This window comes from Leguminivora glycinivorella, chromosome 18, assembly GCF_023078275.1.
Source record: "Leguminivora glycinivorella isolate SPB_JAAS2020 chromosome 18, LegGlyc_1.1, whole genome shotgun sequence".
In the NCBI taxonomy this organism is placed as follows: Eukaryota; Metazoa; Arthropoda; class Insecta; order Lepidoptera; family Tortricidae; genus Leguminivora; species Leguminivora glycinivorella.
The window spans coordinates 2,922,908-3,204,760 of record NC_062988.1 but is presented as its reverse complement, the minus strand read 5'-3'; the positions used below and the strand labels follow the sequence as shown (position 1 = coordinate 3,204,760).

Sequence of the window (281,853 nt, the reverse complement as noted above, 5' to 3'; positions counted from 1 at the left end):
TGCAAATTCGTGGTATTTTGTATGGTATCGTTTACAGAGCTTTTGTGTCCAAAAGCATTTAACGTACTTGTTTCCCAGAATGCCGTGTTGAAGTGGAGGAATCGATGTTATTTGTATAAACAATAGGCATCCATCAAATTTGTTAGTGGTATTTTTCATAATGTTTACGTGCTTATCACTACTTCTTGTCCTGATAACGGATTTACGACAGTTTATCTTTATTTCCTGTAACTCCTTCACATTATGGGCATAGACGTAAGCTTGAAATATCTTATTTCTTACGAGAATGTACGTATTAGGCCAGTACTTAGATTTATTCGAATTACCATTTCTTGGTAATGGACACAAGGCCAATTTGATGAATCTTACGGCTGACTACTTGACTAGACAGTTAAACGGTGTAAGAATGAATTTTAGTACTTGTTCGGGGCACTAGGTCATAACTGAGCACGTTACGTCTTCATCACCTCATCAGGGTAAGAGAAATCTGACTAACTACCTACCTACCTACTCTGCGTGCGTACCTATATGTGACTAGTTCCAGCCGATAGATGCGTATCGATTGTTGATCAACGAGGTATTCTAAACAGTACCTACTATCAAACAGTATGTTAGGTAAGCACATAAATTATATTATTGAGATATCGATGACGTTAATTTACCGTAACTTGTTTACAACAAATTACTGTTAAGGTTACATCATTCATCAATTAACGACTTGATCGTGTAGCCAAACATTTTGTACCAAATACCTTTCAAAAGGTGAAAAAAGGTACACATATTTATGAACTCGACTGTACAAGGGTTTTTGACGAGTGTACGGAAATATTGAGAAGACCAATAAAATGTATTAATAAAGAACTCACACCTGTATGTATACACAGGTCACTGAAACAGAAGGGAAAACCCCTGGCCCACTGTCACCACCCTTCTGTTCCTTCCTGTTCCTTTTGTAGACGGAGTAGGTACTTAACTGGCTCAAAACTGGTAGACGGTCTTTACCACCTCGATTTTGGTCGAATCTCGCGCCACCGGACAAAGATGCGGTAGTGACACCCGACAAGTCGATAAAACATAACCTAACCACAAAATTAAAATTTTGAAAAAACCCCCGACTGCGACATAGTTGACCGATTTTCATGAAACATGGCTAAGAACACTCCCGACTAACTCAGCTTTCAGACAAAAAACACTAGATCTAAATCGGTTCATCCGTTCGGGAGCTACGATGCCACAGACAGACACACACACAAACAGACAGACAAACAGACAGACAGACTGACAGACGGACAGACAGACAGACAGACAGACACGTCAAACTTATAACACCCCTTCGTTTTTGCGTCGGGGGTTAAAAACAGCTTTTCTCGAAACCGCTTTTCAAGTAAGTAAGTAAGTAAGTAAGTAAGTGAGTGCTTTATTTGTAAATATAGGTTACAAAAACATTAAACTTAATACTAGAAATTAGACTATCATGCTCCTGTACAAGTATTAACACAATCTTACAGCTATGGCTGATTATAATTTTATAAAATTACATGCTTGAATTGTTAGTGACTGAGAGGACGTAAACATCAGTCAGATACTCATTCTACTAGTCTACATTCACTATTCTCGTGAATTGACCTACCTACTCTACTGATTAATTGATCTATTGATTAATTGACTTGAGTAACAGCTTTCTTTGTAGCATACTAAGACATCGTGTCATTTATAAAAACGCGCCCTGCCTCGTAATGTCATGTTCTTAAAGGTTGCATTTGACCTGTTTGCGCGCCATCGTGGATAGGCATGTACATAGTTTTTTTTGTACAGCATTTAGTCAGCTTAGAAAACAGAATAGTTAACATGGCATCTTGATTCAGATAAAAGCAATAAAATGTCCTGCAATTGGCCTACTTCATTGGCATTTACTTCGTTAAAATCTAATGAAAAATCGTCAAGTACCTTAAGGAGGCAGAGGCAGTAGGTAACCATTATAATCTTGAGCCAAACACTAACAACTGTTAATAGCTGTAGGTATCATTTTCCTGGACCATTAAGTCGTTCGATTGTCATTATAAAAGGTCATTCACGAAGTCTGTCGTCTACTTAAACTTAAGTGCATACTCTGATAACGATTAATCAGGTACCTCTCTGATACCATCATTGCCTTATGGAGGATCTAGGCTCAGCACCTTAGCGCCGTTTTCGAGATATACTCCAAATTGTAAGAAACACCTGTAAGCGAAATACTGTCGCTGTACTCCTTTGTTAATTCTACTTACTAGTCCGTTACACTTTTTGAGGCCGTAAGTACCATTGGTTTTGAAAATATTCTATTGCAAAATAAGCCTATAGGTACACATTGACCAAGAATAAGAGTATATATTTTTTCTCACGTAATCGTATACGACAGCCAAGCCATACCTTGAAACAATCCTTCCAAACATTTTCTTTGGCGCCATTCCCGATCCCGTCTGAACTCCAAACTGCAGCGTAAGCGTTGACATACATTATCGTGACCTACTTAATTTATATGGGTTACCCGCTCCTTTTCTCCTGTTTTGGTTTGCAAAGATGTCACTTGATTTTACGTCTTGGCCTCTTGCGCTATACAGATGACATAATTTATATTCAGGGTCTTCTGCTTTCTGGTAGATCAGGTGTCAAAGAAAAGAACAACCCCTAATAATTTCGTACATTGACCTGCCTGTCCTCTTGCGCGCACATAATAGGTGAGTACTGAGTAGGTATGTCCCTCTCTCACAGTATATCGACTACTGGCATACGCTAATATAGAGATAGGAACAGGCGGATCATTGTATGTTCGAGGAAAATGATTCTTTAGCAGTTAACGGTTCACTTGACATTTAACCGCTCTTAGTCGGTGTCAACCAAATATACTTGAACCGCAAGTTGCTAAACAATCGATTTCCTCGACCGTACGAAGCGCCTGTCATATATCAACATTCTTAAGAGATCTATCCTTGCTGTTTTATTTTAATGATAAAAACTACAAAATTGCACATAACTTGCCATACAGACTTGATAATCTACAATGAACTCTCTTTTGCCGTTGCACAAGGATGCGTATTTTCAGTCACTTATCCACACCCCATAGGCCCAAATATTTTAGGACTACTGGGTAAAATATTCAAATAATCTGTCACGTTCCTACTTAGGTCAAAGTTTGCCTCTTGTTTCCGGACGCTCCCTTACCCTTGTCCCAAATCCGACGAAATTGTAGGATTGACCCTTCAAGTTGACGGCTGACTTCTGTCAGTCTTTTAAGGGTATTTGTGTGGCTTGCATTTTTCAAAGATCATTTACAAATATTGATAATGTCAGGCGAACTGTTTTCACATCACCTACGGCCCAAGTTGAGAAGGTGAAAAGTCGAACTAATACTAGATTATTATAGAATCTGTGCGCCAAAAGAAGAATGGTACTGGTAGAATGTACTCGTACGCTTGGTACTTACAGTCCAGTATTTCATTGCTTTTGTACCTTATCCATCAATAAATGTGAAAGCCGAAAGGGATCTCATATTACTATGACAAACACCAAGTGGAACATAAATAATAGTTATTTGTTATACAAGGGGGCAAAGTTGTATTTTAACGCCGAGTACGGAATTGAAAAACGAGCAAGTGAAAGGACTCTATAGTTGAACCACGAGCGAAGCGAGTGGTTCTAGAATAGAATCCTGAACTTGCGAGTTTTTTAACACACGAGAAGTAAAATACTTTGAGTGTAACACAAAACTTTTCCCCTCACTACAGCGAGGAAACTACAACGCAAAAAATGCGTTTATCACTGCTTCCAGTAGTTCCACAGGTGGTAAATCATCTTTATTACTAGACTCACCTACTTTTATCCATTTTAAAGGAGTAAATTTGACTTTATTCAAGGTCAAATTACTTTACCCACTAGTGGATAAAATGCGTTTTTACCCGCTAGTATTAAAGGACAAAACACGTGTTTCCGAGCTAGTGAGGGGAAAAAGATCTTAGTCCCAAACGTTTACTTTGATCAATTGATCATACATCCAAGAAGCCTGCCAGAACAGAAATACCTTCTTCTTTATCGGTCCTTCATTGCTGACGATCGAGATTACTTGATTTAGCAGCTTTTGTCATTTGTTTCCATCGGTCTCGACTCTCGATCTCAATGACTACTCCGAGACAACGGGGTATTCCAATGACATTGGCTTTCTCACACAACCATATACGATAGGGATACCCCCGCTGTCTGTGTGTCATCCACACCTACTCTTTCGTAAGAGCATCGCCCACTTGATCTTATTTACGTCTTAATGATGCATATTAAATGATTAAGATAAATGTGTCACACTACACTTCATATTCGCATTTGGAGAGCTAGAATTATGTATGTGACGCTCATATAATACTATTTGCGTTTTTAGAAGAGGTGACATATTGTCGTAGGTATACCAGGTATACCAACATAAGTTGACAACGATTTTTGTAGTCACGCCTGTGAAAGGGTTAAGTAATCATCATATTTTCTATTTAGGTTCCTTTAACTTAGAACACTTGTACAGGCGGCCTGTCAAAGTTTCTACCACCAAAGGTATGTAAGGTGGTGGTGTAAGCGTTTATCGTTTTTATTCTTTTCTATAGGCAACTGAACAAAATATGACCATTTAGTAGTTAATATATAGATCATTCCTCCATGTTAGGCAAGTTCAACATTTTTCTAATAATACATCAAGCTTCTGATTCATAAGTTCAACGTCAATGAGTTATGTTATCAAACAGTGCTCTATGATTAAATATGCGGTCAAAGTGTTATTTTACAGTGAAATGACCTGTCATCGTACATTGAAGAGGAATAGGCAAATGTGCTTTAAATGGTTTCGTTGAGACGTTTAGAGACTGAGAGTGAAAACGGCACAGAGAACCTCTTATAGAGTAGCAATCTTGTATATTTTGTTCGCGATACGAGTCACCAGTGTTTGGGGTGCGAGGAGCGGGCGGGGAATGTGTTAAGCGAGCTGTGATTGGCCGTTTCAAGGACGGCGGGCAGTCGCGCCAGATGAAAAGGGACAGAAGTATGACTGTCCCTCTACTGACGCGTAAGTGGCCAATGTAAGTTGACCTATGCCGGCTCTGAATAAATTATAAATATGACTTATTTGTGGAATGTAATGCCGTCTGTTTTTAAATTTGAGCTTCTTGTTACCTTTCCACACCATTTCACACTACAGGTGGACATCTTTAAGGCATCAAAATACCCTTTTCCAATTTTTTTGTGCGAAAAACACGCGCTACTTTCGGGTCTGTTACTTGGTCGATACTGATCGGGCACGGCGAGCGCCCGCGCTTATATCAGTGCAAATACTAGGAAGGCTGGCGACCGCGAGTCGTCTTGTAATAGATGTCTATAGGGGTTGGTCTGTGGAAATTGGGGTAAAAAAAACATGACTTAACAAGTTGAACTTTACAAAAAATAGAGATACCTATTAGGTGCCTACCTGACCTAATACCTCTAAGTCAAAGATTTTCGGTAGTACGTGAAACTTCATTTGTTTGAGATCGTGTCTTCGTGCCACATTCGAACAACATACAGTCGCCATCAGATATACGATATACTGGAACGGTCACGGTGACCACAAATATCTAAACACGCTATTGCCGAGGTGTGTTCAGATATTTTTGAGCGCCCTGTCCGCTCAGATATATAATCTTCGACTTCCAGAATTTCTCTTCCTCGCATTCAATTTATCTATCAACGAAACTAGGTTGCCGCTAATGCATCCTCGTTCACTTAAATGCGTCGCTAGACGGTACCGTTTCCATAAAGCATCTCAAACACGACCGAAAACAATTATGGACACCCGGTGCTTGGGTTTAACTACTTCCTTGTCTAGGTCTTGGGACTTGCAGGTCGTTGGCCGTTGAGTAGGTGTCAACTTGAGAACTGTGCTGAAAGTTAGGTTTGAAAGTTGTCAAGGGTATCAGAAAATCAGTGGTCTATTATTTTCTATTTCACCACTGTGACACTTGTCGCCCGACAGTGACACTTCGCCGTTTATTGCCTATTCAACAAGAGCTGTTCAATAATGTTACTCAACCCAGAAATAGGCAAGTGTCAATGTCACTGTGGTAAAATAGGCAACTAGGTAAGCACTAACCTGGGCGTCGGGATAGCAGACTGAGGAGATTATAAGACCGGCCAAAGTGGTCAAAAATAGTTGAGACGTCTTAAACGTCTATATAATCGACGCTTTGTTTACATTTAAACCAAAACATACTGTTAAATTCACGTAATTTTAGTCCGAGTGACAGCTATCAGAGAGCCTATCAGGTCTCTAATATTATCAAGTACTAGACGGTGTACAGAGTAGCGTTCACAACGGACGGCGGAGGGTTTGTTCAGATATAAACACCATGGTTGCTCCAATCTATACGATGGTCATTGAACATGGCGTGAAATCGATTGACTAACTGACATAGTGGTAGATAAACATATAAAATATATACATTGAAGTTGTTATGCCCTTTATGTGTACAGTGTCTCGTAGGATTATAAATTCAATTAAAATGAAACTTTATTCACAAAGTAGGTCGTAAAAGTACTTTCTCAAGTCTGCGTCGGCCAACGCTACCCAAGAGAAGCGTTTGCAACACAATTTATTTTAACTGTTCTAAGAAATTTCACGGAAATCCTTAAAATAAGTTTTGCCTTGAAAAAAACTCCTGTAGAGACTGAATTATATTGTTTATGGTTGTATGTATGTCCGTATGAAATAGAAATATAAATAATTAATGAATGGGTAATTCCAATGATACGTTGCGGTGGGGCTGTTATAAAACAAAATAAGAATGACATTCCGTACTGTTTACCTACATGATTTATACTTACTATTTAGTAGGTATGTGACTTCAGAGGAAACAGCAAAACATGTTCTGGACTGTAAACAGGTAGAAGTATACAATAACAAACTAAGGCATTTAGCAAACTAAAAACTTTGCTAGGTTTCATAGAGGATGCTGGGTCGTTAACTCGTTAATATCACTCTCATTCACTCAAAATACGACACAATGGTTATGGTTAGTTTGGCCAGGGGCGGCTCACTCCGCGATTCTATAACCGCGCTACAAGTACATGTCAGCGGCCGCGAGTTCGCGGCCCATTCATTGGCGACGACCTTCGCGCGGCGTAATAATATTCACTGTTGGCTGCTCGCGTGCGGTCCGTTTGTTAATGTAGGTAAAAATTTAGAATGGCGGCATTTTGTGAACATCAAAGGAGTGAGCTTGTACTATTATATATTCTGTGGTTTGGCGAAAAATGGCCAAACATTAATGCTATTACGGTATATGTCGCTACAGGTCCCATTTGACCAATATGGTGGAAAATTTCACTGGTTTATGTGGTCCTGGTGGCTCAGTGTTGGCAGAGCGTTGGAATATAGATCCAGAGTTCAAGTCTCACCCAAGGCGATACTTTTCTACTTTTAAATTTTTTCTTAGCCTAGTAATATCGATTGCAGGCGTCTCTGATTGTCAAAAAGTTAAAATAAATACTATAATATTCGAATCGAAACCGCCGTGAGCATTGAAATGTTCGTTAATATCATCTAACAGAGTGGTTATCTATTTAAGGAAGTAAGATAACTTGGACCATTATAAAGTGAAGTGTTTGGCCGAGCGCCAGACACCAATCGATGCTAAGAACGTACGTTGAACCTCTGTCTGACTGTCTGTCTATACGTACGTGTAATTTGTATGCGGCACTTGACCGGCACGAATATGGTGGGCGAAGGCCGGCCGAATGCATTCGTGTTGATTAAAACTGTGCATATACATTAGCTATTTAGGGAAAACCTAAGATTGATACATGATTGTCAAATAATATGACTTATACGACAATAGGTTAGTTTCCTATACTTAAAATAAAATATTTTATGCAGTGCACGAAATAAAGCACCACATAATTAGGAGAAAAATATGGGCAGTAGTTATATTTAAACATAGTTTCTATTTAATAAGTCAAAGAGACATATAAAGTAAATGAATTGACCGTGACGTCACACCTCAGTATTTCATAGTAATTCCATATTAGTAAATCGTTTTGACAGTGCTTAAAAATCATAACCCTCCTTTTGCGTTGCCGTAATCTGGTAAAAAGAAGCTGATTTGACTAGTAGGAAACTAGCCTATTACTTGCTAAGATGAGATATATTGTTTACTTTGATTAAGGATTTTAATTACTTTTATATTTTTGTTTACAATTTGTTCCAACTAACTTTAACATCCCCTGTCAAGTGTAGACCTACGTGTTAAAGGAAACTTTGTTGTGTCGGTCGAACGTGTCGAAATCGAATGGAAGCGATTCTATTTGTTAATATATGTAATAAAACATGTCTTTTACGAAACATCTCTCGAAGCAGCGTAACATAAACGTAGCTTAAAGTTGCCCTTTGAATCCTTTAAATAAAATTGAATCTGATATGGGACTCGCATTACTCGCATACCTACCTATCTTTGCAAAAAGGTTACATTCAATATCCGTTTAGTCATCGGCTCATGGCAACCTACGAAACCAGTCTGTTGTTTTTATAAAAAAGAGTCTCCGTCGGTTATGCCGACAGTACGTATGTCTAAAGCGTGCGTGCAAAGACTCTTGGCCTTGTGTGTTTGACACAGATTTTTTTGCCGATTCTACATGGCTTGAATACTGAGCATTTGCATAAACTGTCGACATATGTACGAGAATGATACTCTTGTCAATCGGTATGTTTGATGCATGATAGATAAGATCTACCTTTTCTGGTTTGAGAAATGATAGTATTTGTATTCAATCAGAGATTTCATATCAACTAGGTATCAGTGGCGGCTGGTGAAAATTTCTGCTAGGCAACACTGAGCAACAAGAAACCCACCTTAACATTAGGTATTTTACTAGTAATCAATTTTACGAAACCGGTGGGAATCTGCTTGTATAGACCAGCCGCTGCTGCTAGGTAAATCAAGCTATATTTAGTTTGGGCTGCGGGCCGATTTTTGAGTCTCACGCGTTCGAATTCAGAAAATTGACACTTAAAATAATAGGCAAGTCACCGTTTTCAACCGGTATTTTAGTGACAAAATCCCGTATACGAGATTCAAAAATCGCCCTCCTGGTTCCATTTTTCCTAAATATTACTGTCACGTAAAAACTGTGAACTCTGGTCTTTTTTACTCAGTTGCCCAAATAATCTATAGTAAAATTATCGGGAAATGATCGGTAGAAGCTAGATTATTTATCAAAAATCCCTTAGAGAACGGGAAAAGTAGTCAAACAGGTCAATTTTCTCGGGCAGGTCATGGACACAGCAGCTGTGACAAATTGTATGTATAGGTATCTTATAGTAAAATAATGCACAAGGAAATATTCGTAGTTTTGATTACATGTCAGACTTAATAAAAGCAACTACCGACGAATTGATGGATTATTAGACAGTCTCCGTATTGTAGGCCATCTTTGTCACCTCAATTAATAAACTTATGTGAAAGTTTAGTTACTTTCGATAGAAGCGTAGTTGCGCCGTGATTCGTGCGACGCTTGTTATTAGGACATGAGTCGGTTTAGCTGCAGAGAAATCTGACCCCCGTCGCATAGAAGTTTGAACGATCGTACACGCGTTTTGGTTGAATGTGCACATTGTGTACCCTATTGCGAAGTCTTAGGGTTAGCCGACCTTCAGTGAAATGTTTCTGTTAGGGATCATCCCCACACAAGAGACGCATGTCTTGAGGTGCGGAACGGACGTCCGCGCCACGCCGCCTAAATGTAATTTAAAAAACCGGCCAAGAGCGTGTAGGGTTCCGTAGTTTTCCGTATTTTGCTCAAAAACTACTAAACCTATCAAGTTCAAAACAATTTTCCTAGAAAGTCTTTATAAAGTTCTACTTTTGTGAATTTTTTCATATTTTTTAAACATATGGTTCAAAAGTTAGAGGGGGGGGACGCACTTTTTTTTCCTTTAGGAGCGATTATTTCCGAAAATATTAATATTATCAAAAAACGATCTTAGTAAACCCTTATTCATTTTTAGGGTTCCGTACCTCAAAAGGAAAAAACGGAACCCTTATAGGATCACTTTGTTGTCCGTCTGTCCGTCCGTCCGTCCGTCCGTCAAGACCCTTTTTCTCAGGAACGCGTGGAGGTATGAAGCTGAAATTTATATCAATTACTCAGGTCTACTGTCCCTTGAAGCTGTGAAAAAATCAAACTTCTAAGCCAACGCAATCAAAAGATACAGCCGTTTATGCCGCAAATTTTCGACACTTGCAAGGGAATCAAAACCTACAGGGTGCTTCCCGTGAACTCAGAATCTTGAAATTTGGTACGAAGCAACGTCTTATAGCATAGATAAAGGAAAAATTACGAAAACCATAAATTTTTTGTTACATCACATAATATATTTTTTTTTAATAATTTTAACCTTACTACCCATTTCCTCATAAACGCGTAGAGGTATTAAATTGAAATTCATACCAAATACTCAGGTCTATAATACCTTTAAGCTGTAACAAAATCAAACTTCTATGTCAACGCAATCAAAAGAAACAGCAATTTAAGCTGCATATTTTGAAACTCGCAAGTACTCGCAAGGGAATCAAAACCTAAAGGGTACTTCCAGTCGACCTAGAATCTTGAAATTTGGCATGAAGCAACGTTTTATACCACACATAAAGGAAAAATTCCGAAAACCTTAAATTTTTAGTTACATTACAAAATATATATTTTTTAATAAATATAAACTTATTACTTTTTTCCTCATGAACGCGTAGAGCTATCAAGTTGAAATTCATATCAAATGCAGGTTTGTACGGAACCCTTCGGTGCGCGAGTCCGACTCGCACTTGGCCGGTTTTTAAAAACCTATCCAACAATATATCACACGTTGGGGTTGGAATGAAAAAAAATATCAGCCGCCACTTTACATGTAGGGGGGGTACCCTAATAAAACATTTTTTTCATTTTTTATTTTTGCACTTTGTTGGTGTGATTGATATACATATTGGTACCAAATATCAGCTTTCTAGTGCTGACGGTTACTGAGATTATCCGCGGACGGACGGACGGACGGACGGACGGACGGACATGGCGAAACTATAAGGGTTCCTAGTTGACTACGGAACCCTAAAAACGTCTCCCAGTACATTATGTATAAAGACGTAAGAGCCAAGGGACGTCTCTTACGCGTCCCTTGCGCGTTCTTCAGGCGGCGTGGCGCGGACGTCCATTCCGCGCCTCAGTACATGCGTCTCTTGAGTGGGGACGGTCCCTTAGTGTTTCTGGAGGTCACGTGTTGTATTTCAACCCGAGTATGTACTACCGGTTGCAAAAGTGCATGGAGAAATTATGAATGATTGATAAATTACCCAGAAGTATACGTATGTATGATAGTACATACGTATACTTGGGTAAATAAAAATGTGATTTGTGAATGAGTAAGTTAATAGCAGGATATCTACCATGAGTTGACTTTTTGACGTTTTAGAATACGTTACTCGATAGCGCATTTACTTTTTCTTTAGCTTCTTAAGTTCTTACCATCCTTGTCCGTTGCTGTTTGGTAGAGCCTAATCTACTTGACTAAGTTAGTTTAGTAAGAAGTAACTTTACGTACATGTAAGAAATGGATGGTAAAGTACACATGAATGTATATACATATCCATCCAATCTATTGTATTTTGAAGACAAACGATATTGTGTTGATTAGTCAAATTCCTGCATTTGTACTCAAAAACTGTAATTTGGAATCTTCCTCATTTAAAATGTAACGGCTATTAATCCAAATAGAACACCGATTTATTCCCGTCACAGTGAAATAAACAAATTAGTCAGATAATCAGCTTATCACCGCGACCCATTTAGGACCTGTTGGCCCTAATTTGGGTAATGGCGGTTAATTAAATGTTAGTTAGTATGTTAGTTCTGCACGCAAGCGCTGTTTGACGTTTGACACGACATCGTTTCAACGTTGTGAAGCTAGCTTTTTAATATGGATAGATAAAAAAAATGGACGTGATTTATAACCTAATCACAGAATTTAAATTTTGAAAAACCTCCGACATAGTGGACCGATTTCAATCAAACATGGCTAAGAACACTCCCGACTAATTCACCTTTCAAACAAAAAATACTAAATCTAAATCGGTTCATCCGTTCGGGAGCTACGATGCCAGTGATGCCACAGACAGACACACACACACAGACAGACAAACACGTCAAATTTATAACACCCCGTCGTTTTGCGTCGGGGGTTAAAATTTTAAAACGCACTCAATATTTCTCATCTTAGTCACAATCTCCTTCTTTGAGTTGCGTTATACCCATCGGCATTTAGCCGAGGTTCATAAGAGCCCTGGGTTCACTTCGGACAATAATCCCAAGTCGAAATAGGTAATCTTGTACCTAAATCAGAAATCATGACTGAAAATTGTTTAGTGTTCTCTTTGCTTTCTCGCCTAGGAATAAACCAGTACCAGTCAAGGTTTATTGATAAAGCAAACTAAACAGGCAAGTCTGTGCCTGTTCTAACCGCAGGCAGGTGTTTACACTTCGCCGTCCTTCTAACGGGATTTTGTTTGCCAAATCTGTGGCTCAGTCAACCGGTAGGTTTTACAGTTTTTCTTATTCGCCGCGCCGCGGTAATGTGGGAAAGGTAAATTATGAGACTATAATTTTCACTAATCCTGATTATCCTGAATTGGACAACTATTACATTACATCGGTGGCACAAAAGCATACGGCCCGCGTGATGATAAACATTCTCCACTGCCTTACGGATGCCAACTCCTCAGGTGTTACGTGCGTTTGCCAAACTCTCTGTATCCTCGTTGAGCTCTATAACTTTATTCACCGCCGGAACACAACAATATGCGTAGGGTCTAGTATTGTTAACTGAACTACCTCGAAATTCGATTCATTAACTTCTCTGGGTGTTTTTTAATATTACCCATTAAAGAAAAATCTACACTACTTTTAACTCCGCTGGGGCGCCAAACTACTTCGATAAAGACGGGTGCTGTTTATACCTTGGTTAACAATCTACCATGAATGTAAATGAATCATCCTTGTGAGATATTTACCCATGGTAAAATACATCAAAATGACAAAAAAAAAACAATTACTATCAGAGTATGTAGTCGTTGAAGCATAGAATAGAGTTTCATGCTCTAGGGAGGACAAGTAATCAAAATTTACCGTTCTAACAATTAGTTTGAATTTCACTGGACTCAATCATCCGATAAGTTTTACAGTTTATAACTTAATCAGGTTTTTGACCTACCCTAGAACATTGACCATGTTTGCGGTACGAAATTTGAGGTAAACGGACGGAACAACTCATGAAAATCAGTACTGCTTTTTGAAACTTTGTAACTAGTATGTAAGTATATGTGTGTAGTTCCTTAAAATATGCCTTTTAGTTGTAACGGAGGTGTATTTGGTGGGGGGTAAATAAAATGGAATGGAAAGCTTCTTGCCTTACAGAAAGGTTTCATTTAAAGTTGCACTATACTAAATGCGACACCATATAAAATATGAACTACGCTCAGTGGTAAAGCTGGGCCGCTTTAAGAGGGTCCAGGAAAAGGCTTCTTACAACCATTTATTCTACAAAACTAAATAGGAATTTACCTAAAATTATGCACCAGAATTCTCAAAATAAATGAAATCAAAAATTACTTTACACAGAAATTAAAACCTGAATTACACAGCACTACCGGCAGGAAACGGGCAGGAGACACACCTTGTCAGGGATGAGCCGGCTGCTCCCCGGACTCCGGTGCTGACGCCCCCTCGCCACGTGGACAGGGCTGACCCTTCCATACGAAAACAAGGTCCAAAGGCACCTTGCGCCAGTAACGCCAAAGAAAGTTTCCTTGCACATCAAAATTGTAAAAGTTCTTGTTAAATTCTTTACTTCTGTAACTCTACTTCTGCCCGACTCCTATGAAACAAATAAATTGGTCACATTAGTCGAGTGCCCTCACACACTGTGATAGACTAAACAAAAAAATGTAAGCGAGCTCACCGGAGACCTGCAGACTGCAGACCGAGGATCTCCACGGAGCACTCCCACCCTTAGCATGTTTCTGCCAGCTGGAAATAAACCAATTTATGGTTAAGAATCTCTCCACGTTTCACGCCATGGAAATATCAAAAGCTCACAATTAAATCTACTTACTCAGCCTGACAGAACGCACCACACAAAATATGGAACGCCACGGCAGCACGTGGCATGCCGGGCTCCAGGCCCTTATACGGCCGTCCGATCACTATTCAAGAGGATCTCGTCACAGAAAGAACGCCGCACTGAATGATCTCGAATTTAAAGGACCCAAAACAAAAGCCGGGTGGCAAACGAATAAACAATAAAATACTCTAATTAATTAAATGAAAATTACTCCAGTTTCTGTATCAGACCTTGAAGTAAACAAAACCCAACAAATGTCATTCCAGAACAGCCTTAAAAAACCTATGATAACATTGATAACATTTGTTATCATGTTTCTAAAATATTATATTTTCCAAAAATCAATACCTATACTATATCAAAACAATATAAAGTTTTCCTGGAATGACAGCCAAAATACCTACAATTTCGAATAATACTTGTTGTATGGCAACCCTACAACAGATAAACATAAATATGTGCATTTGAAGTGCAACAGATAATGCAGTGAACGAGAAGGAAGTGTTTCATTCAAAAATTAAATTTATCCAAAATATTTAATTACGACTATCAAAAAATCTGCTACGTTACATAGTGACTTTCGTCTACTTTTGGTCAACATGGTACGTTTTTATTAAGAAGAAAACTAAACTGTTAATAAAAAACAAACCCGTTCCGTAAGTGACCGGCCACACCAGAGCGTCGCGTGTCTCGGGGCGCGCAACGGGCGTCCGCGCCACGCCGCTTCAGTGTAATTCAAAAAACGCCTCCTCAGTACATTTTGTATAGGAAAGACGTAAGACCTCAGGTGGCGTGGCGGCGGCGGGGCGCGCGCCGCGCCGCTTGGCGGCGCGCCTTACGTCCTTCCTATACAAAATGTACTGAGGAGACGCTTTTTGAATTACACTCAGGTGGCGTGGCGCGGACGCCCTTTGCGCGCCCCGAGACACGCGACGCATAAGTGGGAACGCTGCCTAACAATTCGGGGAAACATCAGCGTCGCGACTTATTTGTGTAGCCGGATCGAAAAGTAACTTTTAACTATTGACCACCAAACTACCTGCCAAAAATATGCGGAAGCCGTAATCGCTATTTTATCTTTTGAGGCCAAATCCTGTTCATATCCTAACGATATGAACGTCTGGCAGCTACCTATGTAAAGTGTACATATAGGTACCAGTGCCGTATACATGTATAAGTATAAGAAGGAGAGATGGACGACAGTAAGCGATCGGACAAACTTTTTTTCCACAACAGATAAATCTAATAGTTTCCATTAAATAAATCAGAAAGGGATTATGTAAGGCTTATGTGGAGAAGTCTGGCATATAAAAATGTTGGCTGGGAAGACCGTCATAGATGCTACAGAGCAGTAACTACATATCATATTATTAGGGTAGGTAGGTACTATGCGTTCGTAGCTCATACACATTCCCATGTTAGATCGGTTTACTTCGAATGATTATATGGACTACCGAAAGATTTACAAGTGATGAAAGAGCATGTAACATTTAAACGGTTTTATCCACATCCTAATTACTTTCACCGTGAAACTCGCAAGCTTTCGTTTAAGCTCCGCTATCGTCTTAACGATTTGAAAATAAGTTGTTTGACCTGTCAATACATCTATTAGTTTTTTGCTACAAACAGAACGCGATAGCACTTTTATCGCTACTCTATTGTTAAACCAATGAGTCGATCTGTCGACGCGTAGCATGAATTCATTACAGTTACATCACTATTCATGCCAGAACTGTAACGAAATCTGCATTCATTATGTGTCAGTTTTATCGGCTATTCGTGTTTACTAAATTGATGTTTGTGCGTTGTTGATAAGGAACAAGCCGACTGTTTATGATGAATCATAGAAATCTGGTTTTTCCTTACTTTAATTTATTCAACATTGTTGTTAATTGTTTTATTATGGTCTATTGGAATAAATATCGTATCTCACCTCACTGATACTCAAAAAGTTGAAAAGCAGTAAGCAGTATACAACTATACATGCATCCAATACATATTTATTTTACTTGAGAAAATAAGACACGCAAACGAGTTTTTTTTTAATGTAGTGACAATGAGTAGGTAAAAACAGTTTGACGACTTTGACGTGTTATTTTTGTCCATTCAATTGTTTTATTAATGAGTCTCCGTCTGGCCTAACAAAAGTGATAGTCTCGGGCCCCATTAGACATGACACAAATAAGTCACAATTTGCGAACAAATCAGTTCACTAGAACAACTTCCATAAACAGTTACTCGCAAAAAACCGCAATAAAAAGTTCTAAGTGACCGAAAAGCGCGTAACGAAAAAGGCGTTAAAGGTGTATGAACTTAGTGTTTTAAAAGCCTTTCTTTCCTCGGCTTGGCTTCCGATGAATCATCCCATCAGTCGTCGGCTCTGTTAGTCAGTTTTGACCATCGCAACGCACCTTACGCTTGTAAATATTTAAATAACGATATATCGGAAACGAACGGCGTGTTTGTGTACTTTGTGTTTTAACTAAACTTAGGTTAGCTGTGTGGAAAATTATGTGATTTGTGAAGTGAAAATGCGATTAAAAATACAGTTTTTCGATAATGAACATAGGATGTTGAAGAACTTACGCAGGCGGTTCAGGTTGGTTGTGCTTTTATTTTGGTACAGTCGACTACAAAGAGATGTATGTACTTTTTTGTCTTATTGTATTGTAATAAGGTAAAAAAATGGATACATCTCTTTGTAGTCGACTGTACCTGCTTATAGTGCTTATGCTTATAATTTTATCCGTAATGCTGCTATAAATAGGAAGACAGGCTGTGGCTGTACCCTTGTTTGTTTTCATTCCTAACTATAATTTATAGGTATTGATAAAAATTAAGGGTATAAATAAGGCGGTATTGATGAATTTTATTTGTTGCCAATTTATAAAATACATACATACGAGTACATACCCATAAAGATGTCAAACTTTGCATTATTTTTCGAGTGTCGAGGTCGACCTGTCGACTCGCTCTTTTACTATATTGCCTTTCGATAAGTGTATAAAAATACAGCGTTATTGTATGTTTTGTGTACAAGTGTTCTCGTGAATTGTTTAAAAAATATTGTAATTTTATAAAAAAAAAAAATCTACTTACCTACCTCTACTCAAGTTTAAGAGGATACGGTAGCGAAAATGCTAAAATGGAAAGGAGCCCCCCTTTCAACTTGGGAATTTTAGTTGAATATACAAGTGTTATTAACTAGAATTATCGAAAAAAAATTGTCCATTAAGAACAACTCAGTCAAAAGATATTTCAAAAAAATCTTTAAAATCGAGAATCGCTCTCGGCTCTTTCCTTCTTCAAAACTTAATCAATCGGAACAAAATTTGAGAATCTGAATAACAATGAAATAATCTATGTCGGACCGTTTAGCTTTTTTGGTTAATTGTTACCAATCTTGAGTATCACACCTTTTTTGCGCCACAATGAAAAAGGCCGTTTTTGGAAATTTTTGATTGGCTCTAGATTCTTTAAAAAGCAGAATATCAAAAAAATCAAAACGGTCCGACACAGATAAAAATAATAACAATCTGTGTTGAAAAAATCATTGCTCTATCTTCAAAAACCAGGGAGGAAATAGTCGAGAGCGTTTGTATGGAGAATTGACCCCTACCGTATCGTCTTAAACTAGAACTGCATTCTGTTCCTGGGATACTGTGGCTTTTATCTCATATATATTTACTTTTATTGAAGCAAATACATATTCATGCAAATACATATTATTTCTGAATTAAGTACTCTACGTTATTTAGATCTTGCTTGCAGTATCGAAATTTGACAGCAATCTTTGATAATTCAATTGTCATTGCCAGTAAACGCACGTCTCCATTGACATTGCCTCACTATTTATGTTTACAACGAGTGACAACGATAACGAAATGTAAGCATTATTGTCTGTTATCCAATGTTACGTAACAGATTGTCATGTTCAATTATCAACAAGCTTTATATCATTCACTGTAACACTTGTGTAAGTTAATGCGAAGAGCCTGTACTATGTAGCTTTTGACATTTTAGAAGTTACTCCAAAGACATACGCGGTGTAACATCAGGAAACCGAATACTTTTAACAGCGTATTCCTCATATTATAAAATTAGAAAACTAGAATGTCATATAAACTTTTCTGGATTTCGCCTACTTTCAGAGTTATAAGTAGTTAAAAAAGATTACTTATTATTTCTCAGAACAAAACGCTATTTAGATGGCGATGATGCCGTTATCCGACATTATCTAACTATTCTCGTCGATGGACGTCAAAAAATAACTAAAATGAATGGCGCTACAACGCCTTTGGTTGGTTCTGGGCTAGATGGCACTAAAATTAATATTTAATAATGTTAACACACAAAGTTCCGAATATGGGCCAAACTGGCAAAAATTGCATGTGGTGTGGCAACTATTACTATTATAGTAAGTACGTATTGATAAATAAATAAAAAGTTCCATTTCGACTGTTTTTGGCCAGGCTGATGATGTATGTAAGTTTTGTAAGATCATCGTCAAACGATTAATCTTTGTGGATGGTGTTCTTTCTCCATAGAATGAATGTAATATTCTGTGATGTTTCTGCTATCGAGTAATGTACAGTAGAGTTCATAAATATGTGTACATTTTTTCACCTTATTGCAACGAGTTAAGGTGAAGAAATGTACACATATTTATGAACTCGACTGTAGGTATTATAAAACGGCAAAAACTCTTCTTAGGCCCACTTGCACCAATCACTTAACTCAGGGTTAGTGGGCTGTCATCTGTCAAATTCCATATAAAATGGTGGGTTAACCCGAGGGTTAACCCACCATTTTCGTTGGTGCAAGTGGCCCTTAGAGGTTAAGTTCCTACTGTTGTTTTATTAGCAAAGAGTGGCCGGGAAGTTATTGCTAAATTACAAATGTATTGGTTTTGCCTTTGGACTTCATTTAGACAAAAATTGTTTTCCTGTAAGGTAAAAGGACTGGTTTATATTTGAGAAGTTTTAAACATGCTACGTATTAAAAATTACATATAATGTCAGTGTGTACGGGAAAACGTCCCACTTTGTCGATTGCTATAAAGCCGCTTTGTCAGTTTATGTACATAAAGATACAAGTGAATCTCGCCTTAATGGTAATTGACAAAGTGGGACGTTTTACTAAACACACTCACATATTATATTAAAACATATTTTAGATAGATTTTTAGATGAAATAATTAATATGTTATCACAGTTCCGTAAAATTAACTTTAAACTCTTGCAAGTACATGAGGAAATCCATGTTGTCACATTTATACTTTGTGTCAAAAGTACATATAAATGTGTCGCTTAACTTCAAACTCGGGTAATCCATTCTGCATTGTGATTAATTGATTATGTATAAAAATATATATAATTTGAAAAATAATCAACCTCATAGAAGAATGGATTTACCCGAGTTTGAAGTAAAGCGACACAAATGCGACACTTTTTTTGAAGATTGCTGATATTCTATTAGAAGTTATATCAATAGTAACTGTTACAACCACGTGCAAAGCAACAATCTTTAATAAATTCCGGTCTTTGACAAATAGAGAAGAATCAGTAAGATCATCGTCATCATTGTCATCGGCATATTAGCTCTTTATAGCCCACTGCTGACCATATTCCACTTCTCAACACGAAAAGTGACCAGCAACTTTCCGAATGTTGTCCACTCAGTAAGCCAACGGACACCAGGAAGTGACTCAAAGAAATAAGCTTAGTCTAACCTAACCGGCTAGTCTAACCTAACCGGCTAGTCTATCCGGCAGAGCTAGCACATGGTTGTTACGAGATTATGTCTCTTCTAGGTAGACTATCCGTCCTTATGTCATTAATACTTTAATACCATCAGAAGAAGACATGTGATCTATGTCGCGGCGAGATACTGTGTCACCAGTATAATTTTTTTATGGGATAGGAGGCAAACGAGCAGACAGGTCGCCTGATGGTAAGTGATCACTGCCGCCTATGGACACCCGAAACACCAGAAGTGTTGGAGGTGCGTTGCCGGCGTGCGTTTAAGATGGGTGTACGCTCTTTCCTTGAAGGTTTGAAGGTCGTATCGGTCCGGAAATACCGCAGGCGACAATTCATTCCACAGTTTAGCTGTGCGGGGCAGAAAGTTTCTGGAGAAACGCACAGTTGAGGACTGCCAGCCATCTAAATGATGGAGATGGAATGTTGTCGCGTAGGCGATGGCGGAAAGAAGCGACAGGGATTAATCCGAACAATGTGCTAGCCCTGCAGTTAGAGAAACTTTCTAGAAGTTGAATAGCCAAGATTAGTAAATAACGCTTCCTATGAAGAAAAATTGCATAAGGATTGGAACCCACGTCCAATCGCCAGTAATGGTCGAATGGCCTGTTGACCCATTAGTTAGTAGTGTTAGTACAATGGGTGTTGATAAAACATTCGACCTATTGGTGTTACTCACTTACATGACTTGCGTTGCTTCTATTTCAATTAACGAAGTATGAATGAAAATACGAATTCTAATAGGTATCAAAAGTAACTTTCTTTTTTTAATTATTTTTATAAATGGGCTTACACTTGGCCACAGACTAGCCAAAGGCAAAGACGTGGTCCACGATGGAGTGAGCTCGCCCAGAAGATGCCTGCCCACCCTAGATTTGAAGGATTTTTGCTTATGATTCATTTTGTAATAAAGGGCGAAATACGGATATTGAAATGTTTGGCAATTGAATTTAACATGTCCAGTGCCTACATTAATGGCTATAAATTGTAAAATTATTTAAAATACACTTTATTAATTACACTTTTAAATATGTTTCAATCATAGTCATGCTATAGTGTCTACCTAATTATATTGTATATAGTCCTCCTCATCGGTTTCGATGACGGCGACCTCAGCAGATTATGAATTAATTTGCCTGTTATGGGCTCTTATGTGGCTGGCCAAGCCGAACTTGGTTTTAAAGACTCTTTTTATTGTACGGTGCTAATAGAATGACACAATTCTTATTGCAAAATTGTCACGGAAAGTGTCGTCATCACTCAGTCTTTGACCCTTTAAGACCAGTCTGAGTGTGGTGAATCGATGATTGAATTGACCTATCAAAACACTATAAGAGTGTAGTAACACTATATTTTTTTTACACTGACCTCCGACGTTTCAAGGACGGCATTGTCCCCGTCGTCTCGGAGCAGGCAGATCCAATAATACGCGATTAAGTCCCGTTTGCAATTTTAAATATGTACTTATGTGAAAAAATCGTGTAAGTTTAAATCTGTGTTAAAAAAATTAACAGCTCACTTTCAACACACTACCCAAATCTTTTATATACTTTTCTGAAATCAGCCTAGATCTAAAGTTAATTATAAAAAAAATCTGAAAGGAAACGCTTTTGATAGCGTCTTTGCTTTTTCACAGATGTCAAGTTACAATTGACAGTTTTCAAGAACTTCGAGAATAAAGTAACAATTCAAGTTAAACAATAGTTTTAAGTAATCCCAATGTCAGATAAATGAAGTCTTTCATCACAGGTAGCGACGGTTTTGGTTCGTAAGATATTGTTAAAAACGGGGCCAGCAAATTCATTACCTGGCGACAGAAAAGGGTCTACAAGGGTTAGATGAAAATTCAATAATACTGGCTCCAAGTTTCGTGTTTATAATATTGTAAGACCTGCTACGATATATACACAGAACTTTATTTATATAGAAGAAACAAGTTCATCTATTTGTATAGGGGCCGAGCGTGTCATATTTTGTACTGAAGTTGTTTCTTGCCTGTAATTTTAAATATGTCTCAGGCTCTTGATTGTTCATAATTTTTGTTGACGTAACGAGGCATTTTTTATGGTTTTGATTGACTTCAACTTACAAAAATTGACGCCCGAAAGCTGCAAGCTGCGATTACGGACAACTCAGTGGATTTCACTGAGTTCATTTGACGCAAGTAGATACGTTTGCTTGATCTATGGTATATATGACATCTGTGGATATATAGCAGTTTTTTTTAAAATATAAGTACTCTTATCTTAATAGTTACTCGCAGTATTACTCATTTCTTATGTACGTCGCTTCAAAGACTTCCTACTGTTGTTTATTTCACAGAAAATCACCAATCACCTCCTTTTAGATTTGTTGTGACTTATTATTTCTCATCTTCGTCTTATAAATTTAAGAGTGATTCGTCCCGTTCTTTCTGTCACTGTTTTGAAATTTCATTTTTAGCTGTGTCATTAAACACAACTTAACAACATTTTAAAGATATCCATTTCTTGCCAACACACATTGCAAATATGTATATAGATTGGGAGACTGGCAAGGCATAGTGTTTTCCCTATTCATACTTTCATAGTGAATCTAATACTTTGCCTAGTTTGCCTTCTGTTATCCTTGTAAAGGTCCTTATCAGTAGCAAAAAATCTTATAACAAACGCAGTACGCAAATTGGATCACTAGCTCGATCCAATTCGAATATCTTATCAGAAATGTCACTATCGCACTTATTATTAAAGGTGGTTTTCTGTCCAATTAACACTTTTGTTTTATTATTGTTTGCCTCAACGTCTGAACAAGTTTCCCCATGACTCACGTCAATTCTATCCCGATAGTTATTCCATGTCCGCGGTTAGAGGATGTCGCCTCTTTAAATGTGTTTAAGTTTTAATTGTGTTGGAAAAATGAGTGTGGAAGAGACAGTGAAGTGTTGCCCGAATTTTTACTTTAAGAGTTGGATGGCTGGGAAGCTGAGAAATAAATTGTATGATGTTAATAGGTAAGCTTAATGAGATGTAGGTGCGCTTTCGATTGTGTATTGGTCAGGAAGGGGAGGGGGGGTGTGGCGATTTTTGAACCTCGCATACGGGATTTTGTCACTAAAATACCGGTTGAAAACGGTGACTTGCTTATTATTTTCAGTGACAAGTTTCTGAATTCGAACGCGTGAGACTCAAAAATCGGCCCGAGGGTACCTAAAGAAGTGACTGAATGTTTGTTATGATTATGTTATGACGTTGACAAATCGTATTTAAGTAATTCGTATATTTTTTGTGTTTCTAATAGATGAATGTAAAGTTATTGTAGATGATAGATATTGTTCGATTTCTTTCAATATGTTATTGCATTTATTTTGTATCATTGGTCTTAAATAGTAATTCAAATCACAGTCACCACAAGCACTAGGACAATGCAATTATTATTAAAGTTATACAAAGGTCAACTCGCCGGATGGGCGAGAATTTTATGTATATGTATGTACTATGTAGGTTGCTAGGTAGTTAAATGTGTTACACCGTAAAATCTGCTTGCTTAGGGCCAGTTACACCAATTACACCAACCAGAGAGTTGGAGGAATAACAGAGAACTATGAAAATAGAATAAAATCTTGCAAATTTTACTTCTACAATCGGAGCGCAATCATGTATTTCGATTTTACCTCGAAAATTACAATGTTTTTCTGTTTATTGCGTGGACTTTGTTATTAGCTAAAAACATTTTGGTGATTGTATAAGCGCGTACTGACATGAATACAATTAATAGTGTTAAAGGAAAAATGTCTACACAATGCATTTATTGTTTCTTCAAGTTTCAACACCATGTGGTTTCAACGGTTTTTCCTAGTTAATAAGCTTTGTTCTGTTCATTGTCTAATTTAACTTGTTTGTGAGTGTGTTTAGTATAACGTCCCACTTTAACACATTAAGGCGAGATTTACTTGTATCTTTATATGAATAAACTGACAAAGCGGCTTTATAGCAATCCACAAAGTGGGACGTTTTCCCGTGCACACTCACATTTATTCAATTATATTTACGCAATAATACATGATTAAGCTTAATAATACATTTTAGTTCACTACTAACGAACGCTAGTATGAGTTTGAAGTACCTACATATATTTCTTCCTCAACCTAAATTTATTGATATGGCTATTACGTCTATTATTTAACCAACGATGCTTACTAATCTACCACAGTTTGAATCACCGAATACATTAGCCGAATAAAACAAGTTGTTGGGTTATTTCTTGGAACCGAGCCAGCGGCTAAGCCTTTGGCGATGTCAGGATCAGGTACACGTTTTCAATCACTTAGCCCGATCGTCTGATAAAATGTGGCCTGTTTCACCATAGTGACAATTGTCGCTCGACAGGACACCACAGTGTCATGTGTCAATCGTGGTGAAATAGCCCACAGTTTGCGGGCTTAGGAACGATTCGCCCACAATCTTATTTTGCCACCTTCTTAAAGTTGTCACCATTGCTAAAATGGTTCTGAATCGTCAACATTCCTAAATCCAACACCTCTGGCACATCTCGGACACTGGCGATCAAATATATGAAAGAGGCGCGTTCCTAGCACACATTCTAAACTCGTGTAGGTGAACGCGTACCATGCTTGTATGAGTGAGATATGACAGGTCGATTGTTCGCGTTTTTGACAGGCGGTAACTGTCAGGTAACCGACAGGGGGTGGGCGGCATTTTCAGCGGGGAGTGGGAGTGGCCATACTGTACGATAGTACTCTTTATTATACTGTGCCTCTGGTGTTTCGGGTGTCCATGGGCGGCGGTGATCGCTTACCATCAGGCGACCTGTCTGCTCGTTTGCCTCCTGTCCCATAAAAAAAATCACCACTTTCCTATGTTATCCACATTCCTTTATGGCCCACAGTGATAATATCCATAGTGACAGCTCCAACATTATTGTTTCATTAATTATCCAAACTGCCTGATGTTGATAAATATGTACCTAAGATACATTTTGAAAATTCTGAGACATATCAGTAACAAAAACATTCACAAGTGCGAAAAACTAAAAAATGTCACATATATTTTGTTACGGAACACCTCTTAATAACTGTCTCATGAAATGAGTTCATGTTTAGATTTGACTAAAGACCAATAAATGTCAGTGGCACTTGGGTTATTAATAAATAATGTAGGCAATTCAACTATTTTTGCTGACCCAGCTGCGATGGTATTTCTTCATATGCGGAGTTACAAAATTAATGCAAAGCCACAAAATGACTATAAAAACTGTATAAATGACACCATACGTTGTCCATTAAGCAATAAGTACCTCTTAATATCTAAACTATCTAAACACCAGTTGTGTTGGAATGAGAACTCTATGCAGTGTTTATAAAAGTGGATGTAAACTTTGAGAGGAGAGATTTCGGGCCGTCTAACGGTCGTTGACATTTAATTTAGGCAAGAGGTCAAGGTCATTCGAAACTTAAATGTTCGTCGATCATTGTGTCCGAATTTTTAACTGACATTTTATTATTCGGATATAGCATACTGTAATTATTTTCATCATGGTTGTAGTTGTATTGTATCCAAGATTATTTAACAGGCATTCTTCTCATGGAACCGTACCGCAAAAGCGAAGGTATTCTTTTAAAATGTATATTAATAAATCAATCACACAGAACAGATGTGTATCTGTTCTGTGTGATTGATTAATATTAATATACATTTTAAAAGAATACCTTCGTCGTCGTCACCAGTCGACGAGTCGGTGAGTCGTTACCAGTCGTTACAATGTTTCAACCTTTCACGTATCATCAAACAAAATGTTACGTCATAAATCGAAACCGCTGCCGCTTCCAAACGATATTTTCGTCCGAGCAAGCACGAGCAGTCGTGGCCGAGCGGTTAAGGCGTCTGACTAGAAATCAGATTCCCTCTGGGAGCGTAGGTTCGAATCCTACCGACTGCGAACTTTTTGCTTTTATTTTTTGCTAAATATATTTTTTTCTTTTTTGCAGTTTACGAAGAGGCGCCGGCGTCAACGTTCAGGATGATAACGGGTACACACCACTCCATCACGCGTGTATGAATGGCCATAGGTAAGACACAAGATAATAATTAGGTATGTAGTTTGATAATTATTATGCGTATCAAAATCTAATCCATATTGAAGCGAAAGTTCTATAAATATAACTAAACACTTGGCAAAAAGTATGTCAAAGCTGAATAAACAAATGAATATAGGTAAATACAGTACAATTGGTTGTAAAGTTATATAGTGCTGGTAAACAATAATTATTACGTACAGGTATTTTTGCTCCAACTGTGAGTACTAAAATTAAAATGTATTTATAGTCATTGTTATAAAAAAAAGTCAGATTTGGCAGTAGATTTTTATGATTTTTTTGTATCTGACCTAAATACATGTATATCATTATTAGTATATGTTTATCTATGTCGTTGAATTATTATCAATTTATAGGCGTATTTAATAGTGACGTAGACTAGTGGTACGGATAACGTTAGTGTTTCAAATACTATATTATTTTTATATTCGTTATTAGAGATTCTAGAGGACATTACATATGTAAATATGAATATGATGTTCGAAATTGTAAATCCATACTAATATGATAAATGGGAAAGTGTGTGTGTCTGTTTGTTTGTCCGTCTTTCACGGCAAAACGGAGCGACGAATTTTTTAAGTGGGATAGTTGAAGGGATGGAGACTGATATAGGCTACTTTTTGTCTCTTAGTAAGTTATAACTATTTAATACTGTAAAAGTATTTGTACACCATTTATTTACCGTAACTCGTTGCAAATGTTGCAATAAGGTGAAAAAAATTACTTATATTTATGAACGCGACTGTACTATGGCAACTTGGTGCAGACACCTGACGTACAATTTTCTAATTAATTATAATTAGATCAATTATTGATCTGATAATTACTATCATTATATTTACATCTAATGTCTTTCGTTACATTTAACATTAAGATTTGGATCCGTTTCATAAATTATAATGCTGTTATTTATTACACTGTCAGACACATTGTATTGAATTTAAAACTAGCATAATAATATATGAGATCAACTGCACCTAATAATTATTGTATTTACACTTTAACTTGTTTGTTACAGGGAGATTGTTCACCTCCTACTAAAAGTGGACGCGTCGCCATGTGTAGTGGACAAAAAGGGGGCAACGCCCCTCCACCTGGCAGCTTGGAAGGGGGACTCACACGTAGTATCTATGTTGCTAGGCCACTGCAACCCCCCAGTCAATATAGATCAGAAGGTGAGTTGTATAAAAAGGGGGTAACGCCCCTCCACCTGGCAGCTTGGAAGGGGGATTCACACGTAGTATCTATGTTGCTAGGCCACTGCAACCCCCCAGTCAATATAGATCAGAAGATGAGTTGTGCTAAAAGGGGGTAACGCCCCTCCACCTGTCAGCTCGGAAGGGGGACTCACACGTAGTATCTATGTTGCTAGGCCTCTGCAAAGGGGGCAAAGGGGGGGGGGGGGCATTTGTTGTATGACAAGGGGGCGACACCCCATCATATGACTACTTACATGGGGGTCATGGGACTAGGATAGACGTATATTGCTAGGATCTTTGCAATCTTCTTGGCGCCCTGTTGTGAAAACAAACAAGACAAAATGGTTCTAGATCAAAGTGATCATGTGAGTCACGTATATTTCATAACAATACTTTTTATTTGTGTTGTATTATAATTTACTCTAATTAATCTCCTTAATAGGTAAGAGGTCAGGATCGGGATACGTGGAAAGGGAAGAGGGAGGCCTTTGCCCAGCAGTGGGACACTAGGCTCATATAAATAAATAAATAAATCTCCTTTATTTTGTTATCAGACAAACGACCAAGAAACGGCGCTCCTCATCGCGGCACAGTTCGGGCACGTGGACGTCGTGGCTCAGCTCATAGCCAAGGGGGCTGATGTCTCGCTCAAAAACAATAAGGAGGAAAGCCCGCTGGATCTAGCCTCTCAGTATGGGAAGTAAGTGTAAACTATTTGTGTCGCTTATAAGCACAAAGTCCGTCTTTGTCGCTTGTGTTAGGGCGTTTTGACAGGTTATTCGTTCAAAAGTGACAAAGCAGGACCGTTAACAAATGACTAAGGAACGGCGCTCCTCATCGCGGCACAGTTCGGGCATGTGGACATCGTGGCTCAGCTCATAGCCAAGGGGGCTGATGTCTCGCTCAAAAACAATAAGGAGGAAAGCCCGCTGGATCTAGCCTCTCAGTATGGGAAGTAAGTGTGTCGCTTCCAAGCACAAAGTCCAACTTTGTGGCTTGTGTTAGGGCGTTTTGACAGTTTATTCGTCCAAAAAATAATATATAATAATACTAGAAACGATCGTTCTTATGGTAAATTACCTTTGACTACATGGGACCCCAGGTTAACTAGAGCTTGAAGATAAAATCAGGATTAACTAAATTGAGAAGTCGGTTATAAACCGCATAAAACTCGTAACAGACTAGGTACCTAGTATCTTTACTAAAAAGAGCTCATTTCCCAACTTTTGCCTCCAGAAGTTGCGTAATATGCCAAACTTTATACTAAGGCGCCCAAGTGCGCTCCAAGTATGGAAAGTATGGGAACTTTCCGGGAAGCCAGCGATATATTACATGTAATTACCATTAACTTGTATTTTCCTTTTGGCTTAGATAAGAATCTTGAAGTACTAAATGCGGCTATGGATAATAAATAAATAAATATTATAGAACCTTCTTACACAGTGTGGATGAGCCCCACGGCAAGCTCATATCTGATTTTGACATTTGACTTTGTCATTCTTCCTACATCCGATATCGGATTGGATAATGTGAAAACGAACTTAACCGTCACTTTGATCTTTTCGGTGAAGAGTTGGAGACAAGCAGTCTGTGTGATTTTCAGCTTTGCGTAATACACAATAATTTCTAATTTTCGTAAGTAAAGTGAGGTATGTTATTTAAATTCCTTAGGTACAGCGGGACAATTTGTACTGGGGGATAATTGCAACTGATCCATTTTTCCATGTTTTACAATGTTTGCAATAGAGTGTCCACTGGTTAAATATGACACGCGTGTTCAGTGGATACATGTGGAAATCAACTTAGTACTGTAATAATCAGAGGGCGGAATTTCTCATGGCGAAAATCAAACGTCAATAGAGTTGGAACGTGAAGAAAGCTTGTGGTTCCATGCAGATGGCAGTCCATATGGCCCTAGACCGCGTCAAGTGGAGAGAAATCACTGTTGGTCACGACCCTCAGCCATGAGGGAACGACTGAGAAGAAGAAGAGTTGGAACGTAAAATTTTATCGACTATCGATTAAACTGAAATTATCAGTACCTATATTGTTGAGTTATTTTCGTCGTAAGACAATGATACTTCTTTATTCATTTGTAGACTGTTTTTCGTTTTGGATTAACCAATTTTTTCAAACGTCAGAAATGTAAATGGTGATTGAATTTATCGATAGCTGAAAATGTCGATAAAATTTAACGTTCCAACTCTATTGACGTTTAATTTTTGCCGTAAGCAATTCCGCCCTCTGGTAATAATGGAAAAAATGGATTAGTTTCAATTGTTCCCCAGTTGGGATTTGCCCCGCTGTACCTTATTATATTTAGTATAAATACAACCCTTATTTAGTCATGTTGAACTCGTAAGTAACTACACGAGTCTTCAACTTTCAAGCCGCAAACTTAACAAGAAGCGTCCTCGGGCTTCGCAAATTACATTTTGCCACTTATCTGTCTGACTTATGAGGGAAATTGAGGTAATATCTTACTTACTTTAATTAGTATGCGCTTAAAGACTTCATTACATGAAACTTGTACGATTAACTGCTTATTTTGCGAGTGTGTTAAATTAAAACTAAAACGTCCCGTCGATTGCTTTAAAGAGGAGATTTACTTGTATATTTATATGAATAAACTGACAAACGGGCTATAGCAATCAATAAAGTGCAACGATTTACTAAACACTCAAATTTGTAAGTACTACTTGCATATAAGTAACTAGTGGCTCTGTGAGCTGTAGACTTTGCTATAATCTTAGAAGACGTACAAAATATACAATTTCAATAATAGCAACTTGCATTTTTGAAATCTACATGAGAAAATAATAATGTTCTAGGTACATTTTACACAGTGTACAGATGTAGTCCGAAAAGGGTTTCCTTCGGAAACGTTCGCATTTGTCACGCTAGTTCAGTCAATGTCAGTACATCTTGTACTGACACTGACTGAAAGAACATGACACGTTCGTACGTTTCTGTCACAAATTCGAAGGCAAATGTTTTCGCACTACATTCTGTATATCGATGGCCAAATAGTTTTATTCTGATTTTGTATTAAAAAACGACGGTGGTAAATATCAGTTTAGCTTAGGGCCGCACCTGGTGAGCAATAAGATTCCTTCAAAGGGTAAACATAGTTTAAATTGTTATGTGGGCATTTTCAGAAATTGAACGCAAAAAAGGTAACTCGCGAGCAGTTTTGTAACGATAATAATTTAGTATAAAACTTTCAATAAAAATATCGTTTTTGTGTTAATTATGTCCAGATAGTCGATAATCTACATTCGGGACGTGATAAAAGTTGATTTTTAAACGTATGTTATTCTTAATTATCGTTACAAGACTGACAGTGAGATAACTTTTTCTTAAAAACTGAATATACGTACTACTAGTGCTTATGGTTATACCTACAGTTCTGTGCGTGCATTAATACCTAGTTATCATCACGCGTCGCGCACTGACAATATTGCTAATCGGCACATGAAATTTATTTATTTATTTATTGATTTATAATATTTATTTATCGTTTTGTTCTCAGGCTCGAAACGGTGGTGCAGCTAATAAATGCGCATCCCCAACTGCTCGATCCCTACCGGTTTCCGATCGGCCGGGGTCGGTCTTTCCCCACCACCCCTCTCCACAGGGCTACTATGAATGGAAACAAGTGAGTGCTATAGTTTATATATCGTTTCTTCTTTTCAAAAATAGAAGATAAGATCGTGCTGTAAACAGGGCATATATGGGTCGACCGACGACATTGGTCAGTTGGTCATAATGTGAACTAGTAAGATGTCAATCCCCTTGAGCTCGGTGTTGGTGAAATATGGCGTAAGCCTGCTCAAGAACGAATAAAGCGGTATAAGCTTGTGTAGGATATCAACTCATTTTGGAATTTCACGCCAACCACATTAGTTCGCTTCTTTCCGTCCTATTTTTAACCCCCGACGCAAAAACGACGAGGTGTTATAAGTTTGACGTGTCTGTCTGTTTGTCTGTCTGTCTGTGGCATCGTAGCTCCCGAACGGATGAACCGATTTAGATTTAGTTTTTTTGTCTGAAAGCTGAGTTTGTCGGTAGTGTTCTTTCTTAGCCATGTTTCATGGAAATCGGTCTACTATGTCGCGGTCGGGGTTTTTTCAAAATTTTAATTTTGTGTATAGATTATAATATGAACTCAACAGTAATTTACTCACCTACTGAATCTCTTCACCGTATTTACAAGTTATTAATCAAGTTCCCTAGTTTTGGCCATATTTACATGATTTATTTGCAACATCTCATGCAGATGTATGGTAATGCGAAGGCGTGCACACACGACAATCGCTTCATATTCATATACGTTCGTTATAACGCTCCGATCGGTTCTGTGCGTGTAAATTTGCTTTATTATAGACATGGATCGGATGTGAGAAGAAATCTTTTATATGGACGAGCCTTAGGTTAATATTGTATTAAGTCCATGAGTGGCATTATGATTGGCTAAAATATTGCACCAAGGGTCGGAAAAACGCCCGTCATTTTGAGATCATATCATAAGCATAATTTAGAACCCATTTATGAGTCGTTAGTCGTTCACAGTCTAGAGTCATATTTAAACGTTGATATAGTTATTAAATAGGAGTATATTTTTTTCTAAATTACGAACGTTTTCGAGAGCATTATCCTCATACCAACCACCTATCGCGTCACGCGCTTTCTCACTCGTTAGAAGTTAGAACAGGACATGTTAGGTACCTATACAAAAAAAAGTTAGGTATGGCGACAGGCGATAAAAAATACGACCATCATTGCTGAAGTGCAGAAAAACTACAATGCTGTTAGGATAGAAAATGTTTACTTATTTTAACATAGACAAAATGCATTGTAGTGAACAAACACACATTATTTTAATTTTTAAATTTTTCCGGGATTTTCATACTTGTGTACGATCAAACAACCAAAATAGACCTTTAGATTCGCAGTTTGGCGGTATTATGTAAGTTATGAAACTGTAATACCAATGTTACTATAGTGTTTGAAGAAAGAAATAAAATAAATAAAGATATGCGACGATTTTATCAACTGTGCTCAATATGCCATATCCTCGAATAATAATTATAACACTCACTGTGTCGACGCAAATTTTCCATAATAACGGTTGAAGGGGTGAAATTGGTAGCACGTGGCTTCTGACGCTTGCCTTTTGATTCAAACCACGAGAGGGCGCGGGTTCATTATCATTTACTAATATATAGGTATAGGATTTTTAGGTAAATTGCGACATTACATTGTGATCTTATATTCTTCAATCAAAAGAAGATGTGACATTCAGTTGCAAAAGTGCATGGAGAATTTATCAATGAATTCATTTATTTATATTTTCTCCATGCAATTTTCGCAGCTCACTGTACATTCAGCATCTATATTATGTAATTGATAGTGACTATAAACTTTGTCAAATATATCTTAAATCTTTACATAAATTAAATGCGGTAAAAAAGGACTAAACTAGTTAGCCACCATTCAACTTAATGCTGACTGTGCATCAGCTTTCATTTAATAGCATTATTGAAAGAGGTCATACAATTCTTTTGAAACAAGTAACATAGTCTTATAAACAAATGTTATAGATAAACGTTTTCCATGTCAATTTTTTTGCTTTGCTTCTTACATTTACAGGATGCGACAAAAACAATACACAACTACTAATCTGAGTTTATTATATCGTCACTACTTTAAAAAAATCTCGTATCTCACGCTGCTCCTCAAAGTTTATTTATTTATCGTATGGCTTTTACACACTGGTTAAAACTTATTATATGTAGTTACATTAAATTAAACACTATTTAAAATTAAAACTATTTAAAATTAAAATAAAGTTAAAACGCAGTAAGTCTATATGCATTCCATACATACTACAATTTTCTTTTCATTGTCAGACGAAGATACAAGTTTTTTTAAAAGTCAAAAATGTAAAATTTATTTAAAAAAAAATTACGCTTAAAGCTTATAAATATCGCCAACGAAATATTTATCGCTCGACGTTGTATGTACAATATGACAAATTTAAGGAAATTGAGTTATACTGAATATAAATTTCCTGTTTAATAATAATATGCTATAATTTTACAAAACACACTTAAATGGCACGTTTACAAATTCAATGAGCAAACTATTTTTTTACAGTACTTATTTCGGTTGCTCATGAATCTCATGATTCATGAAAGTCATGAAACAAAGTTATGGAAAGTGATTGATTAGCGTCACGCGTCGCGTATTTCAATATCAATTTTCAATTCATTTATTTTGCGTGAACGTATAATGAGTTTGTTATTTAAGGTAAAGAGGTGCAATTTCGATTGGCAGGTAATTTTAACCACCATTTGCCATGTTTTGCACTATTTACTTGAGATTCATTTGTTTAAAGTCGCCGTCAATAGAATTTTTGAACAATGTACTCGTAAACAAACCTTATAGTCAAAATGTCTTTAATTTCCATTCTAACTCATCAGATACTGGCTAAATCCATGTATTATTTAATAAATTCATATCACATTATGATCCTCAACCTTTAAAATAATAAAATTGTGCTAGAATATTGATATTTTATGTAATGGGTTGTTTACATTGTTGACAATTTCTATTGACAGCGATTTTAATGAGCACGCGTGCCGCATGTGACACGTGACTACTGGACACTATTTAATAATATAAAAAACACGTGGAAATTAAGTCACGCCAAACCCTAACAATTGCTACGTAGCAATGCGGGCAGAACGGACCCGGACTTGCCCGATCGGGAGAGTGTCCGACCACTTGTAAATTACAGTGGCTGGCTATGTTGCCTAATACATGCCTGCTCTTTTATCCATTTTAGGTGCCACAGCTATTAATTATGATATAAAGTAGGAAGCCAAGTGTAATATCTCCTTCCTTCATATTGCAGCTATTCAGTTGTTTCCCGCCAAAAATGCAATCCCGCACCCCGCTCGTTAAACACCGCAAACATGCATTATTTATGAATTCGACGTTCTGCGTACTGAAAATATTGTTCCATACAATGGCCTCTGATTGTGCCGTGGTCAACAGTACCTCAGCAGTTCTCAAAAAGTATGTAGGTACAGGTACATTTTAATAGCAATAGTAGCTAATTTTAATTGATCCTATTTTGTTACCAACATTTAGTAATGTAAGTCGACTTTCGTAACATATATACTGGATAATTGTTATAATTAAGAAAATATAGATACTAGAGAACCTTAATGATGAAATAAAACTTAATAAAATCTCAATTCATCAAAAAAAGTCTTGGTAACAAAACAGGAATTAAAAAAAAAACAAATTGAACCTTTTCCTTAAAATAAAATAAAATAAATAAATCAATTTTAATTCAGGCAAAAAACCCATATGAATGACAAAAAACAAACAAACATCGAAGTAAAATAAGACAATACAGTGTAGAACGTGCAAAAATACAAAAAACAATAATTAAGTTAAAATACAATATAAAAAAATAATTAAAAGCCATTACTTACATTTCTACAATTAGATACACCTTAATTTTTTAACCCCCGACGCAAAAACGACGGGGTGTTATAAGTTTGGCGTGTCTGTCTGTCTGTCTGTCTGTCTGTCTGTCTGTCTGTCTGTCTGTCTGTCTGTCTGTCTGTCTGTCTGTCTGTTTGTTTGTCTGTGTGTGTGTCTGTCTGTGGCACCGTAGCTCCTGAACGGGTGAACCGATTTCGATTTAGTTTTTTTTGTTTGAAAGCTGAGTTAGTCGGGAGTGTTCTTAGCCATGTTTCATGAAAATCGGTCCACTATGTCGCAGTCGGGGGTTTTTTCAAAATTTTAATTTTGTGGTTAGGTTATGTTCACACTTTTTGAGAACTGCTGACCTATTGAATAACTGTTCGTAACTCTTAGAGCGGTTTCGATCCGATTTATTTCCCTCATTCTTCGGATCTACTGCGTAAACTACCATACAAATAATATTGTCTTCGGTTACCGCGATAGTTACTCATGAAATAAAACTATGGAAACGGATTAAATCGCGTATAATGAATTTAAAATACATCCCGACGTTTCCCGATTTTTTGAATATTGTATAACTGGCTTTATTAATAGTGTGTGAACCTGCCTTAGAAATCTATATTATTTGTGGTCATGGTTCGTTAATATTTCTTGTAAGTGGGTAGCTTTTGCACATTTTAATTTTTCCTCAGTCACCCGTTGACCACGAACACTGTAAAGAGTTCGAAACGTCGGGATGTATTTTAAATTCATTATACGCGATTTAATCCGTTTCCATAGTTTTATTTCATTACCATACAAATAGTTCTACGGCTATGGCGGATCTTATTTTTAACCCCCGACGCAAAAACGAAGGGGTGTTATAAGTTTGACGTGTCTGTCTGTCTGTCTGTCTGTCTGTTTGTCTGTCTGTCTGTGTGTGTGTCCGTCTGTGGCATCGTAGCTCCCGAACGGATGAACCGATTTTGATTTAGTTTTTTTTTTTGTCTGAAAGCTGAGTTAGTCGGGAGTGTTCTTAGCCATGTTTCATGAAAATCGGTCCACTATGTCGCGGTCGGGGGTTTTTTCAAAATTTTAATTTTGTAGTTAGGTTATCACGGATTGGATCCGGTTCGGATTGGACGTAGTGAGAGACCGCTCTGATTGCAACGAGGAAAAGTCTCGAAATGGTTATTTTTTACTATGTATGTTGCTCAATGTTCCTCGTGCAAAATCGGACTTGCCATATAGGTTTTCTTATGATACCTACAGTTTTAAAATTTTCAATACTTTATACATCATCAACATTCAGGGTTCGATAGTAGGTACTCAAAAAATTGTGCTAATTCTACCAGGTTTACAGTAACCTCGTCATGCCCCAAAATGTGTGTGTGCGTAGCCGAATGAACAAAAGCTTCACGAAAATCGTGAGCGAATCTTGAACGAATCGTGAGCGAATCGTCAGCGAATCGTGAGCAAATCGTGAAGCGTTTGGGCATTCGGCTACGCCCACAGGCAACTTATTTTTGTTATTCCACGGTTGGTCCTATAGAGATAACTTATTTTAGCGAGCAAAATTTGAAACCTGCATTTAAGGCATGGGCCTTAAAGTGGGTTGGAGTAGCCATATGACACCAGACATTCTGCTATTGGCAACGAGCGTGACACGTCTTCTTATGTGGTGGCCGTTGAAACAAATTTGATATCTTAGTTTACAATTTAATAGTTATGGAAAAGCCGACAAAATGAGGACAGCACCATAATAAATTGCAGTCGTTTGGGATTTGTATTCTTTTTTTTAAAAGTCTATATTGTGTCCCGCTGCTGGGCAAAGGCCTCCCCTATTTTCCGCCACTCGTCACGGCTTTGTGCATGTGCTTTGTATTCTTATGATATTATTTATTCCTACAGGGAGGTGGTAGCCTACCTAATAGACGCCGGCATGGACCCCAATGTCCGGACAGAAAACGGCACAGCGTTACACGAAGGCATCAGATACCTTCAAGCGTCTGTAGTCAAGGTTCTTCTGTCTAAAGGAGCTGATCTAAAAGCCAAGGATAGACAAGGGAACTCTGTGCATGCTCTCTTGGCTAAGTACCCTGAGGATGCGACGAAGAAGGTCAAGAAATATATTAGAGGTGAGTTCTTAACGGTGCTCATGTACCATTCATTCTTAGCAACAATGCTATAAGACCAGTGAGTATTTCACAAAATATCCACCGGTACCTCCAAGCGTTTGTACTGTCTGTAGTCAAGGTGCTTCTGTCCAAAGGGGCTGATCTAAAAGCCAAGGATAGACAAGGTAACTCCGTGCATGCACTCTTTGCTAAATAACCTGAGGATGCGACGAAGAAGGTCAAGAAATATATTAGAGGTGAGTTCTTAACGGTGCTCATGCTCATGTACGATTCTTAGCAACACTGGTATAAGACCAGTGAGTATTTCAGCAGTTCTCAAAAAGTTTGTACTATCAGCTGCAAAAGTGCATGGTGAATATATCAATGAATTCATTCATAATTTCTCCATGCACTTTTGCAGCTGATAATACATAGCCACGTCAGCAAATTTTAATTGATCCTATTTTGTTACCAACATTTAGTATAAGTCTACTTTCGTAACATACATATATACAAGATAATTGTTATAATTAAGAAAATAAAGATACTAGAGAACCTTAATGTCGAAATAAAACTTACTAAAATCTCAATTCATCAAAAAAATCTTGATAACAAAATAGTAATTTAAAAAAATACAAATTTTACTTTTTCTCTTAATTTTTGTACACACTTTTCGAGAACTGCTGATTTCACAAAATGTCGACCGGTACCTTCAAACTCTGTAGTCAAAGTCCTTCTATCCTAAGGGGCTTATCTAAAAGCCAAGGATAGACAAGGGAACTCTGTGCAATGTGCATGCACTGTTGGCTAAGTGCCCTGAATATGTGACTAAGGTCAATTAATACGTATGGGGGGTTCATATGGAGTAGTTTTAGTTACGTGTATAGACACATTCTTCTATCTTTATCTTCTTCATTCCACAAATTTCTGCATACATGCATAGCTTAATGATGATGATTGAATTGTTGACATTTTGTCAACAACGTTCACCCATCTGTTTCTTGACAGGTGAATATCCATACTAATATTATAAATGGGAAAGTGTGTGTGTCTGTTTGTTTGTCCGTCTTTCACGACAAAACGGAGCGACGAATTGTCGTGATTTTTTAAGTGGAGATAGTTGAAGGGATTTAGAGTGACATAGGCTACTTTTTGTCTCTTTCTAACGCGAGCGAAGCCGCGGCCAAAAGCTAGTTTGTTTATATATTCGAATATTCATTCATTGTTATTTTTAGTAAAGATTCTACATATCTAGAAATAAAAATTATCTGAATGAGTAATACATACAACAGCTACTGATAACACTGTTAGTTTTCACTGATTAAAAATTTCGGCTGATAGCGACATACGAAGTTGCAATTTCGCTGTTGTAGGTGTGTTTCAATGATTTAAAACTATGTGCTCTCCACCAGAATACGAGAATCAAATAAAGATCTCCTACGAGAGTGAGGAGGATCTCCCGCGCATACCAGTGAATGACTACCCCAGTCCCGTCGGCGGTTACGTGAATGCCCATATGTGAGTACCAACGCCATAGCCCTTTTACACGGTGCGAGTACTCGCATACGAGTTTCATTGTAAAAATCGGATGGGAGTTTCTCACGCCGTCTAAATGAGCCCTAAGGCTACTTTTTCATGAACTTGTGTCCATATATACAACATTTTTAAAGTCCTGATGATGTAGTACCTAAGTAGCATTTACTTTGTTGATTTATGTTTCCGATTTTGTATATGTTGACACATTGTTCTGAGTGTTCTGACATTATACTTTTCGGAGTGTTTTTGGGCCTTAACATACAATCGGGACTTTTTCTATATTGTGCTCTATAGTTGTTGAATAGATAATGACAACCACATCGGTAGATATATCGTGAATCGTAATACATCTTTATTACCATATAATGTGTTGCAATGTTTTTGATAAGGCACTGGTCCTACCGCGAGCTAGTGAACTATGAGCTATCGGCTATAAAAACGAACAAAAGATAATCACTCCCGTGTAAATAAAAGAGACACGGCGATGTTTATAATTACTCGCCCAGCGGTGAGCTTGGTGCTTCTTGGTCAAAGAATGACAGGAAAAGGAGAAAATACCGAAAAGTACAATGGACTAACATATATGCCTTGTTTTTATAATATTTATCTTTTGTTTACAAATGAAATATCATTGTGGCTTCATGTTATAATCTTTTCAAGTTATTGTTTTTATTATCTGTATAATATAAAGCTACAACCCGACTGACATTTTTCCAAAAATAGGCAGAGGGGGTTTTTGCGGGTGGCAGTGTTTGGTGTGGTCGTATAGAGTTTGGTCCTGCGACCCCGGATAGATCAGACCGTCGGTCTACCGGTTCCGGGTAAAAAAATGTTGGACGGCCTGGCCAAACGGCTGGAGTTAGCCGGGGAGTGTTCGACCAAATGTCATAGAGGACCCTGGGCAGTTTTTGACGCCGCCATTTTTTTTTCAAAATGGCCGACTTTTTTTTTTGTCAATTTTTCAAATTTATCGTAGAGAGCTCAAATTTTGGTCGTAGAATCTCCAAGCGGCCTTGATTCGAATGAAATAGAAAAAAATTGAAAAATGCTACAAATGTGGGAAAACTGGCCACTTTTATTTTGTATGGCAACTTTTAAACCGTAAGAGATAGCCGGGGGGTGCTCGACCAAATGTCATACAGGTATCCGAGTAAAAAAGTTGCATTAAAAAAAAATCAAAATGGCCGACTTTTTTTTTGAAAAATTTCAAAATGGTCCTAGCGCGCTGAGATTTGGCACACGGGTGGAAGGTGGCCCCAAGATTTATATTCAAAAAGAAAATTTTGAAAAATTCAAAATGGCGGCCTTTGAGGGCCAATTGAAATTTGAATGGAGGTTTTTCTTTTAATTACCATAGCTCCGTAACGGTACAAAGAAGTGAAAAGTGCTCAAACAAATGTTATACAGTCACCCGAGGTCCATCGAATGGCATTAAAAAAAAATCAAAATGGCCGACTTTTTTTTTTGAAAAATTTCAAAATGGTCCGAGCGCGCTGAAATTTTGCACACGGGTAGACAGCCACCCCAAGATTAGTATACAAAAAGAAAATTTTGAAAAATTCAAAATGGCGCCCTTTGAAGGCCAATTGAAATTTATATGGAGGTCTTTTTTTTAAACCCCCATAGCTCCGTAACGGTAGGGAAAAGGTTAAAAGTGCTTGAACTAATGTTGTACAATTATCTGAGGTCCATCGAATGGCATTTACAAAATTTCAAAATGGCCGACTTTGAAATTTTTTTTTTTTTTTTTCGGTCCGAGCGCGTTCAAATTTGGCACGGGATAAGAACGGGGGCCAAAAATAGAAATGAGAAAAAAAAATTTTGGAAAAGTCAAAAACGGTGGCGAGAGGGGACAAAGTCAAATTTCCCTACCAGTTTGTATGAAGGTTTTTTTTTAAATCCCCATAGCTCCGTAACGGTAGGAAAAAGGTTAAAAGTGCTTGAACTAATGTTGTACAGTTATCTGAGCTCCATCGAATGGCATTTACAAAATTTCAAAATGGCCGACTTTGAAATTTTTTTTTTTATTTTCGGTCCGAGCGCGTTCAAATTTGGCACGGGGTAAGAACGGGGGCCAAAAATAGAAATGAGAAAAAAAATTTTTGGAAAAGTCAAAAACGGCGGCGAGAGGGGACAAAGTCAAATTTCCCTACCAGCCTGAGGGAGCGTTCTACAGCCCGACGGTCATTGCTCCGGTCCAAGTTCCGAGCTGCGTACAGACAGTGCTCCCAAGCAAGAAAATATAAGTAAAAGTGTCTAAAAAGCGACGCGGCGGGCCGGAGGCCGCAGGCCGGAGGTCCAACTTCCCTACAAATCCTACAATCCCCACAGTAACTACGCGGAGGGCCGAAGGCCCGGAGCGTGTCTGACAGGCTCCCAAGTACGCGAAGGCCGCAGGCCGAGCTGCGGGCAGAGTGCTCCCAAGCACGCGAAGGCCGCAGGCCGAGCTGCGTGCAGACTGTGCTCCCAAGAAAACAATAACAAAAAGTATCTAAATAAGCGAAGCGGCGGGCCAAAGGCCCGACGCGGAGCTTCGAAACCCAGCGAAGGCCGAAGGCCGAGCTCCGCGTAGGGCCGAAGGCCCGGAGCGTCCCTGATCGGCTCGCCGGCGGACCGGGAAGTTGGAGTTTAAACACGACCCAATAGTAAAAGTGTCTTAGAGAAGCGAAACGACGGGCCGGAGGCCGCAGGCCGCAGGCCCGTCGTGAGCTTCTCAAGACACTTTTAATATTGGGTCGTGTTTAAGCTCCAACTTACCTACAAATCTCACAGTAACTACGCGGAGCGTGCCTGAGAGGCTTCCAAGCACGCGAAGGCCGCAGGCCGAGCTGCGGGCAGAGTGCTCCCAAGCACGCGAAGGCCGCAGGCCGAGCTGCGTACAGACTGTGCTCCCAAGCAGAACGATAATCAGTCTCTAAAAAGCGACGCGGCGGGCCAAAATCTCGACGCGGAGCTTCGAAACGAAACCCAGCGAAGGCCGAAGGCCGAGCTCCGCGTAGGGCCGAAGGCCCGGAGCGTCCCTGATCGGCTCTCTGGCGGTCCGGGAAGTGCGGCCTGCGGCCTCCGGCCCGTCGTTTCGCTTCTCTAAGACACTTTTACTATTGGGTCGTGTTTAAGCTCCAACTTCCCTACAACCCCCACAGTAACTACGCGGAGGGCCGAAGGTCCGGAGCGTGTCTGACAGGCTCCCAAGCACGCGAAGGCCGCAGGCCGAGCTGCGGGCAGAGAGTGCTTCCAATACAAGCACACAAAGGCTAAAGCAAAAAAGCAAACAAGTAAAGCAAAAAAACAAACAATCTGAGCAAAGAAACAAAAAAGCAAAAAAGCAAAGCAAAAAAACAAACAAGCAAAGCAAAAAAAAAACAAAAAAGCAACAAGAAAGACCGCGGGGCCCTCGGGCCCCGCGCACCTTTAAAAAACTAGTCAATATTTATACAAGCGAATACTGTAAGCAAGATTATATCATGTAGCAATAATTTATTAGTGAATTTAAAATTTATGGTTTACATTTGTAAGGTGGCGGTTCGCAGATATAGGTCCTGGGATGGAAATATGACACTATGTTTATTAATTCGTTTTTGAAAAGTACTGTCGCACTCAGAAATATCGGAGCTGCCAAAGCACGCACTCTAACGTTTTGACAATAGAGACGTATTCAGATATTTGTGAGAGCTTTGGCAGCTCCGATGTATTTGATAGCAACAGTGCAACACAAAACGCGAAGTGTCATATTCATATGTATTAAACTACCTGCTTATGGTTTATTGGTGTCTTTTGGGCTGTTCTATTTTCTTTGCTTTCGTAATATTATGTTCGTTATTCATTACATTACGTTCATTTCCAACATTAAAAAAACGAACTAGAAAAACGTCGTTTAATTAAATTAGAAAAAGTATCTCCACAAATTATGCGTCAAAAAGAACGTCCCTTTGAACCTTAAACGTCCATTGAATTGTGCAGGCTCGCTTAACTAGACCACAAATTACTTACAAGATCTCGTATCAAATATAATAATCTCATTCAAAAATAAAATCTCCAATCCCGCAGCTAAAGTTGAAAATTCAAAGTCACGCGTCAAAATATAAGTAGAAGATCAGTTTTGCGGTTGCCTTAAGGGGCCGCAGAGGGCGCTGTACGTAAAGGAATCCTTCAAGACCCGCGTTAATTGGAGAGCTATCTCAATTACGACACACGACGTGACACCTTTGATCTCGATTGTACTAAGAATGCTCTTTCTGCGAGACACTTTGATTATGGTCGGGTCTTTTTGTCGTCATGGGTGCTGAAAGGGAGCGAGTCTGTTTGTAGTTGCAGCTATATCCGATTCCAAGGCCAAATATTTTCTAAAAAGTTTTGCACATCATTATTGCTACCAATTAAGTAACCAGCACATGATTTGTGATTAAATTCACTGTAATACGAAATATTTAACTAAATGACACGAGAGCATTATTTATTGTCTTTTTCACGCACGATACACCAAATCTGCACTCATTAACGTAAATTATAACAACAAAAATCCAACATTTCCTTCAAACAAATTCATGTAAGCGGACAAAAAAAGCGGGAAACAAAAAACTGTCAATGCAACCTCATTAAAATGTTCCGTGCCTTTGATTTTGTCTCGCAAACGGTCAGGTGAGAGCCCCCAAGACTTGCCGACATCTTTTCAAAGCGCCTCGCTACCGCTGGGATGAGCACAAATAAATAGTACAAAAAGTGCACGAAAAGGAATTTAATTCGAGGCAGTATTTTGCATTAATAGCTGTAGATGTACTGTTATCAAAACGTACGTTTTACATTTTAGAGGCGCCTGCGTAGACACTAGTTCCATAACATTATGATGATATTCAGTTATTTTGTAAATATTCACTCAATTCATTTTAACTTTTCCAGGATTAGGGTTCTTCCAAAGCTTGGCACTAACCCCGATGCTTGTACTAACAAATCTATTAAAAAACGAGTATTTAACACATCATCCTCATTAAAACGTAGTATGCCACCATTTAAACGTGCATCAACCAAAATAATGAAAACTACTGCTGAAATTCCCCCTAAAAAGGAAGCAAATACACCAGATAGCCCAGGGCTACAACCTAATTATGTTAACTACGAAGATATGTTAACAGATGAAACTGAAGCTGTACAAGATGTACCCGCTAATAATGAAATATATGGAAATCTACCAAACGTTAACTCGACGGTGGATAAAGAATCAGAATACAACATGGAGTTATTAGCTGGTTCACAAAACAGCTTAAAAAAGAAACCAAAACCACCTCCTAAGCCCCTGAACCAGTTCCATAAACAAACACTGAGTATAAATGAATTGGTTCAAAAAATAGATGAAGTTCAGTTAAGATATTCTAACAAGCAAGATCAGAACGATAATTCACCTCAAGTTGACGGAAATATTGAGCCTATTGATGATGCTTACGTTATTTATGGAAATTTACCAGACGACGAAAAAGTTAAGCGAAATGGCGACGCTGACTCGAAAGTGGAAAATAATTATCCCTTGATGAACAAGAATCATGTAAACAGGAGATCTGTACCGAATTATGTTGATATGGCGGGCAATAAAGTCGTCGTGGAAGATATTTACAGTGAATATATTAGTATGGATCAAAGCGAAGCAAAGAAACGATTGTCCCTGTCCGACTCTAGACAATATGTAATGATGAAAGGCAATCCAAACTTCGCTCAAGATGCTGTGGATTCAGACAGCGATTACATTCCCATGGATAACGCAAAAGCAAAGAAAAGCCTTTCCCTCATAGAAGTCAAAAACCCTACCGGAAATTGTTTAGGTGTTCACACGAAAGGCGAAAAGGGCTGTATTTATAACCCAGATGATTATGAGTACCAATATGTTTTAAAGCCTAGAGTCAGCAAAGGAGACGTGTCACCGTTCATTAAAAAGAAATCGAAAGTAGTCGGTATGCCTTGTTATTGCCATGAGGAAGCAGCAAAAAGAAAAGAGCAGGAAATATATTACAGTTGTGAACAGGTGTATGTCGTAGTTGACAAAAACAAAATTTATACTTCTTTGAATGATGTTTCTGTAAGTGATGATAATGACAATAATAAATCTGATGACATTCCTACAAAGTTAGATCTAACAAAGGAAGAAAAACAATTTGAACCATTTAATAATACTCCAGGTACGTCAACATCTAGTGACGACAATAATACACAAAATCTTCCACGAATAAAAAGGTTTTCTTCAGTCTTTAAGAAAAAAATGGAACAAGCGAAGCAATTTGTGACTGAGTGGTAAAATGATACCAAATCATAAATGTTTTCGTTTTCAGTTCATTCATTTATCATTGTAAGGATGCTTTGGTGGTGGCATACTATTTAACACATGCTTAATTTTTTTTATCCTTTATGATTAAGAATGTCAGTAGTAATGTGTTTTTACTTTTATTTTTTGCTTTATATGTGTTTACAGGAAAGCCCCAGAGACCCCGAAAAATACTAACTTTAACCTAAGCTTGTCTCAATCTTCATCTTCTCTAACAAAGAATCCTCAAAGTTTTGTCAAAAAGCTTGCTTCGAAATGCTTGGGGCTTAAAGCAAAGTTTAATTCGGCTCCTAACATTTCTAATACGTTAGCGTTGGATTCGGATGTTTCTGCTAAATCGCCAAACCCTGATCATAAAAGCAGTACAAACACGTTGTTAATTGGAAATAGTAAATTTTTCAACAAGATACTGTCCAAAAAAGAAGAATCTGGCGAAATTAATTGTAATGACGAATTTGACACTATTTCATTAGATAGACTAGGCTCTTTAAGCAGAGATTCATCGGTAAACAGAAGTAATCGTAGTTGTCCTGGATTCAAGACTTCTTTACCGAATATTTCTGAGAACGCTGAACTTAGTGATTCAGAGTCTGTAGTAATTACTGAAATTGACTGTGATAGTTCACGACGGCCTAAAGAAGCCATTAATTTACACCCAAAACTGACTATATTTGAACCTAGACAACGTCTCAGTTCAAATAATGAAACTGAAATAAACAATGACAGTGCCGATCTGGTGAATGAATGTTATGAACCTTGCAAGTTCTCGGAAACTGAATCAGAAAAAGAAAACGAAAGTAACAATAATTTGCCTAAGCCGTTACCACGAGCCAATGTGGCGGTGCATTCTAGTGAAGACGACCTTATTTATGAAAATGTATCTATGCTTAATAAACGCGGTCCACCTACACCGGCTGTAAGAAATAACGTGCCATCAAAAATGCTTTTAGACGAAGTACAACGTAAAGCCTTGTACGAAAATATATCAATTTTAAAAGAAAAAGTACAAGATGAAGCACCTCTTGATGTTGACGATAAGTCTAAAGACAAATTTATAGAACCCAAAGTGGAAGCGCTACCTATAAGTAGATCTTCTACCTTGTCGTCTTCATCTGATTCTATGGAAGATGAAACTAATCTTGAAGATATCCTACTTTCCCAAAAATCTAAATCTTTTCGGAGAATCGAAAAAATAGCATCCTATACGGGTAAAAGTGAAATTAGTAGAACACAATCTAATGCGTCTGATTTCTCTGAATTTACGGAAGCCAGTGCCATCGAAAACGTAGATTGTAGCGAAGATATATACACAGCAATGAGTGGGACTTTACCACATAAATCGAAAGTAGACTCAGAAAAGAAGAAAAAAGTCTTGTTTAGACATAAAACATTCACAAATATTGAAGTAGATAGAAACTCTGCTAATCTCAATTCACCGATGCCTTTCGATCATAACGATTTTAATTTTATGAAAGAAACTTTAGCTAATTATCATATAAGAGGTACTGGTCATTGCATTCATAAAGCTCCAACCGTTGAAGAATTTATCTATATCTTCAATAGAGAGACGCTTTACACAGATACTCCACCATTCACCTTAGTACCCAATGACAAAAGGGAAAGTTATTTTGAAACGGCTCTTTGCTTCTGTAGACCTAAAGTTCCTAAATATCATAAGAGCGCAGAAGATTTATTACAGCTGCCGTTTGATAAACCAGAGGAAAATAAAGTAACTATTGATATTGACGCTTTACGGGCAAGGAATGAAATAGTTGCTACGTCATTTCGTTGTTTTTGTGATTCCGGAGAATGCACTTTACACGCTAAAAGACGTGAGTCGGTAAACGATCTGATTGTGAAATTCTCGGCGATAAAGAAAAGTATTTCGACACCCGACATTACGCTAGATTCTTCTTTTTCGGCAGTAAATAGAAGCAGTTCTATGAGAAATCCATCAGCTAAGTCCAAAACAGAAAATCATTACGCAGTAACGAACATAGAAGAAATCGTGTTAAGAAATAAAAAAATAGAAACCCCCAACCCTGAAAGTCCGGTCTATATGGCTATGTCACAACCTTCCACAATGTCGTCTTCTGTCGGCCAATATTCTATTAAGGACATAGCTGATGTTATTTCAATCAGTCATTCTGAATCTTCCGACGCTTCCCCTGTATGTGCTTTAAATTCTGCTCATTTACCGCTGCGCAAATCCACATCATCGGAATACTCGGACCGTTGGACGTTAGCGTCATCGAATTCAAACACAACTGTCCAATCTGATACATCGTTCAAAACTTGCTTTGAAGATCCCGAAGAGGATTCTGACGATGGTACATTGCATTCCGACCAAGACTCATCAGACGCGGAAACTGTTAAATCTGATGTCAGTACAGCTAAACGACCGTGGGTCCACAGCGACTCTTTCAATTTCGGTCAGAGCGGTCCTAAAATTCAAAACTACGCTATTTTGGAAGAGGATTCGAATTCCGAAGACTCTTTGAAGTTCGAATCGTCTAAGATCGAGAGCGGTATTAGCGTCGGAGGGTCTGAGAGTAGTTCGTCGGGGTGCGATGATGACAGTGGTATTCCGGGGGTGGGCGGTGCGCCTGGTGTGGCTTCGCTTGAGCGGGACGCGGGACCGGTGGGTGTTCGCAGCGGGTCGGGGCGGCGGCGCTGGGACGAGGCGGAGGGCACGAGCGAGGGCGACGCGCTGAGCGTCTCCAGCGCGGCGTCCAGCTGCGCGCCGCACCATCTGGCGCATCATCACGACTACAGCAAAGTTTCGGTGAGTACCTTACTTTAATTAAAGCTGGTTTTGTGTCACGTGGACCGACCGCGCAGAGCGATCCGCTTACTCGTCTGAACTTAATGGGTGAATCAACTTTTTCTTGCCTGTTATTACCATGGTTACGGTCCCCTGAGTCACGCTGGTTTTACGCAAAATTATGTACTGAAATGCAAACATGCATGTAGTCCATGTGTGTAGGTGGAAAATTAAGGAAAGGGCTTGTTAACAGCAGAAAGTAGTTTAAGCAGCATAATTTTGCAAAAAAACAGCACGACTCAGGGGACCGTAACCATGGCAATAACAGGCAAGAAAAAGTTGATTCACCCTAATACATATTAGTACGGTGCGAATCGCTCAGCGCGGACGGTCCGCGTGACACTAAAACCAGCCTAAAATATACGTTACGTACCTACGTTCGTTTTGAATCCAGGAACTTTTATGACATTTTATTAGTATATTGAATACACAAATGATGACAAGTAGGTACCTATAAACTGAAATAAATGTCATATACAAAGAAAAAATGACCAAGGCCTCCAAGTGTCCAATGCTGGATATAATATTTCCTATGAAATAATTTATAATTTGGTCTTAGAGTGATGTAGGTACCTGGGGCCCGTTTCTCGAAAGGTACAAGCCTTGTATTACAAGTGCGCGAACTGTCAAATCGTATGGGTTGTCATGGAAACACACTTGTAATACAAGGCTTGTACCTTTCGAGAAACGGGCCACTGTTCTTAAACGTGTAGGTATGTCAATTCACGAATGTAAGAAATGAGTGAATGAAAATATCTGTGGCAGATTAGCCAATTAAATAGTGTTCCTTGACAGTTAGACTGTACCTAATACCTGAGCATTTCTTTTTTTTTTGCCATTAAAATTTTTTTGATTGTTTTAGGGAATTTTAGGTCAATTGTACTCAGAATCACGAGTACTTTCAATCTCACTGGGAGACAAAAAGTGTCCCAGAATTTCCATACATTTTTGTTACTTTCCTCTTTTGTTACCCCATACAACATGTACGGAAAATGGTAACAAAATAAGAAAAAATCGTATGGGACAATTTTTTTAACTACTAGGATTGAAAAAGCTAGTAATTCTGAGTAGAAATAGCATTTTTTTTTTCAAAAATATCACACTTCATTAAAGTGGCAAAAAAAAAAGAAATGCTCACCTATCAGCAGCGGCTGGTCCATACAAGCCGATTCCCTCCGGCTTGCCTAAAATTGATTACTAGTCAAGTACCTTAATGTTAAGGTAGGTTTGTTTTTGCTCAGTGTTGCCTAGCAGAAATTTTCACCAGCCGCCACTGGTACCTATACCAATGCAAATGTCACTCACACAATAGGTAAAAGTTTCGTGAAGTTCGGGTACATCGTTTAAATAACTACAATAATATGTAATTTTTGTGTATTTTAATTTCCCTTATTAAATGAATGTTCCCGCGATCATGCTCGTGGGAAGAATTTCTTAATTAGTGACAGCAGCCCATTACAATTACGCTATTAACAGTGTCTTGCGACACAAGGGAGATATTTCTTTATTAAATTCGTAACAAAGGCTACAATTCTAGATCACACTGATATAAATGCAGGTACCTACTAAAGGTGACTTGTGGCCCTTTTCACCATAGTGACAATCGACGACCCACACTGACACTTCGCCATTCATTGCCTGTTCGACAAAGAAATATTCACGCTTAAGGTGGAAGTCCCGGGATCTCCTGCCGACCAAGCACTAAAAGATGGCGTTACTGTGCACAATTTGCAAATTATCACCATTTTTACTAAAAGTCAAGAAATTTTTCAAGACCTGTTCGATTCGGCGTGGAGAAAAAAAAATATGACACCCAATCCGAGAAATATGAAGCTCAACTGTGTCTCGATTTATCAATAGCATGTAAAAACTGCAATATATTGCAATTTCTTGCATTCACGCACACTAGCGTATCTACTGTCATCCATCAGTGTCAGTCTCGTAGCCGTTGCGGCCAATTTAGACTAGAGGTCACTAGTAAAAACTTGGACTTTTCTTATTAACCTTACTAGCTAACTAGGGACAAAACATTAAACTAGATGGCGTGGTGTACGATGTGAATTCATAGCAAAAATAATTCAGCAGAAAGGCGCATCCAGACGAACTAAATTTTGCAGGAGATTCGGCGGATTGTCTATGGTCACGGACCAGTTCGAAACCGGACCACCTGACAAAAAACTTGTGTAGGTACAGTTCTGTTATAGTACAATTTTGTAAAAAAATTGTCGTCTGTCAAAAACTAGCATGTAAAGCAAATTGAAAGCAGTTATTATTGGTCATATGTTTTATCTCATTTTTATATAAGCTAAAATGAGAGACAAAGTCAAACGATTAATAGTTCATTTAGGCTTGTAATCGTTTATGGGAGCCTTTAGCAAAACGTATCATGTTGTCGCGTGTGTGTAGGTATTAACTCGATATAGAAACAAACTTTTTATGCCGCTGACAAATATATCTCTTCCTAAGAAGAATGTTTATGGAATGGCAATACAAATATTTAATTGTCTCACTGATCATTTTAAGGAACTCCCATTTAATTTATTTAAAAGAAAATTGTATAGACATTTAATGGAATGTACCTATTATTCTGTTAATGAGTTTTTAGAAAAGTGTGATTTATAATTAGGGAATTAGCCATTGATTATAGTATTTAAAATGTATTATTAAATTAATTAATTTGAATATAATTGCAAAATCATTTATATTGTATTTAATTTATTTTGATAATTTTTAGTTATTAGTGCTAGACATTTAATTAATTTGTGCCATTTAAATTATACCTAAGAGCGCATGCTTGTACATATAATGTATAAAAGCTAAGTTAGTTATAAGAATTAAATATTTGAACGCCAAACTGTGGTAAAATAAGGAGTGAAATGAAAATGTATTGCCCATCTATTATGTACCCTTATTTATACAAATAAATATTTTTGATTGATTTGATTGATTGATATAAATTAATAATAATATAAACACACGGGGAAATTTCGTACTTACTTATCCTTCATCATTTAGTCATGTTTGCTCGTAGCGACAAGGAGGTTAGAGGCAGTGATACCTTTACTTGAACATCCCGAATATTACTGGATGTTTTAATATTATCGTCAACTTCCATTTATTTATTCATTAATTATGAATAAATAAATGGCGGTGGCAATTGAGACGGCGGGGACTTGGGGTTCAGAGGCTCGCTCCTTTTTCAAAGAGTTAGGGCGTCGTTTGCGGGAGAGGGGCTGCGATCCTCGTTCTGGGTCGTATCTGGTCCAGCGAGGTAATGCAGCGGGAATAATGGGGACTTGGGCCAGGTACGATCCAGGGAGGAATAGTTTAGTTTTAGTAACGTTTATGACCTACCTGATTCGTACAAATTATGTATGTTATCGTCTTACACGAGCAATTAATGCTGCGTTACCTGACATACACATTTTAGTTACCTACCTAAAACTTGATATTTTAAATTTCAAACATTTTTTGATCACTTTCTTGATCAAGAGGATCCTTATGCTTGCAGTACAATAAGGTGCTTCATTATCTGGAACTTCTACATAAATTGTGATAAAAAGGTATTTAATGCACATGAAGCATCCGGACCATTCTCTTGATGGAATTCACATTTGAATGGCAATGTAGTTTCCACGAAGCACAGTCGAGTTATATATATGAGCAAATCCAAGGCTTCAAAAATAAATGCGCATAGAAAGGTACATTTTTATCTGAACATATTAATCATTCAAAAATATGTACACAAATCATCTGTCATATTAATCAGAGCAAGTCTCATAAATATATGTAAGCATCTAAAAAGTCATACATATATTTGATAATATTTTTCAAAATTATTCAAAGCCCGTGAAAGTACACCTGTTTATTCATATAATTATAAGCATGTATTGCCACAAACATATCTGTAATATTTAACGTTTTAAAATTTTATGTAAATACGTAGAAATTCATCGCCTTCAAATTTGACCCTTATAAAAAAAACAAACGTATGCCGCAGATAATAACGTCTAAAGTTAAATAAAAAAAACGTTTATTTTAGGTATGTGACTTGACAACCATCGAAAAGAGTACAGAATTGTCATCACATACATCTATCTCACGTTTTTCTCTTCAACCATTTGACAGATCTCCGTCATCTTGTGAATTTAGGGAGGAATTTAGAATCGTTGAAACATAGCTCGACACATTGACGCAAAAGCTATGCAATTCCTACAGATATTTTTACAGACACTTGTGGCAATACACGCTTATAATAAACAGGTGTGTAGGTATTTGTGTACTTTCACGGGCAAAAATAATTTTGCAAAACATTAGTACATATATTTATGAGTCACACAAGTACTTACACACTAATACATACCGTTTTTGGATAGCTTGCAACAAGTGATATTTTCTTTCCGCAGTCCGTCCTCAATTCGCAACTTATTAAAATGTATCGCCTCTATTTCATATTCCACAATTATATCAGAAAATTCTGTTAGGAATTCATAATCATTATTTCTTAACCATTTTCGCTCAAAAATTAGGGTAAGTTAGAAAGATTTTCAAGCGTCTGGTAAACGATCGGCGGAATAGTCAGAAAATGATGAATATCAATATTTATACACCGAACAGTATTTTCTGACGAATATGGTACATTATCCCATTTGTTTTATACTTGAGAAAATTAGGAAGGTCTGGCGGCTCTGTGCTCGTGCTGACCCTTTTATGACCCTTGGAAGTTTCGAAATGTCAAGTAATGTACTATACGGTCACTTTGCGAACTAGTGCGGAAACAACACTATATGAAATGTAATGATTAGCCATACCTTTTTATCGCATACCGTGGTTCTAAAATCCATGGAGTCGCCATATAAAAATAATTCGAAGTCCAACAGTATGATGTCATATTAAATATAAATAAGTAAACATCGTTACTGAGTTCATTTTATTCGAACTTACTAATAATAATAGTTAATTTTAACGAATAATGTTATTATAATTTTAAATAGATATCATACACGAAAGAAAAAACGACAAGGCCCACTAGTGGCCGAGCCGGGAATACGCGGCTAACGTCTTCACCACTAGACCACCCGCCCGCCGTGGTACCCGACGAAATTTCTCTAGAGTATCTTATCTTTGATAAGGCTAGGCGCCTTTTGACCAACTCTAAGGGCGAGCAATTAGTGCTTGCACCTCCTATACGAATCCTTGCAGCATTACGATATAGCGAGAGAGATGGTGCTGCCATTAAATACAACTAGCCGGCGCCGGCATCTATACAACTAGAGCGGGTGGTCTAGTGGTGAAGACGTTAGCCGCGTAAGCTGAAGACCCGGGTTCGATTTCCGGCTCGGCCACTAGTGGGCCTTGTCGTTTTTTCTTTCGTGTATGATATCTATTTAAATTTATAATTTATATATAGTAGTGTGACTACTTGAAAAAAGAACAAATCGAAAAATATTCAATAAAATAATTTGATTTGTTCCCTAGTTGTAGTTGAATAATGTTATTATTAGTAAATTTTATCATAATATTATATTATAATACAAAAAATACTATTAAAATAAAATTAACTATGCTCGATTTATACCTATAACATACAACATTATTAGTTCAAATTGACTACATACTGTTGGACTTAGACTTCGAAATTTTTTCATATGGCTACTCCACGGATTTTAGAATCACGGTATGAGATAAAAAGTCCTATACCTAGTAATGATTCAGGTATATGCTAGGTTGGTCTAATGACCAACACATGTAATCACAGGAGGTGATGAGCATTTCTTTGTTTTTGCCACTTTTATGAAATACGATATTTTTGAAAAAAATTCTACTCAGAATCACTAGCCTTTTCAATCCTTAATTGTAATTAAAGAAAATTCACGCGATTTTTTCTTATTTTGTTACTATTTCCCGTACATATTGTGTTGGGTAACAAAAGAGGAAAGTAACAAAAATGTATGGAAATTCTGGGACACTTTTTGTCTCCCAGTGATATTGAAAGTACTCGTGATTCTGAGTACAATTGACCTAAATTTCCCTAAAAAAATCAAATAAAAAAAATGGCAAAAAAAGAAATGCTCTGATATTGTGCATGCAAGCAAAACTAGTGCGCATAAGAGAGCTGACGTGTGTAATGGACAATGCACACATATTTCATAAGACATTATTTAACACACTTCTGAGGGAAAAAATAGACTTTCATATTAATCGTATTTTATTAGCTAAAACAGTTTATTAAAAATCCAAATGGTGACATGTTGACCATGTTGTGTCCGCAGCCCTCGCCTCCCGACTGTTCGGGGGCGCCGGAACCATCCCGTATGCGTCTCCTGCTCCACGTTGTTTAATTTGTGCTTGACAAATTTAATGTAGTGAAAATAATTTATTCTTATCTTATTTTATTATTTAAGTATACATGTGTGTAAATGTAATACGGGCAAACTTAACGGTGGTGAGCTGGTGAGTATAGAACATAAGAAATGTAATTAGATAACTTTTACTTAAAAATGATTAGAAATAAATAAATAAATGTTTCACCCATACAAAATAATTCGGCCCGCAAGTTAAGTAACTATTGGGACGTCTTGCGACAAGAATCCGGGGTCTAGTTATTAGCGACTAGGTAGTTTTAATCGCAAATCTATCGGATTGTCATACATTATGGTCAAAATGCTATACATACATACAATCACTCCAGTATCCCATAAAGGGGTAGGCAGAGTACATAAAACTAGTAATGGGCATTTTCGCGAAGTTTGTGGAAAAGTAATATGCAAATAGAAAAAAAATTGGGACCATTTTTTGTCTCTTGTTTTTTATCCTAAGTAAATCGAAAGTGCTCGTGTACTCAGAATGTAGGAAAAACATAAAAATTACCTATCTTAGAAAAAATATTTTTGGTGATTCTTCTCGCAAAAATGCCCTATAATAGTAGACAGTATTGATATATTTTGAAAATGTCGCTCGAATGATATTAAAGTTATGTACAGTCAGCAGCAGAAGTTCCGTAGCGGAGTACATAAAACTAGTAATGGGCATTTTCGCGAAGTTTGTGGAAAAGTAATATGCAAATAGAAAAAAAATTGGGACCATTTTTTGTCTCTTGTTTTTTATCCTAAGTAAATCGAAAGTGCTCGTGTACTCAGAATGTAGGAAAAACATAAAAATTACCTATCTTAGAAAAAATATTTTTGGTGATTCTTCTCGCAAAAATGCCCTATAATAGTAGACAGTATTGATATATTTCGAAAATGTCGCTCGAATGATATTAAAGTTATGTACAGTCAGCAGCAGAAGTTCCGTAGCGGGCAAGGTGTTCAAAATGAACTTGACACGATCTTATTTTTAAGACAATAACAGCGTGTTAGGATCATTGTGAACACCTTGCCCGCTACCGAACTTCTGCTGCTCTATATTCATTGATGAATATGTAATCTGGTTTCATATTATGTTATCATAACTTAAAAAAATAGTACATTTCGATACAAGTGCGAAAAAGAAGAAGTTCGAAACGAGTGGCGATAAATTAAAACACGACCGAAGGGAGTGTTTTAAATCGACACGAGTTACGAATTCCCTTTTCGCACGTGTATCGAACGACGTTTTTCAGTACAGATGGACCTCCGGAGTTTCAACCTGCCATAATAATAATGAATAACTTCTCGCACTAGTGCGTAAAAAAAGCACCATCTTTACTGAAGACGAACATACCTACATGGTTTGTAGTATACTTAAAAACATCAATATTATATTTACTGCATTTATATACAAATTATTTTTATTGATTTGTATGCTGCCTCGTGTCCTTTGGGAGTACACGTCCGTTATGGATATCTGACACCGACGTTTGTGCTTGATGATCAGCTAAAAAAAGTCATACACTTGAGTGAAATTGTTTGTGTGATACTATACAGTAGTAGCAGTATACAGTAATTACGACCACGGATTATTTTATTATTTATGTTACGGTACAAATTCACGAAAAAAAATTTATTTTTTGTACTACATGTATGGTAGTGCCAGGGAGAACCTTCCTAGTAGGTACCGGAAGGTTCTCCTGGCACCACCATACTATATTTATGTTTAATTTGATGGTCAAATGAATGCTAAATAAATATTTTGAAATTCATTATCTACATTAATTCAAAAACCAAAGATGATATCTAGCACGACCACAACTGGTGTCGAAATTTCGAAACTATGCGGGTACTTTTTAGGGTTCACTAGAAAGCTGAAATTTGGTACCAATATGTATATCAATCACGCCAACAAAGTGCAAAAATAAAAAATGGAAAAAAATGTTTTATTAGGGTACCCCCCTACATGTAAAGTGGGGGCTGATTTTTTTTTTTTCATTTCAACCCCAACGTGTGATATATTGTTGGATAGGTATTTAAAAATGAATAAGGGTTTACTAAGATCGTGTTTTGATAATATTAATATCTTCGGAAATAATCGCTCCTAAAGGAAAAAAAGTGCGTCCCCCCCCTCTAACTTTTGAACCATATGTTTAAAAAATATGAAAAAAATCACAAAAGTAGAACTTTATAAAGACTTTCTAGGAAAATTGTTTTGAACTTGATAGGTTCAGTAGTTTTTGAGAAAAATACGAAAAACTACGGAACCCTACACTGAGCGTGGCCCGACACGCTCTTGGCCGGTTTTTAAAAAGGTAAGCGCAAAAAAATACTTTTAATTTATTACCATAACAGAAATAACAAAATCATCCGTTAAAGAAATAGCGTTATTTTGAGAGTGTCCATTACTGGAATCGAAAAACTGCGTACCTCCTATGATGGACAAGGAACAATTTACAAAACCAAAATTTACAAGAAACAATCTGTTAAAATCTGACGATCGAACGAGAAACAATCTGTTAAAGTCTGATCTAAAGATGACGACCGGTCTGGCTCAGTCGGTAGTGACCCTGCCTGCTAAGCCGCGGTCCTGGGTTCGAATCCCGGTAAGGGCATTTTATTTTGTGTGATGAGCACTGATATTTGTTCCTGAGTCATGGATGTTTTCTATGTATATAAGTATGTATTTATCTATTTAAGTATGTATATCGTCGCTTAGCACCCATAGTACAAGCTTTGCTTAGTTTGGGGCTAAGTTGATCTGTGTAAGGTGTCCCCAATATTTATTTATTTATTAAATAACCCAAACTAATTTTATTATGGTATATAAAATTGAGTCATTGAGTATCAGTTGGCTTTAAAAGTAAAATTTTAAACTTATTTCACTGTCCATAATGGGGGATTCATTACTGGAGAACTGCCGCTGCCGTCCACAATTGGAGAAAAAACACCTAGTTTTAATTTCTTAACTTTGAAGAAACCAATAAGAGTATCTATTTTGCAATACGCTTGGAATGTAAAAGAAGGATAGGAAATTCAAGATTTAACACGCTTAGCGGTAAAAATTTTTACACTTATCAGTGAAATATCAAAGACAGGCGAAAATTGTTCTTAAACTGTCCATGATTGGGTTCGTTACCTTAGGTTATTGCCACCAGAAGTCTTTGGTTAGGTCGAGCCTAGGGCAACTAGTAAATTTAAACTACAAGACAATACAATACTCTTTATTGCACACCTTGATAAAATACAACAATACAAAACAAGGAAGCAACACGAACAAAGGTAAACAACAGGCGGTCTTATCGCTAAAGAGCGATTTCTTCCAGACAACCTTAAGGTAGCGGAAATTGATAAATTTACATAATGTCAAACTACAAATTTTTCTGCCGCAAATTACTGTTTTTTGACATTCCACTTGCAATTTAATGATGTATTTAACGATTTTGATATATATGTAGCAAGTAATACAATAAAATTGTACTAAATTGATTAATTTAGAAATTATGCTATAGAGACATAAATATTAGGCAACAAAATATGGACATAATTATAACAATTGTTATCAATAAATATTTTCATTTTCATTTTCAATGTGCACTTCTTGTACCTATAGCCCGTGATTAACTCTTTGATGCATGCATGCAGCATGATCACGGAATACTGGACTTGTTTTTTTTTTTTTTTATACTACGTCGGTGGCAAACAAGTATACGGCCCGCCTGATGTAAAGCGGTCACCGTAACCTATGGACGCCTGCAACTCAAACAGTGTCACATGCGCGTTGCCACCCCATTAGAAATGGTTAGTCTTTGATGTGTGTGTGTACATAATGTAAATCAAATCTGAATGTAAGTTTTATTTCGAGTTCATGCGCTATGCAAGCAGGTACATTGCGCGGCAAACTTTTAGACCATGTGGCCTGACCTGCATGGATGTCATCTACACCTGTCAGCTACATGGGACCAACGTAGCTCCTTTCGAACAAAAATAAAAATACAAATCGAATCAGGGGTTTCGGAGTAACCAGTCAAAATATATTATTCAAAAAATAATTACTATAAAAATAATCATCATCATCAGCGTCATTTAAGCTTAAGAAAACACGGAAATCACAATACACGTGCTTTTAAAGATTGAGGAGTTCCCTTAACTCTTCATGGATTCCATCATCAGAACAGCTCCAGACCACAGAACTTAATTTAGATAGAAGAAACAAATTCATATATTTGTATAGGGGCCGAGCGTGTCAAATTTTGTACTGAAGTTGATTCTTGCCTGTAATTTTAAATATGTCTCAGGCTCTTGATTGTTCATAATTTTTGTGTTGTTGCAATTGAATATCACGTAACGAGGCATTTTTTATGTTTTGGTTGACTTCAACTTACAAAAATTGACGCCCGAAAGCTGCAAGCTGCGAGTAAAGACGGACAACTCAGTGGATTTCACTGAGTTCATTTGACACGCTAAGTAGATACGTTTGCTTGATCTATGGTATATATGACATCTGTGCTCCAGACTAATATGGGACCACCTTTGAGGTTGCTCTTTTCAAACAAAAAAAGAATTATTGAAATAGGATCACTGGTCTCGTAGTAATCGGGTAACATACATAAAATGAACCCGAATGTATAACCTCATTCTTCTTTATTTTCAGTAAAGAAGACGGTTAATTATTTTCAGGAAAGAAGTCGGTTAATTATTTTCAGGAAAGTAGTCGGTTAAAAAGTAAGACCGGACGGGTAAATTGTTTAGCAATCATATAGAAAAGTTTTAAAGCAGCTTATATTCTCATCATCATCATTATCAGTTCCGCCTCATCAAATATTGTTACTGTTCTTAATGTAGGTATTAAATCTTTCATTATTGGACTGAAATGCAATAGTCAATACATGAACGTGCGTTCTTCGTCTCGTTAAGGTTCGAGGGGTTCCCTAAATTTCTCATGAATCCCATTATCAACACGAGCTTGAGAAAAATGTGGCCTGAAACCTCAACGTGCTTAATAAACATAACAAAGAGAACACATTTCCTGATCTGAGCTATGCGTCGTTGTAGAGTTCCGTTTTGATCATCATCAGAAGTTCGGATTCATCAAATGTCACTTTTTTAAATTTCAGTTCTCATTGTATGATAAAAATACAAAAGTCACTGTAAGTATGCTGTTCAGATTTCAGGAGTTCTGTTCTGTTCATCATCAGCAGTTCCACGGCAGCAAATGTTTCGATTTTCGATGTACCTAAGTCTTTGTGATGATCTGATAAAAATACAAAATACAAACTAATTGTGTCTGAGTTCCGTTTTGATCATCATCAGCAGCGCCACTTCATCAAATATCATTCAATATAATATGATCCCGTCACTAAAACTCGAGTCTGACCAAAATTACTATTTGTCACTTAAAACCTCAAAAGTATTTAAAAAACTTAACGAAAAAAAAATCTCCTAACGTCTCATTGCGGAGTATAATGACAAATACCACTACTCTGACTTATTTAATATGACCTTGAACCAATTTGCTACTGCAACAGACGGACAGACGGACAGAATCGCACCATAAGGGTTCCTTTTGTGCGTAATCCTAATAATTTTTAAGAAAAAAAACCGCCACCTTTGGGGTTCTGGTGAAAGCTACTTGCGAATGTTGGAATTGTTGGATCATGTAGAAATATATAGGTTTTTTTTTAAATTGCTTATAATACTTTAATTATTTGATGGCAACACAAATGGAATAGGTATACGTATGCCGTTAAGGTTTGAGGAGTTTCCTCAACAATTGCTCATGAATCCGATTATAAAATTTGACTTGAAAACTCAATATTCTTAATAAACATAACTAAATGTCACTGTTCTGAGGTTAAATGCATGCTATTCTTATAATATAAAAATACCAAAGCCAATATAAGTGTGCTGTTCAGATTTAAGAAGTTCCGATTTGATCTTCATCAGCAGTTCCACTGCACCAAATGTCACTGTTCTAGACGTAAGTGCATGCTATTCTTATAAAAATACCAGTCACTATAAGTGTCCCGTTCATATTTGAGGATTTCGGTTCTGACCGTTATCAGCAGTTCCACTGCACCAAATGTCACTTTTCTGTACGTAAGCGAATGCTGTTCTTATAAAAATACCAAAGTCACTAAGGCATGTTCACGAAATAAAGTAGCCATAGAAAAATTAAAATAAAACGTTTACTTCTTATAGTACTGAAAACAAAAAAACATATTTATATGTAAAAACATTTTGAAAATAAAATGTAACCCAAATTTTACAGAAACTCTATGAATTGGCGAATTCCTTGACTTTGTTGCGAACACCTGCCATCAGTGTGCGTATTGAACTGTTATTGAACTGACGAGCGGCTGCGTTCCAAATTTGTTTAAAGTCAGCTTCATTGTCGGCCACTGCACCTTTCTTGAGCAGGTATCGCTTGATGTTTGCCCAATACCTTTCAATCGGGCGGAGTTCTGGGCAATTTGGCGGGTTCATGATTTTCGCAATATAACTAACGTTCTCGGCATCAAGCAAATTTAAGGTGGCTTTAGCGTAATGAGCAGATGCTAAATCAGGCCAAAATATTGGCGGAAGTGCATGTCTCCTATTCTATCTATTCTATCTATCTATTCTGTCTATTGTGTCTGTTTTGTCTCCTAGGCAAAATACGCTTTTTGATGCACTCCTGTCGGTAAACATCGCCGTTGATTGTGCCGGTAGTAAAAAAGCTCGAACTCTTTAACCCGCAAGAGCATATAGCTTGCCATACTAGTATCTTGGGGGCGAATTTCTCAAAAGCCACGCACTTGTGCTTTTCTGGAATATCCTCGCTAGCCGCACACGTATAAAACTGAGGCCCTGGTAAGGTTTTCATATCTTTTTTTACATATGTCTCGTCATCCATTAAAATGCACCGGCCGCTATTTTGAATTAAAAATTTGCTCAAAAGTTTAGCTCGAGATTTCGCTCTTTCGAGCTGGGCGGGAGTCCTTTTTGGGATTTTCTGTTTCTTCCTAGTCTGTAAATAATTTCTTCTTTTAGCGTTTTGCACGTTCCCAACCGAAGTCTTTAACTTTTTGGCTACATCCCGGGTAGAGGCCGATGGATTTCGACGGAACGCCGCAACTATTGCTGCGTCCAATTGCGGCTTCACGCAGCCTTTTTTGCGACCTCGGCCTGGCAGATCCCCTAGTATATTATATTCCCCAAACTTTTTTATAACTTTTCGCACACCATCCTTAGATATTTTGAACCGTTTTGCGAGTTGTCGCATCGAAATTCCTTTTTCTGTGCAATAGGTGACTATAATTAATTTACGAATATTTGGATTTATTCTCGGCATATTTATTTTTATGTTGTAAGTGACATCTAATGTATATTTTTCTTAAACTTGATCATACCTACGTTCGAATGCCAGGTATTAGCATTGCAAAAAGTTTTTATATAAGTATGTAGGCCCAACTATAGATGGCTACTTTATTTCGTGGACAAGCCTTATAAGTGTGCCGTTCAGATTTGAGAAGATCCGCTCTGACCATCATCAGCAGTTCCACTTTACCAAATGTCGCTGTTCTGAATGTAAATGCAAGCTGTTCTTATACAAATACTAGAGCCACTATAAGTGTGCCGTTCAGATTTGAAGAGTTCCGTTCTGATCATCATCAGCAGTTCAACTGCACCAAATGTCAATGTTCTTATAAAAACCCAGAAATCACTATATCTATGCCTTTAAAATTTGAGGAGTTATGCTAACCTATCCTGTTGTTTTTATTGATAATTGTCGCGGCGCATTTTGCCACAACTGTTGCCATGAAACACATAAAAATTCATTATTTTGTTATAAAGTCGTTATTTTTGTATGAATAGGTGCAACGTTTTTTTCAGAAGTGCGTCGTCCCTACATTACACGAAAATGATATATGATTTGCCCTAGACTCTAAGAACAAGAAGAAATATTGCATAGATTTCACCGAGGGAACCGGCCCTTTCCCTCTCTCTTTGTGGAGGGTAAGTCACGTGCGATTTCATGACAAATATGCTAAATCGGATCACTTTGACCCAAAGAACAATTTTGCCAAGCAGCATCGCCACAGCAAAGGAGCAAAGTCGCTGGTATTACTTTACATACTTTTCCTACTGGTCACCAAACACAAACATTGCAAAAGGAAAATATGCATAGTTTGATAATAAAATTATATTAGCAATATTCGTACAGGTTGTATTTTGATAGCGGGTCAGTATGGGCAGCTAGGAGATCTCATGATACTACGGCAAAATGGTCTAAGGACACCACTCCCTCAATTTCCAATTGGTGAAAAATGGCATTTACCAATTTTGGAAAAAACATACAGGTTGCGAGAAAAAGGGCATTTTTGACAAACTTTCTTTTTGACGGCAATCGATCCCATTCCTATCCAGGATCAAAAGCTTTGTTTGGGGCCAAAAATAATTTTCCGGCTACAAAAGTCACAAATTGCGAAAAACTTTTCTATACAATTTGAATGACATAGTAATTTGTATCACGTATGATAAATTTGAAGTTAAGCTACACAAAATATTGTTGTGTAAGTAATATGGCCTCTTGAAACACTTACAAAAATCGATCACACAAAATGATTAGGTACCTACTAGCTTTCGCCTGCGGCTTCGCTCGCATCAGTTGGTGCCACAGATGTCATATATACCATAGATCAAGCAAACGTATCTACTTAGCGTGTCAAATGAACTCGGTGAAATCCACTGAGTTGTCCGTCTTTACTCGCAGCTTGCAGCTTTCGGGCGTCAATTTTTGTAAGTTGAAGTCAACCAAAACATAAAAAATGCCTCGTTACGTGATATTCAATTGCAACAACACAAAAATTATGAACAATCAAAAGCCTGAGACATATTTAAAATTACAGGCAAGAATCAACTTCAGTACAAAATTTGACACGCTCGGCCCCTATACAAATATATGAATTTGTTTCTTCTATCTAAATTAAGTTCTGTGGTTGGTGCACAAAATGTGAAGACAGTGATGACGTTATTGACGTTTAAATTATGATTAAATAGAGTCTGAAGTATGTCAGACATTATATAAACTTATTCTACGGTTTATTAGGTCTATTAACATACGGTGTTTAGATATTTTTGATTGTGTCAAACGATCAAGGATCATCAATTCGTCTACTAAAACGTCGTACTAAAATGTATCAATTTACTTACTCTGCATTCGTTGAACCGTTTGACGTTTCAGCAGTAATACAAAACATTTCGCCAAGCCAGGTTTTTCCTGAAATCGTCATATTTATTAATGTCATGCAATATGAAAAATACTTATGTATAATGAAATATTTTTGTGACTTACACCGAGAGGCTAAAACATTTTGTCAGCGTAATTGATATGCATAAATTGGTACCAAATTTCAGCATTCTAGTGTTATCGGTTACTGAGTTTATCCGCAGACGGACAGACATAGCGAAACTGTAACGGTCCCTAGTTGACTACAGAACCCTAAGTCGGCATTACAAAATTAACAAAATTTTAAGAAACGCGAGCAACGCCCACAAGTATGAAAATGTAGTCAAATGCGACACTGTTTGAGTTGCAGGCGTCCATAGGTTACGGTGACCGCTTTACATCAGGCGGACCGTATACTTGTTTGCCACGGACGTAGTATAAAAAAAAAAATCCGTACATGGAAAATGTACTTATTAAATTTACAATAAGGTATTTGCGAGGTATCATTTACTTGTGTATATATGATTTGGACAGTAAAGACTGCATTAAGTGCGTCAACGTACGTAAGTAGCAGTAAAGGTTTTGTATGATTTGGTATACATAATTAAAGATAGTAAAAAAAGTACATACGATTTGGTGCTATGGTGATAGTGATATTGTAAGGCAGCTTGTACCTACTTTACGTCGTTTACGTATGTTTTTTGTACGCCGCTTTGTGGTTCTGCCCATAGCGGTGTTCGGGGCAAACTAATTGACCAGACAAATCTATAATCTGCGAAGAAAGATCGGATGTTATGAAAGCAAAAATGTAGGTTTTGAAGTTCAGTGACATTTATTTAAACAATAACTTGTCATTCACTACTTACCTATATACAATTATTATACAAAAAATTCCACCCTCCGTTTCTCCGTTATATAACAAAGAACAAATAACACTTCAACTAAATGTCTGAGATTATTTGCAATAAATTTACAATATTTTGAAACTGTTTTGACACTTTTGACATAAACGGAAACAAAATCAAGCGGTAGTAGGAAAAAATAAATGCAGAAAAATGCATAAGTTGTCTATGGCAAATAAAGTGCCCTCCGCACGTTCCCGGACACAATTATTATGTAATGAGGTAATGATAATGCTCCTATAAATATTTTAATCTTTTAGTTCAGTAAATAAATCAATGATAATGCGTTAAAAATATATATAATCTTTCATTTTAATTTTAATCTTGTAAATTTATTACATATAATCTAGGTCTTAAACTGGTTAGTGATTAAAAAATATTCCGGGAAACTATCAAAGAAGCAAATCTTACCTGACATCCGATTACATAGTTACTTGTACGAATGAATGGTTCCAATTTTACTGGAGTATTTTTGCAATGTAAAATATGTTTCACTATTTTGTAATGAGATAATTTTATCCGTAGCCACCTATTGAGGAAATTTGTTACTAAATAGTTAGGTTACCTGTGTTAAGATGACATCTGTGTTCGCTATGATTAAACTTGACTTCGCCATGTTGCTTTACACGGACAGTGTAAGGTCACGCATGGTCACGCACACAAACAAGCTATCGACTACAATTTTCCCATTTTTTCAAATGAGATATTAATTAATATTAAAGAGTAACTGGTATTTCTGTAGAATTATGCGAGATATATGCATAAGTAACTAACTACACGTCAAGGTTTGAAGTTCATACAAGCTATGTATGACGAGATATCATGTCAATAAAGTTGTATGAAATTCACGTCAGGACAACCACCTTAATAATAAATATCTGGGCGACCACGTATTTAGATAAAATAAAAAAAAAACAAAAAGTTAATTTCTGGCCGGGATTTGAAACCCTGACACCTGCGATCTGCCTGCGAATATTAGACCGACCTCTTACGACTGAGCTACGTGGAGCCGATGCGCGGTTGGCGAAATTAACGACCATATTTTACGTTTACTAACGCGAAAGAAAAACGCATGAAAACTCGAAAATTCGCGTTTTCCGGGATCTAAGGCTAAGCTAGATCGATTTTTCACACCCGAAAACCCCCACATAACAAATTTCAGCGAAATCGTTAGTGCGGTTTCCGAGATCGTCGGTATGATATATAGATATAAATAAATAAATATACAAGAATTGCTCGTTTAAAGGTATAAGATAGATAATAATGTTCCCTACTCATCAACTCAGAAATAGGCACATAATTGTCATTGTCAAGTACGCTTTTATTCGTCCATCGTCTATACAACTTGTAACTGCGTGTAAATGTAAGAGAATATGTAATCGCGTTGAAATATCGGGGTCTCGATCAAATAACCGTGAATTATTCAAAACTCTTATGAGTTAGAATCGTTTACAATCTTCCTAAATCAGCACCTTGAGCTGGTTATGCAACAAGATTTTTATCATGAACTACATATAATATTGCTTTTATGACCCTATTTCCTCTAACAAAAATTCATTACCGTATTTCCTTCCGTGCTCGTTGCCGCACCTATCACGCTATTCGTGATTTTTACTAATTTAATCTTGTTGACACGTCAGTTGATTCGCTTGGTTATTTATTTTAGGTCAATTGTATATTACAATAGAGGAAATTGTTGAGTTCGCTGTTTAGTAATACGTGACACTAATGTCATGAAAATGAATAAAGTGTACCTACATACTTGTACTTACAGTAAGGTACAGTACAGAGGGGAAAATCTCGACTGGGAGGCAAATGTAACTGGTCCATTTTTTTCATGATTTACAATGTTCGCATTATTAAATAGAGTGTCCACCGGTTATATGTGGTAGGCATGTTCAGTGGATACATGTAGAACTCAACATTGTAGTGTAATAATGGAAAAAATGGATTAGTTACAATGGCCCCCAGTCGAGATTTGCCCCGCTGTACCTTACCTATATCTCTCAAACGTCCATGAATCTACGTACCGTTCATCATATCCCTGTCGCAATGTTTGAACGGAAGAGTTAATTGCTTTCTATCTATAATGACACCGGCTTTTTACACTACAAGAAGAGTTTTGTAGAGAGGATAGAGTCCTCTCTAACGGTGCTGTTACACGGGCAACACAATTGCAAGCAATTCACATAAAATTGTCGCGTTTGTTCAATAGGTACGCACCAACTACTTAACTATGGAGCAAACGCGGCAATGGTATGTGAATAGCTGGCAGTTGTGTTGCCCTAACAGCACCTTAATATCGAGTCATGTGCCAAGGATATCAAAAAGTCGCTCGCAGACTGTTTCCCATAAAAACAATCTTAAACAATGATAATAGATGATCTCCAATTAACACCGTCTTATCCATGCGCGGGAGTGGCAAGCTAACAAATTAGGCGGCATCGGCAGTAGCGACTTAGCGCGCGCCACGCGCTTTCGTCTCGGGATCTATCGCTCGATCCGATGTTCGCGATTTTAGATCGAGTTGTGTGTTGACTAATCGAGTAATCGTTAAGTGTTCGATTTTTGAATAATCTAGGATCTTTGTTATTTGTGGTTTTAGGATCGGTATCGGTGCAATAGTGCGTTGAATTTGGTATTTCGGGAATGTGTTGTGATCGATTGTTAGAAGTGATGTGGTTGTTTTGATAGTGATTGTGTTAGTGACTTGAGAATGGATATATTTGTAGTTTAAGTAAGTTAGATTTTTTTTTTTTTGTGTTTTATGGTTTTAATTTCGCACCTAGAATAAAATTACAAGCAATCGATAAGTATCTTACCGGCGTGTATATAATTCGTGATTTATAGTTATATACCGCTGTGTTATATTGTAGCAACAGAAAGCCAGAAGCCCTGATAAGCGTTGCTATACTTAGCGTAAAAGTTGCATAAGTTAAAAAGTACCTACCTAAAGCTTTTGCATTTTTCAAAACTAACCCATTTGACTTTAAAAATGTGGCTTTAGACAAAGAATGGTCCTTACACACATAAAGCTGAAACCTTTACGAATGGACGCCTCAAATAATTCCAACGTGACTATTGAATGACTATTGGTATTGGTATAGATTAGAGATGGGCCGAATATGGACTTTGCCGAATACGAATATTCGGCCGAACATTCGGTTAAGATCTTACCGAACCGAACATTCGGCCGAATATTCGGTGCGCTATATTCTTAAAGCTGATGCGAGATCTTAGAGTTTAAAACTTTTAAACGAATGGTAATGAATACATAATGTTACTAGTGTTACTATAGCGCCTACTGTTCTTATCAATAGATGGATACTTAAAATGGGTTTTTCTTACCTATATTTTTGTTATTAAATACAATATGTTATTGATATTTGTAAGCATTTATTTAGCTCTATTTTTGTAGTTCATTGGGATGCTGAAATAGGATGCCATTATCCGATGAATCACGAAACAACTTCCGTTATTTAACACTTTGTTTATACCGAACCATTCGGCCGAATACGAACATTGACAAAGTTGCCGAATACCGAATATTTACCGAATATTCGGCCCTTCTCTAGTATTGATAGCCACTTAGACATTTTGATAATTTTTTCCTGGTTTACTGTAAATAACCAATTCGTTGCATACTATTTACAATATCAACATCATTAACACATGTATTCAAAACAAACTAAACAAAACTAAATTAGTATAAACCGTATCTGTTTTCATTTTACCCACGTAGTTAAAAGTTTGACCCTTCCCGTTTGTAATTAGCCATATATTCGTGTTTGTTCTATACGGGGCCAAAGTGGGTCAAGGGTCCCATCACCCAATTTCATTTCGTAATTTTATAATGCGCTCGCGTTACACGAATATCTTATCGGGCAAAGACTAAACCTTAGTTAGAAGGTACAGCTGAAGGATAGGACTGTTGGTTAGGGGAGACCGAGGTGAGTTGTGACAGAGGCGAGTTGTGACAACGTCGATTTTTTGGGATTTTATAGACTATTAGCAAGTTCGTAATAGCGCGCGTTTGATATTCCGAGACTTGAACTACTAAACCTGCGCCTGTTGCGAGCTTGCGACGTTAGTAAGTTCCCAAAAATTTTCACCAGATTTCAATTTTCCCAGAAGTTGTCACAACTCACCTCGGCCTCCCCTATAATCAATCATTGGTTTTTCATGTGTTATAAAGTTGTTTGTCAGAATACGAAGACTAAATTCTTAGTTTTTATTGACTGTAGCTGGAAAACTAACAATAAAATAAGTATTTTTTTCGAAAGCATTGGCGCAGTACAGTCCCACAAGAAATTGTAGGAATTTAAAAAATGGCAACTTAGTGTCTGCCCTTTTAAAGCCCTTATTTTTTCTATAGTTGATGACGGATGATAAATGTTTTTAAGCTCTAGTCTTATACGTTCGTTGATTCCATAAAAAAAAGAATCGTTTCCTTCGATTGCAAAATATTTAGACAAGCACATAATTTATGCTAATGCATACGGAATGTGAAATTATTACGAATGAAAAACGATATAATTATCACGCATATACGGTAAACTGAATTAGCGTGAAATATGATAATCAATTGTGATCGGACACGGTATTACCTCATTGGAAAATAATTTACCCTATTTAATCCATACTAATATTATAAATGGGGATGTGTGTGTGTCTGTTTCTTTGTCCGTCTTTCACGTCGAAACGGAGCGACGAATTGACGTGATTTTTTGAGTGGAAATAGTTGAAAGGATGGAGAGTGACATACTGCTACTTTTGTCCCTCTCTAACCCCCCGCTTCCCTAAAATGGGGGCTGGAAGTTTGTATGGCGCATTCCGCAATTTTCGAATTAATGCGAGCGAAGCCGCGAGTAAAAGCTAGTAAAATGTAAGTAATACTTCACGCGATAGAATAACTAATTTACGTCATGTCATACCTGAATAAGGTCTGTTATTGTGAGAAACCAACGTTACAATACGTAGAAAGTGTGCAAGGGAAAGCATGGGAAGAAAATTATGAAAATATATTGTCATATAAAACAACAATACATACATATAATCACGCTTATATCCCATAAAGGGGCAGGCAGAGCACATCAACTACTAAGTTTCCGTGCCACTCTTGGCAAAACGGGGTTGAAAGAAATCCAAAATTGTGACATTGCAGTGACAGGTTGCCAGCATCTCGCCTATGCCACAATTTAACCCATATCCCACAATCGACTTCTACGACACCCACGGGAAGAAAGGGGGTGGTGAAATTCTTAACCAATATCTTTGAAATTTGATCTGTTACTTGAACCATCTCTACTAAAACCAGCGTGACTCAGGGGACCGTAACCATGGCAATAACAGGAAAGAAAAAGTTGATTCACCTTAAAACAACATTTTGTTTAATTTTTCCTGTTCCCTCTATCTCCTTATTCTTTGCCACCGCTAAACGTCCAGAATCCACGGAAATAGCATCAGATGAACTGACGTTTGGCCACCGGCCAGTTTACAAATACTTTCACGTTTTGCAAGAATAGAATAACCAGCTTTCCACTCCTATTACTATAGAAACAAGGGCTATATTTGATCAGTAAATAAATTGAAGAGTTAAAAGTTTTGCCAAATTTTTCTTTCAACGGGTTGACTAAATGGACGTATTGTTTAGTTCCATTTCTTAATGAGTTGAGATAATGAATGGGTTATGTTTTACAACTGTTTTTTCTAGCATTTTCTTTGAAATGACTCGTGACGCATATACTCAACTCGTACTATGCCAGTTCGAATAACGTACCTACATTTCATAAAATATATTGACGCTTTTTGCCTACGGCCTTACACATTTAGACATTTTTTTTGTAAGGTGAAAATATGCAAAAAAGAAATCGTCTGACATTTAACAGTCTTTACAGATCTAAGGCACTGGTCCCACCGCGAGCTAGTAAGCTATGAGCTATCGGCTATAAAAACGAACAAAAGATAAGCACACCCGTGCAAATAAAAGAGACACGGCGATGTTTATAGTTACTCGCCCAGCGGTGAGCTATCAAAATCGCCGTGTCTCTTTTATTCGCACTGGAGTGCTTATCTTTTGTTCGTTTTTATAGCCGATAGCTCATAGTTTACTAGCTCGCGATGGGACCAGTGCCTAGAAGATACTGTAAAACACCCAAATATGAGTAGATCAGTACCTACTATAACTAGAATTGTTCAGAAGTTCAATATTTTCTAGTCGTCCAAGATTTTTCCTGTATGAAGATGCCATGCGTTTAAATAATACGAGGGGCGTTCAATAAGTAATGATAATGAGTATTAAAACATAAGAATGTAAGTATCCTTATATTTTTATAATTAAAAGTAACTCTTTTGTGATGTATTTACATATTTAATGTTTTCAATTATTATTTTTTTGCCCCCTTTAAAAATTAAAATCTTAACGATAGTCTAAATACCATGTCAGTAAGCACTTCACTTCATTATACTTCAGAGTAGCGATTATTTTACAATTTTATTTAAAGGTCGGGTATAAAATATTAATGATCCTTATATTACTTTCAATATTAGGTATGTCACTTGTAGCTTTAAATACACTAACTTGAGCAGCACCCTCGGCAATTTGAGGGTTCGACCCTGTCGACTGTCATTTTGAAGGCCAAAAACATTATTATTTGTTTGTTTAAAATGTTCTTATTGTAACTAATCATTTTTTTAATATTAAAATGATTGTATGTTCTTCTTTAATACTAACGTAATTATATTTCCAATCTATATTCTCAATTTTCGTGATAATCTGTAAAAATCGTGAACATGACCCAAAACAGCACCTAGAGTTTTTTTGGATACCATACCTTTTGAAAATGTATCTATACGAACTTTTTTTATTGATGTTACTAACAAAGGATAAACCCAGCTTTAATTTAAAGTATGATTATTTTTGATATTCATGTCAGAAATGAACTCACGACATGTCAAATATTCATGAAAACATGCTCTTATTTTACTGAAAATTTTCATCCCCCACCTTGTGTCAATTATTTACATATCAAAGAAAAACAAATGAAAGTAGTAAAAATTTGAATTATGCAATTTCACTTTAATGAGTACTGCTACATGGACAAGTTAAGAAAAATTAAATCAAGATACAGGAACATATCCATTGTCATTACTTTTTGAACGTCCCTCGTAGCATAACTAACAAGCATCCTTGGATAGGTTTAGGGTAAAAATCTAGTTTAAAATGCTTACAGATGTAGTGCGAAAAGGTTTTCCTTCGGATTTATCCGGAAACGTCCGTATTTCTCATGTCTCATCTAATTCAAACAGTGACAGTGCGTCTTGTACTAGGCTTGTGTCGTTCACGAACTATGAACTGTTAGGAATAAAATCCCATCAATGACCGAAATGAACTGAATCTTTCCAGGCTCTGAGATTCGGTCTTTGCTCATTTAGTTCAGTATAGGATCGGCGAGCGCGAGCGGTTTGGATCGAGAACGAATGTGTGACTGCGCCGACCGAGAGCGAGAGCTAATTAGCAGAGCAACAAAAAAAGTCAAGTTTTCATATTAAACTTCGGTTACTTACAACCTTTGGGCCCGGAATGCTACTATCTGTGGACTATTCGTATCATTTTGACACTATTCGGTCCCATTCGTTCTGATCTTTCCGACCGCAGTGGTCGCTGGTCTGGCTGAACGAAATGAGCAAAAGACCTAAAAGAGCGAACTAGTTCGTGGGAGCGATTGAACGAGATCGGAGCGCTCCGATCAACGAACGAAACGGCACAAGCCTATCTTGTACTGAGACTGACTGAAATAGCACGAGTAGCACGACACGTTCGTACGTTTCCGTAAGAATACGAAGTAAAATCTTTTAGCACTACATCTGTAGTCCTAACTCAATTTAAAATCCATTATAGTTTCCCAATACTGTCAATCAAAGTACGTAGAAAATAAATTAATAAGTAACCTGCACTTATTTCGTAACTCGCATACATCAAACTATCAGACCGACATTATTTTTGCCTAAATTCTTTCAAAACAACGATTTACCGATTTCCGTTTTCTGTAATTACAGGCGTTTCACATTATTAGGTTACTTTACGTTGCAACACACACGTTCAAGCAGATGTGAACTTATAACTATGAAAACATATTGAACTTTACACGCATGGAGTAAGGCTACGTTTTGTCGTGACATGTTTGTTAGGTTACGAGGTTGCGTAAGTTACTGTGGGTGTTTGTCTGAAATCTTCCGAAATATGTCGGGCAGTGGAACGCTATTGTTTACGTTCTGAAGTTTTGACATCTTTCATCACCATACTTAATATTTGGTAGGTAGGTTCAGAATTCAGATATATTGGTGCTGCCGAGGTGCTCTGAAATATCTGGACACACACTTAATACGACAATAGATGCATCTCCTTGGACACTTTGATGACTAAATAAAAAAAAAAAAAATATTGGGGACACCTTACACAGATCAACTTAGCCCCAAACTAAGCAAAGCTTGTACTATGGGTGCTAAGCGACGATATACATACATAAATAGATAAATACATACTTATATACATAGAAAATATCCATGACTCAGGAACAAATATCTGTGCTCATCACACAAATAAATGCCCTTACCGGGATAACTAGTTCCTACTATTTACAGATCTTTTATATGTTTGAGCCAAAACGGGTCTTAAATTTTGTGTGTTTAGGCCAGTGCAGGATCTATAGATATTGAAGCCTTTTTTAACCCCTGACGCAAAAACGACGGGGTGTTATAAGTTTGAGGTGTCTGTCTGTCTGTTTGTCTGTCTGTCTGGTTCGCTAATGTCTATATAATTAAGGTCAGTGCGGGCAAGACCGTCATAGTTTATTTGAAATAAAGTTTGAGTGGATAAAACTCTATAATTAATGCAGTCCGGCGTAATGCGCATGGTCCTATGGGATAGCAAATATTATATTTTACAAAGCTTTTACAGTATTATGGTGAAATAAGGTACTTTTAAGTGATAAAAATCACATTTTTTAAGGCTCGGCGGGTTGACCGTTCTCCCGCGATGAGCACGGAAAGACCGTCTAGTGCTTGTTGTCGCGTAATTTCATATGAGACTAGGTTCCAAAATCATGATCATTGTTATTTTACGTAATAATGGGGCAGAATGTGCTAGATAATTATTAAAATAACGTTGAAATTTTGAACATATAAGCATTTTTCTATTTATAAGGCAAGACCGGCATATGTCCCGTAGATGGGGTTCATAACCTTTTCTTTTCAGGTCCAGATATTGCATAATACTGTTTTTCCAACGAACACCTGCGAACACAATTTAGTCACGATATTACAGGCTCATATAAATCCAACTACTTATCTGTTTTTGAAACTATGTTATTAAGAAAACGTAATAGGATATTAAGATACGTGAATTAGTTTGGTAACATTTCTTAGCAATGCTTGGTTTTGCTATAGTCACTACAGTACGAATGTTCGCGTTATTTTTTTTTTCATCATACTCACACACTAAATGTGATTTTGCACGCAGGCGGAGCGTGAATTATAGAAAAATCGCTCTCCCAAGGGATTTATGAAATTTCTAGTACCGTATTCAATTTTTTTTATCTTTTTACATAATTTTATATTGCAAGTGTGATGAAAAACATTGTGTGTAACTCGGGGAGTATGAATATTACAAACTCGAGTCTTTAAATCGCTCTGGCATGCCGTCGTGATTTAACTTACTCTCGTTAGTAATATTCAAGTTCCTTCTCTTGATGCACAATGTACTATTAAATGCTAAATAAAAAAATACTACCCACTATCTATCCATTACATCCTTTGTTAAAATACGTCAAATTGGCATTGTTAATACCAAGTTATTTTTTTTACAAGGGCGTTTTAAAGTCGTTATTTAATCGCAAGTAGGCTTAGTTCTGTTCACCACTTATAATTCTTCACAACTATGTTATTTTTATTTAATATTTTCGAATGATATTAGTAACACCATACGAATACGAATTACCAAAACTGTATTTCGAAGTTAAAATAAAAAACGGTACAATTATCATAAGCCAAAAACGTACTTATATATTGATATTGTTTACAGTCGACTTATTTCCAATAAAGCCTAAAAAAGGTTGGCAACTCCTTGTTTATCGTATGCCGGTCTTGCCTTTCTCTTTTATGCCGGACTTTCTGAGTAGGCACAATTTCTAAGCTACATATTTCAGAACATAAAACAAGAAATTGAACGCGTTTTGAGTAGATTAATAGTACTAGTCAGAAAGAACGGTTATTAAATGACTACGTTACATATATGATATACAAATATTCCGACTGCTTCTATTTTATTTTAATTTTTTGCGGAACCATGTTGAACTCGATGCTCGAGTTCGAAACACGAATCAAGTTTATTGTTAACTAGTGTTCGTCCTAGGGATATGTATTGAAGACCAATGGCTTAAGGATGAAAAACTGATATACCGTCGGAGGTGTGAGAGGCGTAGATATATAAATAAAAAAGTTATAGTCAATAGACGGTCTTTCCGGGTTGACGGTCTTCCCCACACTGACCTAATGACCTTATAACAATTATCCTGTGTATATGTTACGAAAGTCGACTTAAATTACTAAATGTTGGTAACAAAATAGGATCAATTAAAATTTGCTGACGTGGCGATGTACAAACTTTTTAAGAAATGCTGACCTACTGGATGAACACGGTTCATGCTATACCGTTTGCGGTGTACGCACATCATAAACAAGCTCAGTGACTCAACGTAAAAGTCACTTTATCCTCATTGAGCGTATGCCAGTCATTTAAAATCTCCCGCGTATCGTAATAAATCCGATTCGCCATGCTTAATTAGCCTAAACGATTTTAATGGCTCGTTGGCGCCATACATTACATTAAAAAGTTATATGTACAGTCGACTACAAAGAGATGTATTCACTTTTTCACTTTATTACTATACAGTCAAGTGTAAAAATATGGGTGCGTACAACTTATCAAAAATATGTCCCATAGCACTTTATGTCGGCGGAATAAGGTCTCGGTACATATTTTTGAGCGGATAAAATCGATACGTATTTTTGCACTTGACTGTACAATAAGGTGAAAAAGTTAATCTCTTTTTAGTCGACTGTACTAACAACTAATACATTTCCAACCTTCCACAGAGAACAAAGTACATATTAGATATAAATCAACCACGTGTAGTATCTTTACAATAAAAAGGTTTTAACTACACGAAGTTTCAAATAAGATAAACCCATGTCACAATCACAATAAATGCGTGTTCCGATGTTTGTCTGCTCAGATATTTCAGGTGGCGATTTATGCGTTACAAAATTCCTTTACTGTGACAGGGGTGCATCTTATTCGAAACTTCGTGTCGTGTATTTACAACGGTTTTATTGCAAAGGTAAATACACGCGGTTGATTTTATATCTGATACTTTGCTTTGATGTGCTTTGTTCTTAATTTAGTTCGAAGAATGTACTAAAACGGATTTTCTTAAAATTTTGAAATTAGCTGTGAGGGATACATTTTTAAATGAAAAATACGTAGGGATCGTGATTTTAAATGGTAGTTACCTCTAAAGTGTTATTTGATCAGATACCGACTATATGAATACTACTGCAGTTCCCTTCAAACTACTTCGACACAGAGCCATTATCTATACAAATCAGCTTAGGCGTGATAGCCTCGTTTTATGCAGCCCATTCAGTGACCGGCTGTCGACAATTTACGCCTCATCCGCGCTCTCTATTGGATTACTTGTTCACTTTACTCGGCGCTGGTGCAGGTTACAAGCGGTCTGAAGGACATAGAAAACCTTCGTCTGTTCTAATTAGACCCATTCAGTGACCACATAAAAATGTGCCTTCGCTACTCAAGTACTGTTCCAGCACACCTTGGACAATGACGATCAAATATATGAAAGAGGCGCGCTCCTACGCACACAGTCTAAGCTCTTGTAGGTGTACGTGTACCATGCTTGTATGAGTGAGATATGACAGATCGACTGGTCGTGTTTTTGACAGGCGGTAACTGTGAGGGAACCGAGGGCGGGTGGGCGGCACTTAGTGGGGAGCGGGAGTGGCTGTACTATACGATAGTACTCTTTATTATACTGTGATTCCAAAGCCACAGAGCCATTATCAGTACACATCCAGTTAAGGCGCCATAGCCCCGTTTTATGGAGCCCATTCGGTGGCCGGCTGTCGTCAATTTACACCTCATCCGCGCTTCTCTATTGGATTACTTGACCACTACTCGGCGCTGGTGTAGGTGATAAGCGGATGCCTAAATGACACAGACACCTTTTGTATAGCTCTAATTTCAGATATATCGATACTATCGATAGTCTTATTTGAGTTAAGTCTACGGGCCTGCTCTCTATCCCCCTGTCGGCGATCCATCCTAAGATCATTTCTTGTAGTTTTCGTAATCACAAGGTTTTCCCCAACCGCAAAGCTCCTAGAAACGAGCGACTAACACTTTGAACCACTGGCTACCAACATCCCTGTATTCAAATGTCGTGTTCAATTGCGATGTAGCAACGACAACCAGCTCCAGAAATAGGCATTATTTCACTGTACAATATACCAAAGACATATGTAACTCTGTGTACGTTTCGACGGTAGTTATATAAAATAGATATAGGTATTAAAATAAATAGGCGTGAGGCCGACTCCTGTTTCGTCGAAATCACGGTGTCAGCGTGCACACGCTGACGTCACCGCCGGCCAGTCTACTGCAACTGGCCGGGTCAATGCACCTACAATTACAAAGGGATGTGAAGTACGGGTAGGGGTTCACATTGGTGGAAAAGAAGAGCAAGGCGTGCAGAGCGACTAGTAAATTGTTCTCTTTATTTTCTCTTTTTTTTGTTATCTAAGTTTCGTGACGCATTGGTTTTTAACCCCCGACGCAGAAACGACGGGGTGTTATAAGTTTGACGTGTATGTCTCTCTGTCTGTCTGCGTGTGTGTCTGTCTGTGGCATCGTAGCTCCCGAACGGATGAACCGATTTAGATTTCGTTTTTTTTTTGTCTGAAAGCTGAGTTAGTCGGGTGTGTTCTTAGCCTTGTTTCACGAAATTCGGTCTACTATGTCGCGGTCGGGGGTTTTTTCAAAATTTTAATTTTGTGGTTAGGTTCTTTATCTGCCATGTCATGTAAACATGTTTTTTCTAATAAATAAATAAATAAATTAAGTAGGATACTTTTGTTAAGTAGCTTTGAGTGCCTGAAAGGCAAAATATCTGTTAATTTCTGGAGCTTAAGAAAAGAAACAATATTTATCAGGGTTTATGGTCGACCGCAAATCCATACTAATATTGTTGTGTGTGTCTGTTTGTTTGTCCATCTTTCACGGCAAAACGGAGATAGTTCTAGGGATGGAGAGTGACATGTGCTGCTTCATGTCTCTTTCTAACTCCCCACTTCCCTTAAATAGGGGTGGACGTTTGTAACATGGAGCATTCGCAATTCGCAAAAGTTAATACATAATATATAGGTGTACTTAACAGGTTGTATTTAAATGTTTTTGTTTATCAATGACGTGAATGATTGTAATTCTCCAGGAAACCAGGAATAGGTATTACCTTATTTTCCACCATTAAACTTGATAAGTCCGGTCGATGACCCGATATCGTCATTTGTTAAAACATTGAAATGAAGCCTAAGTTTATAAATATAGTGAGGGCTTAAGACGCAAACTAATTTATTTTAATTCGGCCAATTATATGTAATGGATGAGTTTTATTTAGATCATGGAGGCGGCAGACATTTCAATTTTCTTGGTGACACTACTGTCGTAATCTGTCATATTTATTTACACCATATAGTATGAAGTCCCAACTCCCAAGTATCGAAGCTCACATCATTTAAATCTGCCTATTCATACTAAAAAAAAAAAATCTTCCGCATAGGTAGTCAATATGTATGTAAAAAAGTGAACCGAATCCCATTACAGAAACTCTTCCCATCGGAGTTAAGTGTACCTAGTTCGTACTATTTATTTTAAATCACATTTCTCTTGTCCACAGCCCACGCCGCCTAAGAAACCTCCCCGGAGAAACCTCTCAGTGTCCCCCACTCACGCCAACTCACCCTCCTCTGGGTATAGCTATGAGCTAAGAACCCACGCGAGGAGTCAGGACGACTTGGATGAGATACAGGTACGATACACTTAAGAATCCTTGAAGAATCCTCTCAGAAGGTATCCTCTAGGTACTCACGCCAACTTAAGATACAGGAACGCTATTAGCAACGTGCTCCACAGTCACGACACCTCGCATGTCGTAGTCCTAAGGCACCCCAGAAGTGCAAAGGACCTTCAAGAATTCACGCCACACCTTCCTACTTATTTTCAGCGGCCCTCGTGGCTTCGCTCCAGCTCAAACCGGCCGCTCGCAGCTCATTTTCGACGGACCGCTTCCATGAGTGAACAGAATCCGGGGCCACGGATTGCATTTTGCAGTTTCCAGCCGAAAGCAATGCGTTATTTCTTTCCACTTCGCATGCGCGAACCTAATGGAAAACGTCACATGCCAAGTTTGACGTCTGGACAGGACGTTTGCCGCGTAAGGTGTTTCTATTCCGGTCTTGGCTACCGGTGAACTTGGTCACTTATTCTTTATGGTCTATTTCAGCATACCATTTTGAAGCTGATGTCACGATGACAAGTTCTTAGGTGCCTAGTAGCTTTTCCATTAACATACCATATATTTATTACTAGCTTTTACCCGCGGCTTCGCTCGCGTTAGAAAGAGACAAAAAAGTAGCCTATGTCATCCATCCCTTATTATCTCCACAAAAATCACGTCGATCGTCATGTTTTGTGAAAGACGGACAAACAAACAGACACACACACTTTCCCATTTATAATATTAGTATGGATACATAACTATATGGTATGTTGTCGCATTCCAGGTTTTTCCTCCATTCAATTCCTCAAGTTATTAGTTACTGATAAAGAAATCCTGAGCTCATTAAAAATAATCGGGACATTGTTATTATTTTAGATACGCGTAGGCGTTTCCCTAGAAGAAGCAAAAATAATCACATTTTCAATATTGGATTTTTGTATTCGATGATAATTATTCCGCTCGAGCAGCCACCGCCGGTAGCACCGCCTTAAAGGCATATTTAGGCATACCTATGAAAACATTATTTTTAGGAAAAAAATTGTAAGATTATAGTATTTTATGCAACAGGCGTTTAAAGGAGGTCAAAAAAGACGAGTGGCGTGGGTAACAATTTGAGGCGAAGCCGAAAATTATTATTGAGACGCCACGACTATTTTTTGACTCAGTTAAACACCGTTGCATACAATACTTTTTCTACGACCATGCACTTAGTTTTAAATAGTTTTCTTGAATAACTTTCGTGAAATTCACACTGTTTCCTGTATTTTGACTCAAAGGTTTGCACTGTCAGCTCGGCTGCCCATGGCCTTCCCGCGCACGCCCGCAGTGTCGGCCATGGTTACAGATCTAAACAATGCGTTTTCAGTTTTTTCGATACTGCGCACATGCGCGGAAAGCCGGCGGACGCTGGCTTTGGGAAATAGACCTTTATGTAGGGTTTTAAAGATCTGTGCACGACCCTGTAAATGACGAATAACAGTAGTAGAAAAAATAAATCAAAATCACTTACCGAAATGGATTAACTTTATTCTCTTTTGTTGCAGGGTGCCAAACATTACCTCAAACACGGTCGATCCGTCGACCAATACGTTGACGGTAAACTCTCCTACCCCGATTTCGAAGAGAACCACAACTCTCCCGCGTGGCCCCGTTCCCAACCCCCGGCCCAGCCTCAAGAACCGCTCTCAACCTGTAGCCATCACTGCCATGTATGAAAACGTCGTCATCAAAGAACAGAACCCTAGGAGAAAGCTAAGACGAAGCTTCGGACCACAGGACAACGAAAGAATGGAAGACCGAGTCAGAAAGTACTCCAACCAAGACAGGTCCTCCCTAGAGAGTCTTTTAGACGACCAGTCGATTAACAGTCCGAGCGACTGCGAGCGGTATTACGATGGGCCGCGGGTCGACATCCCTCTATCGCCAACGCACTACGAACAACCCCCTACGCCTGATCATCCCCCTCCTTCCGCAAGGCAAGCGGAGAACAGCATACACGAAAGGATCAGACCCCTAAGTCAGGTTAGTCCGGATTGCACGTAGTTCTCACACTTTTATCTGTGTACCTATTTTTTATGTTATTTATGTTTATGTCGTTAGTTTAGAACTAGTCTTCATGCACAAATTTAGTTTAAATCTGTAAAAAAATCCCAGTAAAATTTTATAGTACAAAAAATAAGGCGTTCGAAAATTTCCGCAACTTATTACATTTAAATTATATGAGTTCAAGGGAAAAGGACCCATCCTTTAAAATTTAATGACTATAGATATTTTGACATTTTGTCGGGACACTTTTTTGTAAGGTACAGCGGGACAAATCTCAACTGGGGGGCAATTGTAACTGATGATCCATTATTACACTATTAGGTTGAGTTCCACATGTATGCACTGAACACGCGTGCGACAGATAACCAGGCAACACTAATTAATAATGCAATCATTGTAAAACATGAAAAAGAAATGGATCAGTTGCATTTGCCCCCCAGTCAAAATTGTCCCGCTGTACCTTACTATCGATTTAATGTATGTATTAAAACAAAATTTAAATCAATAAATTATATTGCATGTCATAAGCATGACCTTACAAATTTGACATTTCCAATGTTTCGCTCATCAGAACGATGCATCGAAAATGTTTTATAAAAAATCACAAATATTTTTCAAACATTTCAGCTTATTATGGAGGTTGTAGAAGAAATAAGAATTAGAAAAAAATCTCAGGCAGACGAGTTAGGAAATAGATGACATGATAAAAAAAAGATTTTTGCATTTAAACTGATTTTTGGTATTTTGCAATACCTAGTCCTTCCAGAATTCTGGTGCTTTTGTATCAGGTGCTTTTTATTAATTGTAATAAAAATATAAATTGTTTGATGTTATATGTGAGAGAAAAAGTATTTCTTAGGTGCTATATTATGTAGATTTAACTAAGATATTAAGTTTAAAATGTGAAACATGTCAGAATCTATATGTAATCTATAGTTTTGTGCTTATGTTGAAGATTTTTTTATCTTGTATAAGTTATAATTATAATTTACTACTTACTATTATATTTATCTTGGTTATTTCTTTGAACTAATAATTGTGATGATTTAGAAATTAATTCAAAATAAATTTTATGATATGACAATAGTTTGTGTCGCTTTCAAGGAAAAGGTGGCTTGCTATTGAACAAGCAATTTTCGTGTTTATGGTAAACAATGTGGTACATTTAATATGAAAACGACACATTTTATGAATGAGTCTTCCGTATGAAATATTTTATTATAATTTGATTTTCATGAATTTTTATATTCGAGCGAAATAACTAATTTTATTATAAGTTTATCTAAATACCTACATGACAGTATCTTGAATAGTGATAGTCTTAAAAACGGATATTTCTATATTTACGTAAATTCGAATTTAAAAATTGGAGTATTAAAAGAGGTTTTACTTATTCGTGATGATAAAACAGACTGAAGTAAAAGTAGTACACACTAACGAAAAAACATAGGGTAAACGTAACTTTAATTGTACCTAACCTAGGCACACACTCATAAGTGTTTTGTTTTAACACATTCGCTACTAGACAAAAAATGGCGCACTACGTCAGAAACTGGTGGTAATTTATAATATATCTGTGCAAAGTTCAGAGTACCCACCAGGCGGGTTCTTGATTGCGAAAGTGTTAAGACTGTCTGTTTCTAACATTATCTTTACATTTTCACACACGTAATACTAAAGTCGACTAAAATAAGTTGGCAACGATTTTTTCACCACACTAACTGGTAAAGGCTCTCTTTTGCTTTTCGAAAACAGATTGCCAAATTGATTTTATCCACATCAGTGGAAAGTAATTTCATACGAATTTGAACTCGATGCCTTAAGCTGGCGGGTAGACATTACCTTAAATGATGATTTTGGATCATAAATAATATATTGAATAAATTGATAGATTTAATTTAGTTTGATATTTTGTAGTCAACATTTTGTTAGTGTTGGTGTGGTGGCTACGTTTGTTTAACCTTCGTGCCTTGAAACCCTCACAACGCTCAAGATTCCACTTTTTGAACCACTCGCTACGCTCGCGGTTCAATATTGGAACCTTTCGCTTGCTCGGGTATCAATATTGGCACGTGCGGTTAAACAATAACTTTGCCCCCTTGTAAAACAAATAACTATTAACGCATCGTCATATATAATTTCATCGAAGTTTGACGTTTCAAATAGTTCAAAGTCAAACTCGTTCAAAGTCAAAGTCAAACCTATCTTGGACTGACTCTAAACCTAACAGTTAGTGCGTTTTCACATTATCCGATCCGATATCGGATGTAGGACCGATATCCCATACATTTGAGCCGCCATCTTTGATTTTTACCTTTGAAATCCTTCCGACATCCGATATCGGATCGGATAATGTGAAACTTACAGCCCATTTCACCCTGTCGTAGACCTGCGTCCCTGGTTGGCCATACACTACGTTAGCAGTACGGTCAACTAATTTTAATCCTAGACCGCTCTAGAACCCTTTCTTATTGACACCGTGCTGTATTTGTCATAGAAATCATTTTAACGTTTGCTGTGAAAAGGTTCTACGGGCAGGATTCAAATTGGTTGAATGTACGTGTATGAAGTATAAACTCATATGAGCGTAATTATAATTTGTAATATTTAACTTTCCATAATTATCCTTGAGAAACGTAACATTTTAAATTGGAAATTAAATTATCAATTTCCAAATGAATGACTACATTAGATAAAAGAACCAGTGCTGGACATACTACCCAATAGATGACACGCTTCTGTCACATTTCAGAAAACTAGCTTTTGCCCGCAGCTTCGCTCGCGTTAGAAAGAGACAAAAAGTAGCCTGTGTCACTCTCCATCCATTCAACTATCTCCACTTAAAAAATCACGTCAATTCGTCGCTCCGTTTTGCCGTGAAAGACGGACAAACAAACAGACACACACACTTTCCCATATAATATTAGTATGGATGACTTGAGATTGAAAGAAGCATCTACTGGGTACACTGTCCAGCATCGGTACTTTTACCTTACGTTTCCTGCAAAAAATCATTTAATTGCCTCGAATTTTTTTTGTAAACTTTCCGCACATCCGTAGTAAAAAAATCCTGTAGGCCTAGCACATGACTGCCGCGAGAGTATGTCGCCGCGAGATAGACTACCCGTCCTTATGTCATTAATACAGTTAGAAGAAGACGTGTGATCTATCTCGCGGCGACATACTCCCGCGGCCATCATGTGCTAGGCCTACTGTAGTTATTTTCTTTAATGAGTCGTTTACCCTAAACAATGTCCTATTTTATTATTCAATTTGTTATTTAAAGCTTGATCATGTATTATTTTTTGTTAAGTTGCGATTTTAATAAATTACTTAGTCATTTATTTTTTGTTTTATTTTATTATGTTCGCTGATATCTTCATTCCTACGTCACGAAGAAAGCTTGCCTGTAAGTATTGTTAGTATTTATTATTATACCAAATAAGAAGTAGATTAAGTTTCCAATAGGTGCCTTATCAAATGGGGTAACTGGGGGCAAAGGGGTGACATTACCAAATTCACTGCCCCCCTCTAAAATTTAAAGCTTATTTGGAGGCACTGAACAATGAACGTCTAATAAGTATACACAAATAATAAACTGAAGACAATATGACTGTCAGGAATAATTGAAACTTTGTTTTTTTTTACTAAGGTCAATTGTTATAAGCAGGGCCCGTAACTTTCATGCCGATGACATAAATTTGACGTCACGCTGCATATTGGATGATTCAAGCAGTTTTATAGTAATAATTAATCATTATTCGTAATCAATTTAATTATGTACAAATGACTTCAAGAGTAAGCTATTCATAGGTGGAATAATTAATACCTACTTCATACGTGAAACGAAAGGGAAACAATTCGTTTTGTTTTTATAATTTATTGAAATATGTAACACAACTATTTAATAAAATGTATGTACAAAATTGAATACAATTTGAATTATAAAAAAATATTTCTGTATTTTATTGTGCTTTAAAGTTTATACTCGTACTAATAAACTAATTACTTAAAATTTATTTGTTTATAACGTACTTTTTTCTTGTATCAAAATCAAGTCGACAAACATAAAAATAAACAAATAATTTACTTTTCACGTCTTTAGTAGGTATTAATTGTTTCACGTATGAATAGATTAATTTTGAAGTCATCATTAAAATGATTGATGAATAAATGATTAATTATAAAAAAAACTCTTGAATCCATCCTATATGCAGCGTGACGTCAAATTTATGTCACCGGCATGAAAGTTACGGGCCCTGGTTATAAGTATTAATTTATTGATAATTAGGAGGGCGATTTTTTAATCTCGCATACAGGATTTTGTCACTAAAATACCGGTTGGAAACGGTGACTTGCTTATTATTTTCAGTGACAATTTTCTGAATTCGAACGCGTGGGACTCAAAAATCGGCCCGCAGGTTGGCAATTGAAGATTCCTATGACAGTTTATTTTTATAGAGCAGTTCCAATGTTTTTCATAGAGACAAACGACAGTAGTCTTTTTTTTCTAACATTTTTTGTACTTAGGAAAGAAACATCAGCCGTATACATTAGAAATATACATATATTGCAGCGACACCGCTCTTTCCCCAGTTGCCCCAAATATTTATATCCCTACAAAACGTATGCTTTGATTTCTTTCCATTATCCATCTATCATTAATTTTTTTTTAGAAGAGAAATGACAAACTAATTTGTTAGCGTATCAAGTACTACAAGTTTACCTTTTAGCCACTCCGTTGCTTTTGGTAGCTCTAATTATCAGCTGTCACCTTTATTTTACTTGATAATATATACAATAGAGTCCATTGAACATTTTAGAGCAATACGAGTATAGGATGTCAGATGGTGATTATGTTATTATTCGTTTTTTCCTTTTAGTGGTACCGTTGGAGAGGGGCTATAGATAGGCTCATAAAATTATGTCATTTTGTACATGATGTATTTGTATCTCTCTCCAGATCTCGATCTCGATGATAAACATCACGTACCTATTGAAAAAAATGTAGATATATAAAAATCTTAACTATTCTGAAATGGTCCCAAAACAGGAATCATTTCATACCTCTGATCGTGTGCTGCTCTGCGGCGGCGCCACCATAATGAAATTCAACTAATTATATGTTAAAATGATGTTCGTAAGACGTACAGTATGTACGTATAATTTTATGACTGTACCTATAGCGGGAAACGAAATAATGGGCTTTTATTGTGGCGCCGCTGCAGAGGATGCTCTGCAGCGGCGCCACTCAGTTCTCATAGATAGATATGACATCATCTACTTTTTTCTCATGGAAATTGATGTACCAATGCTGTTTATTATGTACGTATTGAAAAAATCACTATAACTTAGTAAATTTATGTACTTTCAGTAATTCCGCATTCCGCCTGAACGGTATGAGCTAGTATGTAAGGAGGTGTACTTACGGGTAAGCGAGAGGGAGATATGTTCCTTCCCGCTCGCTCCCGCGCTCGGCGCGTTTCGTTCTAGGTTTCAATAATTATTATTAAATTTATGCCCCTGTTGTACACTTTGCTTTTTACTTCGATTGCGAGGAATTAATTATATTTTTCTCGGCAATTTACACCACGAAATTGTCGTAAAGCGAAAGAACATAATAGGTATATAAGATAACCAATTCCCGCCAACTTTTTTTTCAACATGTGATCAGAGTTTCAGACGCTTGGTTTTTTGCCAAGTCAAAATTTTTTTAAACGATAAGTAATCGAATCCTATTTTATTTAATTTACTTAATGACAGAAAATACGGAATTCTAATAAATTATAGCAAAAATAAAATAACCTATCAAAGTTTTGTCACCTACACAATTTTATTGCTCAATAAAATTGTGCAATATGTTTTAACTGTTTGTCTCTTGAGACCGATTACCTTAGTCTTAGGCCGGCACGGCAACAGACAGTCTTAAAATTCATAATTTGATAAAGTCATAGGCTTCCCACAGACAGTCTTAAAAATTCATAATCTTAAAAAAAACTTGTATGCAATCTGACAGTTCAAACTGACACTGACAAGACACTGACAGATCTGTCAGTGTCAATTTGCATACAATTTTTTTTTAAGATTATGAATTTTTAAGACTGTCTGTGGGAAGCCATAATCAGTACAAAAATCAGATCGAGTGCACGGAGTTCCATACAATTTCGCGACCGTCCACACTAGGGCTTCCAATACCGGGATCCCGGTATCACGGGATCCCGCCTTTTTTTGGGCACATTTCAATACCTGTATTTAATTTAGTAATACCGGGATCCCGGTATTTTTTGTAACTACCAAATGAACGTAAATCACTCATCAAAAACGTTAAATTTCTGCATCACGATGGTTACTACACGCGTAAATCTTCTTCTTGCTCTCGTTTTTCGATTTGACACATTCTCTGTTTGGTGTTTTTGCAATATTTGTATGAAAATGATTGTTTTTTCGATGATTAGCTAGATAAAGAATTAAAGATACGTGTCAAAAGCATTCATTGAGGAGGGTCGGCCGCGAACATTTTTTGACACATTTGTCGCACTTGTGAATTCGCACGTAAGTGTGACAGAGGAGCAACACATCAAACGTAGTTGCAACAGGACACAAATCCTCTGTAAACAAATCGCCTTGATGCATCTATATCATAGATATAACTTTTCAAAAAATTGGTTAATGCATACGAACTAACGTATACCGTAGCTACTCTATTTTTACTATGCGTGTGCGTTAGTGTGTTGAACTCTATCTAGCTCAAAACTTTGCCGTACATAACATTCCCTATACTTAGTACCGAAATTGGGAAATCACTCCTTAACTATCAAAATCACTTTTCTAATCCGTAAATTAAGTGTTCCTATTCCGCGGATAATCTTTTTGATTTTGATTATCATGGATTTCCGCAAAGTAATGTGTGATTCCATAGATTATTTCTTAATGTGATTTTTGATAATCTATGTCGGACAATTCAGCTTTTTTGGCTAATTGTTCAATGATTTGGCGGATTTATTTTATTAGTGCATTAGCGCCTCTAGCGCCACGAAATACAAAAATACCACTAAATTGTACCACAGATATTGATTACAATGTGTTTTAAAAAAAAAATCATCTCATGTTCTAATTTCAAAAGTCAATGATGAAACTATAATCGAGAAATGCTTCTTAATGCTTGTTATTTAATAAAGTGATATTATAGTTAAACCTACAGCACAACTACACCATTAACACTGACTATAAAATGTAACACAGCATGAATGAGCCACAGCAGCTTCCTAGTATCACAGCCATACTAAAGAAGAGGCGATTGAGGTGGCTCGGGCATGTGTATCGAATGGAGCGGACTCGTTTGCCACGCTGGGAGATGTTGTAGATACAAAAAGACCGGTCGGACGGCCAACGCTGCGCTTTAAAGATTGCGTGAAGCGTGACATGGTCACATTTGATATTCCATGCGACCCGTGGCAACGACTGGCCGAAGACCGAACCACGTGGCGCCGTGTTGTCCATGACGTTCAATCCAAGCACGACAATGCCTGGTTCTCCTCCTTGAATGATAAACGCATGAGGCGTCACGAGCAAGCCTCTAAACCCCGCTCATCTGGGGGAGCATACACCTGCCGTGTGTGCGGACGAGGGATCCTCTATCGAATTGGGCTGTACAGCCACAAACGTAAGTGTCGCAAGGATGCCGTTTGAACCATCTGGTTATATATGCAAAGGCTTGTTATTATTAAAATGTAAAAGGTTCTATTCCGCACGAGCTTAAAGAGATCGATTTGGCAGAAAACATGGTTTGCTATAGCCGCGTCTTCTTGTGAAATGTCCGATATGGCGGCGATATCTAACTTACAGAATCACCTGAGTAGAGATCTGGCGCTCTTTCCCGTTTGCTTTTATACTGCGTACTTGGGACTGAGGACTCATAACAAAAATAAAAAGCACAGGGCGTAGCCCTTTGAACTATGTATAATTAAAAACAATAGAAGTTGAACGGACTTGGCCACATAAGTTTGCGAACCGTTTGGGTTGAAATCGAAACTTATGAAGTTGGAAATGTAATCGATTTGACACCTCACTAAGTCGGATTGGCAAGATTCCGCTGTAGTATATAACACGCATGAAAAGTAACGAGATTTTGAATAAAATTTGTTATTTTAAGCAAATTACTTGGTTTTTATATTTTCCCGATTTCAATACCGGGATCCCGGAATTGAAATCGCCAATACCGGAATGAATACCGGTATTGGATAAGGTCCGGTATTTGGAAGCCCTAGTCCACACACACTCTTGTTTTTTAAGATTATGAATTTTAAGACTGTCTGTTGCCGTGCCGGCCTAAGGCTCCCCACAGACAGTCTTAAAAATTCATAATCTTAAAAAAAACTTGTATGCAATCTGACAGTTCAAATCTGTCAGTGTCTTGTCAGTGTCAGTTTGAACTGTCAGATTGCATACAAGTTTTTTTTAAGATTATGAAAATTAAGACTCGTCTGTGGGGAGGCTAAGACTAAGGTAATCGGTCTCAAGAGACAAACAGTTAAAACATATTGCACAATTTTATTGAGCAATAAAATTGTGTAGGTGACAAAACTTTGATAGGTTATTTTATTTTTGCTATAATTTATTAGAATTCCGTATTTTCTGTCATTAAATTAAGTAAATTAAATAAAATAGGATTCGATTACTTATCGTTTAAAAAATTTTTGACTTGGCAAAAAACCAAGCGTCTGAAACTCTGATCACATGTTGAAAAAAAATTTGGCGGGAATTGGTTATCTTAAGGACCTATTATGTTCTTTCGCTTTACGACAATTTCGTGGTGTAAATTGCCGAGAAAAATATAATTAATTCCTCGCAATCGAAGTAAAAAGCAAAGTGTACAACAGGGGCATAAATTTAATAATAATTATTGAAACCTAGAACGAAACGCGCCGAGCGCGGGAGCGAGCGGGAAGGAACATATCTCCCTCTCGCTTACCCGTAGGTACACCTCCTTACATACTAGCTCATACCGTTCAGGCGGAATGCGGAATTACTGAAAGTACATAAATTTACTAAGTTATAGTGATTTTTTCAATACGTACATAATAAACAGCATTGGTACATCAATTTCCATGAGAAAAAAGTAGATGATGTCATATCTATCTATGAGAACTGAGTGGCGCCGCTGCAGAGCATCCTCTGCAGCGGCGCCACAATAAAAGCCCATTATTTCGTTTCCCGCTATAGGTACAGTCATAAAATTATACGTACATACTGTACGTCTTACGAACATCATTTTAACATATAATTAGTTGAATTTCATTATGGTGGCGCCGCCGCAGAGTAGCACACCTCTGATCTACCATGTGACCTAAGCTGATACCATTGGCCTGAACAATCTTAGCACCGTCAAACCGTCAAGTAATAAATGGCCGGCTACTCTAAGAATAGTTAGCAACGTGCGCCTGACTTATTTTTCACAGCAATGTGTAAAATACGCACTAGTGCACTATTTCAGATTAAATGAGTAGTTAAGTAGAAGTACTTTACTAAATAGTAAATAAGCATCGAGGGTTCCAGGCAAACCTAGAGAAGACTAGTTTGGTGAATACAAGTAGGTACTCTTATACCTGCCTATCTATTGGTTATGAACGTCACGTGGTCTGCCACATATACTATCAATCTAGGTAGGATGCTACTTCGATTTGTAATAATATGTGGGTAAGAGCGAAGCTTATTGAGCATATTAAAAGTTGATTTCAGATATCTTTAAATGTAATTTAACCTAGCCACATCATTTGCCATAACGAATATTGAGCCTCCGTCATCTTTAATGTTCTTGCAGGTATTTAATTTGTTTTGTTTGTGTCATTTGATGTTTGCCAGTCGCTTTTCGGTGAAGGAAAACATCGTGAGGAAACCGGACTAATTCCAGTAAGGTCTAGTTAACCCTTCAGGTTGAAAGGTCAGATGGCAGTCGCTTTCCTGAAAAAACTAGTGCCTACGCTAAATCTTGTGATTAGTTGTCAAAGCGGACCCCAGCCTCCCATGAGCCGTGGCAAACGCCGGGATAACTCAAGGAGGATAATGATAGGTATTTAGTTTTCGAAATATTTGATCACCTTACATTTTCTCAACAAGCCGCGCTTCTGAACTCTCGCCAACTCTTAACTCCGTATCACACCAAAGATTTTTTCTCCAGGAATACAAGCGGCGCTCCATGCTCCGTGAACTGCTACGAGACTGCCAGACAGACACGGAGCTACTCAGAGCCATGTCTGTGGCGTCTGTGGCTAGCGGCGCGACCGACCGTAGCAACACCGACTGCGTTGAAGAATACGTGTGCGACGTGCCTTTTGCAGGTCAGTGGCTAAAAGTAAATGTAAAGTACTAGGGAGATAAAACAGCAGACTATCAAGAAAAACTAAAACATGGCAATAAATATAGACTAAATACTATATATCGACAGTAGAATTGACAGAGATGCTCTGAAAAGTGCTATGCGACTGCCAGACAGACACGGAGCTACTCAGAGCCATGTCTGTGGCGTCTGTGGCTAACGGCGCGACCGACCGTAGCAACACCGACTGCGTTGAGGAATACGTGTGCGACGTGCCTTTTGCAGGTCAGTGGCTAAAAGTAAATGTAAAGTACTAGGGAGATAAAACAGCAGACTATCAAGAAAAACTAAAACATGGCAATAAATATATAGACTAAGAGCCAGTTGCACCGACCACATTTCACAGACACATCATCGTCACTCACAAGATGTCTATGGAACTCCCCATGCAATAAAATTGACGAACGCTTTAACGGTGACAGACTGTTTGATGCAACCGGCCCTTAGACTATCGACAGTAGAGTTGACAGAGATGCTCTGAGAAGTGCTATGCGACTGCCAGACAGACGCGGAGCTACTCAGAGCCATGTCTGTGCTGCTGTGGCTAGCGGCGCGACTGACCGTATCAACACGTGTGCGACGTGCCTTTTGCAGGTCAGTGGCTAAAAGTAAACTAGGGGATCAAAGATCCGATTATCAAGAAAAACTAAACATGTAAAATTAGATCTAGACTATCGACAGTAGAATTGACAGATATGCTCTAAGAAGTGCTACGCGACTGCCAGACAGACATGGTCGACACGGAGCTAATCAGAGCCATGTCTGTGGCGTTTGTGGCTAGCAATTTTTACTTTTCTATTGTAAAATATGTTGAATTGCTGCGGTACCTATAACTTCGGCGGCGAAACATGAGTGCGGACTGCAAAAATCTTCATAAAGAGAGTTTTTTTTTTAAATATACGTACACCTATACGATATCAGGATGTCACTTTAGACGCTAAATCTCTTTCAATCATTGAATGACACAGGAGAGTTACCGGTCCGGTAAATGAATCGAATTTTCAAAATAATTTGCTATAAAAAAGGAAAACCTTCTTTACTCGTGTTTTTTTTGCAAGATAATGGAAATTATATCTCCGGTTAATACTTTTCAGGCTTTTGCACATCTTCGTTGTATCAATTAGTTTTCGCTTAAATTGTGTATTATATATTTTTACTGTGGAGGATCACAACATATTTTAAAAACACAAAATGAAACATTCGTTTATAAACCTAGTTGCTCTTACTCGCGTAAAATATTTACCACTGGGAGGGCGAGAATCCATACCTTTTCCCGATTTTTCTGTTTGCGCAGCAAATATGGCAACACGCGCCAGTGGGTTGCCAGACTGCAAACAAAAAATCCCGCCCGAAATCCAGCGGAATATTTTACCGATGTTTGGTCGTACGATGCTGTTCGTATTTTTGATGGCGTGAATTCTATATTTTTTGAAGTCAAAAATTTGTTAGAAATATTTTTTCTAGCGTTTGTTGTATGCTGTCTAGTTTCAATCACTCAATTAGGTTTGAAAGCTACTAGTAGAAGGCTCCCATTATTTTAGATTTATTAGAGTGGCACTGAAACTAGTAGTTCATGTGCTCTGCCTACCCCTTTATGGGATACAGGCTTGATTATATGTCTGTATGTATGTAATAGAAGGCGTAATTCGTTGCGTCAGGGATCGGTATGTTGAAGCAATTTATACGGCCCAATCAATCTCTATCGAGTCGGCGGTCGTAATAGTTGTCATAAAAGTTGTTTATACGTTTGGCTATAATTATTCTGAAACCGTTCTGTCATCATTATTATGATCCAGAGATAAGGATGAGAGTTATGAGGATGTGTTAGTCCCAACGTCACAATTAGGAGCGTTGACTGCTAATATATGTACTAAGTATTAGTTATTACTACACGTACATACATACCTACGTCATACACACCTTTAATGTATGCGAAATCATGGGTCAATATCCCACGAATAAGAAACCATACGGGGTTTGTATTTATTTTCTTCCTCCGATTTGGTTAAGCTAAGAGTTTTTTGTTAAGAGGTAAAACAAGAAATTCCTGGCAAAATATGACTACATATCAAATGAAGCTCAGTTACCAGAGAGTAAGTAGGTATTCCTATAACATTGATACCTAATTACTCTAGTAGAAAATACTTACTGTTACTCTGGACAGGCTCGACATAGATTGGTCTCGGAGTTCTCATAGGTACTTACTCGCATTGCTATCACGTTGGGCCTTATTAAATTACTAGTATTATGTATGTACCTATTTGAATATAATATGAGTATAGTTTTCAAAAGTCCCCTTATAAAAAAGTAATTACCTTGTGTCTTGTGCAGTAGAGGCGTGTAAGGGCGACCTTTCGCAATCGTCGTGTGAAAGGAACATGGCTCTGTTACAAGCATCGTGCTAACGGCGGCATGCATTTTAACAAAGAGTAGATAATTGATGTAGAATGTATTTTATAAAATAAAATGTTATCAAAAATGTTGAAAATAATCTTCTCCTTTCACACGCTTTGACACTCTTTTTGGCCCATTGTTGTTGATTTTTTGTTATTGTGAAGTGCCCACGCTATGCCGGAATAACAGTGCTCTTTGGATTAGTTAGTTAAAGTATTTTAAATAGTAAATCAAACCTGGAGGACGTCATGCAAATTGAGTAAAGTTTTCTTGCGATTGCTTCATTTTCTCAACTTATAGTTTAGTTATTTTTTTCTATAAAAATACAATAAAGTTATCGACTTCCTCAAAACTAAAACGATATTTCTGCACACAATGATATTGTTAATCTTTGAATATTTATTAGTACTTACCTATAACACGAAATGCGTGATAAAATAAACTTGTCTATTATATGTATAATATATGGTCTTGTTCTCTGTGAAAATATCTTATCTCTATAAACGTACCTAAGTAAAATAACTGAATTTACATTTGCAATGTAAAGATATCGAATGGCCTTTTAGAGAAACTTAGTTTTCTAACCATTATCGGTGTACGCACTGCAGTACCTAGTAGGTACTACCTACTGGCAGATATTTTCTGGTTCAGTCACCCCTTGTCGCTTTTAATAGTTTGACAATTTCGTATGACATTTCAAACAAGACGTTAATGTGACAAGGTTTAGAAATCATCACATATTTACCGGTGACTGTTCCTTGTAGGTGGCAGTATTTAGTTCATAGCATAATTTTATACTTTGCTCAAATCTTGCCGCCCTTAGTGATTCCGGGATTGGAAACAAAATTGTGATATTTCAGTGATATCAAGTTGCTGGCCCATCGCGTACCTACGCCATAATTGAATCCAGATCCCACAGTCGACTTTCACAACACCCAAGGGAGGATTTCTTAACCTGTCATCAAGGGCCTTTTATTAAAATGGCAACTAATGTTTTTTTTTTTTTTTTTTTAGTTTATTCAGAAACCAAACAGTCACATAAACACATTACATATTGGCAATACAAAAATGTACTGCAAAAAGAGAAAAACAATAACAAAAGACCTGGAGGTTCATAATTGTAAACCAAATAATGTTCACTAAATGAATATAAGAAAACAACATAACGTAGCGTAATACAAGAAAAATTTTAAATTAAACTGCATACAACATAAACATAAACCTAAAGTAATTATGTTATTAAAACAACTTACGTTTAACAATAGTTTTTAGAATAGCCAACGAATTTTGGAAACAATCAACATCAAAAAGGTGTTTATTATAGTAGCTAGGAGCTCGTCTGAAAAAGGTATGTCTAGAATAGTTCTTGACACAAAAACTGATGTGAAACAGCGATCGAGGGCGCAAGGGCTGACGCGGACAACTAAAAGTAACTCGATTTAGCAGATTAGGGCAATTAATACTACCTTTAAGAAGTTTGAACAAAAACATGACATCTAAATAAATTCTACGGTCAGAAAGGGAAGGTACACCAAAATGTTTCGCTGACAAGGTGGAATTAGCAAAATAGTTTCCGGTTCTGTAACTCAAAGATTTTAGGAAAAATTTTTGTATCCTCTCTAAACGGTCAATATGTACTTGGTACTGCGGGGTCCAGACAACACTTCCGAATTCAAGGATACTCCTAACAAAAGAATAAAATAATAATTTATAAGTATTTGGCCGTTTGAAGGGTTGACCAACGCGAAGGATCATTCCTAACCTCTTATATGCACGTTTACACAGATTATCAATATGTTCATTATAATTAATTATGTTGTAGAAACATTTACAATAACTATGGCATTCTCTGCCTGAGAGTCCATATGCTGCATGATTGATATTATTGACGAATTGAAGTTTCAGTAGGTACCTACATGTAATTTAACATAGTTTTAGCGTATCAACAAACACTCTAATGGCATTCAGTATCAAAACCTTCACTACAAACATCTATCACCTGTTGTACCAAATTCTCGCTGACCTCATTACACTGCCGTGCAATTAAATGTACAATTACACTTCTCCGCATAATGAGATACACGTGATTAGATCATTAGCAATGATGCCATAAAATGGTGCTTGAAACGCCACTACGTATAAATGATTGAACCTGAAAATTTACTGGCAGGTATTTTTGAATTATGGTGTTCCCACACCGGGCTGTTATAAATGTTAGAGTCCCACCGTGTTATATAACATTTGTTACCAGTGTGAGAGCACCATTAAGCTGAATAGAATAAAGTAAGACTAGTAAGAGACAACATAAAACACATGATATTATAAAAGTAATATTTTTATCCAATTTACAACGATAAAAGTTCCACGAAACAACATAATATCAATCTAGTATTTCACTTTCAATGCTAATCTTCTGTTTGTTGTACCTAAACATAATATTGTCCCGCTACTGCAGAGAATATGATAGGTACAAGCTGTTCAAGAATCACAAGAATGTAACAATATATTTCTATCCTAGACCATTCCGCTCCTAGGTACTGGGTGGTCATCATCAGGTAACAACATGGATTTTTATATAATCAAAATTGAAGGTCATAACATAACCGTCCCACCAATAGTTTCCTATACTTAAAAAAAAATGTTATGCAGTGCACGAAATAAAGCACCACATAATTAGGAGAAAAATATGGGCAGTAGTTATGTTTAAACATAGTTTCTATTTAATAAGTCCAAGAGAAAGATATAAAGTTAATGAATTGATCGTGACGTCACTCCTCAGTTTTTCATAGTAATTCCATATTAGCAAATCGTTTTGACAGTTCTTAAAAAGAAGCTGATTTGACTAGTAGGAAACTAGCCTATTGAGGACTTATTTCGGAATTCTCAGGACCGCAAATAAAAACACTGAACATCAGTAATTTTTGGGCATCATTTTACGAAATGGTATAAGTTACGAAGAAAATAATCACTCTTCCTTTTTCAAAATTAATTTAAGTGCCGGGGTAAGTGACCATCATACTCGTGCTGTCAGCAGCATTTTACACGTCCGAGCCGTGTACGTTTGAAAGTAGGTACGTGTTTTATAGCGGTCTCGCAATGTTGCCATCGCGTGGTCATTAGAGATCCGTGTGACTAAGAGAACCATGGCTTGACATTCCACAGAAAGGTTTGTTGGGAACGTCATGCGTACCCATGGCCAATGCCATGATATTGTTAATTGAGAATTCTGAGATGAGATGATGAGAGAATGCCAATGCATGAGGCAGCTAATATCTAGAGTGAAAATTCATATTATTTATTGTAATGACATCTAAATGTGCCCCTGTAGCACTTGCTAAATAAATGGTTTTTTTTTTAAACCTTCAGAAACGAATTGAATTAAAAGCAAAATATCATGCCATATTTTGGATACTTGGATCAGGACTATTAAAAAATTACATTACATTAATACCCGCCACTTTTATAGAATGCTTCATCGACGAGCCATCGACACTTGATTTACGTTTTACTGATTTTATTTCACTTGAGTAACCAAATACCTATGCACAGTCAAGTGCACAAATATTTATACACTCTTTGTCTTTTCAGCCATATGATTCCATATAAAATTTAATTTTAACTGGACTAACCTTAACAATCTATTTTATACGGAACCCTTACTGACTCGCAGTTCCCGCTTGTCCGCGTTTTTATTTCCTTCTTGATTACTGTTTTCACGCGCCCTTCGTGACGGCTAGCGTGGATAAATATTAATTTACTCGCCGTGAAGCAATCTTATAGGCAGGTACGGGAATTCCGGAGAATGTCTGCTTATAAGTGTAGGCAACGCACGTGAGTTCTACTTGAGAATGTTAGTAGGAAGAAGTCGGTAAACAGGAGAAGATTTATCTTTTTTTTTCGTATGTATAGGTAGACGTTTGGCCACGATTACACCTGATGGTAAGTGATGATGCGGTCTACGGTGGAGCACGCTTACCGCTTACCTATGAGATACCTATTTACTCTTTCACTTACTGTACTTATACGAGTTATTTTGGTAATACCCTAGACTTATTTAAATAAGATGTGGACAACATCCACGGTCTACTCGTATCAGATAAACTTATTAACTTGACTTAAGATCCCGAACTGGAATCCAACCAGCATCCTCCGTTTACCAACCATTTGGCCATCGGATCACTAAGGCAAGTGTCGGAAATTCCAAGGATATGACATTTCCGAAGGCTCGTGTGGTGCCCCGGTTTAGGCATCCGTCCGAAAAACGGACGCTGGTTGTATTCCAGCTCGGGACACTTGGAATGGAAGCTTTGGTCACTTTTTCTTTATATACGACATTTATTTCATTTTTATAGTATAGTGTTTTTAAGTAGTGTGACTACTTAAAAACACAAATTAAAATATTTTCTATAATAATTTGTTCTAAGAGACAAAATCAAGTGCCTGTGAAAGACCCGCAACAGCAATGTTTCCTCTTCAGCATAGTTTTGTTTTGAATGACTTTTCATAGCATTTATTGTATTGTGAAGCTAATTTAGCTACCTTTAATTGAACTTTTTTTAATCAATGTATTATCCATACTAATATTATCTATAAATGGGAAAGTGTAGGTACCTATGTGTCTGTTTGTTTGTCCGTCTTTCAATGCAAAATGGAGCGACGAATTGATGTGATTTTTTAAGTGGAGATAGTTGAAGGGGTGGAGAGGACATAGGCTACTTTTTGTTACTTTCTAACGCAAACGAAGCCGCTGGTAAAAGCTAGTTGTATATATGTCAGTTACGATTATCATTTGACTACATGTACGTGATTGTACTGACGTTCAAACTAAAGCTAGTTCTACACGTTCAACAGTTTAAAGTTCCTAAATATAATTTAATTGCTTAAAATATAGACCAAAAAGTCCTTAGAAATTCGATTATTCAAGTCGCATAAGACAACTATGAAATAAGTACAAATAAGATAATATGCAGTTGTGTTAGGTATTTCTTAAGTTTGATACAGTTATTTTATTAAGGTCATAAAGCATTTTATGGCTTTAAATCATTGCAATAAAGTTGAAATGTGCATAGTATATTTGTTTATGATAGTGTATAGGTATGTTATGTTAACATAGAACACGGTAGCTACTTCATCTGTAATAAGTGCTAATGACGAATGATTATAACATTAGTATTTATTGATTGGCTATTAAATGGTGGTAGCTGTGGTTTAATTTTAATAGATGTTGCTCTAACATTAGTGCAGAGTTGCCTAATATCCTAGTCAGTTTATAATTTAAAAATGCCAGAGGTTATAAAAGTGTACCTATAAGTATAGGTCTTAACTGTCCTGGGCTGTACTATTTGATCAATAAGTATTTGGGTGAATCCACGTAAAAGTAACGTGAGTCACGACTTCATTGAGTGTTTATTTGAACTACAGCTACAAATAAAAGGATCTATGCATATATCGGGAAAATAACACTTATTAAAACATAGATTATCACTTGAACTTGCATTGTAAATAAATGGAACGTGACATAAAATGAGACTTATGTTACTCTTATTTAAAATTGCAAACGGGACTTAATCGCGTATTTACTATGTTTTAAACACTATGTTTTAAACACTAACCTCCGACGTTTCAAGGACGGCATTGTCCCCGTGGTCTCGGAGCAGACTGGCTGAAGTTGACATCAACATCTTCTAGCTGTACGAGTTTTTCGAACTACCCGCACCTGGTCCTGACTACCCACTTGAACAGTTTGTGCACTAGGGATGTCACCTTGTCGACACACAACACTCACGATATTCGGTTTTTCAACCCGCGATATTTGTTTCTTCTTGCATTTACTAATGACCGGGTTCCATATTATGTGGATGAGATATTAAAACCTTCGTCTCGATTGAAATTTTTATACTTCTTAATTTCAATGGCTTCACGTATTTTTCTACTATAATACCCACGATCTGTAGAGAAACCTTATATCCTTATCCTTGAAACGTCGGAGGTTAGTGTTTAAAACATAGTGTTTAAAACATAGTAAATACGCGATTAAGTCCCGTTTGCAATTTTAAATATGTGTAAAAATCGTGAAAGTTTGAATCAGTGTTTATGTTACTCTTGCCGCGGATTGACCCTTTTACCCAAGTGTAATGATTGATGATGATGATTATATCCTGTAGTCCCTCATCAGGGGCATAGGGCTCTTAGGAAGGATTTCCACTGTTCCCGGTCCAATGCCGCCTCCTCCTGGCGCGCTCAGTCGAGGCCCACTGAGCCAGCCTTCTGATTATTTATTTTAAATTACATTACTTATTTATTTCATTACGGATGGTATTTCGAACCTTTGGGAGGTGTGCGCTGAGCCAGAGCCAATACGTTGAGGACCTTTTGACACGATAAATCCAAGGGATAAGCCAAACGGATGCTGCCCTTGCTCGTGTCTTATTATTCATAAATAATGAAATACTAAAGTAAGTAATGGTATTATTTTAACTACTGTGACAACTTTATAATAAGATAAATTAGACCGTACGTGCACATACCATACATACATATGCGTCGTCTAAAAACATTTAATAAGAGTAATAAGACAATCAAAGCGTTTTCATGTGATTTCTTAGGAACGATTACTCTATATTATGTCATTACTCATTGAGTTAATTGCACCGCCATTTAAAATTACTATAACAAGCATTAAAAGTACTATCTTTCGAAAAATAAAAAAAACCGGTCAAGAGCGTGTCGGGCCACGCTCAGTGTAGGGTTCCGTAGTTTTCCGTATTTTTCTCAAAAACTACTGAACCTATCAAGTTCAAAACAATTTTCCTAGAAAGTCTTTATAAAGTTCTACTTTTGTGATTTTTTTCATATTTTTTAAACATATGGTTCAAAAGTTGGAGGGGGGGGGGCGCACTTTTTTTTCCTTTAATAGGAGCGATTATTATATAAATATTATCAAAAAACGATCTTAGTAAACCCTTATTCATTTTTAAATACCTATCCGACAATATATCACACGTTGGGGTTGGGATGAAAAAAAATATCAGCCCCCACTTTACATGTAGGGGGGGTACCCTAATAAAATATTTTTTTCCATTTTTTATTTTTGCACTTTGTTGGCGTGATTGATATACATATTGATACGAAATTTCAGCTTTCTAGTGCTAACGGTTACTGAGATTATCCGCGGACGGACGGACGGACAGACAGACATGGCGAAACTATAAGGGTTCCTAGTTGACTACCGAACCCTAAAAAGTCTAGTAATTCGCCTTGCAATCGCAAAAAGTACAAAGAGACTTGGCCGGCGCCACTTCGCCGCCATTTTTCTTTTTTTTTTTCGTTAAAGCGCGTTCAAGTAAGGATATATTGTTATGTTCATTTGTAACGCAATTCAGTTTAAATCCCGAAGTGGGTAAGTAGGTTAGATGTGTGATTAAATTATGAATTTTACTGATCTGCTGATATCATGCCTCACCTTTCACAATGCAATTGTTTTTTATTTGGCATACTTGTATGTTAAGAACAAATATACGAAATGGGGCCAATTAAATTGAATTTATAACATACTAGCTTTTGCCCGCGGCGTCGCTCGCATTAGAAAGAGACAAAAAGTAGCCTATGTCACTTTCCATCCCTTCAACTTTCTCCACTCTTAAAAAATCACGTCAATTCATCGCTCCGTTTTCCCGTGAAAGACGGACAAACAAACCGTGAAAGACGGACAAACAATATTTACTTTTTATGTGAAAATACATAAAATAGTAAAACAGAAATACAAAAAAATTTTTTTGCCAAAATTTCATCATCCGAGTAAAAAAAATTCTTCGTTTGGCCTTAGGAGTGCGTGGTTAAAATCTCTCGCAATGCTCACGAGCACCGTGTATATGTCGGCGGCAGATCGAAGAATACGGCAGAACACGAGATTCCTAGGCATATCGTGAAACGCCGCCAAATCATGATTTAGCTTAGTAACATTCGCCATATCGTTCAAAACTCACCGTTTAACGATTTGCCCAGTGCCGTTTAAGCAGATCGTGAAATTCCTAGACATATCATAAAACGCCGCCATTACATGATTTCACCAAGTAAAGCCCTCAAGTGGCATTTAACCCTTAAATCGACAAGGAAAAAAAATCTCGAAAAAATGGGGTTGCATCTGTTTTTTGAAGTTATTATGTGATAATTAATTGTAGAAAAATCATAAAAAAAATATATTTATAATAGTTTTGAAAAAAACCTATGTCAAGTATGTTGGACACTGCCAGGTTTGCTGTAATGATGGCGTCATAACGAGTTAGGAGAAGACGTGCAGTATTTTGGACAATGCCGAGTATACGGTATTTTATCCGCATACGGTTTTTTTTATCCAATTATTTTGTTTTGCTAATTATAAAACACTTGTGTTTTTTCCATAAGAACATCCTGTAATAAAAAATATATTGATATAATAAACTTGTGTCATCCAATTTTTTTGGGAGATAATTTCATAGATTTTAAGGTGATCATATTTTTCCAGTTATAGACACATATATTTAACATAAAATTAAACGAGCCGAATGTCATAAGAAACAGTAACGTAGAAGCTATTGTTTGTATTATAAGCATGTGCATTTATCAAAAATTTCATAAGAAATTTCTATATTGAAATCGGCTCTTCCTTGTAACGGACTAATAGGGAAAGTACTCAGTAAAAAATATTTTTTTTTATCCATTTGGCTCAATAACCTGTAGTATACCAAATAACGAACTTGTTGAGGTTTTGAAATATCTAACAATCATATATTATTGTTATTTACAATAAAAAATCATAAAAAAAGAATTGTTTTTAATCTTCGTTTACTTGGCAACGTCCAACATACTGGACGTAGCAAAAGTATCGTGAACTTGACAACGGGTAAAATACTGCACACTGCACTTTTCAAGTGTCTAATACCCATAAAAACAACACCTTTTCGTGTTATTTAGACTGTGACTTATTAAATAATTATTAACATATTATATATTTTAACGCTGCATGATACTGTCATACAAAAAAATAAAAACAGCTAGCAACGATATCAGTCAGTCGGATGCTTCCTAGTAAGGTCTGTGTTCTGTAGGACTTTGACACAAATATTAGGTCTCCACTGGTTTTTAATATTTTTTTATTTACTTAAAAATAACTAAGGATTCAATTACGCTGCATCAAAAGTATTTATATGCTTTAATATTCGGTGTAGAATTTTTTACTTGAGATGTCTTGTATAGTGGACGTTGTCGATTTAAGGGTTAAGCAGATCATGTGATTCGTAGGCATATCATGATACGCCGCCATATCATTCAATACTTATGTAGGGTGTCCAAAAATTGAAGTAAAAATGCAATAAACATAATAAGTACTATATTTAATTAAATAATTTGTATTTTATAAATGAAATGTAACGAGACTTACTGTTTTTTGACATTGTGCACAGAATCCTTGTGACTCACATAAAATGAATGGAGCTGATGCTCAAAAGCTTCTTTTGCACTTCTATTTTCCATAATGATACTATTTTCGGTGCTAAAATCGTTTTGTTGAGGCGCCGACATCTTTCAATTGGTAAACAAACACCGCCATAGCATGCAGCGCCACCAATAGCCAAGAAGCCAAGAAAGAAACTATTCTACGAAGTGCCCGCTATAGAGCTAGGAATATCGACGAATGCGTTGCTGTAATCGATCTGCCGTATTGTTTATCAGGCATATCGTGATACGCCTGGCCAACTTTTAGGCAATTCATGATTTGGCGGCGTTTCACGATATGCCTAGGAATCTCGTGTTCTGCCGGATTCTTCGATCTGCCGCCGACATATAATATATTTGGTTCCTTATCCGTCTTGATGTTTAAAACAAACACTATACAGTTAGTTCAAAGGGCCAAATATGTATTCACAACCTTAACGTATAAGCAAGAAAGTCGTGTATACATGGTTTTGGCATTTTATCCGTCTCCATAATTTAAAACATTGACTAAAACAGTAAACCAAACGTTTGTGGTCTCTTGCAAATCAAGTTGATTGCTTGCGGTGCAACCGTAATGAAAATAACTCTTCATTGTCCTACAAAATTACTACTGGGTATTCGTGACGGTGAAGTCTAACAAAGGGTCATTTTGCAGGTTTAGAAGATTACTATGGTTGCAGTTACCACAAGGCAATATACCTGCCCTCAGTAGGTTTTGTGATTTAACTACTTCAAGTTATGAAGCTTTGGTATCGTTTTATGTCTTAAATTTTGTCACTTTCTACTTTCCTCGTTTTCCTTTTTAATTGGTTGTTAGCATTCAGTTACCTATTTCATTCGTCACTACACCGGTCACCTGTTATAGAAAAAAATGAAGCGTCTGAAACTCCGACCCTTAGGGCCCATTTAGACGGTAAGAGAACTCGCATACGAGTTTTATTACATTACGGTATTTGATAGTGTGCAAAATTGTATGCAACCTCAATAGCCCGCAATGTAAGTCATAAAATCGCATGCGAGTTCGCACTCCGTCTAAATCAGGCCTTACCCTACACGCGTACGTAGCCGAATGCAGAAACGCTCACGAAACGAAACGCTCGTAGATATCTATCTCTATCGCTTTTGCGTATTGGTGCGACAGAGCCAGACTACCTTTCGCGGCGTTTCGTTTTCGTTTCGCTTCGTAGAAATGCCATTCGGCTACGGGGCCTGGTCTAGTAAGACATCATTTAGCCACTGTGTTTACTGTAAACAAAAGTGACAATCATATTACAAGACTCATTACTTGTCATAGACAATTAAGATAAGTTTCTTGGAAACATTTTTAACTAATTATTTGGGAACTTAAGTTAGTGGCTGCACCGTATCCTATTTATGCATATCTACGCATTACGACAGGTTACATAGGCATTTCAAAATAAAAGATAGGTAATGGGATAAGAATAAGTTCTTCTAACAATGTACAATACGTTCAATATTAACGTTAGATCAAACATAAACACATAGCTGGGCACCGTTAATCAAATAGTTAACTTCGTTAATCGCTAATCCGTTACTAAAAAAGTTAACTTCGTTAATCGTTAAAGCGATACATTTCGACAAATTTAACGTAAGTTAAAGTTAATCGTTAATCCGTTAACACGTGAAAAAAAAAGAACTTTTCTTTATAGTTATTTGTTATACAAGGGGGCAAAGTTGTATTTTAACGCCGAGTGTGGAATTGAAAAACGAGCAAGTGAAAGGATTCTATAGTTGAACCACGAGCGAAGCGAGTGGTTCCAGAATAGAATCCTGAACTTGCGAGTTTTTTAAAACACACGAGAAGTAAAATACATTTGCACCCGTGTGTAACACAAAACTTTTCCCCTCACTGTAGCGAGGAAACTACAACGCAAAAAATGCGTTTATCACTGCTTCCAGTAGTTGCACAGGTGGTAAATCATCTTCATTACTAGATTCACCTACTTTTATAAATTTTAAAGCACTTAATTTGACTTTATTCAAGGTCAAATTACTTTACCCACTAGTGGATAAAATGCGTTTTTACCCGCTGGTATTAAAGGACAAAACACGTGTTTCCGAGCTAGTGAGGGGAAAAATATTTAGTTGCATCAGTATCCACTATAATGTATTATATTTCTGTAAAAGGCCGAAGTACAGCTAGCCTATTGAACTCTAGGCTGCACGTGGAAGGCAGTGATCGCCTGAGCTACTGCCAAGAGCTGTGTCAGGAGAGATGCTGGCGGTGACGGGACTGTTGTGGCACTTTGGGCGGTAGAGGCTAGGGAAGCGAATGTGGTCGTAAATAGGGCTCGAATTTGCTGCCCTATCACTACAACAGTCGCCATGGTAAAGCTTAGGATTCACCGAATCAAAGTTAGTATAAGCAAATCCACGTGAAGAATACTTTTTTAGGTAATATTTCGGACTTTTAGCAATCGACATCGGTAAAACCTAGGATTTACCGGCAAATCATAGGATTTGCCGTACTTCGGGCTTTTATAGTAGCGTTCAGAACGTGTTTTTCGCAGCGCAGATGGCGCCTGTGCCCTACTAGATTAACGATTAACGGACTCGGAGAAATTTAACGGAAGTTAACGAGTCCGTTAACATTTTTTCAAGTTAACTTAAAAGTTAATCCGTTAATCGAAATGTTAACTTCGTTAATTAACGATTAACGGATTAACGAGTTAATGCCCAGCTATGCATAAACAGCATGCCTAGTAGTGAAGCGAAAGTGGCAATCGAAACGCAGTATGCCTCTGTCGCGCGTGGCAGACAAAGACGTAAAGACACAACGGCGAACAAACATATGAAAAAAAAAACATTCAGTCGAATTGAGAACCTCCTCCTTTTTTGAAGTCGGTTAACAAACGCGTTCCTACGCACACAGTCTAAGCAAGTATAGGTGAACGCCATGCTTGTGTGAGTGTGAGATAAGATAAGACCACAATCCCGCTCGTTGAAATAGCATTATTTGACAGCCCGTGACCGTGACGTAACAGAGAGCGTATCTTTAGCGGGAGGCAGAGAATGGCCATACTGTACAAAAGAGAAATAGGGTTAGCTACGAAACGTTTTCAAAGTGTAAACGATTGTGACACTGGCTAGGTACCCCTTAGAGTTGTGCATGCTCGTTCACTGAAAAGATCGCTCCCAACTACCTACTAGTAGTACGATCTCCGGTGTACTAGTTCGTTCTTTTAGGATATTTAGTACAGTAGTACACCGAGAGAGCGAGAGAGAAACTGTGCATATCGCTCGTACGGCCGATTTTTGAGTCTCACGCGTTCGGATTCAGAAAATTGTCACTGAAAATAATAAGCAAGTCACCGTTTTCAACCGGTATTTTAGAGACAAAATCCCGTATGCGAGATTCAAAAATCGCTCTCATGATCGGCCGTTTTCGCGCGCTCTCGGTCCGATTCCGAGTCCTAGTTCTAGTTCGGTGGTGGCGGTCGGATCAGACGGATCGCTTTGCTGTCATTGTAACTCCTCGGCTCTTCGCTCCTTTCGCTCCCATTCTTTCATTCTTTTGCGCAACAGAATGGGAGCGAAGTACATTTGTACTAGAGAGCAGAATCATTTGGGAGTAGTTCGGTCTAGTACAGTGCAGGGAATCGTGTCTTTTGTACTATTAGTACAAGCCTAGTACCCCTAATACAAAACGAACACAAACTCGCGACCTACACCACTCGTGAAATCGTCTGTCGCCTCCATGTCGCGTCACTAACTCCTAATCATATGCAGACAAATACAAACAAACATCGAAAAACATACCTTATCCACTGGTATCCTAAGTTGTAAATGAAGGGTTGAATATGTTTCTATGTCTGGGACGAAAGCGTATCGCTTAAGAGGGCTTTCGTGTTAAAAATAGTGAAATCGCAACCGAGCGCTCGATCATACCGTGTGTGGTATCGAATTAAAGGGCTTTGCGAGTAGTTTATAAATATATATCACATTATAGGACTTTTTCTACTTGGTCTAACAAAATATGAGAAAATGTCCAAAAGTGGTAATAATTGTACCGGTGAAGGCTCGTTTTCAAAAAATTGGCAAAAATCAATAATAGCAATTTATAATCACTAAGGCATAACAGCAATTTAAGTAAACGTTGCAGATTAATTTAGTATAAAACTTACTTCGCTGTGATGTAGATTTTTAAAGAAATTGTCATTTAATTTTAGGTAATTTCTGAAAAAAATTAATTCGCCTTAGGCTAGTTTACTCTTTTTCAAAAACTTAAAACGAAAATCTAGTCTGAAATGATTGTGGTACAGGATATACGAATTATAAATTTACCCGTTTTAATATTCAAAATTGTCCAAATTTTACAAATAAGATCGACTGATTCAGCTCTATACGTGCGTTTTTCTAAACGTGCATTAGAGAAAAATTGTTGGATTAATTTAGTGAGTTAGTTTCAAAAATCAGTCTTATAAAAATCAAGATAATAAGATGCTCTAACTGGAACTTGAATTAAATAAATCTATTGGATAACGGAAATTAATATTTGAACCTGACTAGAAACTATATTTTACATTATTTTGACGTTTGGTTGAAAGCAGTTAAGTATAATAAAAGGATTATGTCTGTCCGTCTGAATGGAGACTGGGCGAGTGAAAAAAAAACTTATGCTTGTTTGATGTGTCATGATTGTCATGAACATATGATGCAACTGATGTTGTAGATTTAAATTAGACATTTGTTGATGATATATAGCAACCGAGTAATTCGTTCAGTAATAAGTAAATAAGTAATTCATTTTTAAATAAAGAGGCAAACCGAATAAAATTTTTGAAAAACCTCCCGACACAGTGGACCGATTTTCATGAAACATGGTTAATAAGAACACTAACAACCGTGTCTGTCTGTCTGACTGCCTGTGTGTGTGTCTGTCTGTGGCATCGTAGCTTTCGAATGGATGAACCGATTTAGATTAAGGGTCGGTTGCACCAAACCGGCCGTCACCGTTAAAGCTTTCGTTAAATTTTATTGTATGGGAAGTTCCATAGACGTCTGCTGCGTGACGATGATGTGTCTGTCAAATGTGGTTGATGCAACCGGCCCTTAGTTTGTTTTTATTTGAAATCTGAATTAGGGTTGGGAGTGTTCTTATAACGAGGGTTGTTTTCAAAATTGGAATTATTATCATGGTTATTATTTTCTACTATTTTTAGCTAGACTGTAAGTTTTAAATTTAATTGGCCTGTTAGTGACTTACCTTGCTCTAGGGCTCCCTTTATGCGCGCGCGCATGACCTGGCATGACTCGTCGCGCCGGCGTCTACGGAGCCACGGCGCCGGCGCGTCATCGTCCTACCGTATGTCGCGCCTATAGCCAATATTACAAACGTTGACGCTCCATATAGTATCGTGTAGGCAAATGTTGCCACTAAAAAAGGTGACAAATTTTAAAAATCGCGGGCTAGCAACACTGGGTTCTAATCTGTTCGATATTCGCGTGTCATTTGAAAGTTTGTAAATGCGATTTTGATAGAAAATCATGACATGCTTATTGAAAAATGGCAGGGGTTTGGACGAGTACCACGTCGGCCAACTGACGAAAACTCTCGTGGCGTCCAACATTTAGTTTAGTTCTTATTTTAAGTTAGTTATAATAAACAGTATTAGTAAGCTAACTTAGTCTTTCCATTACCCTTGCTGACCCGTAACAGTACAAATACGGTTGTGCGTCTTTGTCCTAAAAATGAATACCGGCATAATAATATTTCAGCGATGTGTAAATTTGAGACTGTCTGCGACTGTTCGACGTACATTGCTGCTTTTTGTTTGTTTTATAGAATTAACGCCCGAAAGCTGCAAGCTGCGATTAAAGACGGACAACGTTCATTTCACGCTAAGTAGATACGTTTGCTTGATCTATGGTATATATGACATCTGTGTAGAGTTGTAGACTATAGTAATCACTCTCTATCGCTTTACCATATTGTTGCGCCAGCTGTACCGTTCGCTACGGGGCATCAACGATTGGCTCTTTGGCTAGAGGCCTGGGTGTGACGACAATACGGTGGGATGGTCTTTTGTTTAGGTTTATTTTGTTTATTATACGCGCATGTGGCCCGGGGTCAATACTTAATTTTATACTCTTGTGTTGTTAGTGTTGCTACTGTAGCTTATGGAGTAGAGGGGGGGGATTAAATTTTACCAAACATGTAGACATTAAACGTCGATACTAACATTAAAAACTCTACATTATCCCAAAGTTTCAGCCTTGAGAAAATTAGGAACGTCTGGCGGCTCTGGGATTTTACTCTATAATAACAATTAGTGCGCTTTCACATTATCCGATCCGATATCGGATGTCGGACTGATATCCCATACATTACATGCGCCATCTTGGATTTTTTCCATTAAAATCCTTCCGACATCCGATATCGGATCGGATAATGTGAAAACGGCCTTACGAAGTACACGCAGTAAATTGAATGTTTGGATTTTGAAAAAAAAAAAAATCCACCTAATTTAAATAACTATGATTTGCTGATATATAAATAAAAGCCTTCATGGTGGTAATGGTAACACACTGTATGTATTAATTGCTCTTTAATATAAAAATAATCAGATACCTAAAGTTGATTCTTATTTTGTACGGTAAGTCATCAAAACTTTTTTTTAATACTACGTCGGTGGCAAACAAGCATACGGTCCGCCTGATGGAAAGCGGTCACCATAACCTATGGACGCCTGCAATTCAAGAAGTGTCACATGCGCGTTGCCAATCCATTAGAAACTTGTACCTACACTCCCTCCGTGTTAAGTACACAGCATAAAGGAGTGTACGTACAAGTTTCAAGGAGGGCTCGGGTTGCCGATGACTCAAAGGACAATAGACGGAACATTTTTTCCCTTGTCCTCGTTGACTGGACTAGAGAACGTTGACTTGACACCCGCCCAGCGTTCCGTGGTTCCGTGTTATTGATCCAATCGATCCTGATTTAGAGCCACCGATTTAGAATGGCCCCAAAAGTTTTTATGCCCGCTTATTGACAGATGAAAACACCGGCATGTCGATTTCAGACATGTACAACTACCTACTGATGTGAAGACGGAAAGTTTCCAAAATTCTGAAATTTTTAAATAGGAAAACTTTGGAAACTTCCCATACTTTGTATGGACAATTGTATGGATGGAAAATTTCCATTTCGTAAATTTAAATTCCCTTTATTTTTCGTGAAAGTTTCGTGAATTTTTCAAGAAATTTAAGATTTTTTTGTAAATTGTTTCCGCAATTTGCACATCACTACAGTCACCGTCATAAAGAAGTGATGATTTCTGTACCTTGTCGCTTTTAATCGTTTGACAATTTCGTATGACATTCAAACAAGACGTTAATGTGACAAGGTACAGCAATCATCACTTTATGCCGGTGACTGTAGAAGCGGTAATGATAGGTTAGTACCTACTGTTGAAAAGTAAGTACTTATGTATATTATTTGGATATTTGTTTATGAAACAATGTCCAAAAGAAGGTCTAATTTTGAAAATAAAAAGGATGAGCTACCTATAAAATTAAATAACTAGGTATATATAATTATGTAAACTGAAATCGATATCATACACGAAAGAAGAAACGACAAAAAAATCAAAAAATGTTTAATAAAATATGTAACTTGATTTGTTCCAGAGTTGTATTAGGTACATGTATCTAATAAAAAGTAATATACGAACATTAAATAAATATATAGGTATATCTCATACGTAAGCGTGCTCCACCGTAGACCGCATCATCACTTACCATAGCATAACTTGCTTTGTCGCGCGCGAGTCCATATATCAACCGCGACTTTAAGTATGGACTCGCGGGAGTCGCGGGCGAGACGAGAGGGCAAGTTGTGCTAGACCGCCTGGTGTGATCGTGGTCAAACGGTTACCTATTCATACAAAAAAAAATTACAACATTTTTATTATTTTTACAATAACATTCGTATTTTATCAAGGCCTATCTAACACATTTAAAAAGGTTGCAGTGCACATGAAAAACATTTCAAAACCTGTTCTGCAATCCTATATGTATTAATAACTTAGCTAGTAGTTATTTATTACATCCAACGCAAACAAGTTATCAGTTCCAGTTTTAGATTTACCAAATCATAAGAAATCATTATGAATAATTTATTTAGAACTACCATATAATCGCTAGAGACACATTTACTTAATTCTAATGTTGAAGGGAAACCGTTATTAGCCATTGAGGGTAATTTATTACATGTCATTTATGTCCCTGAACAATAAAACGCCCTTAAACCAACAAACCCTTGGCCTGTAGACTGTTACCTGCCCCTACATTTTACTAAAAATACACTTCATGGTGTATAAACACTAACCGAAACAAAAAGAAGTGCTCTATCTTCAAAATGATTCTATACCATCGTATACACTATCTAAACAATACATACACTTTATTTCCATGCTCATAAGGTAAAAAAAGACATGGTAAAATTGCTCTAGTACTATGTGGATACCTTCTGAATTTGGTCGGGTTATATGCGCAGGCGCACGGCTATGGATCGCCGACTGTCAGTTGCTCTCGCGCATCGATCCATGCCGCCGTGTAGATCCCGATCAATAATTCTATGTGATTTAGTTATCAGTGTAAAGACAGTGGTCAATTCGGATTCATTTGGAGTTTGCTCAATTTTATAATTAATGATAGGTTTGTTTATTTTATGTTATTTTAATTGACTTAGATAAGGTTTGAGTATTTTTATATCATTATCACATTTAATGAATTCTCTAATTTTAGTGATTGTAGTCATCTTTTGTTTTTATCGAAATAAACAATGAAATGAGTCAGTGGTAGTGAATCAGTGGCGAAATTAGTGCCCTTTGGCTACGATTAACATGAATATCTAATACTTGACACGGTTCAAACGTTGCATAAGGCTGTATCGCTGGTTTGTTTACATTTGGAACTGTAGAGCACGGTGATTTTATGTAACTGGTCAATTCTCCAATGAAGGCTTTTAGAAAAGTCTTCCTGAATTCAACGATTTGAGAGTACCATTTTTTTAGAGTACATTTATCCTAAGCATGGTATGCATGCATCCTACTAAGCATACATGCTGTAGGTACTTATTTATAAACTGTAGGTATGAGTATTATATGTAAAATGATAACACATTTATTTTATATAGAACCAAAAAGATGTCAATAATCAATTTCTGTTCATTAGGTACCCTGAATGATACAATGTAATCATTTAATCATGGCATATCAATAACTATCATGTAATCTTTTTATCACACTTAGGTACGATATTAATCCACATATTTTTTACGTTACTTGTTTTAATATGTAGGTATTTACTCTTATTTTGCATTACCTATTACATTTAAATTGTTTCATAATAAAACAATAACCTAATCACAGTATTAAAATTTTGAAAAAAAAAAACCCCGTCATTGTGGAACGAACTTTCCGAGCTTTCAAAAAAAAAAAATCTAAATCGGTTCATCGGTGGAAGCTACGATGTCACTGACAGACACACACACACACACACACACACACAATCAGACAGACAGACAAACAGACAGACAGACAAGTCAAATTTATAACATCCCGTCGTTTTTGCGTCGAGGGTTCAAAATACTGGCTTATCAATTTAAGTTCATTGATTGAAATATAATCTTGTACCTAATGTATGTATTAGGAAAGCCTACTTTATGTAGGTATTGAATAACAAGTTCAAAGTCAGAATTCGATGATTCACTATTATTGGTTTTGTATGTTTTCTCAAGCTGTCGACCGGCCGTTCAAACATTGACATAACCCGTGATAGGCGTACGCTATCTCCTAAGGTCAAAAACGTCGTTTCTCTATCGTAGACTGAATAATATTATTGAAAATAACAATGATTTGAGTAACAGATTGGATGGTTTATTCGTACCCGTACCAAATATTGGTAACACCGTATAAGATGAATAAAGTATAAGAAAAAAATTCCCTCGGAAAAATAAAAATAAAAACATTCTGGTTTATATAGCACTAGCACCACATGTTTGTTTGTTACTTGGTTAGATAACGACATTGCTTAATATTTAACAAAAACACTTATTAGTGAAATAAAGAGGTAAATTGTCATCTGAGGCCCTACAACTTTTAATCCTGTGAAGAAAGATGGCAATAAATGTACAACAACTACAAAAGTTATTTTAAAAATGTGCTCCTACAATCTTCAATCTTTGGTAATACCACAGTATAATAAAGGGTACTATCGTACAGTATGGCCACTCCCGCTCCTCGCTAAAAGTGCCGCCCACCCCCTCTCGGTTAACAGTTACCGCCTGTCAAAAACGCGAACAGTCAACCTGTCATATTTCACTCCTACAAGCATAGTACGCGTTCACCTACACGAGCTCAGACTGTGTGCTAGGAATGCGCCTCTTTCATATATTTGATCGCCAGTGTCCGAGGTTTGGTAATACTGACGATCCTTGGTCAATTTTCGCTGTTGATTAATCGAGAGTTTTTATTTGATGACATAGATGGATCACTTATGAGTCTTATGACTCGTATTGAGAATGTCGTAATTGAGATCAAACAGTATGTGACTATAATGTTTGTTATTTAGCTGTTCGACAGAACACGTGGCTAATCTATCAAATAAAATAATGGAGTACAAGTAGGTATAACTTGTACGTGACATAAGTCAGACATCAAAGATTTAAAGATCGTTATCTACGAACGAGAGTAATATAAAATACTTGAAATAAACGCTAAAATTATTAAGATGAACGAAAGTACATGAGATTTAAAAACGCATGAATTTATTTGATTGTTTGCCAAACCATCTTATGCTAATCGCCTACCTGTCAGGTTCAATGTTTGTAATAAAACTAATAAATTATTTCTTGTTAAAAATATTTGTGAGGAATATATTGAAAACATATTTAAATATACACCTTGAGCAAGAGAATGATTAATGAAAAAAATATTCAAAGCAGCAAGGTAAAATTACCAGTGCTCGACACCCTAATATCCAATCCAATACATTACTAACCCTTCTATCACATTTATTGACAATGACTTAAGATTCAAAGTAGCATTCACTGGGTCATTCTCGAGCACTGGCCCCGTAGCCGAATGGCATTGCTCCGACGCCAAACGAAAACGAAGTGGCATTTCATGATTGCCGCGACGCCAAACTTATGTCATTAAACAGTTAGAAGAAGACGTGTGATCTATCTCGCGGCGTAGTCCGGCTACTGTCGCGCCAATACGCAAGAGCGATAGGGATAGATATCTACTAGCGTTGCGTTTCGTGAGCATTTCGTGAGCGTTTGTGCCATTCGGCTACGCACCCTGGTTCTTTTACTTCTCCAAAGAAATCTTGTTAAAACAAACGAGCCTCTCGCTCATTTTTGCCCAGAACGTGCAAGTAGTGAAATGGGTCTCCTGAGGTGTTCCCCTTGACGGCACGGGGTTCTTCAAGAAGCAGGTATTTAGGGTTCTCAAAGGTCGGCAACACATAAGTGACTCCCCTGATGATGCTTATGTCCACGGGCGATGATGACTGCTTTCCATCAGGCGTCTTGTGAGTTGAGGAATCAGGTTTTCTGCCTATATTATAAAAAAACCTCCAAAAACGGTAGTTTCCACCGGCAAGTGTTAACGGCACCGCAGGTGTAAAAACCTCTTCCCGTGATGAATGGTGCCCTTGTTGTGGTTTTTATACCACGGTGTTTCCGGCACTCGAGAGCCGGATGGTGGCGATTAATTCTGGCGTTCCGGTAAAAGGTGCACCGAAAGTATGGGAATGTGGACTGATAATCTTAGATGTCGTCTTGTTGGTTGACTGAACATTGATATGTGTTTTTTGTCCCAATCTTTAGATATTAAAATATGTGTTGGTATTCCTTTTAAGATGATTTTTTGAGAATTTCTGAGTTATGTATCTTCTGTGAACGCCTGTGTTGCGTTGAAAAGACTATATCAGTTTTATGGCATTATAGTTTGTTGTTGAACAATCCTAAAATTCTACTGCCACTTCTACAACGTTTTCTTTCAATGAATCTACCTATAGGATGTAAACTCCAATAGCAATCCAGCTGTTTAAACTATTATGAGTTTGATCGGATGTTATGTCTTATCTCAGTACCAAATTAAACATCATGCCTTATTCATACATAATTATCCCATAATACAAGTATGACCGCGCCTCTAATACCCCAAACACGATTCTCAATCGTGCAATTGAAAGTTCATATTTCCATCACGACTTAATAACGTCGCTCCATTCAAGTTGTCGAGTTAATTCTGAATTAACGTCGCATGAATTTGACGTTAAATTGATACTTGAAAAAGAGGTAGCGATAAAAAGTTTCGGAGATATGATTAAGATTGAAACCGGTTTTCTGATTGCCTTTCAATTACCGCGATATAAATTTTAAAGTGACGAATATGGGAAGGCATTCGTGTTCTCACGCGGTTACGGTAAATATGGTAGTGGGACAAAATGAAAATGAGACAGATATTGGCTTTGGAGCTTTTGAGTTTGGAACACGGATGATGTAGTCATGTCATTAGACATTTGGGAGTTTGAGAGAAGATAGGTTGATGATATAGTTACGCGCTTAATTTTATAAACATCCGTTAGACTTCATGTCTGACAAAATGAAGATAATTGGCAAAATCGAAAAAGAATCTAAGTCACATGTTGACGAATCTGTAAACCTCTTTCATTTGGGTTTATACATGAATTGCGTTGAAATAGACTACTTATCTAAGTGGCTTCCATTCCACTACTTGTCCTATTTTTTGTAATTCTTACACAGAAGCATGTTGATCTCAAAAACTTCTCTTTTCTAGAGAAAGTATTTATTTCTTCAGCCCAGCAACTGGCTGCAATAGTCGTTATAGTCAATTACAGCATAGTAAATTCTGCGTAGTAGCACCTGTCACTCGCCACCGGGCATTGGTCGCGGAATGCTATAATCGCCGCTTCCTGGGCTTGGGGCTTGGAATTATCTGCTTTAGTTGCTAAGGCCTTGGGAACTTGGGATCAGCAAAAATATCGTTACTGGTCGAACCAAAAAGCTATTAGCTTTTGTTATTAGCAAACTTTTTATTTAAATATGGTGGCAAAGTATGCATATTGCCATTGACGTCAAATTTCTACGAAATTTGGTGTAATTATACGTAAAGTTTCGATGGATTTAAAGAAGTATCGAACCACGGGAAATACTTCATCATTACCATCCTATCAGCCCTTTATCGCTCACTGTTGAACATAGGCCTCTTTGTATGCCACTTCTCCCGGTTCTAAACGAATCATCATACCGTTTCTCTTGCCCGTAGGAAAATGAACTACGTACGTGTGTATGTTTTTTTACCGCATACAATTTTTTCTTGTTGTAATTAAAGGTAACGACTGAGGAACTTTTACGCAAAAGACTATCTTGAAAACTTCACACTCTGAGCTCTGACTTTCAAACAAATTGACTTTGACTTTCAAACAAATTCTACAATCAAACTTTTCTTCTTTATCCCTAAGGTTATGTTCCTTTATTATTGACATTATTTTCGTGACGTTTCTTCACCTCTATCGTCGTCCTCATTCATAATATCCGTTCACAATTGTTTTACACAACGCAAATGTCACTACGGAATTTGTACATAATGATAACAGCAATGATTTGGATCTTTGTCTACTAATTCACAGCTAATGACAAGTTGACATAACAGATAAGACCACGTGTGGGCGATATGAGTCATTCACTCATCTATACATTGTGTCTTTCAAAATGACACGTGAACTGATTCTTAAAGTCATACTATTTAAGATAGAGTTGAGAATTCTGCGCGACTTATTGAATGGCAGGATCTAAATGACGGTCAGTTCATGTGAGAGCAAAAAAGATAAGTGATTATTAGCGTGTTGAAAACAGAGTAGCAATTATTGAATTATATGTAATGGGTTATGTCATGGTATGATTAATTGGAGGGTGTTTGAGGTCAATGAGCTAGCTGCCAGAGCTTTTGGTCTGTTTGATTAGGCAATTTAATCAAATACCTATACCACAATATCTTTATGTATTCTCTTCTTTTATAAAATGTTTCTTAGATTTTGTATCGTTATCACTATTTAAGTCGTTTTCACCTAGTCAGTCATATTGGTCAAACATTGTTAGAGTCGAAGTTTTGGGGAGTTAGATGTTTATAAAACTTGAGAGAAGTGGCTAAATATCTTCCCAAATTGTTCATACAGTTCAATTATATATCAAAACACTCATGAATATTGGCTGCATTCATCCTTAAGTAATTAATATTCTTTATTGCACCATTTTTATTTGAAAAATTATACAGAATGTTGAGTGAGAGTATAACTAGGTGACAATATTACAGGCGGTTTAAGTTTCGCAAGTAGAAGAGACTTTTTATGTGAGGTGCGTATTGTGACCTGCTTTAATAATTTTCGAGTTAGACAAAACTGGAACACAAAGAGTGCATAATTTGCCACCGGATGCGTATACGCAGGTATATTAGACGGGATGCACGCTCTGACGGGCTTGTCACACAAAGCCACGGGACTGTAACCTGTTCACGGTAAAATTTAACAATGCAGGCGATGGTTGCGCCAATAAAAGCAAGTTGACTACTGCGGGTCGAGTTGGACCCGATAGTAATGACAGCTTATTGAAGCACAATAAGATTGAGTATGGAGCCTGTTCAATATTCGTTCCTTACTTATAAGATGATAAGTACAAGTAGCGGTAGCAGGCTATTATGAAAAGCCATGTCTAAGTCACCTTCTTTATGTCGAAGTACAAGACAATAGATCGATTATTTCAAATAGAATTAACGATTTTACTAGCATCCGATTTGTTGAATTGGAGATTAAGCAATCCATACGATTCTCCTGTAGAACCTTTTCACAGTAAAATTCGAAATTACTTCTGTGACAAATAAAACACTGGTGTTATTAAGACAGGATTCTAGAATGGCCCAGGATTCTTATATTTTTTGTATCGTATTAGGCTTATGTCATAGATGAAGCATTATTTAAACATACATACATATACATCTCCTATTAAATCTGCGAGCAGTCATGAAACATGCTGTGTGGAGATCCAAAACAATGATGACTAAACAGGCAACCTCCTTCACGTCACTGACCTATTTTAAGCGAGACCTTGAAATGAAATGACATTGTATTTTAGCGAATCATATCATTTGTCCCCATTCATCCCACTCGTCACGATTCCATGTAAACAACACATTTAGTGCACTCATCATTATCATAACCAATTTTACTTGAACTATTTTTACGGTATTTATACCACAATCAATATTTCTAAGCTGCAGGTTATGGAGGTCTCATGACTATGGTCGATATAGCTCCCATTCTACTAGTACCTTTATTGCTTCTTTGTCTTTATCTTAAACGGATTGTTATAGATATATTTAATACTGTCCAGTGTCCAGTATTTCATTTAAATCTGGTGACTTCGCCTTTAATAGACCCTGTAGCTTCAATCATGTGACATCATAAACAGGTCGCGACCTTCATTTAATCTGGTTTTGTCATGGGAGAATCGTATGGTACAGATTAAATGGAATCGGATTCGGTTATTGTGTCTAATTGTCATGGTTCGAACATTGTTGTGGACATGAGTCAGTTTTCTATAGATGTACGTAAATTAGGATGTACGGAGAATTCGGGTTTTTCATGCGTGACGGATTCGATGGTTGGTTTATTTGAATTTATGAGATTTTGGGACTATGTGGTAAACAGAAGCATAGCGTAAGATAATAAAAAAAGTAAGTTAACAAATATGTTGAAGCAAACCATTCTACAAGTAAAATCTTGTTTGCTTAGGCTAAAAAAAGCATTACCTTTCCTCCTTTTTAAAAGTCTTCAAAAAACATGAAATTTTACTGTATCATCCAGCAGTATAATACAAATGTAAAACATCTTTTTCTTCGATTCCTTGATCGCTGCATTTCTCACAGGACCGGGCACATTGAATATAAAGCTTGGGATCATTTTTTACCATCCCACTTACAATTACTTCACAAGCACCATTAAACCGTAAATGGTCGCTATTCGGATCTTCTCGTTCAAACATACTATTTACTTTATCCTCCGTTTCTTGTTACATATATTTATCTGCTTCAGGATTTTAGTCTTCATTCTAAAGGGGTTTTGGTTCACTAGTGTCTGTGCTCTTCTGTCGTGTATTATCATTGTTAATTTCAGCAATGTAATCCTCTTCACAATTGCTTGATTACCACAATTAATCGCAATTGAATGGAATTCGTTGGACTTCCTTCTTTGAATTTGTTTCAACACACTTTGGCTTCAGCCATTTGTGAATTGTGTCATTTAACAATGGAAGGATGCAGGTTTGGTATGGACATATTTGTCGTTTTCTTTTGTGTGAGTTTTAAAGAGCAACCTTGTTTATTACTAAAACGATGTCGATGTCCTTATAGATAATGTTGGCGTTCAATTTTGGTCGTGACGTGACTTTTGGAGGAAACATGCTTAATATTTGGAAAGTGCAATGTTTTGTGGTCAAAATATAATCCATACTAATATTACAAATGGGAAAGTGTGTGTGTCTGTTTGTTTGTCCGTCCTTCACGGCAAAACGGAGCGACGAATTGTCGTGATTTTTTAAGTGGAGATAGTTGAAAGGGATGGAGAATGACATAGGCTACTTTTTGTCCCTTTCTAACGCGAGCGAAGCCGCGGGCAAAAGCTCGTTACAACATATGTCTTGTTTAATTCACTGTGTTTGCAATAATTGTAATGTGATAAGGAACTTACATTTTTGACAGAACTAGACAAAACGACCGTAGGCAATATTCAACACTAAAAATCAAAAACAAAAAAGCGATCCTTTTCGGATATTATTACAGACTTTCTCTCAGTGATATTATAAACTTTTTACGCAAAGGTTTTCGGGTTTGTAATCAGACCAACAAACGTCCTCAACGATTACTATTGTCCTCAAATCCACGACGGGTTCCCCGAAGCGGCAGGAAGCGCGAACTGTGCCGCTTAGCTCCATCCTCTGCATTAGTAATGTGGTGATGCAATTCATTTAGAGGTGCATGCAGTTGCATGTGCGAGACTAGACATACTTCGTAGATATTCCGTTCTCGATATCCAGGTATATATGGTAGCTACTGGTCGGAGAAAAAAAATTGTAGCGTTTTTGACGCCAGCCCACATAAATGATACTTGATAGGATAATGGAATAAGGTTACCGTTGTCCGTGTAGAAACCGTACCTAGATGGACAGATAAGACCTCTTTATCCAATCTTGGTAGAATAATTCAGCAAAAATTTTCAACCTATCGACAAAGAGACAGAATACAATTATTTTTGCTAAGAGTGGCACTGAAACTTAGTAGTTCATGTGCTCTGCCTACCCGTTTATGGGATACAGGCGTGATTATATGTATGTACACTTATAGGCACACACTTATATGTACACCTATCTAACTCGGACGAAGGAAAATTCTATGGTAGGTTCCCTTGATTTCATGTTATCAGTGCATTGATAATGATTGCATTTAGCACTTCGGTGTGCTATGCATGTGTGCAAGGCTAGGCCGATCAGGCAATCATTCCTCAAGTTCTAAGGGTCATTCCTGTTAGATAAAAATACCACATTGGCTGTAGTAAATTCCATAAGTAGACCAGGATCTCTAGAAGAGTGTAGTTTACATAATTGTTAGACCTCAATTTAACTTCTAATCCTCTCTAGTAAGTCTCCCAGACTCCAAGAAACCTGACCTGATGTTGCCAGGTTCTCCCCACCAACACTCAGCAACGGTCTAACAGTTACGCGATACTCTTCCAGAAATCCTAGGCGGATAAAACTAAAACATTTTACAAACAAAATAGTCACCGCAAAAAATGTTTAACTTGATAATTCCATGTTGCCCTAAGGGAACAGATTAAAGAGTAATGACTATGGCGTTCTTTCGTGTTGGAGCCTTGGGGTCTAAAATAATGCTCTTGATCTTGTCTTTACAAAAACAAAAGCATCAAATTAAGTAGTGATAGTACCTAATCTTTCGTATCGTCGTAATAATACTATGAGCACAGTATAATAAAGAGTATTATGCCTGATTTAGACGGCGTGCGAACTCGCATGCGATTTTAATTACATTGCGGGCTGTTGAGGTTACGTACACTTTTGCACAGCCGTCAAATACCGCAATGTAATAAAACTCGTATGTGAGTTCTCGTACCGTCTAAATGGGCCCTTACTATCGTGCAGTATGGTCGTACAGTCCCGCTCGACCTGTCATATTTCATTTCACTCATACAAGCATAGTACGCGTTTACCTACACGAGCTTAAACTGTGTGCTAGGAACGCGCCTTTTTCATATATTTGATCGCCAGTGTGCGATCGCAGTTGTGCTATGAGTAACAATATTGTAAATATAGTAAACAAAAACGGCTTAGCTTTGAACACGCAATGGTCATTGAGTGTCGGTGTCAGTACATGTGCAGATCAAATTAATTTAATACCGGCTCGGAGTTTTTATGTTAGCCTTTTTGTAGTCTTGGCCCAAAAAAATACACAGTTACCACATCGTTTTTATGTTTTGACTTTTTTTTAGAAATATTTTTTGCCAATAAGATTGCGAATATTTATTGTCGCTCAAGGTATGTTTACCTACGAATAGGAGAAGTTTTTTGCAATAATAAGATTGGTTGGTATAATTAAAGATTTCTTCTACATAATTGCTAAGTGTTTTTGATTTATCTAGTTTAGAAGTTTATTGTTCACTAGCTTTTACCCGCGGCTTCGCCCGCGTAATAAAAGTATTCATTAAGATTTTCATTTGGATCCGTAGGGACCGTAGGTTTCTCTGTAGGTATATTTATCTGCGATTATTTCGATTGCACATAATACTTTTGCTTGCAATGGTTGTAGAAATATTACACATCGACCACAGCGTAGGTAATTCTATATACGCTGGGGAAACCTTTATAAACATCCCACATAGCCCGTATTTTGACACTATGATCGGTGGGTAAAAAGTACTTTTTTCTATTATCCCTTACAATTTTTTACATTTTGCTTATACTTATCGCAAACGTAATCTTCAAGCAAGCAAACAACGATCGTCTTAGAGCACATTGATTGTAAGAGACCGCCGACCGATTATCCGTATCCCGCTAACGATACCCATATTATCCGTATCCGTATCCGTATCCGTATCGCTATCGCTAACGCTATCGCTAACGCTATCGCTAACGCTATCGCTAACGCTATCGCTATCGCTGCCGCTATCGCTATCGCTATCGCTATCCCTATCGCTATCCCTATCGCTATCCCTATCGCTATCCCTATCGCTATCCCTATCGCTATCCCTATCGCTATCCCTATCCCTATTCCTTATCAAGATGTTTAATGACATAACACTTTAAGTTCTCGCGCTTTGTACACATATTTAAAGTCACATACAGGTCGAACGCGATTAATTAACATTATTTTTACCTTTTTTCCCAACGTTTCGGCCAGGTTGCACTGGCCGTGGTCGCGGAAGACTGACGTCCCAGCAAAATGTCACCGGAGATGTAAACAACACAAAACTACCCGATATTAATTTATATAAATGTTCGGGGTAGACAAATAAATATAATCTACCCGCTTTTAGTTAATGTTTATTTCCCACCATGTTTATTTTAAAGGTAAAAATAATGTTAATTAATCGCGTTCGACCTGTATGTGACTTTAAATATATGTTTAATGATTTCTTATCAAGTGCTAAAATATAAAGTTTCATGGTTTTATCATTTAAAATTAAGAAATCCCATACAAACTTTCAACCTCTTTTTCAACCCCTTCATCCCTTTTTTCGAAATAAAAAGTAGCCTATGTTCTGTCTCAGGGTCTAAAGATTGTCTGTTCCAAATTTCATCAAAATCGGTTGCGTGGTTTAAGCGGGAAAGCGTAACAGACAGACAGACAGACAGACAGACAGACAGACAGAGTTACTTTCGCATTTATAATAATTAGTATGGATTAGTATGGATGAGTATTACCTTCTAACTCTCAATAGTTAAGTATAAAATCTTCTCGTACTTTATTTCCATTATTCTAAATCCGATTAGACAGTGACTCTATAAATGTACACCAGGGCTGATCAGGATTTATATTCATCACAGTATGGGTACTCGTAGTCATACAAATATCTATGGGCTCTCAAATGCCAAAGTATAATAATGTCATATCTTAATACCTAATCGTATTAGATATCATTATGATCTGAATTGTAATATTGATTTTCTGATCTAAATCTTGTTATTATCTCTTAATCATGTCAAGATAATAACACCCAAAACTGGGTTCCGTTCCGATCCGAACCCGTCTGCCGGATAATGCCTCAACACCAAAAACATGCCAAACCGGTCCACCTCAACATTACAGTTCAATCACTTGATCAAGTTATCATACGTCACTGTCATTTAATATAACCGTGTCATTCACGATGTCGCGTGCCTTGCCATACCCTTAAAGGCCAGTTTTCTCAAAGTCGCGCGCCATCTTGAAAGACATGATTTGTAACTACGTTAAATCACCATACAGTGTGTCGGTTATTATGCTAATAGGTAGTCTGGTAGTGTATAAGTATAATGTGTGTAATGTGCCGCTACTTCTAAAGGATGACGTAATTTTTCATGTCGGTATTCCACAATCCACACATCTGTGGCAGGACGTTCACTGATGGCTGAGGATCATTAACAGGATCAATATCGAGTTCTATAGATACGATTAAGGTGTTAGATTAGCCTTAATTGCCTTTATATTTACTTTACAAAATGTAGGTAATTTTGCTTAAATATTTCAATTTATCAATATTTTTTTGCAATATTAGCATACTTACACCTAGCATCTTAAAGGCCTCCAACACTTCTGGTGTTTCGGGTGTCCATGGGCGGCAGTGATCGCTTACCTTCAGGCGACCTGTCTACTCGTTTGCCTCCTATCCCATAAAAAAAACGTATAGTAATACTACTTACTACTAGGTACATACTACTATTATTACTTTGTACGTGCTGAAAGTACGCGATGTAAGCCATTCCGATTACTTATCAGAAAGCTACAGTTTACTATTGTTCTAATTTGTTAATTACACTTCCGCGAGACGATTGTTGCAACAATATAGCATTGTGCTTATTGTAACTATGTTCTCAATCTGAGCATTGTTATACAAATTCTAATATTTTGAAAATACGGACAATGTCACACATGATTGATGAAATGTAACGTATTGTACGTAGTCTACGTACTTACTTACGAGTACGTAGGGAATTCTTCCATTTTTAACCGCCTTCCAAATCTCAAAGGAAGGGGTTATCAAGTCGTCTGTATGTTTTTTTTTTTTTTTTTTTTTTTTTTTTTTTTTTTTTTTTTTTTTTTTTAATGTTTGTTCCTCGATATCTCCGTCGTTACTGGACCGATTTTGAAAATTTTTTTTTTGATTGAATGTATATGCATACAGATTGGTCCCATTTTTCTCAGAACCCAGTTCTGATGATGGGATCCTGGAGAAATCGAGGGAACTCCTCAAATCTGAAAGGCATACATATGGTGATTTTTGTGTTTTTAAAGGAACAGCATGCATTTACGTACGGAACAGTGACATTTGGTGCAGTGGAACTCCTGATGATGGTCAGCATGGAACTCCTCAAATCTGAACGGCACACTTATAGTGACTTTGGTATTTTTATAAGAACAGCATGCACTTACGTCCAGAACAGTGATATTTGGTGCAGTGGAATTGCTGATGATGGTCAGAACGGAACTCCTCAAATCTGAACGGCACACTTATAGTGACTTTGGTATTTTTATAAGAACAGCATGCACTTACGTCCAGAACAGTGACATTTGGTGCAGTGGAACTGCTGATGAAGAGTGAGCCGCCCCTGGTTAGAGTTCCGTTCTGATAATCATTCTCATCTGTAAGTACTTCAGAATCATCCAGATTTCAAAATTGGTTCAGAAATGACGGAGATACCGAATAACAAACATTAAAAAATATACAGACGAATTGATAACATAATCCAACATTTGAAAGTATTTATCACCAGAACCCCAAAGGAAGGCGGTTTTTTTTTCTTAAAAATTATTTTGGTATAATAGATTAAAAGAAGGTACTTCTTTTGGCTAATCTGTTGCCAAGAGTGAGCCTATTTATATATTTTTGATAACAATGTTCATAACTATTCCAAATTTCATAATTATGTAGTTCTCGAGATATTTAGTAATGTGACAGACGGACCGGCAGACAAACGGACAGAGCGGCACCATAAGTGTTCCTTTTGTACCTTTTGGTATGGAACCCTAAAAAAGGAACAATTAATTACAAATTGTGATCCGCCCGGTTACACTCATATTTTTTGTGGTATAGGCAGCAAACGAGCAGTCATCGCCGCCCATGGACATAACATCATCTGGTGGTGGTAGATTATTCCTGCATTATTCGTATACAAAACTAAAACCTAACATGATAAGTCTAATCATATCGTTAAAGCTACAAGATATGCCAATATGTATTCCTATATTTTCTATCCAATCCGGATATACAAGCAAAAACAAAACACAATCGACTGCAATAATTCACAAGCCACTATCAAAATAATTAATTACAACAATACAACGCTACGCAAATTCTAACCGCCGAGTTTCAACACCTGAGCAATATGATGTTTATTGCCCTTGTAATAAGCGTTAATGTGTAATCATTCATCGCATTCTTGCGGCGAAAGCTATCCTTTCTCAACACTTTATTTATGCGAACAGATATATCAGACCGGCCGAGGTGCCCAATAATATCTGTACATGCACATACCTTGAAAATATTAGGGACGTGATATTTCTAACAGCCCAGGGTACGTAGCCGAATGGCACAAACGCTCACGAAACGAAACGCTCGTAGATCTATAATATCTATTTTTCATTTCATTTCATTTCTTTATTAGCATTCACACACTATACCTACAGTCTATACATAATATACAGTACAGCACATGAAACCCCTTGAGGTGTAGCAAAAGATAAAATTAGAGAATATAAGTCAAGTAAGATATAGCGATACATAGAGTCAAAAAGAAAAAAAAAATTAAAAAATTAAATTAAAAATTATGCAATGTCAGATTAATAAATAGAACTAGGGTCTTTAAATATGTCATTAATATTATAAAAGCAACCTTTTAGTAAAAACATTTTGAGGGAATTCTTGAAAACACGGTAGTCTTGTATTTCCTTTAGTTCGCAAGGTAACCTATTGTACAAATCCACTGCTTGGTAGCGCACAGAGTGTTTAGCCACTTGTTAATTCGGAAAAAAAGTGTTGCAAAAATTTTTCTTACGTGTTGATAAACGAACCTGTCTATCCTCCTCAGTTTCATGCAAATTCTTAACAAATGACGTAAGAAGTACGAGTACATACAAACTAGGTAGTGTAAGTATTCTTAGCTTAATAAAAAGCTCTCTACAAGAAACCCACTGAGGGGTGCGCGTCATTGTTCTTATTGCCCTTTTTTGTAAGATAAAAGCTCTATTAAAATTGTTTTTAAACCCATTTCCCCAGAAATATATCTCTATCGCTCTTGCGTATTAGTGCGACAGAGCCAGCGTGCGTAGTCGAATGGCATTTCTCCGACGACAAACGAAAACGAAACGCCGCGCAAGTGAGTCTGGCTCTGTCGCGCCAATATGCACAAGCGATAGAGATAGATATCTACGAGCGTTTCGTTTCGTGAGCATTTGTGCCATTCGGCTACGCACCCTGACTACCTTTCGCGGCGTTTTGATTACGTTTCGCGTCGCAGAAATGCCGTTCGGCTACGGCACCTGACAAGCGTAGCGAGTATTGTAAAGGTCCTTATACACTGGTCTTCGTAAAGGTGTGAACAGAATGTACAGATCCTTGAGCGATATGAGAACGCAGCCTGTGCGATTACGCGTACTTTATGACTTCCTCTCAGGCTCTCACTGATGCAATGGAGATGATCGTATTTTTGCAATTTTATGACATTTGCGTGAAAGCACAGTATTACATAAGTACCTACATTGAAAGTTATGAAGTTAAGTAGGTAATTATGCAGGGTATTTAGAGACTTTAGATTTTAAACGACAAACAATTTAGGATAATTTTCAAATATTTTTTTTGTTATAAGTAGTTGTTACTTAACGCCGTTACATTATAGCACTGAGGCATTTGTTATGTCAAAATGTCGCGAGGTCATTTTGAGCGTCAAAAAAAGCTCTACAAAAATGTATATAAATGTATCTATCTATACAAGTATGTACCTATATCGTCGCCTAGCACCCATAGTAGAAGCTTTGCTTAGTTTGGGGCTAGGTTGATATGATATGTGTAAGGTCCCCCAATGACACACATTTTTTTTTTCAAACCAAATCTAAGCCAACCTAGCATAGAAGAATGACAAATTATAATTTTGAAAACCTACTAACAACACAGCTTTCAAATAAAAAAAACTAAATCGAAATCGGTTTATCCGTTCGGGAGCTACGATGCCACAGACAGACACACACACAGACAGACAGATAAACAGACAGATAGACACGTAAAACTTATAACACCCCGTCGTCGTCCATGATTTCTTTAATTTTTTAACCTCATTATCTTGAAAGTCGCTTCAACTCGGTTCTGCATGAGATCATGCGCATATGCTAATGACAATGTCGTGCGCGTCCCGTTAAGGGTCCTTCCCAATTATAAGGATAACGGTGCGCAGACCGCGGGCACTATAAAGCTGGATATACACTTGCGAGAAAACAAGCTTAAAGTGTATCCACATAGGCGTTTTCATCCGCTTATTAAGCTTGTCCAGAGTACAATTTTTTGAAGGTATTTGCTTATGTTCGAGGGGAAAAATGCAAGTTCCTTAAACACATCAAAATTCGGTGCGCAGACCGCGGGCAAGGTGATGCTGGGTATACACTTGCGAGAAAATAAGCTTAAAAGATTCTAGCCTCATATGCGTTTTTATTCGCGTATTAAGGCTGTCCAATATGCCTCTTGAAGGAATTTGTTTATTTTCAAGGGGAAAATGCAAGTTTTTTAAACACTTCAAAAATCCAGAATCGTCAGCACACGTATATCTTTTTCTGTTGCTGTGCCAGACGGCTGTCAGTTATTACAGTTCCCACTTACATCAAGCCAACTGACAGTTGGTTTGAGATATACGGTGCTTCGATGTAAATGATAAACAAACATACATGCCTACATGCACTTGAAACACAATGGAAGGTATTTACCTTTTCAATCTGTTTATAATGAAATTAATGAAACACTGTTCATCTTCTTCATCTCTGTGTTGTGTATTACCATTTCATTACTCAATAAGTTCATTAGAGTCATATTAATTTTAACTGCCCTAAAAAGTTCTAGCTTTAACTGTATCTCGGTTAACCGTTCGTTTATTAACTATAACTTTGTTTACTTTATGGGCATGCTCGATGCTCACGCAGAGAGAGCGTATAAAATCTTCTGAATGGGCAATTATTCCACAATATAAAGATTTTATTGTGAAATAAATAGATTTGAATGTTTAGAAAGCAAAAATTTGTCATTTATTAGCTTTAAAATGAATTTAAAATAAAATTGTCGATTTGTATTTGTAACATATTTTTTAAAGAATTTAATATTTTCTTGTTTAATCGATTCCTCATGAATTGCATTACTTCGCTTTATGACAACCTTAGGACTAACTATTTAGCAATATACTTATATTCTTATCATAAAGGCAAATAGCATCTATGATATTTTTGTGCACCTTTTGTTCTAGAAGGAGTGAGTCAAAATCTGAATCTGGACAAATCCAGAAGTTCTATGCACCAGTTAATGTCTTAACTGTACAACCTTGTAAGGGTTCCCCATTAATTTGAACCACTTTTGGTAATTCAAACTTTTAACAAGCAAAAAACTTGTAAGCTCAGGTACAAAGGACCACCGGGATAGAAAAACAGGCTAAGAGGTTCTTAATGGCACTATTGTGTTGACACTGTTAACATGATAAGGCTTACAAAAACTGTGTGGTTGGGAAACATAGCTTTTAGAGGTCGTTAGTCAAATACATATATGAAAAAAGAAAGTTTTACAATGGAAATGAAAAATTAGAGATTGAGCGTGAACAGAGCAAAAATGGAAATTTTAGGGCTTCGTTTAGACACTTTACACTTACAGCCCGAATACTTGCGACTTACATTTACACGTAGATATGCAGATGTCACACATAACACACTAGGTATGCCAAAAGGTGGATGCAGAACTAATAATTTGATTTGACATTTATGGCAGAGAACAGTTATCAGATCAGAAGGAATTGAGGCGCCTTGTAAAGTCGATGCTAGGGGCTAAAATGGTGAACACTCTGTCAAGAGTAAGAAATGACAAAGAAGAAGATTAAATAACTAAAAAATTCATGAGTGCTATCTTGAGTATATATAGGTTTTTACCCGTAGATGCATTTTCATACTCATCTCCATACTTAAACCCAACTACAATTACTCAGACCAACGAAAACACTAACTTTACCCATATTTAGACAAACCATACTCAATAATGAGATCTTACCAAGCCAATGGTATTATTAGACCGTCACCCAATACTACGGTACGAAGAAAACCAATTTGTCTGTCTGTCACCACGTTATATAGGGTTTGGTTTCAGGAATTGTGGATAACGATTTACTTTTGACTATTTTTGGAAGTAATTTCAAGTTGATGAGTAAAGCGACTTATTTGGTATTGGTACTGTGCGTCGCACTCTATCAATAGACAAAATTTAAAAAAATCTTGTCTCATGGAAGATTTTCTCGATGAGTAAGTTCCTTCCTATCTGCTTAAACATGATTTTAAATCTAATTAATACTTTTGTATCTCGGTTAACCGTGTGTACCTAGGAGAAATTATATTCATACTTACATTCAGACCTTGGACCAGAATCAAGAACAATTGTACCCTAGATAATCGTAAACGTAACCTGATAACTGTTTTTACCAATTTAGCTGTCCTATTCTTGGGCAAGGTTGAATGAATTGTCCAATTCAGTTCAATGTCCGCGTTTATGTTTGTTGAGCCAACAAAACTAAATCGTTAACTTTAAAGGCCATAAAACTACTGTTACCATAACATTACTGGCTGAATGATCACCAGATGTTCGGTTCGTTCACATAAAAAGGAAAGAAAAAAGTTAAAATTCGAATCGTTGAGTGAAGAACTACGACCTTGAACGTGACAAAACGACAGGATTCGAAATTTAAAAATGTATTAAATTTAGAATGAGTTCCCGCAGCGCTTTGCTAACGGCCAGTTTAAATATAGAACGTTCTATTCCTGCGCGGAGTGAACTCCCGGCCGATGGCTTCTTATTGTTTTTGCCAGCATGTTAAGGGCTAGGTATTTTTATTAAAGTTCTTTTCTCAAACATGCAATGAAATATTGTCTTTACGTTCCTTAAAATGGGCTGGGAAGTATCGCTTTTTGGGCGCAACAACTCGAGAGGACTGTAAAGGGATTTCATATTATTTTTCAGGCCTAGGCCTGCAAAGTAACTTTTTTTTATAAAATATTGTCCTTTAGAGCATTTTTTTTATTTCATTGTATGTTTGAGAAAAGCACTATACATGCCTCGGCGTGAAAACGGATTCCCGGCCTCGTATCCCTATCTGGCCTCGCTCGCACGCTCGCTCGGCCGTATATACCCACTTGGCCGGAAATCCTCATTTTCCCGGCCTCTGATGTAATGTACTATAAATAGAAAACTTTGAACTTTATCGTGCTGTCACGATAACAAGAAAAGAAGGAGAGAATATTCTCTATTATTATAACTTATTCCCCGTAATTTTCAATGTGCAGTTGAGAGTTAGGTTCATAATTTAATTCACAGCTACATAATTCTTGTTTGGCTGTTTTGAATTATAAACATTTTTACCCTAAAATTAGTAAAGTTACACACGTGATTATTTTCCTCATACTTACATACATTCGGTTTCTTTTACATTTTTTATTTTTATTTAGATCAAGAAATGGATACTACATATCGGAATTATAAATTATTTACTTAGTAAATAAACGGACGGGACGTTAATTTTGTTGACCACTGAAATAGTAAATAATATACAACTATCAGGAATTATAGAGAGGTGAACACAACACTCATTAAAATCGTCCCACGATAAGTCTGCATAGATTTGAATAGCCCCGCCTATGCAAGGGTTAATTAAACGTCATAATTTCATCAAATTTCGACCTTTAAAATAGCATTTGCACTGGCGAGGCTGTGAAAATCGTTGCAAACTTATCGTGGATTACCTATAACTATGCCTTAACCGCCGATGCTCTATTTGTTTATGGTACACCAAGTTGTTATGACGGTTGTGTGCGTCAATAGCTTTTATTTCTTCCGTACCATAGACATCGATATCCGTTTTCTAAATTCAAATCTGGAGCTATTACTCGTTTGCGTTCGTCTACCTGAGTGCGCTAAATACCTGGATATTTTTAGATCTAGGAAATTCCGAGCCTACCTGTGATGCTTCGTTTGTAACGTACTAATGAGTAACGACGTACCTACTCTCCAGAACTTAATAAAATTTAGGCAAAATTACTCGGCTAAATTCTGAGTAGACGTTTTGTGCTTGCAAATCGTAATATGATTTTTCAGGGTACTTAATATTTCTGGCAACTTGAGGTCAATTTATTTTCCATTAATTGTGTTTTGAAACCTAAAGCTGCCTATGGCTGCAATACGTGCTTAGTAAGATTTTTACATATACATAGCTACTACTGTCTGTTGTCAAAGCGGACCCCAGGCTCCCATGAGCCCTGGCAAATGCAAGGAGGAGAGCTACTATTAGTCGGTTTATAGTAAAATAACTTGCACGTGAATACAGGGCCTTATAATTTTATTCAGAATATTATGAAGGTTATTGTAGCACAGGGGACTGTCCGTAGCACCTGTTATGAAAAGATGTTTGTTAAATAGTCCATGACCTGTTATGACACTGGTTACCATTCTCAGACGGACCTTCCCTAGTTGAAGGAGCGTTCTTGTGAGTTTTCCACTGATGCTGGGCATGGCCATTTTCGCTTGCCTGCATCCAGTCTGGTTTAGCCAGTGTGCTGTGTGTAGTTTCCCTGTATATGATAGTAGCATTGAGCGTACCTTGCTGAATGGTATCGGGAGAATTGGTTCTGGGCCAATGGCCCCCGCACTCGACCCCTGTCTGGCTAGCTCGTCTGCAGCATCATTACCTCGGGATCCGCTGTGTCCCTTGATCCATTGTAGGATGATCTCGTTTTTATGACTTACCTCCATTAGTCGTTTATGGCATTCGTGTATGAGTTTGGATGTAATTAAATGGCTCCTTAAAGCCATAAGGACTGCTCTACTGTCAGAGAGTATGCGGATGGAGGATCCTACTACCTTCCTTGCAGTTATAGCAGCTGCCGCGTTAATGATGCCCATGCACTCAGCTTGGAAGACCGAGTTGTGAGCTCCTAGCGGAGTGGTAATCGACATGTTCAGGTCTTCTGAGAAGGTCCCAGAGCCCGACCCGTTGTCCGTTTTCGACCCATCTGTGAAGATTCTAAGCTCCTTGGGATTGAGCCCTTCGTAGTTGTCGTCCTCGTATAATTGTATCTTGTACCTTTTATCGAAGATGACATGTTTTTGAATTCGATCCGTACCTGACCTGAGGATTGGGAATTCGTCGTATACTTTTTCCAGGCATTTTGTGTGAAGAACTCCTGTGTTAGACCAGATGTTGAGTGTATTTAACCTTACCGCTGATAAGCTTGCTTCCTGCTGTATGTGCAGGTATAGCGGTGGAAGGCCCAACATGACCTCCATGGCTGCCGTCGGAGTAGACTTCGTGCAGCCAGTGGTAGCCGCACATGCGAGCCTTTGGAGTCTTTGTAGTTTGTCTCGCACGTTGCCTAGGTTTGTTCTTGGCCACCAGACCAGAGCACCGTAGCAGAGCATTGGCCGGACTATCGTCTTGTAGAGCCAGAGGGTGATTTTCGGGTTGAGTCCCCATCTCTTACCGATCATCCTTCTGCATTGCCAGAAGACGACTGCCGCCTTGTCTATTCGTTTGTTGATGTGGTTGTTCCAGCTGAGTTTGCTGTCGAGGGTTAGACCTAAGTACTTTACCTCTTCTGTTAGATTTAGCTCAGCTTGGAAAAGTTTTGGTTTGGTAAAGTTGCCAAGAGACTTTTTGTTAGTAAACATTACCATTTCCGTTTTAGTGGGGTTGACTGATAGGTCGAATTCTCGGCACCAGCGTTCCACAATTCGAAGCGCTGACTGAGTGAGATCGCAGACTGTACTGGCAAATTTACCTGATATTAAGATCGTCAGATCGTCTGCGTAACCTATTGTATAGAAGCGTTCCTCGTTCAGTTTGGTTATGAGGTTGTTGACCACTAGGTTCCATAGCAGCGGTGACAGGACTCCCCCTTGAGGGCATCCCCTGACCGCCTTTACTGCCTGTGGCTCCCCAGCATACCTTATAGTCCTTTTGTTTAGCATGTTCATGATCCACTGAATTAGTCCAGGTTCCACGCCGTGGCTTGCCAGGGCGTTCCCTATACTGTTGAAGTGGGTCTTGTCAATTATGAAAGTTAATTACTTTATATTTTTGAAACCACATAATATTTAAACTTCAGCTTTGAATTTAACTGTCCCGTCCCTACATGATAACTCGATATTAGTAGACAAATATACATTAGATAAAATTTATCAGCATTGTCAAAATTATCGTAACACATATTTATATTCCCCATTAATTTCTACTTCCTCCCTATTAATTTTACAAACATATGAATCTCAAAACAAACACGCGTTGTTTACACAACGATACTTAGCCTTGTCAAAACAGAGTCCGGTCTCTTTTGACATTATATCTTGACATCTGTCAAATGTGAACGAGCATCAGCTGTGTTGGGTTTATTTTTGTGTGCTACTCTGCGGCGGCGCCACCATAATGAAATTCAACTAATTATATGTTAAAATGATGTTCGTAAGACGTACAGTATGTACGTATAATTTTATGACTGTACCTATAGCGGGAAACGAAATAATGGGCTTTTATTGTGGCGCCGCTGCAGAGGATGCTCTGCAGCGGCGCCACTCAGTTCTCATAGATAGATATGACATCATCTACTTTTTTCTCATGGAAATTGATGTACCAATGCTGTTTATTATGTACGTATTGAAAAAATCACTATAACTTAGTAAATTTATGTACTTTCAGTAATTCAGTAATTCCGCATTCCGCCTGAACGGTATGAGCTAGTATGTAAGGAGGTGTACCTACGGGTAAGCGAGAGGGAGATATGTTCCTTCCCGCTCGCTCCCGCGCTCGGCGCGTTTCGTTCTAGGTTTCAATAATTATTATTAAATTTATGCCCCAGGGTGGCTAGCCGAATGGCACAATCGCTCACGAAACGAAGCGCTAGTAGATATCTATCTCTATCGCGCTTGCGTATTGGCGCGACAGAGCCAGCGGCGTATCGCTTTCGTTTGGCGTCGGAGAAATGCCATTCGGCTACGGGGCCTGTTGTACACTTTGCTTTTTACTTCGATTGCGAGGAATTAATTATATTTTTCTCGGTAATTTACACCACGAAATTGTCGAAAAGCGAAAGAACATAATAGGTACATAAGATAACCAATTCCCGCCAACTTTTTTTTCAACATGTGATCAGAGTTTCAGACGCTTGGTTTTTTGCCAAGTCAAAATTTTTTTAAACGATAAGTAATCGAATCCTATTTTATTTAATTTACTTAATTTAATGACAGAAAATACGGAATTCTAATAAATTATAGCAAAAATAAAATAACCTATCAAAGTTTTGTCACCTACACAATTTTATTGCTCAATAAAATTGTGCAATATGTCTTAACTGTTTGTCTCTTGAGACCGATTACCTTAGTCTTAGGCCGGCACGGCAACAGACAGTCTTAAAATTCATAATCTTAAAAAACAAGAGTGTGTGTGGACTAGGGCTTCCAAATACCGGACCTTATCCAATACCGGTATTCATTCCGGTATTGGCGATTTCAATTCCGGGATCCCGGTATTGAAATCGGGAAAATATAAAAACCAAGTAATTTGCTTAAAATAACAAATTTTATTCAAAATCTCGTTACTTTTCATGCGTGTTATATACTACAGCGGAATCTTGCCAATCCGACTTAGTGAGGTGTCAAATCGATTACATTTCCAACTTCATAAGTTTCGATTTCAACCCAAACGGTTCGCAAACTTATGTGGCCAAGTCCGTTCAACTTCTATTGTTTTTAAGTATACATAGTTCAAAGGGCTACGCCCTGTGCTCTTTATTTTTGTTATGAGTCCTCAGTCCCAAGTACGCAGTATAAAAGCAAACGGGAAAGAGCGCCAGATCTCTACTCAGGTGATTCTGTAAGTTAGATATCGCCGCCATATCGGACATTTCACAAGAAGACGCGGCTATAGCAAACCATGTTTTCTGCCAAATCGATCTCTTTAAGCTCGTGCGGAATAGAACCTTTTACATTTTAATAATAACAAGCCTTTGCATATATAACCAGATGGTTCAAACGGCATCCTTGCAACACTTACGTTTGTGGCTGTACAGCCCAATTCGATAGAGGATCCCTCGTCCGCACACACGGCAGGTGTATGCTCCCCCAGATGAGCGGGGTTTAGAGGCTTGCTCGTGACGCCTCATGCGTTTATCATTCAAGGAGGAGAACCAGGCATTGTCGTGCTTGGATTGAACGTCATGGACAACACGGCGCCACGTGGTTCGGTCTTCGGCCAGTCGTTGCCACGGGTCGCATGGAATATCAAATGTGACCATGTCACGCTTCACGCAATCTTTAAAGCGCAGCGTTGGCCGTCCGACCGGTCTTTTTGCATCTACAACATCTCCCAGCGTGGCAAACGAGTCCGCTCCATTCGATACACATGCCCGAGCCACCTCAATCGCCTCTTCTTTAGTATGGCTGTGATACTAGGAAGCTGCTGTGGCTCATTCATGCTGTGTTACATTTTATAGTCAGTGTTAATGGTGTAGTTGTGCTGTAGGTTTAACTATAATATCACTTTATTAAATAACAAGCATTAAGAAGCATTTCTCGATTATAGTTTCATCATTGACTTTTGAAATTAGAACATGAGATGATTTTTTTTAGAAACACATTGTAATCAATATCTGTGGTACAATTTAGTGGTATTTTTGTATTTCGTGGCGCTAGAGGCGCTAATGCACTAATAAAATAAATCCACCAAATCATTGAACAATTAGCCAAAAAAGCTGAATTGTCCGACATAGATTATCAAAAATCACATCAAGAAATAATCTATGGAATCACACATTACTTTGCGGAAATCCATGATAATCAAAATCAAAAAGATTATCCGCGGAATAGGAACACTTAATTTACGGATTAGAAAAGTTTTTTTCTTGATTTTGATAGTTAAGGAGTGATTTCCCAATTTCGGTACTAAGTATAGGGAATGTTATGTACGGCAAAGTTTTGAGCTAGATAGAGTTCAACACACTAACGCACACGCATAGTAAAAATAGAGTAGCTACGGTATACGTTAGTTCGTATGCATTAACCAATTTTTTGAAAAGTTATATCTATGATATAGATGCATCAAGGCGATTTGTTTACAGAGGATTTGTGTCCTGTTGCAACTACGTTTGATGTGTTGCTCCTCTGTCACACTTACGTGCGAATTCACAAGTGCGACAAATGTGTCAAAAAATGTTCGCGGCCGACCCTCCTCAATTAATGCTTTTGACACGTATCTTTAATTCTTTATCTAGCTAATCATCGAAAAAACAATCATTTTCATACAAATATTGCAAAAACACCAAACAGAGAATGTGTCAAATCGAAAAACGAGAGCAAGAAGAAGATTTACGCGTGTAGTAACCATCGTGATGCAGAAATTTAACGTTTTTGATGAGTGATTTACGTTCATTTGGTAGTTACTAAAAATACCGGCATCCCGGTATTACTAAATTAAATACAGGTATTGAAATGTGCCCAAAAAAAGGCGGGATCCCGGGATCCCGTGATACCGGGATCCCGGTATTGGAAGCCCTAGTGTGGACGGTCGCGAAATTGTATGGAACTCCGTGCACTCGATCTGATTTTTGTACTGATTATGGCTTCCCACAGACAGTCTTAAAAATTCATAATCTTAAAAAAAAATTGTATGCAAATTGACACTGACAGATCTGTCAGTGTCTTGTCAGTGTCAGTTTGAACTGTCAGATGCCATACAAGTTTTTTTTAAGATTATGAATTTTTAAGACTGTCTGTGGGAAGCCTATGACTTTATCAAATTATGAATTTTAAGACTGTCTGTTGCCGTGCCGGCCTAAGACTAAGGTAATCGGTCTCAAGAGACAAACAGTTAAAACATATTGCACAATTTTATTGAGCAATAAAATTGTGTAGGTGACAAAACTTTGATAGGTTATTTTATTTTTGCTATAATTTATTAGAATTCCGTATTTTCTGTCATTAAATTAAGTAAATTAAATAAAATAGGATTCGATTACTTATCGTTTAAAAAATTTTTGACTTGGCAAAAAACCAAGCGTCTGAAACTCTGATCACATGTTGAAAAAAAAGTTGGCGGGAATTGGTTATCTTATGTACCTATAGTATGTTCTTTCGCTTTTCGACAATTTTGTGGTGTATATTGCCGAGAAAAATATAATTAATTCCTCGCAATCGAAGTAAAAAGCAAAGTGTACAACAGGGGCATAAATTTAATAATAATTATTGAAACCTAGAACGAAACGCGCCGAGCGCGGGAGCGAGCGGGAAGGAACATATCTCCCTCTCGCTTACCCGTAGGTACACCTCCTTACATACTAGCTCATACCGTTCAGGCGGAATGCGGAATTACTGAAAGTACATAAATTTACTAAGTTATAGTGATTTTTTCAATACGTACATAATAAACAGCATTGGTACATCAATTTCCATGAGAAAAAAGTAGATGATGTCATATCTATCTATGAGAACTGAGTGGCGCCGCTGCAGAGCATCCTCTGCAGCGGCGCCACAATAAAAGCCCATTATTTCGTTTCCCGCTATAGGTACAGTCATAAAATTATACGTACATACTGTACGTCTTACGAACATCATTTTCACATATAATTAGTTTAATTTCATTATGGTGGCGCCGCCGCAGAGTAGCACACTTATTTTTAGGGTTCTGTTGCCAAAATGGCTTTAAAAACTTATATTTAAATATAATAAAGTAGCTTTTAATACACATAGTAAATCAATATCTAATAGGTACGTAGAAAAAAATCAGAACGGTACTGAAAAATTAGTAAGGTACTGAATAGGAGTTGGCATTATCTTCATAATTTGTTTTTATTATAAATATCACCTTATAGTAATTAAAAAAGTCAGTCGATTATTCGGAAAATCTTATTTGTTTTTATTATTCTACTTGTGTCTGTTTTTTTGAACAAGCGTTAAAATAATGTCAATAAACTCTTCAACATACTTCAGTTGTTAATTTTATAAAAATACTCAAACCCATTCAGTTATTTGTAGTAAGTATTTTTTTTTTTTATTTCATTATAATTTATCCTGTTTATTTTCTTTTAAGGTAAAAACAGTTTAAAATCAACTGTAACTATGTGCGCGAACGAACTGTGAAGCAAAATTCGCAAATTTGAAAAAAGAATGCCAGCGGCGTATTGAGGCGTGCAGTGTGTACAGGCCTAAAAATTCCGGACTACGCGCCAGCGGACGGGCAAATGGGTACGTTTTTTAGCTTGTGTGAACTAGCCCTATGGAATGCTAAGCGTAGTACACATGATTATTTAAAATAGCATTTTATATTGATTATTCAATCATGATATGATATAGCTTTTCAGTCGAGTCCCGTGACTCCCGTGAGTACGTATGGGATTGAAAAGCTTGATTTACGAGTGCTAGATATTATTTGTATGAGGTATCAAAAATAATTCGTTTTCTGACGTGAAACATAGAATTGATGACAAGTGAAGTAGGTGCAAGTTTCACACTAGACAGAAATGTATTATCACGTATTATCAGCAATTCCCGTCAACTTTGTACAAAAATTAAGGGAAAAGTTAAATTTGTTTTTATTAATTCCTATTTTGTTACCAAGATTTTGTTGATGAATTGAGATTTTATTAAGTTTTATTTCGTCATTAAGGTTCTCTAGTATCTATATTTTCTTAATTATAACAATTATCCTGTATATATCTTACGAAAGTCGAATTATATTACTAAATGTTGGTAACAAAATAGGATCAATTAAAATTTGCTGACGTGGCATTGTACAAAGTTGACGGGAATTGCTGTTATCTACTTACAAATGACATTCGAAGAATATGCTGATGCGAACGACGAAAGATACGCTTATGAAATGGTATTAGCGCGTTTATGTCTTTTTCACAAGACCGCGGAGACATGTGATTTTGGAAATAAATAATGTATGAATTGTATATTGTTACTGTGGATAGGTATTTATGTGAGTGACATTCAATTGCTGGGCTGTAATTGTTTAATTTGAACTAAAATATAATATAAGTAGGCTTATGAAAATCTAATCGAATGACTGAAGAATTGTGTGTTCCGTGTGTACCATCTTTCTCGTCTTATACTTCTATGACCCAACTCTAATTGCTCAAGATATAATTGTACCACGTTTTTATCATTTCCTTTGTCTATTCTCTTACATCCCAGAAAGGGAGACGCCATCCGAATTGGGCTAGACGGCTTGTCTCAACCTGAGATGTGTGTCTAGTTTTTCCTTTAGGTCTAGTCCTGGAATTTAGCTGTTATGTTTCCAAGCGAAGGCGAGAGTGTTTTAGTTTGACCAGTGTAAAATAGACCGCATAGTTTTATTAATCCCTAACTTTTTCCCCCGACTTTGTGTCTGCGCAATGGCAATATGAACTATCCTCTGTACAATTTCGAGTTTTATTTAATTTAATTTGGATAAAATGCGGTCGTTTGTCCTACTTATTTTTGTCTTCTTGTTCTTCGACCTATAGCGTTTTCCCCGTTTAGTGCCGCCACTAGACCCAGGAGTAGTAACGGGACCCTTGGATCCGTTTTCCGACTCAATTCACTTCTCAGTTTTCGGCATCCACTGGTGTGAGCTCGTTCTCTTCCAAGACCGCTCTCTCGGCCTACTTCGTTTTAACTCCCGACACAAAAACGACGGGTCTGTCTGTGGCATCGTAGCTTTCGAACGGATGAACCGATTTAGATTTCGTTTTTCTTTGTTAAACCTGTCGGGAGCGTGATAAAAAGTTCATGTCTTCCATGAGACATGAGTCAAATCTCTGACGAACTACATAGTTATAAGTTAGTCAAGTCAAAGCATTGAGTAGCGATGGAAATAGCATCGCAGGAGTCACGGAGCTCAATTACAATAGGATGAACTTTTGAAATAGTTCCATACGTAGTTCTTTCCCATTGAAGAGTGGCGCTACTGGCGAGGTTGGAATGCCGTACTATGATTAATAGATAGTTTAGTATGGTAGGCATGCAACGTTATTAATAAACGGCAACAAAGATTATTTTTATGATTATGTAGTTACTATAAAAGTTAAATAAATATACATTTCATTTTTTTTTACCATTTCATTTCATAGGACTCTTATAGGACATTCTTACATAGATTGGCTGAGTCCCACGGTAAGCTCAAGAAAACTTGTGTTGTGGACTTGTGGATACTCCGACAACGATATACTCGTATATATATTATATAAATACTTAAATACATAGAAAACATCCATGACTCAGGAACATCTGCACTCATCTCACAAATAAATGCCCTTACCTGGATTCGAACCCGGGACCGCGGTTTACCAGGCAGGATCACTGCCGACTACGCCAGACCGGTCGGTATATTTAATACAAAACTTAATGCAGGGTGTACGCTGTAGGTACTTGTTTTGGTAACATGACAGCAAACAGGATTTTCGCAGTAGGGATGTTTTGCTGCGTTGCAGTTTAGTAATTTAGCCATGTCTAGAGTTGTGCCGTTCTCGCCGAGAACGTTTCGCTAGCTATTATTTTCGCTAGCTATTTTTTAACGAGCTATTATTTTAAAGAGACATGGCCCATGTCTCTTTAAAATAATAGCTTCTATAATCATAATCACTTCTTTTTTTCAAGTTTTAAGACATTTGTATTCTATTGTCCTCACAGAGAACCTCCTATAGAGTGGCAGTCTTGTATATTTGGTTCGCGATACGAGTCACCAGTGTTTGGGGTGCGAGGAGCGGGCGGGGAATGTGTTAAGCGCGCTGTGATTGGCCGTTTCAAGGACGGCGGGCAGTCGCGCCAGATGAAAAGGGACAGAAGTATGACTGTCCCTCTACTGACGCGTAAGTGGCCAATGTAAGTTGACCTATGCCGGCTCTGAATAAATTATAAATATGACTTATTTGTGGAATGTAATGCCGTCTGTTTTTAAATTTGAGCTTCTTGTTACCTTTCCACACCATTTCACACTACAGGTGGACATCTTTAAGGCATCAAAATACCCTTTTCCAATTTTTTTGTGCGAAAAACACGCGCTGCTTTCGGGTCTGTTACTTGGTCGATACTGATCGGGCACGGCGAGCGCCCGCGCTTATATCAGTGCAAATACTAGGAAGGCTGGCGACCGCGAGTCGTCTTGTAATAGATGTCTATAGGGGTTGGTCTGTGATTGTCCTATATTATAGGTATATCTATATTATTGTCAATTAAACACAACTTACTTCCTTACCTGGCCCCGTAGCCGAATGGAATTTCTACGACGCAAAATGAAAACGAAACGCCGCGAAGGGTAGTCTCGCTTTGTCGCGTTGATACGCAAGAGCGAGAGAGATAGATATCTACGAGCGTTTCGTTTCGTGTGCGTTTCGTGAGCGATTGTGCATTCGGCTACGCACGCTGGTACACTTGTGGTCTAAACTTAGATTTTTTTTCACATAACATTAAATACAAAATTCTTTAAAAATGTGGTAGTCAGTGAAAGGTGTAAAATTTTATATTCATTGTTACATAACGCAGAAAAAACGCACTTTCACGCTGAACAATAAAGACGTAATTCCTTTGTCACATAAATTTCTTTTACGGCCATTTTTTTACTCCACATTGTCCAACGAGATCTTACGAAAATGTATCCTAAATTCATTGGAATTAAGTGTATTTTTTGTACGGAATATATTGTCGTAAAAAGTGATGTCTGGACGATTGTCATTTGTTTTCATTCTGAGCATATACATTTTGAACTTAATGTTACTTAAGGATATGTTTCATATTTAATTGTGTGACTGAAGAGTTACAGAAGCTTTATCTTCCATTGTGATCTGGGTCCGTGTGTCGAATAAAATTTGGTTTTTTTTTGTCTTTTTTGTGCTTTCTCAAGGAAAGGGTTTTTATGGCGTGTATGGGACAATGGGGTTAAATTGTGTGATGGATGGAAACCAGAACATTGGGGTTACTTCGACTTGTTTGTTTTTTACGCGCGAATCACGGATAACAACGTTTATAAGTGGCATAACTCGTTGAACTGAATGCTATCATACCACTTGAAATCCGTATTTATAACGATTGTATTTTGGTTATCATCATAACAGAGATTTGATCTGAGTCTATAGTTTTCAATTCAAGAACCAGAATTATGTCAAATATTCGCATAAGTATGATATGGAGTGGAATGCCCTGCCTGAGTCTGTGTTTCCACATGAGTACAATCCAGGTCTCTAAAGCAATATGTAGTAAATAAACGTCTGCGAGCGATATTACATATTTTTCCTTTAATTTAAAAATAAGTAAATAGGTATTTATCTCATAGGTAAGCGTGCTCCACCGTAGACCGCATCATCACTTACCATCAGGTGTGATCGTGGTCAAACGTCTACCTATTCATACAAAAAAAAAGTAATTTCAAATAGTTCATTGTCAGTCACGGCCATAGTTCAGTCCGTTATTCCATTTACACGACACTTAGCAATGAATTGGAACATCTGATGGATATATTTGGCGTCACATCCGGTTCCGAATGGACCGGAAAGAGGGTTATACCTGTGACTTCCGGTTTGTAGCAGAGTTATTGATACTGGGACAATAACTTGGGAGGAAAATCGATTCATTATTTACATTGTGTGTTTATGTTGTGAATAATGATTTGTAAAATAATTAAAACTGATTTAAACGATAGAAACAAAAGGTAATGATTATAGAGAAAAGCGTGTTGCGAAAAGTTTTTAAAATATAGAAAAATTTCTCGAAATTCCCAGAAAATTGAATAAGAAAAGTATTTCTTAACCTCCAAAGCACGCGGTACTTACCGATGTTTTTAATCTGGCGATAAATATCTTCATTTATAATATTTGTTTATGATCTATCTGTTATCAATTGGACCTATACCTCTATAGGTACTACATATATGTACATATAGGCTTGGGAAAATGCTTACCATCGGGTGGGCCGTATGTTTCTTTGACACCAACGTAGTATTTAAAAAACCTAGTAAGTTTTATATCTCGGAACTCATATTTCCGCTGTTCGCCATTTCTGTTTTATTTTTGTAATGCCCAAGTATGGCTTTATAGTGTCGTTGTCGACAAGAAATGCCAAAAAGGTTAACTCCGTTTTTGGAGACCGTCTAAAATATGGCGTGTCAATTGGTACCGGGTCGGGTCGGGTCAATGAAATATACTACATTTTTGAAAAATATTGTAAAATACAATAAGACTATTATTACAATTATTTATTTACAAAGTTTTTCATTAAGAAGTAGATCCAATCGAAGTAGGTATATTTATAAATATACGACTATGAGAAATATCCTTTTCGAAACACGTGTTTTATCCTTAACTTTAGTGGATAAAGTAATTTGAGCTTGAATATAGGTAGTCAAATTTTATGCTTTAAAATTGATAAAAGTTGGTGAATCTAGTGATGAAGGTGATTTACCACCTGTGGAAATACTGTAAGCAGTAATAAACGTGTTTTTTTGCGTTGGACTTAGTTTTCCTCGCTACAGTGAGGGGAATAGTTTTGTGTTACACACGGGTGCAAATGTACCTAATTTTACTTCTCGTCTTTTCAGGATCCTATTTTCAAACAACTCGCTTCGCTCATAGTTGAACTATAGAATCGGCGTTAAAATACAACTTTGCACCCTTGTATAACAAATAACTATTCCAATTTCAATTCAAATATGCCTTTACATTAGATAGTTCTTTACTTTTACTGTGGCTTCATCTTAGATAATGCATCACATTAAGTAAACAATTTTAAAATCACTAGAAAAAGACGTCTCTACAAAGTGAAAGTGTTCCTTACAGGTTAAGAACGCCCTTCAAAGGGACAATAATATGTAAACACACACGCACGTGTCCGCTTTTAACAGTTCCAAAAGGTAACATGTGCGAAGTAAAATGTGAGTGTTTTATACGTTTTTCATGCGTGTATGCTATTTAACACCTTAGTAAGTAGGCCGTTTCGCGCGAAGAGATACGTCAATATGTTTTAAAACCCGGCCAAGAGCGTGTAGGGCCACGCTCAGTGTAGGGTTCCGTAGTTTCCCGTATTTTTTTCCTAGAAAGTCTTGATAAAGTTCTAAGATACTCTCTCTGTTCTGGTCTTGATTAAGTTTTTTTTATATTTTTTAAACATATGGTTCAAAAGTTAAAGGGAGGGGACACATTTTTTTTTACTTTAGGAGCGATTATTTCCGAAAATATTAATTTATTCAAAAAACGATTTTAGTAAACCCCTTATTTTTGAATATCTATCCAACAATATATCACACGTTGGGGTTGGAATGAAAAAAAAAACAGCCCCCACTTTACATGTAGGTGGGATACCCTAACAAAACATTATTATTTTACCACTTTGTCGGCATGACTGATATACATATTGGTACCAAATTTCAACTTTCTAGTGCTAACGGTCATTGAGATTATCCGCGGACGGATGGACGGACAGACATGGCGAAACTATAAGGGTTCCTAGTTGACTACGGAACCCTAAAAAGGCGTTAAAGAGATGTGAAGGAGCTATTGCGTTCTACTTGAGTAGCTACAGTTACTACAGAGTTGCAGTATTAATCATTATTATTACCCTAGTTTCTGTGACAGTTAGTCTATAGTAAATTAATATCTGGGAGACCGTACTTTACCCGGAAACTCAACATTCTCAAAAATACAGTACAATACAAATACTCTTTATTGCACACCTTGATAAAATAGAACAATACAAAATAAAAAAGCAACACGAACAAAGGTAAACAACAGGTGGTCTTATCGCTAAAGAGCGATTTCTTCCAGACAACCTTAAGGTAGCGGAAATTGATAAATTTATATTTGTCAGTAGTCACTTCAGCATACGCATATTTTTCATCAACATCGTAAGAACCCTTAAGTATTAGAGATTTAAACCAAACATAAAATAGTTGCTGTTGAAAGATATATGTACATATGTGTAGCAAATTTCATCAACATCGTAAGAACCCTTAAGTATTAGAGATTCCTAAAAATTATAGATACATAAAATAGTTGCCTTTGAAAGACTAGATAGAAAATAGAATCCAAGACAAGATGTTACAGAAATATGAATTCTGTTTTTGTTTCACAAAACGAATAGCATAAAAATAATGTTTAAAAATGAGGTTTGTATGGAATTGTAAAGCTTGATAATATACTTTAAACTTACAAGTACGGGAATACAATGGACTCTTAACAATAGCAACTTAACAGAAACTACATAATAGGACAAAAAAGGGTTTCTAAAGTACGGAAAACGTATTTTTTGTGACCTTTCTGAAGGCTTGTGGGTCAAATAAGTAATTATAAATACGTTTAGTGAAAGTTAACTATTTTACCTAGCCGAAAATGGCGTACTGTTCATATCATTGATAGTACTTTCATTGAATATATATTATTAACTCTACTAAAATAGACAGAGGTGCCACCTAGTTGAAAAGAGTCCGGCTATGCTAGCCATAATATCTATACTTCTTTTCTGAGATAGCAAAATTTGGTAGTGCCCTTAAAAACGTCAAGTGTTTTTAAGAATAATTTATAGTACATTGTGCAACAAGGGGAAGAAGTTGAATATTACTAACGAGAGTAAGTTAAATCGCGACAACTTGCCGGAGCGATTTAAAGACTCGAGTTAGTAATATTCATACTCCCCGAGTTACACACAATGTTTTTCATTACACTCGCAATGTAAAAAATATGTAAATAGATGTAAAAAGGTTAAGTACGGTACAAGAAATTTCATTATTCCCTTGGGAGAACGAATTTTCTATAACTCACGCTCCGCCTGCGTGCAATAGCACATTTAAAGTGCGGGTGTGATGAAAAATATTTTAGAAGGCGATTAATAACAAAAGTAAGCTATGTGTAGCAGTAGCAACTGCTACTTCAACATTTGCCAAGAAAGTTTCGGAAACAACCTAACACTTCATTTCATATAAGTACACGGAAAAAAAATATTTTAACAATACTACCAGAACGTTTAGTAAAATAGATTTATCGTAACTGATACTACAATCTCGTAATAAAAACAACTGTATTGTTACGTTTACTATATTTTGAATTCAATAGAACTAAGCAAACATTAATATGCACTAAACAGTTCTGTTTGAATTACATATACGAGAACTCTAGTTTTATTTACAACTAATAGAATAAAGGTTACGATAATTCTATTAACAAGAAGCTTCTTGTAATGCCAAAAAAATAAAAATTATCTTTACAATCTTAATCTTAGCGGTTACTATCACAGTATACTTCCTGTAACTTTTTATACGTTGCCATTACTTTGTAGTTCTCGTAAAGAAATAAAAAGAATATTCTTGTAATGTAAACTCAACGAAGAGTTATATTTAAAAATATTAAGTTTGTATAAATATGTACGCATCGCTGTCAACTCTATTATTTGTATCGTAGCGAATGCCATCGCAGTATAGTTGATATGACTGTTTTATAAGTTGGTATTACTTTGCAGCTCTTGTAAATAATGACAATAATATTCTCGTAATGTATACTGGTGAACAAATAGTTCTGTTGAAAAAGTATTTAGTTAGTATAAATATGTGTTTCGTTTTTGTAACGAAACGCCATGTTTAAGTACCATTGTATATCTTAGTGAATGCTATAGCAGTATAGTTGATTTTACTTTGCGCCTCTTGTAAAAAATAACAATGATATTCTCATAATATACACCGAAAAATAATTGTTATAACAAAAATATTGTCCGCATAAATAAATGTTTTGCTTGTGTAACGAAACGCAATGTTTTGCGGCGTGGTCGGCGGCCATTTACGTGTCATGAGAGATCGCGTGGACGCGGATCGCAATAGGTTATATTATTTATCGTTAAACGTACTCACTACGTATTATCCATTCGTTTGGTAGTTTCCATTTTAGGAAATGGATGAAGAGGTGCAAAAACTCTTGCAAGGATGGGAGATGGCAGAGTTGGCAAAAGCAGGTGAGTCACATACCGTACATGTAGAACTTAGTAGATAATTAGAATGGTGAGTAAAAAGGCATTTAATGTTGTATTCATTTTACATTGCATACAAATTCATACGACATTACGTGGGCAAAATCTAAATACTGAACTAATAAGGACTGTCCACGATAAAAAGTGGTCATACATAACATGATAAATCTTTCTTCCTGAATGCACATTTTGAAGCAATATTATATTTTGATAAATCTGTATACATAAAACTATATAATAATTAAAGCTATTCCTTATAATGCTTTAGTGTGTCTGAGGTTTCGCCGAATGTATACCATCAAGCATTTCATTTCTTGTACAGTGTTTTTTAACAAACTTCACACGCTTCCTGGCACAATTTTATAAATACTTATATTTTTATAAGCTGTTTTACACACATTAGAATGACATCTTAGCAGACAAAAAAATACTTTTTGAAACTCATTTCGACTTTTGGTAGTCAGGAAGACTTTCTACTCCAAGCACTGACAGTTGTTTTTGTATGGAGAGCCAAAAAGTGTCAAAAATTCGAATTCAGCAAAGTTAGAAAATCTCAGTACTTTCTTAATCTGATTACAATCAGAAAAATTATTACTATCTTAAAAGCAGTATGTAATAGGGTATATTTTGGCTATTATAATTAAACATTAAAAAAATATTTTTGTCATTAAAACTGTTGTACTTAAAGACTGCAAGAAGACACTGTACAAAAAAATATTGTTATCATGAGATACATACTGCTAAAATTCATAGGCCACCTAAAGTTTATAATTTGTTTGTATTTTTATAATGTAGTTTAATATCTACAAATTATTTGACAAACATGCTGCTTATAAATTCTCATTATTCTCAAGATTTACCATGTTATATATGACCACTTTTTATCGTGGACAGTCTTTATATATATCTGAAGTGGACGTAGAATATTACTTAATGTAAAATTTATTCATAGAAATTTTAATGTCTTTTTCAGATGATTTACAATGGTTGCAAGTTTCCTGTGACCCATGCCATACTGTGGAACAAAAGTGGAAAAATTCTGCAAAATATAAATTTTGGACGAAATGAAGGACGGTTCTATTAACACTGACGAATATATGAACAAAGTCTTGCACTAAGGATCGTTGAAATATATTTTTTAACAAATTATATAATTATTTTATTTACTTTCAGATTCACCAATTTTCACCGCTCATATCATCCATTCCATATGCTGGGTGACCCAGGTTTCGGATCCCAGTTTCAACTCTAGGCTTCTGTCTCTTGGAACTGGTCCTAGCAACCTGCATTTTTATCGGTAGGTACCTATGAATTTGTCTGTGCACTGTATAGACAACTAACATTTCTTGTAAATGTAAGAAAAGGTTTGTTGTCTATACAAGGTGGTACAGTAGGATTAAAGGCTGAGCCACGCCAGATACGTGTACGTAGACGTGCGCGTAGCGTACGCGGTGTAAATGACGAATCCTCATTAGAGATTACACCGCTTGTGTGACGTGTTTCCCGTGTGTGTCTAGCGGTGTATCATCTCTTTTGAAGATTCGTACTTTACAGCGCGCACGCCACGCACACGTCTACGTACACGTATCTGGCGTGGCTCGGCCTTTAATCCTACTGAACCACCTTGTATAGACAACAAACCTTTTTTTACATTTACAAGAAATGTTAGTTGTCTATACAGTGCACAGACAAATTCATAGGTACCGATAAAAATATAACACGTTAACGCAATTGTATATTTATTAGAGAGTACCATAAATGCAGTTGCTGTAACTAACTTTCTTGTTCTATCAACCATTTAATGAAGTTTACATAAATGAAGAGAATGTAATATATATCAGATGACTTGTATTCTTAACGATACCTATTATTGGCCTAACTAAAGTTTTATAACCTTTACAAGAATTTCTTGTGGAGTTTACATTATTTTGTTTATTTAGACACTCCATTTGTTATAAATACTGAATAATCTAGTAATACACACAATTTGACTGTGTGACCCTTACAATATTTTTATTTTATGATACGTAATGTATATATTACCTTTACAAGAATATATTGTCAAGGTCACATTTCATTTATTAAGCTCTGCAAGAAAATATTATTTATTTGTACGGTCCACGTGTTATGATTACTAAATATTCTAGTAATACACGCTATTTTAATGTGTAGCAATTACAAGATAACTAGTTCACTAAGCTCAACGCATTTAAACAGACTAGTTTAGTTATTTATACTATGTGAACAATTGTCCCAGAATTTACTAGATTTTCTCGTTCAGATTACACTATTCAGGTATCATGGACGAGACTTTTTTCTCCGTGTATATTGTTAATTATCTTTTGGGTAGTCAAAGCTCATTAACCGATATTAAAATTTTGGACACACAGTAGCTCATTTTGCTGAAGTGATATTTTTGTTACGATAGATCTACATATATTTGGATAGCTGCAGTTACAAAGCGAGCGACGCCGGCGCAAGATGCTAGTGCAAGGTCAGCAGGTGCCCGGTGGGGTCAATGCAACGGCTTGCCATCGTTTCCATAAACACCGACGTCACGATATTCATAATATAAAGAGCTTAGTATACTGTGGAAAACGGTTTATCTAATCGCATTTCAAGGTTCTTGGAGAACTTTTCTTTATTGAGTAACAAACAATATGCATACAGGAAGCGCAGGTCCTGCATAACAGCTGTGCGCGATATCCTACACAAAATTATGGCGGCCAAAGAGGGTGCGAGCCAAGTTGCCATATTATTGTGCGATATGACACGTGCCTTTGACCTCTGTAATCATGAGGTTCTGGCACAAAAAATTGAGCATTTAGGGATACGAGGTCCAGCGCTCAAATTAATGCTAGACTATTTATCTAGCCGCCGACAAGCTGTAGTTCTTAACAATGGCCAGGTTAAATCTGATTATGGTGGCGTTGAAATAGGCGTTCCGCAGGGATCTTCACTTGCTAATTTGTGTTTCCTAATTCAGGTTAATGACCTCCCTAACGCCGTCTGCGGAGACATGTATATTTTCGCGGACGATGCATGCAACATTATCACGGCTAACACAGTGCAGCAGCTGGAAGCCTTCCTCAGGTCGGACATGGATAGACTGCTCGGCTGGTTCCGCGTAAACGGTTTAGTGTTAAACTTAACCAAAACACAAATCCTCCACATTAACCTTGGTGGGAGACCTCCCGATCCGCTTAACATTGTCATTAATGGCACTACACTACCACAGGTACAACACAGCAAATTTTTAGGCATCACACTGGATTTCGGTCTCAAATGGGACGCTCACATAGATAATTTATGTGGTAAACTATCTGGTGCATGCTATGCCTTGGGTCGACTATCCCGAGTCCTACCCTCCAAAGAACTCCGTTCGTGTTACTACTCACTTTTCCACTCAGTTATGTGTTACGGTTTAGAATTATGGGCTACGGCAGCCGAATGGCGACGCGTCTTCATTCTGCAAAAGCGAGCTGTCCGCATTATATCTTCCGTTCCACCTCGTACTCCGGCTCAAAACCTATTCAAAAAGAACAATATTCTCACACTGCCTTCTCAGTACATTTACGACGTGGCAAAGCACGTCAATGAAAATTTGGACTCTCACCCGTTCAAAAAAATCACTCGCACCAGACAGGGCTCGAAAAATCAACTCCAAACTCATACTACCAAACTGACTAAGTCGTCTAAAATCATGTCTCACATAGGACCTAGAGTCTTCAACAAACTACCAGCAGAAATAAAAAATGCAGGCAGTACCCACCAATTTTTAAAAAAGTTAAGAAGGTGGCTCTTAGAATACTCCTTCTATGACATAAAAGATTTCTTTGACCTACCAAATAACTTATATTAGAATAAAATAATAATTATGTATAAAATCAAATTAACAAATCTAAATGACATATCATATGTAATATAATCAATGAATGCATCTTTCAATTAAATATTCGAAATTATAACTAGACTGAAATTGTAATAATCTTAATTTAATTGCTGTTAAATAATTTTATTGATGAACGTGTAATATTTATAATATTATTAATAAAATGTCTATGTCTATGTCTATGTCTATGGGTTAAATTGTTAGTATACGGTATAATAGCGACAGAAGTTATTGAATATAGCCCTAGGAAAACTTGTACTAAATATGATCACTAGACAACGTTGTTTATACGAGGGTTGCTCCGAAAGTGGTTGTTGTTAGCTGCTCAGGCTGTTTATTTATTTAATTATTTGTCTTTCTGGTACCTTGTTGTACACGTTGCTGCATTTGTCACCTTCATCTCTTTTTACCCTCTCATAAACTCAATGGTTAAGAAGAAGAAATCCCTCAAAGGGATAAGTTCGCCTTTGTACTGTTCTTTACTGTAATTACTGTGTTTTTGTTATTAATTGTACAATAAATAGTTTACTACTACTACAACCGGAGCAGCTAAAAACTTTAGGAACAGCCCTCGTATGTTTGTATGTGCCTATACCACAGTATAATAAAGAGTACTATCGTACAGTATGGCCACTCCCGCTTCCCGCTGAAAGTGCCACCCACCCCCTCTCGGTTACATCACAGTTACCGCCTGTCAAAAACGCAAACATACCTGTTGCCCTGTCATTTTTCACTCATACAAGCATAGGACGCGTTCACCTACACGAACTTAGACTGTGTTTTAGGAATGCGCCTCTTTCATAATATTTGATCGCCAGTGTCCGAGGTGTGCCTATACATAGAAAACAACAATGTCTTAGAAACGAAATAAATATCCGTGTCCACTATGATTTATTTATTTATTTATTAATAACAATAAATTTACACGGCATTACAGACAAGCCAATACACCGAGAAATAGAATGTATATACATTTTCGCTGTACACAAAATACAAATTTTATAACAAAACAAAAATTAAACAAAAATACTAGACAACCCGTCATCCATCGACTCACAAAACCTTAAACATTCATAACACACATTCGCCCATCTCCATGATATCAGACCGGTCGTCAAAATCGTAATGTTAAAACCTTTATCACGCTATATCAAGCCATCAACTTCGTTAAAGACTGCCACGGGTCACTTTGTCACTTATATTGTAGTGTCTTGTCGTGTATAGTATCTGTTTCTAGACATTAATGGAACGATAACAGTTATGGTCGTTTAAATGACCTACTTGTTAATATTGTTGTTAACCGATTGTAAAACTTGTTATTGCTAATATAATAATAATGGTTCTGTGAATCAAATGATGTCGTTTATCAATTATGTTTATATTGTATGTAATCAATTAAAACAGCATAAAAACTGAAGATTTAAAGAGCAGCAGGCTTCTGTTGTCTGTTATCTGTTAAACGATAAAAATGCTATCTTTTGTTTCAAAATGTATTCTTATATTTCATTATGCTAAGATACACTTAATTAAGGTGTGTACTTAACGATACATACTATTCATTATATAATAATATTATAATACGGAAATAAATTGATACCGTTTTATTAAAATATGCGACATCAAAATAGAAGATTTTGATTCCATTAACTATCAGCTGCAAAAGTTCATGGAGAAATTATGAATGAATTCATTGATAAAAGGTCCGGAATCATTGCCGTGATGAACTATTACACTGTACCGTAAAATATGTGACTTAAAGATTTTGTATCTACATCCATAGCATATTAGTTCACAGTGTGCAGGAATTTATTTATTCGACTTTAATTGTCTAACCTTGACTACATTACAAAGTCACATGCAAAGCACATAGTATAGGGAATATAAACAAATCATGTCTGTAATATAAAATAGTACATTACGATACAAGTGCGTAAAAAAGGAAGTTCGAAACGAGTGGCGATAAATTAAAACACGACCGAAGGGAGTGTTTTAAATCGACACTAGTGCGAGAAGTGGTTCATTATATGCCAGGTCAAAACTTCGGAGGATCATCTGTACTGAAAAACGTCTTACGATACACATGCGAAAAGGAAATTCGTAACTCGTGTCGATTTAAAACACTCCCTTCGGTCGTGTTTTAATTTATCGCCACTCGTTTCGGGCTTCCTTTGTTACGCACTTGTATCGTAATGTACTATTTTATTAAAAACAATGGGCATGCGCCATTTTAGAGTCATCGAACCTCTTTGTCCAGCCGTAGCGTCTGCCTCGTTCGCGATACTCGCCATATTTTACTCGGACACAATAACTGACGGCTTAACGCACTTCTCATTAGCAGTGTTTATTACTCACTATAAATTATTAATGGAAAATGCTAAATATTCCTCTAGAATAATAAAGAAACCTCTAGAATTGTTTTTTTTTTTATTATTATAAATAGGCTTACTCTTTGTGGCCTACGATGGAGCGAGCTCGTCCAGACGATGCCTGATCGCTCTTGATTTTGTTTAGTTGAAAGGTGAACTGTAATAGTTACAGGAAATATAAGTTGCGAATTTGAAATTTTAGGTGTAATAAAAAACCGGCCAAGAGCGTGTCGGGCCACGCTCAGTGTAGGGTTTACCACTGAACCTAAAGTTCAAAACACCCGAAAGTTTATAAAAACTTTTGTGATCATGGTTTTTAATGGTTCAAAAGGTAGAGGGCTCATTTTTTTTACTTTAGGAGCGATTAAGTTGACTACGGAACCCTATAGGAAATTAGTTTCAATTATAAAGTCTTAGATAAAGGAAAAACCACAAACAGTTTCACATGGAAAACCGATATGACGCAAAGCAGATACAATTTCCAACATAAAAAAAATAATTACAAGTGAACAACAAAACCCATATTTTTGTATTTATTGCAAAAAGTTGCCTTAAAGGAAATTAAGCGCTAAAACATAATTATGTGCCTCAAATAAGATTAATACTGGAAACAGTCAGACAATGTTTTTTTTTAGCATCCTTAATTAGAATTATAGGTAGGTACAGTTCCATTTATCGTCATAACCTGCCTAATTACAGTCTCAGCAACTGTCCTTGAAACAATTGAATTCCAATTAGTAATGATATGTCATAATTCAATTACAAACAAGATGGAATCAAAGAATGCGTTATTATCAAATATTTAGCGGTTTCGTCTCGTGCGCGGCCTGAGTCATCTGTGACTCAGTAGGAATCACCAGTACCGACTGCTTTACGACTGGGTTACCGCAAAAAAGTGTCAATTTGTCAAAATTTAGATGTGTTACTAGGAAATCTTTAATTTGAAATCATTTAAAAAATCTGCACAAATTCTACAGATTTTCGAAAATAACGTGATGATCTGAGTATTTGATTTCATGTTCTCTTGAAACTATCAATATTGAAGTTGGTGCTAATTGTGTTAGGTGTATTAGTTTTGGTAAAGCCCTAGTGTTCTTTTTTCTTTATTTTGATTTCGTTCTAGATTGTTTTGTTTAGTGGTTTTTGATCAATAATTATGATATTGTTAATTTAAACACTTCTGTTACGAAATGACAAATACAAAAACCTACAAACCCTTTTTGTGAGAATTACTTCGTGACCAACCTCAAGATTCTTATCTCTTGCATTCGTCAACGTCATTCTGCGTTCGTCATTCAACGTCAAGCTGCGTCATAACGCAATGCAATGATTGCGATTAAAATTTTGAGAATTTGTTTTTCCTCTTCACTTCAATTTTTTCCTATTCGTCATAGTGCAAACTATTTCTAATTCAGGAAACTGGTGTTTATAAAACAGTGATTCAGGGATTTTTATTTAGGAATTCGAATAGCAATTTTTTTACGAGGAGACATATCCCTTTTTCTGTTTGGCCGTTTGTGGTAAACCCATATCACTGTTTTATTTGTTTTTCTGCTGAATGTGTTCAGATATCATCCCAATGACTTGGGGTTTTATGTTCTTTTAATATTTATTCACATACCACACATGTATAAATTTACTTCTGTATCCGAGCAATTCCCGAAAAGTTTGTACATTTGGATCACGTCTCCAATTTTGATAAAAATTGGTAGGCTGATAGAGTCCATGATGCTGAACAAGATCCACTACGTTTCCCATATGTACAAACTTTTCGGGAGTTTGCTAAAGTTTCAGTGCCACTCTTAGCAAATAACGGATTAAAAGCAGCCGAAATTGTTATATTGCTGTGACAGGTTGCTAGCCCAATGCCCACGCCACACTTGAATCCAAATCCTCAGTATGTTACTGTAGATAGTTGCATACATTGTGATACATACGGCGAACAAAAATAACCTTTCCAATATCAGCATCTTAAAATAAAAGACATATGCGCTGACGTTTTTAAAATAAAAAGTCAAACCACAACTATCGAGTTACACGAACCTGATAGCTTAATTTTCGACACAACTGTCTCAGTTGAAATTAAACTTTTCAGTTACACGTTAAGGTTTATTTTCGTTAATTATGATTCAGTCATTTCACACGGCCGTTAATGTAAATTGACGTTTTGTGAGATATTTTCAGTATTGAGTTACTAGCACTGACTCTTTACGACACAGTTTTGAGAAGGGTTACTTTTTCTTATCTTAAAATGTAACTTTGAATTGAACATATGGTTTTAAATTAAAAAATAGTTAGTAGGTACTATCATTTTCATATTAAACTGTCGTACCAAGCTGCCAATGAAAATTCAAAGAAAGAAGTAATTGGAGATTGCGTCATCGACAACAGCTATTACATTTCTGATGATGATGATTATTTTCATGTTATGAATAAATGTTTCATTAAAAAAGTATTAGTCTAAACACGGAACCTTGGGGCACTCCAACAATTTCAGTTGGATCAACCTATTTTTTTTATCTAGGTAGCATTTCTTTTTTTTTTTGCCAATAAAAAAATTTTGATTGTTTTAGGTATTTAGGTCAATTGTACCAAAATCAGAGTACTTTCGTCGCACTGGGAGACAAAAAGTGTCTCAGTATTTCATCACATTTTTGTTGCTCCTCAAAGTTACATAAACATGTATGGAAAAGTAACAAAATAAGAAAAAATCGTATGGGACATTTTTTTTCTACTAGGATTGAAAAAGCTATAACTGAGTAGAAATACATTTTTTTTTTCAAAAATATCACACTTCATTTAGCAGAAGAAGACGATAAAATATAGGCCGTCCCTATCCCACTTACAAAAGTGCGATTTTTTAAAAGTAGAATGTATTCAACCAATCAAAAATTGATATGTATATTACCTCTCTACATGCAATGCTATCAATTCTGTACAACCGAACGATCAGCTATGGCAATGGCAAGATCATAAATTCTCTTAGTTCATAATCTTATCTTCAAAATAACATCACCAAGTACCAGGTATCACATCCGTGAGGAACCTAATATCTTTGACCCTGACACTGACCACATGTCCCACATCGGTAAGACTATCCTTACTCGGCATAACGCTACTGTTACAACTTTTTATGGCCCACGCCTTCCAAATTAAAGTATCAGGTTTGCTTCTTGCAGCTAGATCGTTTGGATATAATTATGATTTCCATTAAGATACATTTTGAAATAGTGTCTTAGTTAATAGAGGAATTAAAACTAGGAGAACACAATTATGAATTTGAATATTTATAAGACACGACTTTTAAATTAATTTGGTTTCTATATAAGCAAATAGGGTTAGACCAAGTTAGATAAGTTTGCAACGATTCTGCAAAAATTGAGTAAACGTTATTACTTTGGGTTATTATTTCATAGAAGTGTGACTTTAAAGGAAGATAAGTTATCTAAGTTAACTATTAATTAAGACAATTTTGTAAAATATACTTGTGTACTGGATGTATAAGTATTATCGATAACAATTTGTGCCGCCGTGGCCTTAGCTGTTAAGGTACATTGTATACTGTAAGTAAATAAAGTAAATAAGTGTGACTTTAGAAGTGTGAGGCTGTCAATATCGTTACTCACTTATTAGACTTATATGGGATCATCCACATATTACGTCACACCAAATTTCAGGTTTTTGGACCCCTCCCCCCCTATGTCACGCTTTTTTGTATCCCTTTAACAGGGATTGTCACATTTAGTATGACCCCCCCCCCCCTTACACTGTGACGTAATATATGGATGACGCCTATTGACCGGGATATATACCGTGATTACCTTTTTGATTTTTGTCGAGCTCCCGATATTTCGACGCAGTTGCATGCATCATGTCTACGCAACTTTGACATCCACCCGCCTTCGTCAGTTTTCCGTGATCATGATGCATACAACTGCGTCGAAGTATCGGGAGCTCAACAAAATCAAAAAGGTAATCACGGTCTATATCCCGGTCAATATAAGTCTAATGAAAATAACCGTGAATCATTCAAAACTCTTGTTACCAACTTATGTTAGCCTGACTCTAACAATTCAATTTAATTTACTTAAATATAACTGTAACCAGTAAAATAATACATTAAAACTTTCATAAAACTTATGGAATACCTTTTTTAGTACCTAAAATAATTAACACATTGATTATGAAATACACGTGACATTATCTAATATTTCTAATATTACAAAACCGTGAGAGATCATACATATAAGTAAAGACCGGCTTTTAAGACCGTTGCCTATCACGGTTAATAAATTAGTATCATAACTTTATCAGCTTACTCCGATATGTAAATCTAACCAGTTGCTCTCAGCAGGTATTTAAGATTAAATCCTCACATGTAGGAAGGGACTAATAAAGAAGACTTTAATATATTTAAAGATGATTTTTTACTGATACTTTTCCTGATTATAAAGAAATGTTTTTAATTTATGAAGACACTGAATCAGTAATATTATACACACGATAGTTTGTGATCGTGACTACAAAGTATCGGTGAAAGATGAATGAAAAAACATGAGAATTAAAAGACAATATGTAATAATTTGTTTATGACCTATATAAATACCAATACTAAACTGACAAATCGAGTGACATAGAGATAGATTAATTCGCCTAAATCATTGAATGATGAAAATGCTAATACAGCGAACATAATATTTTATAGCAAACCCCATCAACAGACTTCCGATCAATCATATTTAATCATAAATGTAAATTACGAAATTTAAATGTAAGAACGGCGCTCATAAATCAAATTCCCACATGGACCTAAATAACATAATCGGGGGATAACGGAGTAGCAGAACAGATAAAGTACTGATAACATGATTTTTTGCTGTCCTCATGAATCTTGTGATAAGTAAGTCGCTTATACGTTGTCCGTATTTGGATTTTTATCGATAAAGTTAGTTTTATCTTGTCCTTGTTCCTGAAGGCCAACGCTATGCATTATTGAATTTTACTTTAAAGAAAATATTAAAGAATTTTACAGCAACCAGCAATGGTATTGAAGCTCATAATTACAGTAATCGACAATGGTATTGAAGGTCATAATTTGCTATTAAGATCAGAATTGTACGTATATTTAAGTGAAATATTTGCACATGTGTCTCTTCGACTCAAAGAAATGGCAGAGCAAATTTGTGATTCACACCCGCATTATTAGATGGTGTGCCGCAAGGAATCATTATTGATAAACATATGTTCCAACAACTAGACTTAATTAGATATTAGTATAGTTTGTTGAAATAAACCAGGAAAAGACATATCCGATGACAGTTGTTTTATAAAAGCCATTACCTCGTTCCCACATGAAACCATTTGTTCCAATCACAACCAGACGGGAGGTTTAATAGCAATTGTCTTCATGAATAAATTGATACCGATTAGTAAGGCGACGTCACTTATCGTGGCCGTTATCAATACTTGTTCGACAGTGCCTTGCAGGCCGCCTGCATGAAATGTATTGTTTGCGAGGTCATACGCCGGTATTTACTATAATAATGTTGTGAAGTGTAAAGTGGTGAATATTTTTAATAGAAATGACTGGGATATACGTGGGACCACTTGTACGTACCGATGGGAAATTGTACGTAATTTGTTATCATTTGGTTTAACAATGTTTTCTATTACTTCTCATTACTTATAGGTTCTTCCGTGTGTTTAAATTGACTCATATAGAGGTAGTTTTCATTTGTGTTAGTCTCTTTTAAAATGTTGTAATGTAAATGTTGTTTTAAAATATCTAAATCGTTTTTTAAATTGGTCTATAGGAAAAACCATATCCGAGACAAATCGATGTCAAAGGTCATAATAATTTTTGTAATGCCTTTTTTTACCTGAAACTGGTATCGTGACTATTTCTCTCGTATTTTCATTAAACCATTATAGTACTCGTGTGTCCATAAAGTGCCCATGATTGCTCGTAAATGTTTCAACGGACGTTGTTTAGTTTTTTACTGGAGCAAGACCGTTGAGTTTTTGCTTGGTTTCTTGGCTATGTTTTGTGCTCTATTGAGAAATATGTACGGAAAACGTTTCGTTAGCGCAAAGTATAGTTCTTACAATATAAGTGCAGACATGCCCTGGAAGGTACAATTCATGAGTTTGTATAATGTTTTCTGTACTAGATTTGTTAGTTTGTTGTACGTTGTCTACATTTGTGACAGAGCTTATAGCTCTACGAGGTGACACGAGACCTTATGTATTACTGTATGTTTTTGTAACATGATTAGTTTTTTAATATTTACAGTCCCTTAGTACAATAACTACACTTTGGACAAGTTCCAATCCTTAACGTTCGGCGTTCAGACCCTCCAAAATGCATTTTTTATACGTCCTAATCTACTTCTTAATAGCTTTTCTTACCGTCGGGATTCGACCTTATTTTACTTCCTCCTTAATATCCATCGTCATTTACACCTACTTTGTAATTGTTATCTTCAGTTTCACAATCCTTTTCCAAAACACGACGACCCGAGGAAAGTGCAGTGGTTATCGTAATTGCATCACGAACACAATAGCCATTGTTCTTTGATGTGTGCGTGTCTCATTATCGTGTGTGCGTCTATGGTTTTACCCATAGCTGTAGCTTCCTCTGCTATTAAGGGCTACTGAGGAGCTGCTATTGGTGTAATCATATAGGACTCTACTACCTACACCTTTCAATGAGCAATACTTTTTATATTTTGGGGATCTCAGAAACGGGTCTTACGGTTTCGGAGGAGGTTCTTATATTTGGGAAAAGGCTCATTTTGAGTATTTTCATGGTCTTTGATCAGTAAAATAAAACTTGCATATTGATCGTCAGCTATTTTAACACCTTTATTGATGATGTCATAAGTATTTGAACAGACTGTTTGAGGAGGTATGCGATTTAAAATTCTTTTATTAGGTATTAGGTATGCATAAATAATGTTTAAACCTAACAATGAATCAAGTAAGGTGCATTAGGGTAATTCCGAATGCCAGAAATGCTCTGGTAATTCCGAAAGGGGAATCTTGATACAATGGAAATAATGGTGATTTTTGTGTGACTTTCGAAATTAGACGACTTACCCTAATGCACCTTACTTATAATATTCTTATTTGTGTTAATTTTTGGACGGTGTAACATTAACTTGTGTAATCTTGGTTCTATTAGTGTCTGCTCTCAAGCTCTGTATGTCTTATTAGCGTACCCCAATAAAGAGTATTCCATCACGGTACCTCTAATAAAAGTACATGTCTGAGCATGTGCAGTGTGCATGCTTCCGCTGCGATCCAACAATTCAGGCCAATTACGGCCACAGACGCAAAATTACGCACAGGTCCTCTAGCCAAATGTACAACCGTTGACCCTCCGTGGCCATCTTAGTGGCATATAGCTTGGTAAAAAGATTACATGTTAATGGAACTCTCGAAACGCGTTTAGCCCCTTTTTTGTTTATCATAAAATCAGCTATCAATTTACAAGTGCCAACTACCGAACAACGTCGACTTCTCATAGTCCCAAAAGTGCCATTTTTATAAAAAAAAAAAATGATTACGCGCCATGTTGCGGAATTTCATTGAACTATTTTCTTCATACTTTACTGACAACCCATACATCAGATCAGGGGGTGTTTAAAGACGTTCATGAGAGAGAGACGGAGGTGAGCTGTGTCCCTTTCTCTATTATTTTCAACCCCAGATCAGAATTTTTTGTCAGGCTGTATTTTTTTTACAGGTGCTTTGTTTGCTCTATCGCGCCAATAAGAATAAAATAGAAACACTTTTCTGGTGTTAATTTCGTCGTCAAGGGTGAGAACTCACGAACGTCGCGTCGCTCTAATAGCCAGTCTTAAACAGGCGCCGTGGTCGAAATCGGCCAGGACAGGACAGAGACAGAGAAACAGTTTTATTCGCAAGCACACAGACAATAAACAATATTTAAGAATGACATAGAAGATTGAAGTGCCACAAAATGGCCTCACCTCAGCATTATTACTGGCGACTTATTTATTTATTTATTTATTTATTTATTTATTTATTTCACACATACAAATATCATTACTTACGACTAACGATTGACGACCATAAAGTGAGAAAAATGAAGAACGATGGAGAAAGAAAACTACTGAGCGTCAACGATTGTACGTTTTGCTAGAGGGCCAGGCCCCGTAGTCTACGACGCGAAACGAAAACGAAACGCCGCGAAAAGTAGTCTGGCTCTGTCGCGCCAATACGCAAGAGCGATAGAGATAGATAGCTACGAGCGTTTCGTTTCGTGAGCGTTTGTGCATTCGGTTACGCACGCAGGTTATACTGAAACTTACTACTTACCATCACCTCATGCCACTTTCAACTCTATCACCAGTGTTTACAGCTGGTTGTTAAATGTTAAAAGGCGCCATCCGTTTTCTTCGCATTGTATTGTGATGAATAGGTTATGGTAATATTTTCGCATTTTGTGCGTTGGAAATGAATTTCAAATTTATGGTTCGCCGGAAAGCGTTTTTGTGTGCCATATTTTACATGTAAAATATGGAGTAAATTATAAAATTGTATGTAATCAAAATCAATTCTCATAAAATTTTGGAAATTAATAAACACTAATATTATTCATCGTTCACTGTACCTAAAGTTCGTTTGTCCCTTTCTATCACACCAATAAGTCGGAAAGGGACAAAAATTAATAATCTTTAGTGAACTAAAACTTTAATGTTATGATATGAATAACAAGAAAACACTGCACCTTTAGTATACCTACCCTAATTTTTGAAAATCGCTACTTGTTGGTTATATTGCATTTTTTTAGACATTGCTTTATTACTATTCAAACGGCATATGATAGTATTGTATCTCTTCTGTATCTCATTGTTTTAGCATGAAATCATAAAGTATTAGATATAAATGTTTTATCTATAGCAAGATAAAGTAATATTAAAAACACGGCGCGATACACATATCTGTGTTTTATCAACATAGATTGAGATCAGTATATTATCAAGTTGCTGTGTGAATTTTATCAACATAGATTGAGATATTTATGATTTTATATTATCTGTTATGATTTAGGAGGTACATAGCGAATGATATTCCGCTTTGTTTAGGGAAGCAAGCGGATTTCAATATCTAAAGCAGAGCCCAACTATTTCCTTTCACAATATTAAGATTATCACAGTTTGTTTTGATTATGATATTTATGATTTTAGTAAAAATTAAGACCCTTTTTGCTGTGTACTTAACACAGCAAAAGGGAGTGTACAAGTTTCTAATGGGGTGGCAATTTGACACTGTTTGAGTTGCAGGCGAGACGTTACCGCTTTACATCAGGCGGACCGCAGCCACCGACGTAGTATAAAAAAAAATAGCATTTCTGCGACGCGACACGTCATCGTCACCGAAACGCCGCAGAAATGTCGCGCCAATACGCAAGAGAATGATACGAAAGAGATATTATCGTGAGCGTTTCGTGAGCGTTTCTGCATTCGGCTACGAACACTGCTACTGTATCTACCAAATAAGCTACCTACAAAAATGTAGGTATTCTTCGATAGATATTTGTGACACATACACTGCCCTACTAATGCTAAGCCTAATAGTGACGCTATCTTAAAACCGAATGGTTTTGAAAATTGAACTGTCAGCTACAGATACTTAAGTATAAGTTGGCTATGGATTTTCGTTTGAGATAGCGCTTTTCAGTTTGGGAGGGCAGTACAGTCAGCTGCAGAGAAAGGTAGACCCCCTTGCATACAAATTTGTATGCAGGGGGAAAAAACAAATGAGATGGTTCAAAGGTCTACCAAAGTATTTTACAAGAAAAGAAAAGTGAAAATGCGCTGCAACGGTGCCAAGGCTTATGGTATCAGAGTAACCGGTTGGCAAGGCCGGGGGCTAACCAACTGCGACGCTGATTAGATACCAGGGTGGCTAGCCAACGTCACTATCGCTAGCTTGCTCTCCTATCGCTCTGTAGTGGCGCGACGGAGTCAGACTGTGTTTCGATTGCCACGTAGCGACAATTGTCACTTCGGCTAAGACGGCAGTTGAGAACTCTTCAACGTCGGCGACAACTTGTCTTGTAGCCAAGGTTCGTGCGGTATCGAGGCAAGGCCGAAACGTCAATCTTCCGCTCCGGTGAATAGATAGGAGATTAAGATAGAAATACTTACCTAAAGAGGTACCTACATACGAGAAACCCTTTAAACGAATTGGTCGGTGACAAAAAAACATGTACCAACCGAGTATAGTCGCGAAATATCTAAGAATTTTAAAGTTTTCTGAATCCTTCAAGAGTCAAAGACATTGGTATACTTACACGGATTTGTGCAAGGTTGGTAACGTCGCGTCGATAGACGAGGCCGTAGAACGAGAAAAAAGTGACAGTTTAATTCTATAAATCTAAATATCCATAACATCTGTTAATGCTCGGTGACTAAAGACTTGTTGAATTTTCTTCGAATTTTGGCTCACTATCCCTGACTTACCTACGAGACGACTAGGTACTCGTACGATGACTGGAGACGCCATTCTATTCAAGTGTTCTTATAATTTAGTTTACATTTTTGTCTGTAACCTCCTTAAAAGTTAACATTTCTTCTCTCTTGTCCACAGGCCTCTTCAAAGGCTCCACAACCACCCTCGACGGCATAGGGCTCCGGCCGATGCCCGCCGAGCGACCAAAGACCCTGCGCAAGCTCAAGTCGGTCTACGACGCGTCGCCCACAGACCCTGTGGCCCTGGGCAATGGCAGCAGCGTCAACGGCTGCGAGGAGGAGGTCCGCCGACGGAGCAACACGAACAGCTCGACGCATAGCGGGGACAAGTCGCTGTCGATACTTAGCCCGTTTGACGAGCAGGTATGTTTGAGTTTTGTTACAGGCTTCTTCGAAACCTCATGACTGAGGGTCGTGACCACCATAAGTCGCTGTACGTTGCAGTGCCTTCCACTCAGGCCGATCGTTCCCTGGAGTACAACGCGTATGACCTTTTTGATTGTACTGAACCAGTGCGTGGGTTCGGTTCCTCTACGGATGTCAGGATGTAGTCTGGCCAAATGGCCAAAGAAGTAATTGTCACAGGCGGAAAAAAAGAGTGATAAAATCAGATTAAGTCAGTCTACGCCGCGTCACCAACAGACCCTGTGGCCCTGGGCAATGTCAGCAGTGTATTTTCATTTTCTTGATCTAAATAACTCACCTGTGGACGTGTACCTATTTCAATGACTGACAGGAGATCGCTCATAACCGGGACGAGTGGAAATCGTAGGGGGAGGCCTTTGCACAGCAATGAGACACAGTGTAGGCTTGTAATAATAATAAATAAATTACTCACTGATCGAAAAACCTTCCTTCTTTAGGCGCGCATGGCATGAACCAAATCTTTGTAGAATAATGGACAATGATTGTTTCTATTTAAAAAAAATACGCCATTTTTTAAATCGTTTTTAAACTGAAGTCAACCAGATTTAAAAGGAATTTCATAAGGACATCAAATGAATAGATTTTGATTCAGTCCGTTGCAAATACTAAATAGTGCGTTACTTACAAAAATAGCATTAAATGGCAGCACTGCAAGTGGCGTATGGCACTTAATTAATTAAGGCCAATTCAGTTTAAAGCTTGACCTGAAATATATTGTCAGATGGGCGCTGTTTTTCTGATATTGCGGTGACAGTTCAGTTTAGTACGAAGAAAATAGTTCTCATAAAATTTCGCAACATGGCGCGTAGTGATAAATTTCTGGTCAGGATTTATTAGCCTAAATAATTTTACAATACACATACAACACACACATCCACATACAATCACGCCTGTATCCCATAAAGGGGTAGGGAGAACACATGAAACTACTAAAGCTTCAGTGCTACTCTTGGCAAACAAAGGGGTTGAAAGAAAACGAAACTGTGACATTGCAGTGACAGGTTGCCAGCCTCTCGCCCACGCCACAATTTAACCCATATCCCATAGTCGCCTTCTACGACACCCACGGGAAGAAAGGGGTGAAATTCTTAACCCGTCACCACACAGGCCACACAGGCATTTTACAATATCGTTAAATTTTTAGGTGCATTCGTTAAATAATGTTTTATACTCTAATTAGAGTAACTGGACACTGGCATCAACGGAGTCTTGTTCAATCCCACGGTGTATTAGCACGATTCTACTTCCAGATAACAAACCAGATGCAGTGATAATAACCTATTAAGTCGGCCCATGTATTACACAACTATTACGGTCGAGTTCACAAACATTCGTCAGTCAACGTTCCCAATAAACTTACTACCTAATACAAAGAGGATCGAGTATTATAGAGAGTTACTGTCAAAGTAAAATGTGTAATCACAGTGCATAGATAGCCATATCTCGACACAGGCTTAAAACTTTTGAACCTCACTTTTGACAATTTCTTAGCTTGATATGTGTTAAAATGACAAAATATTAAAATTAGCGCCATCTAGCCGAGCGTCTCCCAAAGGTGGCGATAGCCACCTAGGTCACCGTACCTTTTTCTGTATGGTTTTGATGTACGTTTGTTTCTTAGACTTTATCTGTCTATACTGAGTAGAGTATGTATGTCTTTGCTACCTACAATATTATTTATGTTGGTACCTATCAGCAGCGGCTGGTTCACACAAGACGATTCCCACCGGCTTGCCTAAAATTTATTACTAGTAAAGTACCTAATGTTTAGGTAGGTTTCTTTTTGCTCAGTGTTGCCTAGCCGAAATTTCCACCAGCCGCCACTGGTACCTTTTTTTTTATACCACGTCGGTGGCAAACAGGTTTACGGCCCGCCTGATGGAAAGCGGTCACCGCAACCTATGGACGCCCGCAACTCAAGGGGTGTCACGTGCGCGTTGCCGACCCATGAACCTAAGCATCAGGCAATGTGTGAAAGACGTACCAATCTGTAAAAACTTACTCCCTTATTCATAAACGTCTAAAGTTATCAAGCCGATAAAGTTCGTTTGTCCCTTTCTATCACACCAGTATGTTCGGAAAGGGACAAACGAACTTTATCGGCTTGATAAATTTAGTGTACCTACGTTTATGATAACCTAAGCACAAAATTAAAAATTTGAAAAAACCCCCGACTGCGACATAGTAGACCGATTTTCATGAAACATGGTTAAGAACACTGACACTCCCGACTCAGTTTTCAGACAAAAAAAAACTAAATCTAAGTCGGTTCATCCGTTCGGAAGCTACGATGCCACAGACAGACACACACACACACAGTCAGACAGACAAACAGACAGACAGACAGATAGACAGACAGACAGACACGTCAAACTTATAACACCCCGTCGTTTTTGCGTCGGGTGAATGAGTTTTTCGGAACTTATGTGCGAAATGTCATTTGATATTTGCCAGTCGCTTTTCGGCGAAGGAAAACATCGTGAGGAAACCGGACTAATTCCAATAAGGCCTAGTTACCCTTTTCGTTGGAAGGTCAGATGGCAGTCGCTTTCGTAAAAGTAGTGCTTAGCCAAATCTTGGGATTAGTTGTCAGTGTCACAGCGGACTCCAGGCTGCCATGAGCCGCGTCAAATGCCGGGATAACACAAGGAGGATGATGATGCGATAAAAGTAGTCGAGCTTCGTGCCCAGGGGGTCACGTGATCAAATATATTGAAAGGGGGCACACAGTGGTTAGCTTTGTAGGTGAACGCCAACTGAGGCTCCATGAGTGGGGAGGTCCCTGATCGTGTTTTTGCATCATAATGCAAGGTAACCGATAATGATGGATTAAAGTAGTCGAGGGTGGAGATTAGTGCCTACACTTTTGTCGCGTTGTTTTCTTTGCTACTTTAACTAATGATAGTAATGATTCTGACTGTACTAACAACGACAAGCTACGGCCTTTGTGCCGCTCTCCGTGTTAATTGTTACAATCGGTTATGTCATGTGGTAGCTAAATGATCTTTATTGATAGTAGCTGTAACCGGCCGCTGCTGGCAAAGTACTTTCGAACGTCAGCTTGTTATGTGGAAAATACATATATTAAAAATTTACAGGTCGTGTCAAAATTAAACGAAAAAAAAAATTAAAAAAAAATATTGTTCAGAAAAAGTAACAAAAAAATTGAAAAATGTAAATTTACGTATCGCATTAAACAACTTCAAAGAATGAATGACAAAATGTAGAATATCGATATACGAGTTTTTTTATATCAAAGACAGATAAATTCATAATTGAAAACTAAAAACCGCATCGAAATCGGATCAGTAGTTTTTAAGGTACATGTTGCCAAAGTTGGAAAAGTTTAGTTTATATGATCACTTTGCAATTCCTTTGCCAGAAAGTCAGAAATAATCTATTTTTCTTAGACATAAAAGTACACAGTGACAGTACACATAAAAAAAAAAGTTTTTTTCTCGAGGATATCATAATTTAAGCCCTTAGAAGGACGAGCGTAGTGAGGACTATTAAAAACTGTTAAAAAAAATTCTATTATTTTTGTGCTTTGTCCGATTTTGACAAAAAATGTGTCAATTGAAAGGTATTGTTTAATGTAATCGAAAAAAAAATTTAAAAAAAACATTGCTAAAAACGTGTAAGAAAAAATTAAAAAAAACTTAAATTTTCGTATCACGCTGAATAACTGCTAAGAACGACAGATAAGATGTACAATGTCGATACATGAGTTTTTAAAATCAAAGACAAATAAATTCATAATTATAAACTGAAAACCGAATCGAAATCGGATCAGTAGTTTTTAAGAGACAAGTTGCCAAAGTTGGCTTAGTTTGTTTATATGGTCGCTTTTAAATTATTCAGCCAAAAAGTCAGAAATAATATATTTTTCTTACAGCTAAGAGTATGCATTGATAGAAGACATCATAATAAATGATTTTCGCTGAGGATATAAAAATTTCATCCCTTAGGAATCCGAGCGTAGCGAGGTCTGCAACGAAAAACAACAAAAAAACAAGTTTTTTTTTTCGGTGGTCTGATTTTTACAAAACGTGTGTCAGTTGAAAGAAAAAATTTATGTAACATAAAAAAAAAACTTGGTTTTTTGTTGTTTTTCGTTGCAGACCTCGCTACGCTGAATAATTTAAAAGCGACCATATAAACAAACTAAGCCAAGTTTGGCAACTTGTATCTTAAAAATTACTGATCCGATTTCGATTCGGTTTTCAGTTTATAATTATGAATTTATTTGTCTTTGATTTTAAAAACTTGTATATCGACATTGTATATCTTATCTGTCGTTCTTAGCAGTTATTCAGCGTGATACGAAAATTTAAGGTTTTTTTAATTTTTTCTTACACGTTTTTAGCAATTTTTTTTTTTAATTTTTTTTTCGATTACATTAAACAATACCTTTCAATTGACACATTTTTTGTCAAAATCGGACAAAGCACAAAAATAATAGAATTTTTTTTAACAGTTTTTAATAGTCCTCACTACGCTCGTCCTTCTAAGGGCTTAAATTATGACATCCTCGAGAAAAAAACTTTTATTTTGATGTGTACTGTCACTGTGTACTTTTATGTCTAAGAAAAATAGATTATTTCTGACTTTCTGGCGAAAGATGAGCAAGAGCATACTTACAAAGAATGCTTTGTATTTGTACGTAGAAAATGTTGGTAGTGGTTTGGTGCGAAATATGTATAAATATGAAGACATTGATGTGACTTAAAAGCACGAAAACACTAGGTAATGAGATTTTTTAGGATAGGGTTTAGGAAAAGTCTTCTTCAACTCTAGGCACCCTAGCGTTTTCCCGGCCTAGCGTCAAGGTCCGCTTTCCTGCTCAGTCTCGCGAAAAAATTTAATTTCATTGTAGGTACTAAATATAGAACTCTGTTTTCCATCAAATTCTATCTATAATCTTGAAAAAACCCTCGACATAGTGAACCAATTTTCATGAAACATGGCTAAGAACACTCCCGACTAACTCAGCTTTCAAACAAAAAAATCTAAATCGGTTCATCCGTTCGGGAGCTACGATGCCACAGACATATACACATACAGACAGACAGACAAACATAAAGACAGATACGTCAAACTTCCGTCGTTTTTGCGTCGGGGGTTAAAAATACACTTTTATGGACCACGTTTTGTTATCTCTTACATCACATACGATACTTACGTCAGTGTAAAGAGAGAAAAAATAACATTGTTAATGCATTAAGAAACCTTCGCTTCAATAGCTCATTACTATCAGTAAATAGAAGGGCTAGCAATTCGCGGGACGGCTTGACCTTATCGGTCACGATTCGCGGCGTGTAGATAAACAAGAAAGTTGGTAAACAGTTTCTGTGAGTGTTTAGCGACAAGATTATCTACTTCGGTTTGACGGCTTGTTGGATAACGTAAATGTATACGTACTAGCAGTGCTAGCATATTATAGGCGCGACAGTATAATGAAACAACATAGATCTGACCCTTTAGCACAACTTGCCTTGTCGCGCGCGAGTCCATACATCAAGCGCGACTTCAAGTATGTACTCGCGCGCGACAAGGCAAGTTGTGCTAGAGGGCCAGACGTCTTTTTGATATTGTATTAATTACATAAGGACGAGTAATCTATCTCGCGGCGACATACTCTGCTTATGGATATAAAATTTTAAGAACTATTTCAGTGATTTGACCGATTTTGTGTAAAAATGTGTTCGAGCAACTTAAAATGATACACAAATGGATTCGGCATCACTCTTTTTGTTAATCACCACTCTATCGAAATGTTAACCTACCTACTTAAAAGTATTTTATTTGAATACTTATTTTTTTAAATAAATAATTATCTAGGAATAGGAATATATAGAAAAGCTTTTAACTGATTTGAATATATTTCGTGAATGTAGTTTTAAATTAAAATAAAATTCAACTGCAAATAAAAATATTGAGGACCCAGTATTTTAGACGTAACAGACACAGACATGAAAATTAGATGTGCAGCTTTTCGATGTAATAAGGAATATAAGGAAAGAAACTAGTTGATAATGATCTGGGGCATAGAAACTCACTACCTAACCAGTATGCCTAGTATCTACGGTATTATGTATCGTATGGCTTACATAAGTATACATTTGATTAAATAACAATTAATTTCACTTCTTATCTTGATTAATACTCAAACTGAATAAAACTTTCACTAGCATTGTCGAACGAATTATCTTATTGTATGTAGGTTATCGTCGAATCTAAAAACTACTTAAGAGAGTGTAAAGTGACTCTTATATTACTATTAGATAAGAAAGGCGGTAGTATTAATAAGAAAAGACTTAAGTAATTATCTATAGTGGTGACTATAATGGTCACTGAGAGAGGTAGCGATAAGACCGCGCCATCTAGTCAAGAATATGTGTAACATGTGTTTATGCTCCCATATCTGAATATGAATAAATCCGTTACTTGTCAACCGTCATTCGTGCGTTTCATTATAGGTTATGGGTCCCATCCCGTTTTTAATTAAAAAGTAATTGTAATAGTTAGTGTTTTTCGTGTAAAGTGCTTAAAAATGAGTTCTCATTTTCTGACGAACGTGCCGAAGCTGAAAGGTCGCGAGAATTACGACGATTGGGCGTTCGCAGTAGAAAATTTGCTGATACTTGAAGGCGCGAACAAGTATATCAAGGAAGAACCTGCGGCAGACGGGACTACAACAGTGGTAGACGCTGCAGACGCAAAAGCACGAGCGAAGCTGATTTTGACGATAGATTCATCATTATTTGTGCATATAAAGAAGACAAAGACCACGAAGGAATTGTGGACGGCGTTGAAGACTTTGTTCGACGATTCGGGATTTTCGCGGAGGATTACTTTGCTTCGTCATTTAATATCCATCAGACTGGAAAACTGTGAAAATATGACGAATTATGTGACACAAATAGTTGAAACTTCGCAGAGATTGTCCGGTACGGGTTTCAAAATTGATGATGAATGGGTGGGCTCTTTGATGCTTGCTGGTTTACCAGAACGTTTTATGCCCATGATTATGGCTATCGAGCACTCTGGTATCAGTATAACGGCCGATTCCATCAAGACAAAATTACTCGATATGGAATCAAGTCAAGTAAGTGAAACGGAGTGCAATTCAGCATTTGTTGCAAGCACAGAGAACCTCCTATAGAGTGGCAGTTTTGTATATTTGGTTCGCGATACGAGTCACCAGTGTTTGGGGTGCGAGGAGCGGGCGGGGAATGTGTTAAGCGCGCTGTGATTGGCCGTTTCAAGGACGGCGGGCAGTCGCGCCAGATGAAAAGGGACAGAAGTATGACTGTCCCTCTACTGACGCGTAAGTGGCCAATGTAAGTTGACCTATGCCGGCTCTGAATAAATTATAAATATCACTTATTTGTGGAATGTAATGCCGTCTGTTTTTAAATTTGAGCTTCTTGTTACCTTTCCACACCATTTCACACTACAGGTGGACATCTTTAAGGCATCAAAATACCCTTTTCCAATTTTTTTGTGCGAAAAACACGCGCTGCTTTCGGGTCTGTTACTTGGTCGATACTGATCGGGCACGGCGAGCGCCCGCGCTTATATCAGTGCAAATACTAGGAAGGCTGGCCACCGCGAGTCGTCTTGTAATAGATGTCTATAGGGGTTGGTCTGTGGTTGCAAGTCACTTGAAGAACTGTCGCAACACTAGCAAGCATAGACAACAGACCTGTCAAACGTCAAACTCGAATGTAAACACGAAAAACATAACCTGTTATAAATGTAAAAACGAAGGCCATTATCGAAGCCAATGTCCACTTTTAAGTGAGGAATCGGAGAAGAAAAAACAGACTAACGCATTTTAGTGTTGTTTTCTCAGTTAAGATTTCAATCAAAGTGACTTTTATGTTGCATACGGCGAACGAAACTTGGCTGCAAAATTAAGTTTTAGACGCTTATTCTTAGACAGTGTCGCAGCGAATAATACGAAAGTACCTGTTTTTTGTGTTCCGGATATTAAGGAAATATCAACGGCTACGAAGTGAAGCGTGAATTAGTCGATGGAATAGATTTTCCTGAGAACATGAAAGGTTACAGTCAAGAATCAGATTACAACAAGTCGAGATGTTGTGATTCTTGAGAAGAAAAGGAATGACGACACAGTCACAGTTTGTGTAGAAAACACAGATTCAGTGGGGGAGTTGACAGAGGAATCTGTGGTTAAATTAGAATTAACCAGCAAAGCTCCAGCGACTCTGAGTTAAAATACCTAGACGTGGAAAATGAAGGTGAACAGCATGAAGAGGAAGTACAGCAGCAGTCCTTAGAAGATATATCTAGAACAGATGCAGGCCTGTCACAGTTGAAACCTGAAATTCAACTGTCTTCAGTAGATGCTTAGCCGAGAAGACCCGAGGTATCACAGAAGTTGCCCACTGTGAAGAACGTCAGAATCAACAGAGGAAGAAACCTGAGCAGTATAGTTTTGCAAATACATGCACCTATGTGGGAGAAGATGAAATGACATATGCGGAAGCTGTCAGTGGTCCTGAGAAACAACAGTGGTTGCAGGCGATGGCCGATGAACTGCAGTCGTTTGAAGACAACGAGGTTTGGGAAGTTGTCGATGCTCCGGTAGTGTAATGCAAGTGGGTGTTGAAAAAGAAACGTGTTTGATGTGACAATAAAGTGAGTTATCATGTGCGGCTTGTAGCTAAGGGCTTTACGCAAAAGCTCAGTGTAGACTATCAAGAGACATGTTCCCCTGTTATTAGGCACTCAATGTTGAGGTTACTGTTTGCCTTAAGTGTACAGTTGAATGTAACTCATTTAGACGTCACAACAGCTTTTCTTAATGGCCAACTTAAAAAGGTATTTCTATGCATTTGCCAGAAGGTTTTCCTGTCAGTGATTTAAACAAGTTGAAATTAAAAAGGGCTGTTTATGGTGTAAAGCAATCATCACTTGTTGGTATAAAAAAAAGTGGATGAATCTTCATGTAAATTAGGATACACAAAATGGAAACTTGAGCCTTGTGTATTTGTAAATAAGCATTATGATAATTTGAAAACTATTGGTGTTCATGATTTTTCTAATATTTTCAAATCATAGTTAAGTTGTAAGTTGAAAAAGTTGAAGTTTCAAACATGGAATGTAAATTAAATGTTGAAAAGCCAAATTGTAATAATAGTGAAGATGTTATTGTTAACTCAAGGTTTATAATTGCATTATAGAAGTGATTAATAATGATATTGTAGAAACAACTGACATGTTAAGTAAAGGTTTACTGGAGGTGAAACAATACAGGTTTATGAAAACACTTAGTGTGGTTTAAAAATGATTTTATTGCTGTTTGTTTGTTGTTAGTAAATCATTTATTTAGTTATTTATTAACCTGTGCTAATTTGTTAACTTTGTAGAGAAAAATATTGTGATATTAAGTTAAGAAAATATTGTTTCCCCGGTTTGCACCTATGAAATATTAGTTTATTTGTTATTTTGATATAGTGGGGGTGTTGTTACTTACATCAAAATAAGTTTAAAATATGGTTACTAGCGCCATCTAGTCAAGAATATGTGTAACATGTGTTTATGCTCCCATATCTGAATATGAATAAATCCGTTACTTGTCAACCGTCATTCGTGCGTTTCATTATAGAATAGGATAACATTTTTTCTGAGTATTAATTCGTTTTAATCCATAGGCAACCCTATAGCCGGTTGCGGCGCACGTGCGGCTCGTTTCTTTGTTTAGAATTTTGTAGGCATTTAAAAAGGCGGCATTTCGTGAACATCAAAGCAGTGGGCCTTCTGTACTTGTACTATTATATATTCTGTGATAAGACCGCCTGTTGTTTACCTCTACATGTGCGCTGTTTTGTCGATTTTTTAACCCCCGACGCAAACACGACGGGGTGTTATTTTGACGTGTCTGTATAGACAGACACGTCTGTATGTCTCTATCTGTCTGTATGTCTGTGTGTGTGTCTGTCTGTGGCATCGTAGCTCTCGAACGGATGAACCGATTTTGATTTGTTTTTTTTTTGTCTGAAAGCTGAGTTAGTCGGGAGTGTTCTTAGCCATGTTTCATGAAAATAGGTCCACTAGGTCGCGGTCGGGGGTTTTTTCAAAATTTTAATTTTGTGGTTAGGTTATTCTATTGTGGCGTGCAATAATAAGTATTAAATCAGTAAACTAATCAATAATTATAGAAATGTAGTGTAAATGAATCCATTAAGTAATATTATAAATGGGAAAGTGTGTGTGTCTGTTTGTTTGTCCGTCTTTTACGGCAAAACGGAGCAACAAATTGACGTGATTTTTTTAATTGGAGATAGTTGAAGGGATGGAGAGTGACGTAGGCTACTTTTTGTCTCTTTCTAACCCCCCCATTTCCCTAAAATACGAAGTGAAAATGTGTATGGAGCATTCTTCAATTTTCTGATTTAACGCGAGTGAGGCCGCGGGCAAAAGCGGGTATTAGGCTTGTGTCGTTCACCAACTATGAACTGTTAGGAATAAAATCCCATCAATGACCGAAATGAACTGAATCTTTTCGTGCTCTGAGAATCGGTCTTTGCTCATTTAGTTCAGTATAGGATCGGCGAGCGCGAGCGGTTTAAATCGAGAACCGTGCGTGTGTGCGCCGACCGAGAGCGAGAGCTACTTAGCAGAGCACCACAAAAACATCAAGGTTTCATATTAAACTTCGGTTACTTACAACATTTCGACCAGGAATGTTACTATCTGTGGTCTATTCGTATCATTTTGACACTATTCGATTCGGTCCCATTCGTTATGATCTTTCCGACCGCAGTGGTCCCTGGTCTGGCTGAACTAAATGAGCAAAAGACCTAAAAGAGCGAACTAGTTCGTGGGAGCGATTGAACGAGATCGGAGCGAGTCTATGGAAAAGTGCAAAAATTGCCGTACAAAATATAGTTCTTTGTTCATAAATACTATCAACGATCAATATTCCTGTTTTATAAAAAAATGCCTTTACGCTTCAAGCTCCGTAAACAATACCGTGCTGATATAAGATAATGCGCCCGCATGCGTTATCTGATGATATACAGTCATTATGCGCAAGCGCATACGGTCGGTCTAGCCGAGGTGACAATCGTTGACGACACGCGATCGAAACGGTCTTGCTCTGTCGCGCCACTACAACGCTTTTAAGGGAAGGAGGTTCTTTAGGCGAATTGCAATTCATTTCCTGTTTTAACTTTTACTGTTATCCTTTTTAACTTTTACTGTTATCGAGTTATAAAAAAAAATAAATTCAATTTAATAAATCAATAAATCTTTTATAACTTAGTATTATTTATTATGAAATGTGACGTCAATTACCTACTTGACACTAACTCGAATGTTATCGTTAAGGGTCTCTCACACCGATTAATTAATTTATTATGTATGGAAACGATGAAAACTTTTTTTTCGAATTTAACAAAAAGTGATATACAAAGTGTTTCCTGATAATGAACCTTAAAAACGGAAAAAAAAACATGGTGTATAAGCTAGCTACGATTCACTTAGGAAGCGTAAGCGGTTGTGAGGTTGGCTACCCAGGCCCCGTAGCCGAATGGCATTTCTACGACGCGAAACGAAAACGAAACGCCGCGAAAGGTAGTCTGGCCCTGTCGCGCCAATACGGAAGAGCGATAGAGATAGATATCTACGAGCGTTTCGTTTCGTGAGCGTTTGTGCATTCGGCTCGCACGCAGGTACCTATGCTAAGCTAAAAAAAAGTCATAAGATAGTAAACTGTACACCATATCTGTGGAAAGGACTTTGACAGTTCTTTTGTTTTTATCGAATGCAGGTGGGCAAACAGCTTGGCGATCGGCAGATGTTTATAACACGCACGACACTTTTGTCCTATTCCACCATAAAATGTTCTTCATACTTCTTGTGCAATAAGAATGTTTTCATTTGAAATTCAAACAGAAATTCCACCTTAGAACAGATGAAGTATAAGGATCATTTAGAAATGAACGCCACATTTTATCGCGGTTTTTAAAGTAGCTGTGACAGCATCTTAATTGTTATCATTAAGTGTCAGCTGCTTATTAGCAAATGTATCAAGAATAATGATATGATCGTTTATTTTTATCGTCAGTTTATACATTCGCTGACGTTAAAATATGTATCAGCTGTATTAAGTGCACACCAGCTGTTCTTTAGTATATTTACATAATTAACTAACTTTATTAATTATGGAAACTTGTTAATTTGTAATACCTTCGACTCAGGTTTACTCTTTCCCTTTGATATGATTCTGAAACATCTCCAAGAGTGAAATTATTCCGGGATAGTTTTTGTTAACATTATAAAAATTATCATCTATATGCTAAGTGCCACTTTAATTTCTAGAGCCATTTTCTGTAAAGAAGAAATAATCCATACATACTTATATGGGCATATTGTTATTAGGAGACCTTTATAATATTTTGAGTTTTTGGCATCCTCCTTGCGTTAGCCCATTATTTGCTACGGCTGTCATGGACGTCTGGGGTCCGATTTAACTTTGTGGTTGTAGCCCTAAGGCCTTGACTTGGCTTTGACTTTGTTACACACTTATATTTATTTATCTTTAATTGTCCACAGGAGGAATGGGCGAAGATCTCCGAGATAATGGCGTCGTTTGGGAGCAAGCTAGTTCGGGAATCTGTGTTTGTGTCCGAACTGGAGCAAGAATTCACCTCCCGCCTCGGTCTCAGCTGTTCTGAGTCTAGTCTGAGTCCATCTGTGGCCTCAAACTTGGGACTTTGGCTTTCTGGCTTGGGGCTACATGACTATGAACCACTTTTCTTGGAAAGCGGCTTCGATGATGTTGATTTTGTGGTGAGTATCCGTTTTATTCTGCTTTTGCTAGTCTATTTGGAGTTGCTCTGTGGTCTCGAACTTGGGACTTTGGCTTTCCGGCCTGGGGTTACATGACAACGAACCACTAAGGGGCACTTGCATCAACGAAAATGGAGGGTTAACCAGAGGGTTAACCCACCATTTTATATGAAATTTGACAGATGATAACCCACTAACCTCGAGTTAAGTGGTTGGTGCAAGTGGGCCTTAGTGTGTTTATTGCGTAGACGAAGCCCCACTTTGCGGAGTTTAAAATTCCATTCTGATTTTGTTAAGTGACATATTCAAATTAGTCACATATTATTTATGAAAATCTTGATTTAATATTTCGTTTCTGATTTGAATAATTAGGTATCAATATATTTTCACTTACTAATGAATCAGTGGTGTGTTTCGGTAGATAAACGAACGTAACAAACGATAATAATGACTAATGACAATAAACGATAACTAACCTAGATTTTTTATTACCCATTGATTAATTTCAATCATTAATTTTGCATTGAATGGTGACAGAAATAAAACCAGTATATTGTTTTGATAACTGAATATTTAATCAGATATCTTTTTATTACGAAAAAGTTTTGTTACGTGAGTTTTAGGTAAAACGAAGATAAATATAATTTTGTATAAAATAAACAAAACCTAAAAAAAACGTACTTCGGAAACGTTTCTCATAAGTTTAAAGAAAATTTCATGCACCTTTTTTAGTTGATGTTTGGTTAAGTGGCGCTAATATTAATATTTAACAATATTTATTGACACAGTCATATCAGGCGAGCATTCACGCCGAAATTCTTAGTATTTTAATCCAGTAGACATCTATTATACAATTTATACATTCGATTTACTTTGGTTAAGATAAGGTTTAGCAAGATACCAAAACCATGTTTATAACTATCATAATATATTATGTTTGGTACAGGCACAGCCATTAATAAAGTAATCCTAGCTATCAAAGGTTAGGAAAGGTCAGCTGTTTCCCTTGCTAACTAATGGAAGTTCGAAATGATATAGACGGGTATTAATGTCAGAGAATATAGGTAGTTAATAATAGTACCTAATAGTGTCAAATAAAATAATATGAGTTAAAAATAGCAGTTTTTACAGAATTACATTCTTACAACATTTACAGCACATACCTACTCTATCTTGCATTACAGTTTATGCAATCATATGCCTGCAAAGATTAGTGCTCTAATACTATGTCCATATTATACACGTTAAACTTCCGTGAGACATATTCAAATAATTAATTGAAATACGGTTGTACTCACGTTATTATATCGCTATTCAGCAATTCCCGTCAACTTTGTACAAAAATTAAGGGAAAAGTTAAATTTGTTTTTATTAATTCCTATTTTGTTACCAAGAATTTCAGATCTATTTCGGACCGTCTTTTAAACATTAATATGCACACTACCTACTCCATTATACGACACTGCCTATTTGTGCCCAAATTGACGTACGTTCTCCGCTGCAGTCACCTTTGGAAGCATCCTAGTCTACTTCTCAAATTAGACTCGCTAATTGAGGACACTCTGTCATCTGTTTTTAATATTCGTTTCGAAGAAAGGTCTTGGACCCAGGCTACTCTGCCAGTTCGGCACGGTGGCCTGGGCATCCGCAAAATTTCTAGTGTTTCGCTCCCAGCTTTCTTATCCTCGGTGCACAGTGCTCAAACCTTGATTGAGAGCATATTAACTCCTTCTCTCGGCACCATAGAGGCAGCCCATTGCACCGAGGCCAAGAACGTATGGCTACTAACCTGTGGCAACGCAGATCCGCCTGACAATCTCTGCTCGCAGAGGCAGTGGGACGAGCCGCTCTGCCGTCTAGTACGGAATAGTCTTGTTGATACGTCAACTAGCTCGGCAGAGCGAGCTCGTCTTCTTGCCACTGCGGAGTGGGAGTCGGGCCTGTGGTTGCAAGCAGTACCCTCACCATCCATAGGCACCTTACTCGACAACTCCACCTTCCGACTGGCGACATGTTTGCGTCTGGGGATTACAACTAACGTCCCCCATCGCTGCCGCTGTGGTACCATGGTAGATAGCCATGGGCATCATGGGCTCTCCTGTGGCAGAAGCGCCGGCCGCATACCCCAACATGCCGGCATCAACGATATCATCCGAAGGGCCTTTGTCAGTGTCAAAGTCCCAGCCATCCTTGAGCCAGTCGGCCTGGCAAGGGACGATGGCAAGAGGCCCGACGGTATGACTCTGGTGCCTTGGAAGTTGGGTCGGCCTCTGGTTTGGGATGCCACGTGTGTTGACACACTTGCGCCGTCCCATCTTCAGGGCACCAGCGGTGGTGCTGGTCATGCGGCGTCTGCGGCCGAAGACCTCAAGCGCCGCAAATATGCTACCCTTGGCAGCAGTTACATTTTTGCGGCGTTTGGTGTGGAAACACTGGGGCCATGGGGGCCAAGCGCGCGTCAGATGTACAAGGAACTAGCGGCGCGCCTTATTGACGTTACAGGTGACCAGAGGGCTGGCCAATATTTTGCTCAACGCATTAGCATTGCCATCCAACGTGGCAATGCGGCCAGCCTTCTGGGCACACTGCCCGGTGGCAGCGACTTGGGCGAGGTTTTTTATTTATAAGTTATTTTAATTTAATCTAATTTATTTTATTTATTATTATTTCTAAGCTTATTTATAGTTGTTATGATGTTTGTTTCTCAATAAATTTTTATCTTTAGATTTTGTTGATGAATTGAGATTTTATTAAGTTTTATTTCGTCATTAAGGTTCTCTAGTATCTATATTTTCTTAATTATAACAATTATCCTGTATATATCTTACGAAAGTCGAATTATATTACTAAATGTTGGTAACAAAATAGGATCAATTAAAATTTGCTGACGTGGCATTGTACAAAGTTGACGGGAATTGCTGTATTGCTGCGACATGTTTCGGGCCAATTCGGAGGCCCCTCTTCAGGCGTATAGGAGCGGTTTGCGGAGTCTAGCCGTCGCGTGAGCTCCTATACGCCTGAAGAGGGGCCTCCGAATTGGCCCGAAACATGTCGCAGCAATAGCGATATAATAACGTGAGTACAACCGTATTTCAATTAATTATGTCCATATTGTCTATTTTATTTTGAAGTAGGTTGAAAATTGCAAATTTCAAACCTAATTTTGCGACTTTATCTAACTGCGATCAGTTAAGGCCAATTTAACATTTGAAATTAAAATAAATATAATTAGCAATAGGGTGGCAGGTTTTCATACGTAGGTACAGTCTATATGACAAAACCAAAATTTATTTACCACAAGAAATATTCTAAGAGGACAAACAAAAACTTTTGTTACATAAACGTTACAGATTTCTAACAGTTTCTTTCTTTTGCAGAACGGTATCCTAGACGAGAACGACCTCCGAGAAATGGGAATAGAAGAGAGCGATAGACAAAGAATATTAGAGTCAGCGAAACAATTACCTCTTAAAATAACTGAAATAAGCAATAATTATAATAACAATAATATAAGTAAAAACCAAAACGAATCCGTAGAAGAATGGTTAAGGAATATAAATCTAGAGATATATAGTGATACGTTTAGGAAGCATTTGTATGTGGATATGGATCGGGTGAGGAGGATTTGGGAGGTGGAGCTGACAGCAGTGCTCGAGATCCAGAAGGCGGGACATAGGAAGAGGATCTTGGCTTCGGTGTCGGGTGAACAGAATGGGCCGGCGAATCATATGGAGGATTTGAATGCTGATCTCAATTCATTGGTGAGTGATTTTGTTGTGCTGATCGAAACGAGATTTTCAGTGTATACTTTTACTTGATTATAGATTCAGTCAACGTTAGCTCGGATATAGTTGCGTGACACTCGGCAATTTTGATAATTTTGGATGTTTTGTCACCCTAGATTACCTAAGTTAGTGTTAAAAATGTACCATGTACGTCCTTGTATGACAAAACTCTAGTAAGAGTTTTCAAATATTAGGAATGTTATTGATACTCAACTGTATATATATACCTACCTATTAGAATATAAAAAACACCATCTTTGCAATTTAAAAAGGATTTAGAAGTTTTTACATAATATCATAATACATGTGTGATACCTTTTAATTTTTAGAAGTTTTTACATAATATCATAATACACATTAAAGTTCAATTAAAAGGTGTCACACAGAAATGTAACAGCCCACTTCAATGATACTAGGGTTCATTTAATATGTAACTTTCTATAGTAAAACACGTGAAACCGACGACGTGTTAAACCTAATATGTTAAGAGTACCACAGTAGCCTTTTCCCATACTTGCACCAAGAGAGTAATAAAGCATTATCGTTATTAAAATCTACAATAAACCTGGCGTGACTATCAAATAAGGAAACCCCATGGGAAACCATAACCCATAACTTAAAATGCAATAACATTCGTACGTACCGCGTCCGTCCAATGCCGTGGACAGCATACGAAACGCATAGACAATGCTATTCTGGTCAAAATACCTAGTCGAAATACGTGACGGTGGCATTAAAGGGGTTACATTAAATATAGTGCAATGATAATATGACGTTGGTGTTGAAGGAATGATAATGAAATTGGCAATTGTTAGTTGTACAGTTTCTTATTTACTTTTATTAATCCATACTTATACTTATTACTTATATATCCATACTAATATTATAAATGGGAAAGTGTGTATGACTGTTTGTTTGTCCGTCTTTCACCCCAAAACGGAGCGACGAATTGGCGTGATTTTTTAAGTGGAGATATTTGAAGGGATGGGATGGAGAGTGACACAGGCTACTTTCTGTCTCTTTCTAACGCGAGCAAAGCCACGGGCAAAAGCTAGTTTTAATATTATAAATGGGAAAGTGTGTGTGTCTGTTTGTCCATCTTGCACGGGAAAACGGTGCGACAAACGGTGGACTTAATGCTTGCTTGTATAGGATAGGCAACGAAATAGTTCATTGAAGCCCAGTCTAGATTCATCACAGTGCAATGTCCTATAAAATGGCGCACCTAAAGTGGTATCGTTGAATTGCAAGTGGCGGCCATTAAAGATGGCGATCAGGGTACGTAGCCAAATGCACATAAACGCTCACGATATCGTTTTCGTAGCTACCTATCTCTATCGCTCTTCCGTGTTGGCGCGACAGAGACAGACTGCGTTTCAATCGGCGTCTAGCGTCATTGTATAGGATAGGCAACGAATTGGCAATTGACGACCGGTCTGGCTCAGTCGGTAGTGACCCTGCCTGCTAAGCCGCGAAAATGTATAGAAATCTGGTAACAAAAAGGGAATTTCATACAAACTGATGAGGACATTTTGGGAAACCTAGTGGATGTTGCTCAGCATCATGGATATCAGCCTTTCAATTTTTATCAAAATGTATGTCGTCAAACTTAGCACCCATAGTGACAAGCTCACGATATCGTTTTCGTAGCTACCTATCTCTATCGCTCTTCCGTGTTGGCGCGACAGAGACAGACTGCGTTTCGATCGGCGTCTAGCGTCATTGTCATTCGGCTAGGTCGGCTGTTCAATCGTGGACGCCGTGGTAAAGAGGATATCCGCGAGGGAGTTGCTTAGATACTACACAATGACAGATGACAGGGTGATGACACTTGAACGAGTGTTTGATACTTTTCACGTCACCATTTTTTAAATGGGGGCTTTTCTTCCCTACTGGGAGAGCAAAGTGACCCTTTTCTGATCAAGGACACATTTTTGTCCATTTATAAAGATAATTTTGCATATGATCTAGACTTCTATTAGATGTTGGTCGTAAAATCAGACTGTAGGTTCCATATAATTATCAAACAAACTATAAATGTACATGTAGAAGGATTTACGCATTATGATAAATAAATAAATAAATAAATAAATATTTAGGACATTGTTACACAGATTATTAATCCCTAGAAGCTCAAGATGCTTGGTTCAGGTACTCAGACAACGATATATATAATTCCAATATTCAATTATAGAAAACATCCATGACTCAAGAACAAATATCTGTGCTCATCACACAAATAAATGCCCTTACCGGGATCATAGATATAGATGATCATAGTTTCTAGGTAAATACTTGATTACGTAATATTACGCCGCCATGCCTACGCTTAAATAGTTATTGGTAATTGAACTAATCGCTTAATTCTTGAAAATAATGCAATATAATTAAAGATGTCGTTATAAATACTAACAAAACCTAAAAAAAAATACAAACACCTCTTTATTGGAAAAAAGCATGTACAAACAACATTTCGTTCTTCAATTTCTTGCATAAGTGCGGTATTGTTGTTTGACATAGTTGCATATAAATGTTGTTTAATATTGTCAACACTGCAATAAAATTATGAACAGAGGCGGTTAAAAGTGTACAAAAATAATCTGGTTTAATATTCCATTACAGTAAGATGTTACGTGTTTTTATTATGGATATAAAACGTAATCATTTCATATGCAGTAAGCGTAACTGGGTCGCTTTTAAAATAAAAATCCAGGAGCGGTATTTCGAGATTAATAACGTACCTATTTATCTTATTTGATATTGATTTAGCTTCAATTTTCGCTCATATTATTAATTTAATTAACACATTAAAATGACAAACCTAATTTACCATAAAGTTTGATCAGTCGAATAAAATAATTTGATAAGGTACAGCGGGGCAAATCCCGACTGGGGGGCAATTGTAACTGATCTATTTTGTCCATTATTAGTATTATTACACTATTGCTGAGTTCCACATGTATCGACGACACGCGTGCCATTTATAACATTGTAAAACATAGAAAAAATGGACCTTCCCCCCCCTTCCAGTTGAATAGTTTCAGCTTGTAGTTAAAAATAAAACAATAGGCATGTATCAATTGTTCTTGATATAAAGATATAAGAGTTATGTACCAAATGAAATCGGTTTGGTTTTAGTATATACGAGTACGTACAATTTAACATTAATTTAATTCATATTAAGTATTCAATTGAATGCTAATTCTTGTGTGTATGAACGACACAGAATATGTTCAGACAGTTTTATCTAGTATATTACGAATGAGTTTGACCTAATAATAAATCGCTGCTACTGATAGTACTGCTGATCTCACATGCGCCCTAGTAGTGATGTGCAAGTTGCGGAAACTTTACAAAAAAATCTTAAATTTCTTGAAAAGTTCACGAAACTTTCACGAAAAATAAAGGGAATTTAAATTTATGATATGGAAAGTTACCGTCCATACAATTGTCCGTACAAAGTATGGAAAGTTTCCGAAGTTTTTCTATGTGAAAATTTCAGAATTTTGGAAACTTTCCGTCGGCACATCAGTACGACCTAGTATCATATAATATAGTGTACCTATGTACAGATGTAGTGCGGAAAGATTTGCCTTCGTTTTGTTACGGAAACGTCCGAACGTGTCATGCTATTTCAGTCAGTCTCAGTACAAGATGTACTGACATTGACTGAACTAGCATGACAAATACGAACGTTTCCGGAAAAATACGAAGGAAACCCTTTTCGCACTACATCTGTACCTGTCTAACATACAACGTACGCCAGTAGAAACAGCGTCGATTATCTGACACGTATTTAATTTTAACTTCTGATTAGCAGAAACGTCTGCAATCGATGCCACTAGGCTTAGAATAAATTTAAAAGTGAAAATGTCTGCCTTGGGTGAGACTTGAACTCACGGCCTCTGGATAGATACTCCAGCGCTCTGCCAACTGAGCCACCAAGACTTCAACCAAGCCAGCGAAATTTTCCACTACTAAGGTCAATGGGACCCGTAGCGACATCTACCGTAAGAGTGTTTAACTTCTTAAACGGCAACCGGAGTTCCAAGTCATATTGGAAATAACGTATAACGTATTTAATTGTCAAGTGGTCCTAATTAGGACAACTTGTTCGATCCAGGTTTAGCCAACTAACTCGGGTGTAACGTTATCCCCAGAGTTGTACTATCCGAACGGTAAACCCAGGTTTTCTGGCTAACTCTTAGAAAGTGTAAGTTGCTCTTATTATAGTTTCACAAACTCACGATTTTACTTTGCGAGAGAAATACCCCAATTAGATCCTTGAATCCTAGAGTTCTATTTTTTAATCAATGGTTCCTCTTAAAGTTCGATAAACTTTCGTTAACGAAACTTGTCATAAAGTACTTGGGTAGGTAAAGTTTATCGAACTTTAAGAGGAACCATTGATTAAAAAATAGAACTCTAGGATTCAAGGATCTAATTGGGGTATTTCTCTCGCAAAGTAAAATCGTGAGTTTGTGAAGTTGAACTTCATTAAAGTTACATTAATGTAACTTTAATGAAGTTCAACTTCGCGTTAGGTCGTCCTTTTCAAAGCCACCCTTACTACCCAAACATTAGTCTCCCAGGCAACCTTATTACTCAAGCTACAAGTTCGATTTTGTCATACAGTCTAAAGCTGATTGCACACCAGTTAAAACACCGTTTTATATTAAACCTATCACTCAATTTTACCCCAAACGATAAGATTAAAATGGCTAATCCTTCCAAATTGCTCATCTCACGTGTAATTATGGTGACACGTGCGAAGGGGGTAGCCTGGCAACGCTGGTGTGATAACGCCTTTATGAGTGGGATGCAGCCCTAATATTCAGTTAAGTATGAAAATGTTGATTACTTCTGATGTGCACTTTGAGAAAGTCAGGTGTACAAAAATTAATGCACATTTTATAACGTTTTTTTGGATGTTCGATATTTCCTAAATACGCGTCACTATTACGGCTCAGCCACGACATTGGTCTAAGCGCGACAGCGGTGAGCGGTGGCCATACATTGGAGCGAGACACAGCGATGGGGCTTTTCATTCGCACGTATGGCTGCTGCTCACCGCTGTCGCGCTTAGACCAATGTCGTGGCTGGGCCGTTATACCTAATCCTAATGGTGATGATATGAACTTACAGTTTAAAGTTTTTAGGTGAGCGTAATATAAAATTAGATTTCTAGCGATTACATCACAAAGATGTACCATCTGTTAAAAAGGCAGATAATTATGAAATATTGATAATTAACAGCGACTAGCGTAACTTAAATATCTTTGAGGGCAATTAAGTAATTTTTATGACGCACAACATAATATGTATATCATAAGATTCCTTACAAGCAAGCATAAGTAAGGCTAGATGTTCTGCTTTATTTTTCTATATTTACAAAAACGTACTTCAGGCATAAGGTTATGACTAGTCCTCTTAAAATAACATTGCATAATAAAACTGCTTTTGAATAGCACAAAGAAAAAGCTAATGTAGTAATATAGTTTTTTCACTGTGTAGCTATGTTCTCTAATAAATGCGACCTTATTGATTCTTTAATCAGATATTAATACATATTTTATTAACGGGTTCCCTCTATTTGGCATAACTTTAATTGTCCGAAACGATTTTCGCATAACAGACTTCGCATAATCGATTTTCGCCGAATGTTAATTTGGCAGAAAACTTATTTGTCATAATCGAAAATAATACGAATAACACATTGTCCGAAATTAAGTTCGCATAATTCTGTTTACGCCGATTATTTTTATGAATAAAATTAATTCGCATAATTGTATTTGGCATATTTCTTAAAATCAGAATATCCACCCATACTAAATGCTGTTAAGAGAGTCGGTTTGGTTAGGTTAGAACTGCGTCCTCAACAAATAAAACATTTTGTCAAGAATTTCGGTTAGGTTAGGTTAGAACTGCAACATTAATATAGTAGTATTACCTATAGTAAAAATTCTGCGTAGTAAATTTCCACTAAACCATGTTATGCAGAAATAATTTATGCATAAAAACCATTCGGCGAATAACCTTTATGCATGAAATATATTCGGACAAACAAAAATATGCCTAGACAAATTATGCGTAACTATACTATGCCATAACAGATTATGCGAAAGGTGAATTATGCCAATATAGATTATGCCAAAAAGAATTCTCGATTGTAAAATTATGCCAAAACAAGGGGAACCTTTATTAACTTGCCGTAAAGTCCTTTCTTCCACAAATTTACTACACACTAAAGCTTTCAATATTTTTCAATAAGGGTCCTTATCCAACGGAAACCCACATGTGTCTTTTAACCAGCGAGTGAAATGCGCGGTCTTTTTTTAATTTCACACGTCGTCGGGCGTGTATAGGTAATTAGTGTTCAATCCTAGGTCTATTCAGGGCCCATTCAGAGCGGCTGGAAGCTGAGTGTACGTGGAATGCCCGTACTATGTGTTTACCGCAAAATAAGGGTTACCCTCATCTGACAGAATAATTTTAGTCCGAAACACACTTCGCATAACATGTTTCGCAGAAACACTTTCGGTCGAATGGTAATTTTGCAGAAAACTTAGTTGGCATTATTACTACCACGCATAAGATACATTTGGCAGAATATTGTTTTACAGAACATTACTTTGGTCGACTTTGGGTTAGCATAATTGTATGTACCATAATAATCTTATAGCATAATATTACATTAGCAGAATTATTACTCGCTATCAGAAAAGAAAAACTGCCCCAGAGTCACCGTTAGGTACGACGACGAGCGAAGCGCGGAGGAGTGTTAGGTATCTTGTATCCCCAGCACATCCAACTCGCTATCAAATATCAAATTACAACTTTATGCCGCCTAAATATTATGCACAAATATTATCTGCAAATGTATTGTTCGACTAGAGGACTATTATGCTCATCAACATTATGACAACAGACGATTCGGTATTACAAAAATCTGCGAAATAATTTGTGCCAAAGCATATTCTGCGTAAGGTGTTTCTGCCAAACTTGACTTCTGCCAAGAACGAAGATACGAATCAAATATATGAGTAAAAAGTTTCTGCCAGATAATAGTGAACCCAAAATAATGTTGAAAGCGAGTTGTTACTAAAGGCTGACCAGAAATATACAGCCTTTAAACGTAATAAGGGCGATTAATGAAACCGGGCATAGAATTCATTAGTGTTATCATCAATTGGGAGGTGTTTTTGAGTTACTCTTAATTTTGACCCCATAATTATTTTTTTTAAAAATTCCCCAGCAGCAATGTACTGTAAACGTGGTGGCGATGACAGTCAATGACAACTATCAGCGAGCGTTTAACGCGAGTGTGTTTTCGTTACATTGCGGGCCGAATTATTTTGTATGGATAAAACATTTATCTCAATTTTAAGAATAGAATAGAATAGAATAGAAATATTTATTTGCATGAATACGTTACAGTAAGATCTTATAAGTAAAATATTTAGTCACAGTATCCCGTCGACATAACATCAACATGCAAATTATTTACAGTTTGTACATGAAGGTACGAGTACTAATTAACTAACTATGAGCATGCAATCATTATACAAAAAAATAAAAAAAATATATATATAAAAATGACAGTAAAGTAAAATTAGGATAGTCAATGAATGAAAAGTAATAATTATAAACTAAGTAAAAGTTATCTAATTACATTTCTTATGTCCTATACTCACCACCGTTAAGAGATTCGCCCGTATTAGGTTTACACCTTGTATGACTATTGTCAGGAGGTCGCTATTATTCTGATGTATGCGGCGACAGTTCTGTTTACTGTACTGTACGAGTACTAATTAACTAACTATGAGCATGCAATCATTATACAAAAAAATAAAAAAAATATATATATAAAAATGACAGTAAAGTAAAATTAGGATAGTCAATGAATGAAAAGTAATAATTATAAACTAAGTAAAAGTTATCTAATTACATTTCTTATGTCCTATACTCACCACCGTTAAGAGATTCGCCCGTATTAGGTTTACACCTTGTATGACTATTGTCAGGAGGTCGCTATTATTCTGATGTATGCGGCGACAGTTCTGTTTAGTATGAACAAAATACACAGTTCGAATGATAATGAAAATCCGCAATAGGATGCGAACTCAATAGTCAATAGTCTAGTAGGGTGCATTGAAGTAATTTCGAGCAAAGAAATGCTTGGGTAATTTCGGAAGAGGAATCTTGACATAATGGAAATAATGGTGATTTTTGTGTGTTTTCGAAATTAGACGACCTTCGAAATTACCCCAATGCACCCTAGTCAATTTTTGAGCAAATATCTAAGGAAGAAATTGTTACTTAATATCATTTAAGATATAATTATATTCTAATCTTGATACAACGCAAAGGTTCTTGTAGATTTTTTATCTAAAGCGCATTATTTGTCATGTTTCTAACACATAATTCCCTTCTTTACTGATATTTACGTACTTTTATTCGGTTTAATTTTACGCCATTTACCTACAGTTCAAAAGGTAACTTTTTAGTTGCCCTTTTGGGCAAGCGGTGAAATTTATAAATAAAATCGTGAAATGTATGAAAAATAGCAATTCGCTAACTCGTATATTCCGTTGAACGCATGCTTTTAACACTGCGTATATCACATAAAGCAACCGCAATGTTTTGGGGTCGGTAAATTTGCTTAGTTCTAAATTAAGATGTGAGCTTATATTACGAAAAACATTTTCCTGTCTTCAAACTTGGTTTATAAAGTCCCCAATGATCATCAAACGGAAACTAACCCTTAGTTGGGGCGCACTAACCTCCGTCCCCATTCATATCCATTCCAACGGAACATTATTCATACAAACCCCGTTTTTATATCAAAATGACACTCGTCAAATTAGACGGCTCATGTCAATTATTTTTCGTGCCTTTGACTACAGTTAATTAAAATTTCATGGTTCGTCTCTTTTTTTCGCTGCATCATTACTTTTGTTTTGCACCTGTGAGGTGTGAATCGGCGCTCGAGTGTCACTTTTCCCCCTTTGTTTTATTGTATGCTTTGTTTAACTTTTTTTGTTTAATTAGCGATGTTTTTGCGAAGGTTGTGCTTTTATTTTCAACTTTCATGGTGAAAGTAAAAGTTGAAAGCTTTTGAGACTAGAGTGTGGCTAATGAAATATTGCCCCAACTTTTGGCGGGAAATTCAAAAAATCTAGGGCTGGTCACACTTGGTATAGTAGGAGATATAGTTTTGATACTAGAAAATATTTTTGTTTTCTGTGCACACTTATATTGAAAATCAATAGAAATTGCTAATATACATATGTACAGAAATTTGACAAAATCTGTTAGCATTTGACGTATTAACCTAAAAGTTTTACGATGGTTATTGGCATTTAAATATTAATAATTAACGTGTATTACAAGAAGTAATGGGGAACGCCCGACTTTCAATCCGGAGGTCGCGGGTTCAAATCCTGGCTCGTACCAATGAGTTTTTCGGAACTTACGTACGAAATATCATTTAATATGTACCACTAGCTTTACGGTGAAGGAAAACATCGTGAGGAAACCTGCATACATCAGCGAAGAAATTCAAAGATTTATGTGAAGTCTCCAACCCGCATTGGGCTAGCGTGGAGACTATATAGCCTGAGCCCTCTCAGACATGAGAGGAGGCCTGTGCCCAGCAGTGGAACGTATATAGGCTAAATTATATTATTTATTTTATTTTTTATATCAAATTACTACTGACCAGTCACTTCACTGATTTCTTCTAAATATTGGTTTTTCGTAAGTAAGTCGTTACGTTCCAATATTTTTATTTTATTAATGCTTCCCAGAGCTTCGAGTTTCTCCTTGTCTTTACACTCTTTTCCTGTTTATGAGATTTAAGTTTTATTATATTCACATACTTAATCAAAGTTATAGGCAAATGTTAGAACTAGTACTTAAAGTATCAAAATATTAATAGATCACCAACCTACTATATTGTTTACGACTTGTAAACATTGCAGTTTTTCATTATATGCCGCTTCACGTCGACTTCGCTCTTGGTTGTAATTATTTATTAGCTTAAACAGCAAATAGCGGACCTCGCTTGGTATCGTCATTGTTATAATATTTAAGATTTACCCTTTAACCCGCGAACAATTTGAACAAGTGACATAAATTGACAGCAGACTTTTAGCCTTTTTTTTAAACCATAGACAATTGGTGATACCACAAGGAAATATCTGTCAACAATATTTGGCTAGCCAGACTCTATTCTTATACATCATTCTCTTGCCCTTATCCCAGTCACTTGGGGTCGGCGCAGCATGTCTTTCTCTTCCATACATCTCTGTCACTCGTCATCTCATCATTAACTTGTTTTAGTTCCATATCATGTCTCACACAGTCCATCCACCTCTTCTTCGGTTTTCCCCTCCCGTTACTTCCACCACCTTCCACATTCATTCGTAATACCTTTCTCGTCACATGCCTTTCATCCCTCCGCATTACATGTCCATACCATGCTAGTCGATTCGCTCTTACTTTTTCAACAATCGGTGCTACTTTCAGGCTTCCTCTGATATACTCATTCTTTATCTTATCCATTCTTGTCACGCCACACATCCATCTTAACATTCTCATCTCTGCCACGTGCAATCTCTTTTCATCCGTCACCTTTAGGGCCCAACACTCTGATCCATACATGACGACAGGTCTGATGACTGATTTATAAATTTTGCCCTTCAGTCGAAGAGGCATCCGGGCGTCACAAATGGTTCCCGTGACCTGTCGCCATTTCATCCACCCCGTGCTAATACGGTTTTTCACGTCGCGGTCGATATCGCCATCACACTGTACGAGCGAACCAAGGTACTTAAAGTCGGAGCAGACTGGCAATAAAATACCATCGAGTTCTATGGCAGCAAAACCAGAGAGACCGCCGAAATCACAAAACATATGTTCTGTTTTTGATCTACTGATCTTCAGGCCAACATTCTCTAGTTTTTGCCGCCACTTCTCGAGTCTGCTCTGTACCTCGAGCCCGTCTTCACCAACAAGCACAATGTCATCAGCGAAAAGCATACACCAGGGTACCTCCTCCTGTATGTCCGACGACAAAGCGTCCATAATAAGGAGAAAGAGGTAAGGACTTAGAGCCGATCCCTGGTGCAAGCCCACCGCGACACTGAACCTGTCGGTGGTGCCGGCAGCTGACCGGACGCGTGTACAACATCGACTGTACATTGACCGTATTAGCTCTACATACTTCCCAGGCACGCATTTCTCTTTCAGAGCCCACCACAAAACCTCTCGGGGTACGCGGTCGTATGCCTTTTCGAGATCAACAAACACCATATGCAGGTTCCTTTTTGCGCGCCTGTATTTTTCGCACAATTGGCGAAGTGCAAAAATGGCGTCTGCTGTACCTCTTCCCGGCATAAACCCGAATTGGTTTTGTGTTATTTCACTCTCTTCTCTCAGGCGTCTCTCTATCACCTTTTCCAATATTTTCATTGTATGTGACATTAGCTTTATTCCTCTATAGTTGTTGCAGTCTTGTACATCCCCTTTGTTTTTGAAAATGGGCACCAGTAAACTGTCGCACCATTCATCGGGGATAGTTTCTTCATGCAACAACTTATTGAAGAACAAAGTCAGCCACTTACATCCATCCTCACTCAACAACTTCCATACTTCTCCAGGTATATCATCTGGACCTACCGATTTTCCATTTTTCATACTTCTCACAGCCATTCTTACCTCATCCATACATATCTCTCTCACTGTACCCATATTTATCGGTTTGTGATCCAGTACATGTCTACTCCACTCATTTTCCTCATTCATTAACCTTTCAAAGTAGCCTTTCCAACGTTCTTTTATGACTTCGTCATTCGTCAGCACCTTTCCTGCATCATCTTTCACGCACTTTATATGTGATATATCCCGGGAAATTCTTTCTCTCGCTTTGGCAAGACGATACAACTGCTTTTCGCCTTTAGGACCATCTAGAGAGTCATACAATTTGTCCTGTGCTGTTAATCTGGCTATAGCAACTGCACGTCTTGCCATCTTCTTGCATTCGGTATACGTGGCCTTTTTTAATTCCTCTTCGGTTTCCTGTCCATTTTTAGCAATTTGCCATTCTTTAAATGCTTGTTTCTTTTTCTTTATGGTTTCCTGCACCTCCTCGTTCCACCACCACGTTTCTTTATCTATGATACCTTTGCCTTTCGATTCACCTAACACATCTTTTGCCACACTCCGTATACAGTTAGCCATTTCTTTCCAACATTCGTCCGCATGCAGTCCGTCCATATCTTTCATCTCTATCATTTTATCTATCACACGCTCCTTAAACATTCTGGCACATTCATCCTTCTCTAGCATTTTCCATCTTATCTTTACAGGGGGCCGCTCTATCCTTTTATGTAAATTGACTCTTATGTTCACATCCATTACAAGCAGTCTATGCTGGGAAGTAAGATGAGACTATTCTTATACAAATTTGTATAAAGTTTTGTGCGTTTTGGCGTAATCTCTCTTATACATTTTCTAGATTAAAAAGATTTGTGCCATTAGGAAAATCCAGTGTTTTATTAGGGGTTCCTAATGTTCATTTAGGTTATTTAGCAGCTATCCTCAGCATAGGTATCCAAAATATGCCTTTTCGACTTGCAAATTACAACCTTTTTGCATTGCTTCGTTACCAGCATTGATTTTAAAACAAATCTTTTGTTCCAGAAAAACAACATAAAGCAGCTAAAAGAAGACATCAAAGAAAAGTTACCAATCTCCGAAAACCTCAAAGCAGTGCCTCCACCAGTTGTTCCTTCACTAGCGCCACCTGGTGGCGAGACGTTAAAACGCAGCAAGAAGAACAGGCCAGCTCCTCAGCCGCCCAGACCTTCAGATCTGGAGATTAGGGCGCCTTCAGAACTATTAGTGGGAGTGCCAGGGGCTCTGAAGACGCAGTGGAAGCATCAGCCATTTGTGCTGGTGACAGGTGCTGTCACTTATGTGGCTAATGTAAGTATAATCTGGGAATTTTATTTTGGATGCGGCTCTAAGAAAAATATTCTGAACATTAATCGATGCACAGTTTATAATCAATAGCGGTATTACCTGTGTCTATTTCATGACTCATGAGTTAAAAAAGCATATTAAATTAAAATTACTGTTCAATGACGTATTTTATACCGAAGTGGAAATATTCGCGAAATTATGTAAGAATAGCAAATGCACACAACTATCGGATTGGTAGGTAATTTGAATCACAAATTTATTAACTTCCTTGACATTTGTAAAGAGAGACAAAAAAAGTCAAGATCAAAGGTGTTTTTAGGTTACCAGTAGTTAATTTTTCTGAATGTGTGCTAATTATTTTCCAGAACCGGTATTTTTTAGGGTTCCGTACCGAATAGGTACAAAAGGAACCTTTATGGTGCCGCTCTTCTGTCTGTCGGTCCGTCTGTCACATTCCTAAATATCTCGAGAACTACTTATGCTATCGATTTGAATTTTAGAATAGTTATTTTACTTTGTTTGGGTTCGGGTTACACTCATAATAATACTAATATTAATTTAGCGTAGATTGATCTAACTGTCATCTTACCTATAAGTAAACTAGCGACTTGCCGCGGCTTCGCATGGGTACTATACCTACATGTAAACCTTTCTCTAGAATCACTCTATCTATTAAAAAAAACCGCATCAAAATCCGTTGCGTAGTTTTAAAATTTAAGCATACATAGGGACATAGGGACAGAGAAAGCGACTTTGTTTTATACTACGAGTATGTAGTGATAGCCAGTAACAGTGACACTAATGGTACCATTTCAACAGTACCTGGGGTCAACGGTGGTGAAAGAGCTCCGAGGAACGGAGTCAACCAAGAAATCCATACAGAAGCTAAAGAAGTCTACCAAAGAGCCCCGGGACTCCCCGGACATCATCCTGTCTATCAGCTACAGGGGGGTCAAGTTTCTCAACACCATCACGAGGGTAAGTTATCGCTATTCCTATTTAATATTTAGTTTTCTGTGCCAATATGGGACTTTCAAAATAATGTAAATCATATCCTAATCAAACACGAAACTAGTTCACCACCTTTGTCTAAAAGATATGTAGGTAATCCGCTCAAAATACAGGTACTTAGGTCACTTCAAATTACATATTTTTAGGCATACCTCGTAGCAGATAGCCTTAGGCTGATCCTGGCTTGATTTCTGATAGATATTCGCCTTTTCTTTATTAACATTGTACTTTTACACAGACCATTTTGTTTTGAGAACAGAAAGCGCTACCCTTTTGTAAAATAAAACATGGGCCAGTTGTTACCCCAACAGAAAGGGTCCATAAATAACCCAAAAATCTTAAAGCATAATAGTTGGCAAGTCTTTGACGGAAGACTGTTTCGTAAAATCATCGGACCGGGGAAAGGGCAAACATCCCTTGGACTTAACAAAGCCCGTCTCCGCTTGACTTTTAATTATGGATCTTCACACTTCATCGAGCCACTGACCAATCTTGCCTTTGTGTTTCTTACAAAAAAGGATTGCTTTTTCTTTTCAGTTTTTTGTAAGGCCATCACGGTTAGTTAGCTCTGCTAATTAATGTTTTCGGTGTTGTGCTCTTTTCAGCTTGACCGGGTTGAATTTGTTGTTTATCAAGTCTTTGATGTTTTATAAATAAAAATTTTAATATTTCTCAAAGGCATAGGTACAAAATAAACATAAATACTTATTTCAAGACCCATACTAATATTATAAATGGGAAAGTGTGTGTGTCTGTTTGTTTGTCCGTCTTTCACTGCAAAACGGAGCGACGAATTGACGTGATTTTTTAAGTGAAGATAGTTGGAGGGATGGAGAGTGACATAGGCTACTTTTTGTCTCTTTCTAACGCGAGCGAAACCGCGAGGAAAAAGCTAGTATTGATTAAAATGAAAATCAATTCCACATCAAGTACTTGTAGCACTTGACATTGTGGATCTCTAGTACGAGTGGTATTTGACGCATCGCGGCTATTGGTTTTCTAATCTATTTAAAGTTATAACATGTTTCTTCTGATATCATATTTAGTTTTTTTATTGTTTATGTATTTAAATTTAAATTTTTGGCAGGATCTGATATGTGAGCACGAGATCCGCAACATCCACTGCGCGTGTCAAGACGCCGACGATCTCACACACTTCGCGTACATCACCAAGGACCACACCACCAAGAGCCACTACTGTCATGTCTTCAGAGTTGCTACTATGGTGAGTATCTTCATCATTATTAGTATCATTTATTTCAAGATTTACTAAGTCAAGTGACTAATCAGTCAGATGACTTCCGCAATTTAAGTTGTACCATGGTGAATGTTCTTTAACGATCCATAGTTAATTTAAGCGTAGTCTGGAGTCCGGACCTTTAGATTAGCTCGACGTATGGTGATGATCTGATAAAGGTTTCGAATGTCGTTTTGATGTAGCCATCTTAACATTGATGTCTAGTAGATATGTACGAAAACGTATCTTTATCATCAAATCTCTCCAAATTTTCTTTCTATGATGTTTGAGTATTCTAATTCATAAGCGCATTGTAATATACCATCTTGAAAACTAAATCTTTATCTTCAATTGTAAATTTCTTTAATTCCAGGACCAAGCGACAGAAGTTATCCTGACCCTCGGTGAAGCGTTCGAGGTAGCGTACCAGATGGCCCTCCGCGAGCAGTCGAACCGCGTCCGCGTCACCCAGTCGCAGGCCAAGACCCCAACCCACGACCCCATGACCACCACCAACAAGGAGAAGCCCATCCTCAACCACGGCAGATCACATTCCATTACCGAGATTAAACTCAACGGCCATCAGCTCAAGATTGCCCCCATGCCTGCCTCCTTGTCCAACGAGGATTTTCAGTCTTCGAGAAATTCCGACGGCTCCAGGAGCCCAAGAACACCGCTTCTTAAAGCACCCATAGCTTCCACTGAAGAGTTGTAAACAGTTTAAGGTTCATGTTTAAATGGCATTTAAAAGCCGTTAGAAATGGCTTCCAAAAGGCTTAAATTTTGTAACGAGGTTAGTATTTAAAGTATTCAAATTACTCGAATTGTTATCGGTCATAAATATAGTGACACTGCGTGACATTTTGCAGCAATGATATAATTTTTCCGGTCTTACGAGTCAAGACTGGTCGATAAAATTATAAGATTATTGACTTTTTTGTATTTCGATTTCGACACTGCTTTTATGAACCATAAACATTATTATATTATATTATGAATAGTTAAATAAACAATTTTACTATTGAATAGTAAAAATAGGGCTGTTGTATTTATAGTAGTTGTAAATGTATATTATTTGTTTAATTTGCAATTTGTGTGTGAATGTTACGACTATTATTGCAATTAGAATTGAGCTATAATTATGATTATTAAACATAATATAGCGTGATAATTTTAAAATTCTGATTAAGCGCGCATAAGAGTATTATTATAACGCGTTTTTAAATAATTTAAATTTTTGGGTAAGGCCTAAAATATACATATGGGCGTTATATTGTACCTTCTGTGCGTTACCAAGTTTTCGATGTCGTGAGTAACAATGTAAATATACTATAATTTAAGATTTCATATAGACTTATATCGAATTGTTGATATTACACATCTTATGACGAGATCGGTGAATACGCCTAAACACATAGTACATTAAACATATCAAACTTATGTTATATTATTACGATTATTCAATTTATTTTGAACACATTAATAGGGAACTGTGTTATATTTAATTTAGATATATAATGTGTTCTGTGAACTTATTTTAACCGATTGTATTATATTTGTACTAAGAATAAAATTATGCATTTCAAAAATGTGTACGAATCCTTCATCAAAAACAACAGTTTTTTATTAATGTGTTTAAATCGTATTTAAAAAAGTTTTAATAATATGAGCTTCCGAAGTTAATTTTGCTCGTAAATTATATATAATGTAATTCGTTGTCTGCGTACAATAATCATGTCTAAAAAACGACAAAAAATATTTTTTTTTTTTTTGGAAAAAAAAATGTTTTCCTCATAGGTGCAAACCGTTTGCTCAAAGCCTTTGGCGTTTCAATTTTTGAATGTAATATCATTTTAGTATTTAATTGTTGTATGACTTGGTATTATCATATTATGTTGTGACATTTGGCATGTTATTTATTTCGAATCTGATCACTTAAGAGATTTCATGTGATGTGATATAAAGAGTAAAAGTATTCAAATGACTACGTTTCTTTCATTTAAGATTACGATACCTTGCGGCTTATATATTTCATTCCTATTAATTTATAAATATTTTAATATGTATATGTAGCTGAGCTTTATATGATTGTTATAGTATGGATCGAGTTATATGTACAATTTCTTAACAATTAAGATGTCTGTCGATGTTTTCTAAAAATAAGGTAGGTGGTATTGCTATTTATAAAATATGAAATAATATTAGCTATAACTGTGTGCCAAAACTCATGGATACAGGTATATACGCCAATGTACAACCCCAAGTTGAAATAATAAATAAAAGCTCACTTATCGAACACCAATTTTTGTAAATTTGGCCTCATTTCGGTATTTGATATACATAGTATAATTACAGTAATTTTTTTACCGTCCCTGGTAGGGTTAGTTTTTATACAAAATAATTTAGGGCATTTCGGTAGCGCTTTTTAAATTTTCTTGAGTCGATACATTAACATAAGTGCTAAGTGTTTGACTATTTAATTCCAGTAGTATACCTACTTCCCGTTTTTGACATTTTATTGTGAATGAAGTAAGACCTATGTGTACGCTGTCAAGCACTGAACCATTTATGTAGGTAACCTAAAAGTAGAGTGGTTGCCTGGTTGCTCATAAAACGGTTGTAAAATATGTTTGGGGTCAATTAGCGTATTTCATGCCTGATATAGTATGTATTTATCAGTATTCTTTGTTTGTATTTATAAACATCCCTAACATTCACTTATTAAATCGTATCACGCACTGTGTACTGTCTATTTGACATCTAGTTCAAAAATATCTGATACGTTTAATCTTAGGCTGCGTTTTCACTTAGTGTTCTGAAGTTCTGAGCGAGAATTCGTTCATTTCGTGCACCGATAGAGGTACCTATGGAAGTCAAGTATTTTCATCTGAGCACGAACGAACGAATGCTCGCTCAGAACTACTAAGTGAAAACGCAGCTTTATGTTTTTACATTCATTGTGCGTATTCTTAGATAGTTTTGAGCACTTGATTCTGTCTAATACTATATTTACGATACTTTTAAAACGATTTAAAACTGACCATTATTTATAATCATTCACATCTAACTAATAAAAGAGAATATAAAATCTAAAACCTGTAGAAACTGCATGTATACCAAAGAAATTATTAGACTACAAAATAACCTAAATATTCATAGTTTCGAAATCATTTAGTGATTATACAACGTAGGTAGGGTATAGTAATTAACGAAATAAATAAAGTTTTAAATTGTCACTGCCGTTGGAACAAATAACTTATTTTTTCTTACTTGTATTTATTTTATTTCAATCACTGCTTATATGTTCTCCATTATTATATTTATAGTGAAAATATTTTTATGACACCTCAAAAACTTCTATGCTTTTTTAAATCATATCAAATGACAACAAAAGTCATTAAAATGGTTTTAAGTTTTAGATAAATGTTATAAAACCTGAGAGAATATATAAATATTTGTTGCGTACCTATTGTTTATGTATATCGTAGAAATATAAAAAATATATTGTACCTAGTTGAATATCCAAATATTGATGTAAATATAATATTATGACGATATTATATTAATCTATCCGAGATTCAATAAATTGTGAACTACAAGATGGCTTTTTATTATAAATAATTATTTTTTATTTCGCGTTTATATGCTTACTACCTATTATAAAAATCTCTTACTATTTCTACATAGTATTATCAGTGATCGGGGGTTTGGATGATACATCCTGTTACAGCTTGCCAAAAAAAGAATAGAATTGAAACTAAATTTTTTATCATAGCAACAACTTCTCTCATACAAAAGCGGCTCAATAGTTGCCACATTTAAATTTGTTTACATAGACAGTGGCGCCCCTATTATTTTCTATTCTTTTTTGCCAGGCATTTATCAAATTGGTCGGTCTTTGTTCACGGAGTCGAAACAATGGATGGATGGATAATCGGTGGACAGTCGAAATGGATGTCGTTGCTTGGTCGATGACATATTCTCTCGAAGGACTACGCAGTGAAACATTTCAACAAAAATCAGTAAAATATAATATCACTTGTACTACGCTATAAAAAAATGTAATGAGCACTCAGCGGTAAAGAACTAGACCAGATAATATGGCATGCATGTGGAGTGACGCATTTGTTGACATGGAGTATATAGCTGAAGGATCTAAGGATCGCAGGGGGTGATAGCACAAAAGATACTGATGGGTCGAAGTGGACCCCGAAGATTTTAGATAAGATAAGACGCACTTGTTTAATGCATGCAAAATCTTACTAAATAACAGTATTACTCACGTACTCGTAAGTTTACGTTGTCACGTTTATTTATTTTCCAAATAAATGCGTAGGCACATTCTGTAACCTCTCCCTCACACGAGCTAATAATTTACCCAGCACCCAATAATAAATCCGCGGCCATAAAGAGGCGAATTACTTCTGGCCCATTAGCTCGCCCGAAAAAAGGCTGGCTTAAGCTTATTAATCTTGGCCGAGCGATTAGCGAGCGATGGACAGGCAGGTACGGGGTAGTGTAAAGTACCTAACCAGTGCGTTGGAAAGTTTCCAAATAAATGCCAAAAAATTGATATGAGTAACAATAAACCATTAGAGAAATAAATTGTCAGCCACTACAAACGTGTAATCTGAAACTTTCTTATTTACTTACTGGCCAAGATTAGTCAGACCAAAGACATATATAACTCCGTATAGACAGATAAAATCTAAGAAAAAAACGTACCTCAGTACCATACAGAAAAAGGTACGGTGGCCTAGATGGCATTACACCTTTGGGGTACGCTCAGCTAGATGGCGCTAATATTAATATTTGACATTTTAACACATATCAAGCTAAGAATATGGACCAAATTGTCAAAATTGAGGTTCAAAAGTTTTAAGCCTGTGTCAAAAGATGGCAGTCTATGCACTATTACACATTTTACTTTGACAGTAACTCTCTATAATACTCAATCCTCTTTGGTCAGACTAAGTATACTATTTTTCTGTTCCACGATTGTCACTTCGATTTAACCGGTAAGCGCTTTTTTCGTCTGAAAGTAACCACCATCTAAACGTGGATTTTCTCATTACTGAACTAAAATCATTTTAGTCCACCTAATTTCCTCTGCCTACATTTACCGCCCAACCTCATTTTAGTTGCCAATCGATACCCATGTCTTGCAACTCTTGCACCTCGATGATCCGAGGACGGATTTCGGATGTATACCTATACCTATGATAGAAGACTCGATTATCACTCCTAGAAGTTTGGCACTGCTGTGGACCTGGTCCAGACATTAAAACCCGCATATAGGCGTTTCTAACGAATCTTGGCGCTTGCCATAGAGACGCTTAGCCAATGTGTCGACCGACACTAAACAGTTCATCAAAGAAGTGTTGGCTACACCTTCTGTACCCAAAAGTTAAGTCGCGATGCAAAGGGGACGCTCCCAGCATCATAGGTTATCTTCCAGAAGAGGCTTTATAAGTTATTTTGTAGAAGGATGTTGCATAAAACTATTAAATCAGTGATTCAAATCTTGTTCACCGGATTTTTACTCGGTGTAACCACGAACCCTTGAGAACTAGGCTATATTTAAACTGAGCTGGGCGACTAATCGTCCCGTGTAATGACCCGTAGGATGGATGTTGCACAATCAGGGCCCAACCACCGTGAGGGAATTTACGGGAGCCCACTTTTTACAAGCAACGTGTGCTTTTTTATAAAATCGGTTAAGTAGAAGTTTAAACTCCAGGGGCGATACATGCACCAGAACCGGAGGCATATTTTGACATTATTATTTAGCCCATATAATTTTGCCCATAGGGTCATTTTCGACCCACTGCTGAAAACACGCTACTACTAATTAAAGTAAGTAAGAGAATGAAGTTATCACCTCAACAAATAGGGAAAAAAAAATCGGTTAAACTGTTGAGTAAGACATGATTGGAGTAAATTGAACCTTGGATTTAATTTACGTGAAAAAAGGCGCTACGCGAGTTGATAAGTAGGTATAGCTTGCTCCGAACTGTTAAAATTATATCTACTTATATTAGTCCTAGTACTAGAAGTTTGCATACCCAACGATAGACTTGTATAATATTTACGATAGCCATAGGCGGAAAAGCATTGACGTCACATTTCATTCGCTCTCTACAAAGCGATGATCCGTCATGCCCGGCGTCCACTTCGGCGGAATCGTGCCGCATCGAATCGAGTCCTCATACATTTGAATGCGATTCGACGCGTCGCTAATGGACGCAACAGTTCCATAAGAAATGCAGAAGCCGAATTAATGAGACTCGACTCGGCGAGCCTAGTGGACGCCAGGCTTCAAGCGTGTAGAAGTGGCTATTGATAATGGTTATGGGAGACAATATTTTCTAAATTCTAGAATCTGTAGGTATATCCTACAAAAAGGTCCCGTTATAGGGAATAGATTTATTATTAATAAATCCTTGATCAATTTTCCGTCTCGCCGCATTCGACAATAGGGGAACTTGCAAAACAGATTACGTTCAAGTGCAAATAAGCAAGTGTAGTTTAGTGCAAGCACTTGATCGATGCGCGGTGCAAGCAGGGCGAGGGGCTTTGACTGCTGTTGCAGTTGTGATTGTTATTCCATTGCTGGATTTGAAAACAGAAATATATAGATAATTATGGTCCTAAGCGCTCCAGAGGTGGAATACCGCTAAGGTGGGCTGACACCGTGACGAAAGCTTGTGGTTCCATGCAGATGGCAGTCCATATGGCCCTAGACCGCGTCAAGTGGAGAGAAATCACTGTTGGTCACGATCCTCAGCCATGAGGGAACGACTGAGAAGAGAAGAGAGATGGTCCTAAGATAAATTGATTTAATTTGAAGTGTAACAAATTAACCTTCATAAGATACTGTTCGGAAAATATTACAGAGATTATTTCGAAGTGCCGCACAGAGTATTTGAGCAAAGTGCTTCGACCAATGAGTAATCTTGGCGTAAACTAAAAGGCACTTCGTTTAAATCAATACTTCAAGCTGAACTGCAATTAATAGTACACTACAGTGGATTGATATTTAAAAAAACATTATCTAATATTGAAATTTCACAGCAAATATCTAACATTCCCATCACAATAAAATTTCGTACCAAACTAGACCAAGCGCTAAAACCTATCCATTTTATTACTTAAGATTGTAAATTCCGATTTAATGCAAATAAAAAAGAAAACCAGAAGTGAAACTGCGAAAATAGCCGAGATAATAATGAACTTTCGTATCTACTTAACTAAAAACAAACACACACTTCAATCATTCAAAAATAGGTAACAAAAACTAGCCTATACTGGAAATATGTAAAGCGCTGAATCTTACCTACATGAATTCTTTACCTACATACACTACTGTCAGACTTTATATGTGCAAATGTGTTAAATGTGTGGTTTGCCGTCATTTCCCGGCACAATTACCGCGGATGCACGCTGAATGCACCCTTCGCTGCTACAGTTTAAACAGGCACCAGTATATCTACTCGAATACGTATTTTGATTCTTCGTATTATCAGTGTCACTTTTGATCCGTACATAATTCCAGATACATAGAAACCTGAATCGATATACCTTTTGTTCTTCTTCGACCTACCATTTTCTCAGCCTAGAGGCGGGCCACTTTCCGCATCAGTTTTCTCCATTTTCACGGTCTTCGGCTACCTCTGACCCTTTAGCACAACTTGCCTTGTCGCGCGCGAGTCCACACATCAAGCGTACTGACTTCAAGTATGGACTCGCGCGCGAGAGCGCGAGTTGTGCTAAACCTCTCACGGCCAGCCAATGCTTCTGAGGCCTACCTTGGGGCTACCTTTGTTCTACGGCCTTGAATAGTGAGGTTTTGGCATCCGTTTTGGACGAAGTTTACCGTTGTCGAAACGATTTACTAGACAGGGTTTGGAAGGAATGCTCCTGACTTCGAAAAGCAAGTGTTCTATACGTTTGAGATGAAAAAAAAAGGGTGTATGACTAAGATCAATTCAGAGTCGAAATATTCAGCCAAACATACCTACCTAGAGCGAAATAAGTGCCTTTCATTTCTTGATTAACAATGTCCTATTTCCTTCTTGCAATACTGCATAAGCTTAATTGCATAAACTGTGTGCAGGGGATGCACCGCTGATGAGAAATTTGCCGCGCGCCCGTTCGGAAGTATTGCCATAATATTGCCGTAATATTACCGTAATATTGCCGATCGACTCGCCAACGATCGGAGCTGATGCCCCGTGATCAAATAAGATTATGTTGGCGTGGCGTCTAATGTAAATCACTAGAACGGTATTTTTTAAATTCTCGTATCGTTACCTACACGAAACACCAAACCTATTAAATTATAAGCTTTTGAACTACGTAAAGTTTGTTACTTTCGCTTGGTTAGGCGAAACTTCATATGGTTAGTGGTAAATACTTAAAACATTTATGAGAGAAAAAATGTATATTTGTCAAAGTTAAATGGCGTTGATTTTTCATAGACTTCCCATCCTATAATGAAATTCTCAAATATTTGTCAGTCTGGTGCTGTTCTTTTATTTCTTGGAATTCGAAGAACTCTTCAGCCTAAAACGATTTACATGAAACATGGATTGAAATAAACACAATTTAACTCGCAATTCAGGATTCATGTTATGAATAAGCGGTTAAACGAAGTGACCACAAGTTCACAGATTTCACAATCCTGACATCACACATACACACACATACGTACGTAAACCTCAAGTAGGTAATACAATTTGAGCACAAAGTCAAAGAGCGCCGTGTCGCTATAAACAAATTACTGTAATACCAACCTAAATACGTGACGGCTGGCGTGGGGTGACTAGGCTTCAGGTTTTCAGGACGGGATAAATATTTTCATGAGTTTTGTGGTGTCATTTATGCAGAGTTGCAGCAGCTATGTCTGTACAGGTGCCGCGAAAGGTAGTCTGGATCTGTCGCGCCAATCCGCAAGAGCGATAGAGATAGATATATACGAGCGTTTCGTTTCGTGAGCGGTTGTGCCATTCGGCTACGTACCCTGGACTATCGTTTTTATTTACAGTTTTCCTTTCTGCTGCAATTGGTCATTATTACGCACCTATAAATGGTCGATCAGTCATTAATCAGGCAAATCCGAATATTCCTGTATAATGTTACGATGGGCAGGATATTCCTGTAAGTTATGTTGCTTCAGCAGACATATCTATCTATATGCCTAAGGTATTTAGCATATTTTAAACAATTATCAGAAAAACATTACAATCTGGAAGTAAGTACCTATCAGTGGCGACGCGGCAAAATTTTTGTTGGTAAAGCCGTTTTTGGGATCTGATTTGTATGGACTTCTACAGATACTGCAGAATTTTAGGGAACCCGTTGGGAATCAAGTTCTATCGACGCTACGCCACTGGTACCTATACAATTTATGTAACTTATTTCAAATTGTTCAATTTAATATCTTACAACATATTTACTTGAGAACTTATAAATTTAAGAACTCACGTTTATTTATCTCATTTAAAGATAAGTATTTGAGTTGGAGAACACATCTCGTACACACAACGCAGCGCCAATGCAATACCTTGGTACCCTTAGTACATGCATGAAACTAGAGGCGACATGCAGGTTCTGCCAGGAAACGGAGGAGACTGCAATGCACATCCTTTGTTCCTGCGGTCCACTAATGTCAAAGAGAAGTATCTACTTAGGGCGGCAGGTACTGCAACCCTATGAGGTACAAGACCTTACAGCCCAAAGAAGCTGGAATTTCCTGGATTCAACGGGCATAAGTAAGGATATCTAACCACAAAGGGCCGTCACAATAGATCTCTCTTGGTCGACGTGATACACAAAGGCCCACTATAACAAACAATAATAATAATAATAGTACATACATTCAAGGTGTTCTACCGAATACACACATTTTCAATTCAATTTAGAAGCGTAATGTCTGCATCGGACTGATTCTCGGAAAAGAGGGGAGGCCTTTGACCAAAAGTGGCACATTCTGACCATATTATGGGTACTCCAGTAAACCCACAGACTGTCTCCGTCTTCCCCGAACTCGTGGTGGTGCTAGTGTCGCCGTAATTACGGGCTAATTACGCACTCTGCGCGAGCGTGCGTAATGCGCATTTTCGCTCGCATCGCTCGCTCGCCGAGTATTTACTGAGTACTAGTTACTCATGCTTAGGACAAGTTCGCTTCGAACAAAGAATTTCGCGTCGCGATTTCGAATCGCGATTTCTATTAATTTAGGTCTTTCTTCCTTGCTTATTTGAATATTTTGTATTTGAAGTAGGTGTTTGATCGAAACTAAAATGCTACTTCGCTCGAATCGCTCGCTCGCCGAGTACTCGCTGACTCAGTAAATACTCGTCGAGTATACTAAGTAGTTACTCGTGTTTAGGATGTTTCTTCTAATATGAGTAATTCGTTTTGAACAAAGCACTCGCGATTTTGATTAATGTATTTACTAAAGGGTCATTTACATCAAAAGCTGACCGATCAAACGCCGCACTGTCATGAATGAAACTCGCATGCGAAGTCTCATAACGTGTAAATGAGCCCTAATGCTATTCTAATTTGTCAAGCAATAACCTCTGTTATAGTTTTTGGCCACTCTTAATAATAATAAAAAATCTCTCGTCTCTTTCTTCCAGGTTTATATTAAGGAAAGTCCAATAACTGTGTAAGTTTGTACCTAGTGGCGAATAACGGTACGTTACAGTCACCATAACATGCTATTAGTCAAACTTGGTCAAACTGGTGTTTCAGGTGTGCATGAGGCGACCTGTCTGCTCGTTTGCCTCCTATCCCATAAAAAAAGGAACATCATCCATACTAATACTATAAATGGGAAAGTGTGTGTGTCTGTTTGTTTGTCCCCCTTTCATGGCAAAACGGAGCGACGAATTGACGTGATTTTTTAAGTGAAGATAGTTGAAGGGATGGAAAGTGACATAGGCTACTTTTTGTCTCTTTCTAACGCAAGCGAAGCTAAATAAAATAAAAAAGCCTTTTATTTTTTGCAGACTTAAATAATAACATGCTACAATTTATCTGGTCAATATAATTAATTAACTATTTAAAATATTATTATTTTAATTAGACACATTCAAATAATTTAGTAATTCAGATAATTCTATCATTCAATAATTTACGTTAATACAAATATTATAATTTAAACTAGTTAATTTTAGATGATACAGTTTTGGGAATTCAGCTAACAAAGATGTTGCATGGTATATTAACATAGGTAATGCATTTATTATTTGGAAGAAAGTAGTCATCAATTATTATATGTAGTAATTTATGCAGAACAAACATGTCATAGTAAAAAATAATTGAATAATTAAAGTAAAAATAATTAATTAAACTTGCTGAATTCATGCATTATGTAAAATATTTATGTTTATAAATTATATACTTAGTAAAATATGTCAAGCAAAAACCCCTCCTTGAAGGGTGAAGGCCTCCTCCAGATTGGACCAATGTTTTCTGTCTCTAGCTTTTACCATCCATCTCTTTCCTATGTATCGTGCAATTTCGTCTTCCCATCTTGATAAAGGTTTTCCTCTCTTTCTTTTTCCCTTTGGGCCGTGCCAAAATGTTAAACGTTTCGTCCAACGGTTGTCAGTCATGCGGGCCACGTGCCCTGCCCATCGCCACTTTAGTTTTAATGAGTGTCCTAGAGCATCAGTTACATTTGTTTTTGACCTGATTGTTATACCTCCTTTAGGCTCCAAAACTTCCCCCATGCGCCTGCAATTCTTCTGTCTATTTCTGCTACATTGTTTTGAGAGTTAAAAGAGATCTGTTTGCCCAGATATACATAGGTATCGACATATTCTAATGGTTCGCCGCCAAGATGTACTAGTTGTTTACTTGAGTTTGTCATAATCTTCGTTTTGCTCCAATTTATTTGCAACCCTACGTCTTTACTTGCTTTAACGCTCCATATAGGGTGAAAAAAAAATTGTTTTATTGTTAATGATTAATCATTAGTCGTTAATCATTTTAATCATGTACAAATTATTTAAAAGAAAGTCTATTTACACGTGGAATAAATAATAACTACTTGATATGTGAAACTTAAATAAAACTATTTGATTTGTTTTTATATATACACTTTATTAAACGGTATTGTTAACACATTTCAATAATGATGTAGAAAACAGAATTCCTCTTCAAATCAAAGTGAAGCACGCCGTCCCTTTTTTTTATGGGATAGGAGGCAAACGAGCAGACAGGTCGCCTGATGGTAAGCGATCACCGCCGCCCATGGACACCCGAAACACCAGAGGTGTTGGAGGTGCGTTGCCGGCCTTTAAGATGGGTGTGCGCTCTGTGCATTAATTCCCGTGCAAAGAAAAAGTAACTTATCTTCGCGTTCATATATAACGCAATATTCATAAAAATCCTTTTGTTTTGGAATTCACGTATCAAGTAGGTATTATTTATTCCACGTGTAAATAGACTAATTTTGAAGTAATTTGTACATGATTAAAGTGATTGACGACTAATGATTAATAATTTACAATAAAACTATTTGGGATCACCCTATATGGAGCGGAGCGTGACGTCAAATTGACGTCATCGGCCTGAAAATTACGGGCCCTGTTCATTTTATGTTAGTTGATTTTGGAAAAAAAAAAAGTAGAGTGGAATTTCTTGCGCCGGTAATATTTCCGAGCTCATATAACCCGGCAACCTTCAAATCAAGAGTGAACAGGCATCTTCTGGGCGAGCTCACTCCATCGTAGGCCACGTCTTTGCCTTCGGCTAGTCTGTGGCCAAGAGTAAGCCCATTTATACATACATACAATCACGCCTGTATCCCGTAAAGGGGTAGGCAGAGCACATGAAACTACTAAAGCTTCAGTGCCACTCTTGACAAAATAAGGGGTTGAAAGAAAACCCCTTTTATAATAAAAAAAAAATTAAAAAAAAATATCAAAATACACGATTTGGAAGTATCTCATCCACCAATGCTCGGTTCGTGGCACGCATAGAGCGCAGGCAGCTGAATACAAACCACGCTCGCAATTCCTATTCCGGGACTCGATTTCACAGATTTTGTCTGAAGTCAACTCTGATTTTCGGTGCAATAGGTACAAGAGGGTGGAAAACTAAATGTAGCCAAGAGTACAATTGTTGACGGTCAGTGGCGATCAAAGCGCACAGCTCTGTGGCACAAAAACGGATGAGTGATAGAGAGATATAACGCTAAAACTCTTGGCTATACAGGTCCTGAAAGGAAATAAAATGAACTTCGCAGTTTGCTTGAAAAATAACGCAAAATAAGAATACCTATTTTCTAGTACAAAACATACTGGATTCGTTATTAAATTGTAATTGATTGTATGTCCATATCTTGTAGCTACCTACTGCATAAATTAAAAACGAGTGTCCAAAGTAACAATTCATGAAATTAACCAAAAATCAAATTCACATTCTGCTAGAAGTAGGTAGGAAGAAGGAATAAGCTCTACTGTAGAATACTGGTAAATGTAAGTCCTAAGTATAAATATGTAAGCTATAGTTAAAATGTATAAGAAAAATAACACAGCTAAAAATAGTAGTAATCTGCGACCTCTGTCCAGCTTTTCGAAACTCAAATATGTTTTGGTAAAAACGTCGTTCCACAAAATCGAGTAGGTACACACCAGAAAGGAAGCTGGTTTTATTGAAGACCCAGCGGCCGTGCCACCATTGTGCGCGGATTAAATCATATTTCGAAGAATAACCGAAGGAAATTGTACCTTACGCCACGAACAGTGTGGACTTCGCCAGTTTTTACGCAAACCACAGTTTAATACGCATACTGCCGGCGTGAGCTATCTTTACTTCGTTAAGCTATGCTAGTAGTTGAAAGCGCATTTTTTCACATATTTATAAACGAGTAGTAGTTTAGGGGAGAACGAGGTAAATTGTGACAGAGGTGAGTTGTGACAACGCCGACTTTTTGGGAACATTAACCATTTAGCAAACTCGCAACAGCGCTGGTTTTATACTTTAAGTTTTAAACTAGCAAACGAGCTCTATTGCGAACTTGCGGATAGTTAATAAGTTATCTCACAACTCTTCTCTGTCACAACTAACTTCGATCTCCCCTACGAGTGTATTGGGCCCATTGTTCTCAGAATAGCCAGAATTGTTTCTCACAACAAAAAAAATAGATGTCAAAATGGAACGGTGTTATCGAAATTGACAAACCTCTGGTGTTTCGGGTGTCCATGGGCGGCGGTGATCGCTTATCATCAGGCGACCTGTCTGCTCGTTTGCCTCCTATCCCATAAAAAAAAATTGAAGTAGCAAATCAAAATAATCCTGTCATCGGCATCTATTTCAGAAGAGGCCTATACGAACGAACAGGAAATCCGTTTGCGCGTTGCTGAAAAGTCACTTTTATTTTGATGTTTCAGATCAAACTGAACTCCGCCAAGAACTGCTTGATACTTAGGACTACACAAGAAGTCAAAATTATGAGATAACCGAAGAAATCTTTGGCGCTACATGGGATAATATATGAACAAGTAAAAAGAAATGCGAAAAATTCTTCCAAGACCGCAGTTTCAGTGTCATATCCTAGGGACTGTTTAAGACGAGATGAGGTCCTGACTGCAGCGCCGCTTGATTGGCTCTGAATCGACGGCTTGCTATAATGCCTATTGTCAGATCGTTTACAGAGCTAGAATAGCGTAAGTGGTCTTAAAACGTGTGGTAGTTATGATACTTATGATGGTAAAAGTGTGTGTGTGGATTTTGGAATGGACGGTGTTATAAAAAACGGCTCAGAAAGGTTAAAAGTAGCATATGGGTTTGATACTGTACCTATTGGTTGGTTGGAAGATCGGTCTGGCCTAGTCGGTAGTGACCCTGCCTGCTAAGCTGCGGTCCTGGGTTCCCATCACGTTAAGGGCATTTATTTGTGTGATGAGCACATATACATATTTGTTTCTGACTCATGGATGTTTTCTATGTATATAAGTATTAAGTATTTGTATATTATATATATCGTTGTCTGAGTATCCGCAACACAAGCCGTCTTGAGCTTACCGTTTATTTATTTTCAGTACAGATGGTGTTTTTTTACGCACTAGTGCGAGAAGTGGTTCATTATATGTCAGGTCGAAATTTCAAAGGGCCATCTGTACTGAAAAACGTCGTACGATACACGTGTGAAAAGGAAATTCGTAACTCGTGTCGATTTAAAACACTCCCTTCGGTCGTGTTTTAATTTATCGCCACTCGTTTCGAACTTCCTTTTTTACGCACTTGTATCGTAATGTACTATTTTAGTACAGATGGTGTTTTTTTTATGCACTAGTGCGAGAAGTGGTTCAATTTTTTGTCAGGTCGAAACTTTGGAGAGCCATCTGTACTGAAAAACGTGGTACGATACAAGTGCGTAAAAAAGGAAGTTCGAAACGAGTGGCGATAAATCGACACGAGTTAATGTACCTACTGTTATTGGTAGTGATTGTGCAGTTGGTAGTTTTAAATTCGCTGTCAAATTATCTTGGCCTGACATATTGACGACCGGTCTGGCGCAGTCGGTAGTGACCCTGCCTGCTACGCCGCGGTCCCGGGTTCGAATCCCGGTATGGGCATTTATTTGTGTGATGAGTACAGATATTTGTTCCTGAGTCATGGATGTTTTCTATGTATATAGTATTTATATATTATATATATCATTGTCTGAGTACTCACAACACAAGCCTTTTTGAGCTTACCGTGGGCCTCTCAATCTGTGTAAGAATGTCCTATAATATTTATTTATAATATTTATTCTTTACCTACTATTATTGATGTAGGTAAATTAAAGTAAACATTAGGTAAGGACCAGTATTGCAGGAATCGTAATAGTTGCAACAGATACCCGTACTTATTGTCACATTATATTATATTATAATTATGTATTGTTCGCCAAGATGGTTCTTAGTTTACCTACGTATGTGGAAAAAGTGATGATAATAAGACCAATAAGTAAAAACATTTTGTGATGCATATTTTTAATAAGTTTATTGTTTTCTCTGTTTGTTCTGGCATGGAAGGGTAACGCCGAGTAGGTAGCTGTGGGGAACAAAATGGAATAGTACTATATAATTTTATTTTTTGTTGTAGGTATTCTCGAAAAATTATGTTTTTAAAGTTTAGCGTATCTTTGTATGCAGTACTAAAGCGTACGTAGCATGTCTCCGAAATCGGCCAGGCAGGCAATTATGGTCGCGCGATAAGTGATAAAATAGCAGGCCGTCCCTATCGCACTATTTGTAAGTGCGATAGGGACGGCCTGATATTTTATCGTCTATCGCGCGACCATGCTTCCCGTGCAGTTTGTCACTACTGTAGGGGAAGGCTGAAAATGTATGCTATTAGAATCCATATTAATAAACCGGCCAAGTACGAGTCGGACTCGCCCACCGAGGGTTCCGTACAAACTTTCTTTCAAACTACCTAGTAAAAATAATCTCATATTTTCATATAACTCTAATGACTTGACTAGAAGACAAAATATAGGCACTAATGAGTATTATTGTGTATAGCGCCATCTCCCGGTCAATTTGCTAACTAATTTGCGCGACCTGGTTTTTCAGGGATAATTCTTTTTAATGTTAACCGATTTAAACAGTTTTTACTTTATTGGATAGAAGATGGTTTACGTAACATCTCGTATTAATTTGAAGTACGATATACATCCGCAAGGGTGGGTAAATTGAAAGTAAAAATCTGAAAAGTTTTTTGTGAATTAAAAAAAAGTATTCAAAATACAAACACGATTATATTTTTCCTGTAATATTTAGCATAAAACCAATGTTTACTAAAATTTTCATAATTTTTCGTTGGTAAACTTCGGAGATAAGGGGGGGGGAACGGTATTTTTTTTTACATTTTCCTTCAAAATTCTTTTTTTTTCCACAACAAAAAAATTATAAAAAATAGTTTATTTACGTTCAATTTGAGCTCTTTCCAACGATACCCCACTTGACCTAGTAACTTGAAATTTACAGTTTACCCCCTTTCATTTTGGCCATTTTCTACAATTAAAATTAATATATTTAAAAAAATTATACTTTCTATTTGTAGAGGTTTACAATGTTCATAACTATTCCAAATTTCAAGTTGATAGCATTAGTAGTTCTCGAGATATTTAGGAATGTGACAGACGGACAGACAGACGGACAGAGTCGCACCATAAGGGTTCCTGTTGTACCTTTTTGGTACGGAACCCTAAAAACAATGCACCCCTGTACTACTACAGTACTGCTTAGTGTATGTATAATTTTCCTATTCCTTGAATTTCGTGCACTACCATATTCAAAATGTCTCCTCTTTATATTCTGCTACCCTAAGGTTTTCTGAATTAGATCGCGTACAGCGATAAGAGCGCCTGTTGCTACACTTATGTTTAATGTAAATCTGTTATCTTTACGGTGCAATAAAGAACATTTACTTACAAACTGCATGTCTGCCCTCACAAAGTCATCGGCTCATTGACACATTCCTAATAGAATAGATATCAGTTAGTCATCACAATAAGTTCATTCGTCTACATGTTTTGACGATCTGTGCGATCTGGCCATATTTATGAATAATCAATGACGCGAGCAGAATTACTATAATTCGATATTTAAAAAACTAACCAAGTGCGCGTCGCACCACGCATGGAGGGTTCCGTAGCTATACATATAATAAAAAAATCAAATTTTTGCTTTTTTATCAGGGAACCCTAAAAAGGAGTTCCCCATAGCATCAGACTACTATTGTGATAGAATTACAATAGTGGACTAGCTTGTTTACCAAATTGCACATTTTATCCCTAAATCGTATTTTCTTTATTATCCGTATTTTCTTTATTAACCGTAGTACTACTAGAAGTCCTCGAGTATTGAGATACATGTGCATATATTATGCATGCATTGTACCTAATGCGGATTTTCACCAAGATGCGAAATGCATACTTTATCACTGTACAACTCTTTGTTGCACCTCAAGCAATACGTGATACACATATTTACCTACGAGATTAACCTCTATGGTTAAACAAGAACCGGCCAAGTGCGAGTCGGACTCGCCCACCGAGGGTTCCGTACAAACTTTCAATGGTTAAAATAATCATACTACTCATACTCATTTATTTGTAAAGCCATATTACACGTTAAGATTTGGTTTAAAAAAATAATATTCGTACAAAAATAATACTTAAGAAAATAAATAGACAGAAGATTGAGATTACAAAAAGTTAGGCAATATTCACATTAGAAATGCACAATAATATTTTTCTAATTAGGTAATAAAAAATTCGTTATAAGTGTAGAACGTGTGCTCGATCAGCCAATTTTTTAGACGATACTTAAAGTTCGACACACTAGGCGCTTCAACCACATCTTCTTCTTTCATTGCCATGCCCTAACGGACGTCGGCGACCACCTTTGCCATTTCTCTCCTGTTCTTTGCCATTCTTGCCAGTATGTCTGCGTTACTTTCATTAGTCCATTTTTTTATGTTGTCAAGCCATGTGGTCCTCCTTTTTCCCCTTCCTCTCTTGCCATCAATTTTTCCTTCCAATATTAATTGTAATATACTGTATTTGTCGTTCCTATAAATGTGTCCAAAATAAGATAATTTCCTTTTTTTCACTGTAACCAAAACCTCTAAATTTTTCTTCATTATTCTAAGTACTTCCAAGTTCGTAACTTTATCGGTCCAGGATATTTTTAGCATACGCCTATACAGCCACATTTCAAATGCGTCTATCTTCTTTTCCATTGCTTTGTTTAGAGTCCATGTTTCGCAGCCATAGAAGAGAATCGATAGTACGTAACACTTTACAAGTCTCCAGCGAAGCTTTAAGTTGATGTCTCTGTTAGTGTATATAGACTGCATTTTGACAAAGGCATTTCGCGCAATCTCAATCCTAACACGTATTTCCTGCTCCATATCCCAGTTTTCGTTTAGCCAGCAACCAAGATATCTATACTTCTGCACCTTCTCTATCGGTGTACTATCTATTTTTACAATGTGTGCATTTGTTTTAGATTTGGATTTGCTTACTACCATAAATTTAGTTTTGCTAATGTTTATTTTTAACTTATAGTGCTTGATCTTGGAATTTAAACGGTTTAGTAGGTGTTGTAATTCATCAGCACTATTTGCGAGCAGGACAGTGTCATCTGCATATCTTAAATTATTAATATACTTGTCATTACATTTAATACCTATATCACTGCCATCAAAGGCTTCTGAGAAAATACGTTCTGAGTATAAATTGAAAAGGCTGGGCGACAATACACATCCTTGTCGGACTCCTTTTAATATTTCCAATTCTTCAGTGGCTATATTTCCTATTTTGATATGAGCAGTTTGATTCCAATATAGATTTTTAAGTATTCTGGTGTCTTTGCTGTCAATATCCGTTTTGTAAATAACATCCATTAGTAGCTGGTGGTTTACAGTGTCGAAGGCCTTTTCGAAATCTATAAAGCACAAAAACACGTCTTTTTGATATTCCAAACAGTTCTGTACTAATATTTGGATTGCAGATAGAGCTTCTCTTGTTCCTAGGCCGTTTCGAAAGCCGAACTGGGTTTCACTGATGTAATTATCTATTTTACTAAATGTTCTATAGTTTAAAACTTTAAGGAAAACTTTTAATACGTGGCTCATTACACTAATTAATCTATATTCACTGCACATTTTAGCGCTAGGTTTCTTGGGGATTGGCAAGAAGGAGGACGTAAGCCATTCGTCTGGTAGGACTCCCGTATCATATATTTTATTAAACAATGTCACCAAAATATTAATTCCAAAATCATCCAATAATAGAAGTAGTTCTCCATGCAATTTATCAGGACCTACAGCTTTTCCACTTTTGAGCGTCTTGATAGCTCTTATAACATCTTCTTTTACAATTGGCGGACCCTCATATTTGTCAGGGCTATTTACTGGTTCTAATCTGGTGTCATTGAAAAGCTTCCTAATGTAATTTACCCATTCTGTTCTTTGCTCATCAATATCCGTTAATAACTTATTTTCGCAGTTGGTCAGTTTGCCAGTAAGATGTTTGCGTCCGCTGTTAGTGAAGTCTTTTACTTTTTTATGCAAGTTAAAGCTATCGTGTTTCAGGTCTAACTCCTCTATCTCTGTACATTTCGATTCCAGCCACTTATCCCTTTCACGTCTGATTAAAGATCTAATTGTATTATCTATGCATCTGTATTTTACTTTATCATTTTTGTACAGTCTTCTTTCTTCCATTAAGGTTAAGATTTCTTTTGTTATCCATGGGTGTTTAGTTTCTCTTTTGTAGTAACCCAGAGCTTCTTTGCTGACTGTATTGGTAGTGTCCTTAAACATATCCCAGATTTCTTTCATATTCATATTGTCTACTTTTAAGTTCTTTAGTTTCTTATTATAGTCAGTCATTAATTTGGTTCTGGTTTCTCTATCTTTAAGTTTTTCAATAGCTATTTTTCTATCAGGATTACATTTCTTTATTGGTATTTTAAGTTTTAGGTTAAGTTTCACGACTAAGGGATTGTGGTCAGAGCCGACATCTGCACCTGGGAAGGTCTTAGCGTTCAGAATAGAGTTGCGGAATCTTGCTGGAATGAGTACGTAGTCAATTTGGTTACGGACAATGGTTTTTGAATTGTGCTTAGGAGAGGTCCATGTGTATAAACGTCTGGGTGGATGGTTAAACCAAGTGTTGGTCACTACTAGATTTTTCTCTACGCAAAATTGCACTAGCCTGTCCCCTGTCCAATTCCTCTCTCCTAATCCGTAATTACCTACATGTTTTCCAACTGATCCTTTACCTATCTTCGCATTCATGTTTCCCAGTACTATGGTTACTTGTTGAGATTTAAGTGAGCTAAGAACCGTGTCTAAGTCTCCGTAAAAATTTTCAAGGAGTTCTGGGTTTTTCTTAGCTTTTTCTGAAGTTGGGGCATAAACTTGCACTACATTGATATCAAACGGGTGTCCATTCAATTGCAAAAGAATAATCCGCTCTGATACAGGTACAAAGTTTTTAACATATCTAGTAAGTTTTTTTTTTATTAATATGCCCACACCGTGGTAGTGATCTTTATCCGTTGATGGTTTACCTGAGTAATACAGGACTGAATCTTGCCTTTCGTGTTTACCATTATCTTTCCAGCGTACTTCGCTGAGGCCTAATATGTCCAAATTTAGCCTATCCATTTCTAATATTACATTATCTAATTTCCCTGGTTTTATTAAGTTTCTAACATTCCACGTGGCTAACTTCAAACAATCTTCTTTTCTTCGTATGAGTTTAATCCCTCGTGTAGACTTCTTGTTTTCTTCCTTTGGATCTTCATCGGTAGTATACTTAACATCACAAGTCCCGATCAACTTATGACGCCGGGGTGAGTCCGGGTCGCATTCTACTGGCATTATTTGGTTGATCATTTCATGGTGGTTTTCTTGGGGCGTAAAATAAGTGTAGTGGGGCCCCGAGTCCTTCTACACTGGCTGTGCTTTCCTCAGAAAACTTGGACGCCACCGTTGGCCCATCGTTGGGTTCATCCGCTGCCGTTCCTACTGTCTGTCCCAGCTCTAGCAGACAGCTCCCTCACGACCTCTGCTCCAGATGCTAGAGAAGCCCGCAAGGAGAGTTTGATAACGGAGTGACTTTCTCCGGCCTGTGTGGTCCGCGGGAGGTATTTTATTTCCCTCCTATCCCCCGCCTCTCTTAAAAGAAAAGCGGTGAGCATTCCCCTATCCGCCGCCCGGGGACGCGCTCTCTAAGGATATAGGCTTCCCCCGAGAGACCACATATAGCGGAATTTATTATATAGACGGCAGGGCCCATCACATGTGATAATTTGTTGGATTTCGCCAATTTACGATCGATACCTACTAACTTTCCGGCATTTCGAGTGCTGTACTTGGAACACATGTTGTTAGTTTTGTATGCTGCCAAGTTCTCTCTTACATAAATGGCTAATAACTATTGCAGGCAGTGTGAGGATTCTTAGTTTTTAACTCCCGACGCAAAAACGACGAGGTGTTATAAGTTTGACGTGTCTGTCTGTCTGTCTGTTTGTCTGTGTCTGTCTGCAAAATTGCATGCGAGTTCGCACGCCGTCTAAATCAGGCCTTAGAAATCAGTACAGGGTTGTAAAAGTTTCTAATGAGTCGGCAACGTACATATTTCACCCCTTGAGTGGCAGGCGTCCATAGGTTACAGTGACCGCTTTCCATCAGGCGGACCGTATGCCTGTTTGCCACCTACGGTGTGGTACAAAAAAACTCTCGACGATTTCACCTTACATTAAACACGAAATCAAAAGCGATTGATTCGTTCGGGAGCTATGATGCCACAGACATACAGTCATGTCAGGCGTCAAATCTATTATTATTATAACACTCCGTCGTTTTTGCGTTGGTGGTTAAAAACAAGAAACCCTTCAAAACTATAATAAAACATAACTTTCTATGAAAATTGGTCAAGTACGAGTCGGATTTCGACATTTCCATACAAAAAAGTCATGAGCGCCTGAATATAATGTGATGGCAAAGTACACTAAATTTCCTACATTCAAGATTTTGCGTATATTTCGGAAACGATAAGAGATAGAGCAAAATGGACTTCAGAATTGGGCTTTCGGTGGCACAAATTTTATGTTTTCGTATATATAGACCCTTTTTTGGACCGATTTAGAAAATATTTAGGCAGTCAACTTCTAAACGGTCTTAAGCGCCTCCTTTTTAGTAGGAACTTAAGTCATTTTGGCAAATGATTAAAATTTTTAACAATTTCTAAACAGAAATGAATTTCTTTCTACCTGTCCATGGCGCTCACAAAATTTCAAAACATTTAGTAAGTACTTGCAGCGGCAGTGAGTGAAAATCTCAATTTGAGTTTTCTCTTAGTCCGACTTACGCTTGACTGTAAATTTCTAATAGGTTTTCCTGTAATCTACAGGTAGAGGGCTATCTCGTGTAGGTATTTTTTTGAAAATTTTACGCTAAGTAGTTTCGGAGATAAGGGGGGGGGGAATGGTAATTTTTTGCTTATTTTCTTAAATAACTTCTAAGTTACCAAAATAAAAACTAAAAAAAAATATATTTGAGATGCTTATAAAATGCTCTTTCATTTGATATATAGCACAATATAGTTCTAATAACTTTGATTTTTAATTTTCAATTTTACCCCCCAAAAGTGCCCCCTATGATTAAATTTCGTTTAATTTCATTTAATTATATTACATGTCAGTCTTTGGGCCACAGGTTTACATATGTGTACCAAATTTCAAGTAAATCGGTCCAGTACTTTCGGAGAAATCGGCTGTGACAGAGGGACAGACAGACACACGAGTGATCCTATAAGGGTTCCGGTTTTCCTCTTTGAGGTACGGAACCCTAACAAGCGATCTTATCACGCTCAAAGAGTTCAATGGTAATCGTACCACACTCGTAGTAGGCATAAGGTCCCTGGATCTTGAGCAGCATGGTTCTCCTGACGATAGCCGTTCTCGCAGCTGCAATCGCACTGTATTACCACTTCACAGTCATTTATAATTACTGGAGAGACCAACATGTTCCTGGACCCAGACCTATACCGATTTTCGGGAACACTTTTAAATTTTGTTTGGGTTCAACATCACTGGGAGTTATATTGAAAGAATTATACGACGACTATAAGACAGAAAAAGTGGTTGGATTGTACAGAATGAGAACACCGTGTCTTTTGATACGCGACCTGGATACTGTGAAACATGTTTTGATAAAGGATTTTCATGTGTTTTTGGACCGTGGCGTCACATTTAGCAGGAAAGGATTGGGGACAAACCTGTTCCATGCCGACGGAGAAACTTGGCGAGCGCTCAGGCATCGATTCTCGCCCATGTTCAGTAATCAGAAACTCAAGAAAATGATGTACTTGCTCAAAGATCGAGCTGATTTATTTATAGAATATGTGAGTGAGGTGATAGCCGTATCACCCGAGCAAGATGTGCACGCACTGATGAAGAAGTACACGATGTCAACGATTTGGGCGTGCGCATTTGGATTCGATGTTGACACCTTTCGTGAAGAAATACACGCAAGTTTGAAGAAGATCGATCAGGCTATATTCAACCGACATTTAATAATCGAGTTTGAGATGATGTACCCTGGTCTACCTAAAAAACTCAAAATGGACCTGTTTCCCGGGTTTATGCAAGATTTCTTTAAAAATCTCGTTGAAAAAGTATCCACTGAAAGAAAAGGTGTGCCATCGACTAGAAACGACTTTATGGATATGCTTTTACAAATTAAGAATAACGAAGACATTGAAAATTCTAAAAAGTTAGATGATGAAGAAGCCGATGCTTTTGAAATAACGACTAGAGTTATAGAAGCTCAGGTATTTGCGTTTTATGTAGCTGGTTACGAAACATCTGTCTCCACTATGGGATTCATGTTATACCAACTGGCTTTGAACCCTGGAATACAGGAGAGATTAAGAAAGGAAGTAGACGAGTATCTTCAGCGAAACGGCGGCCGAATAAAAATTGACACTTTAAAGGAATTGACATATATGGAGCAAGTTTTTAACGAGACCCTTCGGATGTATCCTATCGTGGAACATTTACGGCGAAAAGCACAAGCCGACTATGAGTGTCCGGGGACAAATGTGAAAGTTTCTAAGGGACAACTAGTGCTGATATCTGTGTGGGGGATTCACCACGATAAGTTGCACTACCCGGTGCCGGAAAAGTTTAACCCAGAAAACTTTTCCCCGGAGAACATCGCCAGTCGGCATCCCTGCGCGTATCTTCCGTTCGGTGTAGGACCCCGACATTGTATTGGTAAGTCTTGTATGTAAACCAAAACAAACATAGATATTTGATTTGAATTGGAAGCCGGTTAAAAATAATTAATACATAAGTATTATAAATTGAATCACGGACGGGTGTGTATGTGTGTGGATTAAAGTGATCTAGCTCGTCAGCGGCAAAGGTTGGAATCGAACTCATTTTCAGCTTATGTAGCTATTTAGAACCACAAAACCACCCGGATGAAGCATGAAGTGTGCGGCGTTGGAGGCGTTACGGGAGAGTAGTGAAAGACGTGACTGTCCAGTATAGAATCCTTTATTAAAGTAAACGGTTTCCCTTATATACTATGTAAGTTCTTTGTTCATGTGCAGTCATGTGTAAGATTGACCTTGATATAGAAAAAAATTAATAGTTTAAAAAACACTATAAAACACGCTTTTATAAATGCACGTAAAAGCCAAAAATAAATTATGGATCGTTCAAGTTGTCTCTATTTGTGAGCTGAAGTTTAAAAACTATGTGCTTTTAATTATAATATTTGATTGTAAAAGCGTGGGGCGCTGGAACAGGAAAGACTTTTTGTATAACCACAGAATATATAAGTATAACTTGCTGATAAATCAAATTATGCTATGTTACGGGAAGGAGGTTACACAGATTGACGCGCTAACTGGAGTTGCAGCATGACTAGTAGGTTCTACATTAAACAGTCAAATCAATTAAAAGTCAGTGTTCAAAGTAGGTACCAGTTTGTCGAACTCAGACAAAATATGCGCTAGTAGCGAGGAGAGTCGACAGTCACCGACACTTAGAACGCCGCTTTTTTCCGGTAATCAAAGTACAAAAGGGGAAAGTGTCTACAGTGACAGGATGCAGAGTTCTTGTTCGTGGACGAGATATCTTTGGTTCTCTTTGGTAACCCTTAGGCGGCATATGTAAACGTTATGTTCTTATGCAACTTCATTCGCCAGGAAGTTCGAATTAGTATTTGTTTACAAGAAAGTCTTTCCTGTTCCAGCGCCCCACGCTTTTACAATCAAATATTATAATTAAAAGCACATAGTTTTTAAACTTCAGCTCACAAATAGAGACAACTTGAACGATCCATAATTTATTTTTGGCTTTTACGTGCATTTATAAAAGCGTGTTTTATAGTGTTTTTTAAACTATTAATTTATTTTATACTTTTTAGTCATTAATAATGAAATAAATACCTTTTAACATTTATACATAAAATTATTTCAAGAAGGCGGATTTTACATGCAATTTGTGGCTTAACGTGTACTTATTGCTAATTGCTACTTAATAATAACTAGCGGCTACCTTCTTATTACGGTATTATCATAAAAATGTTTTTACCTAGTAAGTTATCCGTAAAAGATAGACAATATAGACATGTGCCATCGCGGACTTTTTGAAGACATTAGAGAGACATACTTTCGCCATACATTGTTTTGAAGCTCTCAGCTAGTGGGATTTTGTTTGACTCGATTAGAAAATATTGTCACATTTCAACTAATTCAAACAAAATTTAAGTATTTCTTTTTTGCCGAGCCCCCTTTATTTGCACTTAAGGGTCACAGGAAAACCATTACCAAACTTATTTTAAATACAACGTTGATCTTTCTTTTATGCGGGGGGCTTTGCCCCCCGAGCCCCCCTTTGTTTGCTCTGAAAGGTCACAAGAAAACGCTAACCCAACTTATTTTAAATACTACGTTAATCTTTCTTTTATGCGGGGGGCTTCGCCCCCCGAGCCCCTCTTTTCGTTACTCTTAAGGGTAACAAGAAAACCCTAACCCAACTTATTTTAAATACAACGTTTATCTTTCTTTTATGCGGGGGGCTTCGCCCCCCGAGCACCCCTTTGTTTGCTCTTAAAGGTCACAAGAAAACACTAACCCAACTTATTTTAAATACTACGTTGATCTTTCTTTCATGCGGGGGGCTTCGCCCCCCGAGCCCCACTTTGTTTGCTCTTAAAGGTCACAAGAAAACCCTAACCCAACTCTTATTTTAAATACTACGTTGATCTTTCTTTTATGCGGGGGGCTTCGCCTCCCGAGCCCCCCTTTTCGTTACTCTTAAGGGTCACAAGAAAACCCTAAACCAACTTATTTAAAATACAACGTTGATCATTCTTTCATGCGGGGGGCTTCGCCCCCCGAGCCCCACTTTGTTTGCTCTTAAAGGTCACAAGAAAACCCTAACCCAACTCTTATTTTAAATACTACGTTGATCTTTCTTTTATGCGGGGGGCTTCGCCTCCCGAGCCCCCCTTTTCGTTACTCTTAAGGGTCACAAGAAAACCCTAAACCAACTTATTTAAAATACAACGTTGATCTTTCTTTCATGCAGGGGGCTTCGCCCCCCGAGCCCCCCTTTGTTTGCTCTTAAAGGTCACAAGAAAACGCTAACCCAACTTATTTTAAAAACAACGTTGATCTTTCTTTTATGAGGGGGCTTCGCCCCCCGAGCCCCCCTTTGTTTGCTCTTAAAGGTCACAAGAAAACGCTAACCCAACTTATCTTAAATACTACGTTGATCTTTCTTTCATGCGGGGGCTTCGCCCCCGAGCCCCCTTTGTTTGCTCTTAAAGGTCACAAGAAAACGCTAACCCAACATATTCTAAATACAACGTTGATCTTTCTTTCATGTGGGGGGCTTCGCCCCCGAGCCCCCTTTGTTTGTTCTTAAATGTCACAAGAAAACGCTAACCCAACTTATCTTAAATACTACGTTGATCTTTCTTTCATGCGGGGGGCTTCGCCCCCCGAGCCCCCCTTTGTTTGCTCTTAAAGGTCACAAGAAAACGCTAACCCACCTTATTCTAAATACAACGTTGATCTTTCTTTCATGCGGGGGGCTTCGCCCCCCGAGCCCCCCTTTTCTTTACTCTTAAGGATCACAAGAAAACCCTAAACCAACTTATTTTAAATACAACGTTGATCTTTCTTTCATGCAGGGGCTTCGCCCCCGAGCCCCCCTTTGTTTGCTCTTAAATGTCACAAGAAAACGCTAACCCAACTTATCTTAAATACTACGTTGATCTTTCTTTCATGCGGGGGGCTTCGCCCCCCGAGCCCCCTTTGTTTGCTCTTAAAGGTCACAAGAAAACGCTAACCCAACTTATTCTAAATACTACGTTTGCTCTTAAATGTCACAAGAAAACGCTAACCCAACTTATCTTAAATACTACGTTGATCTTTCTTTCATGCGGGGGCTTCGCCCCCCGAGCCCCCCTTTGTTTGCTCTTAAGGATCACAATAAAACCCTTAACCAACTTATTTTAAATACAACGTTGATCTTTCTTTCGAGCCCCCATTTGTTTGCTCTTAAATGTCACAAGAAAACGCTAACCCAACTTATCTTAAATACTACGTTGATCTTTCTTTCATGCGGGGGCTTCGCCCCCGAGCCCCCTTTGTTTGCTCTTAAGGATCACAATAAAACCCTAAACCAACTTATTTTAAATACAACGTTGATCTTTCTTTCATAGGGGGCTTCGCCCCCGAGCCCCCCCCTTTGTTTGTTCTTAAATGTCACAAGAAAACGCTAACCCAACTTATCTTAAATACTACGTTGATCTTTCTTTCATGCGGGGGCTTCGCCCCCGAGCCCCCTTTGATTGCTCTTAAAGGTCACAATAAAACCCTAAACCAACTTATTTTAAATACAACGTTGATCTTTCTTTCATGAGGGGGCTTCGCCCCCGAGCCCCCTTTGTTTGCTCTTAAAGGTCACAAGAAAACGCTAACCCAACTTATTCTAAATACTACGTTGATCTTTCTTTCATGCGGGGGCTTCGCCCCCTAGCCCCCTTTTCTTTACTCTTAAGGATCACAAGAAAACCTTAACCAAACTTATTTTAAATACAACGTTGATCTTTCTTTTATGAGGGGGCTTCGCCCCCGAGCCCCCCTTTGTTTGCTCTGAAAGGTCACAAGAAAACGCTAACCCAACTTATTTTAAATACTACGTTGATCTTTCTTTCATGCTTCCCCCTCGAGCCCCCCCCCCCTTTTTTCTGTTCTTATCTTCCGGCACCATCATCAGGCCTTGAAACCTAATCGTAGTCATAGTTCATTACAAGACTTTTCTAAGAAGCCCAAAAACAGCTATGATACGATGTTCTATCATGTAGTTCCAGTTCATATCTTCCGGCTCCATCATCAGACCTTGAAACCTAATCGTAGTCAAAGTTCATTACAAGACTTTTCTAAGAAGCCCAAAAACAGCTATGATACGATATTCCATCATGTAGTTCCAGCTCATATCTTCCGGCTCCATCATCAGACCTTGAATTCTAATCGTAGTCAAAGTTCATTACAAGACTTTTCTAAGAAGCCCAAAAACAGCTATGATACGATGTTCTATCATGTAGTTCCAGTTCATATCTTCCGGCTCCATCATCAGATCTTGAAACCTAATCGTAGTCAAAGTTCATTACAAGACTTTTCTAAGAAGCCCAAAAACAGCTATGATACGATGTTCCATCATGTAGTTCCAGCTCATATCTTCCGGCTCCATCATCAGACCTTGAAACCTAATTGTAGTCAAAGTTCATTACAAGACTTTCCTAAGAAGCCCAAAAACAGCTATGATACGATGTTCCATGATGTAGTTCCAGTTCATATCTTCCGGCTCCATCATCAGACCTTGAAACCTAATCGTAGTCAAAGTTCATTACAAGACTTTTCTAAGAAACCCAAAAACAGCTATGATACGATGTTCCATCATGTAGTTCCAGTTCATATCTTTCGGCTTCATCATCAGACCTTGAAACCTAATTGTAGTCAAAGTTCATTACAATACTTTTCTAAGAAACCCAAAAACGGCTATGATACGAAGTTCCATCATGTAGTTCCAGTTCATATCTTCCGACTCCATCATCAGATCAGCTCAACAGTACCATATTATTGTATTGTCATCGGAACTACATATAGCTGCCAATTTTCATTACGCTACGACTCCTGGAAGATGGTTAAATTAGCCTCCGCAGATTCCATTACATACATAGTTACATACACGACGACCTAATAAAAGCGTGTTAAAAATAGAATTATAATTAAATGAATATAATATCAAGTTACAGGCAGATCGGATTACAGATGCAGGTGCATTACAAGGTTATTGGAAATGTACAATGTAGGCCAAGGTTAGCTGATGCAACCTACATACCTATTCTTCGTGGGTGGTCTAAGTACGTATGTGTGTGTACCTACACCTCAAAAGCCTCAAAATAAATTCATTTAGAGGAACTATATTCCCCCTTGTTGTTTTTTTGAAATTGCTGTTTAAATTATGAGTAGATGAAACTTATTGTTGTCTAAGGCTGCACTGGTAAAATAAATGTACCATGTCATGACTCATTTCATTAGTGTCATCATTGCTCTCGTTATTATCATCTTGTAATATAGGCTATGAGATCGCAATACGCTTGCGTTTATTTATATAATTAAGGTAACGGCGGCTATCAACGCGGGTATCGAAATCGACGTCCATTACCGCCGCATTTGCAAATACGCATTTTATAGGCAAACCGACCAATTTCTTAAAAAAAGTTACTCACACAAAGGAAGCCTGTTTAGTTGACTAACGCACATATAGACGATAGAGAGTGTGAATGAAAGAAGACGCTCGCTATTTGACAGTTTTTGCCACGGGGCCGCGAGAAGAGGTTGTGTCATACTGACGTGTGACGCTAAACCTAAGTGAACTCCAATCTCATTTAGTAGTTTACGTAATACGAGTAATTATGGCAAACAGGTGAAAGTTATGCATTTCAAATTATTGTTTATAGTTTTCTACATGACTTCTGAGTACTTTTTACGTATTGTTTAGCCTGGAAATGTGTTTAAAGTGGAAATTAAAAGACAGCGGTGAAAGGCGCCATTTCGTGAGTAGATTCTATTACTGTGGTATACCACAGTAATAGTTAAAGTAGTGATATTAGTTCTTTTTGCTTTATTTTAAGTATATGTGATCAGTTATATAATGTCTTACAGTTGTTTCAATCTTGATCTATTCACGCTATCAAAGAACTATTTACGCGGTATGAAAATTATTCAACAAAACCTTAATTTTTAGCAAAAACTTCATGACTGATTTCGTAGTTTCTATGAAAACCGTTAATTTGTCAATTTTTTTTAAACATTGACATAAAGTCTGATGCTTACTTACCAGTTATGTAAAGGTTTTAATATAAGGTTGCAATATTTTATTTTGATTTGTAATGAAAATACATCTGTATGACTTTGTTTTTATGGGTCGCAATTAGATTTTATAATACTCCAATTTATGCCTATTACCGATGGTACGATCAGATAACCCTCGGTAATAGAATATATAAGAATTTATTACCGATCCATGCAATATTTGTTTGGGTCGGTAATGGGTTCCTATAGAAGTATCTATTACCGAACGACATATTAGTCTTGTATCAAAATATGACATTTAGTGTACCGTAAGTACAGATTTCTTAGGTGAAACTGAGTTTTCTGTGGGTATTCATAAAGGAGGATAGTATTGGTATATGTATTTGTCATAATTTGTATATTCAACCGTCGGTATTAAGCTCCGAATTTTGAGATGGGTTTCTATTTACCGATGGCAGAAAAACACTGTCATTCATACCCTCGGTAATGAAATCTCAATTCGCGTTAATAGAACTGCAGCCTGTTCATTACCACGGTAATAGAAAATTTAGGTATGTTGGCTTCAATAATCATTTTATGACATATAATAAACTAAAACGATCCTAAAACTCTTCAAAACTAATAGTTCAATAAATACTCTTCCATAAAAAAAATATTTGTGGTCGTTAATGAGCTTTGATACCCTTAATTTTTTGGTATCTTTTGAAATCTTCCTTAATACCACGTTAATAGGCGCCATTACCTTAAGACGATACGGTAGGGGTCAATTCTCCATACAAACGCTCTCGACTATTTCCTCCCTGGTTTTTGAGGATAGAGCAATGATTTTTTCAATACAGATTGTTATTATTTTTATCTGTGTCGGACCGTTTTGATTTTTTTTATATTCTGCTTTTTAAAGACCTAATCAAAAATTTCCAAAAACGGCCTTTTACATTGTGGCGCAAAAAAAAGTGTGATACTCAAGATTGGTAACAATTAACCAAAAAACCTAAACGGTCCGACATAGATTATTTCATTGTTATTCAGATAAATGATGAAAATATACGCGTCATTGGCTTGATAAATCTGCTGCGTCCTACATCATTTTACATATTATAAAGTGCATCTGAACTTAATAAAATGATATCAATATGATGCACAGCAAACCAAACAATCCGTAATATCAAGCAATGAATCACTTTATGTATGTACGTATAATTAATATACTCGTAAATGTCGTGGTCTGAGTACCGACAACACAACAGATGCTTTCTTGAGCTTACCGTGGGACTCGGTCAATCCGTGTAAGAAGTCTATATTTATTTTCACCTCACTAGCTCGGAAAGGACTTTTTTATTCTTGAAAAACAGATAGCAAAATCGCATTTTATCCACAAGAGTGCAAAGAATATTTGAAATCCGAACGTGTCATTAGTTACTTTTTTAAATATAATTTCTTGTAAAGGCATGTCCCAAACCGGACAATTTTCTCCCTGTGCTTAAATTGTCTTAACAAATCATGTGATGCGAACGTAAAAATAATTTCATATCGAATTGTATCCGACTAAAAACATAAAATTCAAACAATTTTAAAACATGACTCGACGACCGGTCTGGCTCAGTCGGTAGTGACCCTGCCTGCTGAGCCGCGGTCCCAGGTTCGAATCCCGGTAAGGGCATTTATTTGTGTGATGAGCACAGATATTTGTTCCTGAGTCATGGATGTTTTCTATGTATATAAGTATGTATTTATCTATTTAAGTATGTATATCGTCGCTTAGCACCCATAGTACAAGCTTTGCTTAGTTTGGGGCTAAGTTGATCTGTGTAAGGTGTCCCCAATATTTATTTTATTTATATATTTATTTTATTTTATGATTTTACCATAAAACACTTGAAATCGTACAAGAACTTGTATTTTTGACTCTTCCATTGTACTTATTCAGAACGCACCTTAAGTAACATTGCAATCTCAAAACGCGTGAAACGGAACGCACCCAAATAGAATTTTCTTCTTGATTCTTAATTTGAAACTTTTGTGGTGTCGGTCGGTGCATCGTGGAAATTGTAATAAACGCAAATTGACTTATTTTCAGTTGTTTTTATTGCGTGTTTCCTCGCTTTAGTGAGGTGAAAAGTTAGTGTTACACACGGGATGCAAAGTTATTTTACCTCGTGTGTATTGCAACACACTCGGTTAAAATACAACTTTGCTCCCTTGTATAACAAATAACTATTAGTGTTTGTTAGCCTATTGCGTCCAACTGCTGGGCAAAGGCCTCCCTCTCTTTTTTCCACGTATCTCGGTCTAAGGCAATGTTTGGCCGATTAATGATTTAACGCAATATTTATTTATAACATAAAAAAAATTGTCACACATAACTTGTAAATTAAATGAAGATTGTATATTTTCTAGCTACAAGATTTGCGCTGATCCAGACACGAATATGCATCATCCGGCTACTCTCCAGATTCAGACTCGAAGCGAGCAAGAACACCATCCGAAGTTTCTCCTACGACCCACTTCGGATACCCTTGACTCCTGCAGAGCCAATCTACGTGAACATCTTCCCGAGGAAAGACGCGAGGTCTAATACCATAAATTAAATATAAGGAAATTATACCATACATTAAAATGCGACCGCCTAAGGACGCGCACAAACTAGATGGAGCCACTAAAAATGCCGTTGCCGTCGAATATGGGTGCGCCAAAGTTCATATAAAATTGGTATATAGATTATTGGTAGTCCGAAAATGTTTCTCATACAATTTTACATTATAACGATCATTATTTGTAACAATTTTATGTTAATAACTATCGTAACTTCGAATGACTTATGTTCATAATGTCATTCATCATAAATACATTTTATAGTAATGTTAATGTTTATATAATTATTGATCATAACGATTGCGAGTAATATAATTTATCGTTATATTATTGTTAACAGAACAAAATCACATGTGACAGTCCAGTTAGGTGCGACGACGAGCGTAGCGAGGAGGAGCGTGTTAGGTTGACCGTGAGCAACCCAGAAACGACTTTTTAATGTAAATTGTATATGTCACTGTAAAAGCTCCAAGTGCTCTTCTACAAATGGCACAAGTTTTTCATAGAACTTCCCCAAAACTTTTTAAATAATTTTATGATGAATGATTTTCTTAAACACAAAATTATGAATGTTATTAGATATTTGTATAGAATTTATGATTAATAAAACCGCCTTCAAAAAGTACCAGACCTGTTCGTCGCCTTGCTATTTCCTGTTTGCCCCACCCAACCATACGCAGGCTGACCCCGACTCCAAAAATAATTGATTTGTTTATAATTTGGATGTTTAGATTATTGCAATCCGATAAGAAATCTGAATTCAAAGGTTTATTATTTTTTTCTTTTTAGTTTCTCCGTGTTTTGTAACGCGCTTATTTTTGAAGGCGGTTTTATTTTTTGTTAAAAAGTTTATTTATTTGTTGATTTTTAGTGGTTCCTATTGATATTATATGTATCAGTCCGAATATATTTACAGTAGTGAAAGAATTATCCTTTAACTCCTAACCATTGAGGAGTTGACCTTCCATCATCAGCTCAGCCACATAAAATTATAACCATCAGGCGTAAATACTGGTGTACCTTTGAAAAATACACTAAACACTTTACATGTGCCTATAACATTTGAAGAGTTCCCTCGATTTCTCCAAGATCCCATCATCAGATCCCGACTTGGTGCCAATGGGACCATCTCGGGGTTATACCTGATCGATTGAAAAAAAAATTTTGAAAATCGGTCCACGATTCTCGGAGATATCGAATAACATACATACAAAAAAAAAAAAACATTCAGTCGAATTGAAAACCTCCTCTTTTTTTTGAAGTCGGTTAAAAATTTTTCGGCTAAATGATTATTATGAACAGTGATAGTAGTACTATTGATAATAATGAAACAAAATTATGATAAGTAAAATTATGAGAATTGAATTCGGAGCACAAATCGGTATAAACAATGATTTTATAACAAATAATTTTATATGAGCCAATATGGACCGTCGAATATACTCGTACTTGTAGATGGCGTTAAGTGTCACTTTCGACATAGATTAATGGCTCGAAAGTGACACTTAACGCCATTCTATAAGTAATGGCAAAGAGGATCGACATCTGTGAGGATCGAGTATTATAGATAGTTACTGTCAAAGTGAAATGTGTAATCACAATGCATAGACTGCGATCTCTCAACTCAGACTTAAAACTTTTGAACTTCAGTTTTGACAATTTGGCCCATATTGTTAACTTGATATGTGTTAAAATGTCAAATATTAATATTAGCGCCATCTAGCCGAGCGTTCCCCAAAGGTGTAACGCCATCTAGGTTACCGTACCTTTTTCTCTGGGGCTTTGAGGTACGTTTTTTTCTTAGACCTTATCCGTCTATACGGAGTTACATAATTATATTATGTCTTTGGTAATGGCAAATCAGCGAAAACAGGCAAATCATAGAAGTCAATAGACGTATTGATAATGCCTGGAAGAGCTTCTGGTCCATGAAGGCGCTAATGAAGGGTAACCTTCCTCTGTGTCTCAAGCGCAAACTCATCGACATGTGTATCCTGCCTATCCTAACCTATGGCGCTCAAACATGGTCATTAACAGAAGCTCTAAAGTCCAAACTCAAGGTTTGCCAGCGGGCGATGGAGCGCAGTATACTGGGTGTTCGCAGAACTGACCGAATCAGAAACACGGAACTGCGCTCCAGAACTCGAGTTGCAGATGTAGGTGTCAAGACCGCTACTCTTAAGTGGAACTGGACTGGACATGTCTGCCGCATGCACCCTGAACGGTGGGCCAAAATGGTTACCGAGTGGGACCCACGGAACACCGTCGAGGGTGCAGGCCGGGGTTCAGGCAGACCAAAAAAGAGATGGCGGGATGACTTGAACGCATTCCATCCAAGCTGGCAGAATTATGCACATGACAGGGTTGAGTGGAAGAAGCGAGGGGAGGCCTTTGCCCAGCAGTGGGACACTACAACAGGCTAATTAAAAAAAAATGGCAACAAGACATTTGTAGTGGCGCCATCTAGTTATTAATATGTGGGATGGTATAATCTTCTTATATTAACTGTTAACCGGAGTGGAGCGTCCGACGCCCGACGGGGCGTGCACAGGGCGGGCGAGTGTGCGTCCAGTGTCCACCCTATGTAGCGTCGACTCAGGACACATGTATGAGCTACAATAGGCTACTTGACCCTTTTTCAAAGTATGTCTTATATTATTAATTACTGTCTAATTAAACGAAAAAAAAGAGTACCAAATTTTATTACGACTTAAAAACCCGCAAAAAAATTATTTAAAGTTTACTTTTACGTGATCAGGCAAAAACTACATCAGCCATATTAATCTATAGAATATCTATGACATGACGTCAGTATATTTAGAAAAAATATTTCACATTGTCACACCCGTCAACGACTATGAATTTTAATACAATAGAGGTTGCTTCTATGGAGATCAGATTACTACCTCTAATTTCCATAGTTGATCTGAATTATGTGACGTCACTCCATTGGCCAACACCGTTTTCGGAGTCCATAATTTAAAAATAAATTAATAGTTTAAAAAACACTATAAAACACGCTTTTATAAATGCACGTAAAAGCCAAAAATAAATTATGGATCGTTCAAGTTGTCTCTATTTGTGAGCTGAAGTTTAAAAACTATGTGCTTTTAATTATAATATTTGATTGTAAAAGCGTGGGGCGCTGGAACAGGAAAGACTTTTTGTATAACCACAGAATATATAAGTATAACTTGCTGATAAATCAAATTATGCTATGTTACGGGAAGGAGGTTACACAGATTGACGCGCTAACTGGAGTTGCAGCATGACTAGTAGGTTCTACATTAAACAGTCAAATCAATTAAAAGTCAGTGTTCAAAGTAGGTACCAGTTTGTCGAACTCAGACAAAATATGCGCTAGTAGCGAGGAGAGTCGACAGTCACCGACACTTAGAACGCCGCTTTTTTCCGGTAATCAAAGTACAAAAGGGGAAAGTGTCTACAGTGACAGGATGCAGAGTTCTTGTTCGTGGACGAGATATCTTTGGTTCTCTTTGGTAACCCTTAGGCGGCATATGTAAACGTTATGTTCTTATGCAACTTCATTCGCCAGGAAGTTCGAATTAGTATTTGTTTACAAGAAAGTCTTTCCTGTTCCAGCGCCCCACGCTTTTACAATCAAATATTATAATTAAAAGCACATAGTTTTTAAACTTCAGCTCACAAATAGAGACAACTTGAACGATCCATAATTTATTTTTGGCTTTTACGTGCATTTATAAAAGCGTGTTTTATAGTGTTTTTTAAACTATTAATTTATTTTATACTTTTTAGTCATTAATAATGAAATAAATACCTTTTAACATTTATACATAAAATTATTTCAAGAAGGCGGATTTTACATGCAATTTGTGGCTTAACGTGTACTTATTGCTAATTGCTACTTAATAATAACTAGCGGCTACCTTCTTATTACGGTATTATCATAAAAATGTTTTTACCTAGTAAGTTATCCGTAAAAGATAGACAATATAGACATGTGCCATCGCGGACTTTTTGAAGACATTAGAGAGACATACTTTCGCCATACATTGTTTTGAAGCTCTCAGCTAGTGGGATTTTGTTTGACTCGATTAGAAAATATTGTCACATTTCAACTAATTCAAACAAAATTTAAGTATTTCTTTTTTGCCGAGCCCCCCTTTATTTGCACTTAAGGGTCACAGGAAAACCATTACCAAACTTATTTTAAATACAACGTTGATCTTTCTTTTATGCGGGGGGCTTTGCCCCCCGAGCCCCCCTTTGTTTGCTCTGAAAGGTCACAAGAAAACGCTAACCCAACTTATTTTAAATACTACGTTAATCTTTCTTTTATGCGGGGGGCTTCGCCCCCCGAGCCCCCTCTTTTCGTTACTCTTAAGGGTAACAAGAAAACCCTAACCCAACTTATTTTAAATACAACGTTTATCTTTCTTTTATGCGGGGGGCTTCGCCCCCCGAGCACCCCTTTGTTTGCTCTTAAAGGTCACAAGAAAACACTAACCCAACTTATTTTAAATACTACGTTGATCTTTCTTTCATGCGGGGGCTTCGCCCCCGAGCCCCACTTTGTTTGCTCTTAAAGGTCACAAGAAAACCCTAACCCAACTCTTATTTTAAATACTACGTTGATCTTTCTTTTATGCGGGGGGCTTCGCCTCCCGAGCCCCCCTTTTCGTTACTCTTAAGGGTCACAAGAAAACCCTAAACCAACTTATTTAAAATACAACGTTGATCATTCTTTCATGCGGGGGGCTTCGCCCCCCGAGCCCCACTTTGTTTGCTCTTAAAGGTCACAAGAAAACCCTAACCCAACTCTTATTTTAAATACTACGTTGATCTTTCTTTTATGCGGGGGGCTTCGCCTCCCGAGCCCCCCTTTTCGTTACTCTTAAGGGTCACAAGAAAACCCTAAACCAACTTATTTAAAATACAACGTTGATCTTTCTTTCATGCGGGGGCTTCGCCCCCGAGCCCCCTTTGTTTGCTCTTAAAGGTCACAAGAAAACGCTAACCCAACTTATTTTAAAAACAACGTTGATCTTTCTTTTATGCGGGGGCTTCGCCCCCGAGCCCCCTTTGTTTGCTCTTAAAGGTCACAAGAAAACGCTAACCCAACTTATCTTAAATACTACGTTGATCTTTCTTTCATGCGGGGGCTTCGCCCCCGAGCCCCCTTTGTTTGCTCTTAAAGGTCACAAGAAAACGCTAACCCAACATATTCTAAATACAACGTTGATCTTTCTTTCATGTGGGGGCTTCGCCCCCCGAGCCCCCCTTTGTTTGTTCTTAAATGTCACAAGAAAACGCTAACCCAACTTATCTTAAATACTACGTTGATCTTTCTTTCATGCGGGGGCTTCGCCCCCCGAGCCCCCCTTTGTTTGCTCTTAAAGGTCACAAGAAAACGCTAACCCACCTTATTCTAAATACAACGTTGATCTTTCTTTCATGCGGGGGCTTCGCCCCCCGAGCCCCCCTTTTCTTTACTCTTAAGGATCACAAGAAAACCCTAAACCAACTTATTTTAAATACAACGTTGATCTTTCTTTCATGCGGGGGCTTCGCCCCCCGAGCCCCCCTTTGTTTGCTCTTAAATGTCACAAGAAAACGCTAACCCAACTTATCTTAAATACTACGTTGATCTTTCTTTCATGCGGGGGGCTTCGCCCCCCGAGCCCCCCTTTGTTTGCTCTTAAAGGTCACAAGAAAACGCTAACCCAACTTATTCTAAATACTACGTTTGCTCTTAAATGTCACAAGAAAACGCTAACCCAACTTATCTTAAATACTACGTTGATCTTTCTTTCATGCGGGGGCTTCGCCCCCGAGCCCCCTTTGTTTGCTCTTAAGGATCACAATAAAACCCTTAACCAACTTATTTTAAATACAACGTTGATCTTTCTTTCGAGCCCCCATTTGTTTGCTCTTAAATGTCACAAGAAAACGCTAACCCAACTTATCTTAAATACTACGTTGATCTTTCTTTCATGCGGGGGCTTCGCCCCCCGAGCCCCCCTTTGTTTGCTCTTAAGGATCACAATAAAACCCTAAACCAACTTATTTTAAATACAACGTTGATCTTTCTTTCATACGGGGGGCTTCGCCCCCCGAGCCCCCCTTTGTTTGTTCTTAAATGTCACAAGAAAACGCTAACCCAACTTATCTTAAATACTACGTTGATCTTTCTTTCATGCGGGGGGCTTCGCCCCCGAGCCCCCCTTTGATTGCTCTTAAAGGTCACAATAAAACCCTAAACCAACTTATTTTAAATACAACGTTGATCTTTCTTTCATGCGGGGGCTTCGCCCCCCGAGCCCCCCTTTGTTTGCTCTTAAAGGTCACAAGAAAACGCTAACCCAACTTATTCTAAATACTACGTTGATCTTTCTTTCATGCGGGGGGCTTCGCCCCCCTAGCCCCCCTTTTCTTTACTCTTAAGGATCACAAGAAAACCTTAACCAAACTTATTTTAAATACAACGTTGATCTTTCTTTTATGCGGGGGCTTCGCCCCCCGAGCCCCCCTTTGTTTGCTCTGAAAGGTCACAAGAAAACGCTAACCCAACTTATTTTAAATACTACGTTGATCTTTCTTTCATGCTTCCCCCCCCCCCCCCCCCTTTTTTCTGTTCTTATCTTCCGGCACCATCATCAGGCCTTGAAACCTAATCGTAGTCATAGTTCATTACAAGACTTTTCTAAGAAGCCCAAAAACAGCTATGATACGATGTTCTATCATGTAGTTCCAGTTCATATCTTCCGGCTCCATCATCAGACCTTGAAACCTAATCGTAGTCAAAGTTCATTACAAGACTTTTCTAAGAAGCCCAAAAACAGCTATGATACGATATTCCATCATGTAGTTCCAGCTCATATCTTCCGGCTCCATCATCAGACCTTGAATTCTAATCGTAGTCAAAGTTCATTACAAGACTTTTCTAAGAAGCCCAAAAACAGCTATGATACGATGTTCTATCATGTAGTTCCAGTTCATATCTTCCGGCTCCATCATCAGATCTTGAAACCTAATCGTAGTCAAAGTTCATTACAAGACTTTTCTAAGAAGCCCAAAAACAGCTATGATACGATGTTCCATCATGTAGTTCCAGCTCATATCTTCCGGCTCCATCATCAGACCTTGAAACCTAATTGTAGTCAAAGTTCATTACAAGACTTTCCTAAGAAGCCCAAAAACAGCTATGATACGATGTTCCATGATGTAGTTCCAGTTCATATCTTCCGGCTCCATCATCAGACCTTGAAACCTAATCGTAGTCAAAGTTCATTACAAGACTTTTCTAAGAAACCCAAAAACAGCTATGATACGATGTTCCATCATGTAGTTCCAGTTCATATCTTTCGGCTTCATCATCAGACCTTGAAACCTAATTGTAGTCAAAGTTCATTACAATACTTTTCTAAGAAACCCAAAAACGGCTATGATACGAAGTTCCATCATGTAGTTCCAGTTCATATCTTCCGACTCCATCATCAGATCAGCTCAACAGTACCATATTATTGTATTGTCATCGGAACTACATATAGCTGCCAATTTTCATTACGCTACGACTCCTGGAAGATGGTTAAATTAGCCTCCGCAGATTCCATTACATACATAGTTACATACACGACGACCTAATAAAAGCGTGTTAAAAACATACACACATGTTTAATTAAAAATACGCAGTCATCACGCACTTTTAATGCCCGCAAGCTATAAATATTGATTTCTTAAGTCAAATACTACAGAAAACAATAACTTGATGTGCTAAATTCGATACGAGTCTAGTAGCCTATTGTTTGACATGCACGTGGCGACATTAGCGTGCATATAGGGCTTACACTAATATAAGTGTAACAAGACCTGAGTGACCACTGGAGTTGGGCGTGCAGCGTGCAGCGAGGCCGAGCTATGTCAACACACTCAACCGACAAAGTGATCGTATCATGACTGTTTACTACTGTATACTAAGGTATTGGATGTATGCGGTTTTCTAGTTGTCGTTTTTATTATGTAAATATATATTTAATTTATATATTATATATGTATATATTTATATTATTTGCTATTTGTATAGTTGTATATTATGTATTTATTCGTATATATTGCATGTTAGTGTAAGTTATATTTTATTATTACCTAGAATCTGTTTCCTGCGCCGTTTGTACTGTATGCCTACCATCTCCAATTCTCCCTCAATTGCTCAAAGGTTAACTGGAAGAGATCCCTTAAAGTGATAAGTTCACCTTTGTACTTGTAATAAGCTCTTTTTCCTGTGTGTTGTATTATTTTCTGGTACAATAAAGTGTTTTACTACTACTACTACTACTGTTTTTAATAAAGTAAGGGCATGTAATATTGTCTTCGGTTACCGCGATAGTTACTCATGAAATAAAACTATGGAAACGGATTAAATCGCGTATAATGAATTTACAATTCATCCCGACGTTTCGAACACTTTACAGCATTTGTGGTCAACGGGTGACTGAGGAAAAATTACAATGAGCAAAAAAAGCTCATAGCACAGTATAATAAAGAGTATTATCATACAGTATGGCCACTCCCGCTCCCCGCTGAAAGTGCCGCCCACCCCCTCTCGGTTACCTCACAGTTACCGTCTGTCAAAAACGCGAACAGTCGACCTGTCATAATTACGTCACTCTACAAGCATATTACGCGTTCACCTACACGAGCTTACACTGTGTGCTAGGTACGCGCCTCTTTCATATATTTAATCGCCAGTGTCCGAGGTGTGCTCATAGTAAGATGGTCATGGTTCGTTATTATTTCTTGTATGTGGGTAGCTTTTGCTCATTATTATTATTTATCGTATGGCATCATATTTACATGTCACTGCATTATAGTCATTCATCATTGCAATTTTTTACGCTTTAATTTCAGCTATTTGATATTAAATTCTTCGACAAATATGCTTAACTGCTTTGATTTAATTAAATAATTATGACAAATATATTAAATATGTAAATCTCAATCCTGTAATATTTCCTCAAAATAAAGTCCCAAAACCAAAGATCAAAACCAAAATTTTAAAATCCGCATTATCACTTTTAAGAGCAACGACATAAATCTTAAATTGAATGTCTCTAAAAATGTAGCGAAGGATGTTTTTGCTATGAGATAAGCATAGAATGGCTTCTCGTAACCCGTTTACCACAATAGACGATTTACATCCCACTCGAGAATGGCGAGGCGAGCGTGACAAACTGACAATCTAAAATTCTAATTGCCTTGGATTAAAGATTGCGAAATTCCTCGAGATTTCGAGTACACGCTTGTGGTTTGCTTGGAATTGGATTGCAGATGTTCAGAAGATTTTCCATACTAATATTATAAATGGGAAAGTGTGTGTGTCTGTTTCTTTGTCCGTCTTTCACGGCAAAATGGAGCGACGAATTGACGTGATTTTTTAAGTGGAGATAATTGAAGGGATGGAGTGTGACATAGGCTACTTTTTGTCTCTTTCTAACCCCCCACTTCCCTAAAATGAGTGGTAGAAGTTTGTATGGAGCATTTCACAATTTTTGAATTTAACCTACTTAAATGAGGAAAACACCTTTGCTTCTTGAGTAAGTGGTAAGTATGAATCATAAGTAGGTAGGACCAAAAAGGATCGAGTATTATAGAGAGTTACTGTCAAAGTAAAATGTATAATCACAGTCATCTCTCGACACAAGCTTAAAACTTTTGAACCTCAATTTTGGCAATTCGGCCCATATTGTTAGCTTGATTATGTGTTAAAATGTCAAATATTAATATTAGCGCCATCTAGCCGAGCGTCCCCCAAAGGTGTAACACCATCTAGGCCACCGTACCTTTTTCTCTAGGGCTTTGAGGTAAGTTTTTTTCTTAGACTTTATCTGTCTATACGGAGTTACATATGTCTTTGGTAGGACATAGCATAGGTATGTGAACGTTGTTGACGTGTTATAGTGCCAACACATGACCGTACGAAGACCGTACCACACCAAAGTTACCCACATACTATGTGTGGTACGGTACGGTCATGTGTTAGCACTATTCGAACTAATACGTAGAATTTTACAAGGAGGCAAAGTTTTTGTTTAACCGCACGTGCCAATATTGATACCCGCGCAAGCGAAAGATTTAAAAAGTGAAATCTTGAGCGTTGTGAGGGTATCAAGGCACGAAGGTTAAACAAACTTTGCCACCGAGTGAAACACAGATTTTTTCACCACACCAACACGAACAAAATACTGACTATAATAGTTATTTGTTATACAAGGGGGCAAAGTTGTATTTTAACGCCGAGTGTGGGATTGAAAAACGAGCAAGTGAAAGGATTCTATAGTTGAACCACGAGCGAAGCGAGTGATTCGAGAATAGAATCCTGAACTTGCGAGTTTTTTAACACACGAGAAGTAAAATACATTTGCACCCGAGTGTAACACAAAACTTTTCCCCTCACTATAGCGAGGAAACTACAACGCAAAAAATGCGTTTATCACTGCTTCCAGTAGTTCCACAGGTGGTAAATCGTCTTTATTACTAGATTTACCTACTTTTATCAATTTTAAAGCAGTTATTTTGACTTTATTCAAGGTCAAATTACTTTACCCACTAGTGGATAAAATGCGTTTTTACCCGCTGGTATTAAAGGACAAAACACGTGTTTCCGAGCTAGTGAGGGGAAAAATATATTAACCCGTGGAACGCCCTATAGACACACGGTGTCTATAAATAGTACCTATGTAATTTAGGGGGGTGGGCGCTCCACGGTTTGACGATTCAAAATCATTATTTATAGGTAAAATCTATCAGTCAGCTTAAGACATCAGTTTAAAATTTATATGAAATTACTTTGCACTCTTGTGGATAAAATTAAATTTTGCTGTTTTCGAATAGCAAAGAGAGCGTTTACCAGTAGGTGTGGTTAAAATTTATGTAATTATAATTAAATTTACTTCTAGTAGGTAAGTAACCGGAGCGCTAGTAACTAACCTTTTTTATACAATTAATGCCATTTTTCACGGCGTTTTAATATTTTAGATGATATCAGGCACTAGTCTTATGAATGAACGTACTGCCAAAATAAACTAAGTACCTATATTTAAATACATACAAACGTAATAGCATTCAGATTGTATTAAGAGCCTTTGCATATTCGCCATTAATAATTAGGGAAGTTGTACGGCGAGGCAGATGCGATTTATTCCGATTTTCGGATTCACGGAGCCGAAGTCAGCGGCTTGGTGGGGTGGGGCGCCACTTCACTATCTAATATTTCGGTATTTTTTTCTTTTAATATAAAAATGTGGAGATTCGTTACCAGACGTTTGATACTCAGTATGGGTTAGCACATTGTTACTGGCGAATTCTCAATACAAATTGAGAGTCCAGTGCCGTTACAAGATATAATAGTCCGTCGGTAGATGTCCCTAACTCGCTATACGCTACCCTAAAGCGTATGTACATAAGGCATAAGGAAAGGCATGGAAAGATTTGCGAGGTCCGGCAAGCAATGCACTGATTGCAGATGATGCGGGTTCAAGTCCCGCCGGAAGCGTAAATTTTTCCAGTTTTCCTTTAATATAAAAATGTGTAATATTTCGTAAAAGCCCTAGAATACTTGTTTTGTATATGTTCACTAACGTCGGCTGAAGTTTAAGAGTAAATATTTACTTAATTAAACTAATACTTTATGAATCTAGTCTAGATTAAAACATGATAAAAGCTCGTACCTGATCCGCAGCGTAGCAGGAAGACGTCTGGTTTGCTGGAGCGACGTAGTGAAGGAAAACAGTACGATGATATACCGCTTTCCATTAGGCGGACCGTATACCTGTTTGCCACCGACGTACCGATGTGGTATAAAAAAATCGCTATTCGAGTTCCAAGTGTGATACAAGCAAGTAAGACCACCTATTTTCACGCAGCATTCCACGGCCATTTATAATTAAGTCAGCAGATAATACAGTAACTTGACTCTAAACGGTACAGTATTAACTTGGAATAGCTAAGGCTCTAAGCTTGTTCTGTTGCGGCCCGCTCCCACGTCTAATAAGACATACCTAGTGTTATATTGGTATTTTAAGCGTTATTTTCGCAACCCGCTACTGGTAAGGACCCACCCTTCCCGCCCCAGCGCGCTCGATGCCTTATAAGACAAAATCTTCAGAATCTAAAGAATAATATAGTCTTATGGTGATGATCATAATTTTCCTCATATACATACAGTCGAGTTCATAAATATGTGTATATTTCTTCACCTTAACTCGTTGCAATACGGTGAAAAAATATACACATATTTTTGAACTCGACTGCAAGATCCCACCCTTACGCCCCAGCAACACGCGTTCTCCACAGCGCTCTCTACTTTGCTACACGAGGTACGGTCCTAAATACTCTTGTATAAGATAGTATCTTCGTATATTCATTATTCCCGCTACTCGCTACAAGTAAGGCCGCACCCTTTCCGCCCCAGCGCGCCGCGCGCTCCACTGCGCCCGCGTCGCCGCCTTATAAGATTTGTCTAAAGCATTTACAGGATTACGGTTAAGATATTTACTTGCTGGATTTCGCGTGCATTTGTATGCATTTTAACTCGAGTATAAATAAATAATAAAACTATGGAAACGGATTATATCGCGTATAATGAATTTACAATTCATCCCGATGTTTCGAACACTTTAATCCGTTTCTATAGTTTTATTTTATGAGTAACTATCACGGTAACAGAAGCCAATATTAAATAGATAATGTTTTAAAAATAATTATAAAATGGGTACAAATTAGCTTACAAATAAAATTAAATTAAATCAACTTAAAAACTTAAATAACTCTAAAACTAAAAAACGTACATCGAGTATAAAAAAAAAAAACCTACTGGAAGAGGCCTCCCCGCGCAACCCCTGGTGCAAAGGTGCCCATTACACTCGCCGCGTTACCGCGTTGAATGGCAATGGACAGCCTCTGCAAAAGGAATGACCCTGAGCGCGGGTCTAGGCCTCTTTCCCGTAAGCGGCGCCCCAATTCACGGAGGAAGACTTTTGCCTCCGCGCACCAGCAACCGGACGTCTCTACAGCTACCGGGACGAACAGGTAGTTGGTGAGCGCCGAGTACTTTTGCCGCTTTTGTAGGGCTGCTAACTCGGCGGCTGCGCCCGCCGTCCTGTTGGTACGTGCGAGGTGCGAGGGGGCAAAAGTGCTTACACACGTCGCGTCCCAGAGTAAGCATTTGCCTTTTTCCCACGGCACCAGCGTCAAGCCGTCGGGCCTTTTGCCATCCAATCGGCTGAGGCCTGGCGGTTCCAGCGTCGAGGGGATGTTTGCGGATATCAGGGCCCGACGGATGATATCGTTCAAGGCGTGGTGTCGTGGGAATCTACCGGCACATCGACAACAACTCAATGCGTGATGGCCATTGCTCTCTACCATGGAGCCGCAGATGCATGAATGTGGTTGGCATACATCGCAGCCCAGGCGTAGAGCAACGGCCACCCGCAGTGAGTCGTTGTCGAGTAGGGTACCAAGGCTTGGAGATGGGAGGGCGTGCAGCCAAGCACCGGTTTCGGGTCTCGAGGCTGCATTGAGTCTGGCTCTGTCCACTCCGACCGCGTTCTGCAACAGGGAGTCGAACGTTCGTTTAACGCCTGCCGCATCCCAACAACGTTGGCGGGATGGCTTTTCGGGTACAGTCGCACTCGGATTGAGAGCCGTCCAGGTCGACTGTGCGTCAGAGGCATAGGGTTTAGCCTTGTCTCCTTTTAAGGGTAATATTTTAGAGACAAGGTCTAAAACCCCAGCCGCCGACGATAAGAAGGCTGGAAGGCTCACATCCCGAGCGCGGCGTAGGCCTAGGCCACCATTCCGAATAGGTAAGGATGCCAGGTCCCATTGGTCCAGATTCAGAAATACGTTAAGGAGACATTCTGCAGTTTCTTTTAATGTGCGGTCGAAGGAGTCAACATGTTGAGGATGTAGCCAGGTAGGTACGGTACGGAGAAAGTATGTTAATTTGGGAACAGCAAAGCAGAATCGTAGCAGAGTAAGGGCATCATGTGCTGAAAGGTTTTTAAGTCTTTCTTTAGCTTTAATTAGTAATTCTTCTCTTACTCTGAACGCTTCTGGGACGGCTTCCGGAAAAATAGGGCTTCCAAGCAGATTGAAGTTATTGGTGGATAGCTCCTTAATTCCGGGAAGTATGGCACTGAATAATTGAAATGACGACCGGGAATTTGCGCTGCAGGCATAAAACTCGCATTTGCTTGAGTTGATCTCGAGACCAAGTTCATTTAAGAGAGGAAGAAGCTCGAGTAGGTCTTTACGAACTTCTTCCGGCTTGCCGCCAAGCGTGCCATCGTCTAGGTACCATACGTTTAAGGGCGATTGAAGTGTTTTAATGGCATTTTGGATGGCTAAGCTGAAGATAAGGGGGCCAAGCGGATCTCCCTGCTGTGCACCAACCTGGGAAAGTATCAGAGATTCATTAAAAAATAATTTGGAATGGGAGGAATATGCTTGATGAAGAAGCGGATAAAGTGTTGGGATTTTATTTTTAACTTCTAATAATAACGTGTCACGCTCTAACGAGTTGAAGGCATTTTTTATGTCGAGTTTAACAACCACGCAGTCTGCGTTGCTCGGATCAAGCGTGAACGCTCTGGTGGCGTGGATAGCTGCCTCACAACCTAGTTTAGTACCGAACCCAAGTTGGTGCGGTTGTAAGAATGAAGCCATTTCGTCGCGCACGGCACGGCATCCAAGCTTAGCGGTTAAACGGCGAAATACGCATCCAATCGCAATTGGCCTTACACCTCCATCCTTTTTAGAGAGGGCACATAAAGATGCTCCATAGATGTAAGGGCAAACTTCCGGGTTCACTTGCCCGCTAAGTTGGAAGTTGCACAATTTAGTCAGGCACTCTAGTAAACGCGGCCCGTTGTCGCCAGCAGTGCAGGAAGTGAGTTACTTTAGATGTAAAGGGCGAATGCCGTCTAAGCCCGCAGCAGAACTGCTATTGAAAGAGCCAAGTGCTTGTGCAACATCGTCTGGCTTGACGCAACGACATAAGGTTTACCAATAGACAGCTATGTCACTGTAAAGCACTTTAAAAATTAGAAAGTAATTATTTATTGTTTCTATCGAACGAAATCGATTTTGTTTTACAACAATGACCTTCAAGGTCTTTAAAGTTTTCGTAATAGTTCTAAAAACTTTATTATTTTCTTTTAGAACATAGCTACGAGTAATAGAGATATGCACTTATTTCTTTTAATATGTCTGTTGTCGTGAACGTTTCACACTGTACTTTTTAGGGTTCCGTACCAAAAAGGTACAACAGGAACCCTTATTAGGGTTCCGTACCAAAAAGGTACAACAGGAACCCTTATGGTGCGACTCTGTCCGTCTGTCTGTCCGTCTGTCACATTCCTAAATATCTCGAGAACTACTAATGCTATCAACTTGAAATTTGGAATAGTTGTGAACATTGTAAACCTCTACAAATAGAAAGTATAATTTTTTTTATTAATTTTAATTGTAGAAAATGGCCAAAATGAAAGGGGGCAAACTGTAAATTTCAAGTTACAAGGTCAAGTGGGGTATCGTTGGAAAGAGCTCAAATTGAACGTAAATAAGCTATTTTTTATAATTTTTTTGTTGTGGAAAGAAAATGAATTTTGAAGGAAAATGTAAAAAAAAATACCGTTCCCCCCCTTATCTCCGAAGTTTACCAACGAAAAATTATGAAAATTTTAGTAAACATTGGTTTTATGCTAAATATTACAGGAAAAATATAATCGTGTATGTATTTTGAATACTTTTTTTTTAATTCACAAAAAACTTTTCAGATTTTTACTTTCAATTTACCCACCCTTGCGGATGCATATCGTACTTCAAATTAATACGAGACGTTACGTAAACCATCTTCTGTCCAATAAAGTAAAAACTGTTTAAATCGGTTAACATTATAAAGAATTATCCCTGAAAAACCAGGTCGCGCAAATTAGTTAGCAAATTGACCGGGAGATGGCGCTATACACAATAATACTCATTAGTGCCTATACTTTTGTCTTCTAGTCAAGTCAATAGAGTTATATGAAAATATGAGATTATTTTTACTAGGTAGTTTGAAAGAAAGTTTGTACAGAACCCTCGGTGGGCGAGTCCTACTCGCACTTGGCCGGTTTTTTTTAAATCATTTGTAGTAAAAAAACTTCGTAATCACAACTAGTTTCTTGCTGACTTGCTCGGATCTTGAGCCGTGGGGGTCATGACTCATATGTCAGTCAATTCAATAAGGTAGTTGTTATCATAGGTATTACTAGAAATACATACTAGCTAGATATCACGAGTCAAGTTATACCTATCTTAATATCGAGAGCTGAACATCTTCGGCCTCAAAACCGTGATTGGCTAATACAAGACAATGGCTGTGATGGACGTTGATTAATGCCTGTCTGTCGCGGAAAAACTTGTGTTCTGCGCACAGGGGAGCCGAGGACACGGCGGATTTTTTTTTTTTTTAAGTATTGACTGACTGAATACTGAATACTTTTCTTTCAGCGGGCTACTAACACTCATAGAGACAAACATCATCATGCATGTTTTATTGCGAGATGATACATATAATGTTATGTAAAAGTAAGTACTTACTCAGCAATCTAAAGTATTAAACAACCACATACAATTTTGTAACAAATGAAAATTTAGAAAATAATAAGTAATTTTTTTCTTTAACAAACACTGTTAGGTACTCGTTCGATATCATTTATTATTATTATTTATTACTGTTTGTTTATTCACAGGCAGCTTAAAGCTGATACGTGCACATCAATGTTCTGATGCACTTGTGTTTTGTCCATTCAATAAATATTTACTTATAAAATAAATGGTTTTTTAAACCTACCATATAATTTAAGACAATTTAAGCAGCAAAACTCGTAGCTAGAAGCTAGTCAAACAATCTATACAAAATGATTTACAAAAATAGTCCCTTACATCAAATAAACTCAAGCGCATAATCTGAAAATTTAATCAAGTCTGTAAGTTTATTAAAGCAAGAAGTATTAAAAATAATACAGAATAAAGGCTTCTCCACGGCACTGGTGTCGCGACATTTGATCCCGGCGACATCTGGCGGAAGTAATGGATTTTTTCAGTTAGCTGAAGGTGAAAATTTAATCCGCGATAAGTGACGAAAAAACGCGCCTACAAAGGGTACGTCAAAATTGGATTTTACGCTGTTTACAGGCGTATGGTTTTATGTCATATATTTTTTTAGAATGTGCGGCAGGTGAGATCGAATCATGACAGGCAGTGATTATTCCTATTCATAAAAGGCGAAGGTTAAGCACAACGCGTTGTTAGCAAAAGGTAAATCCGCTTTACAGCACATTGTTGGCGCGAGATTATGTCGCCGCGAGATAGACATCCCATATATCCATTTTCCATTATAAATGGGAAAGTGTGTGTGTCTGTTTGTTTGTCCGTCCTTCACGGCAAAACGGAGCAACGAATTGTCGTGATTTTTTAAGTGGAGATAGTTGAAGGGATGGAGAGTGACATAGGCTACTTTTTGTCTCTTTTTAATTCCCTACTTCCCTAAAGTGGGGGGTAGAAGTTTGTATGGAGCATTCCGCAGTTTTCGAATTTAACGCGAGCGAAGCCGCGAGCAAAAGCTAGTATGTCATAAATACAATTGTGAAAGACTTTCCCGTGCTCGTTGACATGGGGTTCTTCAAGAAGCAGGTATTTAGGGTTCTCAAAGGTCGGCAACGCATAAGTGATGACTGATGTTGCTTATGTCCATGGGTGGTGATGACTGTGTCTCATCAGGCGGCTTGTCTGCTCGTTTGCTGCCTATGTCATAAACTAAAAACCGGCCAAGAGCGTGTCGGGCCACGCTCAGTGTAGGGTTCCGTAGTTTTCCGTATTTTTCTCAAAAACTACTGAACCTATCAAGTTCAAAACAATTTTCCTAGAAAGTCTTTATAAAGTTCTACTTTTATGATTTTTTTCATATTTTTTAAACATATGGTTCAAAAGTTAGAGGGGGGGGACGCACTTTTTTTTCCTTTAGAAGCAATTATTTCCGAAAATATTAATATTATCAAAAAACGATCTTAGGAAACATCGATCTTTGGAATGAAAAAAAATATCAGCCTCCACTTTACATGTAGGGGGGGTACCCTAATAAAACATTTTTTTCCATTTTTTATTTTTGCACTTTGTCGGCGTGATTGATATACATATTGGTACCAAATTTCAGCTTTCTAGTGCTAACGGTTACTGAGATTATCCGCGGACGGACGGACGGACAGACATGGCGAAACTATAAGGGTTCCTAGTTGACTACGGAACCCTAAAAAAAAGACGTGTGACGTATGTCGCGGTGACATACTATCGCATCATGAGATAGCTACTGCGGTCATACAAATATATGTCGGTTATACGAAAATAATTTATAGAAGCAGTAGTCATGTGACATAAGTATTTCGACGACCGGTCTGGCCCAGCGCGTAGTGACCCTGCCTGCTACGCCGCGGTCCCGGGTTCGAATCCCGGTAAGGGCATTTATTTCTGTGATGAGCACAGATATTTGTTCCTCAGTCATGGATGTTTTCTATGTATATACCTAAGTATTTGTATATTATATTTATCGTTGTCTGAGTACCTGCAACACAAGCCTTAATGAACTTACCGAGGGACTCAGTCAATCTGTGTAAGAATGTCCTATAATATTTATATTTATATAATACATTTGCTCGTTTATATCCGCGAAAAAACTAATTGCGAATAAACTAATTGCGAGGTAAACTCTCTCTCTATAAACATACTTCTTGAAAATGTATATAACTAATTTTTTTTATAGGATAGGAGGCAAACGAGCAGACAGGTCGCCTGATGGTAAGCGATCACTGCCGCCCATGGACACCCGAAACACCAGAAGTGTTGGAGGTGCGTTGCCGGCCTTAATTTACTACGTTATGTACCTACCCATATACATTAAACGCAAATCTGCACCCTAAATCTTGTATCCAATATACAGGCGCTGCAAGTAAAACTTTCCAAAGTTAACCCGTAACTGCGACACAAGGAGTCATCAGCAGGCAAATAGTTGAGCAGTTAGGGGGTTAATACTTGAGCCGGGTTGAGAGGAAGTTTGCGAGAGGCCTATTCTGATACCTAACTACGTAAGTGTAGGCAATATTGGTCATGGATCAAAAAATAATCCAGCTGCCACTAATATTACGTTCGATCACCTAAATACTTATTTTGCGTCCATTCAATATTGCAGCAGTCAAAATCATAACCCATAAAAATACTACTTATAAAGGAATTTTTTTTTTTTTTAATTATAAATGGGCTTACTCTTGACCACAGACTAGCCAAAGGCAAAGACAAATTTTGTAAATCCAGTACCTACGTGACTCATTATTTACATTATTTGAAAAGAATATGCTACTCCTATTTAACAAGTTTACGTACATACAGATGTAGTGAGAAAAGGGTTTCCTTCGTATTTATCCGGAAACATTCGTATTTGTCATGCTAGTTCAGTCAATGTCAGTACATCTTGTACTGAGACTGACTGAAATAGCATGACACGTTCGGACGTTTCCGTCACAATTCGAAGGCAAATCTTTTTGCACTACATCTGTACAATATTTTCCCAAATAAGCTCTGTTTTACAAATCGATTGACGAATTTATAATCCAATAGTGATTTTATAAGAACGTTATATCTAACAAATTAAAATTATGATTGAAAAAATTCAAAACTAAAGACTTTACAAATATGATCTTTTTGATGGTCTTTACAAAATATCGCAAAGCCAAATACCTAAATTATTCACTAACTCAGAATCTTCAAATTTCCAAGCCTCTTACCAGTTCAGCTGCCAACGCCACATAACAATGAACTACGCGACGAACATTCCCTTCTGTACAAAACGACTTTACTGACACACATGTTCAACTGACATACTGCAGTTTAAAGCTGCATGAAAGGAGCATTTTCTTCCGCATAAAAGGTCTTTACTGACATACATTTTCACCTGACATACTGCATTTTAAAGCTGGACGAAGCCAAACGAGATTGCAATGGGAAAACTTGGTCGCCTTACTTTATTTCAAACTGCGTAAGTTACTGTGTAATGTTTTATGTTCGTAATATGGTTTTGATATATTTTATTGTTTTTATGGGTTACTTACAAAGTGTAGTTTAAGTTGAAAGAAAGGTTTATGGATAGTGAATTTATTGCATGTATTTATTTTAATAAATATCTCGGTTTGCTCAAAACATAAATAGAAAACTAATTTGTTGCTATGCGTAGCTCAATCATGAGGAATTTTGGTTTTCTTATCAATCTTATAAAAAAACTAAAAAGGAATTACGACAGAGAGCTCTTAGAAAAATCGGTAAACAATAATAAACTTCTATGGAAAAATATAAAATCCTTAACATATACAAGCAGAGTTAATAAACTTCATACAGAGCTTCTTAATATTAAACCCTCAATTTCTGAGTCAGCAAATTCCATAAATACACACTTCGCCAATACCGGAAAAGAACTTGCCGAACAAATAATCCCTGACTCTCAGTATGACTTAAACACATTTCTCAATGAGCTTCCAGTGCATCCCGGATCTTTCGTATTGCTGGCTGCCACTCAAGAAGAAGTTTATCACACCCTTGCAAATCTTAAATCTAACAGCGCGCCTGGATGGGATAACGTGTCCACAACTTTTCTCAAACACGTATCAAAAGAAATAGTTCCTATCATAACGCACATTGTAAACCTCTGTTTCAGCATGGGAGTATTCCCTGAATCACTAAAGCAGTCCTTAATAACGCCTGTGTACAAGGGTGGGGAAAAAGACAACGTCAACAACTACAGGCCTATTTCAGTTCTGCCTGTGATCTCAAAAATTCTGGAGAAACTACTAAATAACAGATTATTAAAATACTTAGACAAGTTCAACCTATTGTCGACATCGCAGTTTGGATTTAGAAGAGGTAAATCAACTGAAGATGCTGTCACTTCTCTTACCTCGATAGTTGTAGATCACCTTGACAATAGAAACAAGTGTTTGACGGTCTTCTTAGACCTAAAGAAGGCTTTTGACACAGTCTCTCTTCCCATTCTTGTCAAAAAGCTGGAAAAAAAAGGAATCAGGGGTACACCCCTCGCACTCATGACAGACTACCTATACGGCAGGCAACAACGGGTTAAGCTGGGTGAACATATCAGTGCAAACGCGGACGTACTGTTTGGCGTGCCACAGGGAAGCGTCTTGGGTCCGACCTTATTTTTAGTTTACATAAACGACCTCTGTGAAATGTCCATCCCTAAAGCTAACATATTCTCTTATGCTGACGACACAGCTGTTATCTTTTCTGGAGGTTCGTGGGACGAGGTGAAGGTTAATGCTGAAAGAGGTATGGCCAAAATTTCTAAATGGCTAAAAACAAATTTGTTAACACTCAACACGAGTAAAACAAAATATATTTCCTTTAGTATCACAAATTCGACGCAACCAACACCTGCTCTGGACCTTAAAATACACTCGTGTCAACAAACAAATTCTCCTGTCTGCAATTGTCCCATAATAGAAAACGTAACTGAACATAAATATCTGGGTGTAATTTTAGACCGACACTTGAACTGGTATTCTCACGTCGACCAAATCACCAGCAGAGTGAGAAAAATGATCTGGATCTTTAAGACACTTAGGTACATTGTTCCAAAAAAATCGGGAGCAGCCTCTTGCAAATCTCGAAATGTTTTAAACGAAATTTATAGTTCCTTAGTACAATCTATCATCATGTACTGTATACCCGTATGGGGCGGCGCTGCAAAAAGTCGTCTTATTGACCTAGAACGAGCACAACGAGCACTGATAAAAGTAATGCTGTTCAAAAAAATAGATTCCCAACTGACTTATTGTTTCGGTCCAGTGGTCTTCTTTCGACCAGGAAATTATATATACTACAAACAACACTAAAAACACATAAACAAATACCATTTAATCCTAACTACAAAAACAGTCGACGTATTATTCACGTAGCTAAGTACACATGTCCGAGAACGCACTTTGCACGGATGCAGTTTAATGCAAAATCTGCCTATTTATATAACAAAATAAACAAAGAATTAGACATCCACTCAAAGTCACAAAAACAGTGCAAATTAGTCCTGACTGAATGGTTAAAACAGAAATCATACGAGGAAACGGAAAAAATTCTAATCCCAGAGTACTAAATCTTTATTTTATTTAATTTTTATTTTAATCTGACAGAACTAATATATATGTATAACCAACAAACAGACAGACATATACACACACAGACACACACACGCACACGCACACACACACACACACACACACACACACACACACACACACACACACACACACACACACACACACACACACACACACACACACACACACACACACACACACACCTAGGCATTTACATTTTATTCTCAAAAATATTAAGAATGTTTAAATTTAAATTTAATCTTAGTCTTATTTCTAAATTTATGTAAATATATGTAGCAAGTAGACTAATGTTTTTAGTTATTAGTTAAGTTTAGCAAAAAATGTATTTTGATATCCAGCTTAGTGATAAAAAAAAAAAATGTAGATACTGTTAACCTAGGGAAGAGCGGGGCCTCCCAACACAGGCAACTCCTTGCTTACCGGGCGGCTCCATCCCCTAAATTATGACCATGTGTTTAAAGAAATAAAGAATTTTTGTATTTTGTATTTTGTATTTTGTATTTAGATTAAGAACCAATTCTTACGGATTTTTTTTGTAAAACAGTTTAAAGCTTTGTTTATTACTAAAATGAGAACAATATTTCTATATAATTATAACTATTCCTCCTTATTATATTATCGTTTATTAATAAGGTGTAGCAAATAGTCCATCCGAAACGTTGCCGACGGCAAGCAGCCGACGTGGATATGTAAAATATTATTTTAATATGTTTGTGGTACAGTCGTTGTTGTGTTAGGGGCTTATAACGACTAACATCTGTATTATCATAGAATAATCTGGAAAGTTTCAAGATAAAACAGACATGACATATAAGAAAAATTGATTCCTAAAGTATATGTCGCTAACCGATCTCATAAACATATGTTTATATGCGGACACCTTGTCTAAAGTACTTACATCATAATATGATGTAAGTACTTAGACCAACAATATTATTGTTATCACAACATCATTTCGAATTGCTTTGCATCAAAAGTTGGCGATTTTGATGTTTATGAAACAGTCCAGGGCGATTGTATTGTAGCTCGGCTGATTTTCGTGACTGTTTAGATTCATTTATTTTGCCTTCACGTAGGCACAATCTAACTTCAAATCTTACTTCCCCCTCTTTGCTGCGTATAGTTGAAACTACTTTAAAGCTTCTCGGTTTCGACTTTGCTCGTCTCGAGTGCTCGTGCGCCGTGACGCAGACATTTCAAGCCTCCGTAACTTTCTGTACATCGCTGTATAGGGCTCACTGAAAGGACCCGTGTCAGGGGCGTTTTTAATGGATCATTTGTTTTGTGAACTTTCACGGTCACTTTAAAAATCGTAGAATAATATAGATAATACTAACCAAACGACGCAACGGAGCCACGCTGTGAAGTCATCGCCCAAATCAATTGTTTAATTTTATTTTCACCTCACTAGCTCGGAAAGGACTTTTTTATTCTTTAAAAACAGATAGCAAAATCGCATTTTATCCACAAGAGTGCAAAGAATATTTGAAATCCGAACGTGTCATTAGTTACCTTTTTAAATATAATTTCTTGTAAAGGCATGTCCCAGACAGGACAATTTTCTCCCTGTGCTTAAATTGTCTTAACAAATCATGTGATACATGCTGTCTACTTAGTCGGTCCTAAAGTTCTGTCACAAATGCTTTAACTGATAAAATTGTATATAAAGGTTTTTATTCAATAAAAAATACATGATATCAAAACCTGTTTTATACTTATTAAAATGTGATATACACGATCGAAAATGTAGATCGTGATTTTTAAGAATCCTTGATTACTTTGAGTTTGTCGATAGACGTCAGCACGCGGAAAAATAGACTTCGCAAAAGGAAAAAAAAACATTGTTACATTAGCCAAATAAAATAATTATTTTTTTAGTATGAGTTCTCTGAATTTGGGCATATTGAATTACTGGTATTTCATTTGCCTAGAAATCTTTAAGTCTGCTAGTAACCTTTAGAACTTGGGTACTTTTCAGTAAAACGCTTAGATTTCACAATCATCAACGGGAATGTGCAACAAAACGTTGTACAGTAGCAATATTGTCCATTTAATTCACAAAAATCATATACAAACTTAAAGATAAAAGACCCAGCGTTTATAATAAGTATCATTAAAGCATATTAAGCCAACCAAAAATAAATAAAAAATAAAAACGTCCGGAAGAGGTCGCGTGTTTCTTGACTTGTTTTTTTTTACCAAATTTTCAGATGTTACAAGGAACCACGCGAAACTGCGACAGCAAAGTACTTTAAGTAATATTGCAATTTATTCAGTATGAAACGAGCTTTCAAACCATGCATATGCATAGTAAGAAATATCTGTCAGTAAAGTTTTTATCACTTAAAACCTTTGTGACAGAACTTTAGAACTAAGTACAATCTACTACTTACATTTAGACATTTGTATGCAAAATCCAGCTAATTCTAAAGGCACGACTATATAAATACCTACTCGATAGATAACCGCGGAGGCAAGTAGGCTATTCATTCCCAAGTCGCGTAGGGTAATGTATATTCTAATATATTTTTGGGACTTTTCGTGCCTACCGGCCCGTGCGGTCTGTCCGACGAGGGACGAACCAATTTTAGAATATCGATATTTTAATGTAAACTTTTTAGCAGTATGTTTTGCCCATATACATAATTAGTATTAGGTATCGTTTAAGCAGGCAAGCACGGTAGCGTAATATCGATATCGATCGAAATATCGATAGTGATAAATGATATAACGTTAGGTCGTCCTTTTTACACTATTTGTCAGTGCGATAGAAACGCACCGATACCGAAGTTTATCCAAGTAGTGTGCTACGCTCGCAGGTCTTAGGAAAATGGATATAGATTACATTTTACTGAGGCTAAAGTCAACATGCAACTGTATTATCAGTGCGTAAACCTTCTTAGACCTTTCCTTTAGTTTTTGTGGTGGTTGGCTACGGGGTGCGCCAAAGTTCATATAAAATTGTTATATAGATTATTGGTAGTCCGAAAATGTTTCTCATACAATTTTATATTATAACGATCATTGTTTATAACAATTTTATGTTAATAACTATCGTAACTTCGAATGACTTATGTTCATAATGTCATTCATCATAAATACGTTTTATACTAATGTTTATGTTTATATACTTATTGATCATAACGATTGCCAGTAATATAATTTATCGTTATATTATTGTTAACAGAACAGACATCACATGTGACAGTCCAGTTAGGTGCGACGACGAGCGTAGCGAGGAGGAGCGTGTTAGGTTGACCGTGAGCGACCAGAAACGAATTTTTAATGTAAATTGTATATGTCACTGTAAAAGCTTCAAGCGCGCTTCTATAAATGGCACAAGTTTTTCATAGAACTTCCCCAAAACTTTTTAAATAATTTTATGATGATTGATTTTCTTAAACACAAAATTATGAATGTTATTAAATATTTGTATAGAATTTATGATTAAAATTTTTCGACTAAATGATTATTATGAACAGTGATAGTAGTACTATTGATAATAATGAAACAAAATTATGATAAGTAAAATTATGAGAAATGATCATTCGGAGCACAAATCGGTATAAACAATAATTTTATAACAAATAATTTTATATGAGCCAATATGGACCCTTGGCTACGACCTAGTTACGATGTGGTAAACCGGAGACTCCCGTAGACTTTGTCGCAAGTATACTTGTCAAAATACGTGACACATAATGACACAGCGATTTTTGTCTATTTAAAATTGCATTGCTCGATAAAAAATTGAATTGTAAGTATTATTCTAAATTTTACTAAAATACTATTCATTTTAATTCTTCTCACACATTTTTTTTGCAGTACTTAATTTGTAATTTATCCAGAATTTTGACATGGGACTTTTAAGAGTAGAAAAACATAAAACAAAAATCAAGCCACATAATAAATAAATCGATGGATATTTATACAGTTAGAAAAAATATCGATAGTTTTTAATCTGTCTCGCCTCATCTCTAGCCATCTCCGTATTTACCCTGCACCTCGCCAGTTCATCTTCGCGTTTTTCCCTCTTTTTACCGGAATGGAAAAAAAAACGGGAAACCGCCGTAGTAATGAGAGTAAAAAAAGCCAAAGATCGCTCCCCATTTGGAAATGTAGCCGTCCCGCTGAATGGAAGACTTTTTATTGTGGGCTAGTTTTATTTCCTGCTTGAGATTGATTTTGTTTTTGTCTTTTATTTAATATGCCATTTATTTTGTAGGTTATGTATGGTACTTTAAGTGGAACATGTTTATCGTTGTAAATGAATTAGTAGTTAATAATATCCGAATAATTCGTGGTGTTTATATCATAAAAGGTCGTTGACAACGTGACACGGCAAGTTGTATGTACAGTCAACCAATTGGAACCCTAGGTCACTCTACACCCATGTCAAAATGACAAGCAGTAAGAGATTTCTTACAATCTGATTTATAACGTCACTGTGACATAGTTCTACAGTAGCCTAGGGTTCCAATTGGTTGACTGTACCTATACTAGGACTTTTTTGTTGCGTAGTTTAAGTAGTTTCATGAATATTTTTCATAAATTTTATTGTAACCTGTATGTTTTGATTATACCTGTTGCTGTTAAAAATTTACTTCTAAGCAGTTTTGAAAAGAAAATATTATAAAACAAAGTCGCTGTCCGCATCTGTCTGTGTGACTGTGTGTGCAAACTGAAACTAGAAAACCTGAAATTCCTGAAAAAACTGTAGAAAGGATTGATATGTAGATTTTATTTAGAAAGATATAGGCGATCTTTGAACGGAAAGAATCACTAGTGTGTAAATATTTTTTTTTTTTTCCTCCTTGCGTTGTCCCGGCATTTGCCACGGCTCATGGGAGCCTGGGGTCCGCTTTGACAACTAATCCCAAGATTTGGCGTAGGCACTAGTTTTACGAAAGCGACTGCCATCTGACCTTCCAACCCGGAGGGTAACCAGGCCTTATTGGGATTAGTCCGGTTTCCTCACGATGTTTTCCTTCACCGAAAAGCGACTGACAAATATCAAAATGACATTTCGCACATAAGTTCCGAAAAACTCATTGGTACGAGCCGGGGTTCGAACCCGCGACCTCCGGATCGAAAGTCGCACGCTCTTACCGCTAGGCCACCAGAGCTTCACACTAGTGTGTAAATATATAGTCAAAATTTGTTTCTAAATTTGTATTGCTTCTCACTTTGTCAGAGGAAGGCTTAAGGCTCTAAACTTTCCAAAGATTAATGTTCTATTACGGTATTGTTAGGAAACAATCAAAATGGCGAAGTATAGCCATAATTGGATTGGGCAGATCCCCAATAAGACAATTTGCGACCAAATTGCTCCCTAGTAAGGCAAATTGGGAACAAGGGGTCCTGAGGGTCCGTACCCAACTCAGGGCAAAGTAAAGTCTCAGAAAAACCAGTTTAAGAACATTAAATTCCTATAAACATATTTGTAAAAACTTAACTTATACCTAGCCTAGGTAAATAATTAATAAGATCATATTGTCTCAGTAAGTTTTAAATGATTCACGGTTAGCTCCATTAGACTTATATTGACCGGGATATAGACCGTGATTTCCTTTTTGATTTCTATTGAGATACCGATATTCCTGTTCCCTGTGATCATGATATGATGCATGCAACTGCGTCGAAATATTGGGACCTCAATGAAAATCAAAGAGGAAATCTTCTATATCCCGGTCAATTTGTGTAGTCAATGTAGATGTAGTCCATTGACATACTCGAATTGAATACGTCTAAAAATGTATATGGACCATGTCAAAATAGTTATTTTTATAGAGAAGATAATCGCAGAAGGTGTGGCTCGATATCGGTATTTTCGGAAATCCTAATTTGAAAATTTTCATTTTTTTGGCCAACAAGTTGGCATGTCTTTAATGAACTAAAGTTTTCTTTGCGGAAACTTATTTTAATGAACTCAAGATTGCGCATACCTCTGGATATTTCAAAAACCCGTCTACTAAGACAGCGATTGGAATGAAGAGTCCCGGGCTGTCCTTAATTCATGTAAATTCACATAATGTGTAAAATTCCAGGGAATATTGAGGATGCACATGTGGAAAAGGAAAAGTGTTTCTTCTTCGAGTAGGTACAAATATAAGTAAATATTTAAGATATATTGTTAATTATATTTTGCATTATTAATTGTTCAGAACGGTTGAATATCTATGTAATTTAGTTAAAAATGTATGGCGTAATTCAAACTAAGTAAGATTCGTGAAATATTAGTCATGAAGTTCAGACAATATATGAATTTGATATGTCTCTGTCAAACTCTGTGTCGGTTGTTTGAAGAAACATATTGTAATTTTTGACACTGACATACCCATTCATGTCGACGTAAGTTTGTAGGTAGACTATACAGATTTTGAGATTGTTTTCAATGGTGATTGTAGGTGGTGCCTTGGGAAAACTAGCAAATGAATCCCATATAAACAACCGTATCACCAGAAGGGTTGTTACTGTCATTTAAGTAGGGACTTCCGGAAATACTGCAAGGTGACTGTTAAATAATTGTTTTTGAATATGTTATAGTTAAGGACTGCTAACTAAAATACTTAAAATTACAAAAGAGATTGAATCGCGTAAAAGTATGTTTTTAAAACCAAGCTCCGACGTTTCAAGGACGGCGTTGTCCCCTTGGTCTCGGAGCAGACTCTTGCCCCGTTTGCTCACCAAATTATTTGTTACGAACTTAACTGTAGGTATGGAAAGTATCCAAACTTGTTCTCAATAACAGAAAACTCTCGATTTTTAAACCTAACCTTTTTCGAAACCGATTTTTTTGTCACCTCTACGCACTACGTTCTAGTATGACCTTTTCTACTTTTCCGCTCGCGCGCAACCATCACGTGCGTATAAACTTAAATGAGAATTTCCACATAAACGTCGAAATTAATTTCAAATGTATCACATATATCTCCAGAATTAATTAAGTCAGTCAACAGGGCATGCTGATTTACGTCTGTATCAGAGCACGCGTGACGTCACACGTAACATGTTAAATTATTTGGCGGTGCCATCTAGGAGGTATGTGAGGAATTGAGGAGGGCTTTATTAGAGACGGTGTTGTAATTTTAAAGTGCTTTGTGATCATCGATTACAGATATACAGATATACAGGAGATAGTTAGGAGTGAACGTGGTACAATTATTATGTTCTGTCTTATTGTTAGAAGAAGCTTGCAGAACATTTTTGACTTCAAAAACTAACCATTAGACTGAAACTCATGGCTTATCTGGCACTGAAAGTTATCCCTCTTCCATAAATAAACCCGCAGCATTGTGTAAGGTGCGAACTTTTGAATTCCTCACAATGTTTAACAATAAAAGTTGCAATGGGCCAATAAACATTTTTCTAGCGCAAATAGCCACTCACATGCTTCCAGTAGTCAGAGCTACGAGCTTACACACCTCTGAATTTCTTGCAGGCTGTGGCTACATAGTGGAGTACCTAATGAAATGATTAATTTTATGTCCAAGCAATCAAAAGCAAAATCCAAATCACATGAGTAGGTCCAATATACATATAAGGTGGTCGAACAGAAAAAAATGCAGTAGAATTGAGGCGCTCGTTACGCTGGCTACATAATTTCCATGTTAAAGAATTAGAAAAGTGCGTGAAGTTGGTGCTGAATGTAACAAATATATTACTATACTATTATGCGCATGCCAAAAACTTATGTTAGCGGCAGAAGTATTTAATAAAACCGATAAAATGAGATTAGCACGACCGTGCACCTATCGAATAATTAATCTAGTTGATTGGCAATCTCTACGCCACAACACATAGGCTACACGATGCCTTACACTAAATTATATGCCTACAGGCAATGCCCGTACCGTCCGCAGGCAAATCTGCAGCGAACGGCGGGACATTTGCCCGCAATGATTTATGGGCTCTGCTATCGACACGACGCAGCCCTTCTGTCGGCACGGAGCAGGGGGTGCCATGGAGTAGTTGGATACTGCTAACTAAAAATTTTAAGAATTTTCATTACAGTTTTGACCAGTGAGCAGACAAAGATTGGCTGCTGAAGTCACATGAACGTGTATTGAATGGGCAGGTCAGCTTTCGGACTCATGTACTCGAAAATCGAAATCGGCTAGGAAAAGAAAGAAAATGAGGGAAATTTCAAATAGTATTGCATGCGAGAAAACAAAGAAAATGTCTTATGAGGAAAATAAAACGTAATAGGTATATTTCATGCTCTCAAATAGATATCTTTTTTGAGCAAAATATGATGATGGTTTAAACTGAAATATTATATCATGTAAAATCACATATATTAGCTTAACTAATTGTACCCATCTTGTTGAATAAATATCTAAGCAGTATAGTTTTTTTATACCAAATTAATTAATTACAACCGTAGTTAAATTCTCAGAGTTAAAAAAAAATAAATTGTTGGTTGCTAGTGGAAAAAATATTGCTTTTATTTCCCTGTGGACTACTCCACACCATCCCTGTTCCATGTCTAACTCGGTCCAGTAGTGCGTGCGCGGGGCTGCGATTTTTTGTAAGATTTTCCGCGCGATTGCGCGCGCGCCGCCCTGCGACTGATTAATCGACTATTGATTACGGGGGTAGCCAAAATGGCTGAATTTACAACGTGATACTACAGATTTAGTTTACGTAACAAATTAGTAAGCTACGATACCAAAAGTATACCTATATAATTCTAATATGCTAGTTAATGACTTCTGTAGACCAATATTCGATACCACACGAAAAATTTTGACACTTATTCTTGTAGTATCAAAACAAAATTAACCAGTATTTCAAATTGAATTGTGTGAGATTCGTATATAAAACAACAACTCCACAAGTTCATAATTATTTGTTTAATTTCAGAATAGTCGTCATATGCGACCGTGTCGCGAAATGCTATAAGTAAACAATGTATCTAGTAGTTATTTAAACTTTTAAAACTCGAAAAGTTTTATCCCAAATTGAAATAAAAATATACAAGAACAATGTGATATCACAATACAGGAAGGCTTTTTTTGAGTCCGCCCTTGCCTTATAAATGGTCAAAGGTAAAGCACAAGAGCAGGTACTGGAACTAGAAATGTGGAAACATGACTCAACTATCATAAAATGCTTTTACTTAGTAACATTTCATCTAAATGTTGAAACTGAATACTAGTAGTTCAACCGTTAGCTGCTATACCTATTTTTATACTAAGTATAGATACACCGTCAACCCCGATTCATTGATGCATACATCCTCCATCCTTTCTATTCCAAAACGACATATGTCACCATGAAAACAGTATCGATAAGACTTTTTGTCAAATATGAGTGAAATTATACTGTCACCCGTCAAACGCACGTTTAAACGCGAATAACATTTTGCCATGGCATCTGTGAAATGGTTTTCATGTTAGCCTTGCATCAGGCAGTTTAGTTAAAGGTCGAATTAATAAGTTAATACGCGATATTAATAAATTCAAATGGTATTGCTCAAACGTGTTGTAATTTAGTACATTACTAACTAGTGGCGATAAATTAAAACACGACTGAAGGAAGTGTTTTAAATCGACACGAGTTGTTACGAATTTCCTTTCCGCATGTGTATTGTACGATGTTTTTCAGTAGGTACATATTATGGTCCTCTGGGTGGAATGGCACAAACGGTCACGAAACGAAACGCTCGTAGATATCTATCTCTATCGCTCTTGCGTATTGGCGCGACAGATGTAGACTACCTTTCGCGGCGTTTCATTTTCGTTTCGCGTCGCAGAAATGTCATTCAGCTACGGCACCTGAAGTTTCGACATAGCACACAAAGTACCACTTCTCGCATTAGTGCAAAAAATAGTTTTTTTTTTGTATTATTGTAAATGGGCTTTCTCTTGGCCACAGACTAGCCAAAGGCAAAGACGTGGCCTACGATGGAGTGAGCTCGCCCAGAAGATGCCTGTTCACTCTTGATTTGAAGTAGTATAGTAGTAGTAGTAGTATAGTAGGTAGTAGTGTAGTGATAGTACACTGAGAGAAATTTGCATTGTGAATTTAACAAGTTCGACTTGTTGCGGTTTATCCGTTTGAATCAGCCAAACGTATGTTTAAAACAATATGTGTCAGGTTGTTTTTAAAAAATCGACTTGTTGATTCAAATATATTGCCGATTCAAATGACAAGTAGCTTGTTGTTTGAACCAAAGAGCAGGTAGGCGCTATTTTAACCAAAAAACTTGTTGAACGAACATGAATACTGGTTGTATTTTCTCTCAGTGTATTGAAAATGAGAAAGATATTTGTACTGAAACGATTTTTATTGGAAGATTGATTGCTGTTTAACTATAAAAAAGTCAAGACACCCCCACCTCAAGTCACCTCACCTCAAGACACCTCTTTTGAGTATTCAATACCAACTTCATCATAAACTTAAAGACGTAATAACATACTTAACATAGTAATTTGCTTAATGAAATACGTATCTTTACTTTACGAATATGACGTCGCAAGAACCACAGACCGCCAATTTGACAGCAAGTGTCATCAAAGATGGCGCTTCTCAATTTAGTTCTCGACGGCAATATTTCATAGTGGGGCCGGTGGAACTTATAACTGTAGGTTTACTCATTTTATATTATTATCTACACATGAGTATATACTAGAAAATAATGTCTGTTTATAATGCGTCGTCTTATTTTATTACACGTCAATTAAATAAGACGATTACAGGCTACAGTGTGACGTTTTTTTAAAGACTTAAAAGTAGGTAATCAATCTAGTGTTTGTATTTTTTTACAATTTTTATGCTGGAATAAAATCAAGAAATGTTTTAATTGTTGTAACATCTAGGTAAGTATCTAATTCTAGATTCGAGTTTCAGTATTTCGAAAAAACTAGAGGTAGAATCAGAAAGAATCTAGATTCAAATTTCAATATTCAATGGTTGATTTATTTTATGGTAAACACATAATTATTTAAATACATAAGTAATTTATAAATACAAAAAATAAAATTAGGTCTACACGATAACATATACGTAGAAATGTAGAAAATTTGTCTAGTAGGTACTGGTAGGTAAGTACATAATATTCAAATACTGGTGCATAATAGTAATATTGAAAAATCATGTATAATAATAAAGCTCGTTAATCTATAAGTATTATCTTTACAGCAACAAGGACTTAATATACGGTTACCTATTTTTAAACGTAAATTATTCATTCGAGGTGTCTAAATTAAACCACAGTTAGGTTAATAGTGTAACCGACACTTCGCAAGGCATTTTCACCTCTCAAAACTATACTGATATTAATATATGCCGACTTTGAACTTAGCAAACTTGCTACTAGTCGAAATGATGCTTAGAAATACTTCTCTCTCGGTTTAGAAGGCAATTAATCCAAGGGTTGTTTATTTTGTAAGTTTATTTATTTAAGATGTTCAGTTTCCCTAACTATTTTGGCCGAAATTCGTAGTGACGTGGTTTAAGTAATAATAATCTGAAATTCTTCGAGAAAAGGATGGTACGGCCGTGCCTCTTTTTGCTCGACTTGACGGGGGCACTGCCGTGCCCCCAGATGATGTAAACTATGAATCCATACTTTAATATTATAATTGTGAAAGTGTGTGTGTCTGTTTGTTTGGCCGTCTTTCACGGAAAAACGGAATGAGGAGATGACGTAATTTTTAAGTGGAAATAGTTGAAGGGATGAAGCGTGACATAGGTTTTTGGCTGCGTAGAAGTTTGTATGGAGAATTCCGCAACTTTAGAATTTAATGCGAACGAAGTTGCCTGCAAAAGCTACTAAAATAAATATAGTACTTTAACTGAATATATATATTAACATAAATGAGTAAAAAACGTAAATTTTGGAACACTACGAAAATATTATGTAATAGGTACCTAAGAAAAAAATGCAGCCCTATTTGAACTTTACGTACGTTAAATATTAATAAAAAGTGACGTTTATGTTTCAATAACGTTGAGATAATTATTTGATCCATTTCGTAGAGATTCCGTGACTAGATCTGGCGGTTTAGCAGCTCTTGCGTTGTCGCGCGCGAGCCCATATCTAAGCGACTTTAAGCATGGACTAGCGGGCGAGAATGACAGTTATGCTAGACCGCCCGATATTTTGTCGTGTTTCAGACGAAAGATCGAATCGAGTTAAAAAATAGCTCCTTAGTCAAAGAACCGACAAACGAATTCAAATTATTCCACATTAAATAAGAAACCCATTCGTTCCGGACATTTAGCGCAATATTTGATGGAATCCCGTTCCCATTATGAATGCGCACCACAATCTCTGGCGGACGGCCAACCGATTTCAGTTTTCACGGATCGCTTCGCTCGCCCCACGGTTCCGTGTGCCGCTTGTCGATTACTATCGTATTGCTGGGCTTGTATTCTGTACTATGTATAGGTGAGACGTACGATGAAAGGTGAATTTATGACTTTTGTGAGATAGATGTTCGTTAAAATGATTTGTAATTTCCGATGAACCGTATAAACATAAAATAAAATAATATTATTTTAATAATAATATGAAAATAATTTAATTTGTTCTTAGAGGATGAACCGTATGTTTAGCGTTGGACTTCTTTGAACGAATATTAAATGAGAAAAAGGGAATGGCACAATTTTTGACTAACTTTATAGCATTTTCGTAATAGATAAAGACTTTGTTCATTTCCACAACATACATGGTTATTACAAAGGATTTCCAAACATTAACATGCAACTTAAATTAAAGACTTACCTGATTATTAATGAAAATGACCATGTTTTAATCCTTTTACCAAATGTAACTGGTTCATTTTTTTCATGTTTTACTATGTCTGCATTGTCAACCGGTTATATATGGTAGGCGTGTTCAGTGGATACACGTAGAACTCAACCATCATAGTGTAATAATGAAAAAAATTAATTAGTTACAATTTCCTCCCAGTCGAGATTTGTCTCGCTGTACCTTACCTATTATATTCAGGTACATTATTAACTGATTTTTAATATCAATCTAATGATTAAATTACAAATTATCAACTTTAACGATCTAAATATTTTTTTTTTTACATTCGTGAATTCAGAACACATTAAAATCAAATTTTGCAAGGCCATATTTTTCAGAAATGGGAAAATATGGCTAACATGATACTAGCCACCATAACTTAATATCTGTTCACGTCTAAAACAACAGCCGGGACGCAAACTGTCACCGAAGATGCAGACTGGGTTTAGGTTGAGTCCTAGCGGCTAGAATATTTTGTTCATTGGTGTACTTACCTTAACCATTTGGAACAAGATTGAAATCGGTTAGGTAATAGTTGTGACGATAGTGTTGGCGGAAACTCGAGTATTTTGAAATAAAATTTAACGAACTCGACTTGGTTTTACAAAGCTCTGCGCTATAAAAACACTATCGTTGTCGCAGAATTCAAGTCTCCCAATTTTGTATTAATAATGTTGTATCACGACTTGATTTTATTTGAGTCTGTAAAACATAACGTTCAGTGTTTATGCGTGTTTCCGTGATCATGATGGATTATATAACTGCGTCGAAACATCGGGAGCTTGACAACAATTTTTAAGATAATCACTGTTTATATCCCGGTCAATATAAGTCTAATGCAACTCTAACAAACCGTGATGACAAATCATTCAAAACTTTTATTGTGAATCACAATTTTGTCTGGAAACAGAGAACTCGTATCTAACTTGTACTATTATATATTCTGTGATCTAACCAGCACTAGAGGATATAGGCATAGGTAGTACCTAGATATATGTTCCGAAAGCTCTGCATGCACTCCTATTTACGAGAGTGCTTGCATCGACGTGCTCTGGCAGACACAAGGGACGACAGACACGGCAAATATTGATCCATGTCAAAAAACATTTTATGAGCTACGTTAGGTGCCTAAGCACCTAATGGACCTAGATTTTAACTGCAAAAGACGGAATACTTAACGAGGCTCTTGTATTTATTACGTTTCAAAATTTCGGCGCTTTCTGATGCTGTGCCTGCTTTGACATTAGTCTGTTGGAAGTGGGATATAGTGCCTAAGCAGGTAGCATCCCACACTAACATTCGTCCCAAACTCCAAGGGACCAAGAATATGCTCTTACTCAGGTAGGTAGACCTCTTGTCATCATATCTGATTACCCAGCCGGCTAAAGAAGAGCAGACATTGTCTATTCGTTTTTCAAAGTTACCTCATTGAAAATAGTATTTTCTAAATTTATTTTATAAAATGACCATAATAAGGCCCTTCGCCGTGTATTGATCAGCGTCGACGTTAAAGGTAACAGATGAAAAGCGATGGTTGTTGATAGTGTGAGAATTTAAGATGGTTCATGATTCGTGAGCGGATAAGGAATGAGTACCTAACTTATATTTATGGATATCCTGTAAAAATGTAACAAAAAAATCTATGTATTTTACTTTACGGCGTGCACTTCATATGCACGGAGCCTCCAAAACCGAAAAGTTCTCATAGGTTATGAAACTATAATTAAAACTCAACGTATAAGTACAATATGAAGTGTGACTATAACTGTGCATTCTTACATTGAAACATTCGTAGGTCTACTAGCAATCCGTTGACCACGACACGTGTCACGCCCTGCCCTCCACGAGCCATTGTAAGGCAAAACGGCTGCAGCCGGCTATACGCGGCTGTCTGCATTTAGATAGACTGCGGATAGTGTGTAGGGTCCGTCTAGGGTACAGTGTTAAGTAATATAGTTTTGGATAAAATTATTTTGAGGAGATCCGCAGAAATCCTATAAATTACAGTTACTTACTTGTATTACCAGCCTTTTGCAAAAGGAGGACGGAGAAAAGTCGCGTTCTTTATAAGCGTCAATTGGTATTGTATTCGTCATTGACCGCATCTGATCTTATTGTAGGATCTACCTAATGATGTAGGTAACCACAGTTTTTATGTCTGATAAAAGTTGATCACTTATCTTCTTTACTAACCACACAAACATCTGACAGTTTATGAAATAAGACATTCAAGTAATGTCTTGTTGCTGTTTAGCATAATTGGTCGAGACCAAATTGCGACTACAAAAGTTTTCACCAATTAATATCATGTCGCAATATTTCAATAATGCAATAAGAGAGCGAACGAAATTGCACGAAAATAACGAACTTACACTGCCTTTAAATGTATCATTTACACTCGCCGCCACAGCAAACATTCCAATTTTAAATTGCTTTTATTTTCTCCAACGGCCAGCATCATACGTTCCGTTCCTCGCAAAATAATTAGCGAATGTTCGTTGTTTAAATTTTATACACCGCTGCGTGGACCGTACCGTTTCTTGTATAACTTTTGGGAAAATATTATTTTAGTTGCCCGGGTATAAAACGGTATATTTCAATCCCCCTGTGCAAAAAGCGTGAGGACTGTTACGTGATTTTAATATACTATGACTACGGGTTGGAAAACGCGCGGCTGCTTTTTGCGATGGAAAAAAATAGTGTTAGTTTTTTAGAAATGAAAACGTGTGAGTAGAATGTTTGGCAGGTACGCTGCGAAATTTACACAACGAAAATAAAGTTTTCATCGTGCTAATGTACTATTTCTATGTAGAAAAAATTCAACAATACTATTAGATCAAAAAAAGAAGAAGATAATAATAGCAAGACTCTAGCAAAAATACAGTTTGCAAAATTACCAGGTAGCATTGCCCCCTGTGTACAAATGAGTATGCAGGATTTTTAATGGTTTTTCTAATTTATTATATCATGTTTTAGTTTAACACTGCACCTCATAAGTTTTAGTCACTATGACCGTCATTTAATTCCAATATTCGTGTTTTATGCATACTAATATTATAAATGGGAAAGTGTGTGTTTCTGTTTGTTTGTCCATCTTTCACGGCAAAACGGAGCGACGAATTGACGTGATTTTTTAAGTGGAGATAGTTGAAGGGATGGAGAGTTACATAGGCTACTTTTTGTCTCTTTCAACCCGAGCGAAGCCGCGGGCAAAGCTAGTTTATAATGGGCTTACTCTTGGCCACAGACTAAATAGCCAAAGGTAAAGACGTGGCCTACGATGGAGTGAGCTCGCCCAGAAAATGCCTGTTCAAATGTTCACCCTCGCTATTAAAACTACTTTAACTTAGCATTTACAAGTTTCTTCTTGAAAAGAAAATGTATGATTCTTTCGCAAATTTTCTGCTCATATTTACTCATCTAAACCTCAAAATTTTACATCATCTTAATTAGCTAATAAACTAGCTTTAATGAACGCCATATTGCAGGCGGTCCACACGGCCGGAAAACGCGCTGTTATTAATAAAGCGTCCAATCTTTGTCATAGCCAAGAGCAGCGGCGCGCACCGACTTGCCAGCTCGATGCATATACAAAACCACCTAGTGTGTACACACAACAACCTAGAACATACTAAGGGACTTTATACTTAGTCTTAAAGGTTTTAAAGTTGATTTTGGATAGTTTGCGAGTGGCATATGGGACACCCTGTATATACAGGGTGGGCTATGTTCCAGTGCTTGACAATAATGCATGGCTGGGCTAATGTTTGCTTTGTATCAGAGGCTAGTTATGTTGACCGCGAGCTTCGGGCGTGACTGTATAATTTGCGCCGACCAATTAAAGAGGCTCATGCATTTTGTATGGGATTAGGAAAGCTATTGCATTGTTATGATGAAGAATTATGGGCATAATTTAGTATTCAGTGATTTTCTGATGAAATTTTGATTGTAAACAAATATTTACGTTGAGTCAAATTTACCAATATGTACCTTTCGAATATTCGGATGATCGTATATCATTTTTTTAACCCCCGACGCAAAAACGAAGGGGTGTTATAAGTTTTACGTCTGTCTGTGTGTATGTCTGTCTGTCTGTCTGTTTGTCTGTCTGTCTGTGTGTGTGTCTGTCTGTGGCACCGTAGCTCTCGAACGGATGAACCGATTTTGATTTAGTTTTTTTTGTCTGAAAGCTGAGTTAGTCGGGAGTGTTCTTAGCCATGTTTCATGAAAATCGGTCCACTCGGTCGCGGTCGGGGGTTTTTTCAAAATTTTAATTTTGTGGTCAGGTTATTATGGTATATCTTGTCGTTACTTGGGATTTCGACACCTACCTTTATTTAGTCTGTAGGTACTTAATTATAGATTAAACTGCTCCGAGCTTCGTTTTTCAATATCATTCCTAGCCAAAATTAGAAAAGAAAACAAATTAATAAAAAAACCACCAATGACAGCTAAGTGACATTGACAGTTCACATTGCTTTTTTTTTCTAATTTGTCACATTCAGCAGCACAAAGGCATTGTCACCTCATCTGCTATTAAATTTCACAAACGTCATACGGTCACTTAAAACACATTTCATTATGGACCACTTATGGACACTGTACCAGCAGCGGCTGGTCCATACAAGCCGATTCCCACCGGCTTGCCTAAAATTGTAAAGTACCTAATGTTAAGGTAGGTTTCTTTTTGCTCAGTGTTGCCTAGCAGAAATTTTCACCAGCCGCCACTGCACTGTACAATGTACGGTCACGGACTTTAATTGTTGATCCACTTCTAGCTCATTTTATACTGGACATATCATAGTTAAGCTATCAAGTTCCAGTATAAAATGAGCTAGAAGTGGATCAACAATTAAAGTCCGTGACTGTACATATATTATGCACAGCTACAGATGAACTATTTTGCCTATCGCAATACTAGTCCCTTAGCAAGATGATCTAATTACTGCCCTAATCGCGTCATCTAGCCCACTGCCTGAGCCGACTCGAGGCCCCTCGCCACTAATTTGTCCAAGAGGCAGTTGCAAAGCCGAACTGCAAGATGCTTGATATCTAATAGAGCAAGAGCAGAGAGCCGCCAGACCTTAATTTTCTCAAGAATTAAACATATGACATATACAGGTAGTATTGTCGTTTAATGTTTACATATTTGCTAATTCGTCCCGACAACGGCCATTTTTCCGCTACAATGCATAAAAAAAACACTTACTTTTCTGACATATTCCAACACTCGAATATACTGATTTAATTTCGTAGATAGATCTAATATTTCGAGTGTTTTTTTTTTACTTTTTTGTGATTTTATATCCAATGGTTTATTTTAGCGTCGTAACGAGGACTTGATGGACGGGGTTTTCTTTCTATGACTTTTCCCTATTTAAGAATAAGAATACAGTTATTGACACACAAATGAAAATTGAACATTTACAAAAATATATTAAAAAATAAGATAAACAATTTGCACGCATGTCAAAAGGAACGGGCTCAGCATGTTACGCTGCGCAGCCGTTCTATTACAAATTGACTGCGTAGCGCTGATTTTCAGTCCGTCCCCTTTTAGTACTTCCTATATTCTTCTTACAATTTTTATTTGTTAGTATTATTTTTATTTATTATAAGTTTATTTTTAAGTATTTAGTTCAATTAGTTATATTTTAATTTTGTACTGTTATTATTTAGTTTCATATTGTATATAATTAAGTTTTTTTGTATATAATTGTAAATATTGATACTAATTTGATATTAATTTCTAGTTTGAATAGGTCCGTATACTTATCTGTTTATTTATACTGAGATTAGAAGTAATCAAAAGGTAAGTAGTTCGGTGGTAAAACACTATTTGACAAATTTCGTAGTCGGTGTAATATGCTACGGGTACGGACTACGGCGTAGCATTACGGGGTTACGAGAGTTGCTACGCTTTCCATGTAAGTAGGTCAAAATCCTGTGTGTACGCTACGTGATTCTACGGCTCAGCCACGACATTTCGGCTGCCCTAAGCAGAAATCAAGTATCTGGGTTTTGTCAAATTTTACAGTAGAGCGAAAAAACGATTTTTTTTTTAATTTTCCTGATTATATGCTTATTAATTAATTGATAGCCTTTAAAACAGACGAACTTTATTATACTAGATATCATTAATAGTGTACTATAATTATTTTTTCAAAATTATTAGCACAATCATTTTAAAATACAAAAACAGCTTTCTGCGTAGAATGCGATAAGAAAATTTTAAAGCTTTTCTACAAGAAAGCAAGTATCTTGAACTGTTTTCATTTAGCTTTGGTAGGCTTGTTATTTTTAACTGTATTTAAAACAAAAACTACAAACCGGATTTTCATTCAGTTTTCACCAATTAATAGAATGATTCTTGGGAAAGGTTTTGGTATATAATTTGTTGAGATCTTGTTTGTATTGGTTGAAATATGTCAATTTTTGCTAATCAAGTCGGACAAAATTCTGCTGGCTGAGAGCTTTAATCGAAATCGCTGCCCAAACTGTTTGAGCTATATCAAAACAATGTATGGCGAAATTGTGTATTATTCATAGACATACAAGAAAGTCCGTGATAGCATATGTCTATCTTTTAAGGACAAATTACTATAACCATTTTTATGATAGCCCCGTGCGCAGCCGGGGCGGACCGCTAGTATATGTATACCAAGTATACATTTTAGTTAGATGCCTTTAATGTAGTGTATGTCATGCTTGTGTAAATTAGGTTTTAATATGCAATATTGGAGTAATCCACGGAAAAGAAGCTCTGGTTGTGTTTGAATGCAAGTTGTCTTAAGATTATAGGTTTAAGAGGTTTTTCTGTCAGGAAGAGTTCAAAAATAAAACTAAACAAACTATTAAACTTAATCAATTACTTACGTTGTAAGAGACTATTTAAATAACAAAAAAAAACCTCGAAAGCGATTTCCCGTGGAACGCACAATATTAATTAAGTACAGTAGGTAGGTTCCTAAATACTCGAAGACAGAAAAAAATAATGAAAGTTATAGTTTTCCTTAATTATAATAATAGGGAACTTGACTGTAGTTAAAATAAAATATTTTATACCATGCACGAAATAAAGCATCAGATAATTATGAGAAAAACATGGACAGCAGTTGTTTTTAAATTTAATTTCTACTTAATAAGTCAGGTAGAAATACATAAAGTAACTGAGTAATTACAAGCTTTTGACATCGTAACAAAATGATAGACGCCGAAGTCAAGTAAGTTCGCAATCAATATCAATAGTTCTACGATGAAGTCAAGTAACTTATCAATAAATATCAATATTTCTACGCTGAAGTCAAGTAACTTCGCAATGAATATCAATATTTCAACTCTGAAGTCAAGTAAATTAGCCATCTAATATGAATTGCAAGTATCTTTCGCAAGATACTCGATTTCAAGATAGAAATAGGGTAGATACTTGACTTTAGCGTAGAATACCCCGTTTAAAAAAGATACTTGATTTTTTTAAAGTTCTGTATTTTGAAAAATATACATTATAAAAAATTCAAAAAAATACTGAAAGATGTATTTTGAAAAAATGAATCGAATGATGTAAAAAACCATTTTTTGGAAAATTTTGAGATACTTGATTTCTGCGTAGGGCAGCCGATTTGTCTAAGCGCGACAGCGGTGAGCGGCTGCCATATATTGGAGCGAGACAGCGATTTGACTTTTCACTCGCACGTATAGCTGCCGCTTACCGCTGCTGTCGCGCTTAGAGCAATGTCGTGGCTGAGCTGTTAGGCCAGCCGGCGTAGCCGAATGGCAATCGTCGACGCCAGACGCCGACAGAAATGCAGTCTGGCTCTGTCGTGCCAATAATTAGCAATAGTGATGGAGATAGATAGCTACGGAATATATATTGTCGGGAGCGTTTTTGCATTTTGGTAACGTATCCAGGGCGGGGTAAATATTTACTGTTAGAATAATGTGATTTGTACTGATTTAAACTTTCACGATTTTTACGCATACCTACTTAAAATGTAAACGGGACTTAATCGCGTTTTGCGTCCAAAATGTTAGTTTTCAATGCGACTAAGTCCCTTTAGCAATTTTTAATTAATGTGATTTTGGGTAAGTCATTTTCAAACTATGATTTTATCTTCACAAGTTCAGTATGGCTCTATTTTTTCTGTAAGGAAATGAAATATGTAATTCAAACCACTTACATCCTTCTATAGCACAGTTAACTAAATTATTTTTAAAGTTCATTGTGGCTGGTCAGTCAAGGTATATGCTAGGTGAAGTCACTTAGTTTAAAATAGCCTTACTTCCCGGCCGCCGCGAGCCAGTGGGTTTCACGCCGGGCGAGGGACGCTAGTCGATGTAATGCTCGAGTTTGCCGTGTGCCACTCACTTGGCACTGTAATAGTACATTACGATACAAGTGCGGAAAACGTGTATCTCACGCCTTTTTTCAGTAGATACATGTGGCCCTTTGAAATTTCGACCTGACAAGAAATGTACCAGGTTGCGAACTAGTGCGAGCGATCAAGTGCGGAAAAGAAGTTCGGAACGAGTGGCGATAAAATTAAAACATGAACGTACGGTTTATTTTAAAGCGATGTATATTTTATTCGCACATAGTTATATCGTACAACGTTAAATTTTTGAAATAGTTGCGTAATGAGTGTTCATCATGCATATAAGTTTTAGGTTAATGTTTTGGCCTTTGCACTATTGCTACTAAGACCGATTTATGGTATTAAACTGAAGAGATTCAAAATAAATATATCTTTTTATTTAATAACCAACACACGAAAAACTCACAGCTGAAGCTAGTAAAATATAAAAATACGTTGTAACCGGCAACCCTTGGGCAGACGAGGCACTCAGCTTTACAAAACGTCGCTTTACGCCTATTAGGCCTATCCAGGTTACACCCTTTGTTGCGCTCCGTACGGCTCGCATGCAGATTTTACCCTATCGGGGTAATTTGGTGATGAGGTGGTTTATACATCACACAGTACACTGCATATTCACCTTATTTACTTTCGATTTTACTAATGAGTTTTTAGGAACTTATGCGCGAGCCCTGAAAACCAGCGCCATGGCTAACTTAGTTAGTCATCGGCAAATGCTGAGTGGCAACCATTTTGGTGTATAAAGTGTTATTAAATTAAGATGTAATAGGTTAAGTTTTCATTTATTTTTATTTTTATACACCAAATAAACGTTTCTTTCTTTCTTTCTAAATATCATTTGATATTTGCCAGTCGCTTTTCGGTGAAGGAAAACATCGTGAGGAAACCGGACTAATTCCAATAAGGCCTAGTTTACCCTTTCGGTTGGAAGGTCAGATGACAGTCGCTTTCGTAAAACTAGTGCCTACGCCAAATCTTGGGATTAGTTGTTACAGCGGACCCCAGGCTCCCATGGGCCGCGCCAAATGCCGGGATAACGCAAGGAGGATGATGATTAAAAAGTGAATTCAGAAGGTGACCCAATTTATTTTAATTCATTGTGAATCAAAGCTAAAACCTGGTCACGGCACCAATTTGATTCTTATAACAAACTCTATTAGACATGCTCAAAATGTGTCACAGAAAAGAAAAGAGTGATAACATGTATCTTACATAATAATATACTGTGAAGTAATTCTCTCTACACCGTGTTTTTTTTTTTCCGTTAAATTCAATACTTAGCTAAGTTCATTATCAGGAACCACCCTGTATATCACTTTTAGTTAAATTCGCAAAAAAAATTATCATTTTCATACATAACAAATGAATTTATTAGTGTGAGAGACCCTTAAGAATAACATTCAAGTTAGTGTCAAGTGATTGACGGCACATGTCAAAACAAATAATATGAGTAATTCGTAAAGGTTGTCACACACGTGTTCCGTAATTATCTTTATTTTTTTAATAACTCGATAACCATAAGAGTTAAGACGGTAGTTCCTTAGAGAAATTAATTGTGTTTGATCTAAAGAAACTTCCCTTAAAGTTAACGGAATTCAATAAAGACAGATTGTATTGATTTGCTATAAATAAACACAATTCTACAATGAAAACTAAATGTCGACATTTTATAACAAAATAGCATTGTAATGAAAGCTACCTAAAATGATTCGAAATCGAATCCCAAGTGCGGTTAGTTTAGCCGGAGCCAGGACAATTAGGTTACCCGCTAAACAAGTCTGTGTTTCTCAGGGTGGTTAATAGTTGCAATAAAGTTTGCCAAAGTTTTATTTCTATCCTTTTTCTATGCATATAAAAGCTTTCAATTTACATTTATAAGCATATTTGTTACTTTTTGTGATACCCACCCATATTGTGATACCCATTTTTGAGTCATACTGAACTTTATTACACAATTTCTGTCCTGCCATAATCTGAATAATAGGATGCTTAACGAAGATACGTATAACATATAATCGTGTTGTTTTTTGGTTTCTGTTAAATTTGACACGCAGGTTCATTACCAAGAAGCACATCTGGTACCTACATCGTTTTTTAATAATTTGGAAAAAAAAACTTTTTCGAACCTTCTCTTAAAGTTACCGGAATGCAATAAAAACACGTTGTTTATAGATCTAATAATATATGTGAAAAACTATACACCTATTAAATCTTATGTGTCTTCATAGGATTGAGACAAATAAGATTGAGTATTTTGTAGTCCCTGCCCCGTTTATTATTTTATAAAGCAAAATATTTGTTTACTAATACCGTCGGCTTAGATGTTATAGGTATAGAAGTATTAACTTGATATTCCTAGTCCATGAACGCCGTCAATTAGGAGATGAGCACACGTTGGTCTGCATCTTACAATCAGCGCCATACGCGAATGCAATCAGTGCATGTGTTTATGTAGCGGGCTTGTTGCACTAGAGCACTGCAGGGCTGACACTGACGGAGTTTATGGTGTGAGAAATATAAATAAAATTAATTTATTACACACAATATTGAACATTATTATTATTTGAAGATGTATAAACGGGGAAAGTGACACGAAATGGTAGTATAAAGTTACGATCTGAAATTTAAATAACGAATGAAAGAATGAAAATATTGATGTATTGATATATTATTTAACTAGCATACATACTTATTAAAAACACAATATTAATTCTAACACATTCAAATTAAATAATATGTAGGTATGTACATACACAATGATTACAGTCATACATATCATGATTACATTTATAAGTACAGTAAAATCTCAACAAATAAATTAACTATACATTTTTCTTTTCTGTCCATAGTGTTCGTTTGTCTATCATGTTTTAAATAGTTTTTCCTTTCAATTCCTCAAAGGTTGACTGGAAGAGATCCCATATAGAGATAAGTTCGCCTTTGTACACCATAACTATACTGTATTTCTATGTCCTAACTTATCTTATGTACAATAAAGTGTTTACATACATACATACATAAAGCTGCACGAGTACAGGTACCCACTTTATTTATGCTTAGAAATTAAAAGTCAATTCGATGTCCAAGTCCCCGATATAAAACTGCCCCAAAAGTTTTATTTTCTCTTCCTGTTACCATTTTGTATACACGATAAATTACAGGCGTTAAACAAATTGAAAAAAATCGGAAACGTATATTTTGGGATACTATTTGCCCATGATAGTCGAAAGAGCTCGTGATAAAATGGTCATTTTTGAGGTCGATGCCCTATAAAGAGTAAAATAAAAATGGCCCTTAATATAAGAGATATTCCATCGTTATCGCCAACCCTATGCTCTACGTGGCGAAGTCATTAGCAGTAATGGCTGATCCACTGCGCCACCAGATTTACTGCTGGCCTGCATGTGCAGGTATACATGTTGCATGTACATCCACATGCAGATATGCTTTATAAGAGGAGTGGTTTGAGTTCAGGGCCTTTAAAGTCAGTGCAGACTTAAGTTTGGTTGGTGAACAGTGTAATACAGCTGCCGTTAGGTACTGGCCATTATAAAAAAAGTTCATAAGTAGGCACAGTATATTTACGTAACTCATCAGTATCTTTGTAAGCATTCGATTGGGATTTTTTCGTTGATTAGGAAAATGAAACTAACATATACAAGTATGTTTCAGCTTTCATCTGAGCTGACAGTGCAAACCTTTGCGTCAAAATACAAGAAACAGTGTGAATTTCACGAAAGTTATTTAAGAAAACTATTAAAAACTAAGTGCATGGTCGTAGAAAAACTATTATATGCAACGGTGTTTAACTGAGTCAAAAAATACTCGTGGCGTCTTAATAAAAATTTTCGGCTCCGCCTCAAATTGTTACCCACGCCACTCGTCTTTTTTGACCTCACTTAAACGCCAGTTGCATAAAATACTATATTAAAACTATATAGATGCAAATTCAACAGTGCTTGTCCAACAACAAAAAATATAACTACGATGTAGGTATCAATCAACTGCGAAATATATATGTAAAATTGTCAATTGCACGACATCGACAATGAGGTTTGATGAAGAGGGCCCCATAATCCCCATATTTAAAATAAAAAAAAATAAAAAAATAGGTATACGGATATATGTAGCTGTAGGTACGTAGCTGTATATAACTACATATAGTAATACAGTATTTTTGTTAAAAAAAGGGAAAGTTTCCAAGCATTTAGAGGGAAGTAACATACTGTACATCGCACCCGACCCAAAACTTTAAAAAATCAATATATTCTCCTAAACAGGTTCCTCATCCTACACCCGAAGAGGGTTCAGATCTCCATACGGCCCCTAACCGCGGCTATAACCGTATTTTACTTGCCTCATAAAAACTAAGAACGCCGCAAAAGTATTATAATAAGATATTCTTTTATAGTACGGACTTGGGGTGGCGTTTAAATTCATGATGTTTTGTGTTATTGTATTAAATGTAATAAAGAGCAATTTTTCTTCGCGTGTTTCTGTTTTTTACTTACTTTTTCTACAATAATCTCTCGTATGTAAGATTCGGAAAAACCATTGCATATAACTTTAAAGTTATTAGGTGTCCTCTATTCATCCGATAAATCGAAAGTTTTGTATGTAACTGAATTGAAAGGTTCCTAGGTGTGTGACCTACTTTACAACATAATAACATCAATTACATTTTGTAGTACCTAACTATTACTTATTTCGGATCATGTTTTTTATTAAAGTAAATTTTGATTTTGATTCGTATTTTTTTTTCCGACGCGAAAACGACGGGGTGTTAGTAACATGTCTGTCTGTCTGTTCGTCTGTTTGTCTGTCTGTCTGTGTGTGTGTGTGTGTGTGTGTCTTTCTGTGGTATCGTAGCTCCCAAACGGATGAACCGATTTAGATTTAGTTTTTTTTGTCTGAAAGCTGAGTTAGTCGGGAGTGTTCTTAGCCATGTTTCATGAAAATCGCTCCACTATGTCGCGGTCGGGGTTTTTTTTTCAAAATTTTAATTTTGTGGTTATTCTCTTAGCGATGTAAATGTAACTTCTAAAAATTGTAACGTATCAAATGATAAAAATCGCACGATACGTGTGCCACGCGAGAATAAGTGGCTTTTTTACTCAATATCATAGTTTTTTGCGAGTTCATACATTTAATAATTACTACTCGCGTTTAAAGAAAAATTTACAATCTTAAAACACTGACCAAATGTGAAGGCCAGACTCACTACCCCTTATGCCACACTTCACCTACTGCCTGAAGGATGTCATTGCATTTAGGTACATTTTTTACAATTCTAACTTGGTACTCATCTATAACTTGGGTTTTACATCTATGGTTTGTTGCGTATTTAGAGTTTAAAGTTATCGGTAAGCAATAAAATCCATGAACTATTCGCCCCCAGCACTCACCCCTCAAGTCGGCGACCGTAAGGAATCGAGACGGATTTCTTGCAACGCTTCCGCGAATTTATGGAGCTTTTTATATGTAGGTATGCAGATTTTAGACATGTGTTGTGAAATTTGCAAATTTATGACCAAAACATTGTAAAATATGTACCTAAGTATCCATTTATTTATTTACAAACCTGATGTCATATTAAACTTCAAGCAAAATTATTGAACTTGCAGAGTAGACAAACTCGATTCATGAGTACCTTTTTTTCTTACTTGGTAACGAAACCCTAAAAAGGCAATTTAACATAACTCCACAGGAAAAAATAATGTATGTGTCAATCTGCCTGTGTGGTGACGGGTTAAGAATTTCACCACCCCCTTTCTTCCCGTGGGTGTCGCAAAAAGCGACTATGGGATATGGGTTAAATTGTGGCGTAGGCGAGAGGCTGGCAACCTGTCCCTGCAATGTCACAGTTTCGTTTTCTTTCAACCCCTTATTTGCCAAGAGTGGCACTGAAGCTTTAGTAGTTTCATGTGTTCTGCCTACCCCTTTATGGGATACAGGCGTGACTGTATGTATGTATGTATGTATGAATCTCCAAGAGTGGACTAAACAAGTTATTTACCTACACAGCATTAAATCCAAAAAGTCAGTAGAGAAATCAAAAACTATGTGACATGACTTATTTATTATAAATCAAAATAAGTCAATCGAATAGTATTTGAACGACGGGTCTATCCATCCTAATCAATTTTCAGTGCCACTCTTGGCAATTAAGGGGTTGAAAGAAATAGTATTTTATACAATCGTGATATAATACAAAGCTTTTCAGTCGAGTACCATGTTTAGGCCATGAAGCTTGCTGAGTGGCCTAATAGTACGGTACGAGAGTGAAAAGCTTAATTATATCACTATTGTATACAATACTTTTTCTACGAGTCATCATCTTCATCATCAATGGACGGAAATATCATCATTCATGCAAGTTAAAATTAATGTTAATAGCGTCGTTCACCGTTGTATCAACATCGAATTACCTAGCAACCAATTGTTTGTAATAACCGTCTCTGATTGGCCGATAACGCGACAGATAAAAAAATGTGTTTTAGATGAAGAAAAATTTGCCAGGTATCGCAAATTAGTATAGAAATTGTATGAAGTTCTATTTTTGAAATTATTACAGTTAACTAAAGTCAACTATAATGAGCTTATTATAATTGAGTCGGGAACTGCCATAGAGTATCCAACACTGAAAAGTTAGCACTTATAGTTTAGTCTGTGGCGTCCTAATTGACAAATTACAGTCGACAAGTAGAAAAACAAAATTGTGACATTGTGACAGGTCTATCTATTATCTGCCTATTATTGAAAGTACATAAATCAGAATACCAATTATGTAGGTACAACAAGACAAGATTGAATACTTAGAATTTCTGTAGATAAATAGGTATTAATTTAACTAAAGAAGCCAGTTCAGTCTTGGGATTCAATTACAGGAATTTCTAACGACGTTACCCTTCGAGACATGTAGGTTCGTTAACTAGAGCCATCCAGCCGCACCAATAACGCAAATAACTGCCAAGCCTGACTTTCCACATATTTCTTCAATTTGTTCCTCCCGCCGTCATAAATATCCATCTCATTTACATACAAACACTTTATATATCCTTATATACCCTGACATTGTCATCTTACATAATCTGGCAACTATCTTTAAGAAAAGCTAGCTAGCTCTCTGTCTAATTCTTGCCCCATCCTTTTCTGACTTACGGCGGGAGCCAACCAAGCGAGCCGATGGGCGGAGTCGGGCTCGCGGCCATTTTAGTTAGACCTCTGAAAATTCCTGGATCCGCTTGACTTGGTTTTGTTTTGTACAGGAAAAGCGGGCGGCTGGAGACCAGAGATGGCTGAATGGACTATATATCGCCTGAGTGCACATTGGCTGATTTAAACCACGCCCATTTAGAAAATGCATTCCCGAGATTGCTATGCAGATGGCATGCGAAAGTACGCTGGCTTTCTCGAGGCTTTCGAGGAGTTTTTAGGTTAATCGCAATGTCTAAGAGCATGATGGACTTCGAGGTTTGCACTTTCCTGATGGGTTCGTGTTTGATCCTTTAGACTGTTTAGGAAATACGAGAAATCTTTGAATGATGTAGTGTCTGTTGCAATTCGTTAGGAGCACGACTGGTGCTGCCCTAACTTTGTAGGCTTTTTCTATGTTAAATCTTATGAAGTTTTAATTAAAACTACAGTCACTACAATGTAAGACAAGTCCATATTTTTGTGGCGATCACTGGGTACTTTCTCTGATGCTACTCTAAAAGTTCAAGTAAGGCCAGTCGCCAAATGCGTCCATTAGTGCAATAAGCCCAAAAACCCCAATGTCTATGAACTGTTATTATATTATTGAGTAAGGAACTATGAACTGTGGACCAGTTTGCCAATTAACCCTTTAACCGCCAGAGTCTGATATATAAGACATCACATATCCAGCTCATTCCGCCATAGTCTGATAAATAAGACAAAGATCTGATTTGGTTTTTACAGCCCATTTATAACTCCCATAACTATGCCAACCTTACTCTGCGTGGTACAATACCTGTCGGTGGCGACACGAGCACGCTCGATCAAAAATTTCTGGCGGTTAAAAGGTTAATAAGATTAAAACAAAAACAGCATTGCCCGAAACTGCGGTATTACAGAGTTATGCATCGGCTTACTGGCGTGTGTAACGAAGTGCACTTGCAAATCGCGTGTGCGCGCCGACGCAAGTGCACACCGGGATTATGTGTGCGCTAATATAAGTATGGATTTGTTGGAGACTGGCGCGTTTGATGTGTTTATACCTACTTCTAGTATACCTAATACCAAATAAATTACTCCAGATAGACTGATAAAGTCTAAGAAAAAACGGACCTTGTCGGAACCATAAGGAAAATGTGTGGTCGTCTAGATGGCGTTACACTGTTGGTTGATTCTCTGCTAGATGGCGATATAGTTATTTGTTTTACAAGGAGGCAAAGTTGTTGATTAACCGCACGTGCCAATATCAATACCCGAGCAAGCGAAAGATTCCAATATTGAACCGCGAGCGTAGCGAGAGTTCAAAAAGTGGAATCTTGAGCGTTGCGAGGGTTTCAAGGCACGAAGGTTAAACAAACTCTGCCGCCGAGTGAAACACAAAATTTTTCACCACATCAACACGAACCAAATACTGACTATAAAACATCAAACTAAATCAAATCTATCAATTTGTTCAATATTTATAATTCAAAATCATCATTTGTAGGCCATTTCTACCAGCCAGCTCAAGATATCAGGTTAAAATTTGTATGAAATTACTTTTCACTATTGTGGATAAAATGCAATTTTGCTCTCTGTTTCCGAATAGCAAAGTAAGCCTTTATCAGTTGGTGTGGTGAAAATATAATTATTTGTCAATTTTAACACATAATTATCAAGTTAAGAATATGGGCCAAATATTCAAAACTGAAGTTCAAAAGTTTTAATCCTGTGTCGATGAATGGCAGACTTAACG

General features: G+C 37.2%; 3 protein-coding genes, 1 long non-coding RNA gene and 1 other non-coding gene across 7 annotated transcripts; 4 read left to right on the top strand and 1 right to left on the bottom strand.

Annotated features, from left to right (window-relative positions):
- The first annotated feature begins 22,751 nt into the window (after window positions 1-22,751).
- LOC125235863 lies at window positions 22,752-44,821 on the top strand. The gene is made up of 8 exons (XM_048142483.1): window positions 22,752-22,951; window positions 25,946-26,026; window positions 27,072-27,228; window positions 27,807-27,952; window positions 30,785-30,910; window positions 36,646-36,872; window positions 38,264-38,369; window positions 43,284-44,821. The coding sequence occupies exons 1-8, from the start codon at window positions 22,827-22,829 to the stop codon at window positions 44,665-44,667; spliced, it is 2,352 nt and encodes a 783-aa protein (XP_047998440.1). The 5' UTR covers window positions 22,752-22,826; the 3' UTR covers window positions 44,668-44,821.
- On the top strand, window positions 25,815-25,896 carry Trnas-aga. The gene has a single exon. It is a non-coding gene; the product is annotated as a tRNA-Ser (tRNA).
- An 18,075-nt stretch (window positions 44,822-62,896) lies between the features above and the next one.
- On the bottom strand, window positions 62,897-64,286 carry LOC125235866. Its single transcript, XR_007178139.1, has 3 exons — window positions 63,946-64,286; window positions 63,710-63,851; window positions 62,897-63,130 (listed from the first exon to the last, which is right to left on the bottom strand). It is a non-coding gene; the product is annotated as an uncharacterized LOC125235866 (long non-coding RNA).
- Window positions 64,287-66,580: 2,294 nt separating this feature from the next.
- Window positions 66,581-197,980, top strand: LOC125235862 (ankyrin repeat and SAM domain-containing protein 1A-like). 3 transcript variants are annotated; one of them, XM_048142480.1, is made up of 11 exons: window positions 66,581-66,718; window positions 78,012-78,143; window positions 79,658-80,135; window positions 90,337-90,496; window positions 163,843-164,087; window positions 176,739-176,975; window positions 180,353-180,736; window positions 193,466-193,750; window positions 194,567-194,725; window positions 195,846-195,983; window positions 196,369-197,980. In XM_048142480.1, exons 2-11 carry the CDS (start codon window positions 78,133-78,135, stop codon window positions 196,708-196,710), a joined length of 2,439 nt encoding a protein of 812 aa, XP_047998437.1. In that variant the 5' UTR covers window positions 66,581-66,718; window positions 78,012-78,132; the 3' UTR covers window positions 196,711-197,980. The 3 variants fall into 3 exon arrangements, with proteins under 3 accessions (XP_047998437.1, XP_047998438.1, XP_047998439.1); XM_048142482.1 differs by lacking the exons at window positions 66,581-66,718; window positions 78,012-78,143; window positions 79,658-80,135; window positions 90,337-90,496 and adding exons at window positions 110,955-111,078; window positions 138,071-138,225; XM_048142481.1 differs by lacking the exons at window positions 66,581-66,718; window positions 78,012-78,143; window positions 79,658-80,135; window positions 90,337-90,496 and adding an exon at window positions 90,638-90,759.
- A 21,449-nt stretch (window positions 197,981-219,429) lies between these two features.
- Window positions 219,430-229,742, top strand: LOC125235906 (cytochrome P450 6B5-like). The gene is made up of 2 exons (XM_048142540.1): window positions 219,430-220,807; window positions 229,333-229,742. Exons 1-2 carry the CDS (start codon window positions 219,466-219,468, stop codon window positions 229,521-229,523), a joined length of 1,533 nt encoding a protein of 510 aa, XP_047998497.1. The 5' UTR covers window positions 219,430-219,465; the 3' UTR covers window positions 229,524-229,742.
- Window positions 229,743-281,853: the final 52,111 nt, after the last annotated feature.

Excerpts from the sequence above, each read along its gene's own strand:
- LOC125235863 (XM_048142483.1), top strand. The coding sequence starts at position 22,827 with ATGTGTTTAAGTTTTAATTGTGTTGGAAAAATGAGTGTGGAAGAGACA. Across the intron at positions 27,229-27,806 it reads CAGTCAATATAGATCAGAAG|ACAAACGACCAAGAAACGGC; the intron begins GTGAGTTGTATA and ends TTTTGTTATCAG. Across the intron at positions 38,370-43,283 it reads GGTTACGTGAATGCCCATAT|GATTAGGGTTCTTCCAAAGC; the intron begins GTGAGTACCAAC and ends TAACTTTTCCAG.
- LOC125235862 (XM_048142480.1), top strand. Across the intron at positions 90,497-163,842 it reads GTGCGACGTGCCTTTTGCAG|GCCTCTTCAAAGGCTCCACA; the intron begins GTCAGTGGCTAA and ends TCTTGTCCACAG. Across the intron at positions 193,751-194,566 it reads CTGTCACTTATGTGGCTAAT|TACCTGGGGTCAACGGTGGT; the intron begins GTAAGTATAATC and ends CCATTTCAACAG.
- LOC125235906 (XM_048142540.1), top strand. The coding sequence starts at position 219,466 with ATGGTTCTCCTGACGATAGCCGTTCTCGCAGCTGCAATCGCACTGTAT. Across the intron at positions 220,808-229,332 it reads AGGACCCCGACATTGTATTG|CTACAAGATTTGCGCTGATC; the intron begins GTAAGTCTTGTA and ends TATATTTTCTAG.